Source organism: Rhinolophus sinicus, chromosome 1 (genome assembly GCF_057876585.1).
Source record: "Rhinolophus sinicus isolate RSI-liver-muscle chromosome 1, RSI-T2T, whole genome shotgun sequence".
NCBI lineage: Eukaryota > Metazoa > Chordata > Mammalia > Chiroptera > Rhinolophidae > Rhinolophus > Rhinolophus sinicus.
Genome location: NC_142501.1, coordinates 169008348 through 169296705, shown reverse-complemented (window position 1 = coordinate 169296705; position 288358 = coordinate 169008348). Strand labels below are relative to the sequence as shown.

Sequence of the window (288358 nt, the reverse complement as noted above, 5' to 3'; positions counted from 1 at the left end):
TGATACCAAACCTGGTAAGGACAACACAAAAAAAGACATGACAGACCAGTATCTCTGATGAATACAGATGAAAAAATCCTAAACAAAATTCTAGCAAATCGAATGCAACAATGCATTAAAAAGATCATTCATCACGACAAAGTGGGGTTCATCCCATGGGCACAAGGATAGTTCAACATCCGCAAATCCATCAATGTGATACATCACATAAACAAAATAAAGGACAATAATCATATGATTATATCAATTGATGCAAAAAAAACATTTGACAAAATACAACATCCATTTATGACTAAAACACTTAATAAAATGATATAGAAGGAAAATACCTTAATATAATAAAGGCCATACATGACAAACGCTCAGCTAATGTCATAACTAACAGTGAGAAACTGAAGCCCTTTGCTCTACGTTCAGGAACATGACAGGGCTGTCCCCTATCACCTCTGCTTTTCAACATAGTGTTGGAAGTCCTCGCCGGAGCAATCAGGCAAGAGAAAGAAATAAAAGGCATCCAAATTGGGAATGAAGAAGTTAATTTGTCACTCTTTGCAGATGACATGATGCTATATATAGCAAACCCTAAAGAATCCACCAAAAAGCTATTAGAAACAGTAAACGAATACAGTAAAGTTGCTGGCTACAAAATCAATGTACAAAAGTCCATTGCCTTCCTATATACTAACAATGAAATCTCAGAAAAAGAAATAAAAAACAATTCCTTTTGCAATTGCAACAAAAAGAATAAAATACCTAGGAATAAACTTAACTAAGGATGTGAAAGACCTATATGCTGAAAACTAAGACAATTTTAAAATAAATTGAAGAAGACACAAAGAAATGGAAAGACATTCCATGCTCATGGATTGAAGAATCAACACAATTAAAATGGCCATATTACTCAAAGCAATATACAGATTTAATGCAATCCCCATCAAAATTCCAATGGCATTTTTTATTTAAAAAAAAATTTTTTATTGGGGAATATTGGGTCCAGTGTGTTTTTCCAGGACCCATCAATCATTGTCCTTCAATCTAGCTGTGGAGAGCGCAGCTCATCTCCAAGTCCAGTCACCATTTTCAATCTTAAGTTGAGGGGGCACATCCCACCATCCCATGCTGGAATTGAACTGGCAACCTTGTTGTTAAGAGCTTGCTCTCTAACCAACTGAGCCATCTGTCCACCCACCACCCCATGGCATTTTTTAAAGAAATAGAACAAAAAATCATCAGATTTGTATGGAACCACAAAAGACCCTGAATAGCCAAAGCAATCCTAAGAAAAAACAACAGTGCTGGAGGTATCACACTCCCTGACTTCAGTTTGTACTACAGGGCAATAATAATCAAAACAGCATGGTTTGGCAGAAAAACAGACACACATACCAATGGAATAGAATTGAGAACCCAGAAATAAACCCACATAAATATGGACAGATAATTTTTGACAAAGAAGGAAAAAACATAAATGGAGAAAAGACAGCCTCTTCAATAAATGGTGCTGGGAGAATTGGAAAGCCACATGCAAAAGAATGAAACTGGACTGCTATCTGTCACCATGTACCAAAATTAATTCAAATGGATCAAAGACTTAAACATAAGACCTGAAACAATAAACTGCATAGAAGAAAACATAGGTACTAAACTTATGGACCTTGGGTTCAAAGAGCATTTTATAAATTTGACTCCAAAGGCAATGGAAGTAAAAGCTAAAATAAACGAATGGGACTATATGAAACTTAAAAGCTTCTGCACAGCAAAATAAACCACCGACAAAATAAAGAGGCAACCAACTGAATGGGAGAAGATCTTTGCAAACAGTGCCTCTGGTAATGGGCTAATATCCAAAATATACAAGGAACTCATGCAACTCAACAACAAAAAAAACAAACAACCCAATTGAAAAATGGGCAGAGGACCTGAAGAGACGTTTCTCCAAAGAGGACATACAAATGGCAAATATACATATGAAAAAATGTTCAACATCACTAATCATCAGAGAAATGCAAATAAAAACCACAGTGAGATATTACCTCACCCCAGTTAGAATGGCTATCATCAACAAGACAAATAGTAACAAGTGTTGGAGAGGCCGTGGAGAAAAAGGAACCCTCATACACTGTTGATGGGAATGCAGACTGGTGCAGCCACTATGGAAGGCAGTGTGGAGGTTCCTCAAAAAATTACGAATAGAATTACCATATGACCCAGCAATCCCTCTCCTGGGTATTTACTCCAAAAATCTGAAACATTTATTCATAAAGACATGTGTGCTCCAATGTTCATTGCAGCTTTATTTACGGTGGTCAAGACATGGAAATGACCAAAATGTCCTTCAATGGATGAATGGATAAAGAAGTTGTGGTATATATACACAATGGATGAAATAGTACCATTGTGACAACATGGATGGATCTTGAGATTATGATGCTAACAGAAATAAGTCAGACAGAAAAAGTAGAGAACCATGTGATTTCACTGATATGTGATATATAAAACTGAAAACAACAAATGAACAAGACAAACAAATGAAGGAACAAAAACTCATAGACAGAGACAATAGTTTAGGGGTTACTAGAAGTTAAGGGGGGCTCTACAAGAGGGTAAACGGGGTCTAATATATGGCGATGGAAAGAGAACTGACTCTGGGTGGTGAACACACAATGGGATTTATAGATGATGTATTACAGAATTGCACACCTGAAATCTATGTAACTTTACTAACAATTGTCACCCCAATAAACTTAAATTAAAAAAATAAGTGGAATAATTCTTAACAAAAGTTTAGCAAATCTAATCCAGCAATGTATTAAAATAATAATATATATTAAAAAAGAAAAATTATTAAAAATTTAAAAACCTATAAAAATGATAAATATCTCCTCTTCCTGATGCCTGGCTAACTTTATTGGGTTGCCATCTCTACCTAATATGTCTGATAATTAAGCCATTTTAAAAAACCATGATAAACTAGAGATTTATATTTATCCTATGGTAGGGTTGCCAGATTTAGGAAATGAAAATATAGGATGTCCCGTTAAATTTAGATTCCAGATATATAATGAATAATGTTTTATTTGAAGTATGTTTCAAATATGTAAATATTTTATACGTACAATATGTGGGACATACAAAGTTGTTTGTTGGTTGTCTGAAAGTCACATTTAACTAGATAGCCGATATTCTATTTGGAACTGTATTCTATGGGAAACAATAATAAAAAAGCAATGTAGTTTCTTGAGCAGAAGGATTACAATGGAATTTTAAAAGGATCAGTTCGTACTTCATTAACATCTATGATACCTCAGGATCCTCTTCCTTCTCTTCCTGATACAGGAACTGATCCATTCAATAAGCATTAATGAACACCTGGTAGGTGTGAGGCACTGCACCAGCTGCTCTGGATACAAAACCAAACAAGATTTAATTCTCACCATCAAAAACTCAACGGGGATGGCTAAAGGTAAGAATATACAAAAATTGATAAAAACAGGTCATGTTTTCTGAACATCTTTTAGTCTCAAACTTTAGTATTTTGGGGGTGGTTTTAACACACCTTAAGGTTTTTAAAATTGTAAGCTATAATAGATGCAGTAGACAAGAACATTTTTGAAAATTGAGAAAGTAAAAAAAATGGTTTGAACACTGTACTATTTTCTTTGAGTCCTCATCATCTTTTCTATTTTTCTGGAATAGCCACAGAACTGTCTCTGTGGAAGTATAAAGAAGTAATATATTATAATTTTGCAGAATGTGATTAACCAGTATAACTTTGCCAAATTTGACTTTATGTCTATATTCCAGGAAAATAGAAAAGTAAAACTCAATAAGGAAATAGTCTGTAACTGAATTTCAATAAATGTCTCAGAGATGGAGCTTTGTGTCAAGGTCCTTTGTATTTGATTTAGTAGATTTGTTTTTTTGTAGTTTTAAACACATTATTTCTTGAAGCTTATTCCGATGATGTAACATAATTGGATGACTGACCAGTTTCTGCATGAGTTCTAAAGTTCCATATTTTAAGGTTGACTCATTTGAAATATAGCTACTCTAGACTGCCAGAAAGATGAACAAATGGGTCTTAGAACAAATTAAGCCTGAAATATCACTGGGGCAAAACTGACAGAACTGAAGCTGTCCTACTTTGGGCATATCACGAGAAGGCAGAGTTCTTTGGAAAAGACAATAATGCTAGAAAAATAGAAGGCAGCAGGGAAAGAGAAAGACCAAAGATGAGATGTACTGACTCCATAAAAGAAGCCATGGGCATGAGTCTATAGGAGCTGAGCAGGGTTGTTGAGGACAGGACATTACAACATCACTCATTCATTAAGTCACCAGGAGCCGGAGCCAACTTAATACCGTGTAACAACAAACAACTCTCTGGTGGGAAAAGGATGACTGTGTGTAGCCACAGAAAATTGGAAGGGAGAATGGGAAAGTGCTGTGCAGGGCCTGATTGCTGTCAGATCCATCCTCCTTGCTCTGCTCTGGGTCAGAGGGAATGGCCCTGTAGGCTGCATTTCCAAGCCCCCATGTCATCCCCCCCTTGGCTAGTTTCAGTTAATGGATGATACTTACAGGAGATAGGTGGGCAGAAAGAAGAGAGAAGCCTAGCTAGGTATTTCTACTTCTCTCTCTGCATCTGGCAGCATCTCTGACAGTGCCTGTGCCTTCCTTATTATTCCATTTTTCACATGGTGACCTTGGGCCCTGAGCTGTAGTACCATTCCCTTTCCGTCCTCTGGTTTAGGGAGGGCAGTGGCTACGTAATGTTGTTGCTTCACAGAGCATATATGGCTTCTCGGATCTTCATCTTTCATGGTTATCAGTTCCCTGTGTTAAATTCTTTCTGTTATACGTACTTGAACTGCTTTCTAGTTTTCTAGAAACTAGATAGATACAGGAAGCATGGGAATTTTTTAGAAGAATATCAAGAAATCAAGGATCCATATTCTTCTCTATTTGACATACTCTTCAGAGACTTTCGAATAAACAAATGAACAATGGTTCCTTTAGCACTAACACTTTCTCTGTTTCAAAGACCAGAGACAGACAGTTCAGCGCCTTCCAGAGCAAATGATTTCTAAGAATGTGTAGCTAATAGAGCGTGAATCTACTTTGCCTCAAATCAGTTTTCCTTTATTTTTTCTCAGTAAACACAGACAATTTCTTTTTTTCTAATCGAGGGGAGGTGTTATTATTTCTAGATCAATACTTCTTAAACGAATATGTACAGGAAAAGAGAGTAAAGAAAGGCAGAATTAAATTTTTTTTAAAAAAAAGGAGTTTAGAGATAAGGAAAACAAAATAGGAAGATGACATGGAATCAGATAATATATCTATCTTCTTTAAGAGAAAGACAATATCTTTGATTAAAAGGGGATTTAAAACAAATCTATTTTCTCAGAAATGTTACCCATTACCCTGAAGTTTGTGAACACATTTTAGATATTTGCATGAAATCATAAATCACAGTAAATATAAAAATGATGTTTTCTATATACATTGCAAATATTAATCATCACAACCTCTCCGTGAACCCTTTATTTGCCAGCGAAGGAAAGGAAAATATTTCATAATGAAGGCAGTGAGCTTGACAAATGGGTAGCAGCAGGACAAACCTGATGGAGGGGAGGTAGTCAGTCACACAGCTTTGGTTAATGGAGGTGTAAAATGCCTGATTCCAGAACATTTACTTACAACCTTGTGAACTGAGGGCCTTGTGAGCCGACCTATTAGGCAAGGTCAAACCTTGAATTAGGATTTGTGTAAATTACAGACGTGCTCACCGTTTTGTGGCATGCATAGAAAGAAGACAAGGCCTTTCTTAAATGTCCTGATATGAGGTTGCTATACAGTTTACTACTACCCTTAAGAGCAAGGGATTTGTGGTCAGGCTGCCTTAGTTAAAGGCTGCTTTGGTCATTTCCTGCATGAGGCACCATGAATAAGTTAGTTAACCTCTCCGGCCAGGCCTCCTTTGTAAAATAGGTACAGAAACAGCACCCCCTTCAGAATCTTGTTGTGAAGATTAAATGTGCTCATAGATATAATGCTTAGGCTAGACCTGGAACTTGGTAAGCATTCAATAAAGGTTAAATATTATTATCGTTCAGGAATGATACCTGTACGTTTAGAGCTGAAGTATGGGAGATACACTTTAGACAAATGCATAAAGTTATATACCATATTAAATGTAAGAAATCATGTTGGTCTATAACTTGTTCAAACTTACAAGCAAAGGAGAAGGGGAAAAGCCCCATAGTGACAGCTGGGAGATTTGACAAATAGGCAGCAAGAGAGAAACATTTAAAAATAAAATTCCTCTCTTTAGGCACATTCTGCACATATATGTTGAAGGGAAATGTGACCATATTTATAGTAGCAAAGTAAGCAGAATAATTGGGATTGGGAAATCTGCAGCAGAACAAAGTCCCTGCATTTGGATGGACATTGTATTGGGAAATAAATGATAGGTCTGAAACTGCGCTTCTTATTCAGTTCATTCTGTGATTGAATTGATTCTGTCATTCAATTGAAACTGTGGTTATCATTCAAGTGTTCCCTCTGTTTTCTGAGAGTTTTTAGCTTACTGAAGTCAAATGACATTTTTTTTTTACAGATGGAAAATTATGAGCTGTTTAGGGAAATAAGCACATGTCTAAATTTGGCAACATCATCTTTTCCATGAGAAGTGTAAATGAAACTTTAAAAAATAGTTTAGATAGAAAACAATTGATCGAAACATTCTCTCTTGCTCCCTTCCTTCTTTTCTCTCTCCCTCTCTTCCTTTCTCTCTCTCTCTCTCTCCTTTCTGATGCATGGTGGTCCCGATCTTCATAGTAACAAATAGCAACCAAACAATAAAGCCCGCCAACTACATTTTTTTGTATTAAAGTTTATTGGGGTGACAATTGTTAGTAAAGTTTCCTAGATTTCAGGTATACAGTTCTGTAATACATCATCTATATATCACATTGCGTGTTCATCACCCAGAGTCAGTTCTCTTTCTATCAGCATGTATTGGATCTTCTTTATCCTCACAGCTACATTTTTTGAATGGACATCCATTTTATCACTATCATAGTTGCGGCACCAATCTTGTAGCAGGCTCTGACCAAGTCCTGTTATAATGACTTTGATGGTTGATAGGCCCCATGCATGATTTCCCATATGAGAACTCTAGAAACAAAGGACTTAATTGAAAATAGCTAAATGACCTTATTTACAAATGCATTCAGTTCTAGGAAAGTGTAACTAACCATGTGCATACTGTCAGGGTACTTATTTCAAGTATACTTTTATGATCATACTTGTCCTCTCCAGAACAAAGTTAACACTTGTTTTCTCCAATAAGTTGGTTTCCCTTCTCTCTTGACTCATTGGACTGGAACAAGTTCACATGCCAATGTGAGGATGGCCACATGCTTCTTCTAGGGAAAGATAGGAAATACATCAATGCGATTTAGTTCATAAGCATTGACCTGTGTTTCTTCTCTATAGTGAATCCATTGACCTACTTGTGGCACTTTATGCCAAACACAGGCCTTGTTTTGACACCAATCCCTCTGCCTTAGAATTTGGAAACACCTATGGCCTTTGACTAGTTTAATGCCCTTGCCTTCTCAAGTGTGCAGTGGCAGCACAGAACATCTATTAAAGATAACCATAGAGCAACTTTGTCAGAATGGAAATAAGAGCACGTGGTTGTGAGTAAGAGCAATGAGAATGAATGGTCATTGTGTGCCTGGGCCTGAGGGACAATGAGGCGGGGAGCTCCAAAGCCCAGATCACTGTCTTTCTGCTGGTTTTGTTTATATCGCCTGTGGAATTGCTACCACAGCACTGCTCCTGGACTCCCTCCTTCCATGAGACTGTACCCGCTCATGGTACAGTCTCAGAACAGCTAAGGTAAATGTGATTAATTGTAACTTGCTTTGAATCAGTAGTTTATGAGCAGAGAAAAGGAAAAATGAACATACAAGATCAGACAATTAAGTTCGTGAACTCATCCTAGAAAAAGTGCTACATACCTCATTGCTGAATATCACTATGGTCACCTTTGAAGTACTCCCCTTGGGAAGCTATGCATGGATGCCAGCGCCTAGTCCACCCTTCAAAGCAATTTTGGAACTCTTTTTCTGGAATGTTTTCATGTTACCCTTGATGTCCTGAATGTCATCAAAATGTCTTCCTTTCAATATTTCCTTTATCTTCAGGTAAAGAAAGAAGTCATTAGGGGCCAGATCAGCTGAGTAGGGAGGGTGTTCCAGTACAGTTATTTGTTTACTGGCTAAAAACTCCCTCACAGACAGTGCCGTGTGAGCTGGTGCATTGTCGTGATGCAAGAGCCATGAATTGTTGGTGAAAAATTCAAGTCGTCTAACTTTTTCACGCAGCCTTTTCAGCACTTCCAAGTAGTAAACTTGGTTAACTGTTTGTCCAGTTGGTACAAATTCATAATGAATAATCCCTCTGATATCAAAAAAAAGGTTATCAACATCATTGCAGCAAGTTCTCGAACTTAATTGTCAGACCTCATAGTAAAAGCACTGAAGTGTGACAAATAGACAACAATAGCACAAAGCTGATAGAGGAGAGGAAACAGGGCTCAAAGGGGACAACTATTCCCCTTTTCTTGAATGTTCACATCAGTTGTGTGAACTATGCATACAAGAAGGAATGCCATCTCTTCCACTGTTGTGGAAGGAAGAGCATCTCTTCTGCAAAACTTTTCCGGGTCATCCCCAAGTAAGTACTATCTCTCTCCACTAAATTACCATATAACTATAATATGTTCTTTTTATTGTAATTAACATCTGTTCTTCCTCTTAGTTGGATGAGACTGGGAGAAAAAAATAATACAAAAATGAATCTAAATAAACAGATTTGATAATTACAAAGAAGTTGTTTTGGTAGTGTGGTCGAGGAAAGCCTCTTTGAGGAGATGATATATAAGCTGAAACCTAAAGAATGAGCAGGAAATGGCTATAAAAGCAGGGGGAAAGACTGTTCCAGAGAGACAGAGGAGCATGTGCAAAAGCCCCAAGAAAGGAAAGGACCTGGGGTGTGTACTGAGGAACTGAATGTAGGCCAATTTGACTGGAGCTCTGTGAACATTCTATAGCAAGAGAGCCTCAGGAAAGGCAAATTTATACCCAGAATAAATGTCTATTCCATTTACTAAGGACAAAGCATTTCCCCTTCCATGATGGAAGTGTTCCAGTATAATCAACCTGCCACCAGGTAGCTAGCTGATCACGTGGGTAAACGGTGATCACCTGGCCATATGGGGGCTCAGTGTTGGTCTCTGCTGATGGCAGATTAGGCACTCAGCAGTGGCTGTAGCCAGGTCTGCCTTGGTGAGTGGAGGTCTATGTTGTTAAGCCCATGCATCACCTCTTTACCTGCCACCATGCTCACTTTGTTCATGAGCCCATTGGGCGATGACAGGGGTAGGTGGGGAAAGAGGCTGACTGGTATCCGCAGAACAGGTCATCCTATCCACTTGATTATTAAAATCATCCTCTGCTGGCATCACCCTTTGGTGAGCATTCACATAGGACATACATATTTTCATGATTTTTGGTCATTTGGAGAGGTCTATCCACACACCTCTTCCCCAAATTTCTTTGTCCCCAATTTTCCAATCATGTTCCTTCCAAGTCCATGACCATCCAGCCAAACCATTAGCCATAACACCACTCATCCCCTACTAAAAAAAAGGAAAATAGAAGAGAGCCTGACAACTATGTCTAATTTCATTGGTCAAAATGATTTTTAAAAAATAATTTGAGCAAACAAAACAGAAATATACTCAGAGATATGGAAAAAAAACCCAAAAAACATATTGGTTGCTAGATGGGAGGGGGAGGGGATGGGGGTAAGGTGAAGGAATTAGAAAGTGCAAATTAGTAGACACAATATAGTCATAGGGATATGAAATATAGTGTGGGGAATATAATTAACAATGTTGTAACGATTATATAAGGTGCCGGGTAGGCACTGGACTTATCAAGGGGATCACTTCATAGACTGTGTAGATGCCTGACCAATGTGTTATACACCTGAACCTGAGGTAGAATAATATTGTATGTCAACTATATATATATCTATTCACGGGAGGTGGAGTAGAGCATAAGGAAGATAGTCAATGGTATTGTAACAGTTATGTAAGGTGTCAGAGGGGTAGTAGCTTGGGGGAGGGGGGTTATCACTTTGTGAGGTGTAAATAACTATTACGTAATTTACTATTAAATAACTATTACGTTGCTTTGTACACCTGAAACTGATAAAAAAAATAATTTTTTTTCTGGAATATATTGCTTCACCTTGACCAGACACAGTAGATTTATCCATATATTTTAACATACTCTGTCCAATGCAGAAAATGCAGAAACTATTTCTCACTTAATTAGTGGAAAGCTTGAATCATAAAAGGTAATTGTCAATTAAAGATATTTCTACTTGAACTTTGGTTTTGTTCATAATACCTAAAAAAGTTTATGAATCAATTTCCATTTAAAAATATACTGTGTCATTAGGGATGATGTAGATGCCTGATCACTGCACTGCACTGTACACCTGAAGCTGAAATTGAACAATAACGAATGTCAACTACAATTTTATATATATATATATATATATATATATATATATATATATATATATATATACAAGAAGCAGAGTACAGCATTAGGAATAGAGACAGTGGAAATGTAATGACTGTGTGCGATGTCACAGGGGTAGTGGAAGGGGGGAGGGGGGGTTGTCACTGTGTGAGGGATATAAATGATAAATTTCTAACCATTGCATTGTTTTGTGCACCTGAAACTAATAAAAAAGTTAAAAAATATACTTAAAATCCAATACAAGATAATCACTTATTTTTGAAAACTTCATCCTTTCTTTTTCATTAAAATTTATTGGGGTGACAATGGTTAGTAAAATTACATAGGTTTCAAGTGCACAATTCTGTAACACATCATCTATATATCACATTGTGTGTTCACCACCCAGAGTCAGTTCTCCTTCCATCACCATATATTTGATCCCATTTACCCTTTTCTACCACCTCCCTTCTCCCCTTACCCTCTGGTAACCACTAAACTATTCTCTGTCTGTGTCTATGAGTTTTTGTTTCTTTGTCTTGTTCCTTTGATACTCTCAGTTTTATATCCCACATATCAGTGACATCATATGGTTCTTGACTTTTTCTGTCTAACTTATTGCGCTTAGCATAATAATCTCAAGATCTATCCATGTTCTTGTAAATGGCACTATCACTATTTCATCTTTTCTTATGGCAGAGTAGTATTCCATTGTGTATATATACACATCTTCTTTATCCATTCATCTATTGAAGAACACTGTGGTTGTTTCCATGTTTTGGCCACTGTAAATAAAGCTGCAATGAACATCGGAGCACATAGATCTTTACGGATAAAAGTTTTCAGATTTTTTGGGTAGATACCCAGGAGAGGGATTGCTGGGTAGTATGGCAATTCTATTCTTAATTTTTTGAGGAACCTCCACACTGCCTTCCATAACGGCTGCACCAGTCTGCATTCCCACCAACAGTGTATGAGGGTTCCTTTTTTCCCACAGCCTCTCCAACACTTGTTACTATTTGTCTTGTTGATGATAGCCATTGTAACAGGTGTGAGCTGATAGCTCGTTGTGGTTTTTATTTGCATGAAAAATTCATCCTTTTGTTTTCCCATCACCTTGAGGGAAATATGATCTTGTATCTTTATTATTATACCTTCTATTTTTTGCCTTTGTATATGAAAATCATGGAAAACCAAAACTGGAGAGAAAAACAATAAGTAATATACTAACCAAGTAGTCACACCATATTTTTTGATTAATTCTGTTAAGGTTTAAAATTACGAGTGGCAGAAATATTTTGTATCTTAATATTATGGTGTAATTAATTGTTTTTCTAGAACAAAATATGATCTATAAGCATGTACTGGTAACTATCAGAATTCATTCATTCAATTAACAAAACTTCAGTGAGCCAACCCCTGTCTTCAAGGAGTTTGAATTCTAACGGCAAGGCTAACTACAAAAAGGTTAATAAATAAATATATAATATAACATCATGTAATAAGTGTATAAAATAGTGGATTGTGTTCCTGGTGTCAGTTATTTCAAATGGTGTCATTTATATTCAAATTTTGCTGTTATGAAAACTTTTATTTTTCCTTTTTAGAAAATCACGGAAAGCATGCTTCTTGGTAAAATACAAGCAACACAGTTTGCTTCCTGTGTGGAAAGTAACTTGGAGCTAAAGAAGAAGGCATCAAGCAGTTATTTTTGGTTCTAGTTCATGCAGCTTTTTTCAAATATGCGAAGTTAGGTTTGGGAAGAAAGCTCTTGTCTCTTTAACTTCCTGTTTAAGCAGTAAAACAGAAGTCTAGGAAGGTCTGCTATGACCAAGCGATAATGACAGTTTATTCATTGGAGAACTTTTGTTTTTTCTTCTGCCCATAAGCATAGCCTCAGGAAGATGAAACCCTCACCACAGCAAATGTGTACATTTTGCTGAAATGACAAAAATTGCATAATCCAAATACTGATCTTAGAAGTTGGGAATTACACTGGAAAAACCTAACTGAGACTGAAAAAGATGACAACTATTTAAAAAAAAATCATTACCCCAATAAACTTTAATTAAAAAAAGAATCAGTATTTGAGCTCCCTAAAGTCAGTAGTTTGGAATAGTAATTACAAGAGGCAAAATTCAATAATACTTTAAAAATTCGTTCTTCAAAAACTGGTCACTAGATGGAAAATTCTATTCCTTTTATGGTGTTATTCTTTAGCTGGCTGGAAAAATAGTATTCAAATAAGTAGCCTTGTTACATAGTGATTTGTTTTGCATATTAGATAAGACAGGTACATGTGTTTTAGAGGTTCTGAGATATTTAGAATATCCAAGAAAGGATCTTCCAGTCTACTTTCTTTCTTTCCAGTATCTTTCACATTATTGTACCGGAGTGTTTATTATTGATGATATGGCACTATATCAAGACAAATGTAAGTATTGAGGCACTAGTCTAATCTGTTGAGATGCTATCTAAGCTATTAAATTTAGGAGCACAAATGCAACACACATCATGTAAGCTCCTGCTTTCTCCTAATGTTAAATTAGCACAATATTGACTATTTCATTCTACTTTTTCAGAAGGAATCTGAGTTCAGTCTCAATAGGTCTATATAATTGTCTTGCATTAATGTGAGATTCGGTGTAAAGTAATACACCTAATGATAACTATCCGTTAAACATTTTTCTTTCTTTATTTCTATTTATGATTCACTTTCCAGGCACAGCAAAATCTTTCCAGGCCCGAAAGGAAGAAACCAACCTTCTTACAGAGCATTGTTCAGTACTGCCCAGTTACACTAGCAATCCCAGCAGCAAGTTTCCATAGTCTCCTCCTGTTCTGATATCTGTATCTGTTGAATTTTTGGTTTTTACCTCCCGCTTGATTCTTCGAACTGCAGTACTTCTCCTAAATCCCTTTGCTCCAGTCTGAACGCTAGCCTGATTCTTTCATTGACAAGAGTATCAATAACACAAGGTACTTGTAGTCAGCAGATTATATTGAAGTTTCCAAGTTGTACAGTGGAATTACACTGCCTCACCCTCCCTTCTCCTGCCCTTTCCCAGTAATCCTTTATATTAGTTTGCTAGGGGTCCCATAACAAAATACCACAGGCTGGTGAGCTTAAACAACAAAACTTTACTGTCTCCAGGTTCTGGAGGCTGGAAGTCCACGATCAAGGTGATGGTAGGTTTGATTTCTCCTGAGGCCTCTCTTTGGCTTGCAGATGGCCACCTTCTCACTGTGTCCTCTCTTGGCCTTGCTTCTGTGTGTGCATTTCATCTCTCGTGTCTCTCTTGTGTCTCAATCACCTCTTCTTGTATGGATAGCAGTCAGACTAGATCAGGGCCCACGCTAGCAGCTTCATTTTAACTTAAGTACCTCTTTAAAGGTCCTATCTTGAAATGCAGTCACATTCTGAAGTACTGCGGTTCAAGGCTTCAACATAGGAATTTAGGGGTGCACATTCAGTCCATAACATCTCCCAAGTCCTTTCTCTTTTGTTCCATTGCCAGCCTCCAACCCCCAAATTTCAGTTCCATTACTAAACCAGAGCAACTTTGTTTTCCATTTAATATTTCTCTGCATGTTTAAAACAAAATGATATCTACTCTTGGACTTCATTTTTTTTTTTTTTTTTTTTTTTAGCAATACATAGCTCAGGTAAACATTTTAAAATTATAGTTTCTCCTATAATATAAATAAGTTCCATGGTAGGAGTCCATCAATCTTTGTGCTCAAGAAGGACAAGTATCATGCTTTATTCTTCTCCTGAACTTTCCTCCAAGCCACTGGATGGCTGGGAGCTGGCTAAGATGCTTGGTATTTCCTTCTTCCACTTCATGTATTTTCTCTTGAATTTACTCACTTGAGTTACAAGTTACAACTGAGTTACAGTTAATGGTGTAGAGGTATTAGTTCAGAGAGAAAAGGAAGTATGTTGTCAGCTGCTAATATATCAATCTCAGGATCTTTTTTTGACAAAAAAGGTATCCAGTACATAACTGTTACCTGACATTAATGAGCCAAAAGAATATATCTGACTCCCCATACCTCCCCTTCCCCAATCTCCCCCATACTTACAGCTGCTTCTTCAATTCCACCCTTTGGGGGACTTCTTTTTCAATTCAAAGGCACTCTGCACTCATTCGCTCAAGCAATCTTTATGAGCAAATTGGTCTATATTGTCTTTCCTGTTTACAACATTCCTGCAATATAGGCACTATTAAATATATTATATAGATGACAGGTTATAGGTCAAGGCCTCTGTCAAGGTCTCAGTCTCATGCTATTTAGTGACAGAATATGAATTTGACTTATGTCTACCAGGTCTGAAAGTCCCTGCTCTTTTCACCGCACAAGAATAATAGATGTAAGACTTCTGCTTTTTAAACTCTCACAAGAGTTTGGGATTCTCAGCATTTTTAGTCTTGTCTTAAAAATATTTGGGCCCTGTGTGGCCTATCCCCGTACACAATCCTCTTCTCCATTTTTAAAAGTTAAAGCATATTTTGGGGGGAATTATCCCTAATGTCACAATCCTCTAAGATTACCCTTATTAATTTTGCATTTTACCTTCCCGTCCTGGTCAATGTCAGTTTACATGTTAACAATCTCATGTTTAGGCAAGGAGAAAATTAAGTCATGCCAGTCAGGGTCATACACAGCGGGGGAGGTGCACTGCCCTCAGGGAAGGAGTCTGGGGTCAGTGCCAAAGAACAGTACATTATTGAGACATTGTTCCAGGAAGCAACAAGCTAGTGAAATTTTTGGGAAAGAAATGCAACATTCATGAACCAAGAAATAGTTCAAAAGGTGAAGAATATGAAAAGCCCAGTAAAAGTCAAGAGAATAAAACGAGGTGGCCTTAGGGGACGAAGAAAATAAACATAGACAGGTCGAAGGGTGGTTCAGGAACAAAACCTTTGATTGTGATGATATTGTCCTTTGTGCATTTCTTTGCATGTATCATTAAGGCCTACTTAAAATGTCACTGCCAGTGAAGTTTTGGGATCTACCTCTCTATAATAAGACATGATTGTGTTATAGGTATCTAAGTTAACTGCTTGGTGATATTATTTGGTTCTTCTGAATCCCTTTTTTCCTAAGTCATCGTGGTGGGGAAGAGACACACACACGTAACTAGTAGTAAATTTTTATTGAATGCTTAAATTCTTCTAACAACTCTGTGATAGAAGTATATTATTATTCCTATTGTACAGATAAGAAAATGAAGACATAAAAATGCTAAGTAATTTTCTCATGGTTGCACAGTGGATAAGTGGCATAGCAAGGATTTGAACTGCTCACTGTGCAATGTGTCAAGAGATAAAATAATGATACAGTATAAACAAGTGAAGAGCCAATGAATTCTGCTTAGATGAGGATAAGGGAGAACTCTGCTAATAAGATGATATATTTCCAATGGGTCATCGCATAACTTGGTGCCCATGTAAATATTACTTCTGATTGTGCTCTCACATAAATATTACCCTTGGTATTGCACTCATTGAAAATAGGCATTGAAAATAATAAATGAAAAAGGATTTGTCCTGGTTTTTCTTTTATCAAAAAACCCCAAGTCTTAAAGACATTCCTATTCCATAGGGCTGGGCTGTTCCATTCAAGTTAATGTTTGTTTCAGAAATTCTAGATACCATGTGATGTAATGATTAATTGCTTGCACTGAAAATTTTATAAGAGATAATAAAGTTGGATTGCATGTTAAAACCCACATGATGATTTTTATACTTCAGACAGTTTGGATAGGAGAAGAGGGTAGTTTCTGAACAAAATGTTTTTCTATGAATAGTTCTTCTTGTACATGTTATCCTAAGGATAAGAGTAGACTGTGCTAGAAATATTAATTTCCCATTTCATTGGCATGGTTCTTCAACAGAACTCCCCATAAGAAAAATTCAACAGAACAAAGAACTATGATTAATTCTCCTCCCAAAACATTTGCCAGTTAGTGCGAAAGGTCTAGTTTCTATGTATTTTCCACTTATTTTTTATGTTGTATGATCATAGCAGTAAAAAATGCCTACAGGAATGTCTACTCCACATGAAGTTAAGGGGAAACTATGGCTAATTCCAGGGATCAGGAAATTGGGGATTCTAGCTAAGGAGGTTTATGAAAAGTGATTTTTTTGTCCTTAGACTTTTATTAAAATATAGCTAACATACACTATTACATTGGTTTCAGGTGTACACCATAGTTATTCAACATTTATTTACCTTAAGAACTGATCACTGTAATAAATCCAGCTGCCATCTGACACCATACCATGCTATAACAGTATTATCGACTGTGTGTATTCCCTGTGCTGTACATTACATCCCCATGACTTATTTGTTTCAAACCCGGAAATTTGAACTTCCTATGCCCCTTCCTCTTCCCTCCCTTTTTAATTTTTCAATTAAAGTTGACATTCAATATTATTTTATATTAATTTCAGGTGTACTGCATATAGATAGACAATTATAGAATTTAAGAAGTGATACCCCTGAATGGTCTAGTACCCACCTGGCACTATACATAGTTCTTACCACATTATTGATTATATTCCTTATGCTTTACTTTACATCCCTATGACTATGCTATAACTACCAATTTGTACTTCTTAATCCCTTCATCTTTTTCATGCTACCCCCAACCCCCCTCCCATCTATCACCTCAATAAATCTAGAAACCATCTGACACCAGACATAGTTATTACAACATTACTGACTATATTCCTTCTGCTATACCCTACAACCCCATGACTACTGTGTAACAACCAATCGGTACTTCTTACTCCCTTCTTTTTCACCCCCCTCATCTGGCAACAATCAAAATGTTCTCTGCATCTATGAGTTTGTTTCTGTTTTGTTTATTTATTTTGTTCTTTAGATTTCACATATAAATGAAATCATATTGCATCTGTCTTTCTCTGTCTGACATACTCCACTCACCACAATATCATCCAGGTCCCTCCATGCTGCTGCAGATGGCAAGAATCCATTCCCTTCCATGAACGAGCAATATTCCATTGTATAGATGTACCACCTCCTGTTTATCCATTCTTCCATCGACGGACACCCAGGCTGCCCTCACGGCTTGGCCCTTGTAAATAATGCTGCAGTGAACATATGGAAGCATGTGCCCCTCAAAGTAGCATTTGGTTTTCTTTGGATAAATACCCAGAAGTGGTGTTACTGGGTCCTTCTTTGTCTCTTATTGCAGTCTTTGTTTTAAAGCCTATGTTATCTGGTATTGCTACCTTGGTTTTTTTTGTTTGTTTCCATTTTCATGAAATATCTTTTTCCATCCCTTTACGTTCTGTCTGTGTGTGTCGTCTTTCAATCTGAAGTGAGTCTCTTGTAGGCAGCATATGTAAGGGTCTTGTTTTCTTATCCATTCAGCCCTCCTATCTTATGATTGGAGTATTTGATCCATTTACATTTAAAGTAATGATCAATAGATATGTAGTTATTGCCGTTTTATTATTCATATATATATATTTTTTTCCATCTTAAAGAAGTCCCTCTAAGATTCCTTGTAATACTTGTTTGGTGGTGATAAACTGCTTCAGCCTTTTCTTGTCTGGGAAACTCTTTATTTGTCTTTCAATTCTAAATGAAAGCTTTGCTGGGTAGTGTAATCTTGGTTGTAGGTCCTTGCTTTTCTTCACATTGAATGTTTTGTGCTAATCCCTTGTGGCCTGCAAAATTTCTGTTTAGATATCAGCTGACAATCTTATGGGGGTTCCCTTATAAGTAACTAACTGCTTTTCTCTTGCTGCTTTTAAGATTCTCTCTTTGTCTTTAACTTTTGGCATTTTAATTATGATGTGTCTTGGTGTGGGCCTCATGAGTTCATCTTGTTTGGGACTCTCTGCTCTCCCTGGGCTTGTATATCTATTTCCTTCATCAGGTTAGGCAAGTTTTTCATCATTATTTCTTCAAATAGGTTTTCAATTCTTTGCTCTCTTTCTTCTCCTTTTGGTACCCCTATAATGTGAATGTTAGTGTGCTTGATGTTGTCCCAGCAGCCCCTTAAACTATCCTCATTTTTTTGGATTCTTTCTTCTTTTTACTGTTCTGATTGGGTGTTTTCTGCTACGTTATCTCCTAAATTGTTTATTTAGTCCTCTGCTTCATCTAATCTACTGTTGATTTCCTCTGATGTATTCTTCATTTCAGTTATTGTGTTCTTTATTTCTGACTGGTTCTTTTTATGTTTTCTATCTCCAATTTTAGGATTCCTATCTCTTTGCTGAAGTTCTCCCTGAGATCATTGAGCATCTTTATAACTAGTGTTTTGAACTCTGTGTCTGGTAGATTACTTGTCTCCATTTTGTTTAGTTGTTTTTCTGGAGCTTTGTTCTGTTTTTGTTTTGTTTTTTCTAATTTGATAAATGTTTCCTTTTCTCCCCACTTTGGCTGCCTCCCTGTGTTTGTTTTTAATGTATTAGGTAGGGCTACTATGCCTCCCAGTCTTAGCAGAGTGTCCTTATGTAGTAAGTGTGCAGTGAGTCTCAAGGACACAGTCTCCCTGGTTACCTGAGTCATGTTCTCCAGTTATGTTTCTTGTGTTGGTTGTGTGTGTCCTGCTGTTGTAGTTAAACTTTGCTTGCTGTTTACATGTCAATGGGAGGGATTGACCCTTGGGTTGATTACTTGTGAGGACTGGCCACGATTACAATGCAGGGGCTGACCCTACAGAGCAGGCCTTGTTTTAATGGGGCTCTGGTGCCTGCCCAGTCTGCCCTTTGGATGTGTCAACCTTGGAGGTGGTCGGGTGATGCTCAGGCTGGGTCCGAAGTTGGACACCAGGCATGCCAGCCCTAGGGCCTCCTGGAGGGGACCTGCTGCAGACCACATTCATCTGTAGCCTGTGCCTTGCCCTGGGCCACCTGGCATGAGCCAAAAAGCAATCTGCAGATGGCTGCTACCGTCCGTGCTGGGCTTGGAGGTGCCTGGAGAGGCCAAGTTGTGAACAAAGGCCAGCCGTCACTAGTGCCCATCTTAGAGCGGCTCAGCCAGAAGTATAGGACATGCCGAAGCCAGACGCTGCTTGTTTGGGGTTTGCGAACCTTTGCGAGATTTTAGGAAAAATCTGTAGCATGAGCCAATACAGGCCATGTGTATGGAAAAGACACTGGAATTGGCTCTTCTCTTTATGGCCAGTTAATTTCTCTAGAGAGTCCTTCAGTCTCCTACATGGTGAATATATTTCTGGCTCCCAGCATTTGAAATCAGGGCCAGGGAAGGAAGAAAGGAATAAAGTCTTACAATTTACTATGCACACTTCACTTAATCTTATTTTCAGCCACAAATTTCTCCATACACATTCCAGCCATTGTTTCTAAATCAGGAGCTTTTCTGATTGAATACGTCCAGGGAATATGCTTTTGCTCTACATAGTGGCAGTGTACGTAGGTAGTAGAGATAAGAAAGGATAGTTGCCCTGACCAACAAAGTGGAGGAAATTCCCTGGTCTTTTCAGTATAGGTTTTTAACTGGTCTCTTGGTATTAGCCTCACACCTCAGTTCCACCATCAAAAATATCTAATGCTTCAACTCCTGGGCCCTTTTCATCTTCTGCAGGAGAATCACATATTCTCTGTGCCCTGGGGTAGCCACTTCCTATATCAACTGTCTCAGTTACTACCACTCCTTCCACTTTCCATCTTCCGATGTGTTGACATCTTTGGCCCACTGTTGTTTTCTTTTCTAGTTTCCCTCTCTCAATTTATAAGCTTTGCTATTCTTCTGTGGCCATGTTAGTGAGTTTGGGAAGAGAAAGAAGATATGACTTTAATCTGATGTATTTTCCCAGATCGTCTCATACTACCTGTTCTGTGAAGTTGCTCAAGTACTGCTTTTTGGTTTTACTTGTATTTCCTTCTGCTATTGGCTTGACTAAATTGGTAATATTAGATGGGAAGCACATAGCAAGTGGACATCTTTTGACTTAATTCAGACTGTTTTGCCAATATTGAACGAGGATGGATCATATATGTCTGTTCTTAGAACGGCACAGACATGATTCTGAGAGAGTAGCAGAGCTCTTTCTCAGAGGAATGCTGTTTCATTTCAAGTAGATTGCCTACACCAACCAGGCTTGCCCAACCCATAATATTATTTGACTTTGGAAAAGTATTGTGTTTTCCTTTTAAGTCTTTTCTAGTAAAGCAAATGATCCAAGCAATCAACCAACAAACGAACACTTTTCAGGTTGGCTACAGACTGGTAAGACTCTCACCTTCTTCTCTCACCCTCCTTCTGCCACCAGACAGACACAGTGTTGAGTTTGGTTATATTTTTTCTTTATTTAGCAACAGGAATCAGAAACTTAATGAGAGTGATGTGGCTAGAGGTGGAGAATGAGAGCGAGCAAGTTAGCATTCCTTAGTGTAGTTACTGCTGGCCTTTTGGGAGGCATGAAGCATTGCAAGCAGTTATCAGCGCCACCATAGCAGGATATGGTTGTGCTGACATTGAGAAACTGACATTTTGCAGTCTGCTATTTTTTTATTTTAATTTCAGAGGATTACATCACCAATTTGGAAGAAATGAAACCTGTATGCTTTCATTTAAATCATAAAATATTTGCTAACATGGGTAGTGTGGGTCTTACATCAAACTTGAATCAACATTGCTATTCACGGAGAGAAAACAGAACACTCCCCTAAAAAACCAACCACCCCCCACCATCATCACTAAAGTCTATTCCTTTGCAAAGAAAAACCTGTCCAAAAATCTGCCCTATTCTGCATTTGCTAACAAGAGTAGTGCAGAGGAGATAAATACTGAAAAGCAAGAAGTATCCTGTATTGATCTACTGAAGGTACCTTTTCTATTGTTAGCACCGAAGTCAACTTTGAGGATAGCGTATTTTGGTCAAAAAGCTAGTCATGATGCATCTGCTGCTAATTCTAACATGTTTCACTGATTTAAGGTTTATTTAAGACAATATTTAATTAAAGCAATTATAAAAGAGCCCCACGTAATCATATTTAATTTTTTTCACCCAGTTCCCTTGTTGGTAGTGGATTCAAAAGCTCCTCTGCCAAGGCTTTCCATTGTGCTCTTTTTAGAGGTACTTTTCCATTTGCAACATTTAAGGGCCTATAAAATCCTTGAAATTTCTGCTGAAGGAAAGAAAGAAAACTTTTAAACATTGACTATAGATTCTGGGAGAAATAAACTTCTATAGACCTGCGTATGGGCAGATTTAACGGTTTGGTGTCCCAGAGGACCAACCTAAACTATTGACTCCTTGCAAAAGCTATAAATGTATTGAGAAACGAATTCCTTTTAGAAGTATCCAGGAGTGGACCTCAAGCTTTTTTGAAAAACACCCTAGAGAACACTAGTTCCAGGTGTCTCGAACATTCATGACCTACAGAAGTCACCAGAGTACAATATTCTAATAGCTTAAAATAATTTTTTTGTTGTTGTTTTAAATCATAGTTCTAGAAAATGGTGAGCTCCTGCCATGTAATGTATGAGCTCATGTTGATGGAAAAACCTTCACCTGTCATTTTGGTGAATGATGTATCCAGACCCTGTTACATCATTATTAGGCCACAAGTGGAAAAGTGAAAACAAATGGGAGTAAATTATAGAAACTGTGTTTACAGAGGCTATTTTGGTGTTTCCAGTTTCCTTTTTCCCCTTTAAGCCTCTGAATATCCCAGCATGTACCATGTAATGACATTGATGCCAGGCTGCCTCTTTCTCTCTCTCTCTCTCTCTCTCTCTCTCTCTCTCTCTCTCTCTCTCTCTCTCTCTCTTTTTCTGGAAGGCATTGATCTTGAATAGTTTGTGGCCATGTCTTAAATATTTTTTAGATTCTCATAAGTATCTTACAGGACCATTTAGATAAAACACTTTTTATAGAATTATTTTTTGGAAAATTCTGCATTTTTTAATATGCTTGTACTAAGTATTCATTTGTCTGGAACAAGAAAAATTCTCTAGGGCTTTGTATTATTTCAACCCCTAAGAAGAGAGTATGGACAAGCAGATAGATTTCAAGTATAACGTATATTGAGTTAAATAAGGTGCCATTTGTTTTGCTAACTAGAGAAGAACCACTGAGTTTGTCAAAAAGATGTAATGCTTGGGTATTTTTAAGATTGTTTTAAAAATCCAATAAAACATACCTTCCAACTTCAGGCTGTAGAAAATTTTCTTGATAGTTTTTTAGCCATTATGCAACTGGGAAGAGGCAAGCAGAGAATGCTTTCTTTGTGTTGGGGCTAGAATAATGTAGAAAGCCGCAGACCTTGGGCAAATTACTTTTCTAAGTGTGTTGAGAAGTCTGCATTTAATTATGAACTGATGGAGTGAGCAGCACTATTATTATAGCAGTGGTGATTTAAAAATATATATTCCTTGTGAAAACGTTACATAAAAAATTTTAGATTTGGTTCTTGTTGAAATAAGAGTTTGACTTTCTATCAGAAGGGTCTGAGGAGCCAGGCAGCCACTTCTTTAAATACAGTCTTCCAATAGTAATGCCTTTAAACAATATTGAAAAGGTGGTATGTTGACTTGACTGTTAAGACCATTCTGTAAAGGCTTGAGAGCAAGCAGTGTGAAAGCAAGAATGGCAGACTTATAGAGAGGGAAATGAAAGGTAGTCCGTTTGTTTAAGGCCACTTCTGCACTAGCCTCCACAAGTTTGTACTCACTGTTAGAATATGGCAAGGTTTCTGATTCCTGTGTACTTTTATATCAAGGCTTCAGCATGCTTTATAAGTATACACACAAGAACAAATATACCTTTAAGAATCTTATTGTGTAAACGTAATTTGTCTCAGCTGCAGGCTGCCTGGATAATGGGACATTGACATCCAATAATTTGTCATGGACTTTTTCTTCTTCTGTCTTGGGATTGCAGGGGAATCAGCCTCTAGTTTGGGCCCATTCTAGTTACCACTGAAATACTAATCATCCAAGCTCTTAGGAACATCCTCAGGTGGGTAACTCTACGGGCTTCTCTTTGCCAAGTTTTGTCCTCAGCACCTTCACTGCATGAGGTGAGGGTGCTTACTGGCTTGATTCTGGATCCAGGCTGCCCACTTCATTCGGAGGTCTGGGTCTGGCAATTTCCAAGGCTGCTGCCCTCGATAGAGCTCTGCTTCTTATGGAGAGTGACACCTACCCATCCTTTTAAACTCAATGAGTCCAACTCTCTGGAGTGAGACCACACCTCACTTTACCCTCAAAGCCCAATATCCCCCACCAACCACTGACTGGACAATTTCCTTTCTTCCTAATCTAGCCTTGAATGCCACAAAATATTAACACCTCCCTAGGCAAGAGAGCTCAGCATTCAGAAAAGAGAGGCCAGCTATCATTTCTATTTGAGGAAATGACCTTTTCGTTCCTTTGCTAATGAGTCCATTTAGCAGTGGGGGAAATTCATGAAGATTTTATTTGATTTTACCATTTATCAATAGCTGTAGATTATCACAGACATAATAAGATGGTCATGCAGTTGCAGTTGCAGTTTTGGATGTGGCATCTTTCCAGAAGCAGCATGTAAGCATCACCCCTGACTTGGTATAGAGCTATTGAGGTAGTATAGAATGTGATTTTTGACATCTCTGTCTGCTAAATTAATAAGACGTAGTTTGCCTTTACATAGCAGAGAGAGCAGAATACTGCCTTGCCTAAGGACTATCTATGTCCACTCACTTCGTCTCTGTTATCATGGGGAAGGAACTTGATCATCCTGATGTGCTGCAGCACATTATGCTCATGCATTCCTTGGGTGAAATTATGCTAATTGGACCTAGTGAGCAGGAACTATCAAGCACCCACATGCCTTCATAAGACACACATGTGCCAGGAAGTGAGTGGAAAACCCTGCCAATTTCAAGGATCTGTCACATAGGCTAAGTTTCTAGGTATCCAGTTATCTTTGTTATATTGCGAACATACCTTCTAAATTGAGATATGAGTTTCTGCACCTTTCATGGCCTGCTATAAAGAAGGAGGCATGATATTTTGCAAGCCTCTTTGGATCTAGGAGGCTGCATATACCACATATGGAAATGCTAGCCCTACCATTTGTTGGAAAATCTGTAAGGCTGCCAGTTCTGAGTGGAGCTTGGAGCAAGAAAAACAACCAAGGCTTTTCAGCAAATCTATCCTGCTCATGTTTATGACTATTAGATCCAATGATGTTAAGCATTCGTTTCAGACAGAGATGTTATACAGAGCTTCTGGTAAGCTCATAGTGCACACCCTTAGGTGTTTGGAAAACTTGGCCTCTTCTGACAGCTAGTCTCCATTTGAAAAAAACACCTTTTAGCTTGCTACTGGGCCTGGTGAAGACTGAACACCAGACCTTTGGATGTAAGTGAATATGTGACCCTAACTGCTCGTTATGAACTGGGTGTTATGTAATCCCTTGCACCATAGACTTAGACTTGTACACACCATTCCAGTGTAAAATAAAAATGGTCTATATGAGATGTCTATGAAAAGTCAGAAGGCAAAATAAACAGCATGCCCTCTCGTGGTAGCTATTCTTACTGCTTTCCTGCCTTTCCCTCAGACTATACCTATAGTCTCCTGGGGGAATTCTCTGTGACTCAATGAAGAAGGAGGAAAAAGAATGGACCTGGCTCATGAACAGATAGCATGTGGACATAAAACAGAAATGCATAGTGGCTGCATCGCTGCCTCACTTAGGGGTAGCACTGAAAGACAGTGATGAAAGAAAGTTTTCTCAATGGGCAGAACTTTGAGCAGTTATCTGGTTGTTCACTTCATGTGGAAGGAGAAATAACCTGAAGTATGGATTTCCATAAACTGGATAGGGAAGCAGTTAAAGCTTTGGAAAGAACAAAATAGAAAGATTGCTAACAAGGTCTGGGGGAGAGGTATGTGGATGGGACTCTTAGCATGGGCGTGCGTGAGAGGATATGTGTGTCCCATGTAAATGCCCCTTAGACTGTATCCCAGTAGTGAATGAGTGCTTTCAATAATTGAATGGATAAGATGATCTCTCCTAGGGAAGTCAGTCAGCCTCTTTACCTAACTCTTCAGGTGATTGGTCAATGGAGATATTAAAAGTAGGTATGGGGACAGGAAGGGAGGCTATTCATATGTCTCACCATCATGAGCACACTCTCACCAAGACTGATTTGTCACCACCATCACTATGTGTCTCATCTTGGTATAGCAGAGGCCCAATGTGACGTCATTCATGATGTTCAGGTCAGTTTCCTGGAACTGTTGAATGGCACCTGAAGGCTCACTTTTGCCATCATCAGAAGATAAATCCTGTGAGGACAGGATGCCATTGTATGCCTTTAACCAGTGGCCCATACAAGGTACTATCTTATCTAGCATTGGAAATGATGCGTCTAGGAGCTAAGGGCTAGAGATGAGAATGGACTTTCTACTATTATACCAAATGTATATTTGAGGGAATTTTTTCTTCCATCCATGTAACTTTGGTCTCAGTGTATTTATAGTATTGAAGGAAAGAATGCATCTGTTAGGGAATTCAATACTAGTTCCATTGAATTAGAAATGGAGACTGCCACTGGCCATTTTAGTATAAGAAGCAATCGGCAGAGAGGAGGTTGTTGTACTGGCGGGGGTGATGATTCTGATTACCGAGAGGAAACTGAGTGACTGCTATACAATGGGCATGAGGAGGACTTTTTCTGGAACCCAAGTGGGGCTCTTAGCTACTTAGGACTCTATTATCCTCTGTCCCTTGGGAATAGAAACTGGCAACACAGTAAGGATAGGGCCACCAAAGGACTCAGCTCGTATAGGACTAAAGCTTTGACTCAGGCAACAAGATTCAGAGCCCATCCAACCAATGTGCTTTAAGAGAATAAGGAAAACATGAAATGGGGAATGGAAGAACGTCACTCTGGTTAACGGCTTCAACTTAGTGACCAGTTATAGAAGCAGAGACCAGTTATAGAAGAGCTTCATCTCATGATAATGGTTTCCTTTCCTCATGTTTCCTCCCACTCCTTTTATAAAGAGCACAGATGGTGCTTAACAGTTTAGATTGCATGAGGTGACATGACTGAATTGACCCTGATGATGTGGTAGCTGCCTGGGGACACATGTTTCTCACCTACGCAAAGGACAAGAGTGGTTGCTCCAAAAGGAGTGACCTATGCTGGGTAATTTCTGCTGCTCCTGCAGCTCCATCCTCCACACTTACCAGTCAGTCTGTGGGTGGATCTTCATGAATGGATTTCACGCCTCTGGCCCCTGGGTAGGTCCAGCCCATGGGAAGCAGAGGAGGGTGAAGTTGTGGTTCCTCCCTTTCGTATTACTGCAGGTTAACTGTTCCGTTTCCTGCAGGCTTCAGCTCTTTCCACCTGGTATTCTCCACACAACTCCCTTCTCTGGGTGTGGATAGCCATGTCTTTCAGTCATAGGTGGTAAGGGGTTTCCTCTACCAGTAGCCCATGGTACTAAACTATTCCTGGTTTGTTCCCTAAAACCTGCTCATGGCAAATAATCTCTTTTAAAACTTCTCCTCAAATTACCTAGTCTGAGTGTGTCCGGTTGGGACCCTAACTGATTCATGTACAGTACTTCATTTGATCTTTACAACTGTTCTATGGCATCCATTGTGTAGATCCTGTTACTTCCATGTTTGGAATATTCCAGTGGCTTTCATTGTACTTGAAATAAAACCGAAACAGTGTGGTGTGCAGAGCTGTACTTGATCTGGTTTCTGCCTCCCTTTCTAAGCTGATCTCTTCTCAGTCTCCCTCCCACCCAGTGCACTCAGCCACTTTGTCTCTGCTTTGTCTCCTATGATTCTCATCCCAAAAATCTGCCTGCCTATAATTCAAATTTCAGTTTGAATGGTATCTCAGAGACTTTCTCAAGCCATTTAATCAAAAGTAGTCATCCAAACACTATCACAACATCCTATATTAACTCTTTTAGTAGAAATTACCACTTACTGATATTTTCTTTATTTTCATATCTATAAAATCTATCTATGTATCTATGTATCTATGTATCTATGTATCTATGTATCTATGTATGTATGTATGTATGTATCTATCTATCTATCTATCTATCTATCTATCTATCTATCTATCTATCATCTTTCTATCTCCTTCCTTCCTAGAATGTAAATTTCCTGACATCTGGCTTTTAATGTTTGTTGATACTGAATAAGAAAGCATGGATTAACTCTGTTGTATCGATAAAGTAACAGAAGCTCAGAAGCTTTAAATTTCTCAAGGTTTCACAATTATTAGTGGCAGAATCAGCACCTGTCATTTCTGATGTCCACATACCAAGGTCCATTCTCCATCTGATTTCCTGAGTATAAAAATGCTGTGGGAGATGGAATGCCATGAGAGAGTGGGTAGTGAGTACTTCCTCAGCTTGTAGCAGACCCAAAACTCCTGGAACAGTAATGCTGGGTCTCTTATCTTCTTAGCCCATTTTGGGTTTGGAAATGTTTGTTTTCTGATATTAAATTAACGTTTCTCAAAAATGTTCTACTGAATAATTCAGTAAGATGTTAGAAGTGTTCCATGATTTGGTGGCCAAAATAACTTTGTTAAATGCTGAGTTAAGCATGTCTCTTTACTGTAGGAATTCCCAGAGCCTTTAATATATGTATACTATGAATTTCCAGGAGGTAGATGTACTATGCACAACCACCCAAACTGATTAAGGTAGAAAATACAGTTATGCACCATATAACATTTTAGTCAACAATGAACCAAATATACAATGGTTGCCTATCACATAGCCCATGTGTGTAGTAGGCTATACCATCTAAGTTTGTACAAGTACATTCTGTCATGTTTGCACAACAATGAATTCTCCTAACAGCACGTTTCTCAGAATGTGTTTCTGTTGTTAAGTGGCAATGACTATGTTTTTATGAAACCATATAAACATCTCCTAGAACATGTATTTCCTAGAACACAGTGGTAAACACTGAATTAAATATTTAGTGATAGACATCATGTTAGCAGAACAATTTTATTACAAAGATATTTATTAATGAATTATTTTACATGTAGAGAAATATGAATGAGTTTGTTTGTACTAGCCTCCTCTAAATTTTTTCCTTTCATGTGGCTTATTTAGTGTTGTGAAAGTCTTATTCTTTTTTTCAAGTACATGACTGCCAATTTTTTATTTCTCTGGTCAAATCATATATTACTTCTGACAGTCTGACTATTCTGGTAGAAATGTTAAAACTTTTTAAAGCCTATTATGGATGTCTTCTGTCCAGGTCCAGGAGTTTCTCAAGGAGTTTGATAGCCAGTGGTCTCATTATTTCCAACAGATATGCACTGCTGTAGTTTATAGTCTGTTCCACCCTAAGATAAGTCATGTTTCAAAGAAGTCGCAAAGTATAAAGAATTGAGTAATTCAGATGTTTCAAAGAGAAAAGATGCTTGGGACTAGAATATGTACAAGTAGCAAGAATAAATTTATTTGCCAAAGGAATATAGTAATAAAGTGTTTTCCACGCTATAAGAAGACTTTATTATTACATGCTAAATAATTTGGCTTATGAAAACTAACAGAAACAGACTTAGGAAAATCCTCTTTACCTTTTCATTGATGCAATTAGCAGCCTCTCAGTTTTCTCTCTTATTTCTAGCTTTGCTTTGCTGTCACGATTATGCTTGCAGCACAGTGCAAAGTTACCATGAAATTTAAACAAAAGAATTAACAAATACATGGATAAAGAACAGGTAAGGAACTGAATAGTGTGACATTTGTATAGTTCTTTGTATTTGAACCCCATGGCCATCCAGAGGTCTCTGTAGCCTTCAGTGTTTAAGAAAGACTGCCCTGAGGATGTCCAAAGCTCTCCCCAAGATTTCTGTGAATTCTCAGAGCCTCTTCCTTTTCCTGGGCTCCTGTTTTCTCATGCTGTGCACCATGACGACCCAGACATGAAATGGAATTATTTTGCCAATTTACACTATCTTCCTCCATGTCCATCTACACCATTGATAAGTATAATTGACTTTACTACCAAAATGGAGCAAAGGGGAATCATAATATTCCAAACAAAAACAATGTTAACTTGCATATTAAGTATTTATCTCTCTCTCTATCTCTACACACACACATGCACGCACACACGCGCACGCACACATGAAGTTGGATAATTAAGTTCGAAAACTTGTTCCAACGATGTTGTTAATCTTTTTTAATGTTAAAGAGATTATTCATTATGAATTTGTACCAACTGGACAAACAGTTAACTAAGTTTACTATTTGGAAGCGCTGAAAAGGCTGTATGAAAAAGGTAGACGACCTGAACTTTTCACCAACAATTCATGGCTCTTGCATCACAACAATGCACCAGCTCACATAGCACTGTCTGTGAGGGAGTTTTTAGCCAGTAAACACATAACTGTATTGGAACACCCTCCCTACTCACCTGATCTGGCCCCCAATGACTTCTTTCTTTACCTGAAGATAAAAGAAATATTGAATGGAAGATATTTTGATGACATTTGATGACATTCAGGATCCCAAGGGTAATGCAACAACAGCTCTGATGGCCATTCCAGAAAAATAGTTCCAAAATAGCTTTGAAGGGTGGACTAGGTGCTGGCATTGGTGTATAACTTCCCAAGGATTGTACTTCGAAGGTGACCATAGAGATATTCAGCAATGAGGTATGTAGCACTTTTCCTAGGATGAGTTCACCAACTTAATTATCTGACTATGCGTGTGTGTGTGTGTATATTTATAAATATTTCATTGGAGGGACTTCTATTTCTGGAAATGGCACGATAATTCGTTTTGATCAATTCGTCCACTGAGAACAACTAGATTATCTGGAAACATATATTAAAAATTAAAATAGAACCTTGCAGGCATTTGTGAGCTAGAATAGCAGTGAAGAGCTAAAATAGTATTCAGGGATTCTTTTTCTAAGAAGATCTGCTGATTCCTGGAGAAGCAATTAAAAAGCAGAAATTCTGAAGAGCACTTCTGGCAGCATTACAAAGCTAAAGGGACTAAAATTAAATCTAGGTCCTACTAAATGGGAGAAGGGGACTGCTATACCTCACATTTTTTTGATGAAACTCAATTACAATATCCCCAACTGTTTTGTAACTAAGAAATTAACTTTGAAATTACTTATGGGTTAGAGAAGAAATCACCATTGAAATTAGAAACTATTTTGTCTGAATGACAAGAAAAAACTACGTATCAAAACTTGTGTGATGCCTAAACTATAAAACTTGTGGAATAATCTAAAACTAGGTCATCCTAGAAGGAAATAGGGGGAAAGTTTCATGACATTGTTTTTGGCAATGATTTCTTAACTATCACACCAAAAGTACAGGCAACAAAAGCAAAAATAGACAAGTTGAGCTATAGCAACTAAAAAACTTCTGCACAGCAAAGGAAACAATTAACAGAAGGAAATGAAACCAATGGTAGAAAATATTTGCAAACCATATGTCTGATAAGGAAATAATAGGCAGAACATATAAAGAACTACTACAATTCAACAATAACAAGTAACCCAATTAAAAAATGCACAAAGTATTTGAATAGACATTTCTCCAAAAAGATATACAAGTAGTCAACAAGCATATAAAAAGATTATCTACATTACTAATCAGCAGGGAAATGTAAATCAAAACCACAATGAGATATCCTCTCAGATCCGTAGGGATGGCCACGATCAAAGAAACAGAAAATAACAAACGCTGGCAAGGATGAGAAGAAATTAGAATCCTTGTGCATTGGTAATGGGGATGGAATGTAAAGTGGTATAGCTGTTATGGAAAACAGTATGGAGGTTCCTCAATGAATTAAAAATAGAATTTCCGTATGATCCAGAAATTCCACTTCTTGGTATATATCCAAAAGAATTGAAAAACAAAATCTTGAAGAGATATTTGCACACCCATGATCATTCCAGCGTTAATATTTACTATAGCCAAGAGATGAAAGCAACTTAAATGTCCATCTATGGATGAATAGATAGAGAAAATGTGATATATACACACATTGAAATATTATGCAGTCTTAAAAAGAAGGAAATTCTGTCGTACACTACAACATGATAGACCTTGAGGACATTATGCAAAGTGAAATAAGCCAGTCACAAATACTATATGATTCCCCTTCCGTGAGATATCTAAAGTAGTCAAAATTATAGAAACAAAGTAGAATGTGGTTACCATGTGGTAATCATTTTACAATGTATACATATATAAAATCATGTTGTACACGTTAAAATTAAACTACATATATATCAGGGGTGCCAAAAAATGTATAAAAGTGGACACTTTGGTCAGTGTTACTCAAGCAGTAGTTTGCCATAATCAGAAGTGTCTGGACGCTGATGGTAACCACTTTGAGCACCTCTTATAATTGCAGAAGTCAAATGTGACTTGTAGTCATCTTTTGTTATCAGTATGTATTGAGTATTACAATTTTAATTCTTAAAATGTGTATACTTTTTTTGGCACCCTCTGTATATATGTCAATTATATCTCACTGAAACTGGGGAAAAAATAAAATTTACTCTTAAAAAAAGAATGTGGTTAACAGAGGCAAGGGGAGATAAGGGATTTATTGTTCAGTTGCTCAATGGGTATGGAGTTTCAGTTTTGCAGGATGAAAAAGTTCTAGATATCTGTTGTATAACAGTGTGCATATAGTTAACACTATGGTACTGTACACTTAAAAATGGTTAAGATGCTAAATTTTATGTGCTTTTTACCACAATTTAAAAAAATACTGTGGAATGCAGCTAAAACTATGTGTAAAGAGAAATTTACAGTGTTAAATTTATATGTTAAAAAAACAAAGATTGAAATTTAATAGCTTAAGCACCCATCTCAATAAATTAGACAATGGGGGGTAAAAACAAACACAACAAAAGCAAAATTCCAAAGAAAATAATAAGAGCAGAAATTAATGAAATTGTAAACAAAGCAAAACAAAGCAAAAAACATAAAGAGGTGCCACAAAGGCAAGCATTTTGGAAAAACCAAATAAAATTGATAAACGTCTAGAAAGACTGGTTAAGAAAAAAACAGAGATAATATACATAACCAATATCAAGAATACAAATGGAGACATTACTATAGATCCTGCAGACATTCATAAGAGTGAGTTGACGAACAACTTAATGCAAAAGTTTGGAAAATGTGGACAAAACAAACTTCAGAAACTCATATAAAAACAAACACAATCAAAGACAGAAAATCTGAATAGTTACGTAACTGTTCAATTAATAAACCCATACAGAGAAATTGTTGGGAGGAGATTCTCCATGGGGTTTCTACAGCAATCTTTTCAAGGATGTTTGCACAAAATAGCTGTAGAAGCTAGGAATAGTGTCTCTCTTTCTAGAGAGAGGTCAAAGGGCAGATTTGTCTTTTCATCAGTAAATAACGTCTCCATGCAGAACAGAGTTTGGTCAGGATTCTAGCAGCGCCTGTAAAAGTTTCCTAAGCTCACTATTCCTCAGCTGTGACAGGAATCACTGTGTGCGCAGTGGCTGCTGGGAACAGCCTCCTTATCCCTCTCTTGGGACTTGGGCAAGCAGCTCATGCTACCTGCTGGGCTGTGATAATAAACTGTCAAAATCTATTTGGGCTTGTTTGCTTACTAAACAGTGATTTGCTTACCAAACAACAATGGGTCTATAGAAATATAGCAAGTAGTCACTGTTGCTTAGGGACTGCTTGACTAGACAGAAACCTTCCCACAAAGCAAAGGCAGGTCCAGTTACTTTCATGGAGTGAATTCTTGCAAACATTTAAGAAAGAATTAATGCCAGTATTAATCAAAACCTTCCAAGGAATACACACAGAGGGAACATTCTCCATCTTGTTTAATGAAAATGTGGTAACCTTGATACCAAAGCCTGAAAGGATCTTAGAAGCAAAATTACAGGCCAATCACACTCATGATTATAGATGTGAAAAACCAAATGTTACAAACTAAATCTGGCAATATACACTAATGATAATATACCACAACCAATTTAATACAGAAATACAAATCACTTAATATTTGAAGATCAATTAATATAACTCACTAAAAAAACGATCAAAAAGAAAATATCATTTCACCAGATGCAGAAATAATCATCTGATTAAATTTAAAATAAAAATTCTTAGCAAGCTAAGAAAGGAAGATGACTTCCTTAATTGGATAAAAGTTGTTCTCAAAAAGCCTATAACAAACACCAAACAATGTTGTGCAGCTTTTGGCAAGATCATTTAGTCTTTCTCTTATGTGAAAATGTTTATTTGCTTACTGCAATAATACTAATATGATTGATTGTGGGTATTGCTCCAGATCCTTCTGGAATGATATGTAACATACATATAGAATGCCATTACCTTTATAAAATTGAGAAAATTCTGCATTTCCAAATATATCTGGCCTCAGGGTTTCAGATAAGGGATGGTGGACCTGTGTAACTAACATCTTACAAAGGAATAAGAAAGGAGAATAAATTTGTCCAGATTTCAGGAGTATTATGTGGATATTATGGACTGAATCGTGTCTCCCCCAAATTCATATGTTGCAGTCCCAACCTTTGGTACCTCAGAACATGACCTTATTTGGAGATAGTGTCTGCAGACATAATCAGGTTAAAATAAGGTCATTCGGTGGGTTTTAACCCAATATGACTGGTATATTTATATGAAGGGGTAATGTGAAGGGTCAGAGGGAAGAAAATGTGTAGAGCCATAGAGAGAAGACAGCAATCTATGAGCCAACAGAGCGGGTTGGAACAGCTTTTTTCCTCATAGATCTCAGAAGGAACCAACACTGCCCACACCTTGATTTTGGACTTCAAGCTTCCAGATAATAAATTTCTGTTGTTTGAGGCATCCAGTCTGTGTTATTTTGTTTCTGCAGCCCTAGAAAACTAACAACATGAATATGTGAGTGCTCTATAGGAAATGCAAGAGAGAGGATTAGAGTGCTTTCAGCTTCAAGTGAACAGTCTAAGACAAAAGTGGCTTAAAAATGAGAGCTGGAGATAAGAGTAGTTCTAGGCTTGTTTCAGTGTGTTGGTGATACCATCAAGGACCCTGCTTTTTAAGTACTTCCTTACTATCTTTAGTGTGACAACAATGTCTCTCTTCATAGTTATAAAATGGTGACAGTTGTTCCAAGTGTTGTACCCTCATGTGACAAAGTACGAAAGTAGGAAAGAAAGGCATGGGGTTCTACTTGAGACTATCTCAGCAGAGTCTCCCTGAGTTTCAGTGGTCAGAACCAGGTCACATGCCATTTTCATCTACAGGGAGGTTGGAAGAGTAAGGACAGTCTGTTCTGCTATTACATCCATTTCCAAGAAGTGAATTAGTGCATATGCATTGGGAAGCAGGGGGGTGATGTCAGCATAATGTGGAAATTGTGTTGGGATAGCAAAAGAGCAGTGTGTAGCGACACAGCAGGAGATAATTGGTAACCTTCAGCAAGAGAGGCAAAAGCCTGTAGCTGTACAGGCAGGAGACCTGTTAACTTTCTGAAAGAAAATTAAAAATGAATGCCTGTACCTAGGTCACCTTCCCCAGAGTGGCACTCCTACCCCCCCCCCCCCCCCCCAGCTTTTTACAACTCTAAGCATGCAGCAGTTTCTACTTCTATGCTCATTTTTATCAGCAGCCTTACTGGCTCAGAACTTCACAGTGTTTTCCATATCGCTCTTTAATTTTTTTAAAGATAAGTTTATTGAAGTATAACATGCATAGAAAAAAATGCAAGAACCATAAGTGAATATTGGGGAGTTGTGACGTGAACATTTTTTAGTAACAACTCACCTTTAACTTTGGGGGAAAAGACTTACTATAGGACACAAGCAAATTAAGATCTGTCTTCTGTCACTGATGATTTCCTGGATTTGAGAACAAGGTCTTTCATGGGTGAAGAAAGTTCTTGAGGCTTTTTATGAGCAGTGTTATTGCCATCTTCTTGTTCTTTGTCTAATTAATCACTCAAAGGATTATCTCCCTGCCCAGTCTTATTTTGACCAACTGCTTTACAACCTAGCCTTGATACTTCACTAAAAGAGTATGCTGATCCTCTGGAATTTTGCTATTAAGAAAAGCAATAACCCATGGGACACAGCTTCCAGATACACAGAGAATGTTGTGGGTTGAAAACTGAAGCAACAAAAAACTATTAGAAACAATCAACGAATACAGTAAAGTTGCTGGCTACAAAATCAACGTACAAAAGTGCACTGCATTCCTATATACTAACAATGAAATCTCAGAAAAAGAAAAAAAAATTCCTTTTGCAATTGCAGCAAAAAGAATAAAATATCTAGGAAAAACTTAACCAAGGATGTGACAGACCTGTCTGCTGAAAACTATAAGACAATTTTAAAAGAAATTGAAGAAGGCACAAAGAAATGGAAAGACATTCCATACTCATGGATTGGAAGAATCAACATAGTTAAAATGGCCATATTACCCAAAGAAATATACAGATTTAATGGAATCCCCAACCAAATCCCAATGGCATTTTTTAAAGAAATAGAACAAAAAAATCATCAAATTTGTTTGGAACCACAAAAGACCCCAAATAGCCAAAGCAATCTTAAGAAAAAAGAATAATACTGGAAGTATCACACTCCCTGACATTAGCTTGTACTACAGGGCAACAATAATCAAAACAGCATGGTATTGGCAGAAAAACAGACATGTAGACCAATGGAATATAATTGAGAACTCAGAAATAAAACCACATAAATATGGACAGATAATTTTTGACAAAGAAGCGAAAAACATAAATGGAGAAAAGACAGCCTCTTCAATAAATGGTGCTGGCAGAATTGGAAAGCCACGTGCAAAAGAATGAAACTGGACTGCTATCTGTTACCATGTACCAAAATTAATTCAAAATGGATCAAAGACTTAAGCATAAGACCTGAACTGCATAGAAGAAAACATAGGTACTAAACTTATGGACCTTGGGTTCAAAGAGCATTTTATGAATATGACTCCAAAGGCAAGGGAAGTAAAAGCTAAAATAAATGAATGGGACTATATCAAACTTAAAAGCTTCTGTACAGCAAAAGGAACCATCAACAAAATAAAGAGGCAACCAACTGAATGGGAGAAGATTTTTGCAAACAGTGCCTCCGAAAAGGGGCTAATATCCAAAATATACAAGGAACTCATACGACTCAACAACATAAAAACAAACAACCCAGTTGAAAAATGGGCAGAGGACCTGAAGAGACATTTCTCCAAAGAGGACATACAAATGGCAAATATACATATGAAAAATGCTCAATATCCCTAATCATCAGAGAAATGCAAATAAAAACCACAATGAGACATCACCTCACCCCAGTCAGAATGGCTATCATCAACAAGACAAATAGTAACAAGTGTTGGAGAGGCTGTGGAGAAAAAGGAACCCTCGTACACTGTTGATGGGAATGCAGACTGGTGCAGCCACTATGGAAGGCAGTGTGGAGGTTCCTCAAAGAATTACGAATAGAATTACCATATGACCCAGCAATCCTTCACCTGGGTATCTACCCAAAAAATCTGAAAACATTTATCCGTAAAGATCTATGTGCTCCGATGTTCATTGCAGCTTTGTTTACGGTGGCCAAGACATGGAAAAAACCAAAATGTCCTTCGATAGATGAATGGATAAAGAAGTTGTGGTACAGCAAAGGAAACCATCAATAAAACAAAAAGGGATCCTACTGAATGGGAAAAGATATTTGCCAACGATATATCTGATAAGGGGTTAATATCACAAATTTATAAAAAAAAAACTCACTCAAATCAACTCCAAAAAAAGAAACAACCCAATTAAAAAATGGGCAGAGGACATGAAGAGACATTTTTCTAAAAAGGACATACAGATGGCAAACAGGCATATGAAGAAATGTTCAACCTCCCTAACCATCAGAGAAATGCAAATAAAAACCACAATGAGATACCACCTCACCCCAGTCAAGATGGCTATCATCAATAAATCAACAAACAACAAGAGCTGGCACGGATGTGGAGAAAAGGGAATGCTTGTGCACTGTTGGTGGGAATGCAGATTGGTGCAGCCACTATGGAAAACAGTTTGGAGGTATCTCAAAAACCTGAAAATGGAACTACCTTATGATCCAGCAATCCCACTCCTAGGTATCTATCCAGAGAAATCCAAAACTCCAATTCAAAAATCTTTATGCACTCCTATGTTTATTGCAGCACTATACACAATAGCCAAGACCTGGAAACAACCGAAATGCCCATCAGTAGATGACTGGATTAAGAAACTGTGGTACATTTATACAATGGAGTATTATGCAGCCATAAAGAAGAAAGAAATCTTACCATTTGCAACAACATGGATGGACCTAGAGAACATTATGTTAAGTGAAATAAGTCAGAAAGAGAAAGACAAATACCATATGATCTCACTTATATGCGTAATCTAAAGAAAAGAATAAGTGAATGAACTAATCAGAGACAGTTTTGGAAACATGGAGGAAAAACAGAGGGTTGCTAGAGGGGCGGGGGGTGGGGATAAGGGGAAGGTGAGAGGTTTTGAAAAATAGTCGGTAACCACAAGACAGTCATGGGGGTTTGAAAATTAATTTGGGGAACGTACAGAGAGATAGTGGATGGGGGGAGTGCGGTTCACACAGTGTGAGGGATATAAATGATAAACGTCTAAGTTTTGCTTTGTCTTGTGCACCTGAAACTAATAAAAAAAAAAAGTTGTGGTATATATACACAATGGAATACTATTTGGCGGTAAGAAAAGATGAAATAGGACCATTTGTGACAACATGGATGGATCTTGAGATTATAATGCTAAGCGAAATAAGTCAGACAGAAAAAGCAAAGACCCATATGATTTCACTGATATGTGGTATATAAACCCAAAACAACAAAAGAACAATACAAACAAATGAGAAACAAAAACTCATAGACACAGACAACAGGTTAGTGGTTACCAGAGGGTAAGGGGGAAGGGGGATGGTAGATGAGGGTCAACGGATCAAATATATGGTGATGGAAGGAAAACTGACTCTGGGTGGTGAACACACAATGGGATTTATAGATGATGTAATACAGAATTGTATACCTGAAATCTATGTAACTTTACTAACAATTGTCACCCTAGTAAACTTTAATTTAAAAAAAAAAAAGGAAAAAAAAGAAAACTGAAGCAACAGGATGGAAGTGAGGTCCATGTTGTTTTGATGCATTTTTATTGTGTTCTGAGGAGCCTCAGCCATGCTGAGCTGCCTACCTAGTGCTGTTCAAATTATATTCTGAAATACTCATTTTTCAACATTGTTAGTGATCTTGCCAAAAGCTGCACAGGTTTTGAATCATCTATCTTTAACTCCATTTTTCCTATAGACCCTGTTTTTTTCAGGGTTTAATCTTGCAGAAAACAAGGATTTCCAGTAATGATGCTATTAATAGATAGAGTAGAAACAACTGAAACTGACATTTTCAGCCTCTGTCACAGGAAAAGATCTCTGTCAGCCGGAAGAAGGGAAAGGCGATGATTTGGGGGTAGAGGATAACAATGTCTATCTCATAGCACATATAAACATTATTCACTTTGCTGCCATAGGTTCAATGTTTAACATGGTTTAGAAAAAAGTAAAACTTGCTGGAGCCAAATGTGGAGACTGACAATCAATTTTAATTGGTACTAGATTGTTTTTCAAGTGCAATTTGTATTGTGGCTAAAATAGATTTGTGTAAGAGGCTTATGAAAACTTTGCGGCTCCTCCGTGGCCTCATGTGGGTGTGAGAGAGGAGAATAAGTGGCTGGTCAACCAGGTTAGCAAAGCATTTTTGTCTATAGATAGCAGGATTTTGAGCAGCCCCAGATTACAGAAGCTGCTTGGAAATGTGGACATGGGTATCCACTGGCCAATGGTTAGGCATTCAAAGCCAATTTTTGGAGTAGGGGATAGTTGCTAACACCCAGGCAGACCATAAACTTCCAGAAGTAGTTTTCCTTGCAGGAATTTAAAGCATATTCACAAACTGGCCCAGCCTGGGCAACATGAGTCATATAATCCCCTCTATCTGACCTGCCCCCAGCACCAGAACTCACACTGCTATGTCACAGAGGAATACTCGTAAGTGCTTCGTAGGGCACTTGTCCACATGCAGTTGACTAGGAGGAGAGAAAGGTGATCAATCATATTTTAAATAGTGAAATACCTTTCACATCTCCCTCACTACTAATCACTTAGATTCTTCTTAAAGATCACCAATGACAGGTCACTCACTCTCTATAAAATCTATAGTATGTAGGTAACGGAATGAGTTCTGGAGCCAGACTATGTGGGTACAAATCCATATGTGTATATATAACATGTAATAACTTGAAACAACTTAGCACCATATAAATGCAAGCTATTATTATCATTGTCATCATCACTATTATTGTAATTATTATTATTAGAATGACCAAAGAGCATCCAAATCAGAACACATAGTCTGACCAATTTTACTTCATTCTTGGTGTGATTAAAATTAAGTTAGGTATCAAAATATTTGTAGGAAACATCTATTATTTTTGTCTTCCTCATTCATTCATCCATTAACTCATTTGGACATAATCTAGCAACTTCTCTGAGAAACCACTATTCTCTGTTTTCAGAACAAGTTCTTCAAATGCTTTAGGTAGACTTGAGTTCACCTCCAGCATCCAGAGAGGGCATTTGATTCAGTGTTGGATAATCAAATTGGCACATTCCCTTGATCATGTGACTGGTACAGAGTTGGGCATGAACATTATCAGAACCAGCAGGAGACAGTGTTTTGCCAGGTCTACTGAGAGAAGCACAAGCATTTTCTTTGTAGGTTATGAACCTGGGGAGATATAATTCTGGAGCTGCTGGCAGCCATTTGGCAGCACATAATGCCTAAGGGGAAAAGCTGTGGCATATATTTATTATTCTTTCTGGCCACTCAGCATCTTTGAACAAGTTTCCTATGTTGAAGAACTCCCCAATTTATGAGATCACCTTCCTCTGTACAAGCTGAATTCTTACCTTCTTAGTCTTTTTTTCTGTAGAGTATGTGTGTTCTAGGCTCTGCCAATCAGACCCACTCTTGCCAGATTTTTAATCAGAAGCCAGTGAGGCCAAAAGGACTCCATTCTGAGAAGACAGCAGCTGTATCCTATTTCTAGAGGCACTACCGTGTTTCCCCGAAAATAAGACCTAACCGGAAAGTAAGCTGTAACGTGATTTTTCACGATGCTCGTAATATAAAATAAGCCCTAATGCATCTTTTGCGGCAAAAATTAATATAAGACCCGGTCTTATTTTCGGGGAAACATGGTAATAGCAATGGGTTTGACAGGGATTAATGGTCCAGACAATTCCTGGGATTAGAACTGTCGGATCCAGTGGTGCTAGCGGTGGGTCTTAATATGATTTGGGATGTATTTCTTACTACAAGTCTACAAATCTGGTTCTGAAGTCTTTCTGAAAATACTGTGAGCTATCTAAAATGCTTTAATACTTTTTCCTTAAATTAGCCATAGTTGGTTTTGGTTGTTTGCAAACTGAGACCTTTGAGTACAGGCATTAAAAATGGAAAAGAGCAGATTCAAGAGATGAGAGACCAGGTCTTGGAGACATCATATGTGTTCCTAGATTTAGTCACAACTAAAGCATGCACTCCCCTTGAGTTTTCAGTTAGATAAGCCAATTAATTCTCCTTTTCCTTAAGCTAATTTGGGTTAGGGTTTGGAACTTACAACACAGAAAATACCAACTGTTACAATATTGTACTTTATTCTTATGTCCTTTATCTATCTTTTTATGATTTTGTGATAAAATTTAAAATGAGTAGTGCTTAATAAAAGAACAACTCTTATAATCCTCATGGAAGCTGTTTATTACTGTGATCCAAGTTCTATTAACAGAGCCAGACATCTGTTTGCTCTTTAATATCAGATGAAATCAGAACAGAATTTGACACTGTTAATTCTATTTTTCTCTCCTGTAAATTCTTCAGTTGTTTTAGCTTTTAATTTTCTTTTCAAAATTTATTCATGGGAAGTGACATAAAATGCACGATATTTTCTATCTGATTTCTTAGTTCCATTGACTTAAAAACAAGCTTGATACTTATTCATAAATATTAAAAATTTATGCAGTTGCATATTTTTTATACTAATCTGCCTATCTCACATTATAAAAACAGAAAATAAACATTCACTCAAATTGATGGTCTCCTCCCAGTGGAAGTATTTCTAGAGTGCAGAGTGTAATTTGCTAAAATGTTTGACATCAGGTTCCTTTTTTTGTCATTATAATTTCTGGTACATTCATTTTATACAAATGTCGGCAAAGATTTTGCTCCCCTCTTCCCAAACATACTGACACAAACATAATATTGGACTTATTTTTATTCTTTGGGTTTAAAAATGTAGTTAATTCTTATGATCAGTAAGTAAATACATGAACATTATTAAAAAGACTTAAAAACTATAAGAAAACTAACGAGGAAAAAAGTATACATCATTTACCATCAGATAAAACCATTGTCATTTGCAATAGTTTCTTTAAATCTTTTAACTGGACATAGATATTTATATATACACATATTTTTTTGAGATAATTACGTCCATCAAATTTTGCATAATGCTTTTTAATTAACTTCATTGTAAAATAAGTTTAAAGCATTGATTTTGCATCACCTGCTATTTTGATAAAATTAGTTCACTGCTAACATCACTACTTTGCTTTTGAATATAGGAATGTACAAAATCATGGAACTATAATCCTAATTTGCAATCATTGCAGATCTAGAATAAAGTCTTAATTTTTATAGTTTTATTATATACTTGGTATTGTCAAGTTTAAAACATATAGATAATCTCAATTATCCCTCTAAATTACCCTGAATGGTATATAAAAAGAAGAAGCATTAGCTTGGGGTGGGAAGGAGAAGTAGAATAGAATACATACTTCTGTAGTCCCCCCCAGTGGATGTCTGAAACTGCAATTAGTGCTGAATTCTACTAATCGCAGATATGTACTGTTTTTTCCTATACATACATACCTATCATAATTTATAAATTATACACAGTAAGAGATTAACAACAATAACTAATAATAAAATAGAACAATTATAACAATATGCTGTAATAAAAGTCGTGTGAATGTGGTCTCTTTCAAAATAGCTATTGCACTGTATTCGCCCTTCTTCTTGTGATGATGTGTGATGTTACAACGCCTATGTGATGAGATGAAGTGAGGTGAATGATGGAGGCGTTGTGTAGTGATAGGCTATTACTGACCTTCTGATGATACAGCTATGGACTAATGGGCAGGTAGCATGTACAGTGTGGGTATAGTAGACAAATGGATGATTTGTGTCCTGGGCTGGACAGGGTGGGACACTGTGAGATTTCATCATGTTACTTTGAATGGTGTGCGATTTAAAACTTATAAATTGTTTATTTCTGGAATTTTCCATTGAATATTTTCAGACTGTGGTTGATTAGGGGTAACTGAAATAGCAGAAAGTGAAATTGCAGATAAGGGGGAACTACTGCACAGGAAGTCGGGACCTCACCATCCAAAATTAATCAACTCTGTGACTGTGATGATTACTTTTTTGTGTCAACATTGCTAGATTACTATGTTGTCCAGTTATTTGGTCAAACACCAGTCTAGATATTTCTGTAAAGCTATATGTTAATAACATTTACAATCAGTTGACTTTAAGTAAAATGTATTACTCTCTATAATATGGGTGAGCCTCATCCAGTCAGTTGAATCTCTTAAGAGCAAAGACTGAAGTTTTTTGAAGAAGAAGGAATTCTGCCTCAAGACTGCAACACAGAAATTCTGCCTGAGTTTTGAACATTTTGACTCAAGAGTGCTGGCCTACTCTACATAGATTCTGGATAAGCCATTTCCTATAATCATATGAGCCAATTCCTTAAAATAAATCTCTCTCTAAATATGTACATATAGCTTATTGATTCTGTTTCTCTGGAGAATCCTAACTAATATAGTGGTTTGGGTCAAGTGACCCCAACTTTTCATTTCTTTGGCTGAAGATTAGGAGATGGAGATCAGAGATTCCCAAACTGTATTCTGTAAATCAGTGTCCATTTTGGATAAAGTTCTACCCAGTTTGTGATAAAAAGAGAAAACAAGTTGGTAAGTTTTTCAGATAATCAGAATTATTCAAATATATATTTCTCTCTCTTTTCCTCTTGAAGATTATAGCCTTCTGTTTTCTTTTGGAGTGAAAATATCCTTTGTTTTATAAAATGATGATGATGGTAATTGGAAGTTTTTTCTTCTGCCTTGTTTTTTAATGTACCAGACAAAATACAAAGTTGGCGATTTTAAATAAGTAACAAATTTGGGAAATTTTTACTAGTTAACATAATTTAAAAATTTAGGAGCCACTGCCTTAGACGATCCCTTCGAACACTAAAATTCTAAAATTCTAAGGTAAGATATTAGAGACTCAGAGAAGTGAAATGACTAGAGAGTCTGAAATAAAAAATTTTTAAAAAAATTATGAAGACAAAGAAATTATTTGTAGATTTGTAACCATTTTGGATTAGTAAACACTACGGAAGCTAGTTGATTTTGGATTCAAAAAAATTCGACTTCCTTGTTTTGCTGGTGAACCTTTCAGCATCAATTCCTGGTAGCAGTTAACAATTAACATGACCTTAGTTGAGCCTTTCAATTTCTTTCATAGTTAAATAAAAGAGATTATTTAAAGCAGCTTCACTAATCTTAATTGTTTGTTTTAATCTGATGGAGCAAGAGAATCAGAAAGTCAGATGCTACAGAAAGAAAGGACATTTCCTTTTCCTTCTGAGAAGTTTAATGTCCTCATATGTGCACAGCACCAACAGCTTGGGAAAGCTGGCTTCCCCTGTATATTCGTAGCTGGTTTTTAAATTCAGCCTTGCTGCTCACTAGGTAGTAAAAAACAATCAGTAGTCCTTTGATAGGTAACTGACCCTTCAGTGGGTGTACAGGTGAAATTAAAGCTATACGGACTTACTTGAAAGCAAATAATGGGTAAATTTAAAGCACTGTGCAGCCAGGATTCAAAGCAGGTCTTTTGGGTAGATCAGTCACTCATTGGTCATAACCCCTTATGGATTACACCTGTTCAGGGAGAATTCAAATGAACTCAGATATCATATTCTTGAGGAGAATCATTACAAGCTTTTCCCCTTATCATACATTACAGAAAAGATTTATAAACTTTAAGTTAGAGTTTAAGACATTTTTCCAAACTAAAAACGTATCTACTTTTAACTACCGCCTTTATTCTTGGGGTCTTTCAAATATTTCCCTTTGTGTTTGTGGTGAATTCTTCACTTTTGTTGATCTGAGTCAATTCCATATAAAAGGCAAAGCTTATCATTCTATATCTAAATATATATTGATAAAATATAATTGATCTTCATTTAAAAGTTCTGAGTTTCATTTTCTCCTTCATCAGGAAGGACTCTTCTTTTATATAGCTTCTGTTTTTGCATATATGACATAGTTTTAATTTCTCTCTCTCTCTCTCTTTCTCTCTCTGTTTTAAAAATATGGGCAACAGAAGATTGGTATTTAATTCTTTCTTGTCACCATTCCCTGACCCTGTCCAGGATTTCCCTCATATTGTTTACAAGCAATTAAGCACATTTGGTGTCGGGGCACAAAGGCATTCACTACCTAGCAATAGGGATGACTTTTCTCTCAACCAAGACTGTAGAATTAATGGTTCTGGCTAAATGATATCTTTGTCCAAATCTTGCTTTTTAATGTTTACCTCAGTTACATTTACTCTGGCTAAGTTGCGGGGCACCTTTGCCCAAGGACACTGGTAAATGTAAAAGAAGTTGAAGGTAACTAGGAGAAGTGATATTAAAGTAAGTCACATGTCTGGTGCTCCAGGTACTGTGCATTCATGATGTAAATTCCCATAATGGGTCAGTTTTATCAGAATTTAAGAGAATGAAGAACTGTTATAAGTCTCCCAGAACCTGACCAAAAATCTATTTTCAGTCTGCTTTGTTTATGGCAAGTGGCATTCAAGACACAGGCAAGACAAGAAAGTGGTGAAGCAATCAGCTATAAATAGTAGAGCTTATGTTTGTTCGAAGACATTGTGTTCTGTAAAACACTGAGTAGTTGGATTCTTGCAAAGAACTGTGTCTAGTTCAACTCAAATTTGTAAGAGCAGATGGGAAAAGAAAAGAAAAGAAAAAAAATATCCAAGAAAGCATACTGGTGTTTAGTGTTCCATTCTATTTTGTTTTCTTTCTACTCATGGGATGGAAATTTTCCATTTTGCCTAGGTTGTCTTCTGTTGTAGGATTGTTCCACAAACTCCATTAACATCCATTCACTTATGGAGCATCTGCCATGTAACAGAAACTGAGGCATGAGCATTCTAAGCACAAAAGAGGCAGATTCCTGCCCATAGTCTAGCAAAGGAGAAAGATGAGAGAATTGAGAATTATAAATTATAATTCAATGTGATAAGTGCTACATAGAGGGTGATGTGGTAAGAAAGCTGAGGACATAGGATAACTGATTCATCCTGATTTCTCTGGCAGATTTTTGGTCTTAGCACTCAGAAACCCATGTCCTAGGAATCCCTGCGGGTCCCAGCCAAACCCAAAGTTTGTCACCTTAGTGAGGTACCCAGTTGTGTGTAGTTGAGGATAGTCATAGGGGGAGGTAATAGTATGTAAGGGAAATTCCCAGAAGAGAGGAAATGTTTAAGCTGTGTCTGGAAAGGCTGAGGTTGAAAAAGGTAAGTGTGATAGTCTGAATGATAGCCCCCGAGATATGAGGTCCTAACCACTGGAACCTGTGAATGTTACCTTACACGGTAAACGTGATTTTGCAGATGGGACTAAAATTAAGGATCTTGCAATGGAGAGAATATATTGGATGATCCATGTGGGACCTAAATGTAATCTTAAATGCTCTTATAAAAGAAAGGCAGAGGGACATTTAATAATAAAGAGATGTGATGATGAAAGTAAGAGGTAGGAGTAATGTGCCAGGATGGGGCCATCAGCCAAGAAATGCACGTGATCTCCAGAAGATGGAAATGGAAAGGAAATGGATACTTCCCCAGAGCCTCCAGGAGGAACCAGTCCTCTGACACCTTGACTTTAGTGCAGTGAGACTAATGTCTAATTTTTGGTCTCCAGATTATAACAGAATAAATCAGTGTTGTTTCAAGCCACTAACTTTGTGATAATTCATTATAGTAGCAATCGGAAACTAATACAGTGGGAATGCAGAGAAGGGCATTGTAAGCAAGGCGATACGTGACAGAGGCTGTGAGAGAGCAGGGGCTGTTCAGGATGCTTCCATGCAGCAGTTTGGCAGCAACTCATGCACGGGTACACAGGGAACCCAGGAGAAGACACTCCAAGGGGAGGCAGGGCTGGATTCTGAATGACCTTGTGGCTCATATAAGGAGTTTCCCCTCCATTTTGAAGACAGTGAAAATACATTCAATGATTTAAAGCAGGGTCCTAATCAGATTATATTTGCATTGTAGAAAAGTATTTTGGTAGCAGGATGAGAAGTGGATTATTGAGAGGAGGGAGAAGATCCAAAGAAGCAGGGAAATCTATTTAGCAAGATTGTATTGTCCAGGCCACTGAAGGTAAGTGTCTCAATTGCCAAGGTGGATGGAAAGTAGGGGCAGTTTCTAGAGAGTCTTAGAAGGGAGATTGTACAGGACTTGGTGACTGCCTGATAAGACAAAGGAAAGGCTGAGATTTTCGTTTGGGTGCTGTGGAAGATGCAGCTGTCACAGCCAAGATGAGGAATACAGAAGGGGGAGTATGCATACAGGCAGTGGGTAGGAATGATGGGTTAGCTTTTAGACATGTTGAATTTGAAGGACCATTGAGATGTACAAGTAAAATTTTAAGAGGACAGTTCAATCAAAAATTTCAAAAAGAACTTCATAAAAGGAAGGTTCTCGTTCGGGGCATAGGGGCAATGAAGGAAGTAGAAATAGACCAAAGACGAGGATGCTGGGAATGCAGACTTACCCCTCATGCATGGCCTTTTCCTTCTCAGTATGTCCAGTCCATTTCTTGAGTATCGCTGTCCAGTACCTTATTGGTTATGGTTTAGATACAGTTGAGCTACTCCATTTGTCTCTGCATCTCTTACCTTGCTGCTCTCCAGTTTGTCCTCATCCCACCATTCCTTAAGCTCTGATCATGCTGCACTTCTTCTGCTCATAATTCTCCTATAGCTTCTCCTTGCAACTCTTCCAGTCAGGCTCCCGCCTACCTTTCAGCCTGGTCACCACCACTCCCATTTTATATCAGCAGACAGAAATTATTAAAATAAATTATTGTTTAAGAAGTTAACACCAAATGAAAATAAAGAAAATAATTAAAAGTTTTAAAAGTAGGCCTTACAATTTTTAACAACAGAGTTTGCTAATTATATTAACATTGAGTTACATGTATAAAGCTCTTTCTGACCTTGAACTAGTGGGGAAATGGTGGGGCTTTAAATATATGCTAACTCCAAATAGAAGCTGTGCCTTATCTCCATTTCTTGTTTGATAACTTTAAAGAGCTTTGTGAACAAATTTTATATATATGAGGGTGCATGCCAGTGTGTGTTTGAGGTGTTTCTATTCATAGCAAACTAATTTTTGTTTCAAATGAAGTATTCTAGTTTGTCTTTATCTTCTTTAGTTCATTATTTACAGATGGAAATGTTGATTCATAATAACATATAAATGTAATTAGTACCATATTTACATCACAGCTCTTGAACTAGAGTGAAAATCAGATTAGCAACAGAAGCTTTGCTTTGTCTATTGTCATTTTCTTTGTCCTCTTGAGGATTATAGGGAAATGGAAATGCTTTCAAACTTTTGTCTTTGTTCAGCTCAGAATTTTAATGCCATCTATAATCATTTGCGTACATAAGACTTCAGTGAAAAATCTAAGCTACAATATTATATCATATATTGTTATTTTAATACTTAAAAACAACATGGAATAATTAAAACAGGTATTTTAAACCATTTTTCCATTTTTGACTGTTGGAAATACATTTCTCTTTCAAAGTTTTGCTGACATTTTCTCCACTGGAATCAATATTTGTCTCCTATATATTTTTTAACAGTATCTCACGCTATAGGTATTTTAATAGTTCTCTTATTTCTTCTTTTAGGGAGATAAACTCCTTAAAGGCAGGTCCATAACATGTTCAACTTTGCATCCTTGCACTGCTTAATATAGTAGGGACACATAGCTACACTGGATAAATATTTGTTGAACTCAATTATTTGTTATTCTTCTGCCTAGTAGAGCTGACCTCACATTCCCCAATGCCTTCCTGTATCTTTCTCATAATATCTAGGTGCAGAAGTCACTTGGGTATAAAGGCATAAGGTCATAATAAAAGTAAAAATCTAATTCTATGCTATACCAATATCCCTTTATGAATTTCCCACTGTTGGTAGGTTCTTTTCAAAGTGATGGAAAATTCCACAAACATTTAAAAAATTTTTGACCTAAGAATTCTATTTAATCTCTTTAGAACTCTTCTCAATGAACAATGAAGGAAAACTACACTTGTAGAAAAGATAATGCATAGCTTCCCTTAATTTGTAGATTGACTTTAAAAATGTCTCAAAACTTTCTGCAAGAAAAATTGATTTACACAGTGCAGAGTGGAGTGGTTCAATAAGGCCAGTTATTTAATACAATTATCAATAAAGAATGTATCATCTTACATGGAAGCTATTATGGACTGAATTGTTATCTTAAAGTCCTAACCTCTAGTACCACACAATGTGACCTTATTTGGAAATAGGGTCTTTCCAAAGGTCATCAAGTTACAAGGAGGTCTTTGGGGTGGGCCCTAATCCAATAGGACTGGTGTCCTTATAAAAAGGGGAAATTAGGACCCAGAGACAAACATGCATAGAGGGAAGATGGCCACGTGTAATTGAGGGTTGGAATGGAACACCAAACATTACCAACAAGCCACCAGAATTTATGAAGAAGTAAGTAAAGGTCCCTCCCTATAGGTTTCAGGGGGAAGATGACCCTGCCATTACCTTGAATTTAGACGTCTTGCCTCCATAACTGAAAGGTAATAAATTTCTGTTGTTTTAAGTCACCCAGTTTGTAGTGCTTTGTTATGGCAGCCCTGGAAAACCAATATAGGGCCTTATATAATGCATACTGGTACCTCATTCTACCAAATCTCTTGACTTGAAATATTTCAGAATAAAAGTATATGCCAGCAGTTACAAGTTTAAAGAAATTTAGAAAAATGTAAATGTTTCTGGTTTAGACAGAAAAAGAATCTTAAATGAAAAAATGATTCAAAAATAGTAAAAACTTCTGGTAAACAAAAATAACAGTCAATCTAGTAGTGCCTATCATTATTGGATTACAGCTATGAGAAAGTTTCTAGATGTGATGGATTGGCAGCCATTAGATGTCATTTCAAAAGAAGAAATGGGATATTTTTTATGTAAATGCAGAGACTGACAATCTTTTTTTTTTAGAATTTTTTTATTAGTTTCAGGTGCGCAAAACAATGTAATAGTTAGACATTTATCATTTATATCCCTCACACAGTAACAATGCCTCTCGCCCCATCCACTACCCCTTTGACATCGCACAGAGCCATTACATTTCCACTGTTTCTATTCCTAATGCTGTACTCCTCTTCTTGTAACTATATATATAAAATTATAGTTGACATTCATTATTGTTCAGCTTCAGCTTCAGGTGTACAGTGCAGTGATCAGGCATCTACATCATCCCTGAGGTGGTCTCCCTAATGAGACAAGTGTCCATCGGATACCCTACAAAATCTTTACAACATTATTGATTACATTCCCCAAATTGACTTTCGTATCCTCATGGCAATCTTGTGGTTACCGACTGTGATGTCTAATTCCCTCACCTTTCCCCTTATTCGCCCCACCCCCATCTAGCAGCCCTTAGTTTTTCCTCTGTGTCTCTAAGACTATTTCGACTATTTCTGGTTAGTTCATTCATTTATTCTTTTCTTTAGATTCTACATACAAGTGAGATCATATGGTATTTGTCTTTCTCTGTCTGACTTATTTCACTTAACATAATGTTCTCTAGGTCCATCCATATTGTTGTAAATGGTAAGATTTCATCCTTATTTATGGCTGCATAATACTCCATTGTATAAATGTACCACTGTTTCTTAATCCAGTCATCTATCGATGGGCATTTCAGTTGTTTCCATGTCTTGGCTATAGTGCTGCAATAAACATAGGGGTACATACAGTTTTTTTAATTAAGTTTTGGATTTCTCTGGATAGATACCTAGGAGTGAAATTGCTGGATCATAGGGTAGTTCCATTTTCAGATTTTTGAGATACCCCCATACTGTTTTCCATAGTGGCTGCACCAATCTGCAATCCCACCAACAGTGCACAAGGGTTCCCTTTTCTCCACATCTTCACCAGCACTTGTTGTTTATTGATTTATTTGATGATAGCCATTTTGACTGGGGTAAGGTGGTATCTCATTGTGGCTCTTGTTTGCATTTCTCTGATGGTTAGTGAGGTTGAGCATTTTTCCATATGTCTGTTTGCCATCTGTATGTCCTTTTTAGAAAAATGGCTCTTCATATCCTCTGCCCATTTTTTAATTGGGTTGTTTTTTTTTGGTTTGTTTGTTTGTTTGTTTTTGGAGTTGAGTTGAGTGACGTTTTATAAATTTGGGATAGTAACCCCGTATCGGATATATCATTGGCAAATATCTTCTCCCACTCAATAGGATTCCTTTTTGTTTTATTGATGGTTTCCTTTGCTGTGGAAAACTTTTTAGTCTGATGTAATCCCACATGTTTATTTTTTCTCTTACTTCCCTTGCCTGAGGGAATATGTCAGTAAAAATCTTACTTCGGGTAATGTCTCTGAAGTTTCTTCCTATATTTTCTTCTAGGAATTTTAGGGTTTCAGATCTTACATTTAAGTCTTTAATCCATTTTGAATTTATTCTTGTATATGGTGTAAGGAGGTGTTCCACCTTCGTTTTTTTGCATGTTTCTGTCCAGGATTCCCAGTACCATTTATTGAATAGACTGTCTTTACCCTACTGTAGATTCTTGCTTCCATTATCGTAGATTAAATGACCATATAGGCATGGATTTATTTCTGGGCTCTCTATTCTGTTCCATCTATCTATGTGTCTATGTGTCTGTCTTTATGCCAGTAACATGCTGTTTTGACTACTGTAGCCTTGTAGTATAATTTGATGTCAGGTATCATTATACCTCCCACTTTGTTCTTATCTCTCAAAATTGTTGAGGATATTCGGAGTCTTTTACGGTTCCATATAAATTTTAGGATTATATGTTCTGTTTCTGTGAAAAATGCCCTTAGTAGTTTGATAGGAATTGCTTTGAATCTGTATATTGCCTTAGGCAGTATGGACAATTTTTTTTTCATTTTTTTTTTGTGTATTAAATTTATTGGGGTGACAATTGTTAGTAAAATTACATAGATTTCAGGTGTACAATTCTGTATTACATCATCTATAAATCCCATTGTGTGTTCATCACCCAGAGTCAGTTCTCCTTCCATCACCATATATTTGGTCCCCCTTACCTTCATCTCCCACCCCCCACCCTCCACCCCCCTTACCCTCTGGTAACCACTATTAATTCTTCCTATCAATGAGCATGGTATGTGTTTCCATCTATTTGTATCCTCTTTAATTTCTCTCTTCAGTGTCTTATAATTTTCTGAGTACAAATATTTTACTTCTTTGGTTAAATTTATTCCCAGGTATTTTATAATCTTTGAAGCAATTGTAAATGGGATTGTTTTCTTAATTTCTCCTTCTGATATTTTATTATTGGCATATACAAATGCAACTGATTTCTGAATATTAATTTTGTATCCTGCTACTTTACTAAATTCATTTATCAGTTCTAATAGTTTTCTTGGTGGCGTCTTTAGGGTATCATGTCATCTGCATATAATGACAATTTTACTTCTTCCTTACCAATTTGGATGCCTTTTATTTCTTTTTCTTCTCTGATTGCTGTGGCTAGAACTTCCAGCACTAGGTTGAATAGAAGTGGAGAAAGTGGGCAACCTTGCCTTGTTCTTGATCTTAAGGGGAATGGTTTTAGCTTTTCCCCATTGAGTATGATGTTAGCTGTGGGTTTATCATATGTGGCCTTTATTATGTTGAGATATGATCCCTCCATTCCCACTTTCTTAAGAGTTTTTATTATAAATGGCTACTGGATTTTGTCAAATGTTTTTTCTGCATCTATTGACATGATCATATGATTTTTATTTTTCATTTTGTTAATGTGGTGTATCACATTAATTGATTTGTGGATGTTGAACCACCCTTGCATACCAGGAAAGAATCTCACTTGATCGTGGTGTATGATCTTTTTAATGTATTGCTGAATTCTGTTTGCTAATATTTTGTTGAGGATTTTTGCATCTATGTTCATTAGGGATATCGGCCTGTAGTTTTCTTTTTTTGTAGTGTCTTTGTCTGATTTTGGGATCAGGGTGATAGTGGCCTCATAAAAAGTGTTTGGAAGACTTCCCTCTATCTGGATTTTTTGGAAGAGCTTGAGGAAAATAGGTGATAATACTTTTTGAATGTTTTGTAATATTCACCTGTAAAGCCATCTCGTCTAGGGCTTTTGTTTGTTGGAAGATTGTTGATTACTGATTCAATTTCCCTGGTGGTAATCAGTCTATTCAGGTTTTCTGTTTCTTCTTGAGTTAGCCTTGGAAGGTTGTGTGCTTCTAGAAAATTGCCCATTTCTTCCAGATTGTCTAATTTGTTGGCATATAGTTGCCCGTAGTAATTTCTTAATGTTTTTTATATTTCTGTGGTGTCTGTTGTCACTTCTCCTCTTTCATTTCTGATTTTATTAATTTGGGTCCTCTCTCTCTTTTTTTCGCTGAGTCTGGCTAAAGGTTTGTCGATTTTGTTTATCTTCTCTAAAAACCAACTCTTGGATTCATTTATCTTTTGTATTGTTTTTCTGGTTTCTATTTCATTTATTTCCACTCTGATATTTATTATCTCTTTCCTTGTACTCCCTTTGGGCTTATTTTGCTGTTCTTTTTCCAGATCCCTTAAGTGTGAAGATAAACTGTTGATTAGTGATTTTTCTTGTTTCTTTAGGTATGGCTGCATTGCTATGAATTTCCCTCTTAGGACTGCTTTCACTGCATCCCTTAGATTTTTGGGTCATCGTGTTTTCATTTTCATTTGTCTCGAGATATCTTTTGATTTCTTCCTTGATCTCATGGTTGACCCATTCATTGTTTAGTAACATGTTATGCAGCCTCCATGAATTTGTGTGTCTTCCAGTTTTTTTCCTGTAGTTGATTTCTAATTTCATAGCACCGTGGACAGAGAAGGCAATTGGTATGATTTCAATTTTCTTAAATTTGTCAAGACTTGTTTTGTGGCCTAACATGTGATCTATCTTGGAAAATGTTCCACATGCACTTGAGAAGAATGTGTATTCTGCAGCTTTGGGGTAAATGCTCGACAAACTAAGATTAGTTATAGTCATTTGTGTAAAAAACAGATTTTTCTTTACTTCTGATTTAGTATATACTTCGAACTTGAAACTAGTTGTTTGATACGTCTTCCCTGCAATATTGAAGATGCCAAGAGATCAAGGACCATATCTGACTTGTTCCTGGCTGGGTCCTAGTTCCAATGAATGTACTAGGCATCCAGATATTATGGAAGGAAGGAGTGGAGGCAAGGAGGCAGATGGGAGAGACAGGAGAGGAGAAAAAAAAGACAATTTCTTTGTTACTCTACCACAATAAATGGGCAGCATTTTATTTCTAATTCTTTTTAAAAATAATATTGAGTCATTGTAGAAGTTCTTTTTTAGTTTTTGGAAATTAAAATACTTTGTTTTCCTAGGATGGGATTGTGAGCCTGTGATGTGGTCCCATATTAGTTGTATTAGTTATTCATGGTATTAGTCTTTTTATTTTGATTTTTGAACATTGCGTTCCCATCCTTATTCTCTCCTGGCCAATTATCTTATAAATGTCACCACAAGGGAGATATGATGGAAAATAATTGTAAACAAAAATAATTGTAAAGTAATCCTTTATGGGCTCTTTATCATATTTAAGGCATATATATCAGCAATATATTTCAAGCTAAGAATCAAAAAACTTGTTTGCATTCTGTGTCTGACATATTTGGACACTAAATAAAACTCTTTAGCACAGCTCTTTCTTTGGAATTCAAACTCTCCATAACTATTTTACACTGATTACTTGATAACTATTCTTAAATGATATGGACATTTAGGAATAAAAAGTTGTCTGATTATGAAGTGCTATACTGCTTGCACTTCTATATAAAAACTTATTCAGGAGGTTGTTTCTTCTTGAGATTAAAAGAATAAAGCAGGCATCAACATTCTCCACTGGAGACTGACTTTAAGATAACAAAGAACCACATATTTTATGATTACATTTTTAGGAAATGCCCAGATAGAACAAACACATAGAGATGGAAAGTAGATTAGTGCTCGTGGGGTCTGAGGGAGTGGAAATACGAAATGATTGCTTATGGGTGGGGGGTTTCTAAAATGAGTGGTGATGGTTGTACAACTCAGTGAATACACTACAAACTACTCAATTTTGTACTTTTAGGGGATGTATGGTATATGAATTATATCTCGATAAAAGTGTATTTTAAAAATGGCTCCCTCTCAAATACAGACTTTTAAAATTGGTATTTTCCTCTTTAGAATCAATCTTCAAGGGAAATGATTTATTCACTTAAATTTGGTTAACAGCGTTTAAAACAGGCTTGAAGGCACTCTTTTCAATTCCACTCAGCTGTTTCTCATGCTTTGAATATACTCTTTGATAGCAAATTTTATACCCTAGGGATGAATTTGATATTGAAAACGACTGAAAGTCAGTGCAACTAGATATAATTAATGAGGTGTAACTATAAAATGACACTTTCTTGTGTGCTCATAAAATAGCTCTGAATGTTACTTCCAAAAGTTATTTCAGAAACAGTTGGAACAAGGTCAGTGTTTTTGGATTAAACATAAAATTACCCATGGTGACCTTCTGGAAATAAAACATTTACTTTCACTTATATTTTGATGTATTAGTGAAAAAAATAATCACATTACTTTATAGCTCTCCCTCTTGTTCATGATAGATGATGTGACAGCCCAGGAACAAAATTAGACAAATGTGCCCCATTGCAAAGTGTAAAGGTGCCCTGTACCACTGGGCCAACTGGGTACAACAAATTCCCTTTTTTTCTTTTATGAGTAGAAAAGGTGGTTTGGCATAAGCATGAGAAAAGTCTCAGAAAAGCAGGCATGTGTGTGCATACAATTTTCTCTCACTGAGGCTGAGTGATCTCACCAAAAGAAGAAGGAGGTGACTTGGTGCCATTGACACTGTAGTCTCTAGTCATACATCCTGCTCTGGGGGTTTCCATAGGCTTCAAAGCCCCCATAACACGGCGGCCATGATCGAGCCTACCTGAGGTCAGCAGCCTGCTCTCATAGACTGGGTAATGGATAGAATACCCATTTCCATGGGCAACAGCACCACTTGCATTCAGCCCTGTGAGAAAGCCTATGGGTACCTCATAGCCTATAGGCCTAGTGCATTGTAGTAGTTGTATCTGTTTCTGTAACCTTCTCAAAGCCATCACATGTGGTCCAGTCTCAGAGTGGTGTTCTGTTCAGCACAGTTCTCATCCAACCATGTTTAAAAAGGTATTCAATTTATATCTTGAAAAACATTAAAGTACATACAAACTACCACCCTGTTGGAATATTTCTTGGATTCCCATTCTTTCACATTTCATATTTTTTGACATTCCAGGTTCTCATTTGCCAACTCCATTGCCCCCTCTCTTGTTAGGTCTTTCCCTTCCTCTTGTCTCTTGGGTTCTGTAGTCGTCTGCAGTATTGCAATGTTCTCTAATTTTTGCATTACTAGAAAGAGTTAGACTAGAAAAGAGTTTGGCAGAGATAGACTGACATCCGAGGAAGTGAATAGAAACTGGCCTGATAAATTAGTAGTCAATCAGCATTAGGGGTGGGGAGAATCTAATACTCCCTTATCAATACTTTTTATCATACCTAATTTATAATTGTAATATCTCCCACAATGAGTCCTAGTGTCTGTACTGCTTTCCCTGTGTTGTTTGATATGTTCTATCCATTTTCCACAGTATCCTAGGTACCCATCCGTAGCCAAAGTATTGTTTGGTTGTGGTTGTTGTTTAGATTACACCTTTTTAGTTCTCCCATGTCTTGACCTCTCTCCACTTCACTGCATTATCTTTTTCTTGCATCATAATTTAGTATATCTCCTCAGATTCAAGCCATGTATCCTCTGTCTTTCTCCTGCATTTACTGAATGCTGGAACAAGGATGGGGTGAAAAGATAAGGTAGGGGCAGCACAGAAGCAGGGACAATATAAGGCAAGATGCACTAGTTGAGGCAGGGAAGGGACAGATGTAGATGCAGAGGGCAAAAGGGAGGGATGGAAGTTTGCCTCTGGGGAAGATCATCTAGACTGTGCTATAGGCTCCTAGAACAATGGAAAGACAAATGCTCTTAAAATGACCTGAAGAGTGGAACCGTCATTGGAATAGTCACACAGCCTTTCAAAGGGACTGGCTTTGAAGATGGCTAAATCATTTGAAATGTTGCATTATGCTGTGATTAGGAAAGAATCACTTCCATGATTTTGTAGCCATGTCTCTTACATTCTGTGGTGCTGACCTTCATATCTGAAATGAAGGTTGACAGTCGTCACTAATTATGCAGCTATGCCATCATTTTGTTTGTTTGTTTGTTTGTTTTTGTTTTAACAGTGCACTGAAAGACTAGACAACAGGCTAAGGCACCACTACATTTCCAAAATGTACATTGGCTGGAAACTATCTAAGAAACCTAAATGCTCTGTCATTTTACTTTCTCATGCCAGCCATTCAGAGCTGTTTCTTGCTGTAGTGAAAAAAAAATATGGGAATTTTCTAGCAAGAGTCAAGAGCTTCCAATAGGCAAAAAAAGAGTTTTCAGAGACTGGGTTCTCAGGAACCTGAACAAGGCAGCCCTCATCTCTTCAGCCCTTTTGAAGGGCTGGTTCTCTGATACAGCAGCCCATTTTCTTGCTCTTTGCTTTCCCATCTGAAACAAATGTCTCTCAACCTCCTTTTACGCACCCAAATCCTCTATTCTTTAAGGTTCAGATCAAGTCCAAATTCTCCCAGTACTCTCTTTGCCCCAGATCACATCTATGTTCTCTGAACTAATGAAGATTTTGTTTTTCACAGCATTTATGACTTATGCAATGTAAGTGTGGGAACACATACGAGTACACGGGACAGAACTGAAGAATGAAGCACTGAGAGACGCTTTGCAGATTTGCATGGTCCACTTCCCTTAGTTTGACCCAGTTTTTCTTACATTAAGTGGCAGCTTCTGCCTAGATTTTAGATCCTATCATACTTATCTCCTTTTCTTATGCTGTTAAGACATTTAATCAGCTTAATGAATGCTGTGTGAAGTTAAGTACAAAACAGGCAAAGATCTAGAATACAGCAGTAACCACAACAGGGTAAGGGGGAAACAAAACTAAGGTTGAATTAACTCCGATACTCAATAGATATATAAAGACCATATAGGTTGCAGACCTATGGGATAAAGCCATGTTGAAATTATTTTCTGAATCATCAGTTAAAAACATATCTGTGTGGCTGACCAGGCAGAAATGTTTGCTCCCCTCTGTCTTTCTTTAAATGTTAAAGCCCAGGGCTGAAGGAGGAGCCCTCTAGAATCTCGTGTTCATTTTTGTTTTGGTAGGTGGGGCTCACTAACCAAAATGACAACAAACACTCGAAAATGGGGACTTACTCTATGGCATCTGTTCAAACCTCTTAAAACCAGAGATGTTTTCTTGTCTGATGTATAAGCCACCCAAGCACAGATTAAAAGCAGATGCTCCATGGTTCTCTGAGGATATTTATAGCACTGAGTCTTTGTTTCCTGGTCATCTCTCAACAGTAGAACATTTTGAAGAGGTCGTGAACATTTTGCAATAATGAATGCCCCATTCTAGCAGATTTCTACTTCTCTGTTTTGAAATTAGATTACACATTTTCTTATCTCAGAGGAAAAAGTTATCTTTGCAAAAGGAACTTGAAGTATTTTCCATACCACATATGTCCTCATTACACACTCACAAGGTTTGGTGTGTTCACCAAAAACAAGACGGATGATTTCAGGTTTACATACTGAACTCCCTTCCTTGGTAAATCCATGCATTTCAGTGTAGTCTGTTCTTCAGAACAAAAGACTGAAATATGAAACGCAGCAACATTCTTCAAAATAGAATGAAAACATTAGGGTTTCCATTGAAGGACATATACCATTTGGATTTATAAATCTATTCTACCAATATTTACTGCAATGTGCATACGTAGAACAGCTATCATGGGGCTTTAACAAAGAAGCACAAGTGTTACTGTTTGGCTTCATTGAACTTGACATTGCTGGAAAGGGAGTGTTTCATTATATGTACATGGAAGGTGACAACAGGAAAATCATACAACAGCTGTTGCCTGTATGTATACAGAAAATGATAATTCAGAAAGAGATTTTAATGTAGCCTGAAATTCATTCTTTAATATTAAACACAGTAAGGGCAGTTTAATCCAGGAATGAATTATGGAATAATGGACAATGGAAATGGATTAATTTACCCAAAATATGCCAATATTATAGAAGGGATAAAGCCCTGTCCTAGGAGTAGTGAATCCAGGAAGAATGAGATCCAACAGAGAGGTTATGTGCCCACATAAAATGTGTCCAACCCCTTTGTTTTCTCAGGCACTCTTAGAGTTCTTTATCTACAAAATAATAATCATCCTCCATCGTCTTGAAACTTTTCTTCTAAGTGACACTTTATTCCTTGAACAGACTTCTTTTAACTCTTCCTTTCCTTCCTTAAATGCCACCTCCCTCCACAAAGTACTTCTTACCTAATAAAGAAATGTAGTAATGCCGCCCTCTCCACCCACAAGCAAGTGATTGAAATAAGCACATCCTCAACTTGCTTCACTCACCACCACACAAAATCCTCTTACCAGTTTTCTTGAACACAGTACAATTTTGGGGGTATTTAGTTTGTGTGGTGTTACTGTTTAGTTGTCTTTCCCCTTTTCTGTCTGTATTAGTGTTTCTGTTCAAGACAATCAGGAGCACTAAACAATACTTAACAGAATCCATTAAGTAGGTCAATGCTTCGGGTGATGATTGAGGTTATGAATAAATACAGTGCCTTAGACATTCTAAAAGAAAGTTTTATTTTAACATTTGTAAGTCATAGCAGGGCGTATTGAACAGGTTTTCAACCCTACAATGGACTGCAGGTATCATGTTTTTTAAAAATGAGACTTTTCAAATATTTTCTCTTCACCAACTCAAGCAACTCAGAATTTTTCTATGTTAAAAATGATTCAGTAGAAGCAAAAAATTCGGTAAAGAAAGGGACACAGAAGGAGAGATGGAACCTAGAAGGATTCTAAGGGCACAGATGTGACAGTAGGACACTTAAACGACCTTCAGACTTTAGTGACCACCAATGCCTCTATTCCTCAACAATGAGATAATCAATCTGTTCTGTTTTCTTTTCATCAGAAAATTTGGTTTCCATAAATTAGGGAGGCAGGGCAAAAGTTGCTCCTGTATCCCTTCCACTCTCCACTTCTTATTGGCCATCATGCTATATACCTCAGAGAAGTCAACAGAAAGAATAGCCCTTGAGGTTGCTTTCCCCTTTTTATTCCACTGACTATAAAACTGAAGAATTTCTCATCTGAACTTATTTTTCCACTGGATCCAATGTGTTGAAAGTTACTAGTAAGAAATCCCTGTCATATGAAAAATTAAAAAGTTTGCATTTCATGTTGGAACTGTATAGGCCCTGGATTCAAGTTTGTGGATTTATATCCTGTTTTTGCTACTTTTGAGATATTTGGTCACAGGCAACTTAACTTGTTCTTGCCTCAGTTTACTTATCTGTGAAATAGGAATAAGATAATAAAGAATCATTATACTCACCAAAGACATCAAACTCGGGCTTCTGGCTCTTATTAACTTATTACTTGTCTCCAGAAAGTATGGATTACTCTAGGACACCTTGGAAGGTAGTGTTAGGGATCCCTTTTTTCCTGAGATTATCAGACTCTGAAGATCAAGTTGGTAATGAATCTCAAGATGTACGGTTGGCATCAGTGTGAATTACTAGGCACCACCTTCTGCCCATTGAGCAATGGGCAACTCTACTAGTCAGTGAGAAACAAAGTCTCTCAAAATGCCTATTTTGAATCCTGAATTCACCTTGGACATTGGTAGCTTGGACACTCATGTGGGTCCTCTGATACTGTTGACATGTGTTTTGGGCCATAATTCGTTTAAACCTGCGGTACTTTTGGGTCCACTATTCTGCGTCTATAGAATTTTCTCTGTCATTTGGAATCATCCTTTTCAAAAAAATATCTGTAAGTTGATCTTTTGAAATCTTTTTCATTGTTAAGATTTCAAATCCACAAGAATGATACTGTTCTGTTAATGAGATTGGTGATAGTAGTTGTTGGTATATAATAGCAGCAGTACTACAAGTAGCTGAAGGTTACTTGTCACTTACTGTGTTCCAGATACAGTGCTTTAAATATATTAATTCTTTGAATCCTTCCAATAGCCCTATGAAGATAGGACTATTCTACCATTTCATAGATGAGGCAACTGTGGCACAGTTTGGTTAGCAAAGTGCTCACATCTTACAACTTGTAAGTGGTAGATCTGGGCTTTGAACCCAGGCAATCGGGTCCCCAAGTTCTTCTAGCATCTAAGATGTACAGCTTTTTTATTAATAATGGTAAATATTATGTATTCTGTGCTTCCTTTGTGCCTGTCACTCTTTTTAAGTAGCTTATATGTAATATTTTGTTCATTATTTACCATAATCCTGTGAAGAAGGTTTTTGCTTCCATTTATCAGATGAGAAAACTGAGGCTTAGAAAAATTAAACATCTTACTTAAGATCATATATCTAGGAAGCGACAGAAGCAGTATTCCCAAAAGCCCCTAACCTTAACCTGGGTGCAAAATTGTTTCATGTGTACATTCCTAACGTCTTCCAAACTGAATGGAAAATTCCATTTAAGTTATTTGTTTCTTTTTATAGCCTCTCCATAGCATCATATCAGGAAAATGTCTTTGAAATAATCTGAGGCAAAAAAATTTTAAAAATCATTTATTCATAATTTATAATTGGTGAGAAAATACTTTCTGGATAGAGAGGGATTGGTATGTTCACAAACAATAGTTTGGGGCATCTGTGAAGAATGGCAAGCTGTGTGTTTGGGCTGGAGACCATGGGAGGGTAATAAATCTTGAAATGAAACAGGAAATAAACCTGAAGAGGTAGGATGTGCGCCAAATCAGGGTGGGCCTTGAAAGCTTGGTTTGGAGTTGTAAGGACTTCTATAGTCAGTGAAGGATCCAGTGAGAGCTCTGGGGAGCCAGGGTCTGGGCTGATTTAGGGAGATTCCTAGGATGACGGCAACTGATGTAGAGAAGCAGAAGTAGGACGATCCGGTAAAAGACTATTGCGTAGTTCTCGTATACTTACCAAAAGACGTTCATGAATGTTTACAGCACTGCATTCATACTAACAGCTTTGTTCATAAAATTCACAGAGTAAAGTAATAAGTAGCAAGCAAAACAAACCAACTGCTGCTATATACAATTTAATAAATCTCACAGACATAAGGCTGAGTGAAAGAAGGCTGGCTTCTTTCACTCAGCCTTATGTCTAGCACAAAAGAGTATATGCTAGATTCCAGTGATATAAAGCTCAAGAACAGGGAAAACAAATCTGTGGTGAGAGAAGTCAGAATAGTTACTTGTATGGGAGCAGATGGTGTTTATTAACTGGGAAGGGGCATGGGATCTCGTGGGGGTGTTGAAAATATTTTATCTTTTGATCTGGGTGGGATTACATGGTCTTTACACAAACACATGTCCCTACGAATATATTTAAAAATTCACGAAGTTGCACAGTTATGATTTGTATACTTTACAGATATATGCTATACCTTAATAGGAAGAATATTTTAAAGATTATTACATAGTTCAATCAATTCTAATAATACTTTTAGAAACTTCCCAATGGAGAGTTGTATTTATTTTTCTCTAATTAAAAAAAAAAGCATGTTTCTTCTCCTACTTTAGATTTTCTTCCTGGTTGGTTAGGTGATTGCTCTGTGAGTCACTGAATCAGTGGTAAGGGTGGTGGGGTTCAGTGAGAGGTGAAGAAAGGAGAGACGGCTTCCCAAGGTGATGGAGAAGAGGAGAGGAAATGAATCAACTGCTCTGGGCATGATGCAGTGCAGGCTGCGTCACTTGCAAAAGACGGCATCTCTTCCTTTTACAATGATTTCAACATAACTTCCCTGTTTTTATTTCCCTTCACCATTGCCACTGTCTCGTGAATGAAAATGAGGCAGGTCACTGTGATTAACCCATTTTCACACACAAAAAATAGCCGGGGACTATTTTTTAAAAAAAACAAACTAGAAGCTAATTGGTAATGTGTATGTACAGCACACAAAGGATTTGTAGTAATTAGGTCATTTGAATGCCTACAAGTGTTTAAATGTCTGATTTTCTTGCAGAGCCACCTATATGAAAATTGACTGTTCTGAGGTGACTGCCTGGTTTGTAAACAAGATGATACGGCCAGACTCAAATACATTTATATTTTTTACAACGAGTGAATTTGAAAATTATTTTAGATACAACAAATATCTGCTAGCAGGTTCTGTGTGTAAGACAAGGCACTGTTGTTATGGGGGAACCAAGAAAAATGAGGTGCAGTTCCTGTCCCCAAGGACAGTCTAGGAGGGAACATCAGACTGGTGCCAAAGAGCTGGCTGGCAGGAAAGTATGCGACAACTACCAAGAGAAATATACAGAGTTCTTGTAAGTTCAGAGAGAGATGGCTGGGATTTCAACAGGAAAATATGGACAAGGATTTTTGGGGAGAGAAGGGAATAATGGTATTAGTAGCTACTATTTCTATGCTACATTGTACAAGATGCTATCACATACTTTCTCATTGAATCCTTAGAAAACTCTGTAAAGTAGCTATTGTTCCCCTCGTGTTCTTCATGAGTAAATTGAAGTGTGAAGAGACAGTGACTTACTTATAATCAGAAGATTCAAAAGCTACACATAGGTATCTTGGATTCCAGGGCCCTTCTTTATAAAAGCAGACAGTAAGCCCTAAAGTTAAGAATGTGGATACTTGAGCTAAACTAACTGACCACGAGCCCCAATCTCCTTACTTCTGAGTTTGGGGACTTCTTGAAAGCTATTTTATTTTTTGTGTGTGTCCCTTTCTTTATCTGTGAACTAGAATTAAAAATAAAAATGGATGAGGGTAAAGGGGGATCGAATATATGGTGATGGAAGGAGAACTGATTCTGGGTGATGAACACACAATGGGATTTATAGATGATGTAATACAGAATTATACACCTGAAATCTATGTAATTTTACTAACAATTGTCACCCCAATAAATTTAATAAAATAAAATTTTTAAAAAAAATGTACCTCAGGAAGATTAAATGAGTTTACCTGCATGAAACATTTAGAACAGCTCCTGTGTATATTATTAGCAGTATGAAAGTGCTTGCTATTGTTATATTTTTGAAAAAAAATTATTATGAAAATAATATATACTCTGTAGAAAATTGCCAAAAAAAACAACACCTAATAAAAGAGTTTGGAACACTTGCTAGAGGCAAGAATGACACATACAAATTAATAATGTTCTTTTATCCAGCATTGATCTATTTGAAAATGTATTAGAAAAAAAGTACAATTCAAAACAGCAACAAAAGCTATGAAGCAATAAGGAATAAAGCTAATTAAAACATGCAAAATATTTATGGAAAATCCAGAAAAAGGTCAACAAGAATGCCTTTCCATTGGGTTAGGGAAGGAAGACAATGTAGATATAGGGAAAACCATGAATAAAATCAGAGTGAGCATTTTTAGTAACAGTTTGATACAGGGTGAGAGACTCATAACAGAGAGTGAGATTAAGGGAGAAAAATTCACATTGAGTAAGGTCATGGATGGCTTTGAATGTCAGGTTAAAGATTTTGCAATTAATTTAATAGATGGCAGGGAACCATTGAAGACTTATGAATAGGGAATAGGACAGACCTCAGAACAGGAAGATATTCAAGGAGAAAAGGATTTAAACAATAGCTTGAGAATTGCTTAGGGATCTGGGAAAGATAAAAATGTATTGATTTCAGAATGGTTAAAAAGGAAAATGAGCCCTTTAAAAATAATTCTAAGTAAGAAATCTTTTTGACTATATGTTCTTATGTGTTAATTACTGCATTTTAGAAGTGTGTTGAATCTGAGTAAATTGCTACTTGGTTTGCCACCTGAATATCTATTATGGTAATAAGGAAATGGTAAACTTCAGTGTTTGCATTTATTTTGGTGCATTTGGGGAATATGGCAATGAAATACATACATATCGACATGCTCTATATGAGAAAATGAATTGTACTCAAAAAAAAAAATTCCTTGGCAAAAGTTGGAGATTTTTGGAGGTAGCAAAACTAAGGAATACCATGAATAATTTTTTATTTAATGGGGTGGAAAGACAGAGGTTACTTACATAAAGTCAGAAAAGGAAGGAAAACGAAAATGTACTGAATTACTACTATATGCTCCGTGTTATGAGATTAGCTCATTTAACCCTGACAACAATACTGTACGGTAGGAATTGTAGTCCCCATTTCACAGATGAGGAGTTAAACAGATAATGTCAAATTTCCTTTTTATTATTTAGCAGTCAATCCTGGGTAAGTTACTTAAACTTTTTAAACCTCAGTTTCTTCAATGACTAAAATGGGGGAATAATCATGACCAAATCCCAGGGCTCTTGTGTGCATGAAATCAAATAGCACACATTAAATCCTTAGCCCAGTTCCTGGCTCATGTTAGTTAGCACATACTGACTTACCATATGCCAGGCGCTGAGCTAAGAAATTTAAATTCATCATCTTATTAAATCTTCACAAAACTTTATTGTAGGCACTCAGTTATTATCATTGCTCTTCTAAGTAATAATATATTTTATTATTATTTTATTGTAGCTCAGATTGTTACATGTCCAAGATTAAGAAATCAACAAGTGACAGAACTGATACTCAAATTTAGCTTTGTCTGAGGGCAAAACCCAGAAATCTTTAAAAAATACCCCACATCAGAAAATGATAGGAATATTTAATTTTGGTTTTGCCTGTAGAGCTTCTGATTTGAACTCTGATGGAGAATAAGACATTTGCTAGGTACAGGGTAACACTTTTGTATTTAAAAATGGACTAAAATGAAAATGTGATATAGACTGGAAGAATGTGTATGTGAAAACAATCAATGTGGTAGTCGGAGGAGGGACATAATGGCAATCACTCTTGAGTGTCTGTGACTGTGCTCTCCCATTCTGTGTGGTATTTGTACAGAGCAGTGAGTGTATATAACCCAACAGGAAGGATCTGGGTTATGTTAGGCAAGAGATAGAGGGAAGCAGGTGAGAGGATATAAACACTGCTAATTTTAAATTCCACATCTAAGCTATAAACCAGATCTCCCAACCACATTCACGTGACACATTGTAAATATGTAGGCAGCATCTCATTTACTTGTATTAGGTGTTCCTGTGGATAAATCCACTATTTGGGGGTGAAGACTTTGATAGTTTGGGGTGCAAGGATGGGGAAGAGATCTCTGAGAGAATGATGAAAAGAGCAACAGGTGCTTGCCCAATAACCACTGGGTTCATTGTAAGATTTAGGGTTTCATTTTTCTATTAGGTTTGCAAGTTTAGGGACAGAGCTGACCTGCTGCAGAAGATTGTGAAGACTGTCTTGGGCCACCTGAGAAGGAATTTACAGGAATATAGAAATGTCTAGTGGGGATTTTAATGCTTTTTTGCTGTGTGGTGTACAAATATGGTATCAGCTTCTGACTATCTCCCAAGAACTTTGGTAAATTTTGCATTTTGAGGGCTGTTGCTTGAAAGAATGTTTTTTGTTTACAGTGTATTTGTTTTTGGTTTTGTTTGGTAGTAGCATGAAGAGCTGGGTCCTACTTTAAAGTGAGGAGAACATACTTGCTGGCACTACAATTTATTTTTTAGCCTATAAAAATGATGGTTTTAAACTTTAATTTACCCAAAGCACTCTTCAGTTCATAATTCTTTTCCTTAAAAATCTTTTTCTGTTTATACAACATCTTCCTATTTCTAAGACTATGACAAAAGTTCCCTGGGCTAGTTGAGGCGGGCTGAGCAAAGTGCTAGCTCAGAATATTAAGTGACTGACACAAAATGTGACACTATAATGATGCTAAGTAGACCTTACTGGATCTGCTGTATGTGGCCTTTTACATATTGTCTTCATTTGGTACACAGACCAAGAGGTTAATGGATCCTTCTACCACCCAAAGCCACAACACAAGTGCTAACTGAGAATCTCTGTCCTCGGAACTAGGAGCACGCTTCTTTTAGGAGATACATTAACTTGTCAGAGTCAGACACCCCAAAGTCTACACTGGCACATGTAAATTTCCTAGATTGGCAAGAGTAGATCCGTTTGGGGATTGCTCCCACATAACATCAGTTACACTTGGCTGTAGGGTTAACTTGCTTAGTTAAAGCAAAACGAGAATCCCTTGTCTCTGTGTTCCTTATACTGCCTGCTGGGGCTTCAGGGTGGATGCTGAACATCCTGTTGTCCTTGCTGATAAAATTCATAGCTGGTGAATTGATCTATTCTCTTAGCCGGATCAGGACCCAATGGTTCTCCTTTGTTGCCTTGGTCTTACCTTGGCTCTTGCTGACATTTCACAATCTCTGCCTTTCACCCACACAGTCCTCAATCCAAGATATGTATGTACATATCCTCATTCACCATGGCGTCCTTTGGCAGTACTTCCAGTCCTCTGATCAACTGTCTGTTCTGTCCTCACTCTGGGGCACTTTGGAGTTCCTGGATTCCTTTCATATACTTGAGAGCCAGGGGAAAAACACAAGTGCTAACTGGGCTGGCTAGCTGCCCAATAACAGCATGCCACTGCATCTTGGTCACTTCCTACAAGCAACTTCCAGGATGGTGTATTTCTCTGTGAGTCTTTATATTTTCTTCTTGTCTGTTCCATGGAAACCCAAGCAACTGTTTCTTCTGCTCTAGGAACTTTCTACCCCATCCTGAAATGTCTCTGGATTTCCTAGCTCTATGCTTCCTAGGCTGAAGTTTAGGAAAGTCTGGACCATACATCTCTAACCTCCTGTGTCCTTGTTCCTCTCACCAAAGTCCTCTTCCTTGCTTCCTTCCTCTGCCTGTCCCTTGCAACTGCACATTTGTGGTAGCATTTCATCTTTCCTACTCCAGCCTTATTCTTGGCTTTAAAAGTATGTGGTATATGGGAGAGAGGGGAAGAAACCTGGCTTACTAATAAAAGAACACACATTAGAAAAAACTTAAAATGTATTATATCTGTTTCATGGTTAAAACACGCAAGGGAACTCATGGACAAGAAAAAACAAGCTCTTCATTCTCACAGTCATTACTACAGTCTAGTATGAAAGATGGCCCCAGCTAACATTAAGAACGAAGAATGAGGATAAGTTATATAATAGAAAGATAAAATGTTTTTGGAGAATGGGTGAGGGAGATGTCCATTGTGGTTAGAGGATGGTGGGAGTGGGGAATTTCTGGGTGAAAGAAGGAGAGGACATAGAGAGCACATGGGATGAGGGGCGGGGCAAGGCAGAAAGAAAGACATTGTGACAGAATAGTAGGGCAGAATGACAGAGCGTGGTGGTCTGTGGTGTGCAGCAATGTGGGGGAGGAGACAACTCTGGGAGAATGTTCTGATCCCAGCTGTCTGTATTCTGTATTAAACTCTCACTGGAAGAGGAAAAGTTGGCAAATCTTTACCAATCTGTCTGTACTTTCTCTGCTAATCCTTTATCTCTTTCAAATAAACTCATTTACTTGTCTAATTAATAATTTCCACTCCAAATTTGCATAGTTAGATAGTTAGAATCTTTTTCTTCTGACTCATGAGGGAGTCAAAATCATAATTTAGTTGACTTTTATAGAGCTGTTTGTGGGACTGTCTGGTTTGACTGGAATAATGGCTCCTTTATTTCTTTGTTTCTCATCAGCCAGTGTGGTTTGTGATTTAATAAGCAGGCAGAGCACTGAAATTAATACTGGTAATATTTTAAGCTTGAATGAGGAAGAGGGAGGTAGGAATTTTAAATTGTTAGTTTTGTGTGTGTGTGTGGGCAACCTCTGTCTTCTTTGGAAAGAGTTTAGGCCAGGCAAGATCTTGCCATCAGTTTAAAAAAAAGAGCTAGAAAAAAGAAATGTCCCTACTCTAACTTAATTTTTCCATTTAACATAATTTAGTTCCTAGAAGAGAAGATAGTTTTTACTACTCTATCCTTTAAGATGGATCCAAAATGAAGTGAGGGCTTGTAGATATTAATTACTCATATATATGTATATATATATATATATACATATACACATATACATATATATGTGTATATGTATATATACACATATATATGTATGTATGTATATGTGTGTGTGTGTGTATGTATATATATATATATATATATATATATATATATATATATATATATATATATAAACATATATATGTGATATCTGGTCAAGATGGTGGAGTAGGTAAATTCTGTGCTCACCTCCTCTAATGAGCACATCCAAATTACTACTAAACTACAGAACAACCATCATTGATGGTCAGCCCTTGCACTACAGCTCTAACACTGTAGTCACAGCCAGTCCTCACAACCAATCATCATGAGGGTCAATCCCTCCCACTGATGTGCAAAAAACAACCAAGGCTCAACTACAAGATGAGGGCACACACAAACCACACAAGGGACATACCTGGAACACACAGCTCAGGTAACCAGAGAGACTGTACCATTGGGCCCCACAGGACACCTATTACATAAGGCCACTCTACTAAGATCAGGAGACAAAGCAGCCATGCCTAATACATAGAAATGAACACATGGAGGTAGCCAAAATTGGGGGACAAAGAAATATGTCCCAAGAAAAAGAACAGAACAAACCTCCAGAAAAATAACTAAACAAAAAGAGACAAGCAAGCAATCTACCAGACACAGAGTTCAAAACACTGGTTATAAGGATGTTCAGTGATCTCAGGGAGAACTTCAACAAAGAGCTAGGAAACATAAAAATGGAGATAGAAAACATAAAAAAGAACCAGTCAGAAACTAAGAATACAATAACTGAAATGAACAATACATTAGAGGGAATCAACAGAGATTAGAGGAAGCAGAGGATCAAAAAAGAAATTTAGAAGATAAGGTCGAAGAAAACATCCAATCAGAACAGCAAAAAAAAAAAAATCAAGGCTAAAAAGAAGATTGTTTAAGGGACCACAAGGACAACATCAAGTGCACCAACATTCACATCATAGTAATACCAAAAGGAGAAGAAAGAGCAAAGAATTGAAAACCTATTTGAAAAAATAATGATGAAAAACTTTCCTAACCTGGTAAATGAAATAGATATACAAGCCCAGGAAGAGTAGAGAGTCCCAAAAAAGATGAACAAAAGAGGTCCACACGAAGACACATCATATTTTTTTTTTTGGGGGGGGGGTACATCACTCAGCAAGTGTTTGTTTTCTTTTTTTTTAATTTACTGTTTAAATTTATTGGGGTGACAATTGTTAGTAAAATTGCACAGATTTCAGGTGTACAATTCTGTATTACATCATCTATAAATCCCATTGTGTGTTCACCACCCAGAGTCAGTTCTCTTTCCATCACCATATATTTGATCCCCCTTACCCTCATCTCCCACCCCTCACCCCCCTTACCTTCTGGTAACCACTAAACTATTGTCTGTGTCTATGAGTTTCTGTTCACTGATATGTGGTATATAAACCCAAAACAACAAAAGAACAAGACAAACAAATGAGAAACAGAGACACATCATAATTAAAAACTTTTTTTTTTATTAACGGTTATTGGGGTGACAATTGTTAGTAAAGTTACATAGATTTCAGGTGTATAATTCTGTGTTACATCCTCTATAAATCCTATTGTGTGTTCACTACCCAGAGTCAGTTTTTCCGTCATATATTTGATCCCATTTACCCTCATCTACCACCCCTCTCCCCCCTTACCCTCTGGTAACCACTAAACTATTGTCTGTGTCTATGAGTTTTTGTTTCTCATTTGTTTGTCTTGTTCTTTTGTTGTTTTGGTTTATATACCACATATCAGTGAAACCATATGGTTCTCTGCTTTTTCTGTCTGACTTATTTCGCTTAGCATTATAATCTGAAGATCCATCCATGTTGTCACAAATGGTCCTATTTCATCTTTTCTTACCGCCAAATAGTATTCCATTGTGTATATATACCACAACTTCTATATCCATTCATCTATCGAAGGACATTCTGGTTGTTTCCAAGTCTTGGCCACCGTAAATAAAGCTGCAGTGAATGTTGGAGCACACGTGTCTTTATGGATAAATGTTTTCAGATTTTTTGGATAGATACCCAGGAGAGGGATTGCTGTGTCATATGGTAATTCTATTCGTAATTTTTTGAGGAACCTCCACACTGCCTTCCATAACGGCTGCACCAGTCTGCATTCCCATCAACAGTGTATGAGGGTTCCTTTTTCTCCACAGTCTCTCCAACACTTGTTACTATTTGTCTTGTTGATGATAGCCATTCTAACTGGGGTGAGGTGATATCTCATTGAGGTTTTTATTTGCATTTCTCTAATAATTAGTGATGTTAAGCATTTTTTCATATGTCTATTTGCCATTTGTATGTCCTCTTTGGAGAAATGTCTCTTCAGGTCCTCTGCCCATTTTTCAATTGGGTTGTTTGTTTTTTTGCTGTTCAGTTGCATGATTTCCTTGTATATTTTGGATATTAGCCCCTTTTTGGAGACACTGTTTGCAAAAATCTTCTCCCATTCATTTGGTTGCCTCTTTATTTTGTTGATGGTTTTTTTTTGCTGTGCAGAAGCTTTTAAGTTTGGTATAGTCCCATTCATTTATTTTAGCTTTTACTTCCCTTGCCTTTGGAGTCAAATTCATAAAATGCTCTTTGAACCCAAGGTCCATAAGTTTAGTACTTATGTTTTCTTCTATGCAGTTTATTGTGTCAGGTCTTATGCTTAAGTCTTTGATCCATTTTGAATTAATTTTGGTACATGGTGACAGATAGCAGTCCAGTTTCATTCTTTTGCATGTGGCTTTCCAATTCTGCCAGCACCATTTATTGAAGAGGCTGTCTTTCCTCCATTTATGTTTTTCACTTCTTTGTCAAAAATTATCTGTCCATATTTATGTGGTTTTATTTCTGGGTTCTCAATTCTATGCCATTGGTCTATGTGTCTGTTTTTCTGCCAATACCATGCTGTTTTGATTATTGTTGCCTTGTAGTACAAGCTAAAGTCAGGGAGTGTGTTACCTCCAGCATTGCTCTTTTTTCATAAGATTGCTTTGGCTGTTCAGGGTCTTTTGTTGTTCCAAACAAATCTGATGATTTTTTGTTCTATTTCTTTAAAAAATGCCATTGGGATTTTGATAGGGATTGCATTGAATCTGTATATTGCTTTGGGTAATATGGCCATTTTAACTATGTTGATTCTTCCAATCCATGAGCACGGAATGTCTTTCCATTTCTTTGTGTCTTCTTCAATTTCTTTCAAAAATGTCTTATAGTTTTCAGCATATGGGTCTTTCACATCCTTGGTTAAGTTTATTCCTAGGTATTTTATTCTTTTTGCTGCAATTGCAAAAGGAATTGTTTTTTGTATTTCTTTTTCTGCGATTTCATTGTTAGTATATAGGAAGGCAATGGACTTTTGTGCGTTGATTTTGTAGCCAGCAACTTTACTGTATTCGTTGATTGTTTCTAATAGCTTTTTGGTGGAGTCTTTAGGGTTTTCTATATATAGCATCATGTCATCTGCAAAGAGTGTCAGTTTAACTTCTTCATTTCCAATTTGAATGCCTTTTATTTCTTTCTCTTGCCTGATTGCTCGGACGAGGACTTCCAACACTATGTTGAAAAGCAGAGGTGATAGGGGACAGCCCTGTCATGTTCCTGAATGTAGAGCAAAGGGCTTCAGTTTTTCACTGTTAATTATGAGATTAGCTGCGGGTTTGTCATATATGGCTTTTATTATGTTAAGGTATTTTCCTTCTATACCTATTTTATTAAGTGTTTTAATCATAAATGGATGTTGTATCTTGTCAAATGCTTTTTCTGTATCAATTAATATAATCATGTGATTTCTGTCCTTTATTTTGTTTATGCGGTGTATCACATTGATGGATTTGCATATGTTGAACCTCCTTGTGTCCATGGGATGAACCCCACTTGGTCATGGACACATCATAATTAAAATGCCAAAAGTTAAAGACAAAATGAAAATCTTAAAAGCAGCAAGAGAGAAGCAGTTAGTTACCTACAAGGAAGCTTCCATAAGACTGTCAGCTGATTTCTCAACAGAAACTTTGCAGGTCAGAAGGTATTGGCATGAAATATTCAAAGTGATGAAAAGCAAGAACCTACAACGAAGATTACCAGCAAAAATATCATTTAGAATCGAAGGATAGATAAAAAGCTTCCCAGACAAGAAAAGGCTAAAGGAGTTTATCACCACCAAACCAGTATTACAAGGAATCTTAGACGGACTTCTTTAAGACCAAAAAAAAAAGAAAAGAAAGAAAGATAAAAAATATGGATAATGGCAATAACTACATATCTATCAACAATTGCTTTAAATGTAAATGGATTAAATACTCCAATCAAAAGATAGGGTGGCTGACTGGATAAGAAAACAACACCCTTACAAATGCTACCTAGAAGAGGTTCACTTTGGATTGATAGTTATACACAGATTGAAAGTAAAGTTATGGGGAAAAGATATTACATGGAAATGCAAACTAACAAACAAAAAAAGGTGGGATAGCAATGCTTATACCAGACAAAATAAACTATTCATTTATTTATTTTAGGCATATTCTTTCTTTTTTTTATTAAAGTTTATTGGGGTGACAATGGTTAGTAACGTTACGTAGGTTTCAAGTGTACAATTCTTAATATCTCTTCTATATATTACATTGTGTTTATTTTTATATTTTTAATTAAATTTATTGGGGTGACAATGTTTAGTAAAATTATGTAGGTTTCAAGTGTACAGTTCTGTAATACATCATCTATATTTCACACTGTGTGTTCACCACCCGGAATCAGTTCTCCTTCTGTCACGTATATTTGACCCTCTTTACCCGCTTCTACTATTCTTCCTCCCCCTTACCCTCTGGTAACCACTAAACTATTGTCTGTGTCTATGAATTTTTGTTTCTTTATTTGTTTGTTTTGTTCCTTTGTTGCCTTCAGTTTCATATCCCACATATCAGTGAAGTCATATGGTTCTCAACTTTTTCTGTCTGACTTATTTCGGTTAACATAATACCATCTGATAACTGACTTTCCAGTCTTCTCCTTGACACCCTTACAGGTTTTCCGTAAATGTGGACATGAGCCACTTCTTTATTTCCCTAAATCATAACTACCACTGGGTAATAATATTTAGAAAATTTTTCAAAAGGTTTCATGAATTACAGAGGGAAATTATAGTGCAGAAAAGAAAGAAAACCGTGTAACTTTATGTAGATGTCCAAGATGTTCGTAACATTTAGCAGCTTCAGGCCTTCACACAGGCCATCTATCTGTGCCCCACAGGCTGCTGGCAGCAGGCCAGGTACCATTCCAGATAGATGTGCTTCTATTCTTGTGTTCCAGGTTCCCCACTCCCATGGGACATTAACTGTCCGTGCCTATCATGATAAATTGTTGAGTCACAAAGCCTGCACTGAAGACTGCTTGCTACATGAGGGCTCCTCATTCCCTCACTTCTCCCTCCAGCAGAAGGCTTAACATTCACTTTTGCATAACCAAAAGACCCATTAAATTTTGTGGCAAACCCAGTCTTTCCCCAAAGAGAAAGTCTGCCACCTGCTTAGAGCTGTAGAACATTACTGGTACGTTTAAATATTTCTCCTCCTTTCTTTAAAAGCATAGAAATATTAAGGCTCTGAGAATCTCAACATCCAAACACAATTGAAAGTCTGTTTTTCTTTGTTACTCCTTTAGGCAAGGTAAATACCTTAGCTGTGACACAGTATGAAATATCCAGGTTTTTTCCTTTTGCCTATGAGTAGATGTGATGACTTTCTAGTATTTTTGACAAAGAGTGTATTATGGTGTGGAATACCATGTGTGGTGGGGGGAGATGGGCAGAAATCTGACGTCAGTGGCAATTCTTCACAGATCTTGGAACTCAACCACAAGTAAAAAAGAAACCCTGAAATTTTCCTATTGAAATGTTTCATGAGTGATTGCCGTTAGATTTGTCCTCGTATCTGTCAAGAGCTAGTTTACTTAGCTGGTTTAGAACACGATACTCTTAATACAAATGTTTGGATGATGTAACTTGAATGGGTAAACTTGGTACTATTAATTGGTCACAGATTCTCCTTTTAATATTTTGTTTATTATTTTTTTCATTTGATAGTACTGTGATTATACTTCCTGGATGAAACCAATCTTTTACTGTGTGACCTTGAGTAAGTTACTTAATTTCTCTGCATCTCAATTTTCTTATTTGGTAATTGACTACTACTACTACTGCTACTACTATTACTAATAGCATTGTTGCAGGATTGAATGGAATAATATGTGTAAGGCCTCAACCCAGGGCTTGGTGCACAAAAGGTGCTCAATCAATGTTAACTATGATTATTATTGTTAGCAGTACTAACACTAATAATCAGTTTCACCTGATAGGGGTCACAAATTGTTCACTCTCTCAATATGAATGTAACTGCTGGGTAGCCAAATGATGTCATAGCCCACTTAGTTAATATTTTAAGTGTCTGGAGTCAGATCACCAGGCTTCAAATCTTGGTTCTTCCACTTGCAAGCTCCGTGATTTTAGGCAAATTACCCAGCTTCTCTGAGCCTCGGTTTTTCTCATCTGCAAAATGGGGATGAGAAAGCCACCTACCGCATGAGGTCTTGTGAGGATTAAAAGAGTAATCCATGTAAAGGACTTGACATAATGCTTGGCACAGAGTAAACTCTAAAACATTAGCTCCTTCTCTGTTCATTGTCTTCATTTTATCTTTCTTATGTTATTATTCTTATTACCTGACTTTTACTATAGTATATAGTGCCAATATCCTGAAAGGATTGCCTCCTCCAGAGTAAAGAGAGGCATCTCAAAGTGTGCAGGACTGAGAAACACTTGCAGATCAAGAAGTCAAGAAAAGGGTATCTAGTTAAAATTCTCAGAAAACTATTTCGCTTCAACCTAAAATGACAACTTTGAGCCGAAGAAAAATTCTTGAGGAACGTACTATGGGAACGCTTCTAAACGGTCACACAAATAGTCAAGGATGTGGCTTATTACCTCACCTGAAGGTGGGTTTCCCTGCCTTCCTGGGCTCCAGTCAGCTCTGAGTCACAGCTGTGTCACCCCCTCTTCCCTGCCCAATGCCACTTCCTGAGGCTGGTGAGGATTTTCCTCTGACAACTCCTAGGCTGTTATGTCCTTGTTATTTTATAGGGACACAAGAGGGAGTGTGATGTTATGAAACATAACTCCAGCCCAGGAAATTGGGGATTTGGCTTTTGGCCCTGACTTCAGCCTTGATTTTTCAGTTGACCTTGGTGAAGTCATTAACTTTTTGTGACTTTAGTTCCTGAATTGTAAAGTAGAAAAATGTCTACCCTTCTAAACTCATAGGATCATTTTGAAGCGTCCATAATACAACATACGAGAAGTTGTTTGAAAATTTTAAATATTTACACATCTAAAGTGTTACTTAAAATGCTATTTAAATTTAAAATAATATTTAAATTTAAAATATTATTTGCCCCTATAGTATGGTTTAGTGTGATGAAGAAAGCAGGGCCTGGAGATGGCAAGAGATCTAATTTTAGCTCCGATACCTGCTAATTGTGTGACCTTAGATAAACCCCTTGCTTTCTTCAAGTCTCATTTTCCTCTCAGGTAAAATAAATACAACAATGATTGTCTCATAGGGTGGTTGTAGATATGAAATGAAACTTTTGCAAAATGTTAGTTTTTATTTTTCTCTAATTAATATATACAGATTTTTTTAAATGTTTTTTTTTATTTTTTATTATTTGGTTGCCTAAAATATATATAGGTGTGATGTTGAGTATGTTTCATTTCTTTCCAGAAATACACACACACATACACACATATGTAATATATTTATAAAACTATTTTGCGCTTTGTGGGATTTTTAATTTAAGTATATATATTTACTTATTAAGATATAAATATATTATTATTTAAATGTGATGTGTATGTGATGTGTTTTATCTATATTAATCTATCAGTACACATCTATATATAATACATCTCACACTATATATATATATATATATATATATATATATATATATATATATATATATATATATATATGTATATATATACACATACACACCGGGGTGCCAAAAAACTATATACACATTTAAAGGGATGGTCAGCGTTGGTCAAGCAGTAGTTCAGTGTAATCAGAAGTATCTGAACGCTGACGGTAACCACTTTGAGCACCTCTTGTAATTGCAGAAGTCAAATGTGACTTGTAGTCATCTTTTGTTATCGGTATATATTGAGTATTACAATTTTAATACAGTTCTTTCCTTTTTTAAAATGTGTATACATTTTTTGACACCCTCTGTATATATATTGCATGTATCAATTATTTAATTTTTGTTGCTCTTTTTGTTTTTTTCTTCCTTTTTATGCATGTATCAATTATCTATCTATCTCTATCTATCTATCTATCTATCTATCTATCTATCTATCTATCTATCTATATAATACAAGGACTCATAAAACAATTTTATAAATATATTCTTAGAAAGTTATTAATGTAATGATTCATGGGTTACCTCTAGATCTTAGCAAAATGACTGACGTATAGCAGCCTTTTAGTAAATCTGCGTGGAAGTAATAAATTAGTGTTCTATAAGGGCCTCATTTGTTTATATTTAAAACGCAAATATGACATTCATAATTCTCTATCTTAAATTCCTACCCAAATTGTCCACTCTAACCTAGTCCACCTCCTGTATTTAATAAATACCCTACTAATATAAATATTAACTTTCAGGTTTGTGAACATACTCTTAGTAATAGAAGTTAATATCAGTGGAATATATTATTTATTCAATTAAGAATTCATGGTTAAGACCATCCACAAGGTGGATAACCCAGATTTCAATAATTTGTGGATGACCATATTCACACTAATGGAGGTGCTACCTAGCAAAAAAAATATGCAAGATGGTAATGCAGGACCATAAAAAAAAAAAAAAAAAAAAATTCATGGTTACATTTTAACTCTTTCCCAAGGAACATGGAAAAAACCAGTCTTGTAAAATTGCTATATTATATGTTTCATTTGGTAGGGATGTCAATTTCTTGAATTAAAATTCATTGATGTTTTTCTTAGTTAATATCAACAGAAAATAATTTAGGTTTCTGATTACTAAGTCTCAAAATAATCTTTAAATGCCGATTCTAATGGCTTTTTTTATTTATTTATTGGGGTGACAATTGTTAGTGAAATTACATAGATTTTAGGTGTACAATTCTGTATTACATCATCTATAAATCCCATTGTGTGTTCACCACCCAGAGTCAGTTCTCCTTCCATCATATATTTGATCCCCCTTACCCTCATCTCCCACCCCCACCCCCCTTACGCTCTGGTAACCACTAAACTATTGTCTGTGTCTATGAGTTTTTGTTTTTCATTTGTTTGTCTTGTTCTTTTGCTGTTTTTGGTTTATATACCACACATCAGTGCAATCATATGGTTCTCTGCTTTTTCTGTCTGACTTAATTCGCTCAGTATTATACTCTCAAGATCCATCCATGTTGTCACAAATGTTCCTATATCATCTTTTCTTACCACTGAATAGTATTCCATTGTGTATATATACCACAACTTCTTTATCTATTCCTTTAAAATTAAACTGTTTTTTTAATGTTCCTCAAAAAATTAAGAATAGAATTACCATTTAACCTAGCAGCCCCTCTTCTGGGTTTCTACCCCAAAAATCTGTAAACATTTATCCGTAAAGGTATTTATACCCCTATGTTTATTGCAGCTTTATTCATGGTGGTCAAGTCACAACCTAAGTGTCCTTCAGTAGACGATTCAATAAAGAAGATGTGGTACACATATACAGTGGAATATTACTCATCCATAAAAAAAGATGAAATACTGCCATTTGGGACAACATGGATGGATCTTGAGCTTATCATCCTAAGTGAAACAAGTAAGAAAAAGTCAAGAACCATGAGTTCACTCATATGTGGTATATAAAGCTTAAAGCAATGAATGAACAATACAAACAAGCAAACAATTAAAAAATTATAGACACAGACAGTTTAGTGGTGACCAGAGGGCAAGGAGGGTGGGAAGGTGGAAGAAGAGGGGAAAAGGCAGTTAAATACATGGTGATGGAAGGAGAACTGTCTCTGGGTGGTGAACACACAATGCAATATACAGATGATGTAATGTAGAAATGTACACTTGAAACCTATATAATTTTACTAACCAATGTCACCCCAATAAATTTAATAAAGATAAAAAAATTAAGTTTTTATTTTTGGATAATTGTGTGCTCACAGGTAGTTATAAGAAGCAATACAAAGAGATCCTTTGTACTCTTTACTCAGTTTTCCCCAATGGTATTGCAAAACTAGAACAGCATTACAACCAGAATATCGACATTGATAGTCAATATACTATCAATCGACAATGATAGTCAATATACTATCAATCGACAATGATAGTCAATATTTCCATCACTGTAAAGATCCCTCAGGTTGCCCTCTTATAGCCACACCCCTACCTGCCCAGCTGCACTCTATCCTTAACCCACTATTCTCCATTTCTATAATTTTGTCATATCAAGAATGTTATATAAATGAAATCATATAGTACCATGTTTCCCCAAAAATAAGACCTAGCCAGACAATCATCTCTAATGCATCTTTTGGAGCAAAAATTAATATAAGACCCAGTCTTATTTTACTATAATATAAGACTGGGTCAATATAATATAATATAATATAATGTAATGTAATGTAATGTAATGTAATGTAATGTAATGTAATATATTACCGGGTCTTATATTATTTTTTGCTCCAAAAGACACATTAGAGCTGGTTGTTCAGCTAGGTCTTATTTTCAGGGAAACAGGGTATGTAAACTTTTGGGATTGGCTTTTTTCACTCAGCTTAATTCTCTGGAGATTGTTGCATGTAGCAATAATTTGTACTTTTTGTTGATGCCTAATATTCCATGGTATTGATGTACCATAATTTGGTTAACCGCTCACCTATTAAAAGACATCTGAATTATTTCAGTTTTTGGATATTATTAATAAGACTTCAATAAATATTTGTTCAGTTTTCTGTGTGAGCATAAATTTAAATAAATGCCCATGAGTGCAGTTGCTGAGTTGTATAGAAGTTGCATATTTAGCTAGCTGTATAATAGGTCTTTATGCTTTTTCAAAATTATTTAGCTACTATAGTTTGTCTCTCCATATAAACTCTTGCATAATATTGTCTATATCTATAAAAAACTTTGCTGGTATTTTGATAGGAATTGCATTATGCCTTTATATCAATTTAGGGAGATTTGACATCTTTACAGTATTGGGTCTTTTGGTTCTTGTACATTTTGTTTGATTTACACCTAAGTATTTCATTCTTTTTGAGCAATTGAAAATGGCATTGTATTTTTAATTTCAGTGTGTTTGTTTTCATTGCTAGTATACAATTGATTTTTTTTATGTTGATCATGTGTCTTGTAACTTTGCTGAGCTAATGTATTTTAGAAGCATTTTTGTAGAATCTTTGGAATTTTTTACATCAACAATTTTGTCATCTGTGAATTAGAACAGTTTTATTTCTTTTTTCTGAACTTTATCTCTTTTATTTCTTGTTTTATTTTATTTTTCTTGCCTATTCTCATGATCAGAATTTCCAGCATTATGTGAAATAAGAGTGATGACAATAGATATCCTTGCCTTGTTCCTTATTTTAGGAAGAAAGCGTTCTGCCTTTTACCATGAAATATAAGGTAAACTCTGAGTTTTTTGTAGATGCTCTTTATCAAGTTGGTGAAGTTCCCCCTCTATTCCTATTTTCTGAGAGTTTTTATCATGAATGGACATTAAATTTTGTCAATTGCTTTCTCTGTATCAATTGATATAATCATGTGATTGTTCTTCAGTTTATGAATATGATGAATTGAAATAATGATTTTCAAATATTGAACCAGACTTGTATCCCTGGAATGCACCCACTTTTCCAAGGAATTTATTTTTTAATATATTGCTGAATTGTATTTTCTAATGTTTTGTTGAAGATTTTTGCATCTATATTCATGAGAGATTATGGTCTATAGTTTTCTTTCTTTTTGTACTACCTTTGTCTGGTTTGGGTATCAGGGTTATAACCAGCTTCAGACAATGAATTAGGAAATGTTCTTTCCTCTTCTGTTTTCTGGAAGAGATTGTGTAGAATTCGTGTTAGTTCTTTTTTAAATGTTAGGTAGAATTCTTCAGTGAATCCATAATTGCTACTTCAATCATCAAATGTCACTTAGAAATTATGAGGGAAGCATAAGTCAATTATGTTTACACATATTTTTTTTCTTATTGTAGTCTTTTTTCCTGATATTCCAAAATTCCTTCTTTTATTGTTCCCTTTCTGTTTAGAGAACTCATTTTAGTCATTATTTTAGGGTGTGTCCTGTGGTAATAAATTCTCTTAGTTTTCCTTCATCTGAGAGTATCTTGATTTCTTCTTTACTCCTGAAGGATCTTTTCATTGGATATAGGAATCTGGGTTGACAGTTATTTTCTTTCAACACTTGAAAAATATTGTGCCACTTTCTTCTGGCCCCATGATTTCTGAAAAATCATTTGCCAGTAGAGTTACTTACTTTTCCCATATGTAAAGAAAAGGTGTCTTTTCTCTCTGGCTGCTTTCAGGATTTTCTCTGTCTTTAGTTTCTGGAAGTTTTTATATGGCTTGTCATGGATTTCTTTGAGTTAATCTTGTGCAGGACTCATTCACATCTTCTTGAATATGTAGGTTTATATCTTTTGCCAAATGTGGGGATTTTTCAGCCATTATTTCTTCAAGTATTTTTTAAGTTCAGTCTCTTTCTTCTCTCCTTCTGGGACTCTAATGGCACAAATGTTAGATCTTTTGGTATAGTTCCACTTTTCCCTGAGGCTCAATTTATTTATTTTTATTCTATTTCCTTTCTGCTGTTCAGAAGGAATTTATATTATTCTATATTCCAGTTCACTGATTCTTTTCTCTGTCTTCTCCATTCTATTTTGAGCCCATTCACTGAGGATTTTATCTGGGTAATTGCATTTTTAAGTTCTAAAATTTCATTAGGTTCTTTATTTCTTTGCTGAGGCTTTCTATTGTTTTCTTTTTTTGTTTTTGTTTTTTTTAATTTGCTTCAGTTGTGTTGGTAATTGCTCATTGGAACATTTTTATTATGGCTACTTTAAAATCTTTGTCAGATAGTTCTAATATCTGTCATCTTGGTGTTAGTATCTATTCATTGTCTTTTTACATTCAGTTTGAGATTCTTCCTGTTTCTTGGTATAATGAGCGCTTTTTTTAATTGAAAACTGGAAATTTTCATATTACGTTATGAGACTCTGGGTCTTTTCTCAAACCTTCTGTTTTAATTGGCTTTTTTTTTTTTTCCAGCAGAGGAAATTTCTGCCCATTATTGCCAGGTAGATGTAGAAACCCAGGTTTCCCACATGGTTTCCATTGGGGGAAAAATATCTATCTCTATCTATCTATCGCTCTATACATACATAGAGATAGATATAGATGATATAGATAGATATAGATATAGATTAGATATAGATATAGATATAGATATAGATATAGATATAGATATAGATATAGATATAGATGACTCTGAAGATGTTTGGGGTTCCTCATTACTGCTGGGCAGTTCTGGTTCCCCATGTAGTCTCCAGTGGCACTATGAGTGTCACTTGGCATCATTACCATGGGGTAGGGTGAAAATCTTGACTCTCCACTAGGCTTCAACTGGTGCCACCCTAACAGGGCAAGAGAGGAGTGCCTCATTACTGCTGGAGGGAAGTGGAACTCCAGACTCACCATAGTCACACTGACACCACGGGAAGGGGATGTCGGGGCTCTTACAGGCTAATGGGGATGAAAGCCCTGGCTCCCTACTTGGCCTTCTCTGACACCACCCTAGCGGAGGGATTAGTGTGCCTTCTTACAGCTGCTTGAGGGTATAAACCTAGGCTTCCCACTCAGACTTTGCTCGTGTGGGTAAGAGTGGGGTATCCATTTTTCTGTGACGTTTGGTTGGTGTGGAGCAGTTATCTCTAAAAGTTTTCTGTTTTGCTAGACTGCCACTGTCTTCATCCTTTGGTTAGATGGAGAGAAGGCTTTTGTTGAGGCTTAGTGGTCTGTTCCCACTGGCCTTTCTGGGTTGTTGGTTTCTTCAGCCCCAAGTCTGGTATATATAAAATAAAAAGAGAACCCAGGGAAATTAACTACCACGTTGTTTCTCAGGCCCCAAGATCTCTAGGCAGTCTGCCTACTTCTCTCTACCTTTCAGTCTTATGTTTGTTTTATATATAATGCCCACAGTTTTGAGTCACCTTAGTAAAAAACATGACTATTCAATCTTCCCAGAAGAGAAGATCCCATGTATTTTTTTTTCTAAAATAAAAGTACCATGTAAATATTCAAAGATATAACTTACTAACCTATGTATCCTTTTCACTTAGTTTTCCCTTAACCCAAAGTATTCCTAAAGTGATTAAGATGGAGATTCACAGGTCTCAAATATATTCTTAGGATGTTAATAAATCTCACAAGTGAAAGGGCAGATAAGTCTAGAAAAGGCTGTGCTAAACAGTTTCCCTTACTGCTGATTTTTTTAGGGCCTTAAATATGTCAGTGTGTATTCCAACTTTCTGAGGTAATACATTCTTGAACAGGAGACCAAATTGATAGATTTATTATTTTAGAGGAACAGGCAGGTAGTGGTATGCAGAGTAATACAGATAACCAAGTAAAGTGTAATTTTTAAAAATTGCATTAAGATTAAAGTAATATTTTCACCCTACTCACCAGTAGTAAGGAGTATATATTAAAATGCATGAAAGAAAGTAGAGACTTTAAGTCACTTTGTGGGACGATTCTTTTGTTAGATTAGTAATTTACCACTCTTGGTTACATTCCCTGATCCCAACCCTATCTTTGGAGTATCTTGTTAGTTTTCACAGATTTATAACACACTTTCTGGGCTCTAACTCCTAGACTCCTTAATGAACTCTACATATACTTAATGAAATGGAGAAGTTGAGGGAGTAATATGATGACTGGATGGAAATGAAAGACACATTTGCAGATCACACTACGTTGGGTTTTAAAAAAAGAAAGAGAACAGTGGAATGCAGTAGTAACCTTGTAGAGAGGCACTATTTTCAGCCTTCTGATAAACTGGTCAGTCTGAGCTTTGGCTGCAGTAAAGACGTGATTAGTAAACAAGACTGGTCAGAAGTAATCCAATGTATTATGTATTTTAAAAGTAATTTCTTGCAGTGATATGTTTGAATAGCTGGGCAAAAAAAATAATGTGTTTTCTTTCCTTTGGTACAAGTTGAAGGAGAGGTGAAGAACGCATAAAGTGGAGGAGGAGAAAGAGGACCCCCTAAGGAAGGATGTGGTGAGATGGTGTAACCAAAGAAATTCCATGTGGAGATGACAAATTCTACATTGTCACTGTCCACAAGAGCACCCATTTGTCTGAGCCAATGATTACACGTTTGTGTTGGAGCGCTATATGTGCCTCTTTTCTAAGTTCAAAAAACATTTTGAAAGTAAAAGAGGACTGTTCGTTCCTTCCCTTAAATTATAGTGTTCATGTGGCTTATGAACCCACTTGTAAGTATGTTTTCCATACCATCTGGCTCCTGTTCTTGCTCTTGCCTAAAATCACAGGGAGAGGGCTTGGAAGCCAGCCTCCGGGCATTTAGTTAGCTTGTAGCCATCGTGTAGGAGCATTCAAATTTCCTAAAGCTGTCCTCTTTAAATGGATCTTCGTGGTTAGGAAGAAATATTCCAAAATGTCTTAATGCAAACCCTTGCTATTTTTAAATGTTTGTGGACAATTTCAAACATATAGAAAATACAGAGTGTAGTACAATGAAATTCCATGTACCGCTCGATTGACCAGTTTCAACAATGAACAACTTTTAACCGATCTTATTTCTTCTATACCTCAGTCTACTTCTGTTCCCACCCAGGATATTCTGAAGCTTATCCCAAGCATCATATCATTTCATTTATAAATTGTTCACTGTGTATTGCTAAGAGATAAAGACTTTAAAAAAATAACTGCAATACCATTATCATACCTCAAAATAACAACAATTTATTAATTTCGTGAATCATCCAGTCAATATTAAATTTTCCCAATTGTCTTATATTATATTTTTGTCTTATATTATATTTGTTTGAATCAGGATCCTAATACTACTCATAAACCTCTGTGAGCCTCATTTAATCCATAGGTTCTCTTTCTCTCTTCTCTTACTCTATGTAGTTTTAAAAATGGGTGATTTGTCTGATTTTGCTGATTGCATCTTTGTGGCATTGTCTAATATGTTTTTGTGAATTGGTGGTTAGATCTAGACTCTTAAGTCTTTGTCAGGTTCAGATTTGACTTTTTGGTCAAAACTATTTCATTTGTGGTTTTGTGTACTTTCATCAAGAGATACATGATATCTGGCTGTCCCTCTTTTGTAATGTTAGCATAGATCGCTGACCATTGTTTAGATCTATGAATTCACTAGGGTTGAGAAATGGTGATATATTTATTTCATTGACTTTTAACCTCCCTTTAGCAAGAGAATGACTTATGTCCTGCTTTTCCTTTTCCTAACAAGAATGAAGGCCCTATTCAGACTTCCTTAGTCACAAAGGAATTCTCAGGATTTCACAAATGTTCAAATACAGCTTCAAATTAATGTTAATATATTTTTACTAGCAAGTTTCTTGACACTTCTACATGGGTTTAGAATTAATGTCATGTGTTCCTAGAATATAAGGACCAAAGCAATATATATTTCTTCTTAATAATGTGGTGAATTAATATTTTTGTGTCATAAGGAAAGTTCATGAACTAATCAACTCAACGTCTAGTAAGCACCAAAACAACTTACAGGTTGTTGGCGAGTTAGTTTGCATTTTTAAAAAAGTATGAGTTAGCAAGATCCTCTCAAAATTAAATATGCGGAAAACCCTAAGAGCTAGAAATTCCACTTCTAGGAAATGTATTCCATAAATAATTTCCATAGATTTCTAAGGAGAAAGGAGCGAATTATTCATTAAAGTACTATTTATAATAAAAAATTGTGGAGAAAAACTCCTTGATTTCTTTTATCAGAAGAGTGATTAAATAGTTTTATGTTCATATGATGAACTACTATGCAATTTTGACAAAGTATTAAGTAGATCTCTGTACTAATATAGAGTTCACCATCTGTGAACTCAGCTTTTGTGTCCAGGTGGGAAATGGAATTCCATTACTATGAACCATATACAATTCTATAATTAAAAAAAAATGAGAATGTATTATTTTAAAAGTAAAAATAAAATCGAATAAAGTAACCTACAGCTTTAGATATGGGGAAAAGTATTTGATGTGGGTTCAATATTTCTGTAAGGACATTTAATTCATATGCAGGATCTTGTGGTTGGCAATTGTTAAATCATGAGGGACAGTCTCACTTTTAATTCTGTAGGTAATTTACCAATGACAATGGGCAGCAATTATTAACTTTAGCTCCTTGAATCAATCAAAAGAACTCAGGACACTGGATTAGGGTACAATATTATGTAAGTGGTAGAGGGACCCATGATTCTAGCTGAAGAATGATCAGAGATGAGATGGGGAGATTTAAGCTAGACTTTGATATATCGGGATAGATGGGACAGGTAAGATGGGCATTCCAGGCAAAGATAACAAAGATGTAAAGGTGTGCTCAGGCAAAGATGTGCAGACTATTTTGATTGTCATGATGGGTTCACGTAGAGGGGAAATCCAGGTGTGGTTAGAAAGATACATCTGAACCTCGAAGTCTGGTTTTGGGATGTGGACTTTATTCAGCAGTCAATGAAAAATCACTGAAAACTTACAGGGTTGACCAGTGGAGGAGAGACTCTTGTAACTGTACAGAGTCAGGGAAGAGTAATTGCTAATCATATTTTACAAGACTACAAGGCTGAAATCATCCTTGAGGCCAGGTTTGAGCAAGAAATGACAATAACCTTTTGTACTCTCAACTGAGCTTACACTTGCCTGCCAAGGGAAAACAGTGAGAAAAAAGCTGTCGCCTTTTGCCTGTTGCTTATTGCACTAATTGGCTATTTTAATGAAGCTCTGTTCTGTCTCTCATCACCTCTAGTCTTTGTAAATTTTTCCACTGGAGCTAGGAGAGATATCAGCTGACCACTTTATTCATCAGAGTGACAATGTTAGCTTTCCACCTTCCTGATGAAATTCTCCAGTTGGCTGTGAAAATAGCAGGAAGCCAGCTATATTTAGTAAAGGAAAGCAAGAAGTCTAAGCAGTGTGCAGAGAAGGGGAAAAATAGAATCACTAAGTCTTATGATTAGCGCAACCAACTGTACTGCTTACAATTTTCCATATTTTGTAACTGGCAAAGTAGAGTGTTTTGTTTTTAAACCAAAGTAAAGCTTCCTTCACTGTTATGTCTAAATAAAGTATTTAATTCGTTCAAGGAGCAGGAAATTTTTAGATATCAAAAGGATGATAGAATAATGTACCTTGTGTTACCAACCAGCCACTACATATAATCATGCTCATATTTAGTACTTCTTTTTGATTAAAAACACTTCAAATCTAAGAACTGGTGTAATTAGTATTTGCAGTCAATTTCATATAAGGCTTCTATTCTCCCATAATTCTGTATCAAATTTTCTCAATTTTTATGAGTTCAAGCAACTTCACTTGAGTTAAAAGTTTTAGATTGTGTTCGTAAGATTTGAGACTGGGAATATAAAATTTTTCATAATTAGGGCCAGCCCGGTGGCTCAGGCAGTTAGAGCTCCGTGCTCCTAACTCCAAAGGCTGCCGGTTCGATTTCCACATGGGCCAGTGGACTCTCAACCACAAGGTTGCCAGTTCAATTCCTCGAGTCCCGCAAGGGATGGTGGGCAGTGCCCCCTGCAACTAAAGATTGAACACAGCACCTTAAGCTGAGCTGCCACTGAGCTCCCAAATGGCTTAGTTGGTTGGAGCACGTCATCTCAACCACAAGGTTGCTGGTTCGACTCCCGCAAGGGATGGTGGGCTGCGCCCCCTGCAACTAGCAATGGCAACTGGACCTGGAGCTGAGCTGCGCCCTCCACAACTAAGACTGAAAGGACAACGACTTGAAGCTGAACTAAGATTGAAAGGACAACGACTTGATTTTGGGGAAAAAAAAGTCCTGGAAGTACACACTGTTCCCCAATAAAGTCCTGTTCTCCTTCCCCAGTAATAATAAAAACAAAAGCAATATACAAAAAATTATTTAAAAAAATTTTTTTTCATAATTAGAGTTTCAGATCTTTAGCACCTCCAGTGTAATTTTCATCATCACTGTGATAGTTCCTGAGAGACATGTATTCTTTGCTTAAACCTGGAGGAATTTGCTAATTTATCCAATCAGTTCTACTCTAATGGAAAAGTGCTTCCTTCTATTGAGCTGAAATCTTTCTTCTAACTTCCACTTATAAGGGCTGCCCTCTACATAAAAATAGACGATGTCTGTTGCTAATATATATTACCTATTCAAATTTTTTTAAGTCACTGCCACTGTTCTTATGGTCTGTCTTCTCTTTTACAAAGAAAATGACCTCATTATCTTCATTCTTCCTCATGCAATTGGCTTTCCAGCCAATCAAGGTATAATCTGACCAGAGTATATGGTGAATGGGCTAAGATAATTCCTAGCCTGTTAATACATATCTCATTTTTGGTTCATATTGAACTTATTCTCAACTCATCTTCCTAGATTTTAAATTAAAAGGCACAGTTGTGGTATAACTGTGTGTTCAGTTAGAGGACCATCTTCCCGATATCCTTTTGGGACATCTTTTTTGTGAATATCAGACCTGTTGCCCAGAGCACTTGGTTATTCTTTCAGTATGGACTCACATTAGGCATACTGGTAGACCTTCAAAGATTCAATGTTTCTTCTTCATCTGTGGTTTTATTCTGAGTCTCCAAAGTAGATAACTAAATTAAAAAAGAAATTAAAATATGTTTACTCCAAGGACAACAAATTGTTAATTGCTTAGTTAATTAGTTTGTCTAGCTATTAATATTTTATATTTTGCTGTTAATATTTTTAAGGATGTACTAGAGTGATTTTACATACATATACACTATATTTAACTACAAATTATCCTCTCTAGCACTGGGTTTGTTATTTTTCTAAATCATTTCCTCTTTGGTGGGCTGCTATGGTTGTCAACTTCAGGAAGTCCACTGAAAGCTTGATCAAAGGAGGATAAATTGAAAAATTAATAACGCCTAACCACTAGTCCCATTGTCCTTATTGCTGTTGTCAAGCCTCCAGATGTCACAAGGGGACAATTATTAATAGAAAATCATCTTCCTGGGTAATACAAACACAACTTTTTTCTTTAAGACATTTCTACTTTTAAAAAATTCTAGCACAAAGTGAGAGCAAAATTTGGCAGAAGCAATTGGAATAAATCTTGAACATCTTCTTAGAATAGAATTAAATTATATTTGCGCACCATTGGAAATGCTAGTGTTCATTTTAATATGTAACCCTCTCACTTCCTTTGTAGCATCGGTGTTTACATAATTATAACTGGGTGTTTTGAGGTATCCATCAGGAAAGACTTGTGTCATATTTTAACATGTGTCTAAGCCCAAGTCCTAAATACACAACTACTATATTTAAAAAGGGAGGGAATGTGTGGATCCTAAATGGATGCCAGAGTGGCATCCACAGACTATAAAGTATATAATTCTCCAATCTGTAAACAACGGAAGTCATCAGAATTTTTAGACATCTCATTGCTCTATTATGTCCTAGGTCTAGCCATGGGTTGGGTTCATAGTGAACCCAGCATACTCAGTAACCCTTTAACTAACTTCTAGCAAGGGCTTATTCTGGTTTACAGATTTTGCTAGTCCTTTTCTACTAGGGCAAGTGGGGAGAGCCGTTGGTGTCAAGTATAGATTTCACTCTTGAAAGCTCTCCCTCATCATCTTTACCCTCAGCATTCTTTCTGTCTTTTGTACAAGGAGCCACGCATTGTTCCATTAGCCATACATTCCTCTGTGCGATCCCTTATGTTGTCTCACCATATTAACTCATTTTGCTAATGAAGTTTACATGTATTTGTCTTCATTACCCAAGCAGATAATTTCTTGAGCACCTTAACTCTTAATCCTTCCCAGTTTTTAGTTTAGGTATTTAGTGAATAATTATTAATTTTACTCTTTCTGGCATTATTTAGACCAGCTTTATTTTACCATCTGTTTTATTATTGTTATTTCATAAAGTGCTTTCATAAAAATGTATTTTGGGTATAATCCAGTATCATATTCTTTCTTCGGGAAGTAATGTTGTTAGATCTCTAAGTATAACAATATAGGGTTTTGTAATCTTAAGAACCTGTTTTTCATTGTTTTTCTACATCTGTTTGGAATACCGCTTCCTGATTTATGAGGGCAAAGCAAGTAAAGAGTACTTGTTTTCATAAGACGTTTTCACTCTAAGTGGCACTTCTCAAAAACACCATGATTCTATGATTTGAGGTTCTCATGTTTATTTTAAGTTACTGTTTGGGAAAAGTTCCATATTACAGTAATGAAAACTAAGTCTTCAAGATAAGTTTTGACCATTGTTGGAGGCATTAATTCAAAGTTGCAAATCATTTCCTCTTTCCCTACTCCCCATTCTATTTTACTTCATCTTTTTCTTTACATGTTATAAAAAAAACATTTTTTAAATAGCTGGATGAGAACTTTTTGTTGTTTTGTTATTAATAAAAGTATTTACTTTGCATTTTATACAGAACAACCTGATGTCTGCATCATGACAAGTTACCCAGAGGTTTGTAGATAGTGTGTCCATCTCAGCAGCTTGGTTCTGGGGGTTAGGGATCCACACACACAGGCAGGAGTTGTGAGGGAGGAAGGGGGCACAGCAGGAGTGTATTTCAATCCTTTCTTAGAGAAAAGACAGTAGAGTATTCTGAGTCACTGAAAACCTGTGCAGATTAGGCATCTAAAACAAACACTGTACTGTGAGCTCTTAGGGAAGGGGCCAGGTAAGGAGCTTGATGAATAAAGGGATATTTTCTTGTGGCAGGAGATTGAGGAGAGAGGGTTACTATTTTTAATGCCCTCAGCCCCAGGACCTAATATTCAAAGGAAACTGGTCCAATCTTAAATCACTTCCCTGCTCGGAAAGAGGTACTAGTATCTCTGGGACTAGACCATGAAGATATCATATTGGTTATTCCCAAGTCAATTCTGTGGCCCACAACATACTAAAACGAAGGGGGCAAAGGTCAGAGGATAGTGGCTTGTGTTCTGTGGAAGTACCATGTTTCCTTGAATAAGACCTAGTTGGACAATCAGCTCTAATGCATCTTTTGGAGCCAAAATTAATATGAGACCCCGCCTTATGTTATATAAGACCTGGTCTTATATTACACTAAAATAAGACCGGGTATTATATTATATTATGTTATATTATGTACCCGGTTTTATAGTAAAATAAGACCAGGTCTTATATTAATTTTTGCTCCAAAAGACACATTAGAGCTGATGGTCCGACTAGGTCTTATTTTCGGGGAAACACAATAATAAAGCTTAGTTCACGTTAAGCACTGATAAAGCCAAGTGCCTGGGAAAGCCCACACATCAGACAGTGGTATATACAACCTGCTGAAAGAGGTCTCTAGTAGGCAACAGAGCATCCTCAGCTTGAGACACAGCGAGTATAGAAAATCATAAAGGAGGTATTAAAGTAGGGAATAGAACACTGCCGTATCTTAATTTTCATGGGATAATTTAAAACAGAGAAATAAAAATCAAACACTGGTGCCAGTAACAACAAATGCCATGTCCCTTATGGTCATCTGGTAGCATAAAAACAAACCAAAAAATGCCAAACCATGTCCAGCTAACCAATAGGTCTTACTAAAAGGGTCTCCACATGGGAGAGGTTAAAGGGGCTTGGTGCAGCTGGCAATCCAACGTGATTCCTATAGAAAGAGAAGGGACAGATTCTTGGTTTGCTGGCATATTAAGGACTGGGCAGAATGGAACCAAAAGCTCCAAAGTGACTGCAGATTTTCTGCAATCAGCTTTGACCTAGGAAAAGAGGAGCCAGATTCTGACTCTAGAGATGCTGGGTGGGAGGGGGTGGGGGTGTGCAGTTCTAACACACACCACATGCATTAGTCCTAGTCTTCCTACAGTTGATGGGCAACTCACACCAGGGAGGGGAAAGGAGCTGGTTAGGGAAGAAAAGGTCACTTTTTTTTTTAATCTTTTAAAGACTTTATATTTTAACCTCAAACTTATTATCAGTGCCTCAGATATACTTCAATCTTAAATCTTTAAAAGCCCCCTGAAATAAAAGTATACTTTTTTTTAAAGCTCCTTCATTTTTTAGTAGTTTCCCCAATCTCCACTTTTACCTTGACTTCGAGTCCACAAACTTCACCCGACCTTCCATGCTCATGGACTTGGGCCTCTCTAGAGGGAAGCATAAGGCTCGGCTCCAGATGAGCTGTGCTGGTACAACCCATGCTCATGACACCCAAACAAGACTGTGTAGTCACTCATCTCCGCTGCGCGGTAGTGCTGGAGGAGCACACCACTGTGTGCATCTACACTGGGCCAAGGATTCTGGCCCTGCCCTGCTCTAAGAGGACACTGGGCACAATCTTGTACAGCTGAGCAACCAGCATAAAATAGGGTCATGACGCAGGTGTTTCAGAGCAAACTCTCACTGGCAGGTATATCGTGGGTCCGTCTTCCTGAGCACTGCATGGCCATAGCCTGGAACAACCCATCCTGAATTGAGTGTGTTCCAGATGCAGCCTCATAGCTTCTCATCTGACACATCTTTCCAACTTCCTTCTGTAGTTGTGTCAGCCAAACAAGTACTTCCTGATTTGCCAGTCCATGTAGGGGTCCTGCCAGCCCATTCATGGCTGCTGCAAAAGACAGGTACAGGGCTGAAAGGGCACTGCCCACCAAGTGGCTGGCATGGGCACTTACACTGCTTCCTTCCTGGTCACTGTGGATGGTGACGTACCAGTGCATGAGCTCAGTAAATGGAGCATCGGTATAGCCTAGCATGTTAGTGAAATTGTGGGACCAGTCCAGCTTAGAATCAATGGCCCCAATACTGCTGCCCTCCCAGTAGAGATTCCAGTTGATCTTTGCCACAAGGCAAGGTAGCTTTGTGATCAGATCCATACAGTCTTCATAAGTCAACTCCCAGTACTTGGTTCAGTTGATACCGTCTGCATATGCTGAGGCAAATTTATTTTCACTGTTGAGGGCTGTAATGGCTGCATTGAGCTGAGACATGGGGTGTAGATTGGTGGGAAAGATGTCCAGTACAGTGAACACATGGGAAGGCAGAGCTGCCCTCTTTGCCCACTCTTTTGAGAGCCAAGATACCTGTTTCTCTATTGGGACATCTCCAGTTACCAGCAGCCAAAAGAAGCCCTCCGGCAGGGGTTCTTCCCCACCCTTAGCCTTGGACAGCAGTTTCCGGCATTCAGGGATACTATAACCTTGGAAACGGATGCCCTCCTCAGGATCAAGAAGTGATGTTTTGTATACCAATCCCTTCATGCCTCTCATGCCACCATACATCATGTCCACAGTGATTTGGTCCACCATCGTCTTGCCATGTTGCTGCCTGAAGGTCTTAACTTTGGCAGGCTCCTTAGCTATCAGGTCAGCCAATACATCTTTCAAATTCGTGGATGTAAGCCCTGGCATACCAGGAAGGAAGAACAAGACAGAAAGCATTTTTGGCTCCGAAAAGCCAGGCAGCCACAGTGAGTAAAGCCATGGCAGGCAAACTCTGGGACCTGGTGGGGAGGGGAGGAGGGGAGAGCGCTGTGGCAGGAAGCAGAGGCGGAGCCTACGGGTGGACAAGATTGAAAGTAGATGAGAACTTGAACAGTACCTGAATCTCAGCTCTGGGCCAAGTGCTGCATGTAGTAGAAGAAAAACTTCATGAGCAGCCACAGCATTGAGTCATAACACAACCAAAAAGACAAGATTCCTAGGTACATTAAAATTATCAAATGAAATAAGGGCATAAAATTATAGAACATAATTAAATGCACAGTGAGTAATACATAAGTATTGTATTTTTGTTCATGTAACTTTTTTCTCCAAATTTCTCAAAGGAATTCAAAGTGTGAACAATAAGAGCTAACGCTTATTAACACTTACCATGTACCGTGTGCTGAACAGAGAGCTCTGGGTGCATTTATTTAATCCCCCACAACAATCTTTCTAGGTACGTACTATTATCATCTCTGTCTTAAAGGGGAGAACACTAAAGCCTGTGGAGACTGAATCACTTGTCCAGCATCATATGGTCCTTAAGGCAAAATGCCCAAGTTTGACCCATTTCTGACTCTGACTCAAACTCATAGTTGTTCTCAGACTCTACCTTTTGTTCTTCAAACTGCAGGTCACAGCCCACTAGTGGGTCAGGGGAACCATTTAGTGGGTCACAACTTAATTTTAAGAAATAAAACAAAATAGAAATTAGAGTCTAGCCCACATAATATTATTTTATGAAACTTCTGTGCATGTTTGTTTGTGAAGTGGACTGGGTCGTGAGGTGAAACATAACGCTTACTATGTGTTAGAGGCAGAAAAGTTTGAAAAGTACTGCCTTACTGTGCTGCTTCTCATAGAATTCTTAATCAGGCCTATGGAGAAGATAGAAATAGAGACCGATTTTTTTAATTGGTGGATGAGGAGGTTGAGGACCACAAGTAAGTCAGGACTACTTAAAACGAGAAATATCTGGAACTGGGAATTCAGTTTGGCTTCAATGAGTGACAGCAATGCAACCTATCATACTAGATACTGTGGTGAATATAAAGATATTAATGACACGCTCCCTCTCTCACCCAAGCTTCCAGTTGAGAGAATAGGTAATATGAGCAGGGAGAGAGATGCTGGGTAAGAGAGAAATCCTTAAGTATCACGGAGAGGCCGGGTAGGCGGCACTTGAGTGACTTACATTTTTATGATTTTTAGAGAGATTTAGAGAATGCTTTTATTTCAGATTACCTTCCTGCCTGATTTCTGTGGTGCCTGAACTACTGGCAAGACTTAATTCCTGTGGGGAAGATGGTTTCTTTTTGGGGGGAGGTTTTCTTTTAAAATACAAATGATTTTTGGAGGAGAAATAAACATCAGTTTTGTAGATTAGTTTTTCATATGCAAGAATTATCCCAGATTAGCAGGTTTTATTTGACAGCTAGGGGGTGAGATCCCAAATGCCTAGGATTTTATTGGGTGTAGGAATAAGAATGAGTTTTGAATGAAGTGTTGCAGGGTACCAGTTATCCAGGCAAAATAAGAGAAGACAGAAGCTAATAATGCAGGCCAATTGTACAGTTTTGCTTAGGAATGACACAGGCTAGAGTGGTACACCCAAAAGTCTAAAAAATAGGCAAAGGGGGAGTAGAATTGGAACTCTCCCAAAAGAACGTTCAGGTGGCTGTCACTGCTTTCCCATTGGTTCCTGCTCCTCTCTGCTGTTCTGTCTATGTCTTAGACCATGCATTCTCAGCTGAGGTGATATTGCCCCCAAGGAAGGGATTGGTTCTTGGGGGGGGGTGTGAATTTAAAAAAAAATCATACTTTTTTATGTGTATATATATATATATATACATATATATATATGTATAAAGTATATATATGTATATATATACACATACATACACACAGATCAGGTATACATATATACATATATACACATATATACATATACATATACATATACATATACATATACATATACATATACATATATATATATATATATACACACATGTTAAGCAAGTATATGGTATATCCATGGCTTTAACATTTCATGGGAGGGAGTTAGGAAAAAATATGTCCAAAATGTCTCCTTGGGGGAGGCAATAATAAAAGGAAGGTTGAGAAGCACTGGTGTAAACTAGGGTAATTAGGAAAGCAAAGACCTGAGACAGTATGGGTGGTCAGAGGTTGTGAATTAAAAGGACAGATTTACTATGTATAGAAAAAAAATGAGAAGAGACATAAAGAAAAGTGGGAGTAAGTCAATGGACTTCAGGGAAAACAGTCAGGAGAGTGTGGCAAGAAAGACCTCAGGGAGCTGTAGGAAAAGAAGAAATGACTGCAAGAGAAATGAGGAGAGGGAATTTTTAAAATATCAATGTGGATTGTAAATAGAATTCCCTTTGGCACGTATCTAAAGAAGCAAATGAGCATTAGAATTATACTACACGTACTTCATTTTGACTTTGAACTTCATGGGTGGCATCAAGAAAGTCAATTCTTTAAGATGAATAATCCATGCCTTTTAAATCTTATGTAAAAATGCTATTAAAAAGCCTCTATTGCAGGTTCTCTAGTACCCGTCCAATAATATAACTCCCTAAAACCATACTATTTAGAAGCCACAACAATTGATTGTGTTTCTTTGAAAGCAGCACCTGAAGAGACTGGGCTTCATGAATGCTGGACTTTATTTGGGTTATGGAGTTTATTTAGTTATCCCAGAAGCCATTTAGGCTGAATGGTCTATAGGGAGTGCATTTCAATCCTTTGAGATGGCTCAAAAGCATTAGCTTGTGTGTTGTGTACCTTTGAACATCTATCAACGTGGATGCCATCAGTCTGGGGAAATCCAAAGTTCTTGTCGTACTGTCACGATACCTACAAAAGAACCAGGTATCCTAAATATTTTCTTAGCCTTAAGAAGGCACTTTGTCTTCTAATGGTGTAGAGAACGATTCTTTGGAGATCTTGCTGTAAGTCAATGTCATTCTTGGGAAATAAGGTAAAGTCTACCTGCTCCATTCATTCACTTAAAATAGTAGGATCCTCCCTCAAATGAACAGTCATATGGTCCATCTCCTATTGTCAGGAATGCACATAAAATGATTCATTGTATTGTGAATGAGCCCTTTTGGTTTTCAGGGAGGGTTTACTGCACTCTGTTAAAGTGTGAAGATGTTTGTTAAATGGAGTACAATACAAATACCAAGTTAGACTTCTCAGAAATAGTGCCAGACCCCAAAGGTCAGAAAGGCATGGGGCTCTGTGTATTAAATTAGGAGCACAGATATTCTTATTCATTTAATAAAGAATGCCTTCCCAATTATAAATAACTGAATCACCTGAATAAATATATAAGTTAAAGAACAAAGTACAGCTAGAATTAAATATGATTAAATGTTTCCTTACTACCTTTTTAAAATTTATAATACCATTTAACATGAGATCTACCCTTTTAACAAATCTTTTAGTGTACAATAGTGCTGATAACTATAGACATAGTATTGTTTAGCAGATCTCTAGAATTTACTCATCTTGCATAACTGAAACTTTACACCCATCCATCAAAGAGCAACTCCCCATTTCTTCCTCTATCTGACCCCTGACAATCACCATTCTACTCTGCTTCTATGAATTTTTGTTTGCTTCTTTGTTTTTTTGAGGCTATTTAGATGCCTCACGTAAGTGGATTCCTTACTACCCTAAAGTTGACATATGAGTGTTGGTAATACAGTGAGAGATATAAAAAAGGAAAGGGAGCAATATAATGGTCAAGGGCAGGCGGGCACTTCCCAGACATAGTTTGGAAATATTCCAAGTTGTGTAGTTAAAAATAAGAAATGTTTTTTGCAAATTTCTTTTCCCAGTTGTGAGTTGTCTGATATGACCATGACTTTGTCAGCAAATTCTATTTTCATTGTGACTGGAAAATCCTTTACCTTATGCTTAGTTTGGGGAAATTTTAGTCCTTACTGTTCCAATTTCTTCCTTCACTAATTTGCCTTCTACTCTGAGAAGCTTCATGGAAAGTTCAATTCATTTGTCCAAGAGTTTTTTCCTCAGGGTCACTCTAAAATTTCATTTTATTATGTAAATTTATTTTAGTAGTTGCTATTTCCCTCACAATAAATATTGTTCTTTACTACTTAAACCTAAGTTGTGAGGTAATATAACTTGGCACAACCTCAAGTTAGATGGTATCTATATAATTGGAGTAGTGGTAAGAGAATTCTGTGAAACTGGAAAGAATATCTGATATTTGAAAAATAAATTTTATATCCCCACTTTCTCCTAATACTACTAAGAAGTAAGTATCAACTAAGATAAAGTTTTTGTTTTGAAACTCTTTAAGAATTTCAGAAAATATCTCAAAATGATTTAAGGAAATCTGTGATGTACCATAAATGGGCCTGAAATTAATTAGAAATATACAAATCTCATTCTAATACACTTGCTATTGGCATATATGAGATTTGAGTAACACTGTAAATTATCCTATACTATAGAAGTTATGGAAAATATATCAAAATTAAGATTTACTTTTGAAATTGGATGCATTTTTGGGAAGAGGGAAAGGGGACATTTATATATAGTCTCTACACATTCTTCTCTAGTTATGGTATATAGTTAAACTCTATTTAATATGTAATTAGTCCCATGCTTAATGCTATAATAAAGAATAAAGGAGATATGAAAGAACTAAGTGATTTTTTTGCCTGGGAGAAAATTATTGAAAAAGATAACACAGCACTCACAATAAAACTGCTTCAGGAAATTAAAAAAACTTAGTTTTAGTGCTGGTATACTCCTTTAAATCACCTGTGTGTATTTTAGCAAATACTTAGAACATGATGAGACTATAAATTAACCTCAAGTTGTTTAATAGCCAGTACTTTTATGGCTGTCTATTGCATTATACATGGCAGCCACAGGAAGCACAGGAAATGAGGTGAGACAGAGAGTGGGTAGGGGTGGTGCTAGTTTTGTCCTACTGTGTTTCCATGAAGTTTGTATAAAGTGGCCTTTAGGATGTTTGCTGAAACCCACCTACAGGGAAAACGTTGTTGTTTTGTTTGAACTTGAGGTAAAATAAGCTGCCATGTCCTGGATTTACTGACCTGAGTCAGGAGCCAGCCAGGAAGGCGCTGTCTCCATATGCTTCTCTGCCTTTCTACCCAGAGGCTTTTGTTGCTCTAACTAGTACACCTCTTCTTGATATCCTGAATCTTTTTATTTTTACCTACCAGGAAACAAATATTAAAAATGCAAGAAGTTTTTATAGAAAAAAAAAGAGGTAAAGACAAAGTCCATAACTTGTATGTGCGTCAGTGGAAGCTGGTAGTATCTGAATAGCAATGCTCGCTGTAGGGCTCGTTTCATGGGTGGGTGGCCTGTGCTGTCACACAGAGCCCATACTCAGAAGGGACGAACACTTGGTTTAATGTTCTGCTGTCCCCATCTTTCAATACGAAATAATTGTCTTTGAACTTGTGTTTTGTAGTGAAGTCTGGTGGGACAACAGAGCAAGTGCTTAAGCAGGTGAGATACGCAGAAAGGAGGACCTGTATAATTCAATACCTTTAACAGTACTTTCCCCTTGTTTTCTGAACAAGAGGCCCTGCATTTTTATTTGTACTGGGTTTTGCAAATTATGTAGCTGGTCTTGTATCTTTGTGGATCGCTACAGTTTTTTATTCTACTACTAATAGCACAACTTTTTTTTTTAATTTATTGGGGTGACAATTGTTAGTGAAATTACGTAGATTTCATGTGTACAATTCTGTAATACATTATCTATAAATCCCATTGTGTGTTCATCACCCAGAGTCAGTTCTCCTTCCATCAACATATATTTGATCCCCCTTACCCTCATCTCCCACCCCCACCTCCCTTACCCTCTGGTAACCACTAAACTATTGTCTGTGTCTATGAGTTTCTGTTTCTCATTTGTTTGTCTTGTTCTTTTGTTGTTTTTGGTTTATATACCACATATCAGTGAAATCACATGGTTCTCTGCTTTTTCTGTCTGACTTATTTCGCTCAGCATTACACTCTCAAGATCCATCCATGTTGTCACAAATGTTCCTATATCATCTTTTCTTACCACTGAATAGTATTCCATTGTGTATATATACCACAACTTCTTTATCCATTCATCTATTGAAGGACATTTTGGTTGTTTCCATGTCTTGGCCACCGTAAACAAAGCTGCAATGAACATTGGAGCACACGTGTCTTTATCTCTAAATGTTTTCAGATTTTTTGGGTAGATACCCAGGAGAGGGATTGTTGGGTCATATGGTAATTCTATTCATAATTTTCTGAGGAACCTCCACACTGCCTTCCATAGCGGCTGCACCAGTCTGCATTCCCACCAACAGTGTATGAGGGTTCCTTTTTCTCCACAGCCTCTCCAACACTTGTCACTACTTGTCTTGTTGATGATAGCCATTCTGACTGGGGTGAGGTGATATCTCATTGTGGTTTTGATTTGCATTTCTCTGATGATTAGTGATGTTGAGCATTTTTTCATATGTCTATTTGCCATTTGTATGTCCTCTTTGGAGAAATGTCTCTTCAGGTCCTCTGCCCATTTTTCAATTTACTTGTTTGTTTTTTTGTTGTTGAGTTACATGAGTTCCTTGTATATTCTGGATATTAGCCCCTTATCAGAGGCACTGTTTGCAAAAATCTTCTCCCATTCAGTTGGTGGCCTCTTTATTTTGTCAATGGTTTCTTTTGCTGAATAGCACAGCTTTTGAGAGGTTTCTTCTATGAGTAGTCATGTTCCTTTATCATAACATTTTGTTGCAAACATTCTTGCGACTACTCCGTAGAAGTCAGTTTATGAGAATCATTTTCTTAGTTTGTTCAGGCTTCTATAACAAAAGTACAATAGACTGGATGGCTTAAACAATAAACATTTATTTCTAGAGGTCTGGAGGATGAGAAGTCCAAGATCAAGGCACCAGCTAATTCAGTGCCTAGTGAGGGCCTGCTTCCTGGTTCATAGACAGCCATCTTCCTGCAACTTCACATGGCAGCAGGGGCAAGGAAGCTCTCTGAGTCTCATTTAGAAGGGCACTAAATTCCATTCATGACGGCTCTGCCCTCATGACTTAATCACCTCTGAAAGGCCATACTGTCAATACCATCACATTGAGGATTAGTTTTCAACATCTGAATTTGGGGGCACACATTCAGTTTATGGCAATCATGAAATGATGTTAACTGTTATTAGTATCAGTATTAGTAATTCTCAAGTCAAGACTAAAATGAATGAAGATGTGCCAGTCAAATGGAGTTGCCTTGGATTCTGAAGGTATTTCTAAAAGATTTTCAGAAATGTAGCATACACCATCCCAAGATGACAATTTCAAAGAGATTTCACTTGGATGCATAAGTGCTAATAATAAAGAAAATCAGTCTTTCTAGCATAATTATTAGTCATAATTGCAAAATAATTATCTGTAATACTGAAGTAAAGCTGAGATCTTGCTATCTGATCTGATTTTGCATCTTAGCAAGAATTTAATTTTCTATAGAATTGTTTTCGGTTAATGATCTAGCTCAGGAATGTGAAATGTGAAACCCTCTAGCAACTAATATTATCAACTCAGGATAACCTCATCTCCCCCCCAAAAAACAAAGATCCATATTCAGCTAATTTAAAATTGTACATATATACCACCTCTAATTACAAGGACAGCGTTTGCTTAGGTAGCAGGATAAGCTTTTGAGAAGTTAATTCTAAATGCCCAACTATATTGTTGGACTTTTTATTTTTCTGTTGTGAACCTACCAGGACAGAATAAAAGCTTATCTGTGCCATGCTACCTACAATACTATGTCCCCCTTCAAAAGGCAGGGGTGGGGTGGTGGGTGGGTAGGAGTTTTTAAGGGTCAATATTTCTTAACCTTACTATGTTTAAAAAATATCTGAGAAGACTTCAAAAATGTGAACCTCCTGTGAGAACCAACAGAGATCCTGGTTCTTTTCTTCTGCAGTGGGACCCAGGAATCAATACTTTTAAGTCTTGGAAATACTCTCTTCATTTGCCTGAGTTTTCTCCGACCTTATTAGCTGCAAAGATCTTGGCATTTTTGTTGATTCCTCCTCAGTTCTCTTTCTTCCAAATATTAATGTGACCAAGGTTTCCAACTCATTTTTACACTGCTTTTCTATTTTCACTCATTCCCTCGATGATCTCATTCACTCTGATGACTCCCAAACTGTCCAAATTTATATCCCTAGCCTGATTTTTTCATAAATCTCAGAAACTGAGTGTCCATCTGCTTCTGTGACATTGCCTTTGGTGTCTAATAGATGTTTTCTGAGTACCAAGTGCACCAGAAACAGATTCTGAGAAAGGATTCAAGTACTAGTACATTTTTCAGTTGTTATATTTTGGTTGTTATGTTTGATGTTGGATGAAGGGAGAAAGGTAAGGAAATGGGGAAGTGTGGCAAAGAAATGAAAAATCCGATAAAGAATTCATCATCAAACCAGCTACCCTGTGGGCAAATGGAGTGTGACCCTGATGGGGGAATTCTAGGGACCAGTGTAAAACACAAGGGGTGGAGGAACTAAGATATTTATACCCCAAATCCTGTCAGTTACTGGTTGGCAGCTGCTCCTGGAAGGGCATTAATTCCCTGGCACTTTCAGCCAATTTTGATGGTAAGGTAGACTTCTGTGGCAAAATAGAGTCCTTAGGCAAAGATGTGAAGTTCTAGAATTGGAAGCTGGGCAGGTGTGCATTTTTTAAAACATTTTTTTTAAAGAGCAATTTTAGATTCACAAGAAAATTGAGAGGAAAGTGCAGAGATTTCCTATATAACCCCTACACCCACTCATGCATGGCCTCCCCCCGTTGTCAACATCTTTCACCAGTATGGTACATTTGTTACCAAGGATGACCTACATTGACGTATCATAATCACTCCAAGTCCATAGTTTACCTAGGGTTCACCCATAGTGTACATTTTATGGGTTTGGACAAAGGTACCAAGGTTGGACAATTAAGTTTGCGAACTCACCCTAGAAAAAGTGCTACATACCTTATTGCTGAATATCACTATGGTCACCTTTGAAGTCCTCCCCTTGGGAAGCTATGCACCAATGCCAGTACCTAGTCCACCCTTCAAAGCAATTTTGGAACTCTTTTTCTGAAATGGCCATCAGAGCTGTCATCGTATTACCCCTTGATGTCCTGAATTTCATCAAAATGTCTTCGTTTCAGTAGTTCCTTTATCTTTGGGATAAATCAGGTGAGTATGGAGGGTGTTCCAATACAGTTATTTGTTTACTGGCTAAAAACTCCCTCACAGACAGTGCGGTGTGAGTTGGTGCATTGTTATGATGCAAGAGCCATGAATTGTTGGCGAAAAGCTCAGGTCATCTAACTTTCCCGTGCAGCCTTTTCAGCACTTCCAAGTAGTAAACTTGGTTAGCTGTTTGTCCAGTTGGTACAAATTCATAATGAATCAAAAAAAGGTTAGCAACACCATTGCAACCAGTTCGCGAACTTAATTGCCAGACCTCACATAACTCTGTATATCCATAATTATAACATTATACAGAATATTTTCACTGCCCTAAAAATCTTCTTTGCCCTACCTATCCGTGCCCCCAGCCCTCTCTCTCCCCCCACCGCCTGATCTTTTTACTATTTCCATAGTTTTGCATTTCCTAGAATATCATATAGTTGGGATCATATAGTATACAGCCTTTTCAGATTGGCTTCTTTCACTTAGTAATATGAACTTAACTTTCTTCCATATCTTTGCACGTTTTCATAGCTCATTTCTCCTTAGTGCTGAATAGCTCATTTCTCCTTAGCATTTTTCCCTGAAAATAAGACCTAGCCAGACCATCAGCTCTAATGCATCTTTTAGAGCAAAAATTAATATAAGACCTGGTATTATATTAGATTAGATTAGATTAGACCTGGTCTTATATAATATTTAATATAATATAATATAATATAATATAATATAATATAATATAATTAATATAGTATAGTATAGTATAGTATAGTATAGTATAGTATAGTATAGTATAATATAGTATAATATAGTATAGTATAATATAATACCTTGTTTTATATTGTATTAAAATAAGACCAGGTCTTATATTAATTTTTGCTCCAAAAGACGCATTAGAGCTGATGATCTGGCTGGGTGTAATTTTCAGGAAAACTTGGTAGTATTCAATTGTCTAGATAGTTCACAATTTATTTATCCATTAACCCACTGAAGGACATCTTGGTTGCTTCCAAGTTTTGGCAAGTATGACTAAAGCTGTTATAAACATCCCTGTACAGATGTTTGTATAGATGTGTTTTCAACCTTTTTAGATAAATACCAAGGAGAGTGTTTGCTGGATCATATAACAATAGTATGTTTAGTTTTGTAAGATACTGCCAAACTGTCTTCCAAAGTATCTGTACCATGTTGCATTCCCAGCAGCAATATCTGACAGTTCCTGTTGCTCCACGTCCTGATATCATTTGGTGTTGTCTGTCTGGATTTTGGCCTTTCTGATAGGTATGTAGTGGTATCTCATTGTTTTAATTGGCATTTCCTGATAACAGTAGTATAAAGCATCTTTTCATATGCTTAGTTTCTATTTGTATATCTTCTTTGGTGAGATGTCTGTTAAGGTCTTTGACCCATTTTTTAGTTAGGTCGCTTGTTTTCTTATGTTGAATTTTAGAATTCTTTGTATATTTTGGAAAACAGTTCTTTACCAGATGTGTCTTTTGCAAATATTTTCTTCCTGTCTGTACCCTGTCTTCTAATTCTCTTGACATTGTCTTTCACAGAGAAGAAGCTTTTAATTTTAAAGAAGTTCAGCTTACCAACTATTTCTTTCATGGATTATGCCTTTAATGTTTTATCAAAAAGTCATCACTGTACTCAGGTCATCTAGGTTTTCTCCAATGTTTTCTAGTAGTTTTATAACTTTGAATTTTACCTTTAATTATATGATCCATTTTGAGTTAATTTATGTGAAGGTTTTAAAGTCTGTATCTAGATTCAATTTTTTGCACATGGATATCCAGTTGTTACAACACCATTTGTGGAAGAGACTATTTTTGTTCCATTGTATTATCTTTGATCTTTTGTCAAAGATCAGTTGACTATATTAATATGGGTCTATTTCTGGGCTCTCTATTCTGTTTTATTGGTCTATTTTTCTATTATTTCAACAATATCATACTGCAGCTTTATAGTAAGTTTGAAATCAGGTAATGTCAGTCCTCCAACTTTGTTCTTCTCCTTCAATACTTTGTTCGCTATTCTGGGTCTTTTGCCTCTCTATATAAACTCTAGAATCAGTTTGTCATGAAATAAAATAACTTGCTGGGATTTTGATTGGGATTGCATTGAATCTATAGCTCAAGTTGGGAAGAACTGATATCTTGACAATATTGAGCCTTCTCTTCATAAATATGGACTATTTCTCGATTTATTTAGTTCTTTGATTTCAGTCATCAGAGTTTTGTAATTTTCCTCATATAGATCTTCTACATATTTCATTAGATTATACCTAAGTATTTAATTTTTGGGGGGGCGCTAATGTAAGTGGTATTGTGTTTTTAATTGCAAATTCCACTTGTTCCTTGTTGGAATATAGGGAAGTGTTTGATTTTGTATATTAACTTGTATCCTGCAAGCTTGCTATCATCATTTATTAGCTCCAGGAGTTTTGTTGTTTATTCTTTTGGGTTTTCTATACAGGCACTCATATCATCTGTGAACAAAATCAGTTTTATGTCTTCTTTCTTAGTATGTATGCCACTCCCTTTTTTGCCATATTGCATTAGTAAGAACTTCTAGTACCATGTTAAAAAGAAGTGGAGAGAGGATATTTTTTTTTAAATCTTTATTATCACAACTTTTATATAGTTTTGTCACTATTCTGATTTAACTATTCTTATTTTAATAGTGTTACTGGTCTTATAGATTTAGAAAATGTTGAAGAACTGAGGAAAGCCAACACCAGCATGTAACAGGGTACTTACTGCCCTAGCCTCTGCCCTGTTCAAAATTCTTAGTAATAACTGAGATGAATGCCTAAAATGTTATAATATTGCATCTCAAAAAATTCGGAGTGATAGTTAATATATAGCATCCTAAAATCAAGATTCAAAAAACCTTGATAAAATAGTATTGTAAAATATTACATTATGCATTTTAATTCTTAAAATAAGTTACATAATATAGTATAAAGGCAGAGCTGGCCTAATACTGGTTCTGATGGAATAAGCAACAAGCAAACAAAAATAAGAAAGAGGGTGGTACTTATATAATTAGAAATTAAATGAGAAGCAAAGGAAACCAATATTAATTCAGCCTGTATTTTGGGCCAACCACTGGCACAGACATTTGTTAGATGCCAAGGCTCTAACACGATCCTAGACCATATTAACAGGAATGAGTGCCCAGAATAAGGGAGGTACTGTCAGCGCTGTGTGCTGAGATGTGTGGACAGAAATTGGAGGTGACAAGCATAGTGATGGGTCACATGAAAGGTCATTGGAAAATGTTTAATTTCATGAGGAGAAGGGTACAGAACATGAAAGATGTCATGTGGAAAAAGAATGAATCATTCTGCCTAAAAACAGAAGTGCAAGGTGGTGAGTTCCATGTTAATGTAAGTAAGCGTGACAAAATGACCAGCTAGTAGGGATAAAAGAATGTGATCCTGCTTTAGATGCCCTGGGCTGAATGACCTCTAACATTTCTTCCAAGACTCTATGCATCTCTATAGGCAGAGTTAGCAAAAAATGGCAGTGTTAATGTTAGGGTGTTTAGCCTCACAAAACTGAGTACAGCTGGTCTTTGGCTTTAATGAGATCCAGACATTAGTAATAAAGGAAAGAGATATTTTTAGTTAAGATAAAATACAGCTATTATCTTAGGAAACAGGAAATTCAGGGCTTTATAGGAGAGGTGTATACAAACAAAAACTGGATTAAAAATTTCCGGGGGGACTATTATTTAAACAAAAGAGCCCTTATGTATGTGTTTTTTGTTTTTTTTTTACATTTTTTATGATTAGTTTCAGGTGTATAAAACAACATAATGATTAGACATTTATAACCCTTCAAAGTGACAACCCCCCCTCCCAGTCTTCTCCCCCTCTGACATTCGTATAGCTGTTACTATACCATTGAGTATATTCCCTATGCTGTACTTTACATCCCTTGGAGATTATATATATATATAATTATAGTTGACATTCAATGGGGAAGAAGGTGAAAGATTAGAAAGTACAAATTGGTAGTCACAAAATAGTCACTGGGATGTGAAAAAAGAGCCCTTGTTTTTGATAACGCAGTTCAAAAGTAATGGGATATGGGCATTATAAAAGAGAGGCACCTGTTTGTGTATTAAAAATATATATAACTTTCTATAGGGAGATATCCTCTCCAAATCTAATCATGAATGAGAAGAAAAAAAGACTATATCTATTAAGTGTTCTGCGTAATTTTTTCAGTGGTTTAAAAAAAGTGATCAAGGTTGCCATCTAGTGACCATTTGGTTTTTAACTTAAGAGGCTTTTTTATTTCATATTTTATTTTATTTTATTTTTGAGATTCAATATTATTTTATATTAATTTAGACATTTATATAATTTATGAAATTATCTCAAAAATTAGTCTAGTACTCACCTAGCACTATACATAATTATTACAACATTATTGCCTATATTCTCTATGCTGTATTTTACATCCCCGTGACTATTTTGTAACTACCCATTTGTACTTTTCAATCCCTTCACCTTTTTCACCCAACCCCCCAAACCACTCTCCCTGATCTGGTAACCATCTGTTTGTTCTCTGAATCTATGAGTCTGTTTCTGTTTTGTTTATTTTGTTCTTTAGATTCTACATATAAGTGAAATCGTATGGTATTTGTCTTTTCCTGTGTGACATATTTCACTTAGCTTAATACGCTCTGCATTCATCCATGTTGTCGCAAAGGGTAAGATTTCATTCTTCTTTATAGCTGAGTAATATTCCATTGTATATATGTACAGCATCTTTATCCAATTGTCTATTGATGGGCACTTAGGTTGCTTCCATATCTTGGCTATTGTAAATAGCGCTGCAGTGAACAGAGGGGTGCATATATCTTTTCTAATTAGTATTTTGGATTTTTTCAGATAAATGCTCAGAAGTGGAATTGCTGGGTTATAAGGTAGCTCCATTTTTAATTTTTTGAGGAACCTCCAGATTATTTTCCATAGTGGCTGCACCAATTTGCAATTTCACCAATAGTACACCAAAATTACCTTTTCTCCACATTCTTGCCAACACTTGTTTTTTGATTTATTGATGGTGGCCATTTTGACAGGTAGAGACTCTTGAATATGGGTCAGGACAGAGACTCTCAAAGCTGGCTGTGCAATCATATCACCTGGAATTTTCCTAAACTACAGATTCCTGAGACCCATCTGAGGCTGGAATCAGAATCTTTGGAGATGGGGCTCCAGGGGTTCTTCCTTATTTTAAAGATCTTAAGATGACTCTATTGGACCTAGTCTACCACCAACCAGTGTTTGGGATTAACTGCTCTGGAGGCATATTTAGTGTGAAATGAAGCGTCACAGAGGCAAATTTTTGTAAAGTGCAGTATTTACCTACTTGTTCAAAGAACCTGGTTTCAGGCATATGCAACTTAGTGTTGCATCTTTGTATCACTGGTACGTAAAATAGGTTTGTCACTGCTAGAATTTACCCTACTGCTATGCCCAAAGACACACAAAGATGGTTATTTTAATAGTGGTTTCAATAATATCTACTAAAACCTACTTAAATGTTCATCAATAAGGTTTGGCTAAAAAATGACAATAAATTTAAGCAGTGAAATTCTGTGCAAGCATTTAACAAGAATGAGAGTTCTACAAGTGCTGATATCCTAGAAGGATTACGTGAAGACAGCAAGTGGTACTTTTAGCAAAGAGGTGATTCTGGTGCAGATGGTCTGGAGTTGATCTCAGAAACACTGTATTAGTGAGTAGACAGAATAAGTAATGTTTGTCATATAAGTCCGTAAATGGGGCCCAGGGATCTTCATTTTTAACAGGTCACTCAAGTGATTTCAATACGAGCCAAAGTTTGGAATCACTAGCACGGGCATCTTCCCAGTAACCTTCCAATCAGTCTCCTAGGTGTCCTCTAGATCTACGGCCAGATCTTCCTCAGTGTTAACCTGACATGTGAGAATGCTTTCAGGTTATGATGACGAGAGAATATACCCTTGTGGATTACCTCCATCAACAAATGATGGAAACTTACAAGACACCCTTCAAACATGGACCTTTAGACAGGCTCTTGTGAAAAAGAACTTGTTGCCAGTGTATAGATGCTTCCTCAGCTCACCACCCTGTGGAAATGACATGGTGGCTATAGAGCTGTGGCAAGCCTTCAGGTCACGTACGAATTGGTCATTCTAACAGGATATAACTGCAGCGTATGTCTCTGTGAAAGACAGAACAGGAAGTGTGACAAGGTAGCAAAGAGGAACCAAAGGAGCAAGAGTTGAAAGTGTAAAAGGAGCAAAGGTCGCAATGGACAGATCAGAACTGTATTTGCTGCCTTATGTTTCCCAAAGATCTGGGTTCTGGGAGACTGTTCCTGCAAATAGACTTTTCAGTTAGCAGAATTTGTGAGCAATAATCCATGAGTTTGTGATGCTCTGTTATAAAGCCGGCCTTTGTGATCTGTTCAGGGTTGGAGTTCTGTCTTCACAGAGACCTGGTTTGTTGAAAGGAATGAGCCCTTTCCAAGGGAAGGACCCTTAGTTGGGCCAGCATGTTTTATGACAAGGAGGGGGAGATTGGAGGGGTCAATGAAGATGGAAAATCCAGGTGTGAAAGCCCCCTCGGGCCCTCCCCCTCTGAGCCTCTCAGCAGCCAATGGAAACTAGTCTCCACTCTGGCTCTCCAATATATGGTCTTACAGTGATTGTGCAGTTCTGAGTAAATAAAGAGGCTTCATTATTTTGTAAGCTGACTCTTGCTTGTTTATCACTTACTGAAAGCATGTGAGAGTAAGCCTTGACTCAGTTTGAATGTATTTCTCTTTCAGAATAATGTTTATAGTGTTTCTGATCATAAAAGAAATGAAAAAGTCAGTATATAAATTTACAAAGAACATAGAAAAACGTGAAGGAAAAAATCATTTACAGATGCATCACATTTTCTCTTCTAGTCCCTTTTATAAATATATATTTACATACATTTTTAAAAAACTTGTATCAGACTTTATATTCTGTCTGGTATCCTGTTCTGTTAACTTAATGAGTCATTTCACCATATTACTAAATATTTTTAAATTATTTTAAAACTTCATTGTATAACTGTACCACAATTTGCTCGATCTACTATTGAAGGATATTTAGAGTTTTCCCAGTTTTTCTTCATGATAAATTTTTGTTTGTTTTTTAAAATTAAATCTGAATGCCACTGGTATTTCACCATTATTCCCAATATTAGCTGTTTTTAAGATATACACTCTTTATCATTTTTAGAGTACACCACTCCCTGGTATTCCTTGTTTGCTAATAATTTGAAAATCAGAAATGGGTGTTAAGTATTTGAGAATGACATTTTGCATCCTTCCACTTTCTCAGTCCAAAAATGTAAAGTCATTTGTGCCTCTTTTCTTTCTTTTAAATCCTCACACCCAAATCATCAGTACATCTAGTCAGCTCATGCTTCATCACACACACAGAAGCCGACCACTTCCTGCCATCCCTTTCATCTAGATTATCACAGCAGCCTGTAGACCTTACCGGACTTCCACCCTTACCAGCCTGCATTCTGTTCTCTGCCACAGTAGCCTGAGTTATTTTTTTAAGATAAGTTGGGCCATCCACGTTTTGCTCACAGTCTTCTATTGGATTTCCACCTCTCTCCTACAAGGCTCTGTCTTCTTTGCCTCCAGTGCTTGTACCTGATCAGATCTTCTTACCACTCCCCCTTGCACATCCACTCAAACCATGTTGGCTTTCCTGCTGTCCTCAGTACACCAGGTAGGACGCTGCCTCAGTGCCTTCACACTTGCTGTTCATTCTGCCCGAAATGCTTCTCTCCTTCATGTTCACCTAGCGAGCTCCCTCATCTTCCTCAGAATTCTGCTTGAATGTCACCTCAGTGCAGTCTTCTCTGATCATCCTATTTAAAATGGCAATTCCTATCATCCTTCCCTGCTTTATTTTCTCCATAACATTTATCACCATCTAACATACTCTCTCTTTATTTTATTTTTGTTTGTTTATTTGTTTGTTTGTTTGTATCCTGCCTGTCTTTCTCCCATTCACATGTAAGCGCCATGAAGGCATCCTCAGCACCAATGACAGGATCTGGCACATAGTAGACAGTCAAATGATCTGAACTGAACTGCACTCAACTCTAATATTTGTGGAATGAATGACATTATCTTTTTTTGATGCAAGTGGAGTTACTGATGTGATGTATTATAGGACTAGATTTCATAACATTAAGCTGTGTTTGTTTTTCTCAGATATGCTCTTTTTCGTCATACTGAATGACTCCTTAAAAGTATTTTTGCAATTAAACTACTTGGATTTTTCTAATCTATGTTCATCAGTGATGTTTGTATTATGGTTTTCTTATTTTGTTCTATTTTTTGGAGGGTTTGATATCAAGGCCATATTAGCTTCATAAAATGAAGTGGGCAGCTTTCCATCTTTTCTACTATTTCCAAAACTGCACAGTGTGTGTATCGTGCCAATCATCCATTTGTTAAAATTATGAATGAACACACTAGTAAAACCTGAGGATTTTTTGAGGCATGATTTTTGAGATACAATTTTTGATAACATTTTTCAGTTTCTTTCATGGTTAATGATATATACAGGTTTTAAAATTTTTCAGGATTTATATGTTTCCTGAAAAGTCTACTTCAAAGTATGTTCTAATTTATAATCATAAAATTGTTTTTGTTGTTAAGCTGTATTTTAAATGTCCCTCTATCCGGTGGGATATTCTTATTCTCATTAGCCATTTTCTTTAAATGTTTTATGCTTTCTTTGTTTCTGTGAGATCTTTCAGAGGCTTCTCTAGCTTATTGTTTTAAATAAAACTTGTTAAATTAAAATTGTTTAAATCTACTACTAATCTATTAACCTAACAATAGTAACAGTCTACTTAAAGTTCAAATATAGCAATAACCACATTTCTAAATAGGGACCATATATGCTAGTGTAGTCTATCCTCATGAATGTATAGTGTATTGTTCATTTAATAAGGCAGAGTCCAATTGCAGCTCTTGTCTTTATTATATAAAGTCTAAACCATATATGTTCGTGTAGATTTTCTTGCAGATATTGTGTGAATCCACTCATCTTTTTTTTTTTTTTTTTTCTCATCTGGGTTTCTGGCCTTGAAATTGTATTGGAGTTTTGCTCTTCATGTTTTCTGGATTTCCTCCTAAGTTTTTTCTAAACCTTTATTACCCACTCTTCCTCTTCTGCTCCCAGTTTTTTGGGCCATCTAATGCTATATTTTAACACCTAATTCTAGGTATCAGGATCTTGACTAACAGAGTTTACCTTATTAGAAGCTGTTTTTGAAACATGGGCTTTTGGGAAAGCACCATAGTCTTTGAAGTTAATGCGACCTTGAGTGCCTACGTACATAGTTCAAAGCAGGTTCTAAAGACTAAGTGAGGAGGCAATGTTAAACTTCTTTTAGGTTATAGCAACAGCCCTTTGGGTGTCCTTACTGCTAGTCTTCAGCCTTCCAACTCCCACTACCCCATCTCACCCATCACCACTTCCCCATCCTATGTCTGAAGTTATCTTTCTTAAGCTCTAAAACACCTATATATGTAGTATCATTTATGGTCATCAACTGTCAAGCCCTCATTTGCCTGTTCGAACTTATTATCTCTAGCCCCTCTGAATGTGTAATTAATGCCTTAAGGAAAATGGATTTTACTATATCTTTGCTCTTTCCTTCAGCTAGAGTTCATCTCTGTCCTCAACTCCTATAGTCACTTTATATTTCTGTTATTGAACTTACCACAGTCTGTCTTACATCTTTTGTATACCTTTCAACTTAACTAACATATCATCTTAATAAGGGCCCGGAGCATCTCCTCTCTTCTTCTTTTGATCCCCATGGAATTTTGTAAAACGTGTTCATTCAGTAAGTGTGTATCAATTGAACTGAGTGGTATGCCAAACAAAATCAGATGTCTTGCCCTGACTGGCTGGCATTGTCAAGAACAGATTTACTAGGAATGCAAAATCAAGGTTAGATATTTACAAGCAGAGAAATCTAAAAGGGAGGGATTGGAGAAAGTAGCCGCAGACATGGGAATAAATACCAGAGCCTGGAGGATCTTTTTGGGCACAAGGTGGCAGACTATGTCCATTTCAATCACTATGTAATGTATAAGGCAGATTTTTGAGGCTGAAATTTTCGTCCCTATTTTGAGAATCTTTGTTTGTTTATTTATTTATGTATTTTTTAAAGTGAAGCTAGTGTTGCTTGATGGCTGAAACCTGGTTTTGATGAAAACGCAGACCCACTGCCTGATGGCAAGGCTGCACTTCCATAGCTCAGCTTCTTCCACTCTGCACTGACCCTTTCATGTCTGCATCCCATAGTAACGCATTGCGGACGTTGAACACTGCTAGTGTCCCTTAAATGGATGAAGAAAATTTGAATAAATATGCATGAACACTAAAGCTGGGAGAGAGGAAACAAAATATGACCAGAAAATGGAAACATCATTTCTCCACTAGATAGCAGAGGACAACAGGTGGTCTTGGGAAGGTCCCACATGTAATTACCTAAAGAAAACATTCGTTTTTCTCTTGTAGCTCTTTTATTTCTTTAAAATGCCACGTGTTTTCCATGTGATCAGACCATTCACATGTACAAGTGTGCTATAATATGGGATAGAAGTAGCAGGTTGATTTCAATGGATTTAGCTGCAATTTAAATTCTGACATAATTTTCTTAACTACATTAATTGCTTCCAGTTTTGTGTGTGTGTGTGTGTGTGTGTGCGTGCGTGTGTGTGCACACACACATGCATATGCTTGCCAAATTGCCTTTTATAAAAATAACAAAGTATAGGAATTGTTTCTTCTGGAATTCTGATGATGACTAATTTATTAGGTGATATTTGAAGAAGTCTTTTCATTGATACTGATTTCTATTAGACCTAGAAGATAGAAATTAAATTAGGAAAAAAGATAATCCTTGCTTTCAAGTTCACTTAGCATTTCTTTCAGGTTCTCTTTCTCTTTGGAAGGAGGTAGAATTAAGAACAGTGATCACATGGAGATTTGTTTCAGGAAATAAAATGTGCCTTATGAGAAGTTATAAATGTTAAACGGAGGAAAAGAGTGTAGATGGCTATGAAGCAGGATATCTTTATTAGGCCAGAGGGAGGTCAGAGGCAAAAGGAAATGCTAGCTAACCTAAGCAGAATGGGATGAGGGAATGCTTCCAAGCTTTATTCAGCAGATTAATTTCGTACCACTGCCTTTGCCAGAGGCAGAACTAATATTATTGCCTCTGAAATGAAGCACCACAGATAACAGACTTTCTTATAGATCATTTATTACAGATTACTAGACGAGAAATAGGGTTTATTTTTATGTCTATAGAGCAACAACAAAGGAAGGCTTTTGTGACATTCATAAACTATTTTTATATGACACCTATTTAAATGTTACCTATTCCATAAATCCTTGATGAATTTTTTTCCTTAGAAAAAGTCATAGCTTTGAATAGAATTTCATACAATGACCATTAAAAGAGTAACAGTTCTCCCCAGGAGGGCAGGTTTCTTGGCTTACTTAGCTCCCTGCTCTGTCCTTCACCTGCTTTGCTATTAGGTGGCTCTCCTTTACCATCAAATCACAGATGACTAGGAATTCCAATCTTTATCCTGCTGGGAATTTCTCATGGACTAGTCACCATCACTCTCGCTTGAACTGCCGCTGTCAGATGATTCACTACTGTCCGGCTTTTTAGGAGGCCTGAACCTCCTGTTGGAATGTGTTTTTCTGTAACCCCAGGAGCCTTTCCTTTGTGGCATACCTTTATTCCACATAGAATTATTATGTCTGTGGGGTACATGATGATGTTTTCTGCTGTGTGTTGTTAGAGTCTCCTCATTATTGGGGCCACTATGGGAACCTATTTCATTTTTAATTTCATTATCAAGACCATGAGAAGGAATGAGCTGGCCCTGACTTTTGCCCTTGCTAGGAAATCTTTGTTTTTCACTTGGGGTCACTTGATTCCTGTTAGAATGTTCTGTGCCTTTGCTACTACTCCCTTTGCCATTTTTTGGAATTTCATTATGATTAGTACTTTCAGCAACATCACTGCTGCCTTCCTTTCTTTTCTCTTTTGAGGGTACATGAGGGTAATGAAACTCTACTTTCCCTTGGTGAGCATTTTGGCTGCCAGCATCCACTCTGTTTCCTTCTTTTCCAGGGAGTTTCTTAAAATCAGTGCTACCTATGATGTCATTGCTGCCCTCCACTAGGCTTACATCAGCAGTATTTGCCTCTTGTGCTGTCTCATCCCTGGTTCCAGTGGTACTTCTGCCATTTTCTTCTTTCTCTGGGATATCATTGTAACCTGGCCCTCCTGCCTCAGGATTAATAGTCTCAGCTTCATTTGGGCCGGGGAACTCTGTTTGACTATCTATACCTTCTAAATCAGGATCAATAGTTTCTCCTTTACTAGAAATGTCCTTAAAAGGTTGGCCATCTCCACTGAAAGGAGAGATATCATTATCCCCCCTTTCTTGAATATCTGGGTACCCACTGCCTTCAAAATCACTGGGGATTTTTTTAATTTTTCGGAGCTGTTTTAGATAGTCAGTGTTGTCTTGGATATGGTGGATGCTTTTGCTCTTTACTGGAATATTCTGGGCTTGTGGATCTCTTTGATGATTCTTCTTACCTTTTGATGGGGCTTTAGCATAGTTTGCACTTGCTGGAATTTTGCTGAGAACATTCCTGTGTTTGATCTCTGTTTTTCCTTCCCCCAAGAGTTCGATCACGGCTCCTGGCTCCGTTATATGTTGCATATTATTTCTGATGAGAACTGCACCATATTCTTCTTGGTCATGTAGTTTGCTGATAGCATCACCTCCATCCTCAGCCCCATTATTTCCAGTGGATTCAGGATAAGTGTACATCTCTAGGTTATTGTGGGCATTTTCTTTGTTACTAATACTGTTGTCTTCATTCACTGTCTGTCTATTTTCAAAAAGATTTTGGGATTTGCTACTTTGGTTATTTTTATTGGCTCCAACAAGGAGCAAGTCTTTCTGTCTTTCCTCGACAATATTTTCTTTAGGTGCTGACTCTTGATTTCTTCTCTTGCCAGAATGGTGAAGGGCAATATTGTCTTTGCTTTTTTCTTCCTGCTAAAGTATAATTTTCAACATAAAGTGATTATTTTATGTTAAATTTTAAAAACCTAATAATTCTTAGGCAATATATATACATATATGTATACATATACATATATGTGTGTATATATAAACATATATATAAATATATATACATATATATATGTATACATATATCAGTGTGCCAAAAAAATGTATACAAGTAGACACTATTCAACGTTGCTCAAGCAGTAGTTTGTCATAATCAGAAGTGTCTGGATACTGACAGTAACCTCTTTGAGCACATCTTGTAATTGCAGAAGTCAAACGTGATTCATCTTTCGTTATTGGTATATATTGAGTATTACAATTTTAATACAGTTTTTTCCTCTTAAAATGTGCATACTTTTTTTGCATATATATATATATATATATATATATATATATATATATATATATATCTGATGCTTAATAAAAAGATTCTATTAACTCAATAGAGGTTTGTTGGTAGAGATAATTCTGGAATGGCCAAAGCATTTTTCATGGAGAAAAAAGAATGAGCTTAAAGGATGAGTAAGATTCAGACACACGGAAGAGAAGTACTGAAAATATTTTAAAAGTAAGCAGTGTATTCAAATGTTCCGAAACAGGAAATATTTGAATACTAATTGGAATAAAACTTTAACTTTGGAATAGAGAAATCCTAAAGGAGGGAATAAGAAATAAATTGGAAATGCAGATTAGGGCCTGATTTTAAAGGAGGATCCAAATTTAAGGAGGGTAGCGTGTGTTCCTCATCTTTTGACTAGTGAGTCTGTGCAAGTGATATGGAATTCAGTTTTTTAAAATAATTATTCTCTCTCCCATTCTCATAATCTTTCTCTCTCTTTCTCTCTCTCTCTCTCTCTCTCTCTCTCTCTCTCTCTCTCTCTCTCTCATCCTTAACTATAGTGCTGTTCTCCTTTTATACATGTATCTTATTAATCTTGGAAGCAGTGGGGAAATTGTTGAGTCAGCTCACACTTGAGTCTCAAAATAAAAATAGTTTGTGGAAGTGCCCTCTATTCTTATGAAGCTGACTAATATATTGTATACAAAAGTTCTAACTTTTTAAAGTAGCATTTTTAAGATATAATTTGAAATGATCTATTTGTGGGAGGTAAGACATCATTATTCACTAGTCTTTTATTTGGCAGGTATATTCTGAAAAAAAGTGAGATTTTGATCTGAGGAAAAATATAATAGAAAAAAAATTATAGTGAATTATTTCTAAATTAAAAAGGATTTTAAGCATTTGACTTATTTTAAGACATTAAATTTTGGAAAATTTTACATGGACATTTATATTTTCTTTTGAAATCAAGTTTATTTACTCATTGATAATATATCTTTTTGAATGAAGCAAATGCGTTAGAAAATCAGTAGATTATAATAATCCCTTCTTAATTTTTTTCCTCTCTACTCTGAAGTGGGAAGTTTTGCTTTATATTTGGTGCTTTTGCTGCTTTTAAAACAGTAGCATGTATACTAAATTGTATAATAAATGTATAATAAATTGTGTGCATTTTACTAAAGACTGAATAGGTTTCTTTTATAAATGAAAACATAATACCTTTTAAATTGTGGTGTGTTATGGTCAATTATTTCTGCATTTGCTTATGTTAAGTGATTTCTGATTGCATTATTGACTATATAATGATCTGTGTATCAGTTGGCTGGTCTGCTTTACTCTGCTCTGCTTTTCTATCTTTACATCTTCACTTATAATATTCTTTTCATGGAGAATGGCCTCTCCCACCTACTTGTTTGCTCAAATCCTACTCATCCTCCAAGACCCAGCTCAATTATTTCCATTAGGTAGCTTTTCCTGAATACCAGACTGGGAATTAATCTTTTTCTACTCCAAGCCCTAAAGCATGATTTTTTAGGGACCACTCACACAGCACTTTGTACATTCTGTCTTGGGTTATAATGACTTTTGTAAGGACTGTTTGTTTGTTTGTTTGTTTGTTTGTTTGTTTGTTTCTAAGATCCTGGAGAGAAAGAATTAGGTTTTCTCAATAGTTTTATCTCACACAGTATCTTGCACAATAGAAAGAGCTCAATTCACATTTGTTACAATAAAACTTTAACAGGCAGTTAGTCTTAGAGACGCATCTAAAGAATATCAAGCTGAGCTGAACGAAACAACATTCTGAAAGGAAACTACTACTTTCATGGGAAATGAAGCCAGATTTGGAAAAAGTAAATAGTCCTTTTTGCTGATGGCATTTTAAGCTGTTTCCAGCTCTTTGGCCAATGAATCTGCGAGAAAGGACTGAGTGAAAAGGATTATTGTTCCATTCCAGTGACAAGGCCCTTATTCTTTCTCTTTGGAGCTTTCTGAAACAGATGGAGTCATCTGTGAAATGAATTTAAGGAACACTGAAATGTGTCACTTTTTAAGCCAAAATGCTTTCTCCTAATAGCCTTTTAATCGTCAGCATTAGAGCATATGGTAGAATATGTCCAGAAAACCTCCTTATAAAAGACCAAACGTTAATCAGAAGCATTAACACAAAAAATTCATGGGGTCCACCAGTACCACACCTGCCACAGTAGGTCCTGAGGCAGGGCAGGATTAGGGCCAGGGCACAGGTGGCCCATCTGTATCAGGAAGACTCTGGAACACAGAGTTCCATAGCAGACACACGAGGAGCCTAGGACTATGGGAAAGGGACAAAGCCACCAGTCACCAGATAGGCTCTGCTATAGTTTCCCATAGCGTTAGTCCAAAGTTAGGCTCATCATAAGGATCATTACTCAGAGACTCAGCTTACCTTTATATTAGTTTGATTTTTCCTCCCAGGTGATGTGTAAACATACTTAAAAACATAATACCCATTTTTCTCATGGTGGCCCTTGTACGTTATCTACAAAAACACAACATTATATTAAGACGGGTTTATCTTTTTCTAAGAAGATTTCTGGCTCTCTTTTTGATACTACATGGTATTGTAAAACAGGCGAAAGCTAATTCTGCATCTGACAAATGTAGTACTTCCTATAACCACTGGAGGGCGAGTGCCAGCCGGCCCCTGAAGATAGCCACTTGTTCCTTTCTTTTCTGTGAGTCCCTAAATCTGTTTTCCCTAAAGATGACTATCAACTGACTCTCTCTTGCCCAGGGTGTGTCAATATGATTACCAAATTTCAGTGGAAATGGAACACTTGGAAATATATTCAGGTGGGAAGGGGTGAGGAGATTAGAACAAAGGTCGATTTTTCCAGTATACATGTCTGATGTCAAATTGGCAAAATTCACAGCATGAACTTTCAGGCTCTTAAATTTTCAGGTTTTGCCTTTGTAATTTTCAGCTGAGACAGAGAACAGAAGATTGTTAGTTCTTAGAACAGAATTTTTTGAGGCTGCCAAAAGAAACCGTGGCAGGCAGAAGTAAGCTGCAATTTGGCGACATGAAAAGCTGAGGGAACTTATTTAACTTTCTGGATCATATGGGAAACTAACTCCATGTGAACAGAATTCCCCATTAAGACTTGTTAATGCTCTTCCCTCTGTTTTCTGTCTCAGTTATTGCTTTGTTTTTATGTACATATGTGGGAAAATGTTGTTTCCTAATAATAGTAGCCCAGAATTTTTACTCGCTTATCCTTGTGAAGGAAGAAATCACATTGAAGAGAAATCTCTGGTTAGAATGCTTTTCTCTTTTCTGTCACACATTGTGTGAATTAGAGTGCCCAAATTATGTTGTGTAATTTTGCTTTTCCATTCTAAGTACACAGGAATATTTTGACAGTTAAAATTTTCCTTTTACTGACTTTTTCCTTTACAGAGTTAAAATGGATTTATTTGAGAAGAATAATTCTGTTTACCCTCTGTTCTTCCACACAGTCTTGCTTAGTTTTCTCAGTCTGTGGTTTAAATGTCTGCAAGGGAACAAGAAATAAAACTTCACCAAACATTCATTCTTTCGTTCATTTCTCCGAACAATAAATGTTTTGTTTACTTTTCTCTCACTGGGTTATACTATTCAATGTGAAAAATCATTCTGACCAAAAGAAGATGGGCGCACTCACCACATTAACATTTGTTTCAGTTACAAGAACGTGCTAGAGTTCCTCCCACAGAGGGAGAAAATGTCATTTCCATCACACAACCACATTTAGGTACAGGAGAACGCCAGGTGAAAAAGCTTGGATGTCATTAGTATCCATTGAAAAAGAAGTTTTCACTGGCACCCTGGGATTCGCTTAGTATCAGTGAACCAAAATCAGAGTTCAGCAATGTGGACTGTATGTGCATTGATTATATAAGTTCAGTAACTGCTATATGAGTTAAAATATACTGCAAGATATGCAGCAAGAGTAAAATCACAGCCCTGCACGTAAGGGGAAGGACCACACTTAAGGATGGGACTTATTATTGCCGGTCACCTGGGCAGATATTTCTTTCAGGAATTGGAAAATGGTGTAGCCTGCAAATTGGGACAAATGCTTTCTCTTGATCTGACATGAAAGGGTCAAGATATCTTGAGGGTTCTTGAGGGCAAGAGGTAGCTATTAAAGTGGAGAAAGGCCAGAAACCAAAAAGAAATAGACCCAGGCAGCTTGTTCCAGGCTTTTGGGCTAAACTTTAGGTGTCCCAGGAGAGCATGCAGAAGAAGAGAATCCTGGGGCAAGCTTGCCATGGATGCAACAGACGTAAAGACTCTTTATTCCCAGTATTTTTATTTCCTTATTTACTTTTGAAACTCCTAGATTATCTCAGATGTGACAAGAAGAACCAATGGGTAGAACTGGTTCGTGTTTGAATGCGTGTGCTAAAGTGAAAGCAGGCATCATGGTGGTAGCAGTCAGATAAGAAAGCGAAACCCGTAACGGAAAGATGAAATAAAAAGACCCTATCCACCTAGAGTATATCCTGCCTGAATAAAACTTAGAGTTCTGTATTTCCTTGCAATAAGATATGAGCAATTGTCCTACTTGCTTTTAGATACCGTGCATCTGCTCTGCCTGGGATGAGTCCTGCAAATGACATTTCCTGAGCTCGTTTCCCATCTGGCTTCAGTGTGGGTTTGGCTGGCGGGAGACGGAACCGGAGACTGGAGGGTAGAAGGAGAAAGAAGCCAAGGTATGTCCTTCCCTGCTCTCTCGGTTTGGCGCTGCATCTCTAGGATTGGATGCATCTCCTTTGTGGTCCTAATTCCTGCTACCGTCAGGGCACTGGGAACACCTCCTTCATTGTTTCTCCAGCCCAAGGCATGGTAGTGGCTTTAATCTTCATGTTGTGTCATCCCCCTTGATTTGCCCTTTCTGTTTGTCCTATACTTTATAACTATTCTCTAAATAGAACCCTTCTTACTCAACTTCCTGTCATGGATTTTGTTTTCCTGACTAGATCCAGACTGATAGAATCATCTTAAAAATAAACTCAAAACTTTAGTAAAAGTACCCTATTGGCTGGGCTCCAAAGCAGAACTCCTTCAGATTCCATTCCATTCTAGAAACAATAATAGTTTGTCAATCATAGAAACAGAGGACAAACTGGTGATTGCCAGAGGGGAGTGGGTAGGGGATGGGCAAAATAAGTGAAGGGGGCTAAGAACTACAAACTTCCAGTTATAAAATAAGTCACGGAGATGTAATGTACAGCCTAGGGAATATAGTCAATAATATTATAATAACGTTGTATGATGGCAGGTGGTAACTAGACTTGTCCTGGTGATCCTTTTGTAACAAATGAAAATATTGAATCACTATGTTACACACCTGAAACTACTATAATATCATGTGTCAATTATAATTCAACTTTAAAAATACAGAAATACACATTAAATAAATAATGAACTATGATTGTATACTCATTGGATGGGAATATAGAGGAAAGGATAATACGATACATATTGGTGGTAAAAATGTAAAGATGTATACCATTTGGGGAAGAAAATACGGCAATATCTTTGGAAAAAATAGATATTCTCTTCTACTCAATACTTCTATTCCCAGCAATCTCTCTATTATAGAAATGAAAGTACAACTCTTGCCATAAAAATGAGTACAAATTTGTATGAAAAAAATAGTTTGTCAATAATGTCTTATATTTATATAGCACTTTACAGTTTGTAAACTACTTTCATATAAATAATCTCATCTAATTCCCATGTGAGATAGGCAGCAGGAGAAACAGACCACTTACACAGCAGGCAGCGGTAGTAGAAGTAAAGGAGATATTTTGACCTAAATTCTCTGTATCAAAGTCCCAGGGTTAAAAATAATACATTTTTAAATAGCCTGATATATGAAAAAAAAAATTAATAATAAGAGGAAGTTTACATTAAGTACCTTCAGGCATATCTTATCATTTTATCTTTTATTGTCTTTTTATGATGGTTTTTATATGATCTTGTACATATGAATTTAGATCATTGTATCATTTCTCAAACGTATCAAAACAGTGAAAACAGATCTGCAAATGGGGCTATAGAAAAGAGAAAACAGGGTGGGAGATGAGGGTAAGGGGATCAAATATATGGTGATGGAAGGAGAACTGACTCTGGGTGGTGAACACACATTGGGATTTATAGAAGATGTAATACAGAATTGCACACCTGAAATCTATGTAATTTTGCTAACAATTGTCACCCCAATAAATTAAAAAAAAGAAAAGAAAAGAGAAAACATAAAAATGAGATGGGTAGGTATTAATAAAAAAAAGAGAAATGACAGTTTGGGGTATTTGGCATCTTTTACAGAACACACACACATGTTAAAAACATACTTGATAATATAAAGTAGATCACAATATAGTTCACAACAATAAATCATGAACTTACAGCAAAGTAACTTATAACAATGTTCTTATAGTCTAACTGCATATTGATGAATATTAATTAAATCACATAGCCTGAATCATCTTTTATTTTCTTCCATTTATAAATTTTGTTTTTGAAGGAAACCAGTACGTCACCCCAAAATACGCCTCTTTGACATAAAAATTATTTTGAACTGAAGGCAATTAAAAATAATAAACAGAAACAGCTCCCCCTTTTCTGCCTAGAGACAGGAAATGAGTTCTCCTTTTACTGGAGACAGACTCCTCTTATCAGTCCAGAGACCACACTAGAGTAACCTGCAAACAAACCTTATTAAACCAACCCTAATCTTCCTGGTTGAGGACGATAAGGACTACCCGAGCCCAAACCTTCTGTCTTGTCAGTTCTTCACAAATGTATTGTTTCATTGTCTAAAAGGAGTAAAAGCTTCTTGCTCTGGTCACTTTTGAGTCTTCATTCTCTTGTGAAGGCTCCCAGGTACATGTAAAAATTCAGTAACACTTGTATGCTTTTCTCCTGTTCATCTGTCTTTGTCAGTTTAATTTTCAGACCAACCAGGGACCCAAAGAGGGTTGAGAAAAACTTTTCCCTCCCCTACAGTTTGAATTTGGCTTATAATTTCAAAACATATATAAGTTGGTATATACTAATTTCCGATATCACCAATCTATTGTTAAATAATTAGATAATTGTTCGAATGGAATCCATTTATCTGGGAGAAAACACCATTCGTAATTCCAAATTGTGTCTCTCTGCCTTGCCGAGCCTCTTTCATTTGAAATATGCCTTTCTCCCTTCTCCCCCACACCCACTTGGCAATCCTCCCATGCTTGAATGTGGCCCTGTAATGGAGATGGCATTGTTTCCCTCTGGGGAGAAACGCTGGCACCTGCTTTTGGCTAGTGGTCACTGGATTGATGTTGACATAGAGCATTTACTGGAAAATGGTCAGAGAGTGCCAGCTGTTTCTTGGAGTGTGTTGCTGAGAACAGACTCATCCTACGCTGGTGGGATTGAGCTGAGTCAGCAAGACCCTCTTGATGCCTAAGCACAGGCGTCTGTGGCCCTGACTGTGCTAAGCCGTGTGGATTGGACCTGGCAGATGTCTGTTTTAAGCAGAACAGCCCCCATGGGACTGTGAGAGGCTGTGAGCTGAGAAGAGATATGCTTTCCTCAACTTCTGCTGTCCTCACCGGATGATATGGTTGTCAGTGGGTTACCCAACTGGTCACCCACTCATTCAGGACCTATATTTAAGTGCTTCTGGCAACAGAATGACCACTTGTTTCCATGGTTCTCCAACCTAGGAAGTTACTGTGAGAAATTAGAATGCTTTCCAGACATTATCTAATTGGCACTGTGTCTGCATTGCAGACAATATTGGTAACACTCAGCATTTTCACAAGATAATTAGTCACATCCTAAGTACTCATCTGGGTGAATCAGAGAGAAGAAAAGATACAAAAGGAAATTGGAGCTTGATTTGGGTTAAGCTTGGGTGGGGGGGGGCACTTCCTCCCATCTTTACTCTCACTGATGAAGAGAAAAATCATTACCAAGATCTTACAGTGTTGGGGTATTGAAAAAATTACATGAAAGTTTGGTCCCTTTGTATTGCCATTTATTTACAAAATTTAGTTGTATTGCCATTTATTTACAAAATTTGTCCCTTTGTATTGCCATTTATTTACAAAATTTAGTTGGTTAGCCTTAATCTAGTCAAGTTATTTTTTTTCCAGTTTTTTATGTAGAATATTGAAAAGTTCTTTTGACATATTATAACTTGAGTCTCTGAGTATTTTACTCACTAGCCTTAGCTGGTTTGAAACACTGTGGCTGGCTCTTGGTTTTCTCAAAAGTACTCTTTTTGGTGTTTCTTAAAAGCCAACATGTTGATATCTTGTAATTCAGCTCATGTTTATCGAAGGCCTCGTTTGTGGAGGCATTGGTGTCAAGTGCTGGCTGCTTTCTTTCTGCTTGGTCTTTTATTATACTGAACTATGGAAGTGTTAACCAATTTGAAAAGACATTGCTTAAAAGAAGAACAGATCAAGAGAGCAAGAGATTATATGATACATAACTGAATTTGTAAATGCTTACTGGTGCTGCCCAGGTCAGACTGAAAAGGAGCAGTTCCAAACAGACAATTTGCATCTTTGAGAATCTCTGTAAAAAGACAATAATATTTTACTCTAAAGCATTGCCAATTATGAATTGCAGCCATAAAAATAAATAAAGCACAAAAGTAAATACAAACTTATTTTTCCCTAGCAGTGCTTTTGTTTAAAAAAATAAATAAATAAAAGCTTATACATAATTTATTTACACCCAAGTGCGGATACTTTAATGTAAGTGCTTCCATATGTCTAATTATTCCAATGTGAAAATGAAAATTATCCAATATTATTAAAAGAATGAAGTTAGTTGATAGAAATGTATTTTGTAGCCATATTTATTTGCTCTATTGTCGGCCCAAACTTTTCCCTTTTGTCTTTACACAGATAGAGTTTAATTTAATTTTTATATTATTCACAATAATGTTAACTTAGTATAGCAGCTCATGACATATTCTTTAAACGAGTTGCCAGGGTGACAGGCTCCACTGTGAGCAATATAATCTTGGCTGCTACCAGGCTGGTGCCCTAATACATGTCCTTATATTCATTAACAATGTGTCCGAGCTCGTAGCCATCCATAGAATGGAGGGTAAAACAATTTATGTAATATAGTAATAGCTAAAATTAATTGAATACTACAATGAGCCAAGCACTCTTCTAACATTTTTACACATATTCAATTAATTGAGCCTCATAACAGCCTTATGAGTTAGGTGGTATTACTATTTCTGTTTTATAGATTAGGAAATAGACACAGAAAGTCAAATAATTTGTCCCAGAATTCCCAGGTCTTAAGGGGCAGAACTGGGGTTGCTAAAGCAGGCAATGTAGCTAGAGAGCCACTGTTTTTCATGAAGACTCTATGCCACCTTGAATGTTTCTACTCCTCGATCTTATTACAAAAACATCTACATAGTTATTTAAAGGCAAATTGTATTTGATATTGGGCTCAACAAAATTATGTTTAGAACATTGACATTTAGCTATCTATAAAGTTGTATGTATATCCTTTGGTAAATATACTAAGAGGAGCTAATGGGCTCACTTAAGTGGCCATTAAATTGAAAAAAAAATGTCAACATAACCTTGGTTTACTAATCTATTGGTTTTGATGGACATTAAATATTTTACTAACTACCACACAGATATATAGCATCCAATATGAGAATAAAAATTTAGACCAGTCTTTGAGATTACTTGGGGAAAATCACCTTTAATGGGAAAAATAGTCTAAATACTGTTGCAATCTTTAAACATTTCAAGGTAAAACATTTTATTTGTAGAAATAAATATAACTATTAAATATATTCTAAAAATCTAAGCTATTCTCTGTTAAATTAATACAAATTTAAGAATCTTAATTCTGACTTTAACTTAGCCATCCAAGCATTTTAGAGATCAGGACAATACAAATCATTTATTAAAGGACTTACTGCTGAGAAATATTAGCACAGATGATATTACACAGATGAGGGTGGAAAGTATGAATCTGATCACATTATCCTTATTCTGATTTATAAGTGAAGGTATAAAGTAAAATTAGAGTCTTTGAGTTTTTGTGGATCTTGATAATGCTGACAGTCAACTCAAAGAAGAAATTGCCACCAAGCCATCAATTTTAGTTGATAATTTCTAGAGCTTGATAACACACTTGCTGTTTTATAAAACAAAGCACTAAATATTACACAGTTGTGTTCAGTAGTGAACACTTACAATTTGTGTTTATTTTCAAAAGCAATCTCCCTACTTGGATGGTATGCATCCGGAAAATGAAAACAATTGTATTATAAAGCTGTTTGCTATCAAGAACGTCAAGAAAGCCAAATTACCTGGTATCTTTTATCTTCAGAATACTTGGCTTCTTCTGCAGGATTAGCAGTTTCTGGGCATTTTGCTGAAATTTAAAGTTTTTAGAGTTCCCAATGGCCAATCAGCATTGGCTCACCTAGCACTAGCACAAACAATTTGTTACCAGTGCCCACAGATAACCATAGGGGGCAAAGTAATTTTAATCTAAAAATGTTTTTGTGGTGGAAAGCTGCTATCAAATGTTCCAGAAAGTGGGATAAACAGAAAATATAAATACCTCAGTTTGGTATATCATGTTGTCAGGTAATTAAAATTGATTTTAGTACTATTAATTAGGATTGACTGAATAACTAACAAGTTTATAACTGGAAAACATTTTAGCTATCATTTTATGTAGAAAGTTTATAATTTAAATTTTGTCTGCTTCAACTCAGCAAAATATAACAGAAATGTATTGAGTGCCTGTTATGTGACAGGCATTGGGGAAACAGCAGTGAACAAAATAGGTAGAAAAAAATTCCTGTTTTCAGGGAGTTTATAGTCTGATGGGGAGATAGACAATAAACAGGATAAATACCGTATTTTCCTGAAAATAAGACCTAGCTGGACAATCAGCTCTAATGCATCTTTTGGAGCAAAAATAAATATAAGACCCGGTCTTATATTACATTATGTTAGATAAGCGGGTCTTATATTAATTTTTACTCCAAAAGACACATTAGAACTGATTGTCTGGCTAGGTCTTATTTGGGGGGAAACACGGTAAGTAAAATATATTGTGTTCGATAGTGACACAGACTTCGTCTCAGAAGAAAAAAATACTGCAGGGAGTGGAGGGAGACATGAGGTGAAAAATTTCGGTAGGGAGTCCTGGGAAGGGGTCATTGAGAGAGTGACTCTTGAGTAAGGACTTGTAGATATATGACTACCCAAGGGGAGAACAGTCTAGGCAGAAGGAAGAGGAGAGCCCCAGAGACAAACGCTTGCTGGCTTGTTCCAGAAACAAAGAGGTCAGTTTGACTGAAGGGACTGATGAGGAGAATAATAGGAAATGAGGTCAAAAAGGTATCAGATGGCAGGTGATATAGGGCCTGTGTATCCTCACAAGTTTTGGCTTTACCCTGAGTGAGAAGGAAATCCTTGGAGATTTGGGCAGAGGAGTGACTAAGGGAGCAACTGAAGTAGGAAATGGCAGAGGATGGCTCGGAAGCCCTGAGGTAATCTGAGGAAGAGATGACTGGCACTTGAACCAGAGCAGTGGCAGAAGGGGTGGGGAGAGTGGTGATGTTTGAATATATATTGGAAGTTAAGCCAATACGATTTGCAGATGTATGAGATGTAGGTTGTGATAGAACATCCAGAATGAAGGTCAACACCAAGTTTTTGTTTTAGCTTTGAGCAACTGGAAGAATAAAGCTGCCTTTTATTACTGCAGAAGGAGTGGTTTGGGGGGAAATATTGAGAGTTCGAGTTTGGATATGAATGTTATAAAGTGGTCAATTTAGGACATTGACTTTCTGAATGGGTGGACATAGCACGCCATATTAGAATAAGCCTTTCTAAGGCAATTGCCGGCCCTTTTATTTTGCCCAATCTGGCTGCCAGTATTTGATCGGAATATTTCAGGAGGTTCCATTCAGTCTAAAAATATTTTTTTAATTAAAATTTATTGGGGTGACAATGGTTAGTAACATTACATAGGTTTCAGGTGTATAATTCTGTAATATGTCATCTATATATCACATTGTGTGTTCACCACCCAGAGTCGGTTCTCCTTCCATCACCATATATTTGACCCCCTTTACCCTGAGAGAAACAAAGGAACAAGACAAACAAATAAAGAAACAAAAACTCATAGACACAAGCAATAATTCAGTGGTTACCAGAGGGTAAAGGGGGGGGGGAAGTAGTAGAAGACGGTAAAGGGGGTCAGTCTAAAAATATTAAAATAACTCGAGGGGTTATTTACATTAGAACTATATGTGAAACATCAATAAAAGATAATGTAAGACTTATTTAACCCATATCAAGTGATAAGAACTATGTATAGTTAAACACAACTTTAACAGATTATAAATGATACCTAATGAGAGTTAAGTGTAAAGTCCCAATTTCTCCTAACTTCCAAAACAGAAAAAGAACAAAATACAACAAACAAAATGGCCTTTGGACAGCTTTAGCTTAGAGAATCGTGTCTTTTCTAGTTCAGGCTAATCCCTATTTTTGCCTCATCCAAATTCTGAAGCTCCTCTTCTGAGTGTCTGGAACTGGTTTTTAAAGACTTGCCAGGACTAGAATATGAGCTGTTGGCCTGGGCCTCTGTTGATCATAGCCATTCAACCATGGGTTTTAGAGTATTTGAACATTGTCATTGACAATGGAAATATTCAACTCTGGTAGCTTTGGCGTCAAACAGACTTGAGTTCAAATATTGACTTGTGGTATCAGTTGTTTAAGCAACTAAATGGGCTTCTGTGGGCCTCAATTTCTCATCTGAAAATGAGAAGCATAGTAATAAGATAAACTTTAATTGAGTGATTACTATGATCCAAGTGTGGTACATTAACTCAATTAATTTTTACAAGAACTCTACATTGTAGGTACTTTTATTATCACCCTCGCACTAACAATGAGACATCGAGCAGTTAAGTGACTTGCTTAGGGTGACATATCTAGCAAGTATAAAAAGCCAGAATTTGTAATTAGGCAATCTGACTCCAAAGTGAAGTTTGGAAACCGTGGCACTATACGGTCTCATAAAGTCAGCATAAACATTAAATTAACAAATGTCTACAAGGTACTTAGTCCAGTACCTTCTTTTAAATTAAGTGACAAATAATAGCTATCTATCCCACCCATTTTTCCCGTCATTAAATAATAATCTGGTGTTAAGATGAAATCCTTCTGTATCTCTTTCTGTCCTCTATTTATTTTCCTACCATATCTTCTTGTATGACTTATTTAATAAGGGGGGAAAAGCATTGAAGTAAGTGAAAGAAATAATAGAGTTGAAGTTTAAAAGTCATTTCTCTAGACATCATAAATATTAATGACCAAAATTTCAGCAAAGTGCAAAGGATTTGATTGAGACAGAATCAGACTCACAAGCAAATGGAAGTAAAGGAGACAATAAGAAAGTGCTCAGTTAATTATAAGACTGAACAAAAAAATAAAGCTATATAAAGAGGAGACATATGAATACCACAAAAATGCTTTTTTTAATATTCCGTTAAGGCAATGAATAATTCAGGAATTTCTATAGCAATTAGCATGTTATGCAGTTTTAAGGTTGAACACTGTTCCACGATATTAACTGAATACTTTTGAATGATTCAGGTAAAAGTGTAGGCACCTGATATGTGCCTCATTTACGCGTGTGGTAGAAAATATTGAAAATATTAGAAAATATTGGTTGGCCTTAGAAAATATTGGTTGGCTTTTTCATTGATATTATTTTATAGTTTCAGATATTTCTCAAATGTGCCTTTCCTTTGTTTTTCCTTCTTCCCAAAGAATTATAGTGTGTGAAAGAGATTTCCCCTGCATCTAAGTGATGGGAAAGCATCTAATTCTCTCTAGATGAAGCTGTGTTCTATGAGAGAAAATTCATATAATTTTAAGAGAAAAAAATTGACTTGGCTACTAGTCCTACCAAGGAGTAAACTGGTAGTAGCTAAATATATATGCTCCCAAAGCTACAATGAATGCAAAGCTCAAAGACAAAGAAAATCAACTTGAGCCTTAAATTTAGAACCTATAATTGACTAAAGCATAAAAAGCGAAAAAAAAAAAAAAAAAAAAAAAAAAAAGTCTGTTCTGGCTGAAAGGTTACAGAGAAGAAACTCTGGGGAAAAAAACCTGAGAAAAAAATCATTTGCTAAAGTTCTATGAAATAGAGATGTTACTTCTACCCTCTTGAAACTTGCTCTCTGGATTGAGCTTGACCTTCACAAACTGAACATAAGTTTCCTAAAGTTTTTTTTTGTGTGTAATTAACAGTTTTGCTATAAATTTCTTAGAAACCAATAAAAGATGAAGACCAGGATTCCATAAAAGTTTATCTATCCTCACACTATCTCAATTAAACTGGAAAACACAGTAAAACAAAACTAGGAAGCAATAGAAAAAGGCAAGAAATGGACACTTGAATTTTCTTTTGGTTCTTGGTTCATGGTTGAAGAACAGACAACTCCACCAATGAGCCACCTAGCCTGGCTTTCCTCTGCCAGGCTGACACGTAGAGTTGCTCCTCAAAGAGATTTTTAGATGAAAGTAGTCCATAGAATGTGTTTCATTTTGTGGTGGCTTTTTCATTTCTTTCCCTTCACTTGAGTGAGAACAATCATTTAAAATGTTAGCTAACTACACTACCAGTTCCAGCTATTGGACCCTCATCCAGGAATAAGGTTTTGTGTTTTTTTGTTTGTTTGTTTTCCCATCTATTTCTGGAATCTCCCACCTGTCTTCTCTGTACTTGTGTTCTAGGCCCAATTGCTTTGATATACATTTTTACAAACTTAGTATTGTAGACAATCTTTTTATTCTGTCCCCTACTTATTCTTAACACTATTAGGTAACATATTTCTCTGTATTATCTTATGCAGTTAGACATAAATATATACTATATATATTTCCATATTTCCATGTGTTCTGATGTAAAATGACTATTTTCTAATTTACATGCACAATAAATATACAGTATTTCCCCTTCTGAACCAGGGGCGGAAATCTTCACAGTGTCATAAGTGAAAATGAGGATCTTGTTTAGTAATCTCCTCTTTACCATATACACCCTTAAAACTTTGTCAAAGCTTTAGGCATTTCATAGAAGTATTTATTCCTCATTGATCTCCAGAATAGAGTCCAGGATAGGTGTGCTTGAAGTCTTGCCCTCTTTTTAGCAGAAGAAAATGTTTCTGTTTTAAATATGTTCATTCACAAGTATCAAATCATATTCATCCTAAGTTTAAAAAAGGTCATTTTTTTTTCTAAAACATCACTTACAACCAACTTTCTCATCTACCCTAAAATTATTTTTATTTTTAGTTTTTATTATTTTTTTCTCTCAGTATTCGGGAATTTCAACAGAAGTACATAAAAATTCCAGCCAGATACAGAACCACAGAGGGTCATGGAACAGCATGAAGCTAGCGGTGTTCTTTTCTCTAGGCTATTTGTTTACTCATTCAGCTATTACTAGCAAAAAGAAGACATGTCAATATAATTTTATTTTATTTTTATATTAAAAAGATGTCTTAGTACACCCTAAAATGTAACTCAGAGGATGTAGTTAAAATGTAATTATAATGATACCAACCCTTTTTTTCAGGACATGATGACATTGCTGGAAGTGGCTACAAAACTTTATTCTGTGACCTCAAGGGGGAAATATCTCTTATTCTCAAAATAGTCTTTTTCAGAGGTTGCTGCTTTGTTTTTCAGAACCAAGAATCTTCTCCTTAGGAGACAGAATATGATGACATTTACCAGCTAGTTATTCGCTGTATTGGACACATACTAACATTTTCTTACTAAATTGGAGCATATCTAGTCTTCTAAGTTTTTAACTTCATGTTTATCTGCATTGTTTTTTTTTTATTTTTTATTTTAGCTCTTCTCTTATGCCTTTCTTAATTCTCATGAACTCAGATTTTCTCCATGCTTGTCAGTTCCTGTTCCAGTTACCTATTACTATGTAACAAACTATCTCAAAATTGGTGGTTCAGAACACTAATGTTTTTATTATCTCTCAAGGTTCTGTTGGTTGACGTGGCTCAACTGCAAGTTCTTTACTTGGAATCTCTCATTTGGGACATTCAGAGAGGGGCAGGTGTAGGAGTTATCTGAAGACTTGACTGGGCTGCATATCCAAGATGGCATCTTGGTGCTTCTCCACATGACCTCTCTCTTCAGCAGAATAGGCTGGACTTCCTACTTGGTGGCTCAGGACATTAAAAACTCATTAACTGGATTTGCTGGTCTAAGAATAAAAGTTCCCATGCAAATTATGTTCTGTTATACTCTGTTCTTTCTCAGGAGACCTCTCCCCTCCTGACACCCTCCGGGGTCTCAAAAGAAGAACGGAGAAATTGGTAGTCCAGTTTTGTGAGCTAAGCCTGGAACTGTTATAAAGTCAATGCCATTATACTAGTCAAAGCAGTCAGATTCAAAGGAGTCTAGAAATAGTTTCCATGCCTTTACGGAGAAGTGACAATGTAGCTTTGAGAAAGAGCTTTTGTAATGGGACATAGTGTTAGAGCTATCTTTGGAGAATACAATGTGCCTGAATCAGGTATTGAGCATTTACTGAAAATTACTTTCAAAATGTTTGGTATACTATATTAATCAGGTATACTATATTAATCTCCAGAGAAACAAGATATATCTATATCTATATATCTATGTATCTATATCTATATATCTATAGCTATATCTATATCTGAAGAGATTTATATGAGGAATTGGCTCACATGTCTGTGGAGAATGATAAATCCCACAACATGCCATCTGCAAGCTGGAGACCCAAGAAAGCCAGTTGTGTAAATCCAGTCTGTATCCAAAGGCCAAAGAAAACAAGGAGCAGATGGTATAAATCCAAGAGCAGAAAAAGACAGTTGTCCTAGTTTAACAGGCAGGAAGGAACCAAAGAAGTGAATCCCTCTTTCCTTCACCCGTTGTCTATTCAAGGCCTCAAAGAATTGGATGATGCTTACCCACACTGAGGAGGGCAAACTACATTACAGAGGTCCACTATTTGAATGATAATCTTATCCAGAAATGCCCTCACAGACATTTCCTGAAATAATGTTTAATATGGGCACCCCTTTGCCTAGCCAAGTAGATGCATGGAATTTACCATTATGGTCCTGGATTTGAAGATAACCCCTTCTACACAGTATAAGTAATGGTTTTATGTTGTGCAGTTGATTTTGTATAACTATCCTAGAGCTAGAATCAAGATCAGTTTTTCCCTTAGTTGGCTAAGAGATGAGACTTACCTGATAATGTTTGTCACAAAATTTGAAATGATAATTAGGATAGTGAAAAAATTATCTTTAAATATCATTTATCAAATAGAATACTTCTTGATGTGTTTAAATCTAGGAACTATAGGAAGCATTTTATTAAGTATCTGCACAAAAGTGACAACTCACAGATTACTATATCAAGCACCAGAAATTTTAATGAATTTTTTTAAGAGTTTGAAACAAATTACCAAGTTTCAAGTTGGAAGGAAAGAAAAGATAGCGAGTTCACTGATTGTTTATATCCTAAGTAATCAAACAGCTAAATTTTTAAATTAGTCAGTTCTTTATAGTTATGACTTTATACAATCATCTATACTAGGATTCAGCAAAATATGGCCTGTGGGCCAAATCTAGCCCATCACCTATTTCTGCAAATAAAGTTTTATTACAACACAGCCAGCCCATTTCTTTACATACTGTCTATGGTTACTTTTGCTACAATGCCAGATTTGAGTAGTTGTGACAGAAACCATAGGCCTACAAGGCCATAAAAATGTACTATCTGGTCCTTTACAGAAGCAGTTTGCTGACTTCTGCTTTACAGAGAAATTTTGATGATTCCTGACTAAAATAGTAAAGGTTGATTGCATTTTAAAAAGAGATAAGTTCTGTACACATTGATGGAGGTATTATCTTCTTGGATGCTGGTTGTCATGAAACACAAGAAACAAACCTCCTGAAAAAGAACAGAATACAACAGACTGTAATTTACATGGGAACTTTTATTCTTAGATCAACAAATCAAGTTAATCAGTTTCTAACTTACTGAGCATTTAAAAAATGTAAGGGTGGAAATATTTACAAAAAGATAAAAAATAAGAATAAAATGGCAATAACTACATATTTATCAACAATACTCTAAATGTGAATGGATTAAATGTTTTAAAAGACATAGGATGGCTAGATGGATAAGAAAACAAGACCATTACTTATGCTGCCTACAAGAGATTCACTTCAAATTGACAGACACACAGACTGAAAGTAAAAGAATGGCAAAAGATATTTCATGAAAATGGAAATGAAAGAAAAGCTGAGGTAGCAACACTTATACCAGACAAAATAGACTTTAAAACAAAGGTTGTAGCAAGAGACAAAGAAAGACCCAGTAATTCCACTTCTGGGTATTTATCCAAAGAAACTCAAACGCTAATTCAAAAAAAATATGCATCCATATGTTCACTGCAGCATTATTTACAATAGCCAAGATATGGAAGCAATCTAAATGTCTATCAATAGATGAAAAGATAAAGAATAATGGTACCTATATATAATGGAACATTACTCAGCCACAAAAAAAGAATGAAATCTTGCCATCTGCAACAACATGAGTGGACCTAGAGGATATTACGCTGAGTGAAATAAGTCAGACAGAAAAGACAAATACCATATGATTTCACTTATATGTAAAACCTAAAAAATAAAATAAACAAACAAGAGAAACAAACTCATAGATACAGAGAACATTTTGAGGGTTGCCAGATGGCAGGGGTTTGGGGAATGGGTGAAAAAGGGGAAGAGATTCAGAAGTACAACTTAGTAGTTACAAAATAGTCATGGGGATGTAAAGTACAGCATAGAGAACATAGTCAATGATTTCATAGTACTATATAGTCAGTAATATAGTATGGTGTCAGGAAAAAGAAATGGTGGTAGGAAATCAACAAGGCCAGTCGTGAAAGAAGCAGGGTATAGAGTTTATGTTACAAAAAATAAATTGAAAAAAGGGGGATAGTAAGTGCTCCCATAGATTAAATATGGGTGCCGTGGGCTACCAGCTGGGGAGAATATTGATGGAGGCATCATGTTGAACGAGATAAGAGGGACTTGAAATGAGGGGATGAAACCTAGGGTGACGATGGGAAGAAGGGCAGAGTCATGTCTGAGAAGCAGCTGCCCTGTGGCACACAGACCATCCACGCCCGTGGTGTGGCCTATGCTGGGAAGCCTTTCAGCACACCATTGCCTGGTGAGGGCCCACAGGTCTGCCATGGATTATCTCACAGAAGTAATCCTCTTCATGCCCTAGGACCTTTCTAAGCTCATCCCAACTCCCCTGTGTGGCCGGCCTCTTTAGAATGGCCCAGGACACTCAAGCCTTCCAAACCTTGGCATCTGGAACAGGTGTGTAGGAGAAGAGCTCTGCTGTACTTCCTGGCAACCTTGCCCATCTCCATATAGACACAGAGGCAAGGATTAACCACAGTCTGACCCAAGTCTTGGCAAAGTGCCCTGTGATTCCAACTGGGGCAAGAAAGGGTAAGCAGCCTAGGGAAGAGAAGCCACAGGCAGTCTCTCACCCACCTCTGTATCTTTTGGGAGATTGTCATAGGGCTATTTCTTATCCATCTCCCTAGTGTCAGTTGAGCATGAACCTTTCAACCTCGCCCCTCTTCTAGGGTTCAACCACAGACTTCTGTGTAAGACTATCCACTTGGCTATAGGTGAGAGCTCGCTCCTCAGTAGCAAAATTACCTACCACCTGTGCTGTCCGTCATCTGGCTCTTACAATTCAGTGTCATCTGCAGGACCAAGGTTGCAGGGAGCTGACACCATGCTGATCCTACTTTTGCTCTCTGTGTACGTAATAAACTGACTCCATAAAGGAACTGTGGGGTGCAAACCTAACAGCTGCTGCCGAGATCCTTGTAGCTCTGTTACAAGTCACACTGCCATGTAGGGAATGCTTGACAGCTTGACAAGGGACAAGGTGTTGTCCTATTTTAACAACAACATAAAAGGGTATTTCCCTTGTTTACTAGCAGTTACCATGCTCAAAAAGATTCTTATTTGATCATCTGAGCATGACATGAAACCTATAAAATGACATCTTCTTATTAACACTTAAGGACAAAAGAGTAAAGCATCATTAGTGTTGTTATATGAGGTCTGACAATGTTGCTAACCTTTTTTGATATCAGAGGGATTATTCATTATGAATTTGTACGTACTGGACAAACAGTTAACCAAGTTTACTATTTAGAAGTGCTGAAAAGACTGCGTGTAAAAGTTAGACGACCTGAACTTTTCGCCAACAATTCATGGCTCTTGCATCACAACAATGCACCAGCTCACACAGCACTGTCTGTGAGGGAGTTTTTAGCCAGTAAACAAATAACTGTACTGGAACACCCTCCCTACTCACCTGATCTAGCCCCCAATGATTTTTGTCTTTACTTGAAGATAAAGGAAATATTGAGAAGAAGACATTTTGATGACATTCAGGACATCAAGGGTAATATGATGACAGCTCTGATGGCCATTCCAAAAATAGTTCCAAAATTGCTTTGAAGGGTGGACTAGGTACTGGCCTCAGTGCATAGCTTCCCAAGGGGAGTACTTCAAAGGTGACTATAGTGATATTCAGCAATGAGGTATGTAGCCCTTTTTCTAGGATGAGTTCGCAAAGTTAATCGCCCTATCTTGTATGTGCTCTTATCCAAAATGTCCCAATCTGAGTCCCACTTGAATTCACTTATCTCCACAGGGTGACCTTTCTGTATAAAGAAAGAAGCTCTGATTGGTAGATATGGTGTGGACCCTGGAGCTGTCTCCTTTCCTTCATTTACCAGCCATATCCTCTCAGGGGAGTTGCTAAATGTTCCTGTAACTCAATTTCTTTACCTTTAAGATGGAGTCAATGTCCAGTAATTGTTAGAATTAAATGAGGTAATGTATGTAAAATGTCTAGAATAGAACTGGCACCCAGTAGGTGTATAAGTGTTAGCTATTATATTAATGAATACAACTGTAAGGGACATGGGGATCACCTGTCTACCCCCAGAGTTTCTGGGGATCAATTTGGGGGTCTGAGTCAGTATGTCAATTTGCATTTTTAACAAGTTCTCAATTAGATGTTCATCTGATGAGAACATCTGATGACTACAGTTTGAGAACTATTGAGTTAGGATTCATTTGCATGTAAACAACAGAGACCTACAATCATAGTGGCTTAAAGAAAATAGAAATTTATTCCTAGAGCTTTGGTGTCAAGGGCTGATGTGGTACTCCGTGGAGCCAGACTTTTCTACCTTGTCACCTTGACTCCATAGACTGTTGCTTCATGCCCATTGTCATAGATGGGACACCACCATGGTTGAATTCCAGCTAGTAGGAGAGAGAAATTGGAGAAAGGGGAAGAACACAATACTTTTCTGTAAGGAAACAACCAAGAAATTGTACACAACAAGTGTACACATAGCCAGAACTTAAATCAATGTCCACGTATAGCTTCAGAGGAAGTGAAAGAAATACAAATTTATTCTGTAGCCACAGGCCCAGCTAATAAACCAGGCTTCTATTACTCAGAGAAAGAAGAACATATTAACAGGCATTAAGGAGCTCTTTCACAGGTACAAACTGCTTTCTGCATGTGAACAAGGGCAAAAAAATTTTCTATGGGTAAGAGAATGTAAATATCCAACATCATTTTCCCCCAGATATGAGCATAGCTTATTTGTATTTTTTATCTTTTCTCCATTCAAAAGAGCCATTTGATTCATTCTCAGGGGTAAGATTATATCTTCCTCTGGGAAGAATAAAAATGTTCTCCTCTCTTTCCTAATAATTCTGATTTTCATCAAGTTTCTTCCAGATGGGCCATCAGTGGATACTAGGAGGGAACACAGAAAATAGAGCTTTGGTGGGGAAAGTCAAAGGGAATTTGGAGAAGCAAGAAGTCTGCAAGGCTAGCTAGCTAGGATGGCAGAAGGAGGCTGGAATTCTAACATGTGATCCTAAGTAGGAAAAATATTATAAGAGATGGCTTCCATGAAGAGCTTTTGCATGATATAACTGAGAGAACTACTGTAAAGGGGCATTATTGGTGTGCCCAGGAGATGGGATAAATCACAACCCTCACCAGTGCACCCTTTTGTGAGAATTTCATTTTGCTTCCATCTAGGCCCTGGGTAGTTGGTTGTCTACAGGCCTCACCATGTGACTACCCCCTCATGCTGGTGTCTCGGCTAGGCCATGAATCTTTCCTCTGCTGCCATTGCCTACTCCAAGAAATGCCTTGTCATAGTTCTCCTAACAAACCCCACTAATCTAAAGGAGATTCCTAGATGTTTAGAGCAATGGTGGGGAACAGTTACCATTCTGTGCTCAAGTATCGAAGTGAGCTAGCTCGATCCCCGAGGTAGGATCGCAGGTACTGGCCACCCACATTATATGAGTCAAAAGCAAATGAAGAAAACATAAAGGAAAAGATTAACCAATTTTGCTATGTAAAAATGAATGACTGTAGAATATTAATAAACTTCACAGATAACCTCTTTATACCTGATAGAGTTTTGTGAAGATTGAATGAGTTAGCAATAAAGGATATTATTGGAACAAATGGGAAATTTGAATATGGACTGTATATTAGAAAATATTACCATTTCTATGTTAAATTTCTTGAGAATGATAACAGTTTTGTGGCTATGTAGGAGGGTTCCTTGTTCTTATATTAAATGCTGAAGTATTTAGGGATGAAGCATCATGATGTCATAGTGTCTGCAATCACTCTAAGGTTTGGCAAAGATATGAAGAGAGGTACACAGAAACAGAACAATGTAACATAAATATGGCAAAATGTTAACCCTTGGTAAATCTAGTTGAAAAGTATTAGGGTGCTCATGTACTAGTCTTCCAACTTCTTAAAAGGCTTGGTATTTTTCAAACTAAAAATTGAGGAGCAGTGAGTTATGCGTGTAATACCTTAACAACTGTTAGCTATCAGACTAAAATCACTTAGAGAACAGGGTTCTTCATTTTCATATGCCCAGTGTCTAAACATTGTCCAGCTCCATAGTACATGCTCAACACACCTTATAAATGAATATAAATAAATAAAAAGATTGATAAATTTTTGTCTTCTTGCTTCTTCCCACTATCTACTTTCCTTCACTACTCCCATTTGAAATTTGCTTTTAGATTATATTAAGGCATGAATTGCAGTTAAGGGTTTGCATACCAGCCCTGTGTGTGTGTGTGTGTGTGTGTGTGTGTGTGTGTGTGTGTGTGTGTAAGAGTTTTCTACCATATCCCACTCCATACGCCACCCAAAACCAAAGTAAGTAGGAATAGTGTTGCCAGATATAGCATAGAACATTCAATTGAATTTGAATTTCAGCTAAACAATGAATTATTTATTTAGTATAAGTATGTCCTAAGGGTTTCACAAAGGCCAAATATTGCATGGAGCATACTTATGTTAAAAAATTATTCATTGTTTAGCTGAAATTCAAATTTAACTAGGCATTCTATATTTTTATTTGTTAAATCTGGCAACTCTAATAAAAACCATTTATTCCCCTGATGTATATGGCAGACCCTGCCCACCGGTATGTCAAAATCTTAGTTATGTTGACTTATCCACAAGAAAATGTTAATAGTTCTTCTGAATTTTAAACCATATTAGAAATAAGTTTTTAATCCTTTAGCTGAATTGTCTCCCAACTTGTCTCACATTTTTCCATTCTGAATCTCTCATTTTTCTCCAAATAACACATTTGAAGGATTGCATTTTTATTTGTGATAAAACCCATAGATAGAATATACATACAGGTCACATAAAAATACATGAGGTTGATAATTAAACTATACAGTGTTGGGTAGGTAGTAATGATTAAAGAACTACACAATTATTGTATACAGTGTCTTAATGTCGATGAATCTCTTCTTAAAAGCACTCCTTGAACAAAGTATGTTTTAGCTGTTAGTAATAAAGCAAACACTTTAAAAATACGATTTAGAGAACTACAGCCTCAAAACATTCACTCAAACTCTATCTCATGGATTGATTCACCATTTGATAAATGGCCTTAATTTACAATGACCTCTCAATAACATACAAGGGAAAAGCAACATGAAGCCCATTACATGCAGAAGCAATTACAGAAGATCACTTTGGAACAGTAGCACCATTCCACATTATAATATGCACATGTGTTCTATTGCACCTTCCTGAGTTGAACTTTGAAAATCATAGCCACATGAAGCACCAGAATAGATGAATTCATCCCAAGCTGGGCCTTCAGTGGGGGTAGTAGTAATTTTGACCATCATAGCTATCATAGCTATGCCCTTTATAGTAGCTGTATTCATCCTCATAGGCTCGATAATTGTCCCCTCGAGGTTCCCTATTCTCATTTTCATAGACTTCATATCCATTGTCATATTCATTGGTGCCTGTTTGTTCATACTCCCCCTCATATTCAGTGGTGGTGGTTTCACCCAGTGGTGGGGGTGTGGTTCCATAGACCTCCTGCGGTAGAGTTGTAGGTTCGAACCTGCCATTGTCCTGTTCCCCAGCCACTGTGGTTCCTTCTGCATTGGCATCAGGGACACTTTCTTCTTCCCCTTCTTCTTCTCCATTGTCTCCACCACTGCTACCATTGCCATTTTCTACATCTGTACTATTGGTGCTGGTGCCATTTACACCCTGCTCATTTTCATCCACTTCTGCTTCGTTTTCTTCATTTTCATTTTCTTCCTCTTCCTCTTCTTCTTCTTCATCACTTTCCTCCTTTTTTGTAGCCTTCTTTCCTGTTTCTCCAGTCTGTAAGGAAAATTTTGAAATAATCCGAATCTAGGCATGAAAAATGTAAAACAGGATCATAACTTCATCCAGCACAGGCTGTACCGATAGCTTTGTTCTACATGTAATTCTGAATTGAAGCCAATTTAACCAAAAAGAAAATCAGAATTAGTACCTTTGTCATTGGGTTTTGATAGGGAAAAATGTACCTGATAAATAAGACGTCTCTGTGGGAGATGCTTTCTCTAGCTTTACTACTCACTTTCTCTGTCTTAGAATCCTCTTCTCTGAAATGCAATGGCATTTCTCAGGACTTTTTATCTATTGCTGAGATGCTTGTCCTTAGTCTTCCGTTATAATGTAGAAAGTCAGTGTAATAACATGGAAAGAGAACTTGCCTGGGAAAAGGTCTTTCCCTATTTGTAAACAGGAAAATTATGTCTTCTCTTGCTTTGGGTTAAAGCAGATAATATAAAATATTCTGTATATAGTGTCGGGATAACCTTAGACTTAGACAGTAAACCTTAGACAGTAAAGACATGAAATCAGATTTAACATTTTGGAAGAATTATTACCTTGGGAAGTTGGATTGCAGCTAGACCTACAGTCCCTGTTTCAGGCGTGGTCTCCTCTCCATAGCCAGGTGTGGTAGCAGAAAGTGTGGAGTTCTCAGCCTCAGATTCTTCCTCTTCATTTTCATTAGACTCTTCATTGTTTGCTTCTTCATTTGACGTTTCCTGGTAGAAATGTCCAGAGCAAGAAAATTTATTTCAGCCAGAAGCTAACTCAAGATTTGTTGGAATCATGAACCATTGTTGGGGAAAATATGTTTATCCCTCAGCCAGCTCATCACCCAGTGTTGACAATTCTGCTTCCTCTTATGCCATTTGCACTTCTCACTTCTAACAACTCAACTCAGTTATCCCATTCTATAGTGTGTTTTAGATATTCCTACATTCTATTTAATCAATTCAAAAATATTTGTGTAATAATTTCTGTATATCTTACTATCTAGAATCACCTCACACAGGGCTTTGGCTCTTAAAGTATATCAATTAAAGTCTCAGTAAGTAATTATTTTAATTACTACAACATGGGCATAAATTAATATTATTTGCTGACAAATAAGCTGAGAACTTTATATATTTTTTAAAATTCTTTATAGCAGCCCAATAGGTAGGATTATTGCTCTTACTCTTTAGAAAAGGAAAATGAGCTCAGAAAAGCTAAATAACTTGCTTATGCTCTCAGAGTAAGTGATGAAGCTATATTTTTCTAATTCAAAAAGCTGACTCTTTTGTAGTGTACCATGAAGTTGTTGATGATGATTAGGATTTATATGAATTATCCACACTGCACCTAGGATATTTTTTTCAAAAGGGAATTTTTTTTAATAAAAAACAACTCCTTTCAAACAACTTTATAGCATATCTTATTTACTACCAAAAAGAAGTGAATATATTTCATTTGCTTTCAAGTTTATTAAAAGAAAGAATGACATACGTAATTCAAAATCCATCTGCCAATATGTAAGCCAGTTCTGTGCCATATGCAATATTTAAAAGATGTCAGGCATTTGACACACAATCAATTTTTCTGTGCAGTGAAGAAACTAAACACTCTAAGAAATCCTTAGTAATGTGTTGTTGCATGATATGTTTTTTAAAAACTACCACTCCTCAAATGAATGCTTATTATAATCTTTAGTATTTTAGTTGTTTTCCTTTACTCCATAGTGTTAGGCAATTGTTAACTGAGTTAATCTCACAATGTAATTCATAGCTAATATTAAAAGTCAGGAATTTGTGCATATGGAATTCATTTACTTTAAATGAGTCCTGGAAAATTGAATTCATTTTAATGCATTTTTAAAGATACTGTGATGTTAAGATAACTTCAACTTGGAACCCTATATTTTAAGATGTGAAAACAAACAAAACTTAGATTTAGCCTGCCTTATTATTAAAATAAGTGAATAAAAAGATTACGTTTGTTTCATAAAATTTGTAAATTCCTCTGTTTCAATGAACTCTTGGAACTACTAGGGTCTACCCCAAAACAGTCTCTAAACTAATTGTGCCAAATTCCCATAAACACTATAGTGTTTATTTATTTTTTCATGTTTATGCTTTACTCCAACAGAATAAATCTTTCAGAGATAGAAGAGGAAAAATTAGAGTAAGAGAATATACAAGTTGGGCCGTGTACCCTCATTTCAGGTAAAAAGTCTGAGGTCCAGTGGAATAAATGACTTGTATGAGGTCAAACAGATAGCAGTTCATTAGCGACAGGGTCCATAGGCCCAAACTCCCAACTTATTGATGTCTGTGTTTTCTCCTACAGCACCCTTCTTTTCCTACACTCTTCATTTAAGGACGTCCTGCTGTAGTGAGTTAAAAGGAAAATAGGCCAGTCTGTTGACAAATATATTAGTTAATAGAAAAATTAGCAATAATTTGTGCTTTAAAAAGTATTACTAACCCACTAGAATGTCTAAAGTGACTGAAAAAAAAGGTATTGGTGAGAATGTGGAGCAGCTGGAACCCTCATATACTGACAATGAGAGTTTACATTGGTATGTCTGCTTTGGAAAACTGGTTGCATCTACTCAGGTTGAACATATACATAGGCTTTTGACTTAGAAATGTCATTTGTAGGTAAATTGGTCTCTAGAAATGAATGCATATATTCACCAAAAGGAGCACTAGAATGTTTATAGCAGTACTCTTTGTTATAACCCAAACTTGGAAACTATCCAAATGTCCATCATCAGAAGAATAATACATTATGGCCCATTCACATGAAATACTGATAATGAGGATGAACAATTTACAATTACAGAACAGTATGGATCAATCTCTGAAGTTGAGAGTGGAATAGGTCACATACAAAAGAGTATATGCTGTATTATTCCATACAGGTATAATACACAAAAATAGGCGAAAACTATCTATTTGTTAAGAGTCAAAATACATAGCAGTCACCCTTCGTGGGGCATATTTAATGAGTAGAATGGAGACCAAAGCATGTGTTGCTTTTTGATATGGGTGCTGGTTACACTTGTGTATTCAATTTCTGAAATTTCAATGACCTGTATACTTATGATAATTGTGATATATTATATTATATTATATATTATATTATATATTATATATTATATTATATTATATTATATTTCAATAAAGATTTTATATTTATTGACGCTGAATAGTTTAGGAGTGTAAAAAATGTATAATTGCCAAATAGAATATATGCCTAAGCACCTTCTCATGTGAATACAATTCCTGGGGACTCTGTATTTAACCTCTGCCAATGAAATTTTAGGGAAGAAACAGAAGTTACAGAATCTCTTCAGAATGGAAGACTCTCTGGTTTAGTCATCCACTTTTCCATTATCATTTTTAATGAATGATTTTTAGAGCATTTATTCCTCTGAAGGTTTAAAATCAAACCACCAAATATTTACTGGGCATCATATATGTATAAAAAACTATGCTAACAGTGTGAGAAAATACAGAAGAGAGTACAGCATTGTTTCTCCCCAAAGAGGGATGGAACTTATGGACTCTAAGTCCCCTACGTCATGGGGAGCTTGTAGGAAAGTTCTGGGAGAACCATAAATGTTCAGAGATTGTTGGCAAATTTTTGAATGTGTGTGATTTTGTCAGAGTCCTAAAGGAGTCCTAATCTTCCTCAATCCCCAACCACCATCACAATAAATAAAGAACCATTGTCAAAAGGAACCTAATCTAATTGGGAAATCTAGCAGGGCAAGGCAATTTTACAATCACTGTACAGCAAACAGCTGGAGTTAAATGGATTACTCTAGCGTAGTTCTTGTGTAAAATTACTATATGGAATTACAGGCAAAATTTTGTGGGATTTCGTAGTTGGCATTTTTCCTGCTACTGGCTTGACATTCTTGTTAGGGCCTTCCTTTAAGCTATTAGCAAAATTCCAGTAAATTGTGGTACTGGAAATGTTAATTATATGGTTAAAACAATTAAAATAATTATTTGTCACTTTTAAAGTTCCCATACCATTTTGTTTTCAAGATAGTAGACATTTATCCATGATCCACTTTTGACTGTCATTGTCCATTCATAAATAGCACCTATGAACACCTAAATTTAGAAGGTTCCTAAACCAGTGGATTGCTATAATTGGCAATCCAGGAAAATGTACCAAATTAGTATGTTTCCTCGGGCAACATTGTCAGTTATAAACATGTTAGCACAATTGTCAAGATATATAGATGAATTTTAGCCATGAACTACACTAATTTGTTGTAGTATATCAGATGATATCTTTACATCTTGAGTATGTGAATTTTTGTAAAAACATGAATTTTATTATTAGACAAAAAGACATATGACACTCTTATTAAAAAGAACAACCTTACTTTGTGGGTCAAGAAAGTCAGATGAATCACAATAACACAGTAGAGGACATAAGATTAGTTTTCATCTACTACCACTTAGTACTAAGTTTAAGTCCGGTCCTTAAAACGAGCAGTGAGTTTAGAACTATTATGTACTTGTCTTTTAGCATCATAGTCTATCCACCTAAATATAAATAATACTTACCTTTTTATCAGAATTTATACTTCTCCCACTTAAAATGGAGACACTTTTGGTTTTGTGTACCACTTACACATAACTTTAATCCCAAACAGCAATAGTGTTTTAAACAGCTTATTTTAGTTGATTCTAATTTAAATAGCACTCCACTTACCCAAAATAGAAGACTGTGGGCAGTTGGTAAGCTGGCAATGGCTATTTGCTGAGTCCTGACTACAGTACACTAGTTTCCTATTTGTTTTTGTGCTGCCTGGTTTGTTGTGAAAAACCTACAGAAATTCCTTACCTCTTCCTCTTCCTCCTCCTCTGAGCTATCACCATCTCCATTTTCTTCAGATGAGTCACTGCTCTGAAAAAAATATGCACATGAATTCATACACATATGAACATGTAATTAGGTTTACATTTATTTACTTAGAACTGTTCTCATGCTAACGTGGGAAAGATATGAGGAGATTGGGCATATAGAAAATGAGGTTAGAGAGAAAAAGGCATTTTACACCGATCAAGATAAACCAGGGGTGCCAAAAAAATGTATATACGTGATTTGTATTCATCTTTTGTTATCAGTATTTATTATTACAATTTTAATACATTTTTTTTCTTTCTTAAAATGTGTATAAATTTTTTTGGCACCCTCTGTATATGAGATGTTCCGTTTTCAACCTCAAAAGTACTGACAATATGTTCAAACAATTTGTATGTAAAAACTAGAGCAATGACTCAAAAAATTACTTTACTCTCAGAGAACAAAAGGATTATCTATTCCAATTTCTTTATTTTACAGAGAAGGAATCTGAAGCCCAGAATTGTTGTGACTTCTCCAACCAGTTCAAGGTAAATCGTGGGCTAAGGCATAGTTCACATTGTTTTATTTTCTTTGTAAAATATGAATAAAATGATGATTAGACTTATTATAAAATATAAGTTGTCACTGGGTGATTCTCTTAACTAGTGAGATTTCCTGGTGAATTTAAATTAGAATTTTACTTGAAATTAAATTTGCACATAATTTTAATATATTTCAACTTAATTAAAGCTAATCCCTAAAATATTGATAAATATATATGGAAAATCAATTCATTTACTCATTTAGGAGATTTTTTAGTACCATCCCTCTAAAGAACTCAATATTGAATGACAATAAATCAAACCAAAGAGTCCGTCATAAAAATGTAAGCTAATGAGCTTTGCTACTTTTTAAAAGAAAATATAAATCTAAACATCTGCTTTTAGAGCCTTTAAGATTGTAGAGGAGCTTCTTCATCTTTCTCCGAGTGATAATCCAAAATAAATTTTCCTTCTTTTTCTGCAACCACTCCTAATGGCAACAGGTATACAAATAGATACCCAACTTAATTTTCTTTCCTTTTCTATCATGCAAATTTTAGCTTTGATTCTCATGATGCTGTTAAGTTCCTTGGGTCTTAGGAAATACAGCTGTAGAAGAACCTCAGGGTTAGAGATCAGATCTGAGGAAACAATTATGTCCCAGTCCTGTTCAGAGCCATCCTGCTGGGCTCATTCTTCAGGTGGCCACACCAGCCACCCAAGGAAAGGGAATGCTTGTCCCCTGGAGCCAAGAATAACCTCGAGTGGAAAAGAGAATAATTAGACCTGCTCTTCCGCTGGCATGACCTAATGGTGGTGCCTTCCTCAACCCAGAGGGTCAATAAAGAATAATATTATATTTGAACTATTTTTATTAAATTATATATAGAGGACAGCATATTTACGCAGCATATTTTGTTTCAGTGGGAGTGTTTAATCATTTTTCAAGGTTTCTCATGTCTAGCCTTCTTCCTACCCCAACCACATCACTCTTCAATTAATATCTACAGTGAGAACAGTTTTTAAACTGCATGAAATGCCTTGGCATTTTCTCATTTTCCTTTCTTTCATTTATGCTTTCATGTATATATATATGAAAGACTTCTGGAAAATCAATAAGACAGTGACAAATTGGTAATGAAAGAAAGGAAAATAAGAAAAGATATATATTTATATACCATTACTCCTTCTAACTTATATTACTCCAGTTATTCAATCCCTGGGCATTATACATTCCGGGCATTGTACTGAGAATGAGGGTCATAGCAAGAGATGAGGTTGGAAATGTGGACAGTTTCCCTGTATCGAGCACTGTGATAGCAGAGATGAGTTCAATAAAAGAAATATAAGATAAAATTCCTACCCTCTAAGAGTTTACGCACTAGTCAAGTATCATTTGAATCATAACAAAGCAATTCCCTCACTTAAAAATGCTTAAGGTGTTAAGATTATTTGTACTTCCATTTCTATAATCACACAGGTGGATATGCTATGGGCTATGGCAGAGTGTTGATAGCTTTGCAAACAATATAACATATCTCATGTGAGTTGATATTTTAGAAATGATTATGTACTCATATAAACAGATTTCAAAGCCAATGCAGCTTAATCCATTTTGGGGTGACAATCTGGGCACTAAATACTTAGTAGACTTAAGAGGATAAATAATATGCAAACCATATACGTAGACATGTAAGGGAAAAAGTCCTAGAAATAAAACTTTGCAAAATAGGAGACTAGATAAATACTAAGTCAGACTGTTATATTGAGAGACATTATTTTCTTGGATTCTTTATTAAAACAACTAACTTACAAATTCTACATTAATTAAGATGGACTTATTTGTACATAACTTGTGGAAATTTTATATATTAAAGATCTACTTAAAGATCTATGAGCTTTGAGTCCATCAGTAGTGAAAAGTTGAAGAGGTAGTCAGAAACTTAAATTTATTATCATTTCTATTTTATTTAAGAAAGAAAACAAAGCAAACTTTCAAATGAGCAATGTTTATTTATGGGCCTGAGGTGAACCAAAGAATGGAAGACAATTCTGAAAACCCACAACTACTGTATCACTTGTGCTCATATTTCTGTGGCCACACACATTCCCCATAATTATTATGGTGCTAGAAATACTTTAAAATTATCATTTCCTATCATTGTATGAGTTAGAGATGGGTTAGCCCAACATATGGTAGGGTGCTATGCCAAGCCACTGTGCTGAGACATCGTTTTTAGCATCCTGACTTCTTTTAGTGTCTCAGGAGTCCTGGATCAAACGGTGCATGATTGGTGCCCTAAACCCAAACTCTATAGGAATAAAAATAGCACAATGCTGTTTAGATGTATATTTAAAATCAACACCACACCCTCCAGTTTTCAAAGTCCCTCTTCACTGGTAACCCAATAAAAACAGATACTCTCATTTTTAGTACTGAGTTAGTTTCCTTTTGTTTTCAAATTTTAAAAATGTTTTGTTTTTCTTGCCAGCATTTTAGTTTACTTCACAAATTTTTCTCTTTCTTCTGCATTTCTTGAGCCACACTTCCGTTATAATTATGCTCCAATGTATGGCAAATTTATTGCTCTAGTGACGTACACAGGTCAAAGGTTCAGAAAAATCTTCAGTAGTCACCGTTGATTATCAAGAATGTGGTTTTTTTTAAGGGTCTCTACTGTTTATAAAGCCAATTTTTTTCCAACCAAATAAAAGACTCTCACTTATTGGATGTAAAACAGCTGTATGACAGTATTGAATCAACTATAACATGACAATTAGTGAGTGGCATTATCATTGACTTAATTGTGAACAACTGATAAAATTGTCCACTTTTGTCGGTGCGCTACCTGAATTCAATGTGCCAAGGTATTTGCTTTTATTATATCATTTTAGACTGGGTCCAAATGATTTTACTCTATGTATATATTTCTGCTTAAAAAAGAACTTAGGAATAGATTTTATTTTATTACATTAAAAACAAACTTTTTGTAATAAGTAGTCTTTCTGGCTGAATTTCAGTAAGAGTTGAATTGAGGTGTTTTGCAGTTAAATTTGATTCCCTTTAAATTGTAATGGGTGAGAAGGAAAATTAATTTTTATACTTACCTGAACTGGAAATCGTTTTAGAGGAGGATAAAAGTAGGCATGCTTGTAAAGGTAGTATCGTGGTCTGTACTTGAAGACCTGCATAAACAAAGTAAATGGTATATTCGTGTTTAATGTGCAATAACTGTAAAGTGTAGTCAGGCCAAGGAAGTGTGCTAAAATTAATTACCCCATTTTCTTCAGAATCCTCTAATTTGGCTCTTCGGTGAAAATTTTTCATCTGTTTAAAAGAACATTTAATTATAACATATCCTCTCTTTCACATAAAAAGACATAAGTGGAAGCAACTATAGGTTTTCAATAAAAAACTTACCGAGAAAGCACAGGCCATTCCCAAAATGCTGAGCAAAATTAAAGCAGTCTTCATTGTGGAGATTGCTTCTGGAATTAATGAAGTGGTAAAGTTAATAAATATTAAAACTAAGACTGTAACTTTTTTGCTCAGATTAGATGAAATATTTAATTTGTTTTTATTTTTCTGTCCAACTATAGTTTTAATTAATTGAGACCAAATTTCTGCTTTTGTTTTAAAGTTGTTCCTTCTATTTAAGTGACAGAAGACTGACTTTACACACCTATTTAATTAATCTTGAATTCCATATTTGGTCTTAACCTATCTTCTGTGATCTGTCACTGGAAGACCATTTCATCAACTGCAAAGGGCTTGAATGCTTAGCATACTTCACTTTGGGGCTAGGAGTTCTAATATCATTGCCACAGGAATATCAGCCAAGTGAATTGAATTGTTAGTGTAGTTATGTGACCTATTTATTTTGCTTAACAAATTAAGCAAAGATAAATACATGTAAATGATTGCTTTTATGCCAATAATTCTACAGACATTCCCAGCTTCTAAATAGCTTTTGAACTAAAAGGTCATTTATAAAATGGAGACTATGAGCCATTTTCTCATGAGTACCTTAGAATACTTGGTATTGTCTTTTATGTGTGTGAAATGATCCATAATATGTGAAATACTATTTTCATAGTATGTTGCACCAAACAGCCATGTTTAACGAAGGATGATTCTATGTGGAGAATTCATCAGTTTCACCTTGGGATATCAGGGGAAAATTTCCTCAAGTTAGGTTTTTCTTCAGTTCCATTTAAACTTTCCATCACTAGTGGGGGAAACTGCCATGGGATGGATCATGGGATCTCCAAGGTCAAGGAAGAGTTAAAATGCAACTCTCAGAGTGGGGATAGTTCTCTAATGGTGTTGGATTTGCAGCCATGCAAAGATTTCAGTTCCACATAGATTCCTCATAGGAAAAAGGAGAGAGATAGTGAGATCCTATCCAATTTTATTGGATTTAAATCCAATTTAACAGAGGTTGGATTAAACTTACTGACAGCCTACTAACACCCATTTATACTGACACACACATGTAACCGAGAGTGCTTTCTCACACAGAGTGGCAGCATTGGCAACATTTTAGAAGCAATATGTAATGATGATGTCAATTTTCCCATTAACATACTTGGAAAAGTAATATATAAAATGTATAAAACCCATGTCATATACTGTACCCGAAGTTGATTTTGCGTTTTGTCATCATTAAACAAGACTTATTTCATCCTTATTGAGTATCTGCACTAAAACAAACATTACACAGTGTCAGGCTTGAGGCCTGGAGAAGCTGTGTTGGGTACTAAGTCACACTCTATTTGTGGCAGACTAGGTCTTTTGATTTTGATGCCTACACACTTCCTCACAGTCCTCTCTACTTTAGTAAAGTTCTTGATGGCCACAGGAAGATAAAGAGGCTTTGCCCCTGAGGGGAGCCCATTTGTTTCAGAAGCTTTCTGTGCTCTTGGGGTGCTCTGAATAATACTTTGAACTTTGCCATCCATGATGGAGCCCACCTATAAACAGAAGATTGTTGCCCTGCAACTTCATTGGAAAAGGGTTGGAATATTATAGAGCTTAAAAACTTAAAAACATGGAACTGTAGAAAGAGTGTTGATCACATAAATTTCTCATAACAAGCCATAAAAACAACTAGATGAAAACATAGCAGGGATAATATAAAAAGAACCAAGCAACTCATGTAGGCAGTAATTGGCTGCAAAAATAAAATCTAATTTTATTTATTTTGTGATTCAGCAAAAGCAAAGACCTCTATATTTACCTTTAATAACTCAGACAACAATTTAAACATTCTTAAAGGATACTTTTAGGAAGATAATTATAAATTTTCATTGGAAAAGTATGATAAACCACCAACATTATTTATTTCTCTGGCACTATATATTTTTCCATACTGATTTTAGAGTTATAGAATATTAACACTTTGAAACTGAATGTATATCATATTGAAAAGATACTGTATGTAATTGAAGTACAGATTAGGCATAAGTTATGGAGAAATCTGCATACATCAAGGCAGATTTGCAAATGCGAAATAGTATTTCAGTCAGGTTATCAGAATGCATCAGAATGAGAAAACAAAGAGTTATCTATGAAGTGGAGAGATAGAAAGTAGGAAGCATAATTTTCTAGTTTATGTGCATAATATTAAGAACTTACTTGCATAGGTTAATAAGCTTAGTTTTTTGGGAAGAATCTAAAAATCTGAGGTACTAGTTTAATGATAAACAAGTGTTAAATTACATAGCCATTCTATACAGTGCAATAATATCAACTTTTAAATAACAAATTTACAGTGAAATCCAAAGATGTAAGCTGTGGAGTGTCTGATTTTAAGATAATGAAGTTGTCATATTAAATCTTACCCTTTTGCAGTCCTGGAATGAGGAGGCAGGCTCACAGGAGTGAGTGACACAGATTGAATATTTTCTCTGCTCTCTCACTCACTCATTCACTTGCCCTTGCTGGCTATAAACTCTTCTTTGCCTTCCAACAGCCAATCACTGTCATGGTAAAGATGATGTCAGAATGTGGATTCTCACCAAAAAATTCCCAAACATCAACACTTTTTCAAGACACAGACTCATTTGAATAAACATGAAACATGGTCCTAGTGCCAAGAGGTTTGCATTGTGGAATTTAATTGAAGGTTTAGATGAAGATGAATGGTTTGAGTTCTGAATATATATAATACACTGGATTCGAATTAAAATAAATAGCAAAGATTTAACCATTTAAAAATGTCATAATTATACAAGTGTTCACTATGTTGAAAGGAAGGAAAACTTAACTGTCATTAGATACAGTCCTACATTATTAGTTTAATAGAAAATAGGATTAGAGCTGGCAAGGGTGATCTGTTGTTAATGAAATGATTCAGAAAAACCAAGCCCACAAGGAATTTATTGATAAACTAAAGAGCTAATTTTTTTAATTTGCAAAGGGAAATTTAGCTGAATAACTTGCATGTTCTTCTTGTACAGGAAATTTATTCTTACCCCAGTTGTGAAGTCTACCCGAGAAACCAAAAATTAATAAATATCATTATTAAATGAGTGTGCCCGTCACCTTATTAGATGTTTTAAATAAACCCTCTTTTACTCCAGGAAAGTTGCCTGGAAAATAGGTAGACTCATAAAATGGGAATTTGGAGAGGCCCTTTTGACTCAATTCAACTCCATCAGTTTAGGTCAGTTAACCAAACTTTGACTTACTGAGCTTTCCACTCTGTCCTGAACCAGGACAATGAGCCAATGTTCCAGGACAGGGACAGCCAAATATAAGAAAGCTCTGGTTCCTGCCAGTAAAAATTTCACAGTTGTATAGAGAGACAGACATATAGCTTTGGACACAGAAATCAAATTATCTACACGGTTTAGAGGTATTGCAGAAATAGGGAGGTTTAATTCAAAATGACAAAAGAGCAGTGGAGCTGGGCCCTGACATGAGACTAGGAATTTGCTAGGTTATCAAAGGGAAGAGGTTATCAAGAAGGAAGAGGAAAGCACTCTTGGGAGTGGATTTTAAAGACATGGAAATGTGTAAACAACATGATGACACCATCTAGTATTTGCTAAGTTCTCTCGTGCTAGTTCTTCATTTGGGCTAATTCACTCATCCTTCACACACACAGAAAACAATTCTGTGAGATTATTCCCATTCTATAGGTGAGGTAAGTGAGGCACAGTGATGGTAAGTATGTCCTGGATTGCATGGCTAGTAAATGGGGGAATCTAGGGATCAAAGTCAAGTCTGTCTAATTCTAGAGTCTACTTTTAATCATTATTATCTCCTTGCTGGCATATTCATAAAACTTCAATAATTTAATAGATTGGAATAGAGTGAATGGAAGTAGCGACAAATGAGAGTGATTAGATAGGCAAAAACCAGAAGATGGATGGGGCTGTAGGTTGCACTAAGGAGTATGGACTCCATCATGAAATGAGAAAATACCAACGGGTCAAAGCAGAAAAATAACATACTTAGATTTTCAGTTTGAAAAAAATCTTTTGTTGATAAGGCAGAGCTGGGTTGAAGAAGGCAAGATTGGAGGAGAGGAGCTTCCAAAAGCTATTTTAGTGGTCCAGGAAAGCAATGATAAAGGCCTGAACTAAAGCAGTGACAGTGGAGACTGAAAGGGTAGAACAAATAAAAGAGATGTTTAATAGATAAAATGAAAAGCACTTAGTAGAAATAAGGGAAGGAGAGAATCCTAGGATGACTTCTGGATTTATGGTTTGGGTAAATTTGTTCATGCTGGGGCCATATCACATGCAGTATCTAGCAGAGTAATTGGTATATTATAATCACTGAGCATGTTGTTAACAATATATGATATAATGAAAGAAGTAGAGAACTGACTGGAGTTTTTTGTTCCTGATTCCACACCATGTGAACCACTTAACCATCCTGGGGCTTCAATTCAGTCCATCTTTTAAAAATAAGAGTTTTCACACCAAACCTTCCCCAGCCATTGTGTGCCTCCATCACCTGTGAAGCATTCTTGTCAAACAATCAAACCTGAATCTGCTGAAGTCTAGATCGACTAGGTTAGAGGAAATACAGGGACTAGAACAATGTATAAAAGGACGCCACTGGGATGCATTCAGCAAAATCCAGAATGTGGAAAACTTTATAAGACATAGTACCTGGCTTCTATTTCATTAGCAAGAAAAAAAATTTTAAAGGAGGAACAATAGATTAAAAGGACCTCAGAGGCACATCTAGAGAAATTATGAAACAATTGGAGGAACACTGAATGCTTACTAGATATTTTATGGTATGAAGAAATTATTATTAATTTTGTAATTGTGATGATATTATGTTTTTAAAAAGAATTCTTATTTCTTAGAAATCATACTACAATATGTATGAATAAAACAGTTATCTGGGGGTGGGCATAAAGATAAAACAAGGCTGGCCATAAATTGATAATCATTGAATTGGTCGTATGTCAATGGGGATTCATGATACTATTCTCTTTATATTTTTATATGTTTGAAACATATAAAATATATGAACAGTTCTTTTTTAATGGAAAATGAAAATAATTAGATTAAGTGATCTTTTTCAATTTTTAATATTCTATAATCCCTTATTTTCAACAAATTATTTAAGCCGGGTATATCCTTTCCAACAGCCCTCCAGCTAATCCAATCAAAGCTCTACCTCTAAATTGACTAGATTTATTCATGCATGCTCATTGGAGCATTCTTTCTAGGGAGTAGTGCTAGAGAGAAAATAACAAAGAACACAGGTCCTTACTAATTCTGCTTTTTCTGTAATCAGGGATTTCCCAACAACACTTTTTGTTGCAATCTCATTATCATAATAATCTTCACTGAAATGTATTGTTTTCAATTTCTTCTCCTAGATGGTATATGAACACACATTCATCTTGTTGGCATACCACAACCAACTTGCACTGTGATGAGTCACTTCTGAGAAGAACTCACACTCGTGATGTATCCCTCTTTCTTAACTGATATACATATGCACTCAGTCGTCAAATTCTGTGAACACCACCTCCACAGTTTCTTTGGAATCCAACTTTATCCCTCCTTTCTTGTCAAGTCCTCATTACTTCTTGCCGTGTTAGAGTAGTAATATTATAATGTGGGCATGTTGCCTACTTCCTTCTAAACAATTCTGTGACCACAGGATTTAGAATCAAAGATTGAGGTGAAGTTCTGGTGCTGTCTCTTGATAGCTTTTGACTTTCATAAAATTGTCTCAACCTAAAATGTCTGACCCCAACTTTCCTTTCCAATATCATTTATTGCTTCTTGCCTGCTAGAATACATTTCAAGATGCTCTATAAAGACTTATGAATAGCCAAGTCTTAATGTAGACAAATACTTTAAAAACATATTTTCATGTGAAGTCCTTTTGCAGCGCTTACTTGAAAGCTCAATAACCTAGAATTTTCTGGAACAAATGACATTTTTTCCCCTCCGTAGAAAAATGCTAAAATTTTGGTTACGCCAGCGTTCTATTTATTACTAATCCTCTTTACTGTTCCTTCCATATCTTCCACATCCATTTGGCTCTCTGAAACCAAAGGTAGGATCTAGTTTGGGGATCAACCCTTACCTCTACAGTATTCTTCTGAGTTGCCTCACCATCAGCCTGGTTACTCTTTGATCTCCAGTCTCAGGTTTTGTTCCCCTTTAACAATCTGAGTTCCAGCATGCATTCTGCCTTTCATCCAGGCTTACTTGTTCAATGTTTACCTAGTTTTTCCATTAGTAAATCTCTGAATCTAGGGCTTTATATAATCAGCCAATTGCTGTTGCTTATTAAGCTATTGTAAGCCTGGGTGGTAGGGAATCTAAGGGACAGATTTTTCTTTTTAAGTCAGAATTTATAATCTAGTCAATGTCTATCTCCTCTCTTCCTTCCCAGGCCTCTCCTGTTTATGTGAAAGTCAAGCAATGCTTTTCCTAACCCTACCCAATTTCCCAGCAAAACTTTCATGTATTCCATAGCCAGAAATAACAAATACCAAACTTGTACCTAATATAAATTCTTATTTAAGAACCATCATGTTCCCTTGCTATAATAGTGTATCCGCGTGTGGTAGTGGTGGTCGTGGATGTGTGTCAATGTCATCTGTTTTTTATTGTGAGTTTCTGCAGGGCAAGGACTGTATCTATTTAAATTGCTGTATATGGACTCAGGGAAACCACATCTAGAGTTATTTACACAACATTGGAAGTTCTCATAGATTCTGACATCACGTGAACATTAGTGAGATGTATCAATTGATTTTTTTTTTTTTTTGCCCTTTCTAAAAGAGAAGGCAGAGGTGAACATACAATGCTATTAGATAGTAGATCTAAGGGCAGAGTACTTATAGACTATTCTCTGTGATGTGGTTCCTGTCTCAAAGGGAAAGATCTTGAATTTGTTCTTCTTGAATAAAGATTTGGAAGAAGTGCGTGAAGGTTAAATATGGCTGGATCTCTCTATAACCTTTGCAGGTACTTTCTCTATCATCTATTCTCTCTATTGGCTCTCTTTCATTGGCATTTAATTTTCAAGTCTCTTTCATAAAACGAAACAAACAAAAAAATCCTCTTTCATACACATTCCTACCCAGCTACTCATATATTTCTCTCTTTGTATTCATTGCCAAGTTTCTTGAGAGTTGTCAATATTTAATGACACAATTTCTTCATCATCTACTCAGATCTCAACCCATTGCAATATGGCCTTTGCCCCACAACTCTATACAAACCTACCTCGTAAAGGCTACCAATGATTTCAAATTCTGGTATAGAAGGAAGACCTCATCTTCAATAACAAGGTTCACATACAAGAAAGTCAGTTATTTCAATAACCACAATGCCTTACATCAGGCATTTATTCAATAAATGTTCTTGAAATACTGATGTCTAACTAACTAAGGATGAGTGAATGAAAGACCATCTATCACAGTGTTTCTTAACCCTTTTTTTGCCCATTATAGCCTACTAAGGAGGAAAATTTAATTTAATGTCTCCCTAAGTAGATAAATTTAATACCAAGGAATAAGATTTGTTGGACAGAGTTGAGCTTTGAAGGGCCACAAACCATTGTAATATCTAAGAATGGGAAAGGGAATCTACAATGATTTCTAGAAGGCTTTCACTTTTGTATTGTACCAGCCATAGCTAAGGAAAGAATAAACAAACAAAACTCTTTTCTAAATAAGGACAGATTGAGGGATAATTTTAATCTTGTCCTTTATTTAATAATTTTCTTTAACCCTCTCTGTGTTTTCAGCTAGAAACAAATTTTAACTTACCAGAGTACAGTAACAGAGAAACTCCTGTTTTATTTTATTACCTAATTATTCACTTAGTTTATGAGAAACCTGAATGTTTCATGAATGTTCGCTTTGAGGTGTTAAAATGCCTAATATTTTTTATCAAATCAGCACATTCTTTAGTGAAGAACTGAGAAATGTGTTCTCAGAAATCATCATTTCAGGGATTCCACAATTGACAAATATAGTCTCTTAGTTACTAGCTGGAGTTATATTTTGGGTGTTCCTTAGGTTTTCCATTGCCTCGGATCTTCTGCAATGACCTGCGATAATAACAGCTTCTGATTCCACAAAAAACAAATCACTGCCAGTCTTTACTGTGGTTTGTTGTAATTTTGTATGATATGGCTCACTCCATTGCACCAACGGTAAAGGTTACAACACATTTGACATCTGAGGTCAGTTGGTCACTTAGTGGATGTTTGTTGGGATTCACTTTGGTATTTTCTACTTAAATGTATCCATTGTGGATTCTTAGGGATACCTGTGGCCTAGCACATTCCAAACAAGTTTCTCTCTTTCGGAGGAGTGATCTTTCTGTATAAGTCTTATTTTCTTGCAGCTGATTTTTCCCCCTACCTAGGCTTTCATCTAGATCGCCTGTCCTAAAAATTTCTAGTTTTAGGGGTTTTTTTATTTTTCTTTTGATACTTTCTAGTTAATTCTAGCTTTTTTTTTTTTTTTTTTTTTCCTATTCCCAAATGACTCTGTATTACTGTCATGGTACTGCACATTTAGAAAGAACTTATTAAATGTTGGGTAACTAACTGAATGACTGACTTTCTTGTACATTACCCTTGTTATTGAAGATGGGGTATTCCCTCCATATCAGATTTTGAGCTAGGGATGTAAGTTCCTTCCTCTTCCTTATCCTACTCACCACCCAGAGAATAAAATAATAGTTATTTAGATTCAATTTTTTAGATAACTAAGAAATGCATTTCTTAGAGGGATTTTCAAATTCAAGATGGTTATCTATATCTTTGTATTGTCCAGGCACAGCCATGCTCAGATGCAAAAGATGAGATGACATGTCTCTCTTTAATTTTTAAAATCTAAAAATAATTTTAAATTATAATAAAATCAGGTGGAATAAAGTGATGATGAGTTAAATGTTTGGCCAAATCAGGATTACATCAGGTTAAGCAAGAAATTTGACAACTCTGGAAAACATGATCTTTTGTCACTATCATCACTATCACCATGAAAAAATGTTGGAATACCTATTTTCTTCTGATGCCAGTCAAAGTCTCTCTTTTGGAAGCATAATCTCTATCTGTAAAAAATAGGGTTTGGGGTTTTTTGTGTTTTTTTTTTGCATTTTTAGATAGAATTATCTAAAAACCTAGAAACAGTCATTCATTGATAGAAATATAAAATTAAGTAACAGCCAACATAGGCCAGATTTAGTATTCCCATAGTTATATAAGGAAAATAATAAGTACAATTGTGAAGTGGAGAGCCCATTAAAATTCAAATTTTGTGACTTAATTCTACAATGTTAGAAACATCTTTTAAAACACATGGAACTCCTTGTTTTTCTTTAAATCTGATGAGTTGGCATCAATAGATGATGTCCTCCGTTGGTCTTGTGGCTTTATGGGTAGGGTGGGGGGTCAAGGGATTTGCCTACAATTTCAGGCTGATTCAAAACCAGAGCCAAGTCCTCCTTGTAATTATGTTTTCCTGTAATAGCTCAAAAGCTCCTGCTCCATATTCAAGTCCATACTTTACTAAGGTAAATGGGCAGAGCCTTTACTTCTGTTGATGCTGCTGTGTGAAACAGTGAGAAGCCGCCACCCATGAGAGACCAGAATTGGTCTTTGTGGTGGAAGGAGTGTTAGCCACCACGAGAGACAAAAGTTCCCTCTGGATTTGGATGTTTTAAATCAGGTAGGGTATTATATGCAGGACTAGAGGGGAACATCACAAAACAGCAGGTTACTTTAGAACAATGAAATCTAAAGGACTACAGAAAAGGCAGCAGGGTGTATTAAATGAGGCATTGGATTACAAGGGGACCACTGCCCAGCTCAGGGGCCCATGGAGAAGTTATATGCATAGTATCAGGAAAGGCTGAGGTAGCAGGGGTGGGCAGTGGGAGCAAAGATGGTGACAGAAGAAGATATAATGGAAAACTGAACATCTTACTGTGCCTAATCATAAGAAACACACAAAAATTCAGAACATGACAAGACGCTTCCATGACACTAGTGGGAGAAAATTATTTGGCGTCATTTGTCTCCCAAAATAAAATTCATATTTCAAAAAAGAATTTGATTTACACAATCTAGCCATTTGTCCCAAAATTTGAAAAAAGATTACAGTTTTCTAAAACACATTCTTGCTAAGACTAATATTCCATTACTGCCTCTTCATTACTCCGTGTGCCCTTTTACTTACACTTGATATAACTATTTATATAATGTATAACTGGATTTAATATTGGCTAATTTGTCAATTGTCATTCACTTTGCAATAAGTGCAAAAGACATTTTAAAAACTCATGAAGTAATCTCTATATATCAAAAACTGTAATTTACTCTTTCTGAAACCATATCACAAATGGTATGTTTTAATAAATGCCCTGAATCATGATGTAAAGACTTTCCATTGCTTTGTACAAACTTCATCCTACAAATCCGCTCAGATGGTGAAGAAATCAACCCCAAGTTGATAAAGTAGTGTATTACTGACTCATAAGACTATTAATCACTCCTAGCACAATAATGAAGAAAATTGAAATTGATGTAGATTGTACATCTAAGTTTCTGAGCAACACAGTTTTTAATAACATGCCCAAGAAAAATGAGAGATGCTGTGTCCTGGAGCAGAATGCATCATGGTGTTCTTTCATCAAGGCAGAACATTGAGTTACACTTTCTGGTTAGCACTCTACTCTGTATTCCTTTGAAGTGTCGGTTTTTTTCACTTCCTATTTTTGTCCCATGGATTATTTTGCCTTCTGGTGAACTTTATAGAAATGGAATTGTCAAGTAAATCTTTTGTGTCTGACTTATTTTGCTGAACATAATACTTTTATTTTTTTCCCCCTTCTTCCACCTCCTCCTCCCCCACTCCAGTTCAAGCCGTTGTTTCTCAGTCCAGTTGTGCAGGACACAGCTCCCTGGCCCATGCTGGTACTATGAGCCTTACGCTCCCCCCAGCTAAGGCAGTCGCTCAACAGTCATCGGTTGGCTGCTCACAGAAGCTCAAAGCCGCTCTCGCCAGCTGCCTGCTGTTCATGCTGGCTGTCGGCCACTCATGGCAGCACACGGTAGCCCACGGCAGCACACAGCAGCCTACGGCAGCCTATGCCAACCTCTGGCTGCTCACCGCAGTCAAGCTCCAAGGAAAGTTGTTGTTTACAATCGTAGTTGTAGAGGATGCAGCTCACAGGCCCATGTGGGATTCGAACCAGCAACCTCGGTGTTAAGACCATAGTGCTCCAACCACCTGAGCCACCGGCCTCGGCCCCATAATACTTTTTATACCCATCTATTTTGATGCATGTACCAGTAGTTCATTTTTTTATTGATGAGTAATATTCCATTACATAAATATACACCACAATTTGGTTACTCATACTTCTGTTGATGGACATTTGGTTTTTTTCCAATTTTTTTTTCCCATCATGAAAAAAGCTGCAGTGAATACTGATGTACCCATCTGTATATGGACATATGACATGTTTGATTTTAAATTTCATCTGTAATGAAATTATAACATTAATACTTAAACTTTAATTAAGCAGTTACCACCAGAGGGTAAGGGAGGTGGGGGGTGGGAGATGAGGGTAAGGGGGATCAAATATATGGTGATGGAAGGAGAACTGACTCTGGGTGGTGAACACACAACGGGATTTATAGATTATGTAATACAGAGTTGTACACCTGAAATCTATGTGATTTTACTAACAATTGTCACCCCAATAAATTAAAAAAAAAAATTAAGCAGTTACCTTGAGTAGAATCAGAGTATAAAAGAGATGGACAATGATCAGTCCAATGCATTCAATAGTGTCTATAATCTGGGGAAACACCAGAACACAACAAGAGCTTCACACCGTAGTGCTCTCACCTCATCCCTGAGCACTTCAACCTGACTGCATTGGGAGCTGTCACATCAATAAGTAGACATCAGTTAGAGGTATACTGTGGAAAGACATACTTAGAGCCAGACATACTTGGGCTAAATTCTGGCTCAGTGACTTAAGATAAATTAATTGTCCACTCTGAGCCTCAGTCTTCTCATCTATAAAGTAATTCCCAGTTTGATAGGTAAAACAATTAAATGGGATGTACTAGTTAAGGTTATAGCAAATATAATTTGTATAAAATGTAATCAGAGATACAATAATTTATATATCATAATTAGACAAAATAAATTGAGGCTGTAATTTGAGTACTAACTCATATCCTACAGATAGTGGGGAGATTTAAATTAAAATAATTTGTATTGTTTTAAGTAGGTAATTTTCTGGTTGAGCTTACATATAGCAAATTGATGCAATAAATTAAACATACTCTAATGGATAGACCCCCCCCTCCTCAATGTTAGTGGCTTAAAAAATAAAATCCTTGAGCAATCTTATAACCAATGTTTTGAACTCTGTCTCTAGTAGGTTGCTTCCTCCATTTCATTTAGTTCTTTTTCTGGATTTTTCTCCTTTTCTTTCATTTAGGACACATTTCTTTATTTCCTCATTCTGGCTGCCTCTCTGTGTTTGTTTCTATGTCTTAGGTAGTTCTGCTCTGTCTCCAAGTCTTGGCTGGGTGGCTTTATGTTGTAGGTGCCCAGGGGAGCTCAGTGACACAGTCTCCCTGGTCACCTGCTTTGGGTGCTCCAGGCGTGTCCCTTGTGTGGGCTGTGTGTGTCCCCTTTTATAGTTGAGCTTTGATTGCTATTGGCACAACAGCTGGTAGGATTGACCCTCAAGATGACTGGCTATGGTTTGGCCACGTCCACAGCTTATGGGCTGCTGTTTGGGGTGCTTACCCCACTGAGTGGGATTTGACCCAGTGGGCTCTGGTGCCTATTGAGACAACCCTTTGTGTGTGCCACTTGTGGAACTAATTGAGCAGTGCTTTGCTGTGGTTTGAAGCCAACCTCCAAGTATGTTCATTCTGGGGCCTCTTGAGAGGGGCTCCAGTGCAGGCCCAGATCACCCACTGCCTGTGACTATCTGGGGGCCTACCTGGTAGGAACTACAAAGCAATCTGCAGTTGTTCACTGCTTGTGCTGGACCTGGGGCTGGAGGCACATAGGAGAGGCCACACTGTGAACTAACAGCTGCCACCCATACCTGGTCTGGGGTAGCTCCGCAGAAAGCCAGGACACTCAGAGGCCTGCTGCCACCTGCCGGCTCCCTTAAGGTTAAGCAACTGATAACGCCTCATGTGATATGCGAGGTGGGTGAGGCATGGTCTCAGAGAGTCACCAGAGCAGGAAGAGTTGTGGTCACCAGGTTAATGTAAATTCTAATTTGGTGTCAGTGCTGAGCCTGGAGTGACTCAGAAAATGTCTCAGATCACACTGCGGCCAGTCAGACCTGCAAACTCTGATAATTTTCCAAGAAAGTATGCAATGTGGACATGGATGGCTGTTCATAGGGAAAGTGCCTCCTGTGGAGCAAGAATTGAGTGGGGTCGGGGTCCCAGGAAGTCAGCAGCATAGAGCAATGGAACTCACCAGACGAATCAGATTCAAATTTGCCTGGAAGGGGCGTGCTCAACACAGGAAAGATGGCTCTGGCCTACTGGCTGCAGAGAAGGTGGACTCCCCACTGGGAAAATGTCAACTGTCCTCCAGTCCTGCTCCCTAAACCAGACACCTCAGTCTGCCCTCCTGTGTGTCTCCAAGGCCTCCTGAATCACCATCCCTCTGCTGGAGCCCAGGGTGAGTGCCTGTGAGCAAGTGAGTCTGTCCACTGGCCATTTAAGAGGATGTATGGGTTTTCAGCAGCCTTCCGGCAAACCTGGACAGTCAGAGAATCCCCAGTTTTTCATAGCCAGCCAGATATTGTGTGGGCTCCTCTTCTCGGCACCAATACTCCTCTCTGGGGAGCCTGGTGTGGAGGAGTTGGGGTCCCTCAGCCCTCTGGGAGGAACCAGGGCAGCTGAGATATCCCTCCTGATTCGCAATCATCACAGGCAGGTGTGGGGCCAGTTCCGCCTCTTTGCCCCTCCTACCAGTCTCAATGTGGCTTCTTTATATTTTTAATTATAGGACTTCTGTTCAGCTAATCTTCAGATGGTTTTCCAGGTTGATTGTTCTATAATGTAGTTGTAATTTTAATGTGTTTACAGAAAAATGCAGGCACAGCATTTTATCTACTCTGCTATCTTGGATCGCTCCCAAAATATCACCTCCTTTCAAAAAATTATTTTGGTGCCTTCTCTCTGCTTGTGTTGTAACCATATGCTTAGCATAGCTGTTGGGTAAACCAGCATTGATTATAGCTCTTAGTGGGAATGAACAACAACATTAGCAATGACCAAAGCCAAATATTTTGTAAGGATAGACAGACTTCCAGTGTTTTTAGAGGTAGATGTAGTTGAAATACACTGTGTATCTTTCTGAATCCTGTTTCTCCTTGACTATATAATCATATAATATACCTCTAGTGCTTCTCTACATTATTAAAAAAATGATGTTAAAGCCCAGTGTTTTGTGGCTGCATGATATTCTTTTACATTTATGTATAATAATTATTTGTTTTTAGAATTGGATGTTTAGGTTTATCATAATTTTATTGTTATATATAATGACTGGAAAGTCTTTTACATTTATGTCTGTGACAGAATTTCTGACCATTTCCTCAGTAATGATTTCCAGAAATGGAATTATTATATCAAAGGTTATGAACATTTTTAAGTTCTCAAATTTGATTATGTGAACCTATGTAAATCTTACAAAATAAAATACCATATGACCATGCCTATCACTAAATCCTTAGCAGCATAAATATTATCAGAGTTTGTTCTATGATGAAAGGCCTCTTGTCTTAAAGTCTTCTACTTTTTTTGATTAATTATGCAATAAATAGTTATTCTGTATACAAGGCCTAAAATCCTGTTTTAAAAATGAGATATATGGAAAATATAAATATATACAGAATAGTTTCTCTTCAAACTTGTTCATACCTATTTTTGGTGGAAATTATTGAATTCTGTTTATTTTGACATTGTAAAGGAGAAGATAACACAAATAAGTATATTAGTGGGATGAGTTCTCATTTTTAATTTTCTAAATAATACAGTTCAAAACATTAGTCAAATGAAATGAGAAAATCAATACCTTAAAACATATAATGAAGCCCTTGTCTAAAACTCTGTAAAGCCTCATGGTATTGCTACAAAACCTCAAAGTCTGAAGGAAAAATTTATAGCCAAAGGAGGTTATAGCACCAGATAATGGCTGGACTACTAATGGCTATTACATTTATTTCTGATGATGGACTGAACATAGTTGTCTTCTTTATTTCTTCTTAAAATTCTGCTGAAATATAAACAATTTTGTTTAATTTTTGAAAAAGAGAATGAATAATAAGAGTGCAATAGAAAGGGTGCCATCAGTTTTCTCTTTCTACCATCTTGGAGCATATGGAGGCCTGCTTAGAACAGAAATTCTCAAATGACTAATATGTCTGGAAGGCTGTGCTCCAAGACCATTTTTTTTCTGGCTGCAAGGAAAGTCTTCAGAACCAAAGGGACAACACAGCTCTTCTGTTTATATTTTACTTTATTTTTTATTTTTTTTTATTTTATTAGTTTCAGGTGTACAAAACGACATAGGTTTATGCTCAAGATGGAACTGAACTCTATCTAGGCAAGAGATGTGCTTATGGGTACTAAGAACAACACAGTGACTCCTGGTGGCAAAGTGAACAAAACCAGAATAATTTGCCATGGAAACAGTGGCATGGTTTGTGCCAAATTCCAAGGCCATTGAACACAGAATCTGTGTGATGCTGTGGATTTAAACTTACTGAAAAGTCAATAAATAAAAGTGTGTGGGGGAGAAGGGTATCATTAGTCAATCAAAAATTCTAAGGAGCTCCTAGAAGATTGAAATTAGGTAGGATCAATCTGAATAGGAAGAAAAAAGAGAAAAGAGAAAAGAAAAGAAAACAAGATCTAGAAAAGAAAAGACAAGACAAGACAAGACAAGACAAGAAAACAACATCTAATATTTCTTTTGAAGGAAATCCTAAAAAAGTTCTGCATTAAAAATCAAGACCTGTAAAAAGCAGGTGTGGGCTATGGGACAATTAATGGCAATAAATTAAAGAAGTGCTTTCAGGATCACCTGGATTGCCCACCCCCCATGGAAATTTGCATGTAAGACATGTATAGGGGAGTGTTTACTGAGGTAACACTTGTAAGTGAAGGGAAGAAGCAGAATTGGGTGAATGGAGGTGACTCGGTTATAATAGAGGTCTCAGCCATGGCTCGTTATGTTTCCCCCAAGTTAGGGCAAAGGGACTAAGCTTTTGTACTCCTGCTCTTTGTTGACCAGTATTTGCATGTGAGCTGCCTCTAGCAGTTGATGTAAGTTTGGATGGGTAATTTCCTTCAGCTGAGAGCTATTCCTACACAGGGACTGCACTATGAACTGTCAGCAACATTACTGACAGCTGAGGGAATGGATGCCTTGGTCCTGACAGAAGAAAGACAACTAACCAGGAAGGAAACAAAGAAATACAGGAAGTAATAAAGAGCAATGGATAGGGTAAACATGTGAATAAATTTAAATTAATATTGACTATCAAAAATAATAACAATAATGACAATGTCTTATAAAGTTCAAAATATGTATAAAATAAAATGCATGATAATAACACAAAATACGGATGAGGAATAAATGAATTTAAAGCATCCCAAGGTCCTGCTATAGTCTGGGAAGGGGTAAAAGTACCAAATTTTAATAAGTCAAGGAGTCACATTTACTTGAATGACCACTTAGCAAATATCAAAATATATATAACTAATAAACTTATAGATGAGAAAAAATAGAATCATAAAAAAAACTTTGATTGATCCAAAAGAGGGCAAGAAAAGAGACAGAAAGGAAGATAGAACAAATGGGACAAACAAAAAATAGTAAAAAGATACTTATAAACCTAACACATCAATAATTATATTATTGATTAATGGACCAAATGCTTTAATTAAAGAAGAAAGATTTCAGATTGGATAAGAAATTCTCTCTTAATCTCCAAATCAATGTCAAATCAATCTTGTGTTTTTTTCTGAAATAAAAATTATACATTCTTCCCTTAGATGTTGTAAAATGCTCAATGTTAAAGCCTCTACCATTGAAATTGATTGCAAAGGTGCATCTGTTAATGAAATGAGATTTTACATATTTTATCTTTGAAAATGTATTTCACACATACAGGTCCTGCCAAGTACTGGTATCAGTCCATAAGCATATGATTTTAATTGAGCATATTCATCACATGGAAGGCATTTGGAAATCTTTTAGATTCATCTCTTTATATTTGCCTTTTAGCCTATCATTATATTATAGATTAATCACTTTATTTTTTTAAAGAGTTTTATTAAAAATATAGCTAACATACAATATTATATTAGTTTCAGGGATACATATTCAGCATTTTTATACCAAAGAAGAGATCACTACGATAAGTCCAACAACCATCTGACACCATACTATGCTATCAGAATATTATTAACTATATTCTCCATGTTGTACATTACATCCCCAAGACTTCTTTGATTTATACCTGGAAATTTGGACCTCTTTTTTTTTCTCCCCTTCCTCCCCTCCCCCAACTTTTTAAATTTATCAATTGCAGTAGACAATTCAATATTATTTTATATTAATTTCAGGTGTGCAGCATAGTGGTTAGACATTTATAGAATTTAAGACATGAACACCCACCTGGCACTATAAATAATGTCATATCATTGACTATATTCCCTATGCTTTACTTTACATTCCCATGACTATTTTGTAACTATACATTTGTACTTTGTAATTTCTTCCCCTTTTCCACTCTGTCCCCAAACCCCTCCTTTGTATCTCCCCAACAAATCCAGTACCCATCTGACAACACACATAGTTATTACAATATTATTGACTATATTCCTTATGTTATAGGCTACATCCCCATAACTACTTTGTAACAATCAATGTGTATGTCTTAATCCCTTCCCCTTCTTTCACCCACACCCCCAACCTCTCTCCCATCTGGCAACCACAAAATATTCTCTGTATCTATGAGTTTATTTATTTTTGTTTATTTTGTTCTTTAGATTCCACATATAAAGTGAAATCACATTGCAGTCTGTCTTTCTCTGTCTGACATACTTCACACAGCAAAATACCATCCAGGTCCCTACATGCCACTGAAGATGGCAAGAACCCATTCCCTTTCAAGACCAAGCAATATTCCATTGTATATATATGTACCACCTCCTCTTTATCCATTCTTCCATCAACAGACACCCAGGCTGCCTCTACATCTTGGCCCTTATAAACAATGCTGCAATGAACATAGGGATGTATACATCCCCTCAAAGTAACATTTTGGATTTCTTTAGATAAATACCCTGAAGTGGGATTACTGGGTCCTTCATTGTCTTTTCTTATAACCTTTGTTTTAAAGTCTATTTTGTCTGGTATAAATATTGCTACCCTAGATTTTGTTTTGTTTTGTCATTTCCACTTTCATGAAATATCTTTTTCCATCTCTTTCTGTCTGTGTGTGTCTTTCAATCTGAAGTGAGTCTCTTGTAGGCAGCATATGTAAGGGTTTTGTTTCCTTATCTATTCATCCCTCCTATGTCTTTTGATTGGATCACTTAATCCATTTACATTGAAAGTAATTATTGATAATAGATATATAGTTATTGTCATTTTATTGTTCATAATTTTGATTTTTTTTCCATCTTAAAAATGTCCCTCTAACATTCCTTATAGTACTGGTTTGGTGGTGATGAATTCCTTTAGCTTTTTCTTGTCTGGGAAGCTCTTTATCTGTCCTTTGATTCTATGTGATAGCCTTGCTGGGTAGAGTAGTCTTGGTTGTAGGTCCTTGCCTTTAATCACATTGAATATTTGCTGTTAATCCCTTCTGGCAGGCAAAGTTTCTATTGAGAAATCAGCTGACAGTTTTATGGGAGCTCCCTTATAAGTTACTATTTGCCTTTCTGTTGCTGCTTTTAAAATTCTCTCTTTGTCTTTAACCTTTGCCATTTTAATTATAATGCATCTAGGTGTGGACCTGTTTGGGTTCATCCTGTTTGGGACTCTGCACTTCCTGGACTTGTATATCTATTTCCTTCATCAGGTTAGGGAAGTTTTCTGTCATTATTTCTTCAAATATGTTCTCAATTCTTTCTCTCTTTTCCTTCTGGTACGCTTGATGTTGTTCTGGAGGTCTCTTAAACTAGCCTCATTTTAAAAAATTCTTTCTCCTTTTTGCTGTTCTGATTGGGTGTTTTATGCTACCTTGTCTTCCAAATCGCTAATTCAATACTCTGTTTCATCTAGTCTGCTGGTGATTCCTTCTAGTGCATTCTTCATTTCAGTTATTGTATTGTTCACTTCTGATTGTTTGTGTGTGTGTGTGTGTGTGTGTGTGTGTGTGTGTGTTTTCTATGTCCTTTTTTATGCTTGCTATTTCTTTGTTAAAGTTCTCACTAAGTTCCTTGAGCATTCTTATAACCATTGTTTTAAACTCTGTATCTGGTTTGTTGCTTGCCTTCATTTCATTTAGTTCTTTTCCTGGATTTTTCTCCTGTTCTTTCATTTGGGATGCATTTCTTTGTTTCCTCATTTTGGCTGTCTTTCTGTGTTGGTTTCTATGTATTAGGTAGATCTGTTCTGTCTCCAGTTCTTGGCTGGGTGGCCTTATGTAGTAGGTATCCTGTGGGACTGAGTGGCACAGTCTCCCTGGTCACCTGAGCCAGGTATTCCAAGAGTGTCCCTTGTATGGGTTGTATGTGCATACCTGTTATAGTTAAACCTTGATTGCTATTGGTACGAAGTGGGTGGGATTGACTCTCGTGCTTGCTGGCTGTGGGATTTGGCCACATCCACAGCTTATGGGCTGCTGTGCAGGAGGCTTACCCCACTGATTAGGATTTTCCCCAGTGGGCTCTGGTGACTGTTGAGACCACCCTTTGTGTGTGCCACTTGTGGGGCTAATTGAGCAGTGCTCTGCTGTGATCTGAATCCAACCCCCAAGTATATTGGTTCTGGGGCCTCTTGGGAGAGGCTCTGGTGCAGACTCAGGTCACCCACTGCCTGTGACTGGCTGGGAACTACCTTGTAGGAGCTACAAAGCAATTTGTGATTCTTTGCTGCCTGTGATAAACCTGGAGGCACATGGGAGAGGCCATACTGTTAACTGAGGATGGCTGCCACCAGTCTCAGGCCTGCAGTAACTCCACAAAAAGCCAGGACACCTGTATGCCTGCTGCCACCTGCCAGCTCCCTTAAGGTTCAGCTGCTCATAGAGCCTTGTGCAGTACACACGTTGGATGAGGCAGGGTCTCAGGAAGTCAGCAGGGCAGGAAGAGGTGTGGTCACCAGGTTAATCTAGATTCTAGTTTGGTGCCAGTGCTGAGACTAGAGTCACTCAGCAAAAGTCTCAGAACACACTGAGGCCAGTTGCCACCTGCCTGGGGTTTGTGGATTCTGATAGTTTTCCAAGAAAGAGTGCAATGCAGGTGGGACTGGCTGCTTGCATGAGAAATTGCCTCCTGTGATGCATGAGTTGGGTAGGGCCAGGTCCTAGCTGAGTCTGCACAGCAGAGCAGCAGAGCTCACTAAGCCAATCAGTTTCAGATTTGGCTGTAAGTGTAGTGGGAGGGCTCAACACAGGAAAGACTTCTCCTGCCTGCAGGCTGCACGGGAGAATGACCCCTCACTGGAAAAATGCGGACTGTCCTCCAGTCCTCCTCCTGATGCCACACACCTCAGTCTGCCCCCCCCCCATATGTCTTTAAGACCCCCAAGTGACCGTCTCTCTGCTGGAGCCCAAGGTGAATGCCTGCAAGCCAGTGAGTCTGTTCATGGGCCATTTAAGAGGATGTCTGGGTTTCCTACAGCCTTCTGTCCCACCTAAATTGTCAGAATCACCGCTGTTTTTCACAGCCAGATGTCGTGGGGGCTCTTCTTCTTGGCACCAGTACTCCATGCTGGGGAGCCTGGTGTTGGGCGCTGGGGTCCCTCATTCCTCTGGGGAGAACCAAAGTGGCCAAGATATCCCTCCTGATTCTCAACCAGCACAGGGAGGTTTGGGGCTTGTTCCACATCTTCATCCCTCCTACAAGTCTCGATGTGGCTTCTTTTTTATATTTGTAGTTACGGCTTCTTTTTCATATTTGTAGTTATAGGACTTCTGTTCAGCTAAACTTCAGATTGTTCTCCAGGTTGATTGTTCTATAATTTAGTTGTAATTTTAATGTGTTCAGAGAAGGACACCAGAACAGTGTTTATCTACTCCATCATCTTGGATCGCTCTTGAAATTAATCACTTTCAGTTGAAGGTTAAATGGAAGCTTATCAATTGCTTTTATTATAATTCAGTTAAATAATTTGTGTTGCTATTAAATGGATGTTGAAACATGAAAATTTCCTTTGTACTGCATTAAGGTCCGAAAAATGCTGCTGACACTATAGTTTGATGTTGGAGACTATATCTGCCCCATATTTGTGTGGGAATGGAGATCTCACTTCTTGTTTTGACTCTGAAAGCATGGGAAATATATGAAGCCTTTCAGTTGTAACCAAAAATTATTAGTCTCTAATAACTTACATTTTCACTTATTTAGGTGGCCAATTTTTATTGATAGCATCTGTTAATTGGAATCTTGTATTAAATATAGTAAAACTACTATTCTTAGTTTAAATTAAATTTACTTTTGTATTTAATTATTTTTGTTTACAACCGAGTATACTGAATGACTCTATGAAACATTTTTTTCCACACATTATTTGTTATAGTTATTTTTCAAAGTTCTATAGCCCTTTGGTGTACACCTGTTTCTTTGTTCTCCTGATTCCAGGACCTTCCATTTACTCCTGGTTTGGAAATTTCTATTAAGGATTTTGTAAACCAAAATTGACTATAGAGCATGTCTTGACATTCAAAATATTGTGCAACTAACTTTTACTACATTGTCATCTTTAAATATTGTTGTAAGAGCAAATAATGAATTTAGAAATTGTTGACGTAACTATTTATACACCTTTTGTTAGATTTAAAATTCATTTTAGTTTCTCTTAGCCTCAGTTTCCATGTTTTAATATGGGTATCATGATACCTATTTTGAAGTCCTTATGAGAAATAAGATAGTGCACATAGAGTGTCTGCTATTGTAAGCCTTCATTATATTTTCCTCCATGGATCTTAAATTACCAAAGTGTAACATTAAACCGTCCTTTATTTTTTCCATAATATATTCCTTTTACCTTGAAACATCTCAAATAATTTGTTGTTCCTATGTCAGTGCTTTTTCATCATGCCATAGGGAAATATAACAGTATGTTTTCTGAATCACATGTGTATGAATTTAAAGTATCCTTAAAATATATATGTGTGTATTTAAATATGACATGTGGTGCATATATTTTTAAAAGTCTTTCCTCTACTGTTCTATTATATCTATAAATATGTTGCCTTTTTACTAATTTAAACATTTTAGTGAGAAAATTAGGGAGGAAAATGAAAAAACTGTCAGCCACCATTCCTTGAGGCATACCATTCACAAACCATAGAAGAACAAAACCGTTTGTGGGACACTGCAGCCTGAAACCAACCATTAGCAAACTAATGCCTTTCAAACCCAAAGGGTCACTTTGTGGGGAAGGGGGACCACTACATTCTGACGTTTCCAAGGATCTCAAGAGCAACACCCCATGGAGCAATGTTTTCTTGGTGGCATCTTAACTCATGAGCCACAAAGTTTTGTGCTTAGACTGTGGTTGAAAATTTAGCTGAAACCTGTAAATGAGTAGCTTAGTGTCTTAAAACCATGTATTTAGCCAAATGAAGGTGTGGCCCCATGTTGTTTCTCTTTAGATGCCCAAACTTTGAAGAGCAGAGGGTTGGATCACTTTTAGGCATTTCTTACAAGTGTGTAGAGACTTCTTTTCTCTTATTTTCTTTCCCCAAATATTATTTTCATAGCTTGGTGAAATAGGAGTCACCTTTTATATTTGCCACACTTGAATGTGAAGACTGTGGTGGTTGTTTTAATAACTCAGGAGTGTTCACGTTTCCACCCCGGAGCTATTCTAAAGAGAAACCACAGTTCCAGAAATAAGCAAAGCAAACAAAACAAAATAAACTAATGTAATGTCTTTTAGATTTCAGGTAGTTAAGGTTACTGGTAAAACAATGTTCAGCTCTGCGAAGATATTTCCCCCTGCCTTTAAAATGTAAATATAATTAGATATTTCTGCTCGGTTTTATTTGGGTACCCTTCGAATGTCAATAGCAGGTCAGAAAGGGATATTGAATGAGACCTCGAGTGCTGGAAGACCACTCCTGCTTGCCTCGTGTTCTGGCCTCAGGAGTGGCTCATTCTGTTGGCCCATTCTCCTGGTCCTCCTTTGAATCTTGGCAGAAATAACATTAGTATTTCCTTCATTTGGGCTTCCCCCTCTCATTTCTTATCCTTTCTGAGAGTCCAAGGACTCTAGAGCTTCTTGCCATGATCATCTTTCTGAAGACTAATAAAGAATGAGTCATTCATCTCTTTATTCATTCAACAAGTATCTAGAGATCATCTACTATGAATGGTCACAGAGTTCTGGGCTGACATTCAAGGACACAAAAAGAAATAAAGGACGCCATCTGGGACTTTCAATCTAGAGATAAAATATTAAATTGACACATTTCAAATTTATATCACAACGCAAATACGTAAGTTAGTTCAGAAAGTGCTAACAAATGGAAACCATATCGTCCAGCAGGGTGAACTTGGGCTTGGTCTTTCTGGCAGGTGTAGAAACCAAAGTTTCTGGAAGGGTAAGTTCATATTTTGTTATTTTGTGATACATCATTTGCTTTCAAGGAACAAAAGACCTGTCCAGCTACCTCAAAATAAAGGGGAGCAACACAGTAAAACTGGTATGTCAGGGGCAGCCTCCCTGTTTCTGACTCAGATTTTGTCTCTCTTTCCATAAAAAGTGATTTTTCCTCTCCTATCTGTTCTGTCTCATTGCTGCAAACCAGCTGGCTCCACAAGATTCTTGGTTTCTGCTCTTTCTTATTCTCAGCTTTGATGTAGCTTGTTTGCCCCAAATCCAACTCCAAATCCAACACTAGACATGCACCTAACATAGACTTATGAGTTGTAATGACACCAATCTATGCTTTTGTGTTACCTTTTCCAGAAGCACTCAAAACACATATTAAGAATGGAGAAGCCAGATAGTAAATTTGGATCTAGGCCTGGCAGGTTGTAAGATGTATGAGGTGAAAGCCAATGGAAGCAAGGGAATCACAAATATGGGGGGAAAAAAGGGTTTAACTAGTGGAATCAAAACTGTATTAGGAAGCACAAAGGGACAAAATCATTAGGAAGAAGGAGAAAGTCCAGGGACCCATATTGGAGATATTGAATCAATAAATGGCATTTAGTTTTCCATTTTCACTAGCTTTTTCCCTTATAATTAGCCCCTACACAAGCTACATGGTTTTGCTGAGTTACTGTGGATAATTGATGTGTTAAAAAAAAAAAAAAATTCCAGGGAAATTATCTGTGTTTGAGACAATGGGGTAGAGTAGGAGTCAGGAAGTATCACGATGGCAATTGTAGTGCTTGTGTAGGAGTGGATGGATTTATTTTAAGTTAATGCAGTGGTGGGAGGGAACAATATCCAATTGGCTTGGAGGTGAGTAACGCTGAAGGTACTATTCTGAGAGGCAATTGTCCTTTTTTCTGGCTATTGGTTTAAGAATGGCAAACTAAGGACATTGAATTGTAATCTAGTGAGTAAAAAGAGTTTGTTACTAAAGTATGGACTCAAAAGTATGGACTCTGGACTGACATATGATAGCTGAGGAGTCTATATAGATGGAAAATGTCAATTCTGAGCACACATTTCTACAGTTGCTGGGCTAAGTTGATTCCCTGGTAAAGCGCTCTCTCTCTCTCTCTCTCTCTCTCACACACACACACACACACACACACACACACACACACACACCCTCTGAAGTCTGTACTTATTCCCATTGGTCTTTCTGGATATCTGATCACTAGGAGTGTCAGGATATGTCTTGAACTAGAAAACCGAGTGCCAGGAAAGCTGCTCCTGGGTTCAGGGCAATTGTGCTCAAGCATAGCTTTTCAGCAAAACATGAATGAGGAGTTTATATTGCAGAAGGACACAGTACCCTGGAATACTGAGGACCTATCGGCTGGATACATTAACATTGAAGAGATGATTATATGTCTTTTAATCACTTGTCTACAGTTTCTGCCAGTGAAAGTGAGCTAATATACTTGAAAGATTCAAGAAGTAGATTTCAAAGGTAAACTAGGAATATAATTAAAACAGATGATCTCACAGCTGTCTATATATGTTTGGCATAGCGTCCAAGTGGCTGTGACTCTTGAGTTAAGTTCAGAAATAGCACCCCAGAATATATTTGTCCATAACCATTCTTCATGCCTTTTTATTGAGGTAATATTTACCTTTCATAAAATTAACCATTTAAAGTGTACAATTCAGTACATTCACAATATTGTGCAACCATCACCTGCCTCTCTGTAGTTCCAAACATTTTCAGTATCCCAAAAAGGAAACTCTATACTATTAAACATTTCATGCTCGTTTTGCACTCATACTATTTCCACCTTCCTGGAGGTACTCCCATTTCCTACCATTGTGGAAATTCAAACCAGCTTATGTTGGAACTGAAAACTCAAAAAAAGGAAATGAGGCAAAAACTGGGACTGTTCTCAGGTGGACTTACTGTGATGTTCTGCTAGAGTTGGAATTTCTCTTGGAAGACCTATATGTGGGCAGTAGCCTCTGGTCTATTATTAACAATTTTTTGTTTGTTACAAACACTAATAATTTCACATTAATGCACGATGAAGATTGTATTATAAATGCTGGTTATTTTAAGTACCGGGTTTTTTGTTTTTGCATTTTTTTTCTCATTTTCCCCACACTTGTAACCTGCTTCCTCCTCTCCCACACATATTCTCTCATTCATAACAACTTAGTATGTATCCTTCCATTTCTTCACCATGGTCATAGAATCATACAGACATTTATCTACTATAGAATGCATACAATTTTTTTCTTGTTTTTCTTTTACAAAATATTATCAAATGAATGCCTGTATAACCATCCATCTTATAGGTCTTACTCAACAAATACCTTGTGGATATCACCTCAAGTCAATTTTTTAGGTCTGATTTATTTTACTAATAAATATTACATGGTGTGACTGTGGCATAATTTATAGCACAATTGGTGGTCATTCACTATGTTTCCATTTATTTATTTATTTATTTATTATTTATTCATTATCTGCCCAATATTAAGGAAGCTACAATAGACCTCCTTCTACACATTATGTGCTACTGGCTTGATTTATATAAAATAGATTCCCTGGAGTAGTATTGAATCAAAGAATATACATTATTTTAAAATTTTCAACATATGCTTTCAGATTGCTTTTCAGTAAAGCAGTAGTGGCAATGCACATTTTTACCAGAAGTTCTGAGAGAACTCTTTTTATTATGTTTTTGTAGGTGTGGAATAATACTCTTTATTACTTTCATCTGTATTTCACTAACTACTAGTACATTTGAGCATCTTTCCATATTTGTGAGACGCTTGGGTTCATTATTGATTAATATACATATTTCCTGCCCATTTTTTTATATTGCACATCTTTTACTGGGCTATTTTTATTATAGCTACCAACACTTTGTCTTAATCTATGCTGTGATTATTTTCTCCAAATCCATTGTTGGTTAATTTTTCTTTTTAAAAAAAGTGTGTTTTTTTCTTCTTTTTCTTTTTCAGTTCTTACTAAATAAGCACTCCCTCATCTGTTGATTGATACTAAGTCTCCTGGATCATCCAGGAGATTTGTATTATTCTTTTTTCCCATTAAATTCTTTAATTCACTTCAAGTTTTGGTGGGAGACTGTTTCCTTATTTACTTCTAATTTTATTGGATTGTGCTAATCAAATGTAAATTATAAAATCATCATATATTTTTTAAATTTTTTAAATTTTCTTTGTGACCAAGTGCACAATTGATTTTTGTAAATGTTCCATAGATGTATAGAAAAATGTAAATCTCTACTGAAGGGATACTCAACTTCTCTATGTCCTTTAAAAATGTTTTCCTTTATAAGTAATCATCCTATTCTAGAGTAGTTATTAAAGCTTTTAACTATAATCATATTTTTTACCATGTTTTCCTTGTTTTGCTAATAGTTTAATATATTTAGCTTCTTTATTGCATGGTCTAATGCAATTCCATAAATTGTGACTTTTATTATTTAAAAAAATCTCCTTTATATGATTTAATGCATTGAGATTTTGAGGACCTACTCAACAAATAACATCCTTCTTTCTTACCTAAGTAGAACAAAATAAGAAATAAAAGCTAATGGATGACATATGCAAGACAGCCTTCATAATTTGCAGAACCAGGTACAAAATGAAAACGTGAGAATTTTAAAACAGGGACAGCTGAGCATTGAACTAAGTCCAAGGACCTGTAAGTAAGTCCAGGGACCTTCAAAGTGTGGGGCCCTGTGGGACTGCTCAGGTCGCAAACCCATGAAACCAGCCCTGGGTACATGAAAGTCTAAATACCCACTTTGTTACTAACGAAGCTGATGTAGGAGAATGTATGAGTTAAATGGGCCTTCCAACTCAGACTTACTCTGCTGCTGCCTGACCAATACCACATTTTACTAATCAGTAGTCCAAGTCTGAGCAAGTGTTCAAAAAGTCAATAATTTATAAATCTGGTAGTATATAAAACTGTGTTAAGTGATAACTTATCATAGATAATTATGTGTCATGACAGAATATTATGAGTAATGTCATTGAGTCTCCTCTTGCCTACTTTTAGCATATTCTACTTTCTCTTAACTTTTGCAAACAGACTTGCTGCCGAGTCATGGATGCTAGAGGTCCCAGGAGATTATCTCACTTTCCTTTTCCACACACTAGGAATAGCACAGGCCTCAGCCATGTGCACTTATCCCACACCAGGCTAGAATTGGACTTCAACCCTGTACTAAAGAGGCCACCCCCAGTGATGAGAAGGAGCTTGTCCTTCATGGCAATTTCATTCTTGGCTTTTCTTCTGAGAAGACACAAGTGAAGGACACAATTAGTGTCAACAGAGATGGGATGTGTTTATTTTTTCATGGTGTAGACACCCAATTTCTGGGACAAGTTCTGAGGTCAGTGCTCAAGTGACCACCCAATGGTTTCGTTCTTTTTCGTCTTCTCTGTCCTGGAGGAGTAAGAACTAAAAATGTAGGGTTGTGACATGCTGGAAATATGCCATGTTACAAAGAGAATAAAATACAGTTATGTAATCCACCATTGGTGCACAATGCATTCCAATTTCTCCCATTAAACAAATTACTAGTAGCCATATGCTGTGAATAGATTCAGACACAGCCTTGAGATTTGTAGAATCCAATCAGACATTTTAATATTAGGAGTTGTGTGCTTCAGCAAGTCAGGAATAAAGGAAAGAATTCAGAATTCTGTAAATGATTTTTAGCCAGTGGATAGAAAGACATTTACATATCTTACGAGTCAATGAAATACAAACTTCAATTAAGTATGTAGCCGCTGAATGAGGGTTTCAGACTAACTTTACTTGAAAATTGGGAATGAATGATTTAAATCTGAGGGAATAAGTATTGCATTCAGCTTTTCTTTTATGTTTGGAGTCATTGATATAGCAACTATGAAAGGGTTTACCATATCCTAAAAGTGTCTCAAACAAGGATCTAATAGTATCCTGACTGATTTCGTTGGTACTTAAAAAACATACAGACAACAAACGAGAATGCTGAGGAAAAAACCTAATAATATTTTCATAGGAAAAAAAACACTCAAAATTATTTACAGTGGTGTAATTGTTCATTTTTAGGGAGTATGTATATTTTAAACTTGGAAATTTTTAATATTAAGTATGGAAATTATAAAGATAACTAAACCTGTGTTACTATGTTTTGAATTAAAGAATCAGCATATTTGGCATTCTAGTTATTTATAAAGTTTAAGAGACTCTTCTAGAGCAACAACTCAGCCTTGAATTTAATATAAAGAACACCTTTTTGTTATTCATCATTTAAATCGTATGTGTGCTTTTTATTTTCTTATCTTTATTTTCTATTCTTATCTTTATTATTTTCTTCCTTCTACTTAATTTAGATTAAATTTTATGTTTTTTTTCCTCACCTTCTTGAGATGGATAATTAGATCATTAATTTTCAGCCTTTCTTCTTTTCTACCATATGTAATTGAGACTATAAATTTCTCTAAGCACAGCTTCAGCTATATCTCGTAAGTTCTAATAAATACTATTTTTGTTATTTTGCAGTTAGTATTTTATTATTTTTATTACGATTTTTTTCTTCAATGAATTATTTAGAAGTACATTGCTTAATTTTCAGACATGAATGTTTTTAATTTTTCTTTTTTGTTTTTATTTCAAGTTAATTTCTACCATAATCAGAAATTATACTCTGATTTCAATCCTTTGAAATTTGTTGAGTTACTTTATGCCCCACATTTGTTTGTTTGTTTGTTTTGTTTTTGGTAAATGATCATTGTGCATTTGATATGATCATCTCTTCTAGAGTTGGGTGCAGTGTCATATATAAATAGATATCTCATATATATATACATGTACACACATATGTGTGTGTGTATATATATATAAATTAGATCAATTTTGTTAAGCATATTCAAACATTCTAAATCCTCATTTTTTGTTCATTTCTTCATTTCTTGAGAGAATTGTGTTAAAATCTTCTAAAACTATAAATTGATTTATTTGTAAGTTCTGTCATTTTAAAATTTGTGTTATTTCAGGTTAATTTACTAGGTCCATACAAATTTAGAAGTGTTGCATCTTTCTGATAGGCTGATCTTGTTATTATAAAATGTCCTTCTCTGTCTCTGGTATGGTTTCAGCTTAACGTCTATTTTGTCTGATATTAGTACTGCTTTACCAACTTTCTTTCTGGATTAGGTAGGCATTGTATATATTTTCCAACATTTATTTCCAACATTTTGGTATCCCTATGTTTAAAGTATGCCTCTTGTAAATCTCATACTTTTATTCTCATTTTATATATATGTGTGTGTGTGTGTGTGTGTGTGTGTGTATAAAATAAACTTTCCGTGACTTTTTTGTGCTAATTGTTCTATATTCCATTTTTCCCCTCTGATCCATTTGCTTTCTTTCTGTATGCCAAATTTTTGTTGATGTATTTGATATGCTGTCATCTGTTCTATTTGATTTGCCTTTCCTTTCTTCATGAGGCTTGGAGAATAATTATCCAAAGATTTTGTCCTATTTCCTACCTCATTCACTCCCATAGTCATTACACAGACCTTATTATTATCCATTATCGATAACTGTAGTTCTTTTATAAGCCCTATTTCATGTATCTCATTCTTTGACCATCAACCCTTAGACTTTTAGCGCATTTTCTTGAATACCCCAATTCCAACAGTCATTTAAATCTGCCTTTACACCATTATTCCTTACATAGCTTAAATCCTATAGTCCATCATTTTAATCAATGTATTATATATACTTGCCCCCTTTCACCTAACTATGTGAAACCCCAACTCTGATTAGATTCACCTTTCTGCCTACTTTGCCCCTGGATCTATTCAACTAAATATGGCCAAAGAAAAACCACATTATTGGTCTTGTTCTATTATCGTAACCATGAATTTCAAGGGGTCTGCCAGTTCTGCCTCCCAATCGTACTATGTTTCTCTAGTCATTCTCTCTCTCTCTCTCTCTCTCTCTCTCTCTCTCTCTCTCTCTCTCTCTCTCTCTCTCTCTCTCTCCTTCCTTCCTTCCTTCGCTCCCTCCCTCTCTCTCCCATCTCTCCCTCTCTATGTATATCATACCTTTCTCTCCTTGATCCACACTCTCAGCTGATGACCTGCGTTGATAACTAAGAAAAAATAAAGCACTTACAAGAAAACTGGCACAGACTCCCAGCACCCCACCCCCACCCACATACTAGCATGTGTGCTCATGTACTTTTCTGATCCATACATCACTATAGATGAACTTTCTGTGATCTGTCTAATATACACTAAGATCCACCTGCTATTACCTACACAAGGTGTCATTCCAGACATCCTCATCTGTCTCCTAATTTAAAATTTTCCTGCTTGAGTGGATCATTTCCCAATAGTACCTAAGTGTGCAGTCGTCCCCATAATATCTCGGAAAACCTCTCTCTGACCCCATACTGATGACATATAAATCAAATGCTTATGTATAGGGGAAAAAGTACACTAAGTAAATTGAAAGTAAGGGACAAACTGTGGGAATATTTGACACTGATATCACTCATATCACAGACAAAGAGTTGATATCTCCATTATAAAGAGCTTCTACAAATTAGTAAGAAAAACAATCACATCACAACATTGGTAAAGGATATGAATGAGAAGTTCAGAGACAAATAAATTATAATTTGACTCTCAAGCATATAAACAGATTTATAAGAGAAATGAAAAACAAACGTGCAATTTTCACCTCTCATATTGGCAAAAGTATAACATTTGATTAAAGAGTCTCTATGGAGTATTGGTGTGGAGGCTGTTTCTGAAGCCACTACATGGGTCTGAGTCTTAGTACTAATGGAGAATTTGAACACATTTTTTTTACTTCTGTCCCTTGGTTTCCTTATTTGTAAAATGGGAATCATAATTATGCCTACCTCATATTGGGGATTATTTTAAGGATTAAATGTGTAAATTTGAGTAACATGCTTACAGCAGCTCCTGGCACAGAATAAAAGCTGTTACCATTAAAACAGCATCTTGGGATGAGGCAGGCTGTGAGATCGTAGTCAACCTCATCTGCTGTTGGTGGAAGTAAAATTATTACAACTTCTATGAAGGGCAATTCGGCAGAACCTACAAAATCACAAATGAACATGCCCTTTGACTAAGCAATTTCACTTCTGCGAGTTTATCTTACAGATATACTTCACACATGTGGAATGACGTGCATACAAGTTTAGTCACTGAAGCACTGTTTGCAAATGCCCATCAATAGGATACTAGTTAAGCATGTTAGATCCATCCATTCCTTGAGAATTCGTCTTTAATTCTCTGCTGATATGTAGACTTTCAAGTTATTTTATATATAACAAGATATACTCTTTTCAATAAAGAAAAACATGGGACAGAATAGTCTTGATCAGGTACTCTCATTTGTCCATTTGTGTAAAAAGGAAGGACAAAAGTAACAATAAAGTTTTGTATATACTTGCATGTGCATAAAGAAGCTCTGGCACAATTCATAAGAAACCATTAACGGTGGTTTCTTGTGAGAGTAGGCAGAGCAGGTTTAGGAGTGGGAAGAAAACTTTTCACTGAAAGCCTTTTATAATTTATAATAGATAGATTTACACACTATGTATGAAGATTGGAAAAATTGCCACAACATGTCAGTCCTCTGCCTAAAAACCCCCCAAATGGCTTTCCGCCTTTCTTATAGAGCAATTTAGTTTTTTTTTTACAATGACCTACCAGGCTTTCAGTTATTTGGCTCTCTACCTGCTCTCCATCCTCTTCTGTCACTCTCTGCACACTCACTCACACAGTCACACCACCGTCTTGCTGTCCTTGAAAATGTCAAACATGCTCCTGCTTGAGACTCATTGCTACTGTTCTCTTGCTTTCAGTGTGTTTCCTTCAACATATTTGTGGCTGAGCTATCATTCCCTTCAGGTGTCTGTTCACTCTCTCAGAGAAACTGCTGATCATCCATAAAAGAGCATGCCGCTATCTCAGTCATTCTTTAACAACCCCCTCACCCACCACACACACATTTTATTTTCTTCATGGCACTTACCACCACCTGACATTTTAATGCATGCATAGGTATGTGCACACACCCCCACACATACACGTATGTATATACATGTTGGTTCCTGTCTCATCCCTTCAATGGAGTATGAGCTCCATGAGAACAGGCGCACTGTCATTTTGTTCACTATTGTATCCCTCATCTCTACAACAGTGATCGGCACATGGAAATAAGTGACTGAAAATGAAACCAGGACTTCAAACACTTATCAGGGCTCTCTATTGCCTAATACGTTATCCATTTCTTGGCTCTGCTTCCCTCTGTAGTTTGGTCCCATTCTTTCCTATTGAAGACAAGTTCTCAGCAGTTGGCTGCCAACTGTTTCATATTCACATTGTCCCATTTTAGGAACCCAAAGGCAAGGACCAGCGCTGATTTGAATAGAATCACTTGCAGAGATTTAATGATAGTTGCAAGAACGTGAAGGCAGTGTTTTGTCCCCCAGATGAATGTTCTCTCCTGTCTATAGCATGAAGGTATTTTTAGACTATTGACCACTTCTTTGCTTTTGTGTTCCCAGTTATCTTTAGGTTAGCCATAGTATGTGGTGTATGGATTCTTCAAGAAGACCTTAAGAAACTCCTTCTTGAAGAAACTCCTTCCTACATTTTTGTATTTTCAAAACAGCTTATCTCTTTTCTTTGTATTTGAAATACAGTTTGGCTACGTATGAAATCTTTGGATCATATTTTATTTTTTAAAAGAATTTTGTAGTTATTGTTACATTATCTTCTGACATGTAATTTTCTTGTCAAGAAGTCTGACATCATCCTGATTTTTTTTTCTTTATAAGTTCATGGATCTTTTTTTGCTTGGATGCCAAAAAGATTATTTTTAATGTCCAGTAAACAATATTCTTCAGGGTTGACCATTTTTTAATAACTTTTTTATAACTCATGATGTATCTTTGCAATATTTAGATCAAGTTTCTTTTGACATCAAAAATGTTTCCTTAAATATTTTTTCTGTTCCATACTTAGTTTTCGTCTTTGATACTCATGATTAAGTGTGTCTAGATACTGTAGTGCCTATTTTCTAGATCTATCATAGTCTCTATAATCCTCTTAAGCTTTTTTGTGGTTTTGTTTAGTTAAATTTGCCTCTTTTCTCATTTTTATCTTCTATATCATTTATTGTGTTGTCTACAGTATCTCTTCTCTTTTAAGGTCCTTTCAATTTTGCATTTTTTTGTATGATGATTTTATTTTCACTTTTGCTTTTTTTCTAAGCTTTGCCAGCTAACGTTTCATGTCTATAATCTCTCCTTCTCTTTGTGGATTTTTATATGTATGTTTTGTATCTCCATAAAGGCAATTACCTCATTACATATGTTTAAATTGATGATAAAATATTTGTTCACAATATTTATCTATTACGTGGGAACAGTATTCTGATGAGTGTTCTTCATCTATTATTTTCTTTGCATTTCCATTTTTTCTTGCAGATTCTCTGTATAGATTTTTTATTGAACCTTTTGAATTATTCATTATTAAAAGTTTTTGTTTGTTTGTTTGTTTGTTTTCTGAACCAGCTCTTTGAAGAAAGTTTATGAGGTAGAAGCAAATGCCTTATTCCATGCTATTTGGGATCTTTCTTATAATCTAGGGATTTATGAGAGAGTTTATGTAGCCATTACTATTTCCCCAAAAGTTAAAATAGTACTTTTTCCTTCACAATTCATATGTTATGTTCTTCCCTGCCTCCATAGAGAAACACTGGTTCCTGGAAGCATGGCTTCTCTCTGTGACATGTCATTCAGTCATACTTGATCTGCTTCTCAAATCAAGTAAGGTTAGATGGAGTCTCCAGCTTCCATCTATTGCTCACTCCTACATCCTTGCAAACAATGGATATTGCTCTTGTACTTCTATGTGTTCATAACAATTTTGCAAAGAGTAATATATGCAGTTTCTCCTGATATTTATAGCAACTGGATTCTATCATCAATTAGTTCTCACTTTGTTATCGCCTCCCAATTTCCTCCCTTATGACATTGATTTTTCTTCACCTTGTTTCTTTTGGACTTTCTTTCTTTTGGACTTTCTTTCTCTCTCTCTCTCTCTCTCTCTCTCTCTCTCTCTCTCTCTCTCTCTTTCTTTCTTTTTGGCTGAGAAGGGGGAAATGCTGATTTCATGTCAATACTTTGTACTTTAAACTTTGTACTTGAAATTCTTTGTACTTTAACTTTCTAGAAACACTATATAAAATGGCAGTCTAATCAGGTAAGGATAAAAGCAGAGCATAGAGTTAATAGGCTTATTTGTCACATGGCAGTTTCTCTGCTAATACTGGAAATAAAACACTGAGCTAGACAGACACTGTTTTGTGGAGATTATATTCCAGTTATAGAAATTTTAAAAATTGATAGAACCTAAATAAAATAGTTGAAAGTTGTGGTAAGTACACTGAAGAAAGGAGTATGCCAATTTGCCCCTTTGAATCTGACAGCCACTATCATCAAGCTCAGGTTAGATTCGTTTTTGTTTTTCTGCTTTGAAAATACTCCCATAGTGGCCTTTAAACTCCAGGCACTAGCTGTCTTTATTTGGCCAACTTGGAAATGTATGTTCCATCTATTTGCCAAGATTGACTTTGTGGCTGGCCAAAGATTCAAGACAGGGTTTGAGTAACCCACAGTTTCTTTTCCATGGAGTACCACAAAGTGAATAAGTTATCTTTATCTTCGTGGGAACTTATTTCTGACTTTAAAAAATCAAAACATGTTTTTTCTTTATATATATATTTGACTTGACCAAATAAAACGGAAAGGTAATAAGCCTGAAAATCAAGAACTAAACATGTCTATGATCTTAGTTAGTCAATATTAAATATATTTTCTTTTCCATGGTTGGACACTGAATTATTTTAGCTAGAGTTTATTTCATTTTAAGGCATTATGTCACTTCCTGATATAGATTAGAGCAATGATATTATATTGACCTATAGGTATGGTCAGTAGACTTATGTCAAAAGATGTTTGGATATTAGGAAGAAATTTTAGAAAAATCAGTTAAAGACATTTGATGGATGGAAGTAATGTAAATGTACTAAAAATGCAAAAAGGCAAATTCTAAATTAGTTAAGAATCTGAGTATTTTGTTCAATTAACTATTATGGGATTTTGTAAATTTATGTCTACCTGTATTAAGTTCTTTCACAAAAGCAAGTAGCAAAGGATATGTTACTTAGTATCTTTTACTATTTCCAGGAAAGAATTTATGGAATACTAGAATATCAATTCCCATCTACTTTCTATTAAAGTTTGTTTATTTTGGAAAGAAGAATATTATAGATAATAATACAAAACATCTTCCATACCTTGTGTGCCCTCTTTTAATAGAGCAAATATGTTTTTACTTCACTAGCACATGATGACATTGAAAGCCAGAGTTTTCCACCTAAGTTTAGCATCAGAGCATTGAACAGGGAACATTGTGGTTGGTTAGCAAAACTAGTTAAGTTAAAGGATTAAAAAGAAATTAGGCTATAATCGAATGCTTGTATTATTCTGTTTCCTTTTTTCCTGCAGACATCTGCATTATGGACCCCTATGACTAACTAAAACACTTTTAACTTAGTTTCACATTGTTAACAGTCAATCATATCTTAACTTCTGATGTGTAACTTCACAAGGAATACCCCCCTAAACTGAAAATATTAATGTGTTCTAACTAAACTCTGATGATCTTAAAACTATTGGTTTGTTTTTCTCTTATATACTTAAAGAAATTTATTTTTCATTAGGTTAGGTAGCATAAGAGATAAATCTTTCCTTTTCTAAATTATCTTACTTGTTTTTATTAATCTGTTTTAAATCTTTCTTGGCATTATGAAAATCCAATCTAGCATTTTTTCCCTAGAATATTTATTCTTCTTTCAACAACATAATAAGCATGTGGTAATGCTTTTAATTCTGCCGTATTACATTCAAACCCTACCTCCCACATTAATGCTGAAAACCAATAAATAGCTCTTGGAAAATAAAAAACAATGTGTTATAAAGTATTACCAGAACAGAGTCCTGTGGGCTTTACTGGGCAAGGAAACAGAATGATTTTAATGTCATTAATTTTAGGGAATTTTGCAGTTTCAGTTGTTTTGCCTCACAGGATTCTAATTAAATTGAATACAATGGAAAGTTCATATTATTTGAGATTTCTTTTAGTCAGCTCAGGCTGCCATAAAAAGCTACCGTATACTGGGTGGCTTAAACAACAGGAATTTATTTCTGGAGTTACGGAAACTAGAAGTCCATGCTCCAGGTGCCAGCATCAGTGTCTGGTGAGAGCTCTCCCCTTGGGTTGAAGATGGCCACCTCCTTGTGACCTCACATGGCCTTTCCTCAGTGCACACATGTGGAAAGAAAGAGAAAGGAAGTAAGCTCTCCAGTGTTTCTTCTTTTAAGGGCACTAGTCCATTGTGAGGACCCTACCTTCATGACCTCATATAAACTAATTACCTTCCCACATCTGTATCTCTGAATACCATCACATCGGGGATTAGGGCTTCAGCCTACGAATTTTAAGGGAACATAATTCAGCCCATAGCAAGATTTATGCAAATAATGGAGGAGTTGTAAGAATATGTAAATGCAATTTGTTTTTGGATATATGATTAATTATGTAACATTTTTCATTACAACCGATACAATTTAATCTGATTATAAAACCATCTAGAAGAGGTAAAAGGGAACTTTCACTCACGTGTGTCATGAAGATTTAAAAATATATTCCTCTTCTCTTTCATATTTTCCATCTTTTAGTTCTGTTTGAGGAGCTAAGTTCTGAATTTGTTCCCTTGGAGAAAGGATCATATGAGATAGAAAAAAAGTTTGGCTTTGCTTTGGTTTTCAAAAGCCAAAACCCTAAAAAGAAAAAAGAGTAATTCTGGTATAGACAAAGGCAGAGAGTTGCAAAGGAAGAAAGTATGATGCATTTAGGCCAGCTGGGTCCATCGTCTTCCCAGGGACTAGCTCTGCATTCCAAGAGGTATTGTCAGGCCACAAAATGTCCTGTTACGATCTTTCCCTCAGAGCAATGGATCCCTGATTGCCTCATATTTACATAATTCTTTCCTGCACCATGAACCCATATGCCCAAATGGACCACTGGACATTTTCAGTTGGATGTCTCAAAGGCAGCTAATATTCAATATATTCAAAATTGTTTCATAATCTTCCCTCAAGCTCTTTCCAGTGTGCTCTGTCTCAGTGAGTGGAACCCTTTCTAACCACAGTATTAGCCAGTGCCCTGGTCCTTGACATCTCCACCCACCTCCAATCCATCACTTCTCTCCATTGCAGCTGTGAACACTTGAGCCCACGCTATGGTCATCTCTCCCTCTAAAGGAGTCTACTGCATTCACTCATTCTCTCCACTGCACCTTAATGATTTTCAAAATGAAACCAATCATACTGTCTCCCAAAACTCACCTCCAACACCTCACACAGGTTCCATTGTGCCAATAGTTAGTGACAAAGTTCGATCTGAGCTGGCTGATGTGTTTTTATACAACCTCATCTTAAACTATGCTCCTCTCACTTTTTGCAGCTCATGCACACTGGTCCCCTTTCCCTCCTTTAAACCATTCCCTACTGCCTCAGGGCCTTTGCGTATCTGCTCTTTCAGCCTGGAATGCTGTTCTTTACACTTTCACTCACCAATTTCTGCTAATACCTCAGATCTTAGTTCCTTATCTCTAACCCTGCCAACCAGTTACATCTCCCATTCATGGTCTCAAAGTACTAGATATCTCGCCTTCATAACAATAATCATAATTGAACTGTTTGTTTATTTTGTGGTTATTTATTACCCTCTGCTTTCCCCATTAGGATGTCAGCTCAATGAGCAGTAAGAACAAATCTGTACCCTCATTTTATCCACAATGACCCAGGCACATAGTAAACATTCAATAAATTATTGAATGACTTTAAAAGTCTCAGTGAGTCTTGACTACAATAACACTAGTTGGCACTCTTTGAATGCTTCCTCTATGCCAATGACCATTAGAAGCATTTGTTGTATCTGATATAAATGCCACATAAACCTGAATTTCAATGAGATCATGGGACAAAGTGTCAAGCTTTAACAAATCTCTGCTGAGCACTACGACCTGCCAATCTACCAGCCAATTGCACCATAGTCACCTGGGAAGCTTTTTAAAGTAAACATTTCAAGCCCCTTGCTGTACTTTTGATTTAGGAAGTCTTTCGTGAAGCTCTGGACTCAGTGTTTTTAAAAGCTTTCCAAAGGTAACATTCCATCAGCTGTGGAAACTTCTTCATAACACCTTCACCCCTTACCACCTGAAGCTGTATACTTTACATTTCTTTTCTTATAGAAGAAAATAAGATTAGGTATAGTTCTTGAATTTGGAGGTGCATGGCTGAAGACAAAAAATACCTTCTATTTGCCTAGTAGTCATGAGCTTTCATGACTAAGAGAAACATATAATTGCCAAGTTCAGAAACACCTGGAAGTAAAAGAGGTGGTTATTATAAAAATAAGCACCTGTAAGCAGTATTTATTTAATTGAAAAAATAATGGTTTAGAGGAAGCATCCAAACTATAATAAAATTAATTATTGTTCTGCGGGCCTTCTTAAAAGAGGGTTTCCAATGAAAGAAATCATTGTCACCATTCAGCTATGCACATGGCTTCCAGTGTGCTAACTGCTGCAGCTGTTCTTTTACCTGCATCACATGACAACCTGGATGATTCCTAATAGTTTACCCATCCAGGAATCCACAGAATGGTGGTCTCCCTTAAGATGTTACTAGGCGGTCCACTATGTAAATACATATTTGTCACATAATGTTGAATACTGATATTTATTTTATCCCCTTTCGGAGTTTCACAATAAATGTTAGCATACGTAGTCAAGGCCCTGAATAGTCCTGCAATGGAGCCCATTAATTTTGTTTATTCTATTTTCCCCCAAATTTATTTGACCACACTGCTTTTTATATAAAATTCTTGGAAATGGTGCCCCAGCCTATACCATGATAAATTTTAATATTCCAGTGAGATCAAGGAAAAGAGTAAAATGCTGATCATGTGTTGACCATGTAATGAGAAAAGCCTTAGGATAATTTGGAACAACATTTGATGGTTAATCTTGATAATGCACAGTTTCTGGGTTAAGAAAGAGTACCTAAGCCTATGTGTAATACAAATGACAATTCATCATAAATATTTCAGATATTTAAGTCAATCTACTAACTTCAAATATTTTAGAAATAGTCATCCCCTTAAAATTATCAGGAAAATTGGAAATATTATTACCTATTCATTGAAGTAATTCCTAAGGACTTTTTCTTACTAATGTTGGTAGCATATATTCTCTTAAAATTATGAAAGTTAATGTCATTTAATATCCAGCTTTCTTTTTTGGATGCATCTCCACTGTTTCTGCCATGCTCTGGCTTACTACACTAGACTCCACAGCACTCGCAAATGTCTAACGAATTTTCAAAATTTCCACATGTTGGCTCACACTGTCACCTTGGAATGTCCTCATCCCTCGAAGTTCCACTCAAATACACCTTTTCCTCTGATGTTCCTCTCAAACCACTAACAGCCCTTATCACATGTCGTAAGCTTGTATAAATTCATGTTCTCCATTAAATTGTGAATTCCAAGAGAAAAATAACTAAGTCGTATTTACTTGAGTAACACATAACACATAGGGTTTTAATAAATTTTCTTTTGTAATTAAATACAGAGTAGTTTATATTCATTCCTTTCCCTAATTAAAACTGACATCCTCCAGTGGTGTGAGTCAATGAGATTTGGTGGAAGGTATCCGCCAAAAGTTTAATTCTCACAACAGTCCTTCACCTAAAGTTAGAGATCATTTAGAGATCTAATTTATAATACTTTCTTGAAGGCTGACCATAAAACCTTGAGGAGACTCAATATGTAAATCCTTTAGACACAATAGAATTGGTTAGGGATGCAGAGGTTTCAGTCCAGAAATAGCACTTTTTGTCCTTGATGCACAAACTAAAATTTGACTGCAATTTAAATGACAGTAATAACACAGTAGCAGTGCCAAGCACTGTTTTAAGGACTTCACTTGTATTTACTCAAATAATCCTCAAAATTCCTCCATGAGATTGTCACTATTATTATCCTTCCCATTTAAAGGAGAGGAAACTGAGGCACAGAGAAGTTTAGTAGGCTGTCCAATGTTACACATCTTATGAGTGGTGGAATCAGAATTCATCTTCTCGATTCATCTTGATGGTCAAAATGGAGCCAGTAAATGCCATGGTGTGGAGTTTTGGGAACTAGACTACCTGTGCCCAATTCTAATAGCTTCATATCTGCGTGAGATATTATATTCTTTCTATCCATGTTCTCATCTCTAAAGATATCTTGTAGCTGTTCTAAAGTAAAACAAGTTGTTTGCTGAGTGGATCTCACTGCCTGAGGTTCTACCTGCTAGGATGAGTTCCTTTGTCCTGTCTTTCAGGGTCGTTTCTGAGACTAGAGAAGGATTTTTCTGTGGGAGGGCCATTCTGCCTTAACAGTCCATGTCCTATTGGTTCCTGGAGGTTGAGAAATGCAAGGCTGGAGGTTTTTTGCAATACATCTTCCTTAAAACTGCAGTCAGCTACTGCTTGCTTATCTTGTTTTCAGGACACATAGCAATGACAGAAAGGTTTACCATCCTTACTCTTTGAATCTCTCATACTCAGGCTCTGTCCTTTCTTCTAGCTTTGAGCTTTACAGAATTCACCTCAGGATTCTGTGACAGGTGGGGACGGTGGTGGTGAAGTGGGGCTGATCTCTCTTGGAGAGGTGTGCCCATCCTCCAGCTGTATTTCCGCCCACATGCTGGTCAATGAGAAGCATTGAGTGTTTTGACTGGCAGTGGATTTGCAGGAGAGGGTTTTTTTGAAGAAGGATTGGTGCTTCCTGATTCTTCTAGCTTCTTCCAAGTATCTCCATTTCAAATGCCAAAAAATCCCTCCTTTCTTCAACAAGCACTTATTTTTTTGAAGGTCTCAGAGAATTTGGCAGTTGCTATCCAGCAAGGCTCTGATCATCTCAAGCTCCACAGCCTCTGATAGCTCAGCGCAGAAGGAACATGGCTTTGCACAAGACACTTATCTTGATGTCCTTTATCTGATTTCCAATGGTCCACCTGAAGGGAGCTTCCTTTGTAGCCACTGCTGAAGACAACATTTCCTAGTTTCAAAACACATGAGCATCCTGCTAGGTTGCCACCAGACCTGGTTGCTCCAGCTTCAATGGGCTCTCAGTCCGAGTCCCAAGAGACAGAAAGAGCTGGTTTAGCCGCCTGCTGTGCCACAGCACAAGATCTGCAGTTTCCCTTCCTAGCATGAGGGGATGCCGAATTCTCAATTCTCACGTGAACTCATCAAGCTTCACATGTTCGTGTCTGTCTTTTGCAGCACCTGCTTGTATATCAGTTTTTAGTAATTAGTACTTTTTGGTTGGAAGTGAGTGAACCAGATCTAGCTAGCTTAAGTAGAAAATGAGAAATTCATTGGAAGGATATTAGGATAATGTGACTGAAACTGAAGGAGAGAAATACAACTGGACTTCAGGAACAAACCAAAACCAGAAACTCAAACTTGTTAAAATTTTCTCCATCTCTTTTTTCTGTCCATCTCTGTAGGTCAGCTTCATTTGTCTTTTTCTCTGCATCTCACTTTCTGTGTATCAATCTACATTAAAAAAAAAAAAAAATGTAGCCAGTGACAGTGTTGAGTTTTATATTATAGATCTAACTTATACTCTAGAAGTTGCTGATGAAGAGACAGATAGGCCCAGCTAGGGTCATGCGACTCTCAATAAACCAATCAGCTATGACCAAGGGTTGTAGTGCAGGAATGGGACAGCACTCATGTGAATGGAGGGAGACATGTAAGGATGATTCTTAGAAAAGAGATAAAGAGATGCTGAGTAGACAAAGTAACGTATACCTAATTATTAAGTTGTTGTAGTGATGTTGTAGCCAGTGTTGTCAGAACAGGTAGAGGAAATCTTTTACAGATTCACCCTCCATTTAATTGGTCAATTAGATAGTGGTGTAGCTGCTTATAATGTTTTTAGAATAGTGGTAGCAGGTAGACATGATAATTCATAAATACCTATTTAATGAGTAAAAAACCACATTCACAGAGGTCTTTATGAATTCAGCAGGGGAAATTAATTTTATAGCACTCTAAGTGTACTAAAAAAAATTACTTAATTGGCAAGAAGCTATCTTAAGGATTTACTCAGATTTTCATTCACAGATCTGAATTTGTATTTTAACATTTAATTTATGTATGTTAATTTATTTAATTTATTAAGTACTAAAGGGTATTTCTCATCATATTCATGGAATACAATATACTATTTGTTGCTTTCTTGCTCTGCCTCACACTTAACATAGCTACGCAAAGGAGGATCATGCCAGGCACTGATACCACTATTGTTTCAGTAAGAAAATTAAGGAATTTCTTCCATATTGTTAGCTATATGTGTATTAAGAACCCCCTCACATACTAATGCCTTTAGTAGAAAGAGACAATTGCTATTTATTAGAGAAGATGTTAGAAATTCTTGTACCTTTAAATTCAGAAACCTGCCAGGGTGTCCCTCACAATCTCTATTCTCAGCATGGATAGTGACATCTGGAATTCTCCTGTAGCTATTCAAAGTGAAAATTCTGCTCAGTCAGACTAGAATTCAGCTGGAGGTCTGGTACCTTCTGCCCAATTTTGCTCAATAGTTCTTACCTAAAGATGCAATGATGCTACATGGGAATGGGACTACGCACCATTTAAAAGGAGGACTTTTTAAAAAGAAAAGGGAGTGGATAAATTGTAACTAATTGTGCCTTGATTCTTTAATCATTTACTACTAAAAATCTATTTAATTTGAAACAATCTCAACTTGCAGAAAAAATAGTGCAGGAAAGACTGTTTTATCCTGAACTATTTGAGAATAAGAGGCCAAAATGCCCCATCACCCCTGAATACTTTAATCTTACTAACAATATACCACAATATACCATCAATATTAGGAAATTAACATTAACATCCAACCCCCAGATTCCACAAGTTTTCTAATTTTCCCATTAATGGCCTTTATAGAAAAATATGTAGTATAGAATCATATGTTACATTTAGTTGTCATATCTCTGTAGACGCATTCAATCTGGAGCAGTTCTTCAGTCTTTACTTTCATGACCTTGGCACTTTTAAAGGTTACAGAGCAGGTTATATATTGTAGAACGTCCTACAAGTTGAGTTTGTCTGATGCTCCTTCAGGATAAGAGTCAGGTCTGCTTCTTTGGCAGCAACATCATAGAAGTGGTGCTGTGTTCTCAGTGCATCTATAAGGTGACATAAGGTTTTGATTTGTCTCATGACAGGTCATATTAATTTTGATCTCTTGAGTCAGGTCGTTTGCCAGGCTTCTGCCCTATAAAGTAACTCTTTTACCCTTTGTAATTAGTAAGTTTTTAGTAAGAAGGTATGTTGAAACCATGTAATGTAGCAAAATTTCTATCTACTTATTCCTTCATTTATATCAGTATATCCATTTGCTTTTTAAAATCTTCTTTGGGTAAATAAGTTCTTATCATTCTGCAGCAGACACTATCATAACCCATAACTCCCTGATTCTCATACAAGCCAAAGGCAGTGCAGCTGTCTTCCTATGGCCGCAGAATACGTTCCATGCATGCTCAAGGAAAGCTGGAAGCACTGGGGAGTTACTGTCCCTGACGGCAGTCCTCAATCGGTGAAGGGTGAAAGCTCGTTGGTAACACTCCGCCTTTCCCATCTTCCTCGCTCCTCAGGTTGGATAACTCTGAACGTGTTCTACATTGTTTCCCAGAGTTTCTCAGAGGGACAGAGCTGATTTACCTGCATCAGTACACACCCTTATTATTGGCTCCCTTCCCCATCTAAATTTCCTATTCTCCTACCTCTGCTTCCTGGAATCACTTCCCAATAAGCTACTTACACTCAAATCCTTTTCTCAAGATTGCTCTGGGGCACTCATCCTAAGACACGTGTCATTCCCACTCTACGAAAACTTTAAAGAGATTTTCCCACGTTTGAAACAAAATCACAATCTTGTTATCAATCTCCAGTTCGTGTGCCTAATACTTCACAAAGCCAGAATCCAAAACATCAGAGTTTGGAGCAGAGAAAGGTTTATAGATTGATAAGGTGCCAACCGAGACAATGGGAGACTTAGAAATGCCTCAAATCTATCTTACTTGTTGGACTGAATTTTTGAGCCACAAAAGGGAAATGGGAAGGGAGGTTAGGCTAAATTTCTGTGGTTTCCAGCTCCTTGATAATATCTCAACATGCAGACTTGGAGACACCATCAGATGATCAGATGAGTCTGAGGGTGGTCTTGGTTCTCATTCTTTTGTGCAAAGCAAACCTGTAAATCATTTCCTCACGATTTGTTTCTCCTTTTTTCTCTGAGGAAGAACAAAGACATTATGTTAAGATGTTCTCTATTGTTTTCCTAAGATTGTTGAGTGACAGGTCATAAGTGATTGATTCAAAAACATGTTGCAAACTTATTGAGTCTTATGGTTAAGATCTTAAGCAACTTGTTAAAAAAAGCTAAGGTTCACCTAGTTCTAAACGTGGGGGTGGTGGTGGCAGTTAAAGCAGAGGGCTCGGCTGTAGAGGCACAGTTACAAACTTACAATTTGGTTATTATTCAGTCATTCCTTCAAGACTGCTTTTTTCTATTTAAATGAAGGAGTACCGCCCCATGATACCAATCTCCTCACCAAAGTATAAAGTCGAAACAAAACGCAAGGACAGGATAAATCAATTACATTAAAATGTTTCCTGACTCCTTTTCGCGGGTAGGAAATCAGGTCAACCTTGTGTTAACAAAACATTGTTGAAACAAGGTGTGCACATGCCACCTGGTCAGTCAACTCATTAAAGACCGAGTGTTATAGCTGCTTTCTTATTCTTTTGTGTTTCCATATTGTGTTATAGTCCGTCCCTGACTCTGACCAAAGCATCTGTTTCCCATCCTCCACAGTGTAGTTCTACCGGGAATTACCATTTTTATTTCATAAAATTAAATGCATACAGTGTGTGGCATTTTTTGAAGAGAGGGCTGAAAATAATAATAATGTACTTGTACTTGCTATTCTTAACCCCCCTCAAAAACCACTCAGTACAAACAACTTCTAGACCAACTCCGTCTGGGAAGAGCAGATTTAGAAAGAAGGGAGACACTATAGACAGTACCGCATACAAGAAAAAAAGTATAATGTCTCGGGCCTGATCCATTGTGGGATGTTGCAGGATGTTGACTCACTTTGCAACTATAGTTCTTTCTGAGTGTTAAAAAAAACTAAATAGTCTTTTATGCAATGAGTTCAGCTCAAACAAATCTCTCCTGACCCTGCATTGCTACAGGACTAGATGTGGCCAATGTTAATATCTGTATTTGACACTGTGTAATTATTTTTCCAAAAAGCAGACCAAACAATTTCTCAAGTAGAGAAACCTGTCTATATACACAGTACTCTCCTGTGCAAGCAACAAGGATAGATTGACAAACAAAAAGAAGCAAGAAATATTGATGACATTTCAAAAATAAACACATAGTTCCTCCCTAAAAGGAATATATTTGCAAATAGTACAACCTGCTAAATCTTGCTGGCCAGTAGGGTAGATCCAAACTTCCCATCACCTCTCCTGAAGGAACTTGAGTTTTTATGAAAAAAACTCCCATACTTATAAATAAATGTTCTCAACATCTCTATAATTACTTGTACTTCTAAAGTATTATCTGGGTAGGGATTCATTATCTGGGTGGGAATGTATATTTTATAACTGACCAGTAGTCAGAAATTCAATCCAAGGAAGGCATGTTTTTATTTCAGGTAGGAAAATTTATAAACAGCCTTTCTACAGTGTGTGGAGCATTTCCCTCAGAATTCTGCCTCTTCATCAAGAGCGATCAGAAGCTGACTCACAGGATCCCAGATCAAATAAATTACCTCTATACCCTTCACTTCTCCACAAAATTGGCAATTAAAGGACCCTTCCCACTCAAAAAAAAAAAAAAAAAAAAAAAAAAAAAAAAAAAAAAGAAGTGCCTTCCACAAAGAAACTTGTTTGAGGGAAGTAATACCTAAATCTTTTCTGTCTTTCAGCTCCTCATTCTTAGCCTTGGAAAGATGCAGGTAGTTACAATGAGGGAATCCTGGGAGGAAATAGAAGAGGGCTTTTTTGTTAGTTTGTTTTCATGCTCTGAATAGCCTGGATGCTTTTACAGTCATTTGTGCCAGGAGTTAAGAGTGTGAATCGTTGGTTTTCCTGGACTTTCTGGTCATGTCTAAACTGCCAGTTCTGATGATTTGGCTTTGTGAAAACATCCTCTCCCACTGATATATTTTTTCTATAACATTTAAAATGAGTGTGTAAAATGATTGAATCACACTTTTTAAAGAAAAGAAAAATAGAAAAATGACTTTTTAAGAAAAGATTTTTCAGGTGCCTGATAAGATTTGAGGAAAATATTTCTGTAAAAACAAAAATTTTAAATCCATAAAGGAGGGAGAAGATATCCACCAATGATACATCTGATAAGTGGTTAATATCCAAAATTTATAAAGAACTCATACAACGCAACACCAAAAAAAAAAAAAAAAATTAAAAAATGGGCAGAGGACCTGAATAGACATTTCTCCAAAAAGGACATACAGATGGCCATAGACATATGAAAAGATGCCCAATGTCACTAATCACCAGGGAAATGAAAATTAAAACCACAATGAGATATCACCTCATACCTGTCAGGATGGCTATCATCAATAAATCAACAAACAACCAGTGTTGGCAATGATGTGGAAAAAGGGAACACTTGTACATTCTTGGTGGGATTGTAAATTGGTTCAGCCACTATGGAAAGTTGTTTGGAAATTTGTCAAAAAATTAAAAATAGAACTACTTTATGACCCAGCAATTCCACTTCTGGGTATTTACCCAAAGAAATCCAAAACACTAATTCAAAAAGACATATGCACCCCTATGTTCATTGCAGCACTGTTTACAATAGCCAAGTTATGGAAGCAACCCAAGTGGGTAAAGAGGATGTGGTACATATACACAATGGAATATTACTCAGCCATTAAAAAAGAATGAAATCTTACCATTTGTGACATATGAATGGACTTATTGGGTGTTGTGGAAAGGGAAATAAGTCATACTGAGAAAGATAAATATCATATGATCTCACTCATATGTGGAATCTAAAAAACAAAATAAACAAATAAAACAGAAACAGACTCCTAGATACAGAGAACAAACTGATGGTTGCCAGAGGGGAGAGGACTTGGGGAGCTGGGTAAAAAAAGGTGAAGGAATTAAGAAACACAAATTGGTAGTGGGGATGTAAAGTACAGCCTAGGGAATATAGTCAGTAATGTTGTAACAACTATACATAGTGCCAGGTGGGTACTAGACTAATCAGAGGGATCACTATATAAATTATATAAATGTCTAATCACTATGCTGTACACCTGAAACTAATATAAAATAATATTGAATGTCATCTGTACTTGAAAAGAAATACATTATTAAAAATAAATAAATATATAAATGATAAAAAATTCATAATGAAAAAAATGAAGTTAATACAATAAATATCGAAGTCATATTTTTATATGTGGTTCATCTAGACCTTCTCTTGTTATAATAAATTTTTGAAGGTGAAATTAACACCTGTTTATTATATTTAGATCAGTACTATTCAAAGAAAAAGGGCTATTTTTTTAAAAAAATTATGCCATCTAATGAGACTATTTTGTAATTTTAAAAAAATTTTAATTCCAATAAACATGAAAGTTGATAAATAGCAAAACATATAACAGAACTGTCATTATAATTTGCTTCTTATTCTCCATTTAGCTATTATTAAATACTTTGTGTCCAGGTTTGTGCTGAATTCTGAGGAAATATGAAAGAAGTATGAAAACATGATTTAAACTTTAATGGACTTGCTGTGTAATTGAGGGGAAAGAATGCAAGACAGTTCTGATTATATCATTTGAAAAACCTCCTATGATCCCTCTCTGACCCACCCAACAACATCATTATCGTTCCCACAGTATTTAAGCGCCTCCATCAGGTACTTTAACCCCACAACTGTTCCCTCATATACAGCTTCTTGTTACTCCTTGACAGCGCCCTCGGCAAACTCTGTGCCTGTCTTCAGGCAGCACCTGCCATCACAATGCCCTTTCTCTCACTACCTCCTGTCAAAATCTTCTCCCTCAGTTTAACGGAACACTCTCTTCCTCATTCCCTTCCTCTAGGTAGAAATAATTCTTCCCTTGTCTGAATTCTCTTAGCTCTATTTCTTATGGTGCTTTTCTTACTCAACACAGTACTATACATATTTGTGTATATTTCTTATTTGCCCTACTAAAATTACCTTACGTCATTTCAAATAGCTTATTTATCTCCATATCTCCATATACATTGCCTAAGTCAGTGTCTGCTTTATAACATGTGCTCAAACATACAGTAGTTGAATAATTGAATGAGTCCTTGAAACACTGAGAAAATAATTAAACATATGAATGGTGTGGCAAAGAATGCAGAGTAATAGGAGATTAAAAAGAATTTGGAGGAGGGAATAAAATAGCTTGATTGTGGGCTGGAATAGTCTAAGAAGGCTAAATGAAGGATTTAAAGCTGATTCGGACCTTTGGGGATGATCACGTCAAATGACGGAAGCAGACTGCCTAAGAACAACCAGGGCTAGGAGTCTGTAATTGAGGGGAAATAATTAGAACGGGATTAGAACAGGAGAAGGAAGAAATGAAAGGTAAGGTTGTAAGAGGAAAATGTAAGGAATTGCCTAATGTAAGGCTGAGCAGGAAATACTATACAGGCCACAAGATAAAACCAGATTAGTTTGAATCCCAGAAATTAAGCTCTACTTCCGGGACACAGGCTGTTTGTAGAGAACTAATGTGTTCGGAGGCAAAATAATCGGTTTTGAGTTAAGAAGGGCTGGGTTTGATTTAACTTGCACTATCGATTGTTTTTGTTGGGTCTGGGATTCTCCAACCCTCCATTTTCTCATCATAAAATGGAAGCTATAATTCCCACACAAATGGGTTACTGCGGGGGTTAAGTAAGATGATATGAGGAAAGTGCTTGTCACATAGAAAGAGCTCAGTAAATGGCAGTTCTCAGTATTATTTGCTACAGGCTCCAATGTGAATACCTGTTAAGTATGATTGTCCCTAGGTCCACTCATGGCCAGAAGGTCTCTGAGACTTGAAGCCTATTCCTAATTGTTTCAGAAATCTTTCTGGAATTGAGATGGAGCTCCTAGCAGAAGTGATGATGATCATGATGATAACAGAAGGTATAGCAGTTAATATTTATTGAGTGCTTACTGTGTGCTAGGAACCCTGGTAAGTGCCTCATGAGACTGACTGCCTTTAATCCTAGCAAAAATGCATACTGTAAATAAAACAACTGGGACCTGATCTTTGGGTGTTTTAGCAGGAATTCTCTTGGAGCAAAATGTGTCTGGATCTCCAGAATCCCAGTCACTGGGAATATAGTGGAAACCAGAATATGAAGGCCAGGGGCAGCACAAAGGCACTCAGACGCAGCGTCTTACTCTGACAATAGAATCCAGGATACGGTAGTTGAAAGGTGTGGTAACCTCAGATCTGATCCAGGCAGGCTTCTGTATTGGGTACTCCAATCTGGCAAGCAGGCCAGGGTATAGGGGAATCCAGGCAGCAGGCACTACTGAAAGCCAGACAGGTGATGACACTGTGATTCTTAACAGGACCCTCATCTGTAGCAGGAGAATACAGGAAGCAAGGTATAGCCTCCTTAGGGAAGGAGTTTGGTAAGAGCTAGCTAGGCAGGCTACAAGGATCCCATCTAATGAATTAGGGCAAGAATGGCAACATCTTTGTCTCTTGTACAATTTCTAATCAAGCACATGGTTGCCTGAAGCCTTGTAGTTGACACCAAATCTAGGCTCAGAAATAACAAATATCATGATCAATTAGTGATGTCTGCCATGAACACTAGGGGAAGAAGTGGCAACAGACTAGTTGTGACTGGTTTAGTAGAAGAACCAGGGTAAACTTAAAAAAAAAAGCAGAGGGACCACATAAAAAGGGACTAGTACAAAGTGACCATGAATAACTTTTAGAGGATACAGGGAAAGAGAGAAGGTGATTTGTGGCCCATCATTCCTGCTCTGAACTGAATCGAGGGTTTGCCTATGACAATTGTATACATCTCCTTACCCAGTCTGCTGCCTTGCTAGGAACTGACTGCAGCATGCTACTGCCCCAGCTGTCCATGTCTCCCAAAGCAAAGGCTTGGAGTTAGGTGGCCATGTTTCTAATTTTCTGTTTATAAAGACCAATGGACTTCTCAGAAAGAAATTCAATATAAATTCTCAGGAGATAATAATATTAATATATATATGTATATATATACACACACATATATATACATATATACATATATATACATATATACATATATATGTATATATATGTATACAAAAAGAAGCTAAACACATTAATTTTTTTTATTTTCATAAAATGTGGTGGTGCTATTGTTTTGAAATACATGAAAAGAACAATTTTATTTTGCATAGAGTCCTCTTTTGAGACTATATTTAAATTTCAATATATTTATTTATTTAAATAAGAAAGGAAACAAATGCCAGGAAAAAAGGAAGGAAACATCTCAAAAGTCCTTCAATATATATTATAGCTGAGGAACAAGGAGGTGGATATTTGAACTTTTTTTTTTCTCCTTGAAACCACATTCCTGTGGTATTACTCAAATTAAATCTTACAGTCATTGAAAGTGGAAAGAGAAAATGACTATATTAAAACCAAACAGAAAATAAATCTGGAACTTTTTATTATATTTTTGTAGGTCTGTAACTTCCCAACCTCTTCTGTTTGTGAAAATACACAAATATAACCCTCCACAAGAAGAAACAGCTGTCTTATGAGACCTGTTTCTTAAAGTAGGTTTTGTTGTGAAGGACCAAGAGTAAGGTAACTATATGCAGACATGCCTATTGGAAAACACTTGTTCTATTTGTGTGGTAAACTCTCAGTTTATGTCCTAACTCTAGGAGAGAAAGAAGGCCACACATGAAACAGATTTTAAAAACATACATTTTGGGGGGAAAAAAAGTCACGTCAGAAAAGAAAGAGGTACATTAGAATGATTGTGTAGCTTTCCTAATTGTGTCTTTTGCTTTAACAATCTTCAAACAACTTTTTAAACCATTTTTGAACTGATTTATTATTTAACATAACAGAATTCAGTCAACGTGCAAAGAGCAACAAGTGTGATGCATTAACTACAAAGTGAACTTACAATTTGAAGGTAACAGATAAAGATGTAAAAACAAAGCAACATTTCTTGTCTTCATCTTTTGTGCATGCCAACACATATATGCATAGAGTTCAATTTTTCCCTTTCGTTCATTTACTAATTCACTTAAGAAGCTTATTTTGTGGGTTGGACCTTCCAAAAGATATGCACCCAGAACCTGTGAATGTGGCCTTATTTGGAAAAAGGGTCTTTGCAGATGTAGTTAAGGATCTTGAGATGAGATCATCCTGGATTACTCAGGTGCGCCCCAAATTCCATGACAAGTGTCCTTGTAAGGGGTAGAAGAGAAGACACAGAAAGGGAAAACAGGAGAGGACATGTGAAGTTGAAGGCGGAGATTGGAGTTATGCAGACGCAAGACTAGGAACTCCAGGAGCCACCAGAAGCTGGAAGTGGCAGGCAAGGAATCCTCCCTACAGCTCTCAGAGGGAGAGCTTGATTTCAGACTTCTGGCCTCCAGAACTTTGACAGAAGTTTTCTGTTTGTATCTAGTTCATGGTAAATTGTTGGCAGCCCTAGGAACATAACACAGCATCTCTGAGCACCTTTCTGGTGCCAAGTACCTCGTTAGGCAAGTATACACCTGCCTATAAGATATCATTGTGCCCTGGAGGAAATCACAGGAAACATTTAATAATGTATAATTTGAAGTAAAGTTTAGACCAAAGGACAGTGGGGCTTGGGAACCGGGGTCTCAGTTACTGAAAGCCTTCTGTTGTGCATGTGCACATTGTAGAGGCTCAGGTACCTAAGAAGTACCCCAGCACTCTTGAGGTTCTAGGGGGAGCTTCCCAGAGGAAACAGCATTTTAGCTAGTCTTGAGGAGTGGCTGGGCATTCTCATGATGGAAGGTCGGAAAGTAGGCTGTATAGGAGATATAAGCCGAAGGAATCGAAAATACAAAAGGCATAAAATGTGTTAAGGCAAAATAGAGAAGTTTCAACCTTGGCATGAATGAGTCTGTAAATGCATTTGTTGAATCCAAATTGCAAGAGGTATGTCCCCCTGCTGAAGAGTTACGGTACTGAGTGAAGGGGGATTAGAATGTTTGCTAAAAGGTTATGAGGGTAGGGAGATGGAGTGGGGAGACAATGGAGAATTATAATCAGTGAAAGGACATGATCCAAGTTGATCTTAGGAAAACAACTCTAGTGGGAATTTTATGTCAGTTATGAATCTATGTTTTCACCCATAATTTCCCATTTATCTTCCCCTATTCATGTACATAAAATGTTCACATCTTCCTTGTCCTGAGGAAGGTCTGGGGTATGGTTCTTGTTTTCGAAATCTTAAATTGACTGAGAGGATTAGGTTTGGGGAGGGTGTTTCTTAGAAAATGAGATACGGAGAGAGAGAAAGAGAATGCTCTAGTTTGTTGTGAACCTAAAACTGCTCTTAAAAATAAAGTATTAATTTAAAAAAATACATATTAGTACTTTTGGACAAAAAATAAGCTGCACTGCTCTATCTTCCTTCCTATTCTAGTTTAAGAAAATCAGTTTATTTTCCCTTTAAATTCAAAATCTAATGCAAGTCTTAGAGTTTCCCTATTCTTGGGTATGTGGGAAAATAACAAAGGTGTTGTTGGAACCATTATATACATTAACCAGACTTTTCAAATGTTAGTGAGCCCATAGAGATTGCTCTATTTTCCATTATGGAAAGTAAATAAGCAACTTTCATTGGAAGAACAGCTTTAGTTATGTAAACAGTGCTTAGGAATAATCGAGCTAGCATGGTTTTTTTAAGAGTTTTCTCTGGAGTGACTATCCTGGGTTCAATTCCTGGCTCACCATTCATTAGATACGGATTCTTGGGCCGTCTTCGTTATGCTCTAAATTTTACTTTCTTTATGTCAAAAATGGAGTTAATAGGAATACACATACTTCATTGATTTATTGGCATGATGAAAGGAGAAAATGTGTCTAAAGCATATAGTATAAGGCATGGCACAATAAGAAACTGCTCAATAAGTATGTTCTCGTGATTGGAGGACATTGTGCAGTCACCAAATAACTGGTGTCTTGGAGGACATTCAATCACTTACTGAGCAAGAAAGGAACTGAGTTTTGAAAATCCTGACTTCTGGTCTAGACATAATTGAAGGAATAGGTATTAGACTTATTCTCCCGCTATTAACAACAATGAAACTGAAAGAAAATACATGAAGCAGCTCTTTTGAGGTCTTTGCCAACAGACAGCTCAGGGCTGTGATACTCAAGAGCCATGAAGCACAGGTGAACACCATGTTCACTCTGGTTTGCTCCCTAAGAGCAATGTCTACTTGTGGCCAGGGAAATGAAGCCCAAACAGAAAGCAGTAGTCTTGCCAGCTATATGAAACAGAGATTGAAGTTTGGGACTATAGAAGCACTTGGAATTTTCATTTCTGGATGCCAGATATAAGAAGGTTTAGTAGAAAAGCCACAGAAATCTGTGTCAGCATTCTCTTGAGTCTTTGACTGGATATCTGTGCATGCATGTGGTAAAACTGAGAAGCTTAGCAGCTCCTTTGGGACTGTGAGCTGAATGGAAACACTGGAGAGTACCTAGTGCTAGGAAACGATATGCCAACAACCAGGGCTGAAGCTCCAGAAGAGTCGTGATTTAGGAGTAGAACTATCTAGCCTAACATAAGGGATACTTAGGACCTAGTCTAACGAAGCTTAAACCCAAGCCATGAAGCTCAGGAGAAATATGCTGAGCTGCCAGTAAATTAATTCTCTCTCGGAATAATACCCAAATCTTTATAGGAAGACAAATCCAGAATCTCAACAATATAGCATCCCATTGTCCAGCATAAAAATAAAAAATTACCAGGCATATAAAGCATCAGAAAAATATGATCAACATAGGAAGGGGGAAGGCAATTCAAACAGACCCAGAGATGACAGACATGTTGGAGTTAGCACACAAAGACTTTAGGCAGCTATTATAAATACAGTCAAAAGTTAAAGACAAAGATGAATAAATGAATAAATGAGGGATCTCAGCAAATAAATGGAAACTAAAAGAGAGAGAGGAAAGCATACAAAAATTTATAAAACTAAAAATATCTGAATTTTTAAAAAATTTGCTGAATTGGGCTTAATGGCAGTTTGGATACTGCAAAATTAAAGATCTTGAAGACAGGTATAGAAAATATGCAAACCGAAGCACAGAAAGCAGAAAGGATTGACAAAAAAAAAAAAATGACCAGAGCTTCAGGGAACTGTAGAGTATTATAAAGTTGTCTAATACATGTAGAAATCCCAGAAAGAGAAGAGAGATTTTGGCAGGAAAAAGAAGATTAAAAGAAGTACTGTATTTTGCCGCATATAATGCACACCCACATTTTTGGCCCAAGCTTTCAGGGAATAAACACTTTTGTTTTAATTTTTTAATTCAGATTTTTATTTGTTTACATTTAGGTACTTGTTTTTTGTATTATAAAGGAATCTGAGCATTTATTTTTTAACATATTATGGTACAAGAAATTTTATGTAACAAATAATTACAAAACACAAGAATAGATACAAGGTACAAGAAATTTTATGTACCAGTAACAAATTTACGATATTTACGCATCATAAAAGGCCAAGAACTCTTCATCGTTGCAAATTCGTTGTAAGTTCAACAAAAGCGATTATTGCATTCCAGGGTATTATTTTGCATATGGATAGCATTATTGATTTCTAGTTACACTTTTAACTCATAAGCATAAATAAAAGAATTAAAAATATTTATATAGATACAGAATTAGTACTACCCATGTCATATAATGTGCATCCTTATTTTTCCCTTACAAATTTGGGCAAAAAAAAAATGCACATTATACATGACAAAATACGGTAATAGTTAAAGAACTACCCAAATTTAATGAAAAAATAAAAACCCACTGAGAACATTGTCCATTACCAAATAATTAGTATCCCTGAGGACATCTGTTCATCTCAATAAGAAATAAAGATTTAAAAACTTAGTTTTAAAAATCCCAACTTTTCATTCTGGCCGTAATGGAAGAATGAACCACAGGAGAAACACAAAGAAAACCATATCTACGCATATCACAGTACAGTTGTTTTAAACCAAATTAAAAACAAAATTTTCAAAACAACCAGAAGAAAAAGACATATTATATACAGGAAAGTAACATAGAATAACCACTGCGTTCTCATCAGAAACAATACAAACCAGAAAAGTATGAAATGATAGTTTTAAAATGCTAGATAAAAAATAAACTATAAATTTAAAAATTAAATCAAGCAAGCAATTTATTCTAAACTTAAACCAAGAAAGATATTTTTGGATAACAAAAGTGATGACCTGCACTACAAGAAATGTTAAATAAACTTATTCAGGTTAAAGGGAAATTATACCAGGTGGAAACTAAAATCTATATTAACAAATAAAGAACACTAGATATTTTTCTACTTCCTTAATTTCTTGAAAAGCAATTGACTATTTGAGACATAAATTATGATGTCTTGTGGAATTTATAACATATAGAAGTAACATTTATGACAAATAGCACAAAGGAGAGAAGGCAAATGGAAGTATATTTATATGGTTTTTACATTATATGTGATATTATCAATTCAAGGTATACTGTAATCAGTTAAGGATATATATTGTAACCTCTAAAGGAACCACCACAGAAATAAAACAATGATATGAGCCAAAAAAGAAGATAAAGGGGATGGTCGGTTAGCTCATTTGGTTAGAGAGTGGTGCTAATCACACCAACGTTGCCGGTTCGATCCCTGGATGAGCCACTGTGACCTGCACCCTCCTAAAAAAAAATATATATATATAATACTAAGAAATAATTTTTAAAAAGGCAGGAAAAAAGAAAAAGGATAGATGGGGCAAGTAAAAAACAGATAGTAATATTATAGATTTAAACCTAACCATATCAATAATTATGTTAAATGTAAAGGTACTAAACAACCAATTAACAGGCAGAGAAGCAAGATCCAAATATATACTGCTTTTAAGCAATTCTCTTCAAATATGATGAGATAGGTAGGTTAAAAGTAAAAGGATGGAAAAAAGATATACTATGAAATATTAATCATAAGAAAGCTGGAAAGCTATATTAATATCAGATAAAGTAAAGTATACCATTTAAAATAGCATCAAAATAATAAAATACTTGAGAATATATTTAACCAAGAATAGGAAAGATCTGTACACTGAAAACTATAAGATACTGAAAAGAAATTGAAGAAGAAAAAAATAAATGAAGATATTCCTTGCTCATGGATTGAAAGAATTAATATTGTAAAATATCCATATTACCCAAAGCAATCTACAGATTCAATCCAATCCCTATCAAAATTCCAATGGCATTTTTTTTCACAGAAATAGAACAAATAATCCTAAAATTTGTATTGAACCATGAAAGACTCTGAATAGCCATCTTTGAAAGAACAAAGCTGGAGGCATCACACTTCCTGATTTCAAATTATATTACAAAGGTATAGTAATCAAAACAGTATGATATTGGCATAAAAACAGATATGTAGATCAATGGAACAAAATAGAGAACTCAGAAATAAATCCACACATATACAGTCAACCAATTTTTGACAAGGGCACCAAGAACACAAATGGGGAAAGGATAGTCTCTCTAATAAATGATATTGGGAAAACTGAATATCCGCGTAAAATAGAATAAAACTGGACCCCTATTTTATACCATTTACAAAAATTAACTCAAAATAGATTGAAAACTTAAATCTAAGACCTAAAACCCTAAAACTCTTAGAAGAAAATACAGGGAGTAGACTCAACCCTATTTTATATATGTAACATTGTATTATCACAAATTTATTATAAAATTCATATGTATTAAATGGTTATAAGAAACATTTTCTTAATAGATTAAAATCTAGAATCACATACCATTAAGGATCAGTGATCTTTAAAAATTTTTTTTCCAACACCTAGTACATTGTAGGTACTTAATAAATAATTGTTAAATGAATAGCTCATGGAGTTCAGCCCTCCACGCAAATCAAGAAGCTCCTCCACTAATTACAATTGCAGCTTTATTATCATTAAATAATTTATTGGCTAAAAAATTGACTTTCGTTGAACAGAAACTACCCTTTAAAAGTTTGGTGGTTCTGACTTGGGGAGAAAATTAAACTTAATCTAGTTCCATGTAATATCTATTATTAAAGTATTCGAACTCATGTGTCTGCTGCACAATCTTTCCCTTTACAGTGTAATTCATCTAGACCTCCAACCCATTCTCATGTAAGAGTTTTCAGAAATTTTCCATCAATTTACTTATCATCAGAATACAGTTTTATTTTTCAATACCCCTCTTAAAAAGGAGTTTTCATATTTTTCACACAACATGCCAATGCAGAATCCACAAAGAATACCCTCTCTTTTTATTGGAAATGTCTTTTAGTCATGTGGGCTAGGTATACATGAAATTTTTAAGTTGACACAGCACACTTATATATGGTCACCATGAACAACTCCTAACAAAATTAATATACTTAGGTTTGCATTGATATAACAAAAATTTTGACCTTGAGTGTAGAATTCCATATTTAGACCTGATAGATATCTCCTTTATTAGATTTAACTTCTTATTTTAATCTATTAAAATGTATGAGGTTTCTTGTCCTATTTCAAAAGTGTTTATTATTTAATATACCAGCCGTATATGGATTCATTTCTTGGAATCTTGTATTTCTTTATAATTTCTGTATTGAAACATATATTCAAGTCATTTTCATTCATCATTATTTCATTCATTCAACAAGTGAATATTTTCTAATATTATCTCAGTTTTCAGATAACTTTGATAAAAATAGAAAGAAGAAGTTATAACATAGTTGATTTGGCAAGTCTAAATATTACATGTTATTGAAATGATTAATTAAAAGAAGACTAAAGAAAAATAAACTGTATTTTCACTTGACTTATTACAAAATAACTTAAAACAAAATTTGGGATAATTTTTCTCCTAAAACTAGCAATACTAAAAATAATGTTTAAAACTTCAAAAAAAAAGGAAAAGGAAAACTTCTTAGCTAAAAACTATGAAACACTGCTGAGAAAAATTAAAGGTCTTAAAAATCAAAGGGATATCCCATGTTTATGGATTACAAAATGCAGATGTCAAGTGGATGTGTAACACTGGTGTCAAATCTCCACAAATTAACCTATAGACTCAGTGCAATTCCAACCAAAATCCCAGCTGATTCTAAACTATATGTGAAAATATAAGTGATAGGAATAGTTCAAACAATCCTGTAATAAAAGAACAAAATTGAAAAACTTATACTACTGAATTTCAAGGCTTACTATCATCAAAAGATAATATTAAACTCTGAAAAGATAAGAAAATATTCACAATACATATATCAGATAAGGAATTATATCCAGAATATATACCATATACAAAAACATATATGGTATCACAAGGAGATACCACTATACACACACTAGAATGACATCACCAAGTGTTGGTGTGCATGTGGAACACTTATAACTCTCATACATTGTTGGAGAGTGCAAAATGGTACAACCACTTTGAAAAACTATCTACTTATAAAGGTGAGCATATGACTTAGCAATTCCACTTCTAGTTGTCTACCCAGAGAAAGAAAACATATATCCAGTAATATGCTGGTAAATGTTTAGTCAGCAACTGTAAAATAAATTAACTAATTAATAAATTTTTTTAATTGGAAAAGTCCTGATTTGTAGCATTATCAGTTTCTGTGTTGTATATATCCCTTACCATGGCCAATTCTAAGCTTCCAACATAACATCTCTGAATACAGAATTAGGAAGAGATGCACTTTATCAAACTCTAGCAAGCCAGTGCAAGCCAGCTCCAGCATACCTGTGTATGTGTCCAAAAACTATTTGTATTCATTGCTTCATTCCTAACAAAAAAAAGAAAGAAAGAAACAGCCCAAATATCCAACAACAGAAAAATGAATAAGCGCTTAGTGGAATATTCATACAATTAAATATTACTCAGCAATGAAAAGAAATAAGTATATTTCTACCAATATATGCCAGAATATAGATGAATTTCAAAAAGATAATACTGAGTTTAAAAAAAGATAAAAGCGTATATTGTATGATTCTATTCATATGAATTTCTAAAAGAGGCAAAACATATGAAATCAGAGCAGCAACTGCCTCTGGGGTAGGGGTTGGTGGCTGACAATTGACTAGAAAGGGGTATGAGAGAGATTTCTGGAGTAATGGAAATATGCTCTATCTTAATAGCAACATGGGTTATGTATGTGAACATATTTGTCAAATCTCATCAAACCGTATTCTTAAGATATGTACATTTACTCCAGGTAAAGTACATTTAATAACAACATTTTTACACTTTAGTTTTGCTTTTGTTATCCTTTCTCAACCAAGATTTTCATTAAAATTTGTAAAAACTTGTCTGGACAGATAACAATATGTGAAAATGTTTGTAAATAAACTAAAAACATAAAGGACTAGCCTTGGACACAGTGTTACAAGTGGTAGGGCAGTTGGAATATGTAAAAGTTCTTAACTGATTTACAAAGTTTTAAATCTTAGTTATCTTAAAAGGGGGAGGGGAGTAAAAACAGGTTTGCCAGTTTCTAATATACATTTTTTATGATCAGTTTTTATTTTATGACTAGGTAGGATACTGTCAGTGTGGTTCAAGTTATGCCACAAATATTGAAGTGTTGGATGATAAAATGCAATTCATGAGGTTCCCAGCTGATGTGTCCTTTTTATAGACATTATTTGTTTATAGGTACTAAGTAATCTTTATATTTATAAAGTGGAAGTACAAAGTCGAAATATGAAAGAGAAATTCATGCTTTCTTCATGTATCTGAGACCCTTGGCTACCCCAGATATACATTTTCTTTTTAATCTTTTCCAAATTAATCTTTCTCTCCACCTCATCAAAGTGTATCAGTAAAGGTTAAAGAAAACAGCATGGTTCTATATTTAGATGAGAGACTTAAAGAAGTACTTGCAATAAACTATTCTAACTACTATTGTTTCAAGTGGTTTTGTTGGATTACAGAGGGAGACCTTCTTGAAGTGTTTTCCAACATGAATCAAATTCAAAACATGTTTTTCCCCCAAGTAGTATATCTTAATTCTCTTAAACACATGAGCATTTTAAGTGCAATGTGAAACCGTTCAAGTTGTTTTATATTCATTTATGCTTGTCAAAGCATTATTTTCAAGTAACTACTTAAATGCAAATGCTCTCATGAGCTTTCCCCTTAAGGAAGTTAAAGAGGTCAAATTGAAGTCAGACTATTTAATTCAGAGTTGTAGCTTGCTCAAATCTCATTTTAAATACATATTTCTCTAGAGCTTTAGAACATACGAGTGTATTTCCTTTCTTTCAACTCTTCATTCTGTATCATCCTTCAGGATTGTATTAATCTATCAATATTTCTGATTTTTAACCATAAAGATTTAATAGATTTTGATGAAAAAATAAACAGGTTTAATAATTTGAGAAAGTGACTAAAATATGATTCAGATTATTTTAGGAAAGATATAATATATATAATGAAGGTTTTGCTTCAGCAAAATATTTCAGGCATCCATATTCTCCATTTCCTTTTGCCTAGATAAGTTGCATCATCCTTGCTTTTTTCCCATCTGGTTTGACCAATGAGGAACAGCCTATCAGGAGATCAGATGGTGGGGGAAGACTGAGATTAGGGTATCAATCTGCCCACTTCCTCTCTGTCTTGCTGTGTTTGGGGCAGTGGCTGCCAAAACCTTTCAGGCAGCTGGTGTCAGGCAGCTGGTGTCAGACAGCCTTTCTTCCCAGAGCTCAGACTCTCCCCAGGTTTGGCAACACTATCCCCTCCTCTTGACCCATCAGGTCTATGAACGGTAACAATTGCCCACTGTCGCAAAACCTTAACTCACCATCCTGCGTTATATTTTACCCCTGCCCATTCCTCTGCAAACAGTCCTTTCATTAAGGTCTCTTCAGTTGCATCTTTTTAAGGGTGCCATCTGTTTCCAAACCTTGAACACTGACATAGTGATCGGTACTAGGCATGATCCCAGGAAATCAACCCTCAAAGAAGATTCTGGATTAGTTGCCATGAGCTCCAGACAATCTTCTTAACAAGAGGAAATAGGCCATAGGTAAGCTATGGCATGCGAAAGCATTAGTTAACTCAAATTACCACCAGACGTAGCATGGGATAGAGTACAAGTAGAAAACAAGGCTTGGGAGAGCAAGGCGTTTGTTGTGGTTTCTTCAATGATGATGACAAATCTATGTGGGTGATATAGCTACTTCTGACTGCCTAGGAGAGCTTTAAAAAAAAAGATAAACTTACAGCCTTGTCATCCAAACAAGGTTTGAGGAAAGAATCAGAATGCCTCTATGATATCCATAGAAAACAATCTTTGTCTCATGTAGCTGTAAGAAAGACATGTTATCTGTTCCACAGATCATAAAGTTGGACTCACATAGCATCATTCTATTAATACATGGAAATAGCACATGAGACCAGGTATAAGCAAGTCCATAAAGAACAAATAAATGACATAAGCAGGTTGCTCAGCATCTCACTAGGCTCTGGGAACAAAATTCTCTCCCTTGGAGCCTTCAGACCTAAGAGTGACAGACGTGAGAGGGGCTATTGCTAATCCCTGGATATATCATCATCCTTTTGGGATCCTTAGCCCTGCCTGTACCTCCATAGGTAATTTCCTCACCTCATTCTTTTCAGTTAAACTCTTCGGAGTGAGTGAGCTATCTGCTACCTGCTGGAACCTGACTGCTTTACTGCGCAAGTAAAGCGCATGTATACCCACATGTAAGTATGCAAACACACACACACACACACACTCACACAATATTCCCGTCATCCAGGATTATGACAAAAGGAGAAAAGGAGCCTGAATGAGTTGAGAGAAATAATATGTTTTTGTAGAAAAGAGATGGATGATTCTGGAGTTACATGCGATGTAGTTTGAAATGTAATACCCAAAGTCATTATCCTTTGGTTAATGGGTAAAAGGAAAGTAAATTCCTTTCCTCTTTGAACCTCAATTTCTTAATTCATAATAAAGAAAACAATAGTATCTCATTGATTGTGATGATTAAATTTAAAAATTTGTAATAACATGTAAAGCACCTAGAATACTGCATGTACAATGAATGTTATTTCATCAGTTGTAGAAGTACAGTAGAGGATCAGTTATCCAAGGATGTAATCATTAGGAGCATCTAAATTATGAAATTTTTGTCAAAGCATTTGCTTTATGAGCATTCATTTTTTAAAAATCACAACAGTCTAATAACAGAAAAACAAGTTGCTATGGTGCATCTTGAATGCTAACTGAATTTCTGCCAGACTGCAAAGGACTATCCAGTGTTATAATCCATGTCTTCACAGCACAGTGGAAATCACAGTGGATGCGTTCAGTAACATGTTGGTAATCTGGCCGATACAGCATGACTAGTGAGGGAGTTTGTAAAGAACATATTCTTTGCATGTTCTACCAAGTCATTTTTATGAACATTCTTCTGAAAGGTAAAATATCAAAATTCTGGGAGTATATAATTAAGAAGAGATTGGGTCCTTGATGCTCTAGAGAAACGAATTTCTACCCCATGAGCTTTACAATTCCTGGATGCTGAGAAAAATCTATATTCACCTTGAAGTATGTAGGGGGTTAATTTTTCCCTAAAAGCACCGCAAAGGCCCAATGAGATAATTGTATTTTATTTACTTTACTTTAGCCATATCTTATTAGTATAAAAAGGTTTGACTCAGTTCAGAAAAATACACATATTGGAAAAAGCTAAATAGATGAGCACATCTGAAGGAAGGAGAAGTAAGAATAAGAAAATAAAATAAAGCCAATGGAAAAGTTAGTAGATTTTTTTAAAAATCCAAGTTGTAAATTATTATGCATTTATTAAATTTGGCCACAGTTATGTCTCTAACCTTTCTGGTAACTGAAAAGAGAGTGAAACATCATTGGTTACAGGATTCAAAGAGTGGATGAGTTTAAAATAAATCAGTTTCCCAAGAGATACAGCATTTGCTAGTAATAAAACTGAGAGCAGTTTCTCTATGGATCAGCCTAAGGGGAACTATAGAAAATTATATCTTTCACAACATTCCCTACAATAATTATAATAGTGAGTGTCATTTCATATAACTATTTCATGTAACATTCCTAAATGTATTCAGTAGAAGTTATTCTATGAAGGTCAATCTATGTAGTCAAAGTTCGTAGGATATGTATGGTCTTACTTGAGTGGAGAGTAAAAGTAGAGAACACCTAGGAAAAAATTAATGGACTTTATATCCACTATTAAGAATCAGCAGAGAATTGAAGTTGATATTCTTATGATCTAATCAAATAACTAAAAGGATAGAGATTTGCTGTTTATGAACCAAAGACAGATACATATGCTTTGATCATCAATTAAATAGTGGAGGACAGGTTTACCCGCATTTAAGAAAGTTAAGGCCCAGCTAACACACACGGCCGACCAATTGGCCGTCCTACCTTTATAAGAGGTAGACCGAGGACTTACAAGGAACAGCCATGATTTAACATAAGAAATCTTGTAATGAAACAATTGCTGCAAATATTCTGTTGCTCTTTTCCATTAATGTCTAATTTATACTTCTTAAGAAGCTTTTTGAGTGGAGGCTGAACTGGCATGAGAGTTTTCCAAAGTATGTGGTGTTTTCTTCTTCTTTCTTTACTCTGACATTAATTGATCACCTATTATAGTTCAAGCACTGTGTTGAGTAGTGGGATACAGTGATCAGGGAGACATAACCATTGCCCTAAACGCCTAGAAGGATAGATATCTACGTAAACAGCAATTTCCATATCGTCTACAATACTATAGGAGTAAACAAAGAGAGCACTTGGCTTTTCTTGAAAAAGAAATTCAGGAAACACTTCATAGAAGAAGAGATGACTAAGATGAATTTTGCTGAGTGAAGAAGAGGCGGTGTGCCTCAACTACAGAAAACAGTCCATGGAAAAGCACAAAATGAGAAACTGTGCTTCCAGCACAGAGTATAGGCTGTGGAAAGGCACAAAATTGGGAAACACATGGCAAATTTGGGCAACAGCAAGTAATTCAGCAAAGAGGATGTACAAGGACAGGTAAGGAAAGAAGGGGGACTGGAAGGCGTGGTCTTTGTAGGCTACACAAATCAAGCCATTGGAAGATGTGAAGTAAGGGAAGAACACCACCAGACTTGGCTTTTAGAAAGACCTCGTAGGCAGCAGCTCAGAGGACAAGGCCCAAGAAAGAGTATAACCACTGCATAGTTTGAACATCATTGCAATGGTGATGTGACATACTACACACTAGAATGTAAAACTGCTGTGACGATGTGATCAATGAGATTAGATAAGAAGTGGTAAAGAAAGAAAATGTAATTGAGAATGATCTCCAGTTTTCCAGCTTGGTCAACTGTGTGAATTATGATGCTATTCACAAAGGTGAGAAAATGAGGAGAGTGAATCTCAGTTAACAAGTTCAGATTGGGTTTATTGAGGATGAAATGCTTGTGGAAGATGCAAGAAATGGTGTCTTGTAGGACATTAGAGTGATAGCAAGGCTGAAGAGATCTAATGGTAGTTGAAACATAGGTGTGTGGGTAAGATTGTGAACGGGACGTATATAGAATCAAGGACAAATCAGGACACACCTATATTTAAGAGGAATAGGAGTCCATAAAAGAAACCAGTAAGGAACTGGTCCTGCAGGAAGAGAACCAGTTACTAGAGAGGGGAAAATATCATAAAAGAAGGAGAAGGCTGTCATTTTAAATGCCGAGTAGTAAAATTGAAAACGAAATGGGCCAATTGGCTTTGTAAATTAGATTTTTGGTGACTATGTTAAATAACGTGCATGCAAAATGCATTTAGTGAATACCTTACCTACTCAGAAGCACTCTCATCATGAAACTTACACTCCCAGCAATAAACAATAAATGTGTTAACCAAGTAAAAAGTAAATTTGAAGCCCACTTATATGTGGAATCTAAATACCAGAATAAATGAGCAAACAAAACAGAAATAGATTAATAGATACAGAGAACAAACTGATGGTTGCTAGATGGGAGGGGGACTGAGGGATGGGTGAGAAAGATGAAGGGATTAGAAAGTACAAATGATAGTCACAAAATAGTCACAGGGATGTGAAATACAGTATGGGGAATATAATCAATAATGTAAAGACTATGTAGGGTGTCAGATATGTACTGGACTTATCAGGGGATCACTTCATAGATTATATAAACAGTTAACCACTGTGCTGTACACCTGGAACTAATATAAAATAATATTGAATATCAACTATTATATATTATATATGTGTATATATTATATATGGGTGTATATATGTATACATATATACGTATATATGTATACGTATATATACGTATCTATGTATATATATAATATATATGTAATATAGTCATAGGATGTAAAGTACAGCATAGGGAATATAGTCAATGGTGTTATAATAGCTATGTACGATGTCAGATGTCAGACTTGGTGGAGCTATCACCTTGTGAGGGGTGTAAATGTCTAATCATTATGTTGTTTTGCATACCTGAAACTGACTTAAAAAGTTCTGAAAGATGATTAAATAGTAATGATACAATACATCTCGAAGTACTGTAACACCAAAAAAGAGCTATAGTAAAGGCTGAAATTGTATGCTGTGCAGCCTCCTTCAAGGTTTTCTGGTGATTTTTTTTGTTTTGACCTTAAACTTTAGTTTTTAATAGTGAATCCTGTGTTAATAGAAATACTATTTTAGCCATTATTTTGAAAACCAAATAGGATCTTCTTTCTGGGAAACAAAAAGCTTTGTTAAATTTGAATTCCTCGTATGCATTTTGTGTTTTAGATATAAGTTCTATGTTAAAGAACAACACAATTTTATACATTTAAGCTCACATGAAGAATTACCTGAACCATTAATAAAATGTGAATTCCCAGGCCAAAAAAAAAAAAGTAAATTTGATATATCCTAGAAGATAAGCATGTTATGGAAAAAATAAATAGGGTGGCAAAGTAGGTATGCTGAGAGGAGAGCATGGAGGAGGATGGTCTGTGTAGGTCTCGACGACAAGGTGACGTTTAACCAAATGTCAAATACTTGAAAGAGATGAGGGGTGAGCCATGAGGATATCTGGGTAGAGCATTTCAGAACGAGGAAGTAGCTCATGGAAAGGCTCCAAACATACCTGGCATCTTTAAGAAACAGGGAGGAAGCCAGCATCCTGGAGTAGTGCAAACAAGGAGAAAGAAATAGGAGATGAGGTCAAAGAGTTCAGGTCATCTAAGACCTTGTCGGTTATTGTAAGGGGTCTGACTTTCACTTTGCACAAAATGGTGAGCCACTGGGAGGTTTTGAGAATGGGAATGACATGATCTGATTCTTATTTTAAAGGCTTACTCTGGCTGCTGTGAGAACAGACTTCAGGAGAACAGAAGATAGGCACAACGGTGGAAAGAGGGATGGCAGTTAGGAAGCTACTACCATCATCCAGGTAAGAGATGCTGGTGATCAGACCAGGTGGCAAAGGTGTTGAGGCGTGAGCGGCTTCTGGCTATTTTCCCAAGATGGCAGCATATTTTCTGATAGATCAGAAGAGGATGAGAGAGAAAGAGAAGAATCAATGTTTTGGGCTGGAGGAACTGGAAAAATGTACATGCCATCAATCGAATTGGGAAGAATGCAGGTAGAACAAGTTTGGGAGGGGCAGAAATAAAGAGTTAAGTTATAGTTTGATATGCTGTTATATATCCTAATGGAAGTGGTGACTAGGCAGTTGGGAATACACATAGAGCTCCAGAGGAGAGATTTGGACTATACATATAATGCAAAAGCTGTGGTTACTTTCATGGTATTTAAAGCCATAAGACAGGGAGCTCATTAAGGAGTGAGTGCGGATGTGGAACAGAAGAGGATTGAGGACTGGGCCCTGAGGGCCCCCAATGGTAGGGATTAGGGAGAAGAGGAAGAACCAATGAAAGTGCTTAGAGAAGGTGGTCAATGAAGTAAGAAAAACCAAGCGAGTGTGGTATCCTTAAAATCAAATGAAGAAAATGTAGCATAAGGGACCTAGTGAATGGCCATTCCAATGCTGCCATTAAGTCTAGCAGGCTGAGGAATGAGAACGGGCCACTGGATTTAACAATGTCATTGGTGACCTTGGCAATAGCATCTCAATGAAATGTGAGAGGCAACACTCTGTTTCAGGTGAGATTGAAAGAGACATTTGAAATTATGAGTTTGGTTGCAAAGAGGAGCAAAGAAATTGTTAATTGGCCGAGTAAATGGGGGCAGGAGAAGTAATTTTGTTATTGTTAAAGATGGGAGATGGGTACAGATCAGATTGCATGGGTTGCACAGTGAAAGTTTTTTAAAATGAAGACAAAGAAAATAAATGATTGTTTCAGAAAGTATCGTTGTAAAGGGAGGGAGTGAAAGAAGGTACTAGCCAAGGGATTACTCAGAGCAGAGGAAAAGTTAGCTTCTTGTCTTTTTAAGATGGTTTTAAAACTTTGAACATGTGTCTATGCCTATAGAAAACAGCCACAGAAGACAGGGACAGGAAAAAAAATGTTGTAATGTGGTTCCTGAGAAGGTAGAAGGGTATAAGGCACAAGTAAATGGCTCAGCCTTGGACAAACTGTGTAGCCCTTGAATCAGAGGGATGACCATAAGGATAAAGATGGAGGTAATTGGAGATGTGGGGATTGAATGATGAGGGACATTTTGCTGGCTGGTTTCTATTTTCTTTGTGGGATAGAAGAAAGTCATCTCCTTAGAGTAAGGAGAGGGAGGGCAGAGATGTAGGAGGGAAAAAGAGACAGAGAGGGTATCAAATTTGAAATGGTTGTTATATGCCCTCTACTGCCTGCCGAATGCAGCTTGCTTGCTTGCTTGCTTGCTTTTCTCTACATAAGCACACAAATGTATACACATACCAACACAAAAATGTAAATATGCAAATAGGTAAAATACACCTAAACACAATTCCTCAAACATCCCATTAGAATTGCAGCCTTCTTAGTTTTTAATTATTATGTAGCATATGCTAGGGATAAGGCAGAATTCTAAGATGGCCCTAAGTGATTTTTACCTTGATATTCATGGCCTTGAATAATCCCCTCCTCTTGAGTGTGAGCTGGATCAAGTGGCTTGCTTTCCACAAACAGAATACAGCAGAAGTGATGGGATATCACTTTTGAGATTAGGTTATACAAGGCTGTGACTCCCATCCTTCTTGCTCGCTCTCTCTGATGGAAACCTGCCACCATGTTGTGAGCTGCCCTGGGGAGGGGGCCACATGGCAAGGGACTGAGGGTAGCCTCCAGCCAAGAGGCAGCGAAGAACTGAGGCCTTCAGTGCAACAACTGTGAGGAACTGGATCCTACCAACCCACATGAGTGAGCTTGGAAGTAGATCCTTCCTCAGCTGAGACTTGAGATGACTGCAGCACACCTTTACCGCAGCCTGTGAGCATCCCTGAAGCAGAGGACCCAGCTAAGCCAAGCCCAAGTTCCTGACCCATAGAAACTGCTAGATAATAACTATTTTTGTTTTAAGCCACTATGTTTTGGGGTGATTCGTCACTCAGCAATAGATAACTAACACACTTGGAGATTTTAAATTTCTGTTTCTAAATTCGACAGATAATCAAAAATTACCCCTGACCCAAGTATTTACTGTAGCAAAAAATAATAAAATAAAATAGAATAAAATAAAAAATATAAATAAATAAATAAATACACTGTATAGAGAGGCAAGGACAGGGTAGAAAGTGGAAGAGAAGTTTAAAGGAAAAGATCAAGGTGGAAATCAGTAAGGTGATGAAGGATATACAATAACCCACAGGAACAAAAGAGTGAAGGAAAAAAATAGAGGGTTTTAAACAACAGGAATGTAGGCATGATGGGAACAAACCCTTCCCAGCTTGCTGATTAAAGGAAAGGCTGAATGAGAAACGCTTGCCGGATATCAGCCAAGATTCTGCAATACACACTGTCTGATTTTATGAACTGTGACATCGGATATTATGATGTAGAGGCAAGTCAGTTGCTCAAGATAGCTCAGTGCCTTTCTAGTGGAACCGAGCACTGGATTAAGTTCTTTAAGTTTAGTGTCTTTGCTCAAACACAAGATATTTTAGTACAACAGTGATAATATTATACTTTTTTTGAACTTTAGGAGAATATATAAACCATCTAGTATATGTATAGATTCTGTCTATTTATGATCTTTTCTATCTCTTATTGGTTGTCTAGCCTGAGCAGTACAGGTAACGTTTCTTAAATAAATTAAAATTAATACAGAGTCCAGAGAAGCTAAATAACTAGTTCAGTTGAGCCCAGTTAGACTTGGAGGAAGAACTCCTTGGTTTAGCCCCTTACACTGTCTATGTTTATGCAAGGAAAAAGCTAGAATATTTGCAGTAGAATCTTGATTTTATTATATTTTCAATATTTAAAGGGACCCTATTAGTCTCTCCCCTGAGGAATAAGTATCTTTATGATTCAGGTTATGGTTTGTGAGTGTTGGGTATAGGGAAACTTGCATGTCAGAAACAGAACTTCTGAAACAAAACGTCAGAAACAATTCTTCTGGAAAGAAAATTGCCTCTCTTAGGTTCTTTTTAAGATGCCAAGATTCACTGTGGTGCTTCTGCCCGAAGAAGGAAACCAGTTCAGATCTGGCGCTAATAAAATTAAGCTTCAAAATTAGAAGCAATTTACTGAATTATTCATCTGAAAATATAAAAACTAAATTAAACTCCTTCCTGACTTATATTTTGATCTGCCGCAATGATCCCAGTAGACTTTCCAAGCCAGTTCAAAATGAACTACATCATTAAGTCATTCAGTTGTACTCATGACCTTCCCTCATGTCTCTCACGTCTCTATTTTCTTGTTTTGATTTATTGTATTTGTTTTTTTTTAATGCTTTCTTTCACTTTCTAGCTAATCATTCTCCATGGCCTGCAAGTTATTTTCCCCAAACCTCTCCTATTGATGCCTCCTTTTCATTATTTCCTCAACATCACTACAGCACAGGACACTATTACCTTGTGCCTAGGCCTCACTGTGTACTAGATGCATTGTCAGGACTGTGCAGGCCCCCATGCCCATCTTCCAGAAACGGACTTGCTTCTCCTATCTATGCGGTAGGGCACATCCATTTTGTACAACTTGGTCCTAGTCCACCGGGTACAGGTGATTGGTCTAAAGTAGACCCATCAAATCTTTCCCAAGGACTTACCCAAAAAAGCCAGTTTCTGTGGTGGCAGAAAATGTAGCGTAAGGCCATGCTTCTCTCATGTGTACCAAAGAAAGAGAAAGCACTATCTTCAAAGAGGAAGAGAGAATCAGATACACAGACAGGAGCAGAGACTAAAGTCAGAGGCAGAGGTCTGGGCAAGGTCACCTTCCTTCCTGGTTTATATTGTTCCTTAGGCCTGCTGCCCTCCAATCCTTCGGTTTCCTTATAACGAATTCCTTTTTAATTTGTTGTCAGTATATAAATAGTCCTAACTAAAACACTGCAGGAGTCTCCTAATTGTTCTCCTTGCTTCCTGTCTCTCCCTATTCTCATCTATACCCCACGACACTGAGAGACAAGGACATCAGAATCAGTATATGGAAGCTCTTAATTTTTAGATTAAGAAATTAAGATTTTTTTTTCAGTAACCAAAAAGAACCAATGTGCATTTGCTGGGGAGAGGTGACGTGAGGGGAAAGTTAAGTTTTTCATCAGTAAAGCTAAACTACAGTGTAAGAAATAGTTTGAAAAGTTATTGGTGGCAAACAAGTGACTGCATTTTTCTAATGCAAGAGCTGTCCACATTTTTGTTTGAGGTTGACCACCCACCTGTGCTCTGAATTCCAGACTCTTCCAGCCTCTCAGACCACAACAGCAAGCAACATTGCCACCTGCTGGTAGTTAGGGAAGTTACAATGCTGGATTATCTATTCAAAGATTCTCCAACTTCAGGGTTTGAAGCTATCTTTAGAATCCTATTTTTAAAAAAGAAAAGTAAATAGATTCCAATTGTGTTTAATAATTATTCTTATTGTTTAAGTCATAATGCTATTGTTGAAGTATAACTCTAGAAAGGCCGCAATTGTAGGAACTGCTATTCTATTTGAGTAATTTACATTTTTACTCTAGTCAATGCCATTAAATCACCAACATTAAATCAAGCAATTATAGCCGAGATAAATGCATTTTGCAATAAAGGGAGGTTAAAAAGACACGTGTGATTCTCCATTCAGAATGGGTAGAATACATGTAGTTAAATAGAAAGGCATCTTGCCAGAAAGATTCCTCATTGCTGCTCTTGCTAATGGATGGTCTTTTCTTGAGTAAATTTTCAGTGGATAATCTAAGGTTGATAAGTAGTAGAACAAAACTTATATAAAGTTGTTCATTGATTCATGTTAAATAATGAAAGGAAAAAGAAAGAAAGATGTACAAGTAATTTAGGTAATTTATAATACCTTTAAAACCGTAAACATTAAAAATGTATAGGTTAAAAGAGAAAGTTAAAACTATAATTGCAACTATGGAAAAAAGATGCATGCTTACAGAGTGGTGTCCAGGAGGTCAAGCTATGTATCCACTGATGAAACTCTTCGTGTTAAATTGTGTTGGGGTGAACTTCTGGGGCATGGTGAACATCTGCATTTTTCTCTGCAGTACCCCTGCTCTGTAGCAGATTCTGAACTACATGAATCTAGCTTTGACCAAGGTCGAAAGAAGCATCCTGTCCCACTCTCTTATGTAGGAACTTCCCTTGGCCTCTGACTTTATGTGGATCAGATTTCAATTTGCCATAATCCCTCAGACTTGCTCTGACCCTCAGCCCTCTTCTCACTTTAATGTCTGAAAGTCAGCAAGGTCGAATCCACTCCCAGAAGGAAAATCTTAACATTACCCCTTCAAGTACACATACATAAAATTTCTAGAAAACAGTGAAAACAGTTCTTTATTTTGCCCCTCAAGACAATTGCCAACCCATATGGAATGCAATTCCCCTTCTCTCTGGCCTCCTTTCTCATCTTCCAGTTTCTGTCTCTCCTTTTAGTCCCTCCATTATTTTATTCCTTTCTCATCCCTTAAGGTCATTTTATCCCATCCAGTGTTTCCCTTAGTAAAGCTGGAGCAGAAAAAAGGAGAGAGAGTAATTTTTGTTCTTTAAGTCCAGAATAGGGAGGGTTGAATGACAAAGGTACTTTGCAGTCCTTCCTCAAAGTGAAACAGCTGAGGAAAAACAAAAATTTCTCTTACTGATAGTGTTGTGATTTTAAAGCAGAGTAAAGTTTGTCCTTTCTCCACCTATGTAAACTCCCCATTTATTACCATAGCTTGGTAATAACTGGAGGAGAGATGGGATAGGGAAACACTCACCCCAGGAAAGAGATGAGGGGGCTTTGAAGTTCTGTTTGGGGTGGGGGTGGATGCCCCAGTCAATGCCCAACAACAATGCCCCAGTCAGACTTCCTGTGCCCTCCCTTCTGCTAGTTCCCTTTTTCCCTACGGGGGACTTCCAGACAATCTGCTAGACCTACAATTTACAAAGGGTGGCTTGTGTTACAGAAAAGGACGGTAAATGTCTCTTTCATATCAGTTACACAATAAGATCTGTGACCCAACTCTGTATTTATATTCAGTTGCTTAAAACAACAGTCATGATCAGTGCCAAAAAGGGAAAACCAGGCTTTCTGTTGTGTGTCTGACCATCAGACCTACAGTCTATAGATATTTCTCCTGCTATAATTTCTTCCATCTGTTGCATCGTAGTGCAAGGGCAGAGGGAAACTATTCATGAGCTTAAGTAAGATCTATTTTGATGACAAGACAGATGCTGATAGAAAGCCAATGAGAGCGAAACTCAAAGATGCTATATTCTGACTGACCTTGGGATGGGCAGTTTACCAAAAAACAAAAATATCTTTACATTTTTTCTGAAGACTTGTTATGTCTTAACTAATCGTCAGGTAGTTGATAGGAACTACATGCTCCAGTTACTCAAATGTGGGGCTTATCTATGTGCTGGCAGAGGAAGCAGACAAGCCTGTGTAATTGACATAAAATTCAATTCGTCTTATAAAATGGGGTCAGAGTTTGTTTAGTGTTTTATCCTCAAAATTAGACTTACACCTGGGACCCAAGCGGGGCTAAAACTTTCCATATCTAACATTATATTATAACAGGAGTTCTTAATCCTGGCTACATTTTAGAATTACCTCAGCCTATTAAAAAACTACCAGTGCTGAAGCCCAAACCCCGCTCAATTAAATCAGAATCTCTGGGAAGAAGCCTGGGCAAAGACTGTTTGTTTGTGTGTGTGTGTGTGTGTGTGTGTGTGTGTGTGTGTGTGTGTGTAAGTTCCTCAGGTGATATGCAGCCAGTGCTGAGAACTGGTACCATTAGACAGTTTAGAATGGAATGGAAGCAAGCTAACATCCTTACCTCATTTTCATTACATTCATTTATAACAGCCAGATTTGCAAATTGTACTTGAATAACCAACATGACAACAATTTGAAATTCTGACCAATAATTTTAGTCCCCGATGTAGAAATTTACCAAATGGTATCTAGCAGTTTCATGAAACAGTGTAATTTCAATTTATTCCCAAAGAATAATTTATATGCTGGGAGATTCCTTTCATTACCCTTATTTGCAAAGGCAAAATACATCATTCATTTGTATATATTTTTCTCTATACCACATTAGTAATTCACAATCTAGAAATCAATTTCATCTAAATACTATTAAAGCCTACTGAATATACATAAAATATTGTGAGAGCACAATTAAAGAACACATTTTCTTCAAATATTAAATAAATGAAAGCTTATTCAGTGTTTCTGGTGAGCACTCTAAATAATATTTATATAGTCTCTGAATATACACATATGTATACACATGTATACGTGAGGATGTAGATTAAGCTGCTGTAATAAGGACACCCCAAAATACAGTGGGTTAGATAATATTGAAGTTTATTTTTCTCTCATGAAACAACAAAGAGGAAGGTACCTTTTGGTACAAAGAGGCTATTTCAATAGTTAATTTCCAGCCAATGGGAAGAGAGGAAAGGAAAGAGGTGGAGCACATCACTGCTGTTCACATTCCGTGGGCCGGCACTTAGCCATGCACATGCCTAGTTGCAAGGAAGCCTGGGTAGCCATGTGCCCAGCTGAAAACCGAAGATTTCTATTACTAATACAAAGAAGGAGAGAATGGATATTGGGGACAATTCTCAATCTCTACAACATCTACATACATCCCAGAATCTAAATATACTTGGAATACAAAGGAACTATGTGTTTTAAATTTTTATTTTGAGAATGTTTGTTTTTATTATGTATCCTATTAATATTTAAGAAGTTTAAAATTTGTATTCATTTAATCAAAAAGATATTTTATGATATACCATCTTTCCTTATTCATAGCTTTAGCTATGATATGCAAATGATATATATAATATGAATCATGCTATATACTCCCAACTCTATTCCTCAACATTGACTTGGGTTTTTCCAGAATGCAGTAGTTCCACAGAACAAGGTCCAGACAGATATAATGACAAGGTCTAGGCAGATCTGATGATTGTCAGTGTTATTTCTTTTATTTAAATGAATAAATTCCAACAGCTTAGTCATGTACTCTTTTGAGAATCTCATGAAAATCAAATCACAGTTCCTCTATCCAAATATATCAACAATCTAGCAAATAATTTAAGGGGTTTGAGACACCTTCCCCCATGAAGCTTACTTTTAGATTACCTTGATGATATATATAACATAAAAGATTATACCCCTTTCTTCCATAGCAGCCTAGGGAAGTATAGACAAAATCTCTAATCTCTATCCCTGGGACCCACCAATGGAATTCCTAGATCCAAGATGAGACACATAGCACAGGGTCTGGAGCATATTGACTGCTCAATAAATGTTAGTTTTCTTGTATTTCAAGGCCCCTCTGCTACCTGTGAGAATTCCCGGGTGTTCCATGCATTCCCCTTGGTGTCAGTGTTACTCCTTCTATCTTCACCAACATGGATCACACCCACAGCCATGGAAGTTGACTTGGTCAGTTCCATGGCATTAATGCCACTCATTCTTTTGGCATGGACATGGACCTTCTCCCCATCAGTGAGATACTTTTCAATCCTTTTTCTCATGCAGCGTCTGAAACTTCTTCCTACACATGGTATATATATTATTACCTCCTTACAATTTTGGGTGAGAGACAAAATTTATCTTGTGATATAGAAGCTGAAAATGCAAGAAACTTTCTAGAGTTCCTTGTAACTAATGCGTGGGAACTTAGCATAGGCTCTGTTGACTTGATGCATCTACCAGAGTCTTTGAATTGAGAGCTAGTGATATAATGCAGCAGGGTTCATAGACAATGGTCTCTGGCAGCAGTGACAGCTGGCACCAGTAGTGCCAATGTTATTGGCAGCATCTAGAATCATTACCAGTGGGATCAGGAGTACAAGCCACAGTGTCCAGTGATTTGTGGCAATATCAGTGGCTTCCAGGCTGAAAGAGTTCTCCTGAACATTAAGTCATGTTTGCTAAAGACTTCATTTTAAGCTTCCTTTTTTGAACAACAATATTTCTGGTTTCTCCAAAATCACCATGGCATCTTTTTTTTTTTTCACAAACTCTTCAATTTTCACTCTGATATATAGCTTCATGAGAAACTTTGGGGGAAGTAACAATGAATTTATCCACTAAATGTTGTTCTTTCAAAATAACAGATCTAAGAAAACATGCCATTAGAAAGTGACTGAGAGACTCTTTAGATGCTGAGAGCAAGCAGAGAATATAACATTTCCTTTGCTTATATTTCAAGCAGAGAAGGCCATATCCATATATTCATGAATGTTTTTCCACTGCTTGAAACTTTCAGTGGCTCATCATTGAAATGAAATGGAATTGGACTCTGCCATGTCTTGGATTTTAAACTAGAATAACTAACTTAGCTTTTCTGTGCTTTATTTGCTCTTCAATTTATAAATTTTTTAAAAAGTAGAAAGTATATAATATCTATCTCAAAGACATTTATGATATGTATGATACATCATATGTGAAAACCTGGCACCAGGAAGGCACTCAATAAAAATGAAGACTGCTTTCATGAATGTGGCAATCAGAGGCTTTCAGTTTGGATCCCAACCCACCTTTCCAACCTCTTCTCCTATTATTTCTTTTCCCTCTTCCTCTCTTCCCAAGGCTTTGGTGACATGAGATTTTAAAAATCATACCTCAACATGCCATAAACAATTCTAGTAAGTATACAGTTACTTCCATGTTCCCTCTGCTTGGAATGTGCTTCTCCTCTGTTTGCTTATTCACTCTCTCAGGTCCACCTCAGTAGTCCCAGTACTTCCTCCACTCCCGAAACAGATTAATTACTCTTTTCCATGTATACCCACAGAGCTTTAATTAGAGCCCTATCACTGCTCTAATCATTTATCACAGTGAATACACTTTTGATTCTGCTATAGATGAGGAGCTTCTTAAGGGCAGAAGTCATATCTCATTCATCATTGTATATCCCTAATGTCTGGATCATAAGATGTGCTTCATAAATGTTTGAATGAATCAATGAGTAAATGGTAAGAGTTGGAAACCACCAATTTGTATTTGTGTGGGAGCCACAGAGAATGCCCACCTCTCCCAAGAACTAGGAGGAATAAAGTAAGATTGTCATTTAGAAACTAAATTTTAACATCTACATATATAGGCAGAACCATCTGGAAAGGATAGAATGGTTTCCAGGTCAGCGGGACTCCACAGAAACCAACTTGACCATGCTGTTTATTCTATGTAAAGAAAGTCTGAGCCATTTAAAGAATAATGGATTAGTCCTAATAAGCATAGAAAAATAAGGGTCACTGAGGCAAGACTTGATGATGGCCCTTTTGAGCACTTTCCAGGAAAAAAGGAGTCAGGTTTCTAACATTTGCGTCCTAACTGTAAGGTTTCCCACGGAGCATCACAGATTTATTATCTTATTTTATCCCAGTGCTGCTAGGCATTCATATCACATAGTTTCCTGTGTTCTCATTTATGCTCACCTTATACACTTTTCTTATTCTTTCTCATTATAAATTACAAATTGGTTTCTGATTATGATTTGGCTTCTGTGGGCCCATCCACTATAAACTTCAATGAGGACCTCCATGAGAAAACTTCTACACCTTCAAAGCTAAAAAGCAAGCCCAGCCAAATTTCCTTTGGATACTATTTCTATACCACTACCAACTAATTGCAAGATGGACCAATATCTATACCTACTACATAAAATGTGTTGAGAGAAACTTGAAAGAAAACTCTCCTACACCTACTTAAGATGACTTCTGTCATGAGCGTAGCTGAAATTCTTATAGTTGTCCTTCCTTCTAAAAGTGCTGGGAGTTACCTCAGAACACTGGCCAAGTTTATGAGTCTGAGTTCATTAGGCTTTTTGGTTGCAAGGAACAAAGACTGACTCAAGAATTGCCTCAAGAAAGGTTGTGTATTGTAAGGATGCAGGTGGTTCTTAAGAGCAAGGAATGTCACAGGAATTCAGGAAGGTCTGGGGCAATAGGAGAGTCAAGAACCAAGCACGAGAACAAGAGGATTATGATTTTGCCCCTCAGCATCAGAAGCTCAATCATTTTCAGTTTTGTGTACCACCATTAATGGGCTTAAGCTGTCTCTTAATTCTGCCTCTCTGTGTTTTCCCTTCCGTTTTTGTTTAGCCGCTATCATTCATGTTCAGGCAGGGCCTTTGCAACCTGCCTCCTCTGTGCTGCTGGCCAGCCTATAGACCAACTCTCCTTGGGTCAGGTGCTCAGCTCATACAATCACCTGGCTGAGGCAGGGCTTTTGAATGGTTAGAACCCGGTCACCTATGCCTCAGGCACCCAGACGATCTGAGCATGAAGCAGTTCTCATCAGAAGAAGCTGTGGGTTGGCAAGAACTTACTGGTTAATAGAACCTATAATTAATTCATATAGCCAGAGAACCCAGATATAGGTATGTGAATGGGCTAGATCAGGATCCATTTAAAAATACAGAATTCTGGGTTTCACACTAGATCTACTGAATTAAAATCTCAAGGTGGAGGATTAGAGAAATAAATTAATGTATATAAAATCTCTGCAAGTAACCATTGCTTTGGCATTGTGAGGGAACAGAGCTATGTGACGGATGAGAAGTGTCAGTCTCAAGGTTAGGAAGTCTTCTTGATTCTTCTAATAAATTTGTAGAGGAATTCTCTTGTACTCTAAGTGAACGTGTGGGTGAAATCACACTTGAAAAGTAGAAGTGCTAAGGTGAAGTAGATTCCTCTAAAAGAAATAAAAATATATAAGAATTGTTTTCCTGTAGTTCCCAGTGTTTACACAAATGACAAATCTGAGAGACCAGCAAGAACTAATGTTAAATTCAACACCGTGACCTTTTGGTGTGGCCTCATAAAACAGTTGAGAATTGGCTTCATTTTTTTTCCTTATCTATAACAGGTATAACAGTGAAATATCATAAGCAACATGTAAACTAATTTTATCAAAATGCTACCTGAATTATAAATAAAATTAAATTTTCAAAAAATAATTCAGGAAAACCTTTTGCTTTAATGAGAGAAAGCCAATAAACTGTTTTGTGATGTTTCAAAGGCAGAGTTGTTTAATATAAATATATTCTAGTAATATCAATATAAAAATAAGCACATACTTCTGGGTATTATTACCTTTATTACAAAACAAATATTTTATGTTGAGGTAACATTTCAAAGGGTATTTGGCAAAAATCAATTGAAATCTATATACACAATTTTATGTGCAATATATGTAAAGAACTCAGAGGACAGTTTTTCTAGTATTGCACATGGACTGATTTTAGAAAAAAAATAAAGCTAAAAGTTATCTCTTTAAAGAGGAATTTCCTGCTCACACTCTCCCAATCTAATCCATATTATCACCAGCAGTCAATAAGCATGTTCATGGGAGTTCCACAAAAAAAGGTCAAAAATGATAAATTAGTTGAAAAAAAAGTTTTGTTTTTCTAAAACACCTTTCTGGTTCATAGCATGAAAGTGCTCTCACAGACTAAATATTCAATAATATAAGATTTACTACTGCTTATCCCAAGAATAAATAGAATTATCTCGTCTTCATTGGAGAAATCCTATACAATGCTCTGACTCCAGTGTCTTCTCGAAGGCAAACTTGGTTGCCCTCTTCTATGCTGTCACATATTTTGTTCATCCTTTTGTTATAGCACTCACCCTATGGGATTGTAGTAATTCTTGTTTCCCTCATATGTATTCCTCGTTAGCGCTTTAGCTTTATTTTCCCTCTGTAAGCTCCTCAGGAGCAAGAAACAAATCTTAAGCTTCTGTATATCCCCAGCACCTAGCACAGAGCCTGGTACATAGTAGAACCTCCATAACTATTTGTTAGGTTCATGAGTTAAGAACTATTTCAGTTGTGAAGCTATGATGCATGTCTTTCCTGGCTTCCAGTCTCATTGAGTGTGTTCTGGTGTCATTCCACATTATTGAAAACTCTATGGTTGGTGACACCCTAGAAACATGTATAATGTCCAGCATTTCCTTTCAGAAAGAAATGGCCTCCCATTATCTTTCTGATAAAAACACATCAATAAATTATAGTTATAATTTTTTCCCTACTCTCCCACCCCCAAGACTCCTTTACATGAGAGCCACTTCTTAGGAAAGCTGATGTTAATAGCCATCTTGGCAATCATTGTCATCTTGATCCCCAATGGGTTTGTTGTGATAAGCATCGACTGTTAATTTTCTGCTTTCTATCTCAGTGTTTTTTAACTGGCCATGTTCCTCACTGCTTGACTTACTCTCAGTAGAGTTGCTATCTTCTTGTGATTTGCTACTGTCCTGAGAATCGCTGCTATCATCTTCCTCAGACTGGCTGTCCTGCTCAGACTGGCTTTCCTCGCTCTGGCTCTCTGTGGAGTCACTCTGAGACTGAAGGCCCTCCTGGCTAGAGCTGTTCTCTTCCTCAGTGGACTCCGAGCTTTCCTCTGAATATTTGAGGCTCTCATTGGATTCACTGTCAGCTTGCTCCTCTCTGGATTTGCTTTCTGAACTGGACGGTTTACTCAAGCTGTCCTCTTCACTGGAGTCACTGTCTTCCTGACCTTCTTCTGAGTGGCTGGAGGTATTATCTGGATTGTCACCCCTGGACTTACTCACTGCCTCTTCCTGAGATTCACTACTGGTTTCTTGAGATGGCAGGTCAAGCTCTTGACTAGACTCACTGCTGGGGTCTTCTACAGTTTGACTGTCTTCCTGGGACGGACTGTCCTCACTGTCTTCTTTAGATTCACTTTTGCTGTTTTCCCTGGATTGGCTGAGGTCTGCTTCATGGGAGTTGGTGTTTTCTGTGGACTTACTCTTGACTTCTTCCATTGTGTTGCTATCGTCAAGATCACCTTTGTCATCTTCCACAGAAATGCGGGACTTCCTGAAAAATTTCCCACGGGGATACTCCACTGATTGGCTCTCACCTGAATCCTGAGGGCTTGCTTGCTCATCACTGTTCCCTTTTGATTCTTGTGAGTTGACACTGGCACTATTCATTCTGGAGTGGCTTCTCTCACTTCTGATGGTGTCTGGATCATCGCTCTGCATTCCTTCATCATCAAACTCAGAGCCATCCCCATGGCTACTATCCCCCTCACTGCCGCCTCCCACCCAGTGCTCCTCACTCTCACTCTCTTGAGTGAGGTCATCTCCCTCAGGCCTGCTGTCCCTCTCATCCTCACTGTCAAGATCTCTGCTCTCGCTGGTGGTGTCTTGGGCACTGTCTTCCCCACTAGAGGTACTATCTTCACTGGATTGTGTGGTGTCAGCTGAGTCCTCATCATTTCTGAATCTGGAGTTTCCTCCTTGACTCTCTTCAGGTCCTGGGCCATTGTCATCATCACCAAAGGTGTCGTCTCCACTGTCATCTTCATCATCATCTTTATCCATTCCTTCTTTTCCTCCATTCCTAGAGAGGCCACCAGCTGCTCTATGAACATACTGATGGTCATCAAGGACTAGGCCCTCTTCTGATTCGGTGCTGTCACTGCGGTCCTCATTTACCTAGAATTTGGGGTTAACAGACATAGTAAGTACTTCAGGAGGTGACATAGAGGGTGTCATCTAATATCCATTGAGGTCCTTTCTGCTTTCTTCTTTCTATGTCCCTCATCTAACCCATGGTCAATTTTACTGCTCAATAACATCTCTACCAGAGATTAAAGGGGAAAGATGAGGCATTGGAACTCAAGTCATTCCAAATAAACGGGCAAACAAAACAGAAACAAACTCATAAATGAAGGGAATAAGTTGATGGTTGCCAGATGAGAGGGGTTTGGGGGACAGAGGGGAAAAGGTGAAGAAATTAAGAAGTACAAATTGATAGTCACAAAATACTCATGAGGATGTAAAGTAAAGCATAGGGGATATAGTCAATAATATGGTAATAACTATGTATAGTGTCAGCTGGGTACTAGGCTAGTCAGGGGCATCACTTCTTAAATTATATAAATGTCTAGCCACTATGCTGTACACCTGAAACTAATATAAAATGATATTGAATGTCAACTGTAATTGAAAAAATTTTTAAAGGGAGGAAATGTAAAGGGGAATAAGATATTCAAATTTCCAGATTTAAAACAAATAAGTCATGAGGATGTAATGTACAGCATGGGGAATATAGTCAATAATATTGTGATAACATGGTACAGTGTCAGATGGTTGCTGGACTTATCATGGTGATCACTTCTTTAGGTATATAAATGTTGAATAACTATGGTGTACACCTGAAACTAACATAATATTGTATGTTAGCTATATTTTAATAAAAATCTTTTTAAAAGAAAGAAGAAAGGGTGGCCCTGAGAAAGCTCCTTAATTTGCAGACTCTCTGAATTATAATAGAGTGATCCCAACTTCTTCCCTTCCCTACCCCAGCTTACCTCCAGCATGTTGCCTCAGCTGGGAGATTAAATCATATATAATAAAAAATGGCACAGTAGTGTGGTTTCATTTCTATTTTCACTGCTGCCATTCTGCATTGTCCAAATAGCTGTCTACAGAAATATTCCTTATCTTTTTCCAGAACCTGAAGTCTTATTACTTGAATCATAGAATCATTGAGAATTTTTAGAAAAATCTTCATTCAACTCAAGTCATAAGATGTATCTGATCTATATCATGCCTCACTTTAATGTATATTTCACAGTTTTTGGCATGTTTGCTTCATAGTTTTTAGTTTGGAGTTATGATTATTTTCTTTTGTTTCCTTGGACTTGAGCCCTCTACCCTTGTTATTTATTTACTTATTTATTTTCTGGGCTTAGAAGCAGGAGAATGTAGAAGTGCTTATGCTTTGCCAGTTTTAAATATAAGTGTGCTCAGAATTCATGCTTAAACTCTGTTATTGCACCTAGAGAATTCTTAATATAAACAAAAAAATGAACAAATCCTGTGTTTCTGTAAGTTTTCTTTACAGAAGTAAGTTATAAGTAACCAAGTCATAGAAAAGTTGTAAAGCAATGTCCTTCTTATTTATCTTTCTCGATTCCTATTGGCATTCGAATCACCTATAGAGGTGGGACTGTTAATTGCACAGTGGGAGTATGCTTTATCAACATCCCATCCCTAAGGGTTATTTTCGTCTCACCAGGTACCAACAGAGCCCAATCGCTGCATTCCCAGTGGCCCATTAAGATTGTTATATAGAATTAAATTAAAAATATGATACTCAAGAGTTGATTTCCTTGTTCTAGAGTATGGTTTATTAGTCTTAAAGGTCTTAGACATTATATATTCAGTTTATCCACTGGTTCTGCAAAAAGTACTCCATGTGGTTATGACAAAAACTGCTCGTATCTTGCAAATTTATTTTTTTTTAATTTGAGGAATATTCACAGCTGCATAATTGATGTAATAGGTAGAAATATTTAGGAATCTAATTAAAGAATTGAAAGATACATTGTGAATGTTAAATCATGACAAATAAAGTTGAATCATTTCAAGGTCACACACAAAAAAAGAAACTCAAGTCATTCCATTTCATATAAACTCAAGTCATTCATGCTGCAAATATTTCTGAAAAATCTTTATTGAAATCACATTTATGAAACTCAAATCATATTGTAAGTGTGATTTGTTAAAGTAAACTCTCAGAATTTTTTGTAAATTAAAAGTTGGTTTATAATGCTCATCCATCAAATTGTTTGGTTTAAAACCAAGTTTTTAAAACTATTGGGTGATTTTAAAATAACCCAAAGTTTTTTCTAATCAACTCTGGGGCTGTGGGGGAACTGTATTAGGGAAGAGGATGAAATCTTTTCCAAAATGAACATAAAATGTTGTAGTAAAGTATGTATCTCACCCAATCCATGTTTGTACCTCATTTACCCTGGCAGAGGGTTGCCCGTAGAAGGCTCAGCTAGAAGACTGCGACTAGTGTGACTACCAAGGCAGCTTAGTTCTAATTGTGAGCTCAGACAGATTATCTCCACAAATAAAGCAATGAGATGCTCTGCACAGATAAGGAAGGATAGTGAGTCATTATAATTCTGCTTTGGAAAAATTGGCTCTCTTCCCCATACCCTGTAACAGAGCATTCTTGCTAACTTTTTTCTTTTCATTTTTCCACATGTTCCTATTGATGATGTCTGAGTTTCCAATCTGGAGTACAGGGTGATGAGACCTCTCCATCACTAGAGTTTACACTGGTGTGCTGGAACTCAGCATCTGTTTAGCTTCCCATACCTTAGGAGGCAGCCTTCTCAAACAGAGACTGTTACTCTCATTTGAGCTTAGAGAACCCTGAGGTAATAAATTACAGCATCTCCAGAAAAGAGCATTCCCCAGTTCTACGCCTATAAATGTCTATAATGTTCCTCTGACAGACCTTTAGTAAATAGTGGTTAAAAGCCTAATAATTCATCTTCCAATTGTGGTTGAGTATAGAATGCAGTATGGGTCAGAGCTTCAGAGAGAAACCTGGTTCCTGGAATCTCTGGAGCCCCACAGGGTTCAGTTTGAACAAAATGATAGGACAGCTAAGAAAGTAATGACAAATTTGTCTTAGAGAAATGAAGAAAGAGCAGGAGGAGGAGGGGGATGAAAAAGCAAGGCAACGTTTTATTAAATGGATGTAAGCTAAGTCAGCTGTTCACACTCCCAGGACCACAGATGAGACTATTTTAAAGAGAAAGTCATGACTAAAGATTTTTCAATAAAGTTCCCTCAGGGTTCTACTATTCTCTCCTCCAACAGGATCCTTAACATGGAGGAGGTCTCCCGGCCTAGCAGGCACTTCATGCCATGTTAGCCAGACCACCTTTCTCTGCCTGATATGAATTGCTCTAATTGAAAAAACAACATTTGAGATTGATGAATGAGCTATTACTTGCTAGCATGGTCTGTGACCGTGTGTGTGTGTGTGTGTGTGTGTGTGTGTGTGTGTGTGTGTGCGCGTGTGTGTGTTATTTTTAACTAGAGGGAATTTAGGGACTGTCGTGCGGGGCGGCCTGCAGGGCCTCAGCTCCTGCTCCCCACATAAGAACGCAGGACATGGTGAGGCCAAAAAGGGACACCCACGGAGCCATAGGTAGGGGAGTCATACCACTATAGTCTCACTGGAGGCTGGATTCACACGACATGCAACCTGCTGTCCGCTTTTCTGCCTGCCAACTGACCGACTCCACTTGCTAGCTTCAATCTGCCGTGCTAGCTGCAATCCGCTCTTGCTAGCTCAGCCACCATCTTCTTGCTAGCCCCCATTTTCTGCTAGCGTAGCCACAGCAGTTATATTAGTGGCCAATGGCTCACTGGTTATAGCTGACGGCCAACTAGCCACAGCTGATGGCCATCCAATGATAGTTGATGGCCATTTACTACCTAAGCCAGCACTTCCCCATGTGAGGCCGAGAGCCTGGAAACTGCACTCTGGGACTCTGTCCCCACAGGGACACAATGTCTATAATCTGGCCCCAGTGATAAATATGTCCACATCTGAATTCTCTCAGTCATATTTACCTTCTTATTTTATGGAATATTTAGTCAGCATAACCAATGGTTAGAAAATATTATATTTAGAATGGTTGCCAGGTAATTTAATCTAACATTGTTTCCTTCAGCTGCTAAGTAACCTGAAAAGTTTAAAAAGGTCTGTTTAATTACCTGTTCCTCTGAGCTAACTGTACTTTCTTCTGATGACTCACTGCTCTCCTAAAAGGAAAAAAAAATATATATATATGTTACTTGGTAATTCCTGAAGGAAGGAAAAAATATAATACACATCAAATGCTTGTGGTTTGGATTTACTACTTTCCAAATGGCCTAAGGTGATGAGAAAAGTGTTCAAGTTATTTTATGAGATGTTTATGACAAAAAATAAATGAGATAGTTACCAAGGGTGGTGTGGGTGTCTGAGCCAAATGACCCTGTAAAAAAGGAAGGAAAACAAGTTACTCCTTCACAGATGAATCATGTCATCACAAATATTTAGTATAATTTTAGGAGATTTTTAAGTTTCTTAATATGTATTTTATATTTACATGAGTAATAATAATGATGATATGACTTAAAAAATGAATGTGGGATGACAAATGGCCTGAAAAAAACCTTTTTTGATATAAAAGACCTAGAAAAATCATTGTATTTCTGATACGTCACTTAGAGAAAAATATACTTTCTTTGAAACTGGTTGTTCATACAACTTAGAGGAAACGTAACGTAGGAAAACCAGAATGGGAACTCAGAACCCAGATTTAAGTCTCAATTAGCTCCTCGGTTTTGGTTTTAGCCCTGAAAACCAACCATCTTGGTGCTAGTGCTGAAATTCATATATTCCAGGAAACCCCTAAGTCTCAAGTAAACTGCAATAATTGGTCAGTCTATGTGAATTTGGACCATTCACTTCACCTGTCTCATATCAGTTGTTTTTAGAAATTGAGAATATTAACAACCACTGTGTGGTACCCCACAGGGTTGCTCTGAAAATGAAACTAGCTAATGACTACAGAAGCATCTTGAGAACTATTCAGTATGATATAAACTAAAGAAATGATCCATTTTGAGAACATCCACTTTATAAAATTCCTTAGGAGAAACAACTGAACAGAGAAAGCCATTAAATCTTTCTTGAGACACATAAAGTCCCCAAAATAAAAAACAAATACTAAATCTGAAACTTAACTAGTCATAGTTCTGATTTATTTCATTTTTTTAAATCTTGTAAGAATTCTAAGAATGCCTGAGCCACCTCTGGTTCCCTTTCCCCATCTCCTCCTTCCCCTTGAGCCAGGCAAAATCCCAAAGTCCCACGTGGCTTAAAGCTGCTGACATATGGGTGTGAGGACCCAAGGGACAGAGTAGAGCAGGGAGGAGCTGCTATCAATAGGTTTTCAAAGAGCCTCTCAGCAGTGATCCGCTGGGGATATGTCCTCAGAGGAAGGAGCTATAATCACTTCCAGTCTTTGCCCTGTGACACTGCATGCAGGAACAGTGGCAGACTCTAGTCAGTTTTATTTGAAATTAAGGGGTGGAAGGGAGCAAGACATTGGTATTTTTCTCATGCCAAGGCTAGGCTTGAGAACACAGCATGTTTGTGGTACTCTTACAGTCTCTGGTTGAATGAGGGAAAGGATCTACAGTGGCTGCTTTTAAAATTGACCAACCTAATGACTAGATGCAAGTTCATGTAATGTCTTTTCCAGCCTGAGGCTGGGGCAGGACCCGGTCTCAGGCCTCTGACATTATCTTCCCACCACTCATAGCATTTTGTGCCCAAGCTGTATCATACGCAAAAGTCAGCAGAATACAACGTAATGAATAAAACACTGACTTAGCATAAGATTTTAACCCTTACGTGTAGTTCCAATCTTGAGAACCTACTGGCCTCCTAGACCTAGTCAATTCCTGAGAGGGATAGAACACACTGGTAAATAATGTGGATTCTGGAGCCACGGTGACCTGTGTTCAAAGTCTGGCTCTAACACTTATTAACTGTATAACCCAGGCAGACTAAGTTACTCTCTCTGTCTCAGAGTTCCCATTTGTAAATTGTGAATAAAATACAACACCTAATTCATTGGGATATTGTGAAGACTGAGAAAGCTAATGCATGTAAAGCACACAGAACCATGCCTGGAGATGGTTCTTGGGTTATTGAGAGTTAGTAACTATTGGATTATTCAGAGTTAATACTCAGTTAGCATTAGCTGTTTTTCTGAAGACTCTAGTATCCTCTTATTCTTCTTTCTTTTCTCACTTTCCAGGACTTGATGTCCTGCCTAATTAGACTGCTCTTGGCAAAGCATATTTATAGTCCTAATCCTCCAAGGGCAGTCTTGGATCATTGTCATGCATCTCCTTGCACTATTATAAACATCCATTAGGAAAGTAGAGCGCAAGAAGAAAATGCTTCCTCAGCAAATTATCCTATTAAAGTGGAGTGGAAGCATTATATAAACTAGCTTTTCTTACATGAACTACAAATTATAGTTCTTACTATCTATGTTATAAATTATTAATGTGCTCATTAAATCAACAGTTTCAACAATTGCGATGGAGCTACTTTGTTTTACTAATAATATATTACAATAAAAATAATTCAAAAAATCTTATTTCAACTCACCTTCCATTCTTCAGAACTCTTGGATTCAGTATATTGATACCTGGCTACCTAGAAAATTGAGTACACATGGTCAGCCCACAGAGGAATGTCCAAGGCGGCAGCTAGCTATTAACATGCTACCACTTAGGAGCAGTGGTAGTCTAATTTTAGCAAGCCTGAGAATCACCTGGAGACCTGTTAAAACACAGATGGCCGTGCCCCACCCCTACAGAGTCTGTTTCAGTGGGTCTGAGGTCTGACCGAAGAATTTACATTTCTAACAAAGTCCTAGTGGATGCTGCCAGCCTGCGGATGTCACTTTGAGAACCACAGCTTAGGAGGAAGAAAAATGAGAATCATAACTGTATCAATGGCAACTGAAGAGAATAAGGAATAACTTGAATGATATCGTTAAGAAAACAGCTTCCCAAGAAACTACTATATTTATCTGACTGGAACATACACAGCCACCTTTGTTGATATCCAGTGAAACTCATAAAATTTTAGGTATAAAAGATAATTTTCATATAGCCCTATCCTGGTACTTACTGGAAGAGCACAGGACAACCCCCAAAGGAACATAAGCAGGATGCTGGTCTTCATAGCCGGGAGTGACACCTCCACCTGTGATGAAGAACAGATGTTTTTCTCCATGCTAAAAACCATATAGGAGCTTCAGCTTTTTCTATTTAACAAACAACTCATGCAAATGTCCATCAAGTGATGAATAGATAAATAAAATGTACTATATCTATACAATGAAATATTATTCAGCCATATAAAGGGATGAAGTACTGATACATGCTAAAAAGTAGAAGAACCTTGGAAATATTATACAAAATGAAAGAAGGTAGACACAACAGACCCATATTGTATAATTCCATACAAATTAAATGTTTGAAATAGGCAAATCTGTAGAAACAAAGTAGAAAAGTGCCCAGGATGAGGAGATGGGGAGTTGTGGGTTGACAGCTAAGGGTAAATTTTGGAGGTGATGAAAATGTTCTAAAATTGAGTTTGGTGAGGGTTGAACAACTCGGTGAATATTTTAAAAACCATGAACTCTACACTTCAAATAGGTAAAGTATATCTGTGAGTTACAACTCAATAAAGTTGTTTAAAAAACAGAAAAAACCTTACTCCTGAGAGATAAATTTAAAACTTTTCCATGAGGAGCTCTATAAATACTTCTTCATTAACACATAAAATATGATAAATGGAGGGAAAAGTAAAGAGAAATTTCTGACCATTCATATTCATAATTATGCAGCTCGGTGTGGAAGAGCAACCGGGCAAATATATTCCCCCAGAAAACTAACATTGATACCACTGATAGGTGGTGAGCATTTGTCTACATACACACACACATGCACACACACACACACACACACACACACACACACACACACACACACAGCTTTTCAGTCATATCTATAACCTCGTAATAATGTCTAGACAAAATAAATTGGTTTTGCATTTTTTTTCTTGATCTGTAAGAGATGTACTATGGCAGACTTCATATTGCAGCTCCAGAAAGCTCCTAATATCTACTGTGCTACGTTTAGTCGGACATTATACATGATTATGCTAAATTCTTTTAAGTGTCATTCCCAGTACTGAAGGCTCTCGGGCAGATTAAAGGTTTGCAATGCACTTGTGAATCATGCTGAGAGAAATAGGCCAAATCAGACTGCATTTTCCTGGAGGGTGGTTTCATTTCACACCTTAAGAACTGGTGATTTGGAAACAATTTGTTCTCTATCTAAAAGTGGGTGTAATAGATGCTAATGTAAAAAGTTATTGAAATGATTTTGAAGGAAAATATTAGGAAAATTATTACATTTGCCCTGCACTGGTAAGCCCTGCGGCTGCCTTAACAACTAGTCAGATAGACTTCCATACATTTTGTGAAGAATTCTGCAAGTTTATTGCAGACTTCACTTTTGTTGATTTGTTTCTTTCAATGTTAAATATATACTATAACAAGATCTAAGTGAGAGATTCTCAACCTGGCTGTATATTAGTATCACCTGGGGAGATTTAAAGATGCTCCAATGCCCAAATCCCACTGCAGAGTAATAAATCAGTTCACTGGGAGTGGAAAGAGGCATGGGTTTGTTTTTAAGGTGCTCAGTGATTTTAACCCTTGATCTAAGAAATAAGCGTACATTGCTCAATAATGTCTGAATATGCTGAATAATGTCTGAAACACTGGGCTCGAGAAGTCATCTAATCTGATTTTTTAAGTTTATTCAATAAAACAATAGAAATCCTAAGAAAAGGAGGCTAGAAATGTTCCTCATTTCTGCTCAAATGGTCCAACAGAACCTCTCATTTTATATCATGAGTATCATGCCTCTTCAATACTGTCATTCTTTGTTTTGTTTTCTTTATTCTAATTCAGCATAGTTCGTATCAATCCTTGTGTTTTGATATTATTTAAATTCCTTTTTCAAATCCTTTCCCTAATATCAACAGACAAAACATGAAAATGCTCAACTGAACCTAAAACAAACCTAATTTAACATGATGTTACTTCTGAAGGAAACCAGAATATCTCATCCCAAAATATGCCTCTTTCACATAAAAATTATTTTGAGCTGAGGCTCTTGAGAAACAGCAGCTTCAACAACCAAAGTGTTCTTCGATAGATGAATGGATAAAGAAGATGTGGTATATATACACAATGGAATACTATTCTGCCATAAGAAAAGATGAAATTAGTGCCATTTGTGACAACATGGATGCATTTTGAGAATATAATGCTAAACTAAATAAGTCAGAAAACATTGAGAACCATATGATTTCACTGATATAAAACTGAAAACAACAAAGGAATAAGACAACCAAATGAAGAAACAAAAACTCATAGACACAGACAATAGTTTAGTGGTTACCAGAGGGTAAGGGGGAAGGGGAGTGGTAGATGAGGGTAAATGGGATCCAATATATGGTGATGGAAGGAGAACTGATTCTGGGTGGTGAGCACACAATGTGATATATAGATGATGTAATACAGAATTGTACACCTGAAACCTATGTAACTTTACTAACAGTTGTCACCCCAATAAACTTCAATTAAAAAAAAAAAAAGAAGAAGGAGAAGGGCGTTTTGATCCTCCTTTTCCTACCTGAAAGCAGGAGATAAAACTCGCTGTACCAGGAGGAAGGAAGGTATTCTTATCACCAGAGATGGACAATCAAGGCTGATAGAAATCGGTACAAACCTTGATAAACTAACCCTTACCTCCCTAGTCACTTCTCCACAATTTACTACCCCGAGCCCAAACCCCATTTTCTTGTCAATTCTTCACAAATGTACTGTTTCTTTGTCTACATGGTGTAAAAGCTTTCTGCTTCGATCACTTCTTTAGGTCTTGTGCTCTTGTGAAAGCTCCCACATGCATGAAAAAGTTTTAACAAAATTTGTATTCTTTTCTCCTGTTAATCTGTCTTAGGTCGGTTTAATTCTTAGGCCCAGCAGGCGACCCTAAGAAGATGGAGAAGATTTTTTCCTCTTCTATACTTCCCTTTAGTTCCCACAATCAAAACTTTCTTTTAAATTCTTAGGTTCATTTTTTAAGGAAAAGAAAGTTTCCCCTGTGTGTGATACTCTCAAAATAACTGCATGCCAATGGTTTTGGCTTCTTGATCAAATAAAAATTAGGCTGCTCACTATTTTAATTTTCAAAGTGAAATTTGAATAGGGTGGTGATCTCATGCTGCTCTGAAAAGTAGCAAATATTACAGCCTTGATAAAATGCCAATGAATACTGAGTTCTTGTCTGTATTTTCTTTTGCTTCTCTTATCTAAATAGCAGCACCACCAACAATAACAACAAAAAAGGAGATGCACTACACCAATGAATGTTGTGTTTTTTATAAAGGAAGTATGAACTTCCAGTTTTCAAGTTTCTTAGGGATAGAATATTACGAAACCTAAGGAAGATACATTAACTTGCTCATGCTTCTAGAAGTAGCATTTAGCACCCTGACCTAAAATAATAATTTCCCACATGGAGATCTGATTAACTAAAATAAAATGTAGCCTGGGGTCCTGAGGGTGCTATTATTGCCTCCCAAAAAAATATAGTCTGCCATAAAGCATTAAAGAAAGTCAGATCTTCAACTCTATGTTAGAGTTTTAATTAGTAATTTTGATAAAAATAATTACATTTTTGTGAAGCATATTTCCAAATGAGAGCTCCAAATTTTATAAACTTCTTAGGTGCCACCCTAAGAATAGAAGCAGATATGCAGTAGCCCTATTCTGAGTAATAAATTAGCAAAATATCTACAAGCCTGAAAGATATGAGCCCAGAACCCCAAGTTCTTCTTCAGTGATTGGTAAATATAATTTCTACACTGTACGTGCTGTCATTCTACGATAAGAGCATGTAACAAAAGGAAATCAACAACCTCAGTTTGAGTTCCATTTATTTGGAAGGCAGTGTATGTATTACAGTGTATGTATTGATAAATCAACCTTTATCAATTGTTTTCCCAGAGCTGAAAATATCCAAAATGTTTCAGATCTGGAGAAGGAAATTGCTGTTCCTTCTCTCTCTGACTACCCTCAAGTGTAGCCAGAACATCTCTGTGCTCTTAAGTAAGAAAACTTGTTCTGAAATTTCCTCAATGTTAATATTCACTTGTAAAGTACATATCTTCTTTTTCTGAAATGAAAGAGATGGGCCAAAAGAAGGAAATAAGAACTTGAAAAGTCATAAGCTCAATTTATCATGATTAATTTGTTTATTTTTGACTTAGTGTTGTGTTCCTTAATAATACTAATGAACAATTTATCCATTCATTAGCATCAACAATGTTAATGGAGAACATCCAATGTGACAGATACTGTTGTAGGTTCTGAGTGTATAGCAGTGTGTTACAATGATAATAAGCTGGTCTTACAAAAGTAAAATTACCCAGAACCCAACTAACTAGAACATCCATTAGCTAGAATTTCCTTCTATTTTTAAATTAATTTTTATTAAATTTATTGGGGTGACATTGGTTAGTAAATTTATATAGGTTTCTATAATACATCATCTGTATATTGCGTTTGTTCACCACCCAGAGTCAGTTCTCCTTCCATCACCATATATTTGAACCCCCTTACCCTCTCCTAGTATCCTCCCTCTCCCCTTACCCTCTGATAACCACTAAACTGTTGTCTGTATCTATGGGTTTTTTGTTTTTTGTTTATTTGCCTTGTTCATTTGATGCTTTCAGTTAAAAGTTGTTTCATTATTACTCTTTGAAAATAAGGTGTAATTTGGCCAGGACATGAATTCTATCAGGAATTCAGAGAACTAAACAAATATATCAAGACAAATGTCTAATCTTTCCAATCGTAATTGTCTTGAGATCAATTACAACCAACCCCATGTTATATGCGATCAACTAGAGTAAAAATAATTCCTAGGTGTCCCAAAAATTAAGTATAGATTTGGAAGGCCTCTAAGCATCTGAGGCACGTTGGTCCATGTCACCATTTTGTGGTAGGTAAGTGGCCTAATGCCCTTTAGAATACTGTTTGTTCCCATGTTTCAATCAATCAGATCAAAGTAGGTTAGTCTACTTGGCCCTCAGTTAAACAGAAAGTATGGTTCACCAGAGTTTATTGCTTCTGGAAAAGACAGGTTGCTAGAAGTATTGCTATTACACATGGATCTTCTAGATGGCATGCGGAATATGTTACCTGACCACAGCTCCCACCTCTGTTATGGAAGACACACACTTCTGATATAGATGAAGAAGTGGGATAAATATAGCAAATAAAAAGACATATAAACAGGGGTATGTATATAATCCTAAGTTTCCTACATTAGAAAATGTTTTAAAAGACAATTGTATTCAACATTTATTGAATTCTGGCTGTGTGCAAAGCGTCACACCCAGCTAAATAACACAAAAGCATTGTAATGATAACACCCTTGGTTTATTTCAGTGGACTTAGCATATTCTTTCAGTTACTTAGTACATAACAAATATTATTGAATGTTGTCTAGATGAATAGCATTAAGTGGTTTTTAGTTTAAAAGACCATGTGTTAGAAGTCCTACCAGTCCAGTTTAGATTCTTTCATAATGTCCTGTAGGCCATGAACATCACTATATCCATAAAACCTAAATGTAAAAGTTTCTGTTTTGCCAACTAAAGCTAAACTTCAAAAGGACTTTCTATCTGCCCCCTGTTCTGTAAACTTTCCCTTTCAGAACTACTATGCAGAGATCTAATTAAAATACTACCGAAAAAAACACCTGGTTCTATTGACTTAACATGTCATTTTAATATCATTATTTACTGTGGCATAAACAACAGGCACAAAAATGGGAATCATTTTTATCCAAGGCACAGCTCTCCCCATCTTTCTCTGCATGGCGTAATTCCTCTCAGCATGTATACATATTTAGTATTTTCCAAACAACACAACAGAAATCATTTAAAAAAATATTAAACCATGAGAATGTCTTACCCTCCTCAGCTCACAAAGACTTTTCCCAAAAAGTCTCAGCAATCAGGCTGATGTTCGCACAGAGCAAATCTATGCCCAATAAAGCCACACTTCTGTTGATGTTCTGAACATTTCTCTGATGGTGCAGGAATTTAAACTCTGCTTCAGCTCTTCCTAGCCAATCAGCCTTGGGCTGGGGGGTGACTGACATCACAAGGTGTCACCGGGACTCCAGTACACCCACACTTCCTCCAGCTTGCAGAGGAAGAGTTTCCCTAAAAAGCTCTTGTGGTTCCCAAATGACTAGACTAGTTTCCATTAAATTGAAGATCTTCCTAAAGCTTTATTTTGATTTCTAAATATATGTCATTCACATCCATGCGGGCTTGTGAGCATTATAAACAATGACAGTATCTTCCACCCACCGGTAGATCCCAGCAGACGCAAGGATGGGAAAAGGAGAGTCAAAGAGTGGGTAGAAAGTTTCCTGTTAATGTACATTTCCGGGTTGCACATGAAGAACCTACTAAAATACTAGATTTGCCTAAACTGTTGGTGTTGAGAATTGGGCTTTTATTCATTCCTTTTTGTTTTCTTTTAACAACCTCTATTACTTGTCTCCTTTTCCTCTCATCTCCCAACCCCTACATACACACAGAAGTCCAACATTTTTACTAATCTGGTGAAGTATCCACTTACCGAATTCTGTGGTGACTGGAAATGTTAAAGCACCACCCTAAGTTACTTTTGTTTTTAATCAAAAATAATCTAAATCTAATACTTCCTTATTCCCACCCCGCGTCCCCCACCCCAAACTGCTTGCCACAGTTTTGTTTTAACTCTGGCAACTCTTTGAAATCAGAATTGAATTAAGGAGAAGACTGTCTGGGTAGCATCCAGAGAAAGAAATTTCAGAGGGACTGTCTGCCATCACTGAAAATGTAATGAAATGGATAAAATGGTATTGATCAGGACTCTTCAGGGGGTGTATTTGGTGTAGGGAGCTGGAGTGGAGTTGGCACTAACCAAGGAGCCCGCTCAAGTAACAATAGAACCACTGAACAAGTATTTAAAACTGTATGTCCTTGGAATTTAAATTCTTCAAGAGTGAGGATGTTTGTTTTGTTTCCTGGTGTACCCAGTGTCCTAATACCTAGAACGGTTTCTGAGTCATAATAAGCACTCAGTAAGTACTTTTATGAATGACTGAATGGATTGGTTTTAAAATGGGCCAAATTATTAGCTTGCCTGTAGTACCCACATGACTCACTCTGACTTTTTTGCAAGTTTTATAATTGTTGGAAATTGTATTTGATCTCCTAACAACCTGGTTCTAGAGAACTTGGGTGCCTAACTTTGTCTAGGAAACTCATATCAAATATATGGATTCTTATTCAATGTGAACTGCAGGGAATTAGGGAGCACAAAATGAGGGGAGGTATATTTTCATGTAGGGCTTAGAAAACCAAAGATTATATGGGTAAGATATAAATTGCCTATGTTCTGTTCTGCTTCTGAATTACACTTCCTGGTGGTTTCTATCACTGAAGAAACTTATAATTTTTTTAAAGGTTTTTTTTTCGTTTTTCATTGGGGAAGGGGAACAGGACTTTATTGGGGAACAGCGTGTACTTCCAGGACTTTTTCCAAGTCAAGTTGTTGTCCTTTCAATCTTAGTTGTGGAGGGTGCCATTCAGCTTCAAGTTGTTGTCTTTTTCGTCTTAGTTGTGGAGGGCGCAGCTCAGCTCCAGGTCCAGTTGCCATTGCTAGTTGCAGGGGGCACAGCCCACCATCCCTTGCCGGAGTCAAACCGGCAACCTTGTGGTTGAGAGGACGCGCTCCAGCCAACTGAGCCACCCGGGAGCTCAGTGGCAGCTCAGCTCAAGGTGCTGTGTTCAATCTTAGTTGCAGGGGGTGCTGCCCACCATCCCTTGCAGGACTCCAGGAATTGAACTGGCAACCTTGTGGTTGGGAGCCCACTGGCCCATGTGGGAATTGAACTGGCAGCCTTCGGAGTTAGGAGCGTGGAGCTCTAACCGCCTGAGCCAACAGGCCGGCCCCCAAGAACCTTATAATCTTATGTCAGAGCACATTCTGGGAAGATTTTGGCAGATGGTGTTACATACAAGTCACTGTTTGAGAATCTCTCCAACTCCTCACATAAAAACAGATAAAGCAACTTGGTAACAAAACTATACACCATGGACAACATTTATAGCAAACTAAATGTTTTAGTTACCTATTGCTGTATTAAAAGCCACTCCAATACTTTGTATCTTAAAACAATGACCATTTTATTATCTCTTATAACTGAAGCTACAGTTATCTGGGGATTCAACTGGAATAGAATATTCAAAATTGTTCTTTTATATGGTTGTTACCTGTGAGCTGAGATAGTGCCATTATTATGAGCATTTCAATTCTCCTTCGCGGGGCCTCTCCTTGTAGTTTGGCCTTCTTACATGGTGGCTGGCTGGGATCCCAGGGCTTCACAAAATGTCACTTCCTCCACATTGTACTGGCCAAGTCAGTCACGGGCCATCCCATATTCAGAAATAGCCCCTACCTTTGGATGTGAAGAGCAGAATGAATATACAGGGAGCAGAGGAAAGCATTTGGGAGACTGGTTACCACACTACATGACAGGTTACACCCTCAAACTCCAAACAAAGTGACTGAGTACAAACCACCAACTGCCACAGGATCTACAGCATCATCTCTGCGGGAGTGAAGAGCGGGGAGCAGCAGGACATCTGACGGACCTGAGAACAGGAGGACTCCAAAGCAGTCGATAATTATTGCTGGTAGGTGCCAGTGGCACATTATAAAATCTGCAGGATCTGGAGCAGTGTAGCCCCTGAGAATTCTCCAAACAGCCACCACAGCTGCCTTCCAAGAGAGACTCATACAGAGGAGAAACGTCTGGGAGTGGAATACAAATTGTACAGAATAGGTACAATAGAGGAGGAAAATGTAAGTGTGGAAGAGGAGGATGGATCCCGGAAATCTTAGACAGCAAGCTGCTATTTTTTTTTTTTTTAACATAGCATGAAAATAGCAGAAGAGGGAACTGTATAAAAGCTATCCTGAGCCTTGTCTCCTTCCAAAAGTTCAAAAAATCCAATTTTATATTAAACAAAGAGCAAAAAACCTACAAAGTTTAAATCCCATAGAAGCAGAAAAACATCCAACCTTATAGACAATGAGAGCATGCGGAGAATACATTAAAATCGTATCTTCTATTTTTAAAAGAGCAGAAAGACATTAACAAAATGACACAATAGATGAGAAAACAACATAAATAAAAGTTAGCATAACTCAGAAATGAAGTATCAGAAATTGGGGAAAAAACATGAAATAAAAGAAAATATTACTTTGGAAATGAAGGCTAACCTACAAGGAACAGGAGAGGGAATAAACACAAATGCAAAAATTCCTTAAAAGAGCTAGAAAGCACAAGAAAAGTAAAATAAAATAAAGGGAAAATGTTTTAAATTTAAAAGTAATGAAGGACAAGAGAAAAAGTATTTAGTAGCAAGTGACTTATACTGAAGATGAGCAGAAGAGATCCAAATTACAGATAATCGGAGCTCTGAAAAGCTAGCAAAAGTGAGGGAAGAGCAGAAATACTAATAAAATAAAATAATCAAACAACATTTATAATTCGAGAAAATTTCTCTGAATTAAAAAAAGGATTTAAAACTCCTATTGGAACAGCACATCATGTATCTAAGAATATCAGCCCAGAATGACCATCACTCAGACATTCTCATAAAATTACTGGACTTTAAAGATAAAGAAAAAAGTCCTTTGGGCTTCTAGGCAAAACCAGAAAGTGACTTATAAGGGAAAGGAAAGTAGATTATCATAAGACTCTTTGATGGCAATGCTTTATACCACAAGAAAATGGAATAACATATTTAAGACATTCGGGATAAGAAAATGTGAACCAAGAATATTATAGTATGCAAAACTGACTTTCAAGTATAAAGTTTCTCAAACAAACTATTATCAACATGCAATAACTCAGGGAATATTGTTTCCTTGAAACCCTTCTGGAGACTCTACCAGAAAATAAGCTCAGATACCAAAATGACTAGAGAGACATTATCCTAAGAACAGGTGGTAAGCATTAAACATATAGTTACTTATAGAAATAAAATTAAATGAGGCTAAAAGAAAGAGTTAATGTATAATGGTTATATATTAGCATAGATATATCATAACTTTTTAAAAGGTGGGGAGATTAAAGAACACATATGCTAAAAGAATTTCAAATGTTCTCAATAATTATATTAGTGATGATAATATCGCTGTCATTCTGAAAATGTTGTTTGTGTAATGTGAGATAAAGTAAATTAGTAATAATAAATTATTCAATTTCTTTCTACCAATGTGTCCTTGATAGTCAGGATTCTCGGTGTGGAAGAAAGGAGATACAGATTTGATACAGAAGAGGATAAGGAAGAAATCCTGCAATCCTGAATTTAAGTGAAAGAATTAGAATATACACAGTTATTATCTATAAACACACACATGTACACGCATACACATGTATATCTTAGCTCTGTCCCTATAGACACCTAAAAACAAAGACAGCACAGTAGTAATTAGTGGCTCTAGAATCCAAATTGCAGCCTAGCATCTAGGGCCTCTTGGGGATTTAGTTGATTCTAGGTCTGTGGCAAGAAAGATGAGTCTGGAATATCTTGTCATACCAGATTGCAAGAGAGCTATCAAAGACTATTAGAATTCTGTCAAAGGGACTCAGGAACCAACTTGGATAGCACTCCACTAGCCAAAGATGGAACAATATAATCTGTAAAATAGAGCATAATTGTGACAGACTGAAACCTGTCAAATAATTTTAAATCCATGAGTTAATTTAATATTAACAAAAATAAAATAAGACTCTAACTGGTCATTCTGGGATAATGACAGGGAGCCAATTCATTATGTAAAAAACTTGTAAGTAAATGGAAAGAATAAGGCATTTTTCCAGCCCTAAACAAACTGAACCAAATTGGAGATGAAGGGAATCATACCTTTATAAAAGTGTTCCAGTTGATGAATGAAAAGGAAATGATAGAGAATAAACTGATGGTTACTAGATGAGAGTGGGGTAGGGAGCTGGGTGACAAAAGTGAAGGGATCAAGAAGTACAAATTGGTAGTCACAAAAGAGTCACAGGGATGTAAAATACAGTATGGGGAATATAGTCAATAATATTGTAAAAACTATAGTGTCAGATGGGTACTAGACTTATTGGGGAAATCACTTCATAGATTATATAAATGTCTAACCACTATGCTACACACCTGAAACTAATATAAAATAATATTGAATGTCACCTATAATTTTAAAAATATTCATGGGGATATATAGTACAATATAGGGAATATAGTCAATAATATTCTAATAACTGTGTACAGTATCAGATGGGTAATAGACTTATTGGGATTATCACTTTGTGATTTACATAAATGTCTAATCACTATGTTGTTCTGTACACCTGAAACTAATAAAAATAAGTAAATAAATAAAAAATAAAAGGAAACAATAGACTTTCCATTTTGCAATCCCTAATGAATTAAACAGTCTGGGCATTGCATATCAATGGCTCACAAAAAGAGAGACAACCAAACAATGTGCTTCCTGACAAAAGAATACAATATCACCTATAGTTGGCCCAACAGATCAAACCCAAGGCAATCAAACTTCTGGATCCAGCTACCAAGTTGCAGGAAATACAGACAGCAGAGAAGTATTTGGAATTGCACCATGTGTGTAATCAGTAAAATTTAGACTATGGGAAACTACAATTCAAATAGCTCAGGTCCTTCAACAGACAAATTACAGTATTAGGAAAGAAAGAAAAGAAATGGACATGTAATTTAAATGCTTTTGAGACTTAAAATACATAGCAGTCTTTTTTTAAACGGACAAGACTGGATTATAGTTTTAGGCTTGCACAATTGGGTGATACATTATAAAGAAAATCAAGGAAGTGATATCTGTAGAATTCAGTGTTACTTTTTGGGACGAAGAAGAGTGTTTAGTTGGAATGGAACACCTGAGGGGCTTCTGGAATTACTGGCAACATTCTATTTCTTGACCTAGATGGTAGTTACAAGAGCATCCACTTTATAATAATTCATTAAGCTATAGATTCATTTTGCGGAGTTTTCTTTTTTGATTTAAGTATAGTTGGTATATAATATTAATTTCAGGTGTACAGTATAGTGACTCGACATTTATACACCTTAAAATATGACCACCACCTAAGTCTAGTAATTGACTGTCACTGTGCAAAGTTATCACAATATTGACTATATTCCCCTTCACCTTTTCCTCCCATCCTGCAAACCCCCTCCTCTCTGGCAGCCATCAGTTTGATCTCTGTTTCTGTAAGTCTGTTTTTGTTTTGTTTTGCTTCTTCATTTGTTTTTTCAGATTCCACATATAATTGAAACCATATGGTATTTGCTTTCTGTGTCTATTTCACTTAGCATAATACCTTCTAAGTCTATCCATGTTGTTGCAAATGGCAAGATTTCATTCTTTTTTGTTTATTTATGAATTATTTGTTTTTTTTATGCACATCTTCTTTATCCACTCATCTATTGATGGACACCTAGGTTGCTTCCAGATCTTCGCTCTTGTAAGTAATGCTGCAATAAACATAGGGCTGTATATATCTTTTCAAATTAGTGTTTTCATTTCCTACGGACAAACACCCAGAAGTGGAATTTCTGGGCTGTATGGTAGATCTATTTTTAGTTTTTTAAGGAAAATCCATACTGTTTTACATAGTGGATGCACCAATTTACATTCCCCCAACAGTGCACAAGGGTTCCCTTTTCTCCCCATCCTCACCAACACATATTATTTGTTGATTTATTTGATGATATCCATTCTGACAGGTATGAGGGGGTATCTCATTTGTGGTTTTGATTTGTATTTCCCTGATGATTAGTGATGTTGAGTATATTTTCATATGTCTTTTGGCTATTTGTATATCTTAACAAAATCTCTCTTCATGTCCTCTGCTCATTTTTTGATCGATTTATTTATTTATTTATTTATTTATTTATTTGTTATTGGGTTGAGTGAGTTCCTTATATAGTTTGGATATCAACCCCTTATTGAATATATCATTTGTGAATATATTCTCCCATTCAGTAGGTTGCCTTTTTGTTTTGTAGATGGTTTCCTTCCCTTCGCTGTAGAGAAGATTTTTAATTTGATGAAATCTCATGTTTACTTTTGCTTTTGTTTCCCTTGCTCAAGGGGACATAGCTAAAAAGATATTACTAAGACTGATGCCAGATAGTTTGCTACCTATATTTTCTTGTAAAAGTTTTATGGCTTCAGGTCTTACATTTCGGTCTTTAATGCATTTTGAGTTTATTTTTGTACACTCTATAAGAGAGTGCTCCAATTTCTTTTCTTTTCTTTCTTTCTTTCTTTTTTTTTTTTTCCATGTATCTGTCCAATTTTCCCAACACCACTTATTGAAGAGACAGTCATTCCTCCATTGTATATTCTTGCCTCCTTTGTCATAGGTTAATTGATCATATAGGTGTGAGTTTAGTTCTGGGCTTTCTATTCTGTTCCACTGATCTATGTGTCTGTTTTTGTGCCAGTACCATGTTGTTTTAATTATTATAGTTTTGTAATATAGTTTGAAATCAGGGAGCATGATACCTCCAACTTTGTTCTTTCTCAAGATTGCTTTGGCTATTTGTAGTCTTTTGTGATTCCATGTAAATTTTAGGATTATTTGTTCTAGTTTTGAGAAGAATGCCATTGGTATTTTGATAGGGATTGCATTGAACCTATAGATTGCTTTGGGTGGTATGGACATTTTAGCAATATTAATCCTTCCAATCCATGAGCCCAGCATATCCTTTCATTTATGTGTGTGCTCTTCAGTTTCTTTCTTCAATGTCTTATAGTTTTGAGAGTACAGGTCTTTTACCTCCTTGGTTTAATTTATTTCTAGGTATTTTATTCTTTACGATGCAATTGTAAATGAGACTGTTTTTTTTAAATTTCTCCTTCTGATCATGATTACTGTATAGAAAGCAATTAATTTCTGTATATTAATTTTGTATCCTATTACTTTACTGAATTATTTATTAATTCTATTGGGGTTTTTTTGGTGGATTCCTTAGCGTTTTCTACATATAGTATTATGCTATCTGAAAATAGTGATAGTTTTAATTCTTGCTTTCCTTTTCTGGAGTTTTCTATATCTTCATTTATTTTTACAATAAAAGTTTTTAAATATGATTTTTTAAAACTAATGTCACACATCAAATGTTTACATCCATGAGTTTATGCATTTATAATAATACCAAAAACAAAACAATATTAAAAACCTCTACTTGGTGGCTACACAAACATTTGCTTTATAAGGTTTGTTAAAGTTGTACAGTTGTTTCATGCTTTGGGGTATGTGTATTATATTTCATAGTAAAGAATCTTTAATATAAAGTTTCTGTTTTTAAAAATTAATATTGAGTATGATCATTAAGAATAGCTCATGATACAATTTCACCATTCTAATCTTAAATAAGCAAATGTTTGTACATTTTTTATATCAAAATTTTTTGAGTTCTTAAAAACATTTTTTATCTTTTCTCCATAATGAAATTTAAATTAATGATTTGTTTTGAGGCTTGGGAGTAGATAATTTTTTTTTTTTAATTTTTCTATTTGTAATAACATTGAACCATTGCAGCTGGCTATTTAAAGACTGTTTCAGAATTTACAATACCACAACTTAGTATTTTGAAAAAGATTAATTTCAGTGTGCCACAGAAATTGATTCTTTTCCAATCTGGAGACCTCAGAATGTTCTGATCTTGGAGAAAATTGGCAGTAGAATAAAAATGGATAGCACTGAGGACATCATGCCCCTCATTTTTCTTTGCCAACCAAAAATAATACTTAGAATAGATTGTGACATTAGTCCTCAAAGTTGTTCTACTTTCTATAACCCTCCATAGGCCAGTGAAAGGATTCCAAAAGAATCAATTCTGAATTTGTGAAAGGAAAGATATTGGTCTGGAAAAGAGTAGCTCAATCTGAAAGTAAAAGTCCTTTAAGATGCATCTTACTGTCAGTTACAGACTGGTGGCATCAGGACGGAGATGTGGGAAAACGTTCATTAACAACATCTAATAATATGTACAAAGTGATGATGTCAAAGCATCTGATTCCATGGAATGCCAAGCATATAATTTTGATTCTGGATACAAATATACATAATGGATAATATGTTGTCCCAAATGCTTTATTCTTACTTTACTCATGGTTACTTCACTTTCCCTCATGGTTATTTCACTTTGCTAATAAAATATGTAATTTTGGCATACCAGATTACACATATATTTCTTTAAATCTCATCTATATGTACAAAAATATTCATCAAATGCACCATCAACATGACAAAAGATAATAAGAAAGGTGGTAATGAAATGGATTTTTGGCTTGTCTAGCAGTTACATCAACTGTGTTTTGTCAGTCTGAGGTATTTGAAGCTGATGAGCTGGAGTATGATAATCACTAACACCTTTGACAATAGTAATTATTACATAGATAAACATTTCACTTAGATATGCATTAAGTTTCATGTGATATTATCATGTCCTCAGTCTTTGATTTGATCTATATGTTTAAGAATCCCCATGAACCAAATTAGAGATGTCTGGGTTCACTACAAACATCTCTAATTGCTAATCTTCCCAAAGCTTTCCTATATTCCCATTAATTGTAGGCCCCCAAATTCTGTTCCTTCTTTACGAATAGAACACCTATTAGTCTGCTAGGTTCCTTTCCTGAGCACATAAAAATTACATAAATATTAGTTGTGATCTATGTGCTTGTTTTAATATATTTTCTAATCCTATTTCCACTAATCTAACCTAATGCTACTTCTCCCCTAATGAATTAATTTCAACGATTTAACATTTTGCATTTTGTTCTACTCTTCAATTTCCTCTTCTCTTCTTTCTCTAGGTGCCCCTAATAACTTAACTTTTTATTGTCTGTTAATATCATTAGGGCCTGGCAGACCCCTATTAGGCACTTTGCAAAAAGGTAATATTTCTTTCTTTGCATAATTTAAAGGAATGAATAGGTTTGTCCAACATTGTATTTATTGGTACTTAAGTTGAACCATTTGAAAGTGCTGTTTTTTAGGTTAAAAATAGAATAGTAGAAATAAAGAAACCAGCACTTCCCTACAATGTTTCCTTCTTATTTCCTCATCTCATCTTCTTTTCTCATAACTTCTCTGTGAATCCTACGCTTCAGTCATACTCATCTATTCATTGCACCCCTCAATGCATTCTGCTTCTCATCAGTGATTCATCTTACTCAGAATTCCCTCCTTGCCACCTATTATATTACTGAGGGTTTGCCAGAACCAGTGGGATAAATACATAAATATTTATATTTATATTTATATCTGTATCTATCTCTATATCTATATATTTATATAATAGGAATAGGCTCACATGATTATGGAAGCTGAGAAGCCCCATGATGTAAAATTAACAATACATAAATAAAGACATAAAGTAAATACATCTTATGTTACATAATAAGGGAATAAGAAAGGAAAGAAAACAAAGAAGTTATACACACATGCACACATGTACTCATAACAAAATAAGAAGAAGTACTCCTGGCCATTACAGTCTTTTTTTCTGTAACTGGTTGTGTGGTCATAACTGGTATTTATAACTACCTTCTTCTACTACCCATTCTGTGTTCCTTTTGCCTTCAGCACCTCAGCTGGTTGTGGTTTTTACCTAGTGGGGTCATCCAAACCTTCATTTCTTAAGGGTCTGGGACATTTTTAGTCTTGCCTGGATTGAGTGGTTGTAGTTTTCCATTGACCTTCATCACAGGACATGGTAATACGAAGAGACACCCTAATATATATCTTGTATTCCCGACATATTCTTTCTTAACTCCATTGTGGAGTAATAATTCAACTTTTGTGGAGTAATTAGGATCAGTTACCCAAGGCCACACCATAATGCTCTTCTTTACCTGTCATTTGAGAGACTTAAGGAGCTCCACGTGGCCAGATGGCAGTGTTAACTTCCAGTTGTGTCTCCTGATGGACATGTTTCTCCCTCCAGAACTAAGACCTCTAGGCCAGAAAAGCATCAAGTCACTAGAATAGGAGGCAAAAGAAATTGCTAGTGGGTCATGGGGTAACAGTGAGTGGTGCCACTCCCATTCCCACCCCTTGATTCCCAGACTCATGAATACTGGCTATCATAGATAACGCTCCATATATTGGACACTGATTCAGAGCATATGCAAAACCTTGCCCTAGCCCTGCACAGTACTGCCACGTGGCCAGCACTGTAACTGAATCTTCAAAAGGCCGTTTTACCATTTGTCATGCAGGGTGTTATGCGGGGTCTCTGGTCCCATTCCCCGCGCCAGAACGCAGGATACAGTGAGGCCAAAAAGGAACACCCACTGAACCACAGAAAAGGGAGTCATACCACTATATTCTCATTGGCGGCTGGTTTGGAGACACAGGAAGCAGGAGCCACACAATCTGCAGCCTGCCGTCTGCTTGTCTGCCAACCAACCAACCCCTTGCTAACTGCAATCTGCGCTTGCTACCTCAGCCACCATCTTCTTGCTAGCCCCCATTTTCTGCTAGCCTAGCCATGGCAGTTATATTAGTGCCCAATGGCTCACTGGTAACAGCTGATGGCAAACTAGCCACAGATGGTGGCCATTCAATCACAGTTGATGGCCATTTACTACCAGAGCCAGCACCTTTCCACGTGAGGCCGAGAGCCTGGAAACTACTCCTGGCTCTGTCCCCACACCATTCTATCAAGCCAGCTACTTCAGGACAGTGGGGAACAGGGCAAGATCAGTGAATTCCATGAGCCTGAGCTGTGAGCTGACTTCTTTTCTGTGAGCTGAGTTCCTTGATCAGAAGTAGTGCTGTGTAGAATACTATGACAGTGGATAAGACATTCTGTAAATCTACAGATGATAGTTTGGGCAGAAGCACTACATGCAGAAAAGGTAATTCAATATCCAGAGTAAGTGCCTATTCTAGTAAGATCAAAATACTGTTCCTTCCATGATGGAAACAGTCCAATGTAATCAACCTGCCACTAGAAAGCTGGCTGATCACCCAGGGGGAATGGTGTTAAGTGGGGGGCTCAGTGTTAGTCTCTGATGCTGGTAGATTAGGCACTTAGTAGTGGCAATAGCCAGGCTGGCCTTGGTGAGTGGGAGTCCACGTTGCTGAGCTTAGGCATAATCTCCATCGCTGCCACCATGGTTATTTTTTTCATGAGACCGTGGGCAATGACAAGGGTAGCTGGGGAAAGAGGCTGACTGGTATCCACAGAACAGGTCATCCCATCTTCTTGATTATTAAAATCCTCTTGTGCTGAGGCCACTGTTTGGTAAGCATTCACACAGGACACAAATATCTTCATGTTTTTTGCCCACTCAGAGAGATCTACCTACAAATTTCTTCCCCAAATTTTATTTTCACTAATTTTCCAATCATGTTCTTTCCAAGTCCCTGACCATGGATGGGCCACAGCCCATCAATTAGTATATAGCTACATGCCTGCCTTTATCTCCTTCCAAGCAAAGTGAACAAGCAGGTTCACTGCCCACAGTCTTGCCCATTGGAAAGATTTGCCTTCACTGCTGTCCTTAAGGGATATCCCAGTCAGAGGTTGTAGTACTGCAGCTGTCCACCTTTGGGAGGTGTCTGCATATTCTGCAGAACCATCTGTAAACCAGGCCGGAGTCTTCTTTTCCTCTGTCAGCTGATTATATGGCACGCCTCGTGAGGTTATAGGTACAGGCAGGGAAAGAGAAGACAGTATAGCAGGAATAGGGACCTTGGACATTCGGACCACTTCTTCATGTAAGTCACGTGTGCCTTCAGGGCTCAGGCCCAATCACGTATACATCACTTCCATTTGCAGTGCACGCCTAACTTTGTGATAACACCCAGTTCATGATAGGAAGCTCAGGTCACATGGTAACGACTCATGGTCAAGTGCTCAGTCTCTACAAAGGCCCAGCAACAGGCCAAGAGCTGTTTGTCAAAAGGAGGGAGTTATCTGCAGATGATGGCAGTGCCTTGCAACAAAATCATAAAGGCTTATGCTGCAATTCACCTACAAGGACCTCCCAAGAGCTCCAAACAGCAGCCCTATCTGCCACTGACAGTTTAAACTCCACTGGATCTGCTGGATCATACGGCCCAAGTGGGAGAGCCGCTTGTACAATAACCGGCACCTGGCGAAGAGTCTTCTCTTATTCTTAACCCCACTGAAAACTATCAGCTTTTTGGGTCCCTCCGTACATGGGCTGGAGTAACACATTAAATGAGGAATATATTACCTCCAGAATCCAAAGAGACGCACTAGGCATTGTGTCTTTTTCTTGGTTATAGAAGGGCCAGATGCAACAACTTATCTTTCATCTTAGAGTGGATATCTCAACATGCCACACACCACTGAACCACTGGAAATTCCACTGAGGTAAAAGGCCCCTGAATTTTCGTAAGATTTATTTTCCACTCTCTAACACACAAACGTCTTTCCAATGAATCTAGAGCAATTGGTACTTTTTGCTCACTGTGTCCAATAAGCAAAATGTCATCAACTCATAAATGTACTGAACCAGTGTGATATCTTTGAAAATGGAAAGGCAATCAAGATCCCTGCAAACTAAATTATGACATAGGGCTGGAGAGTTGATATGTATAATGAAGGTGGGAAGTGAATGTGCATTGCTGGTCTTGCCAGCTGAAAGGAAACTGCTTTTGGTTGTCTTTATGGACAGAGATGGAGGAAAAGACATTTGCCAGAGCAATGCTGCATACCAGGTACCAGTGGATGTGTTAATTTGCTCAAGCAGTTGCAATAGGAGTCGCCACCTGGTTAAATTGACAATAATCCACTGTCATTCTCCAAGATCCATCTGTCTTCTGCTCAGGCCAAATAGAAGAGTTCAATGGGGATGGGGTGTGAATCACTACCGTTAAATCTTTCAAGTCCCTGATGGTGGTGCTAATCTCTGTAAGCCCTCCAGGAATGCAGTATCGCTTTTGATTTACGATTTCCCTAGGTAGAGTCAGTTCTGATGCTTCCACTTGGCCTTTCTCACCATAGTAGTCCTCACTCCACAGGGCAGGAAATCAGTGAGTGTATTCTGCTAGCTGCTAAGTATATCTACTCTAATTATGCATTCTGCAACTGAGGAAATAACCACAGGATGGGTTTGAGGACCCATTGAACCCACTGTGAGATGCACCTGAACTAAAACTCCATTGATCTCTTGATTTCCATAAGCCCCTATTCTTTCTGGTGGGCCACAGAGATATTTTGGGTCCCCTGGAATTATTGTCAATTCAGAGCCAGTGTCCAGTAGTTCCCACAGGTCTGATTATTTCTTTTTCCCCAATGATGTACAGTTACCCTAGTGAAAGGCCATGGGTCCTTTTGGGGAAAGTTGGGAGAAAGATTAATGGCATAAATTTCAGTAGTATACTAGGGTTTTTCTTCAAGTGGAAATGCTCTTCCCTTCAAGGAGTTCTGGGTCTCTATACTGTCTCAAGTCTGGGAATTTGACAGAGGATCTATACCTCTCTGTTTTTATTATTTAAGTTAGACCTTTGTTCACTTGATATAGAATTTAGTAAGCTCACCATCTATTTCACTTCTAGAGACACCATGATTAACTAGCCAATGCCATAGTTCTGTGCAAGTCAGACTATTCTGATTACTGTTTTGACTCTGCTCTCCATTAGGGTAACCACACCCAACTTGTCTTTGGCAGTTGAGTGTCACCACTTGGGCCCTGCCACCCCGAGATCCAATTACCCTTATCGCATTTAGGTTTTCAAGTTGAATAGCTATGATTCCTACTGTCAGGCATGGCCTACAGAGAAGAGCAATCATAGAGCTCTTCAGTGATGCTAGGGTTCCCCTCAAAAATTTATTTCTCAAAGTATTGATGAAAGCTGTATCTTATGGTCCCTTCCAGTGTAGGTGAGTAGGTCTTAAATGGCAAATCCACTCCAACATGCCAATCTCCCTGTCTCTGAATCCCTTCCACTACACTAAACCAAAGAGGTCAAGCATTTCTAGTCCATTCACTTTAAGCCACCTTTAGGTCTATGTTTCAGTCAATCAACCAATCAATCAAACTCTTAGAACACTTTCTAAAGCCCCAAGTTGCAACATTAAATGCAGAATCTTGCTTAGTGAGCCCATCTCAATAAATTTGGCCTTATCCAATTTTATGTTCTTTCCACCATTATCCCATACCCTTAGTATCCATTCCCACATATGTTTTCTGGATTTCTGTTTATATAAATACAATGAAAATGAATTATTAGAAAAATGATCATACTTAGATTTCATGGCAATGTCAAGTTGCTATAAAAATTATAAATGCTTATTTTCAATTTCTGTACTTCCAAACAAACCATTTACCAGCTGTAACTATGCCACCTTACACTTTGATTGGCATTGATATAAATACTGTAAACATCTGTATGTTAATAAAATGATTTCAAGAGCTCTAACAGGTCAGAATTGGCAATGGTATTGCCAAAGCTCTAGTCAAAGACATTCTGGATTGGGACATTTCTCCATCAAACACTCCTCTAAAAATAGATAAGTGAAGCGAGGAAGAAAACGTGTGACTAAATTTATTATACAAAACGTTATTGAATTGTTGTTTACCTATCTGATAATTTTACTTATCAATGGCCATTTTACTTCAAGAAGGGAGTCTTTCTGTTTCTAAAGTGTAGAGCCATGAAAAATATTGTCGATTCCTTTTCCTGATTGTTTCTGATTGTTCATTTTTGTGGTGTTCTTTGCTTATCTTGTTTATCCTGAGTCTAGTCAGAATGGAAAAGAGTACTGGGATAAGATTCCTTGGTTGAACAAAATGGCTACATTTCTCATTTACATTCTTAAAAATGAAATTCAGTACCAACAACTGGCAGATAATGTCAGGTGAAAATTTGACTTTTACCAAAAGAAGAAACCCAGAACAAGTTATAAACGTCCAGCTTTTAGCTGTCCTTCTAACAAACCCAAAATGTGAGAAGAAATATGTCAGCAAACTTCAGAAACCCAGAGACAGAGAGACTCCTGGGAAAGAAAACATCTACGAAGTTAGGGCACAACATCCTGAATTTAGAAGAGGACTCGAGTACAATGTAGAAACTCTTAACTACCAGAACTTAACCAATTAGGATGGGCTGCTAGTAGCAGAATGGAATAGACAGAAAGGAGACAGAACAGGGACCTCCTCATCTACATGAAACAGGTGAGAAATGCCAGTGGAGAAGTTATACCATGCTGCAAGTTATAAACAGGGAAATCAGTTTGCAAAACACTGGGACTGACAGGAAATAATGTGTATTCAGAGTATAGAAAGTAATCAATAAAAAAAAAAGGAATCATGGGAACTGATGCCAAGTCCAACAGGTGGTGATCAGGAATGGGCATTATTTAAAGAGCAGGCAGGCATTGGGGAAAAGGACTAGCACGATAAGCGTCTTGGTTTTAGCAGAAACATACCTCCCAAGAAAGTAAGAAATGAGCTCATACTGAAACAGTAAAATTCTACCCACTTTATCAGACTGGACTAACAGCCAGCTACAAATTTAACAGAAAATAATAAAATTTAACAGAAAACGGACTGTGAAGTCGTAAAGTGTCATAACAACTCCCTAGTTTGAATGACTCGTGCTTTATTAATCATTGAGAAACTTTATTGTCTAAAATTATAGACTATCAGAGATTTTGTTGTTTAAAATGATATCAGTAAAGATAAAACACCCCACTCTTGCCTAGAGGGTCTAAGGCACTTTGAAACAGATCATTTTCAATGTACAAGCCAGAGGCAGAAATTCAGATAAGGGCTCTCTGGCTACCACAGTCCACATCCATCTAAACTTTGCACTTTCAAAAGATAAAGGAGCCTGGGTCTACTTCACAGTCCAAACCTGATGTTGACCCCTTTAGGTACAGCCCATTTTGCTTTGAGCCTCCCAAACACTGCTTCGTTTAAATAGCACCTAAATTCCACCCTTTCCCCAAATCCTGTAGTAGTTCTATCTTTTCCTTTGTTGAGACACCCAAGGTTGCTCTGGTTGCAGTTTCCTTGCTTGTGTTGGATCAGTAAGCCTGATTATGCCAGACGAGTTTGCTCTTGGTCACCTTAGGCTGATTGGGCTGGGACAATTCTAAGCAGTACACTAGAATGAGATGAGGAGCCACACAGAAGCCCAGTGAGAAAGATCATAAAGGACTGTTGCTTGGGGACATGGTAAGAGTCCCCTTACTGGAACAGGATCTAGAATAAGACAAGAAGTAAATGTGCTTTGGTGCCAAGCCGACGTGTTAGTCTATTACAGCCTGAGTATCTACTGCCTTCCATTCACGTTGGTCTGAGGATGGAGCAAGGAAAGATTCAGGGGTTTCAACAGAGGGACGTGCTAAGGAGGCAGGAGCTGGGACCCAGCTGGTTGAAATCTCAGAGCAGACCAAAGCGCCAGTGATGGGAGCTCAGCACAGCAGCCCCTGACTACGGGGCTTGCCTGGGGCCTCACACAGGGAAATGCATGGGAATGAAATTCTGCAAAGGGCAAAGCATTTCTCCCCAACATTTCTTCATCTCTTTAAAGTGGGGGTGGGGGGGGAACAACTAGGTAGGAGATAAAAGAAAGAGTAAAGGAGGGAGGCATATAGCCAATGGCAAAGCCCCAAAAATGGACCTGGAGGTAAGGGAAGCACCTTATGATAAAGTGCTCTGTAAACATAGTGCTTTGTGCTAGAGCTGGGATTGTGCCGACTAATGGAAAACACACTGAGACTAATGCACTGGTGATCTTTAGACTTTATACCATTTTTCTGGGCTCCATAAGTGCCCTGTAGGAATTAACTTTGTGTGTGTGTGTGTGTGTGTGTGTGTGTGTGTGTGTGTGTGTGTGTGTTTTGAGCATATAAACCCAAGATCTCTGTTCAGAGGAAAGTGCTTGGGAACATTGTGTTGTTGACTTGTTTTGTTCTCTAGAGGATTTGCTTGCAAACAGCAGTGAATGGATCACTGTGAGAACACAACAATATTTTCATCTATGACTGAACTATTCTGTTCTGTTTCGGCTCCTTTTCTGGAGAGGAAAATAGTTCCTAGTTATTTTGGTCTAAAGTTTTTCAAAATTTCCATTACAAACCATAAAGTTTGAGTTCTGGGAAATTCCATTCCAGTTAATAACTTAAAATATATTCATACAGTGAAGTATGACTCTCCAAAGGTTATCTTTTTATAATCTATTTTAAGAAATAGATTTTATAACAGCAGCAATAACAAATAAAAACCCTTACTACCTTTCCTAGTTTGTGGTGAGAGCAGGTGCAGAAGGAATTCCTGTTTCAGGGTGGGAAGGATAAAATGACCTCTGGGAGCCAGTTTTAAAATTGTGTGTCCTCAGTCACATGTGGAGTTGCCTCTGCAACCCAAAAGAAATCTTGAATTCCCAACAAACCCACCAGCACCACCATGATAGCCTCTTGTTCAACAGATGACAATATTACCTTGGCTCTTTTACTGTAGCACAAATAAACCCAGAAACCCATCCCCACCAGCACTCTTCCCCAACTCCTCCACACATACACCACTATTTGTTTCTTTTGTTTGTTTGTTTGTTTTTAACCACTGCTTCAAAACTGGAAAAGAAAGAAGGAGAAAAGTGAATGTGAAAACTAAATATAAAATTATTACTAGCAGTGATAATATTTTATAACACTTTTCCAAACCAATGGCTTTCAAATCTTTTTTACTGCCACCAACAGTCAGAATGATGTTTTACACTGTGTGCTAGTATATACACATATAGACATATTTGTGTATGTATGTATACAGAGATAAATATTATCAAGTTTCACAAAACACTACATAGAATGCCTCACGATTTTCTTTTTTATTCTTTTGTTTTACCAAATGTTGGTCAGTAAATTGATACTATGACCTACTAAATGAGTGGCAACCTGCAGTTTAGAAAAATACCACTCTCATAGGCAATATTAGCAGGTAGCTTATTGATCTTTATTCCAGAAAATAACCCCAAACCAATTTGGTTTTCTACTCTTGAGGCATTCTTTTGAAGTGTCTCCATTTTTGCCTCAAAGGTCCAGAGGTGAACGCTGATATGATTATATAAGAAATCCACACTGAGAGGTGACTGGTTAGCTCAGTTGGTAAGAGTGTGGTGCTAATAACACCAAGGTTGCCAGTTCAATCCCTGCATGGGCCGCTGTGAGCTGCGCCCTCCAAGGAAGGAAGGAAGGAAGGGAGGGAGGGAGGGAGGGAGGGAGGGAGGGAGGGAGGGAGGGAGGGAGGGAGGGAGGGAGGGAGGGAGGGAGGGAGGGAGGGAGGGAGGGAGGGAGGAAGGAAGGAAGGAAGGAAGGAAGGAAGGAAGGAAGGAAGGAAGGAAAGGAAACTCACAGTCATAGTCTTCCGTCATTGTTTCTGACATCAGCCCTAGATTCTGAACATCTCCTCCATGCCCCCAGAAACACTTAAGATGAAATATTTATAAGAGTTGGCTGAAAATTTATCCAGCTTGTGCTATTGACTCAGGTGACATCTGTAGAGTTGAACTAGAAATGGCTTAGAAAATGATGGAAAAATAGAGACTGATTAAATACTTATGGCAGTTTACAAAATGAACTACAATACAGAATGTCAATCTGTGTGCTATGAACCAATATTTAAGGTATATTGTTAGGTTATAGAATAAAACAAGCATACTGTGTATAGTAGACTTTCATGTGTTTTTGAAAGGAGGATACGTGTGCTTATATATGCATAAAATATTTCTGGAAAGTTCCACAGGATATTAGTAATGGGAATTGCCTCTAGGGAAGAGAAATGGAGGACTGGGAGTCTGGCATGATGGAGGTTTAATATTTTTGTATATCTTTTCGTAGTGTTTTAATTTTTTGTGTATATACATATATTACTTTTTCAAATAAAATACCTAATTTTTAAAACTGTGATGGAGAGAGTAAGTACTTACAAACTCATTAAGATTAAGGGAGTTTTCCTTGTGAACAGTCATATAAATAAATGTTTATTATAACATCAAAATTCATTATCTCTTTCATTTACATATCTTGTACAATTTACAAAGTTTCACATCCATTGCCTGACTTAGTGCTCATAACAACCTTTTGAAATAGGTGCAACAGGTACTAGAAGCCACACTTTATAAATTAAAAGAAAAAGAAAAAGAAAAAAAGAAACCTGAAGCCTAAAAGGAGTTAAAAATCTAGAGCACATTTTCACGAAAGAAGTTTGGAACCATTCACATGATTGTGATATATTGAAACCTGAAATTTTGCATTATTTTGAGTTACCAAGTAGTTTTTGAATAGCAGTATTTTAAAAGCTTTCATCAATATTCCTTACAATATTGAAATCTTAACTAAGAAACTCTTGCATAAAGGAGGAAGGAAGCAGAAAAAACAACCTGCTCTTTGTGTAAAATATTCCTAATATTAGAACATAAATTGTCAACTAATGACTGGTTGAAAATTAACATTAAAGAAGTTGCACCCAAAACTTCACTCTGTAGATTTTTACCTTTGAATTAGAACAAATCTAAAATAATTACCTAAGTGGAAAAAGAGAGAAATGACCAATCATAACCACTAAACCTTGAGAAAATACCCTGAAGTTTTTATGGCTATGGTCATTGCATCTCCGAGTGTCTCTGAACAATTCCAATTTATACTTCCTGTCCCCAAGTAATTATTGACAGCCCCCCATTCACTCTCAAAAGTATTTATAGTAAGATCACACTCTAGTCTCATATCTTTAAGATCCTCATATTCCAGTATTTGGGCTTCTTCCCAAAACTAAGAATTACCCTCATTCATGCAAAAGCTGAAAGGTCCATGCTCAGCTTTTAGCTGCATATATGAGTCTCATATTAAAAAAATAGTAGTTTCCAAGCATTACCCACCAGCAACTGCTGGCTTTACTAAAGAGATTAATAGCGAAGAGGGAATCTCAGGGTCTGATTTGGCACTTTGGGAGTTTAAAAGGGAAATGTGAACCAAGTTTAACTTGGTGAGACCGAGGTGGAAGACAAGTAACTGATTTCACTTTAACAGAGTCCTGAACATAGAGTTCAAAAAGTGAAACTCTCCAAGAGTCCTTCATTCACGTATTCTTTTATTTATTAGTATTTGGACAGTGGCTATTGAAGGCAAGTCACTGTGTTAAGCACTGCATCTGTTTGTCAATAGTTTTAGGGACTTTGTGCTGAATTTCCAACTGGAATTGTAATATTAGACCATATTTTGTTGTTTAACCCAGCCTCTGAATTCTTCTCTAGCACTCTTTAGAATTTCCCTAATTTGGAATTACTCTACTGAACAATTAGAAAGAGTACTCCCAAGGTCCATATAGGTTAAATTGTTGCTGCTCTTTTTTCTTTTTTCTTTTCTTTTTTTTCATATTACAAGTATGTTTCTTCCTTAGAACAAGCAAATGAATTAGTACCCAAGCTGGATATCATAGTAACAGCATCTTTTACTCAGCAGAAAGTGGACCATCTATTCAGAATATATAATTACTGAAAGATTAAGGCAAAGCCACAGGTTGTTTTCTAAGAAGTGTTTGCTTGCTACATTCTCTAAAGCTTGGCATTTCAATTGAAGTTATCATGTAGTACATGATTACTTGAGGTTTCTGTGTGAAGTATTAAATAATTTTTAATTGTTCTTTTATGTTTAGATTTACACTTTTAGCAAACTCTTTTCAGAATATGTTTTAACACGCATGTACCAAAGGTAATACATTCAGATTCTCTCTCTGCGGGAGTTGGAACTTGGCTCTGAATCCGCCAGTTTGATTTAATTCCCCTCATTTTCTGTGGATGTTTACATGTCCTCTGTTTATTTCTCCCCTTTCTTTACTTTTTTGGAATTATTGATTTCCTATCATTCACCAAGCTTTTTCCAAAAGGAATATTATGGGGTTTTCTTTTGTTCTAATCATCACTGGTTGAGTGATTACTGTCACTGCCTTTACTATCACTATCACTGTCACTATCACTTCCATTGTTGCCATTACCGTTGTTGCCATTGCTGTTGCTGCCACTCTCATCACTACTGTCAGATGTACTGTCGCTGTTTTCATCGCTGTTACTGCCGTCACTGTCACTGCTATCACTGCTATCACTGCTGTCACTGTTGTCACTACTGTCACTGCTCTCACTGCTATCACTGCTGTCACTGCTGTCACTACTGTCTGAGTTGCTGTCACTGCTATCGCTGCTGTCACTGCTGTCACTGCTGTCTGATTTGCTGTCACTGCTATCGCTGCTGTCACTGCTGTCACTGCTGTCTGATTTGCTGTCACTGCTGTCACTGCTGTCACTGCTGTCACTGCTGTCTGATTTGCTGTCACTGCTGTCGCTGCTGTCGCTGCTGTCACTGCTGTCTGATTTGCTGTCACTGCTGTCGCTGCTGTCACTGCTGTCACTGCTGTCTGATTTGCTGTCACTGCTGTCGCTGCTGTCACTGCTGTCTGATTTGCTGTCACTGCTGTCACTGCTGTCACTACTGTCTGATTTGCTGTCACTGCTATCACTGCTGTCACTGCTGTCACTACTGTCTGATTTGCTGTCACTGCTGTCACTGCTGTCACTACTGTCTGATTTGCTGTCACTGCTGTCACTGCTGTCACTACTGTCTGATTTGCTGTCACTGCTATCACTACTGTCACTGCTGTCACTACTGTCTGATTTGCTGTCACTGCTGTCACTGCTGTCACTACTGTCTGATTTGCTGTCACTGCTATCACTACTGTCACTGCTGTCACTACTGTCTGATTTGCTGCCACTGCTGTCACTGCTGTCACTGCTGTCACTACTGTCTGATTTGCTGTCACTGCTGTCACTGCTATCTGATTTACTGTCACTGCTATCACTGCTGCTGCTACTGTCACTGCTATCTGATTTGCTGTCACTACTGTCGCTGCTGTCACTGCTGTCACTACTGTCACTGCTGTCACTACTATCACTGCTGTCACTGCTGTCACTACTGTCACTGCTGTCACTGCTGTCACTACTGTCACTACTGTCACTGCTATCTGATTTGCTGTCACTGCTGTCACTACTGTCACTGCTATCACTGCTGTCACTGCTGTCACTACTGTCACTGCTGTCACTGCTGTCACTGCTGTCACTACTGTCACTGCTGTCACTACTATCACTGCTGTCACTGCTGTCGCTACTGTCACTGCTGTCACTACTGTCGCTACTGTCGCTACTGTCACTGCTGTCACTGCTGTCGCTACTGTCACTGCTGTCACTGCTGTCGCTACTGTCACTACTGTCACTGCTATCTGATTTGCTGTCACTACTGTCACTACTGTCACTGCTGTCACTACTGTCACTGCTGTCACTGCTGTCACTACTGTCACTGCTGTCGCTACTGTCACTACTGTCACTACTGTCACTGCTATCTGATTTGCTTTCACTGCTGTCACTGCTGTCACTACTGTCACTGCTATCACTGCTGTCACTACTGTCACTGCTATCACTGCTGTCACTGCTGTCACTACTGTCACTGCTGTCACTGCTGTCACTGCTGTCACTACTGTCACTGCTATCACTGCTGTCACTGCTGTCGCTACTATCTGATTTGCTGTCACTGTTGTCACTACTGTCACTGCTGTCTGATTGATCTTTGCTGCTGTCTGATTTGCTGTTTTCATTGCTCCCATTGTTACTATTGCCATCACTGTCATTATCATTAACATCTGATATGCTATCACTGTCATCATTTCCTTCTCCTTTTGAGTCACTCTCATTGCCATTATCTTTGGATTCATCAGAGTTATAAGAAGCATGTCCTTGGCTACTGCTGTCATTGTCATCTTCAGAATTGGCATCACCATTGCCTTTAGACTCATCACTGCTGTTGGGATCATCTCCTTGCATGGAGTCATCAGCAAACTCATAACTGTCATATCCGCCACTATTACTGTCACTACTTGTTTTGCTGTGTTCAACCTTATTTCCAGGTTCTGATTTTTGGGCAGGTCCTTGCATGTTGTCAACCTCTCCTTGTGTCTTGATATTTCCTTTGATCATTCCATGTTGTCCTTTACTCTCTTTATCTTCATTGACTTTTCCAGCTTGCTTGGTAATATTATCTCTGTTGCCACTGCTGGGACTTTCAATTTCTATTATCTATGGAAAGATGGAATAAAGAATGGTTAATTAGTGCATGTTGTGATGCAAAATTGCATTGGTCTAAGAAAGACTGACTGGGGAAAGTGACCAGAAAAACAAGAATTCAGCTTCTGGAACATCTGTTTCCAGAAACATCTGTTTGTGGAAATGTGCTTTATTCAGTACTTAAAAGTGCTCTAGTGTTTAGATTATATAACAACCCATCCACATTTTTAACCAGTAGGAAGTTTTGTAAACCATTACACGGTGCAGCCATTATTTAGCATAAGACTTTTCTAGAATTGTAACCAAATGTTCAGAAATGTCTGATTTTTAAAATTGTTCTATATCGAAGTCTAGTAAGACTCACTTTCCCATTAAATTTTAAAGTAATTTAGGTGCAAAAATACATAAACGTTTTATTTGTGTCATGATTTATTTGTGTGCTATTGTTAGTGAGTGGAGAGGGAGAATTTAAACTGCCATTGAAAGAAATCAGCTTCACAAACTAACCTTATCTTGGCTCTTCCCATTAGTACTTGGCTCTGATTCTTTGATGATTCCATTTTCCACACCATTGTTTTCTCTGTGATTGGGTTTTTGGATGTGCTCTATTCTTTGGCTACCAGTGACTTCTGGAATATGGTCGGAATCCTCCTCACTCTTAGAGGCATTGTCTCCATCCATGTCGTGGGGATCTTCTTTGTCTTCAGGATCATTATCTTCATTACTAATTGAATTTTGCCCTAAGCTGTTGTCATCATCATCTCCTTTTCCATGACCCTGACCCTCCTGGCCCTTGTTGTTATTAGTGCCCTCTTTTCCATTTCCTGTGTCTTCACCTTCATCACCACCAGAGCCCTTGTCTTCATCCTCATCTACTCCATCCCCGCTAGGACTCCCATCAGAATTATCCAGGCCAGCATCTTCTCGATTGCCAGCTCCACTTCCCCTTGGTGTCACTCCTGCCTCCTCAGTACCATTTCTCTCGCCTTCTCTCTGAGATGTTGTTTCACTAGTATTACCCTCATTTCTACAGGAATTCCCATTTATTCCATCTTCGCGGCCTGAACTGTTATTGCTTCCAGCTACTTGATGTTCATCTACTTTAACAACAATGGCATCCTCACTCTGACTTGCATCTCCAACATCCTCATTTGTTGAATTCTTATCGGTATTTCCATTAATATTGCTCCCATTTGCTGCTCCAGTATTGTTGATAATGCTTACTTGTCCCCTGTTGCCATTTGCTGTGGTGCTTTCTTCTCTCCCATGTATCCCATCATGACCATATGTGCCCCCATTCTGATCCTCGGGATTCCCCTCTTCATTCCCTAATGTAGAATGTGTATAAAAACTTTTCCTTTCTGCTTCTGCCCCCTCAGAGCCATTTCTCTCTCCTTTGTAACCATCTTCGATGTACTGTGGCCTTCCTATTTCATTCTCATGCATGGGGACATCACTTTCTTTGGTGGTATCATTGGCATTTAACTCATCCTGGAAAAGAAACAAAAATAAATCATGGATATCATCTTGAAGTAATGCAAACTGAAAAAGAAGAGTGTCAATTTTTGGAAGTTAATGGAATCTAAAAACACCTTAGAAACACATTTTATACCCCATACCTGCATTGGCACTTCCAATTTTGCTAGAAGATTTAAATTCACAGGTTTGTCAACAGCATATCTTGCCAATGGCTTGATTTGAGGAACCTACCAAAGTGAAAATATTGGAAATCGAAAACATTCTTATTTTTTGTACACACACACACACACACACACTTTTCTCTACATGAAGGAAAATATATAAAACATAAAGGCCAAAATATGATCTAATCAGGTAGAAAAAAGAAGTGACCTTTTACATGCTTATGTGGAATTTGAACTGGGCATGCCGATATTTTCTACAATGGTGTTACCAATTTTATTGATAAATTAACCAGACCACTTATCTCAACTACTGAAAGAGAATAGTCTTTATTAAAGAAGAGGAGATAGACATTTGGTGTTTCTGTATAATTAGCCTCTTACAATAATAGCACAAGACACGCCCTAGGTATAATCTTGGCCAAAACTCCTAAAAGAATAGTTTAGGAGTGACAAGAGCTGGTGCAGAAGCAAAATCAAGTATTGGCTACTTCTGTGTCCTTCACCAGCACATTTGACATAGTTGAGAAAATTCTCAATTACATAAATACTAAAGTGTTTGGTATTATGAAAACATACCAAAATGTTAACCATAGCAGCTGACTAATAAAATTACAAATGGTTCAATTTTCTTTGTTGGTGTTTATCTGTATATTCCAAATTTTCCACAGTGAGCATATAAAAAATAACTCCCTGAATAAAACATTATTTTTTTCCTATGTTGAAAAAGAGTCTGTTTTTTTCCCATTTTTCTTTCTTGAAACTTCCTAAACAATTCATTGATATTAGAATGAAATTCATAGTGCATGAGCAAAGATGAACAAAGTCTCCATAACTTCTGAGCATTGAATACAGGGTAATCTGATTGAATTTTAAAAATAATAATCCTTCTGACCAGCATGAGTTTTGATTGGAGTAATGGGAGCATGAATTTGGAATCATGTTTGGTTTTCTTGAGACCCCAGAGATACCTTGTCAACTGTTTTATGCAAATCTAAATATTTAGGCTCAGCTTATCTGCAAAGTCTTAAGGAAATATACATACATTTAAAATTTTTGTTTTCAGTTACGGTCGACATTTGATAATATTTTACATTAGTTTCAGATCTACAGCATAGTGGTTAGACATATATTCTTTAATATTAGGTGAAAAGAGCTATTTTAATATTAGGTGAAAAGTCAGGAGGTTTTCTGAGGAAGGCATACTTACCGGAATAGCCCATGCTGCTGCCCAAATGCAAACATATATAATTATCTTCATTGTCTTTAGGAATATTAATTAATGGCTACTAAAAAAAAAGAGAACAGCACAAGGTTATACAAGGTTACTTATAAAGCAAGGCATGATAACCACAGTAATGTCTTATTTTGGTCTGTAAGCATTTGCCTTTTTCTTGGGAAGGAGTATGTATCCGACATAAGAAGGCAGCTGTCAAGGCTCAGTGTTCTGGAACATATGGAGTGGTCACAGGGACATACAGTGCACCATCACACTCAGTACCAATGTAGCCACCTAGATGTTGTCCACCTCTGCCAGTAAAGGGGAACAGCCATGTACGCACAAAGGCATAACCATATCTTTGTCCTTCTTGATGGTAAAATCTCCCTCTCTTCTGAGACCAAGTATTAGCTAGGTGTGCTATTATTGTGCTTAGAAGGTGAGGCAGGTATCATCCTCACCCCAAATCCATACATTGGGTTATTCTAGATGTAAGGGAAAGACACAAGGGAGTCTAGGCTAATGGAAAGAACATGGAGTTTGGATTCAGAGACCTGGGTTCAAATTCCACCTTTGCTACTTGATGTGTGAGCTTCAGAAATTTGAGTCACTTTATTAAGCCTTTGTTTTCTCTGTCTGGGATAATAATATTGCTTGCACTTCAAGATTACCCCAGTTTTTTTAGCAGAAGAATATTTTCTGAAAAGCCTTCTCTGACTCTATGTCAGAAGGTGTTCAGTATCTCCTTTTACACCCAGCTGCTTCTGCACACCTCACTAGTAGGACATTGCACTGTTTTAAAATAGCCTGGCTGCTTGTATGTTCCTCTGCCCTACTGAAAGCTCCTGAGACCCAGGAGAATGTCTTGGTGATCGTTGTAGTCTGATACATAGCACAGAAAAAGACATTTCATGAATGTTGTTGATGAATAAATATGTATTAGTATAAGCAATAACTAGCACTGTCCTGGGTATTTAGCAATCTCTTAATAAATGATAGCAATTATTATGTGGGACTTCTAAAAACATAATCCTTTAGTCCTGTTAGAATTCACATCCAGAAATTATCTAGTATATATTTTTGGTACATTGGAATAGACGTTATAGTCCATGTGAATCAAAAATTTAAATTCCTAGTTACTGTAAATTGAATTTCTTGATGTAGTGATACTATTACTATAGAAAGGAAGGGAGACTTTTACTCCTTTTTCATGAACTCCCACTGGATTTATAGATTATAATGCTGCATGTCATAAAATAGCCTTTATTGAATTTAACGTTGATGGTGGAAATATAATAAAACCTCAGCTGCTATAGGATTATTGGCATGTCTTCACAGGAGAGAGGACAGTTCAGAGCTACTGAGAGAAGGGAAAAAGTGATTACTCTTGTAGCTGCTCAGCAGGAAGCCAACACCTCCTTCCAAAATGCTATAGATTAAAAGTGAGGCTGAGGTGACCTCAGGACAAGTATAACGCAGAGCTCTGGCAACAGATGCTGAAGGGCAGCCATTCAGTAAGCAAGGGTAACACCATACTTGGCAGTCCCTAACCATGACATAGACTCTGCAGAAGGCCAATCTACAGCACAATTTGGAGGAGCCATGGTCCTCGAAAGGTACCTAGAGTGAAGGCCAAGGTTATGTGCAGCCCCTTTGTCTAAAACTGCAGCCCAGTGATCTGCCCACATTTAGCTCCCTTCAGATTCACTCCAGAGCAATTGCACGATGCGTGAGGATGCTCACCACTGTTTCCACATGCAGGTAAATGGCTTGAAAGATGACTACAGAAATGGCCTCAATTTTGTCAGTTGGAAAGCAGAGAATTGTGGGAATTCCCTTTCTGATTATGTATTGCCACAAATAAAATGAGATTTAGCAATTATCTAGTTAATTTGGACAAGTAAATAGTAAAACAGTGAAAAGCCTAATTAAAGCCTTGTTTGAAAGTCCAAGCTAGATTTTTAAAATCTGAGTTATCTAATTTTTTATTGAAACTAACCAAAGCAACCAGATAATTATCAAACTTCCACCTCAGTTTGCCAATTTTTCAGTAACATACTTTTCTTTTTTCAAATCAATCATTATATTGTAAGATGGAAAAGCAGAGTAACAGAAGTCAGAATCTCTAGCTATTCTAAGTAGAAGTGTTTGAATATAGCTTTTAAAACCCTGATGTTAGTTGGCAGAAAATAAATTAATTTTCTAGGCCAGTTTGATTTTTCAGGGACCAAGAAATTAAATGTAAACTGGAATTCATTCATTCATTCAACAAAAATTTGAAAGCCTAATGTGGGCCAGACATTCAGTCCTAGAAACACATGAGCCCTACCCTCATGGAGCTTATCACTGAATGGGTTAGCCAGACTTTGAAATAAATGTAACATAATGTGTTAAATCAAATTCTAAAATTCATGTTTATTTCTTAATAGAGTCAGTGTTTGAATGTTACTATTGTTACTATTTAAAAGAAAAAGAGGGTTTTTTTTCCCTTTTTCATTAAATCCCATCACATCTTACATTGCAATGGTTAACTACATAGATTCAAGGTTCTTAAAAATGGTTTTTCTCGATAAAAATAACACTAATGGTACTTTAGTGAATTATACATAAAAGATTCTAATCACTCATTCTGTTGTTAACTTTGTAGATTTAAAATTTGCTTCATCTTACACATACTCTTTCTATTAGCAACTGATATCTTGACATACTGGCTGTAGGAAAACAAAAAACCCTATTCTTCAGTGAGGCAATATTTTGGTAGGTAGAATTAGCATCTTTTCCCACATAATTTTCCATTATCTTTTAATACAAAGTCTTGATTTGACCAGTGAAAAGGGAAGGAAAAAAATCTAATCATACAGAGTTATTCACTTCTTAAAATCTAGTTGACTTCTTTTCTGAAATTCAAATTTCTTTCTAAAGCCTTCTGTTGATTCTGAGTAAAGAGGATGTTTCATCTTACCTTAAAAGCCTTCAAAAGGACTTAGAAAATCCAGGATTTCTTATCTTTTTCTTTGAAGACTGAGTGGCACACTGTCCTGGACTTTTGCATGACAATTTTGTACCTGCCGAAATTTAAATGCAGTTTGATAATTTTCCCAACCAATCACTGTCTAGGATCCCTGATATAGGGTTATAAAGTGTCACTGTGTCTATGAAGCACATAATAACTTCACCCACTTCCTTGACTTGCTGATACGTATTTGCTCACTGAACCATTTGGTTCCAAAGGGACTAGATTTACTTTCATTTAATTAAATAGCTCTTGGGAGGCTGTTTTGCATCTTAAATGTAGAGAATCGGTGTAATGTATCTGAAAGAGCCACTTAAACTCTGTCACCCTGACATTTCTTGTCTTGCTAAGGTTGGCAATCTAAGAAAACTCTAGGTTTCTTTAGTAAGTATGACTGCCTATTTAAGGCCCCTATCATTCTTGAGGTAGGTATTAAAGTTTCTGTGCTATAATTCAAGAAACTGTCCTCAAGCAACAGTCTTGACATTGCCCAGAGGTGTCTTTAACAATCTATAAATAGTAACTCCATGCAATCTCTCTGACCTAAACACTGATGTGAAGTTTTTAAATGTATCAATTTAATATTCAAACTAAATTTAAAAATATATATTCAAATTACCAAAACTTTTTGTAAGGTAGTTAGATGTGCAAAAGTGTGCATGGACAAAAGATTTAGCTCTCAATTATCTCTCAGTTATCTGTCAGCTGTGGAGAACAAAATAGAAAACCAAACCACATTATTAGCAGAAGGTTTTGGTACCTGAATTCACCGTCCTCTTGAACCTCAGACATATCCTATAATGCAGATAATCTCTACACAATTTTTCTGATTTGTGAGTTTAAAAACTTGACAATCTATGTCTCTCCATGAACTTCTTCAGAATTTTCAGGAATAATCCAATCTTTTTTTCTTTTTTTAATTAAAGTTTATTGGGGGTGACAATGGTTAGTAAAGTTACATAGGTTTCAAGTGTACGGTTCTGTATTACATCATCTATATATCACATTGTATGTTCACCACCCAGAGTCAGTTCTCCTCCCATCCCCATATATTTGATCCCATTTACCCTCATCTACTACCCCCCTCCTCCTTTACTCTCTAGTAACCACTAAACTATTGTCTATGTCCAATCTTTTTGTACGTTATAATATCAAAGCATGTGAACCATGTAAGACTACTAATATACTACTACCCAACAGTGATAACTACAGAATTTATATATAGGACTTTTACAGGGAAAGCAGTAAGTTTGAAAGGGAGTGGAAGGAATGGAAAGAGGATTTTTCTTTTTTTTTTTTTTTTTTTTTTAAGCTGTGTTTTCAAAGCAAGCACTTTGTTTTTATTTAGATGGCATGTTGATGTGGAGGAGGAGGAGTCTTAAGTCACTGGAAACAGCACTACCCCCTCATTCATACACAGACATCATGGAGGTTAGTGAACTGAAACTTACTTCCTTTTCCTTTAATTTGAATGAACATAAATTATAGTCAGAGATTTTAATAATTAATAGAACTAGTAGACAGAAAATCAGTATACATAACAAGATATAAAATGCCAACCAACTTGATCTAGTTGACATTTATTGGACACTTTGTCCAAGTACAGCAGAATAAACCTTATTCTGAAGAATAGGTGGAACATTTCCCAAGATAAACCAGATTCTAGGCTCCAAAACAAGTCTCAATAAATTTAAAAGAATTTGCATCATACAAGGTATGTTTACTGACCACAATAGAATTAAATTAGAAATCAATAACAGAAAGATCTCTGGAAAACCCAAATATTCGCAAACTAAATAACAAAAGTGTACTTCTAAATAATGAATGAGTGAAAGAAGAAACCAAAGGGAAATTCAAAATTTTGAATTAATTAGAAATTAAAACAAAGCAATTTATCAAAATTTGCAGGATGTCACTAAAGCAGTTTTTTGGAGGAAATTTATAGCATTAAATACCTATATTAGAAAAGAAAAAGGTCCCAAAACAATGACTTAACCCTTCACCTTAAGAAACTACAAAAATTAGAAAAAACTAAATTTAAATTAAGTAAAAGAAAGGAAATAGTAGAGATTAGAACAGAAATCAATAAAATCTAAAAAAAAAAAAAAAATAGAGAAAAATCAATGAAATCTAAAGCTTTTTTTTTTTTTTTTTTAGAAGCTTAATAAAATGTATAAGTCTCTAGCCAGGCTAATCAGATAAGTAAGAGAAAAGACATAATTATCAATACAACAAGAGAGATAAAAATACTACAGATTCTATAGACATTAGAAGATTTAAAAGGGAATACTATGAACAACTTTATGTAAATAAATTCAACAACTCACATGGAATGCTTAAAACCACCATAGTTCTATAATTTATCCATTAAAGAAGTTAAATTTGTTGTTAAAAACCTTCCCACAATAGCCTCTTTTCATTTCATACTCTCTCTGTCCCTTTTAATCTAAGCTGGCAGCATTTCTACTGACATAAAATTTTCAAGAAGTCTTCCATGGATTTCACAAGGGTTCACTCAGTTAAACAAAAGTCATAGCCACAGATCTTTCCACATAATTTTTTCTGTACCTTTGACTTTTGCTGAGATGGATAAAGAACAATGCCCTGAAACTATTTAGAGGTCCACTGGTTTGAGTGAAAAGATGTGAGGAACACTCCTAATCTCTTGTGGATGAATATTCTGACCTTTTGATAACTTTCCCAGCTTTCAGCAAAGGGTGGTAGAGTCACTCCCTCAGCCTTTTTTCTAGATCATGCTCTCTTGACAGTGAATCTCTTAATTTTAGCATCTTTTACCATTTGAAGAGGCAGAGAATTTTCAATATTCTCAGGCCCTGGTTCCTTTTTGTTTAACAGTTCTTCTCTCAATGTATCTCTCTCCTCTTGCATTTTATTATAAGCAGCAAAAAACCAGGCAGCATCTTCAACACTTTGCTTAGAAATCTCCTTAGCTATATATACAAGTTCATTGCTTAAAAGTTCTGCTTTCCACATACCTGAAGAACACAATTTGGCTATGCTTTCTGCTAGGCTTTCTGCCATGATGATAATAAGAATCCTTGTTCTTCCAGATTCCAGTAATGTCTTTCTCACTCCCTTCTGAGACCTCAACAGGAACACCTTTAACATCTATATTTCTACTAACCGTCTTCCAGCCTCCAATCCTTGCCTGATTCCAAAGCCACTCCCACATTTTAGGAATGTCTTATGGCAGCTCTTCCACTTCCATGTACCAAAATCTGTATTACTTTTCTATTGCTGCCTAAAAAGTCACCAAGTATACCTCTGCTTTTAGAGGACTCATTTGGCTGGGTTAGCCTTATCCAAATAATCTCTTTATCTTAAAGTCCACTGATTAGTAAACTTGATTATATCTGTCATATCCCTTTTGCCACATAATGAGACATAATCATGGAAATAATACTTCATTATACTTATATGTTCTCCCCATACTCAAAGGAGAGGGGATTATACAAGGGTGAGGGTCACTGGGGGTCATTTTTAAATGCTGCCTACAACACATTTTAATCTATAGTGAAAGAAAATAGATCAGTGGCTTCCAGGGGGAGGGGGGAGGGGGGGAGGATGGAAGAACAGGACTATAAAGGGTCATGAGGAAATGTTTATAGACTTCATTGTCTGTGGTGATGGTTTTATAGGTGTGAGTGTGTGTGTGTGTGTGTGTGTGTGTGTGTGTGTGTGTATACATGTACATATCGAAACATCAAATTTTACACTTTAAATATGTGCAGTTTATTCTGTGTCAATTACACCTCAATAAAGCTGTTAGGAAAAAGTAATTAATCCATTTCAAATCCTATAAATTGAGAAGTTAAAACTATGCCTTTCTCTATTACCATGACTTTGAACTATCTGCCTTCCTGTTTTCTTAAATTTGGATAAACAGTAGCTGAGCCAACCATCAAAACTAAGGCAAGAATAGCAATAGCAATATAGAAACAGAGAGAATGTTCTGACTCAAATTACACAAACCAGCAGAAGGCAATTGAATAGTAGTTCTCTGTGTAGGCAGATGCACAACATCCCAGCAGAGCATCTTTGATTGGTGGAAATTTAAAGGGCAAAAACCTTCAAATCAATTTCCTAATATTGAATTAATGTCAGTGCAATTGGGAAAGCAGATACCATATTAATTTTTTTAAAAACTACCATAGTTTTTTTTTAAGTGGTAATCATTTCTTCTAGATTTTTTATTCTATTTCCTCCAAGTCTACAGTTGGCATAATGTTCTCTGAAATACCTTAATTAAAAAGACACTATAACTGAACCTCAAGTAACAGACATGTCTGTGGGTCAGCTTTAGTTTCCATTGGTTTATTATGACTGAGAACACAACGATTACTAGACCACATAATCTTTTCTTCTTAAGAAAAAAAAAAAAAGAATAAGAATACTTCAATTTTTCTCCTTCCATGTGCATATATTTTATTTTCTCCAAACCTGTGTCTCTGATATTGAGAGATATTAGAGAGTAATAATTAAGAATCAGAGCTTTGAAGTCAGATATATCTGGGTTAAACCCCTACCTGTCCCTTACAGTGTGACCTTGGAAAAGCACCTAATCGCTCTAAGATTCAGTTTCCTCATCTGTAAAATTATGTTATAATAATAGCTAAAATTTATTGAACATTTATAACAGGACATCCCCGATACACAACAATCTAGGCTCATTAGCTCATGTAGTCCTTAAAATGATCACACGTGGTAACACTGCTTTATCTCCATCATAGAACTGAAGAATGCATGTCCTTAGATGCCACAACTAATAAGTGACACAGCCCAGATTTGAACCCCAGAATTCTGACCTCAGAACCTGACTTTTAGCCACTGCACTAAGTGCCTACTTTATAATGACACTGTGAAGGTAATATATGAAAACTACTCAGTGCCCAGTACACACACACTCCTAATGAGGGGAGCTATTATGATTTCATGGTTCTTCACTAAGTCCGAATCCTTTACTTATCACTGCCCAAATTTTCCTAGGATTACTGGCAAAATGATGCTTTCTAAATAAGACCCCAAAACTTTGACAATTATTTTATTCAATACTATTAGTAAATTACTAATCTTTGGTGCAAACAAAAGTGTAATGGCTCTCATTCTTTGTCTCCTACTGAGCGCTGAGACTCCTAACAAGCTCACATGCTTCCAGTCTCTGGGCCTTACTCCCAAATCTCTCACACAGATGAAAGAAGTATCTCTCTAAAATTTAAACCTAATCATGTCACTACTTAGATTCAAACTTTTCAGTGGCTCTTTAATCTGACTTGGAACTTCTCAAACTATCCAGCCTCACCTTGGGCCACATTCCTTTGAGAACCCTTTAGACCGTGGAACACAACCTATGCTGGGAAGATAACAGAAAAGCAGGACCTGAGATGTGTTCTGGATCAGAGTTCTAGATGATCTGAATACCCAGGACATGTCCTGTATTTTCATGACTTTTCCTACTTCCATATTGACTTTGTGAGAACTACTTAAATGTCCTGTATTCAGCTCTTCTCAGTAATCACAAAAAGGTAGCAATTTGCACTAGTTTTCCACCACGGTAATTGGTGTTTAAATCTCTTAATTGGCAACACTAGCCGAAAATCGTTCCTCCACAAATAAAGATCTGTACAATCTAACATGTTCTCTCCTGCAGGTTTGGTTGAGAGAAGACCAAAAGGAGGGACTTGAAATTAAAATACATGTTTTTCTTATATAAGAAATGAAAAGACTGTTCTTTGGCCAAACTCCTGAGTCATGAACAAGGAACTACCACTAATAAGCGATAACAGATCAGTACACATGCTCAGAAAACCAGCCAATCAGCAACCACTTCACTCCAATAACTATTCTTTTGGAAGTTAGCAAATCAATGATGGCCCAAGCTTCTGAAAGGCCATTTAGTGACAACACCATGCTTCTAGACAACAGCCAATCAGTAAGTGCCTCACTCTAGTAACCACACTGGCACATCTGCAAGCCCACCAGTCTCTGAACTCTCTCATTTCTCAAAGTCCACTGATCCCTGAAAGCCAGGCTTCCTATAACATTAATTCAATAATATTGTGCCTTACAAGCACAGCTCTTCCTTGTGAGTAGAGGGGAAGTCCATCGTTTTTACATCAGATATTGAGTTCAATTTATTGTTAGTTCACAGGTTCACAACTTTCAACAGTTCAGCTCCTGTGTACAGTTAATTATGTGGTCCAATTTGTGAGTAACAAACACTCACTGCTATGACATTATCAAATTCAATCTTATCACTTCTTCCTCTGGTTGCTCTTTATTTTAAATTGTGTATAGTTGAACCCCAAAATGCCAAAACGTGAGGTAAATTTTGTGATAAATTTTCTTATCATTTATTAAATGAGGAAAAAATCTTTTTGAAACTCGGTGCAGTTTCCAATTATGTAATAAAAAAAATGGTGGAAAGTCAAATATAAACCAGTATATAATAATAACTAAACATAAGAGATGCACAACTTCCTAACTAGTGCTAAAGATGTGATAAAATAATAAATTTTTATGAAACATTCAGATGAGGAAGATAAAATAATCACAGCAGAAGCTATGATGGCTTTCCACATTGCATATCATCATCAGTTTTCAGCTCTAATAACTATTAGAATGTGCTGCTACCAGAGCTGTTTTCTGATCCCAAAATTACAAGCAAATTATCAGAATGAAAGCTACTGCAATAATAAAAAATGTAATAGTTCCATTTGCTGTTACAGAGTTTATCAAAGATGTAATGCCTTACCTTTTTACAACATAGGTACAAATGCAAGTACAGTTGATCCTTGAACAACATGGGTTTGAACTACTTGGGTCCACTTATAAACTGACTTTTCTTTCCAGTAAATACCTGTACTGTTTTGGATACACAGTTGGGAGTCCAAGGATGCAGAGGGTCTACTGTATGCATTGATCTGCGCCATTTTATATAAGGGACTTGAGCATTGCAGATTTTTATATCAGTAGGGATCCTGGAACCAATCTCCTGAGAATACTGAGGGACAACTTAAGTTTGGGGGGCATCAAAAATTATACGAGTACATGGATTTTCTACTGTGCGAGAGTCAGTGCCCCTACCCTCCATATTGTGTATGGGTCAACTGTAATCATGATGAGAAAAACATGTTCCCTTTGCTTGTATAATATTTTCTCATGAAGAAATGTCACTTAAAAGACTATTGTTAGTAAAATCATTTCCAGATGAGACTTCAGAGGAGCTCTATTATTGAAGTAGGAGTTAATGAGAAAAATTGTACTGATTTTGCTGACAATAATATGAATATAAATTTTGGTGGATATTTGCATGAAAGTACAAACAATGTTTATTCAAAGTTGAAGCAAACATAAATGGAAGTTGTTGGCTGTCTTGCCATATTCTGCATAATGTTGTTCAAACAGCATCTAATCTCCTTTCACTTGACATTGAAGTCATCATGAAATTGTTCTACTTTAGCATTTACACGGTTCAAACTGGGTGATTAAAAGATTTTTGTGAGAACAGTCAGAAATAGAAATTAAAATAACAATCCCACTTACAATTGCACCAAAAAAATATTAAAAACTTAGGAATAAATCTAACCAAGGAGGTAAAAGACCAGTATATGAAAAGTATAAGACATTAGTGAAAGAAACCAAAGAAGACACAAATAAATAGAAAGATATTCTGTATTTATGAATTGGAAGTGTTACTTTTGTTAAAATGTTCATATTGCCCAAAGCAATTTACAGATTTAGTGCAATCGCTATCAAAATTTTAATGACATTTTTCACAGAAATAGAACAAATAATTATAAAATTTGTGTAGAACCAGAAAGAACTCAAATAGCCAAAGCAATCGAGAAAGAAGAACAAAGCTGGAGGCATCACGCACCAATTTCAAACAATACGACAAGACTATAGTAATCAAAACAATATGGTATTGGCATAAAAACAGATACATGGATCAATAGAACAGAATCGAGAGCTCAAAAATAAACTCATGAATATGCAGTCAATTAATTTAGGACAAAAATATACAATGGGGAAACTATCTTCAATAAATGGTGCTGGGAAAACTGAACAGCAACATGCAAAAAAAATTAAAAATGGACCACATTCTTATACCACACACACAAATTAATTTGAAATTAAACTTCAATGTAAGACCTAAAACCATAAAACTCCTAGAAGAAAACATAGGCAGTAAGCTCCTTGATATAGGTCTTGATGATGATTTTTTGAATCTGACACCAAAATCAAAGGCAATAAAAGCAAAAATAAGAGGGACTACATCAAACTAAAAAGTTTCTGCACAGGAAAGGAAATAATTGACAAAATAAAAAAGCAACCTACTGAATGGGAGAAAATATTTGCAAATTATATATCCAATAAAGAGCTAATATTCTAAATATTAAAAGCACTCATACAACTCAGTAGAGGGGGGAAAGTAACAAATAATCTGAATTAAAATAGGGCAGAAGATCCAAATAGACATTTTTCCAAGGAAGATACACATTTAGTTTACATGAAAAAATGTTTAACATCATTAATCATCAGGGAAATGCAAATCAAAACTACAGTGAGATATCACTTCACACCTGTTAGAATAGCTATTATTAAAAAAACAAGCAATAGTATTGGTGAGAATGTAAAGAAAAGGAATTCTTGTGCACTGTGGGTGGGAATGTAAATTGCTATAGCCATTACGGTAAATAGTGTGGAGATGCCTCAAAAAAACTAAAATTAAAACTACTGTATGATCCGGCAATTACACTTCTGGGTATTTATCCCAAATAAATGAAAACTTTAACACGAAAAAATATATGCACTCCCACATTCATTGCAGCATTATTTAGCCAAGATATGGAAACAACATAAGTGTCCACTGATGGATTAATGGATAAAGAAAATGTGATATATATATATATATATATATATATATATATATATATATATATATATATGCAATGAATATTATTCAGCCATAAAAAAAGATGGGAAATCTTGTCGTTTGCAACAACGTGGATGGACCTTGAGGGCATGATGCAAAGTGAAATAAGTCAGACAGAAAAAGACAAATACCATATGATCTTACTTATATGTAGGAACTAAAAATTACAACATGAACAAATAAACAAAACCAAGTTCATAGATACAGAGAACAGATTGCTGGTTGCCAGCGTTTGGGAGGTGAGGGAGGCGGTATGAATTGGAAGTAGGTGAAATGAGCAAAGAGGGTCAAGAGGTACAAAGTTCCACTTACAAAATAAATATACCATGGAGATGTAATGTACAGCATGGTAACATTGTTAACAACACTGCATTGCATGCATAATCTAAAGTTACTAAGAGAGTAGATCTTAAAAGTTCTCATTTTTAAAAATGTGCACAATGACATCCATTGTTGTTTGTTATATTAGCAAGTAATTGAAAACAACCTAAATATCCATCCATAGGGGACATTGATATATTTATATGATAGAATAATTTTATAGCATTTCAAAAGGAATGAACTAGAACTCTACATTAACATGGACAGATCTAAAGTAAATAGTTGAAAAAAAGCAACCACTAATATGTTTTCTGTCCTAACAGCTTTGTCTTACCCAAAATGTTGTATGAATAAAATCATACAATCATGCGTCTTTTGATTTTAGTTTCTTTCACTTAGTTTAATGCATTTGACATTCATCCATACTATTGCAGATATCAGCAGTTCTTTTTTATTGTTCAAATATTTTGCCTGATTTTTAATTGGGCTGTTATGTATCTAACACTGCTCTAAAAAGTAAAGTAAAACTTTGGGAAGATTAAAAATAAATATTTTTGTGATATTGTTGGCATTCTGCACTCTTCAATTCTCTTGCGTTCGAATCCATGGGCTCTCTAGAACAGTCATTTGAGAACATTCTGAGTTTATTTGAAGCACTTAAATCATACATTCGTTCTGAAGAAAAGCCTACCAAAATTGCTGTTAACTATTAAAATAATCCACGAAGTGAGGCCCACATATTTCTTGGTTATGCTTTTCAATATCTCCTTAGTAATGTGATTATGCAAATTGAAAGAAAAACAAACAGTGTAATAAAAGTACTCCAATCCTTAAAAGAAATTGCGGAATGTATTAAAAGAAAGAATTACAAAAATATTTATCCCTTTAAGGGTCAAAACTGTTCTTAACAGGTATATTGTTTATGAACAGGAAAAGAAATCCCAAGTTGAAATAGACAATTATTATGGCACTTGTCATGAGTATTTTGTGAACTGATTTCATCCCTTGAAGGATTTGATTCTTTTATATGGATGTTTCTAAATATTCTTCCAGCTTGGGAACAAGTGGAATCATCTTGTGCAGTGTTGAACAGGGAGTAACATTGACAGCAATGCTTTTGTCAGTGGACAACATTTTCAAAAGTCACTGGTCAAGAGATGGGATATAACCCTGAAAAATGGAAAAGTAAATTAGTTATTCAATGAAAAGAAGTTATTATGTGTTTCAATAAACCAAAGCGGAAGAGCGATTTTTAAATTTTATGCCAGTACACCCTAACTTATAATACCAATAGTGAGTGTGTTTTTCCATTAATGACTGTTCAGTGGACAAAAAAAGAATTGGATGTGACCACTGTGGAAGCTATGTCACAATGTAAATTAAACATAGATTATAACAACAAGACAAGATTTTGTTAGTAAATCCTGCAAAATAAATAACTCTAAGGAGAGCCAAATGATAATGGAACCATAATTAAAGAAGTATGTAATTTAGATATTTTTATAATGTATTTCAGATAAACAACAAATATTGCATATTCCATGCAATATTTTCCTTTAAATCTCCGTGTACATAGCCATGTGTAATTAGAAATCACTCAAACTTAACTGCGCCTTCCATATTTTCAATTGCTAAATCTGTTGACTCTAGATTGGATTCTATTAGCAGATGTAATGCTCCTTCCAAGTGGTCATATTGTGATTTTTTTCTTTGCAGGAGAGACAATCCGATATCTGAAGAAAGTCAATGGTCTCACACTCTGGTGTAAGTACTACCCAGCCTTACTGGGCTGCGGGGATCCCCAATCTCATATCCCACCACCTCCTAGACCAATGCTAAGGAGAAAAACTAACTAGAATAGATTGTAGAATTGTTTAGCTAGAATTGCCACAACTGAACCTTCTTTGAATCTAAGGAACTACTTCAGGCTGTAATAGAACTCTTCTAAACCCAGTTGTATCACCCTCAGTGACCATTAATTTAACCAACAAATTTATAGAGAAAGGCATTGGACCAGGCTCCATGAAAAACACAGGTTGTTTGCCTTTAAGGAACCTCCATTCTTCCAACTGTTAGTGGCATTTCCGCTAATTAAGTAAGCAGACTTTACATGTCTTATCTATAATATCTTTTTGTTTTATGTACATATTATTTATATATGAACTTTGTTGCATATATTCATAAATCATTCTGCTTTTAACTAAGGCAGTAACTCAAAATCCAGCAGCTTAGATAGTCAATCCTCATTATTTGAAAATTCCATGTTTGCTAATTCTCCAACTTGCTAATCAACATTAACAGTCATTTCAGTCAAGGTCATGTGCATGCATACAGAGTAGCAAAAAATTTGAGGTGTCTTATAAGTTTCTGGCTGAGGTCAAACAAGGTAATACTCAGCTTTCTTGTTTCATCGCTCATGCTATAAATATACTGTCCTTTTTGTGGTCTACTTAGTGCCACATTTTTGTACTTTGTGCTTTTTGTTGGTGATTTTGCTGTTTAAAATGCCCCCCAAGCATGGTGCTAAAGTGTTACCTAGTGTTCAAAAAGTAAGAGGGCTGTGATGTGTCATATGGAGAAAATACATGTTCAATGAGCTTTGTTAAGGTATAATGCT

General features: G+C 36.6%; 4 protein-coding genes, 1 long non-coding RNA gene and 1 pseudogene across 7 annotated transcripts; 1 reads left to right on the top strand and 5 right to left on the bottom strand.

Moving 5' to 3' along the window:
* Positions 1-92753: 92753 nt before the first annotated feature.
* On the bottom strand, positions 92754-94151 carry LOC109447183 (citrate synthase, mitochondrial pseudogene; annotated as a pseudogene).
* Positions 94152-114756: 20605 nt separating this feature from the next.
* On the bottom strand, positions 114757-127428 carry MEPE (matrix extracellular phosphoglycoprotein). Of its 3 annotated transcripts, none has more exons than XM_019731253.3 (5): positions 127345-127428; positions 125499-125564; positions 120439-120492; positions 119385-119477; positions 114757-116601 (listed from the first exon to the last, which is right to left on the bottom strand). In XM_019731253.3, exons 2-5 carry the CDS (start codon positions 125550-125552, stop codon positions 115126-115128), a joined length of 1677 nt encoding a protein of 558 aa, XP_019586812.2. In that variant the 5' UTR covers positions 125553-125564; positions 127345-127428; the 3' UTR covers positions 114757-115125. The 3 variants fall into 3 exon arrangements, with proteins under 3 accessions (XP_019586812.2, XP_074179850.1, XP_074179856.1); XM_074323749.2 differs by having other exon boundaries at positions 114757-116598; XM_074323755.2 differs by lacking the exon at positions 119385-119477.
* On the top strand, positions 121088-287507 carry LOC141569643 (uncharacterized). Its single transcript, XR_012493358.2, has 4 exons — positions 121088-121696; positions 147242-147291; positions 218563-218662; positions 287458-287507. It is a non-coding gene; the product is annotated as an uncharacterized LOC141569643 (long non-coding RNA).
* Positions 140846-153236, bottom strand: IBSP (integrin binding sialoprotein). The gene is made up of 7 exons (XM_074323764.2): positions 153130-153236; positions 150707-150774; positions 150563-150613; positions 150394-150471; positions 146741-146803; positions 142450-142611; positions 140846-141895 (listed from the first exon to the last, which is right to left on the bottom strand). The coding sequence occupies exons 2-7, from the start codon at positions 150758-150760 to the stop codon at positions 141371-141373; spliced, it is 933 nt and encodes a 310-aa protein (XP_074179865.1). The 5' UTR covers positions 150761-150774; positions 153130-153236; the 3' UTR covers positions 140846-141370.
* On the bottom strand, positions 230902-246417 carry DMP1 (dentin matrix acidic phosphoprotein 1). The gene is made up of 6 exons (XM_019731249.3): positions 246313-246417; positions 240381-240455; positions 239853-239900; positions 237625-237657; positions 237395-237442; positions 230902-233296 (listed from the first exon to the last, which is right to left on the bottom strand). The coding sequence occupies exons 2-6, from the start codon at positions 240432-240434 to the stop codon at positions 231914-231916; spliced, it is 1566 nt and encodes a 521-aa protein (XP_019586808.3). The 5' UTR covers positions 240435-240455; positions 246313-246417; the 3' UTR covers positions 230902-231913.
* Positions 266458-276550, bottom strand: DSPP (dentin sialophosphoprotein). The gene is made up of 5 exons (XM_074323736.2): positions 276414-276550; positions 273443-273521; positions 272212-272298; positions 271100-272083; positions 266458-270604 (listed from the first exon to the last, which is right to left on the bottom strand). The coding sequence occupies exons 2-5, from the start codon at positions 273491-273493 to the stop codon at positions 268397-268399; spliced, it is 3330 nt and encodes a 1109-aa protein (XP_074179837.2). The 5' UTR covers positions 273494-273521; positions 276414-276550; the 3' UTR covers positions 266458-268396.
* Positions 287508-288358: the final 851 nt, after the last annotated feature.

Coding starts and splice junctions, on each gene's coding strand:
- MEPE (XM_019731253.3), bottom strand. CDS start 125,552: ATGCAAATTGTCTGTTTGGAACTGCTCCTTTTCAGTCTGACCTGGGCA. Junction 119,478..120,438: donor ACTGTGTGGAAGAACAGAGG/GTAAACAGAATT, acceptor GTGTTTTTGTAG/ATAACGTACAAGGGCCACCA. Junction 116,602..119,384: donor AAAATCAAACTAATATAAAG/GTAAGCTGAGTC, acceptor ATTATACTTTAG/CAGGAAGAAAAAAGCAAAGA.
- IBSP (XM_074323764.2), bottom strand. CDS start 150,760: ATGAAGACTGCTTTAATTTTGCTCAGCATTTTGGGAATGGCCTGTGCT. Junction 150,614..150,706: donor GAATGGCCTGTGCTTTCTCG/GTAAGTTTTTTA, acceptor TCTTTTAAACAG/ATGAAAAATTTTCACCGAAG. Junction 146,804..150,393: donor TAAAACGATTTCCAGTTCAG/GTAAGTATAAAA, acceptor TATTTTTTTCAG/AGCAGTGACTCATCTGAAGA.
- DMP1 (XM_019731249.3), bottom strand. CDS start 240,434: ATGAAGACCAGCATCCTGCTTATGTTCCTTTGGGGGTTGTCCTGTGCT. Junction 239,901..240,380: donor GGTTGTCCTGTGCTCTTCCA/GTAAGTACCAGG, acceptor TCAATTTTCTAG/GTAGCCAGGTATCAATATAC. Junction 237,658..239,852: donor AGAGTTCTGAAGAATGGAAG/GTGAGTTGAAAT, acceptor CCTTTTTTACAG/GGTCATTTGGCTCAGACACC.
- DSPP (XM_074323736.2), bottom strand. CDS start 273,493: ATGAAGATAATTATATATGTTTGCATTTGGGCAGCAGCATGGGCTATT. Junction 272,084..272,211: donor AATTGGAAGTGCCAATGCAG/GTATGGGGTATA, acceptor TTTCTTTTCCAG/GATGAGTTAAATGCCAATGA. Junction 270,605..271,099: donor ATGGGAAGAGCCAAGATAAG/GTTAGTTTGTGA, acceptor ATCTTTCCATAG/ATAATAGAAATTGAAAGTCC.